The following is a 288358-nucleotide window of genomic DNA, read 5'->3' as shown; positions in this document are numbered from 1 at the left end:
TGGAGGCTTAGGTTGCTTCCATGTCTTGATTATTGTAAATAATGCTGCAATGAACATGGGGGTGCATGTATCTTTTTGAATTAGTGTTTTCATTTTCTTTGGGTATATACCCAGGAGTGGAATTGCTGGATCATATGGTAGTTCTATTTTTAGTTTTTTGAGGAATCTCCTTACTTTTTTTTCCATAGTGGCTGCACTAACTTAAATTCCCAGCAACAGTGCACAAGAGTTCCCTTTTCTCCACCTCCTCCTCAACACCTGTTATTTCTTGTCTTTTTTTAAAATAGCCATTCTAACTGATGTGGGATGACATTGCATGTGGTTTTGATTTGCATTTCCCTGATGACTAGTTATGTTGAGAACTTTTTCATGTATCTGTTGGCCTTCTTATGTCTTCTTTGCAAAAATATCTATTCAGATTCTCTGCCCACTTTTTTTTTTAACATCTTTATTGGAGTATCATTGCTTTACAATGGTGTGTTAGTTTCTACTTTATAACAAAGTGAATCAGTTATACATATACATATGTCCCCATATCTCTTCCCTCTTGCGTCTCCCTCCCTCTCACCCTCCCTATCCCACCCTTCTAGCTGGTCACAAAGCACCGAGCTGATCTCCCTGTGCTATGCGGCTGCTTCCCACTAGCTATCGGTTTTACATTTGGTAGTGTATATATTTCTATATATACACTACCACTCTTTCACTTTGTCACAGCTTACCCTTCCCCCTCCCCATGTCCTCAAGTCCATTCTCTAGTAGGTCTGCGTGTTTATTCCCGTCTTGCCCCTAGGTTCTTCATGACCATTTTATTTTTTTTAGATTTCATATATATGTGTTAGCATATGGTATTTGTTTTCCTCTTTCTGACTTACTTGACTCTGTATGACAGACTCTAGGTCCATCCACCTCACTACAAATAACTCAATTTTGTTTCTTTTTATGGCTGAGTAATATTCCATTGTATATATGTGTCACATCTTCTTTATCCATTCATCTGTCGATGGACACTTAGGTTGCTTCCATGTCCTGGCTATTGTAAATAGAGCTGCAATGAATATTGTGGTACATGACTCTTTTTGAATTATGGTTTTCTCAGGGTATATGCCCAGTGGTGGGATTGCTGGGTCGTATGATAGTTCTACTTGTAGTTTTTTAAGGAAACTCCATCCTGTTCTCCATAGTGGCTGTATCAATTTACATTCCCACCAACAGTGCAAGAGGGTTCCCATTTCTCCACACCCTCTCCAGCATTTATTGTTTCTAGATTTTTTGGTGATGGCCATTCTGATCGGTGTGAGATGATATCGCATTGTAGTTTTGATTTGCATTTCTCTAATGATTAATGATGTTGAGCATTCTTTCATGTGTTTGTTGGTAATCTGTATATCTTCTTTGGAGAAATGTCTATTTAGGTCTTCTGCCCATTTTTGGATTGGGTCGTTTGTTTTTTTGATATTGAGCTGCTTGTAAATTTTGGAGATTAATCCTTTGTCAGTTGCTTCTTTTGCAAATATTTTCTCCCATTCTGAGGGTTGTCTTTTTGTCTTGTTTATGGTTTCCTTTGCTGTGCAAAAGCTTTTAAGTTTCATTAGGTCCCATTTGTTTATTTTTGTTTTTATTTCCATTTCTCTAGAAGGTGGGTCAAAAAGGATCTTGCTGTGATTTATGTCATAGAGTGTTCTGCTTATGTTTTCCTCTAAGAGTTTTATAGTGTCTGACCTTACATTTAGGTCTTTAGTCCATTTTGAGTTTATTTTTGTGTATGGTGTTAGGGACTGTCCTAATTTCATTCTTTTACATGTAGCTGTCCAGTATTCCCAGCACAACTTATTGAAGGGCTGTCTTTTCTCCATTGTATATTCTTGCCTCTTTTATCAAAAATAAGGTGACCATATGTGCGTGGGTTTATCTCTGGCTTTCTATCCTGTTCCATTGATCTATATTTCTGTTTTTGTGCCAGTACCATACTGTCTTGATTACTTTAGCTTTGTAGTATAGTTTGAAGTCTGGGAGTCTGATTCCTCCAGCTCCATTTTTCGTTCTCAAGATTGCTTTGGCTATTCGGGGTCTTTTGTGTTTCCATACAAATTGTGATATTTTCTGTTCTAGTTCTGTGAAAAATGCCAGTGGTAGTTTGATAGGGATTGCATTGAATCTGTAGATTGCTTTGGGCAGTAGAGTCATTTTCACAGTGTTGATTCTTCCAGTCCAAGAACATGGTATATCTCTCCATCTATTTGTATCACCTTTAATTTCTTTCATCAGTGTCTTGTAATTTTCTGCATACAAGTCTTTTGTCTCCTTAGGTGGGTTTATTCCTAGATATTTTATTCTTTTTGTTGCAATGGTAAATGGGAGTGTTTCCTTAATTTCACTTTCAGATTTTTCATCATTAGTGTATAGGAATGCAAGAGATTTCTGTGCATTAATTTTGTATCCTGCTACTTTACCAAATTCATTGATTAGCTCTAGTAGTTTTCTGGTAGCATCTTTAGGATTCTCTATGTATAGTATCATGTCATCTGCAAACAGTGACAGCTTTACTTCTTCTTTTCCCATTTGGATTCCTTTTATTTCTTTTTCTTCTCTGATTGCTGTGGCTAGGACTTCCAAAACTATGTTGAATAATAGTGGTGAGAGTGGGCAACCTTGTCTTGTTCCTGATCTTAGTGGAAATGGTTTCAGTTTTTCACCATTGAGGACAATGTTGGCTGTGGGTTTGTCATATACGGCCTTTATTTTGTTGAGGTAAGTTCCCTCTATGCCTACTTTCTGGAGGGTTGTTATCATAAATGGGTGTTGAATTTTGTTGAAAGCTTTCTCTGCATCTATTGAGATGATCATATGGTTTTTCTCCTTCAATTTGTTAATATGGTGTATCACATTGATTGATTTGCATATATTGAAGAATCCTTGCATTCCTGGGATAAACCCCACTTGATCATGGTGTAGGATCCTTTTAATGTGCTGTTGGATTCTGTTTGCTAGTATTTTGTTAAGGATTTGTGCATCTATGTTCATCTGTGATATTGGCCTGTAGTTTTCTTTCTTTGTGACATCTTTGTCTGGTTTTGGTATCAGGGTGATGGCCTCGTAGAATCAGTTTGGGAGTGTTCCTCCCTCTGCTATAGTTTGGAAGAGTTTGAGAAGGATAGGTGTTGGCTCTTCTCTAAATGTTTGATAGAATTCTCCTGTGAAGCCATCTGGTCCTGGGCTTTTATTTGTTGGAAGATTTTTAATCACAGTTTCCATTTCAGTGCTTGTGATTGGTCTGTTCATTTTTTCTTTCTGGTTCAGGCTTGGAAGGTTGTGCATTTCTAAGAATTTGTCCGTTTCTTCCAGGTTGTCCATTTTATTGGCATATAGTTGCTTGTAGTAATCCCTCATGATCCTCTGTATTTCTGCAGTGTCACTTGTTACTTCTCCTTTTTCATTTCTAATTCTATTGATTTGAGTCTTCTCCCTTTTTTTCTTGATGAGTCTGGCTAATGGTTTATCAATTTTGTTTATCTTCTCAAAGAACAAGCTTTTAGTTTTATTGATCTTTGCTATCGTTTCCTTCATTTCTTTTTCATTTATTTCTGATCTGATCTTTATGATTTCTTTCCTTCTGCTAACTTTGGGGGTTTTTTTTTTGTTCTTCTTTCTCTAATTGCTTTAAGGTTAGGTTGTTTATTTGAGATGTTTCTTGTTTCTTATTGTATTGCTATAAACTTCCCTCTTGGAACTGCTTTTGCTGCATCCCATAGGTTTTGGGTCATCATGTTTTCATTGTCATTTGTTTCTAGGTATTTTCTGATTTCCTCTTTGATTTCTTCAGTGATCTCTTGCTTATTAAGTAGTGTATTGTTTAGCCTCCATGTGTTTGTATTTTTTACAGATTTTTTTCCCTGTAATTGATATCTAGTCTCATAGCATTGTGGTCAGAAAAGATACTTGATAGGATTTCAGTTTTCTCAAATATACGAAGGCTTGATTTGTGACCCAAGATATGATCTATCCTGGAGAATGTTCCATGAACACTTGAGAAGAAAGTGTATTCTGTTGTTTTTGGATGGAATGTCCTATAAATATCAATTAAGTCCATCTTGTTTAATGTATCATTTAAAGCTTGTTTTTCCTTATTTATTTTCATTTTGGATGATCTGTCCATTGGTGTAAGTGAGGTGTTGAAGTCCCCCACTTTGATTGTGTTACTGTCAATTTCCCCTTTTATGGCTGTTACTATTTGCCTTATGTATTGAGGTGCTCCTATGTTGGGTGCATAAATATTTACAATTGTTATATCTTCTTCTTGGATTGATCCCTTGATCATTTTGTAGTGTCCTTCTTTGTCTCTTGTAATAGTCTTTATTTTAAAGTCTATTTTGTCTGATATGAGAATTGCTACTCCAGCTTTCTTTTGATTTCCATTTGCATGGAATATCTTTTTTCAACCCCTCACTTTCAGTCTGTATGTGCCCCTAGGTCTGAAGTGGGTCTCTTGTAGACAGCATATATACGGGTCTTGTTTTGTATCCAGTCTATGTCTTTTGGTTGGAGCATTTAATCCATTTACATTTAAGGTAATTATCGATATGTATGTTCCTATTACCATTTTCTTAATTGTTTTGGGTTTGTTATTGTAGGTCTTTTCCTTCTCTTGTGTTTCCTGCCTAGAGAAGTTCCTTTAGCATTTGTTGTAAAGCTGGTTTGATGGTGCTGAATTCCTTTAGCTTTTGCTTGTCTGTAAAGGTTTTAATTTCTCCGTCGAATGTGAATGAGATCCTTGCTGGGTAGAGTAATCTTGGTTGTAGGTTTTTCCCTTTCATCACTTTAAATATGTCCTGTCACTCCCTTCTGGCTTGCAGAGTTTCTGCTGAAAGATCAGCTGTTAATCTTATGGGGATTCCCTTGTATGTTATTTGCTATTTTTCCCTTGCTGCTTTTAATATTTTTTCTTTGTATTTAATTTTTGATAGTTTGATTAATATGTGTCTTGGTGTGTTTCTCCTTGGATTTATCCTGTGTGGGACTCTCTGTGCTTCCTGGACTTGATGAACTATTTCCTTTCCCATATTAGGGAAGTTTTCAACTATAATCTCTTCAAATATTTTCTCAGTCCCTTTCTTTTTCTCTTCTTCTTCTGGGACCCCTATAATTCGAATGTTGGTGCATTTAATATTGTCCCAGAGGTCTCTGAGACTGTCCTCAATTCTTTTCATTCTTTTTTCTTTATTCTGCTCTGCAGTAGTTACTTCCATTATTTTATCTTCCAGGTCACTTATCCGTTCTTCTGCCTCAGTTATTCTGCTATTGATCCCTTCTAGAGAATTTTAAATTTCATTTATTGTTTTGTTCATGATTGTTTGTTTGCTCTTTAGTTCTTCTAGGTCCTTGTGAAACGTTTCTTGTATTTTCTCCATTCTATTTGCAAGATTTTGGATCATCTTTACTATCATTATTCTGAATTCTTTTTCAGGTAGACTGCCTATTTTCTCTTCATCTGTTAGGCCTGGTGGGTTTTTATCTTGCTCCTTCATCTGCTGTGTGTTTCTTTGTCTTCTCATTTTGCTTAACTTACTGTGTTTGGGGTCTCCTTTTCATGGGCTGCATGTTCATAGTTCCCGTTGTTTTTGGTGTCTGCCCCCAGTGGGTAAGGTTGGTTCAGTGAGTTGTGTAGGCTTCCTGGTGGAGGGGACTAGTGCCTGTGTTCTGGTGGATGAGGCTGGATCTTGTCCTTCTGGTGGGCAGGTCCACGTCTGGTGGTGTGTTTTGGGGTGTCTGTGACCTTTTTATGATTTTAGGCAGCCTCTTGGCTAATGGGTGGGGTTTTGTTCCTGTCTTGCTAGTTGTTTGACATAGGGTGTCCAGCACTGTAGCTTGCTGGTCGTTGAGTGGAGCTGGGTCTTGGCGTTGAGATGGAGATCTCTGGGAGATTTTCGCCATTTGATGTTACATGGAGCTGGGAGGTCTCTGGTGGACCAATGTCCTGAACTTGGCTCTCCCACCTCAGAGGCACAGCCCTGATGCCTGGCTGGAGCACCAAGAGCCTGTCATCCACACGGCTTCACCAATGCTGGGAGGACAGAGTCCCTGCAGACGCCGACTTCATCTTCAGGGTGCTTTTAGATGAGGAATTTGCATAGGATTTCTTCTTTTCCCTTAATCTGTTTTCACCTCTCCCTCTGTCTCTTCAAGACCGTTTTTGGATCCTGACTGGACAGGACTTAAAGGAGAGGCTGCCCTTCTCCTACGAGTCTCTTCCTGCCCCTCTCTGCCCACTTTTAATTGAATTGTTTGGGGGTTTTTTGCTCTTGAGTTAAATGAATTCTTTATATATTTTCAGTATTAATCCCTTATCAGATATATGGTTTGCAAGTAGTTTTTCCCATTTGGTAGGTTGTCTTTCATTTTGTTGATGGTTTCCTTTGCTGTGTAGAAGCTTTTTAATTTGATGTAGTCCCACTTGTTTATTCTTGCTTTCAGTGTATTTGCTTTTGGTGTCAAATCCATAGATCTTTATAATTCACCTATCATGTGACCACCCTTCAGTACCAATTTCAAACATACAAAAAAATAGAATCTGAGTAGCCCTTTTTGTTCAGGTGACCATCCCTCATCCAATCATTTGTGACCAGGAAGGTGGAGTCATGTGGTAGCAACATACTTATAGGACCTGTTTCTGGATGAGTATGGTTCTCAGTAAAAGGGGATTAAAGTGAGTGAGGTAGACACAGCCCATGACTATTCTAAGAATAAGAGGTGAAAATTGAGGAAAAGCACATGGCTTTAATTAGGTACTCAAATCATTGAATCAATTATAATTAGTAATATTGATGAAAATCATGGTTTCAAGGAGTCTGAATGGTTTGTCTCCATTAAGGAGTCAGTCTTAGTTCTTCATCCAAAAGGCCCTGCTAGTCCAATTTCAAAATGAGGTAACTCTGAGAGCTTTATGACATGTCAGAAGAAGTGGCGAAGTCTACCAGTGAAGCATTGGTTACCTGCATCTCAGGTGTCAGGCCATACTAAAACTTTGTTTCTGGTTTATTTGCTATTTTGCTTCAGAATAGATCCTGTGATGAACTCTTTTTAACTTTTCTCAATTAAATGGTACCCTGGAAGATAACTACTTATTGCTGATTCTAGAGAACTAGGCAAACCAAAGTGTGATATTCATACGAGTAAATTTTATCTAGTAAATGTTTTACTCTTAATCTAATTTTCTTTTCCACTAAAAAAAGGAAGATCACCTTGTCTTAAGGTCAGTTGCCATATGCAGTCAATTGAATCTCGAACTAAATATAATAAGGAAAACAAATGGAAACCAATGCCCAGATATTATCAGCCTGTGGCTGCAAGAGAAGTTCACATTTCCCTTAATATTAAAACTAATTCATTCCTTTAATATTAATTGGGCACGTAGTATGTGCCAGTTATTTGATAAAAGAAATTTTTACTTACTGAGGTATGGGGAAGTCATTCTGGCTTATACATGAGTTAACTTGAATTTTATGCTAACTACAACAGCCTATTTGTGGCCTATCAAACATACATTGTACATCTGCTTTAATTATTAAAGAAAAGGGTGCATTGACCAGAAGTAAAGAATGTCCATGTTAAAAATAAAGATTAAATGTCCCTCCTCCTGGGATGCCAATACTGGTATTCCTTCACTGATAAGACTCCCTTCCCAGGTGCCAAGGCCATACTGACTCACCATGTACGTGCTGATCTGTTTCTTGAAACCCTGAAGGAATGTATCCGACTTGTTTAATGTTCTTTTTCTGACAAGACATAAAACTGTGCTGAAAACCATGCTTCTCTGGAGCAGTTCCTCAGAATTATCTGAGAGGCTGTTTTCTGGCCTATAGTCCTTAATTTGGCTGAAATAAAACTCTTTTCTATTCCTATTATAGATTGTTTATTGATTATTTTCATGGACATACTGTTACCTATCAACCAAACAGACAAAAATCTCTGCACTCCTATTGGCCTTAAGTTCGAGATAGCTAAATTATAAGGACATCCAGTCTTTCCGTGGCCAGCCTCTCAAATGGTCCCCAATAATCTTTACCTCCTGGTATTCACATGCCATGTAGCCTCTCTCATACTGAACCAGGGTGGTCTATGTGACCTCCAGAATATGTCAGAAGTGATGTATGACACTCTCAGATTGTTATAAGAGACTCTATGGCTTCTCTTTTGGTCTCTCTCTTTTACTCTCTTGGCTCACTTGCTCTGGGGGGAGCCAGCTGTCACCTTGTGAGAATCTTGCAGCCTGTGGAGAGGTCCATTTGGTAAAGAACTAAGGTCTCCTGCGGACAGCCAGTGAGGAATGAAGGAATTTCCACAGGTCTATTTTCCCCCAAGAGCCAACCATGGTGTCCCCAATCCTCTGAACCGGGTCCTGGCCCAGTACTGGTCCCGGGGTGGGTCAGATTCCGCCTTGCTCCAGAAAATGCGCAGGACCGGCAGACACAGTATTAATACACACACCTCCCTTCAGCCCTAACCACCAACCCAGTCTTCAGCGTGGAGGGGGCCCACGCCCTGAAGTCACCCTGAGGCAGCAGGGGCTAACTAGTCAATCAGTCCCCTTCGGACTTGCCGCCTGACGAGACCCCAGGCTTCTCCTGCAGAACCACAGCTCTCGGGCTTCCCTGGTGGTGCAGTCGTTGAGAATCCACCTGCCAATGCAGGGGACACGGGTTCGAGCCCTGGTCTGGGAAGATCCCACATGCCACGGAGCAACTGGGCCCGTGAGCCACAACTACTGAGCCTGCGCGTCTGGAGCCTGTGCTCCGCAACAAGAGAGGCCGCGATAGTGAGAGGCCCGCGCGCCGCGATGAAGAGTGGCCCCCGCTTGCCGCAACTGGAGAAAGCCCTCGCACAGAAACGAAGACCCAACACAGCCAAAAATAAATAAATAAAACTAAATTAAAAACCACAGCTGTCGTGTCTCTTATTAGAGGACAACCCCCCCCCCCCCCCCGCCAGCCTGCCCTTCCCCACCCTTGGCCATGCAGTCCAGTATCCTCCAGCTCTGCCTTCAAGGGGAATATGCGCATTTGTGTAGATTAAGCCTTGTCCCTGGACATTCTACTGTCGTGACCTGGCCTCTCCCAACCCTTGCTGTGTCCCAGATCCCGGGCCATCCCCAGCTGCTCGGCACCCGCATGCGCAGTACGCATGCCCTCCGCAGACCTGGGAAGGCGGGGGCGTCCAGGCCTGGGGAGGTCTGCACAGTCACCACAGCAACCCCTCACCCCCATCACTCTGAGTGGGCAGAAGCAAGTTGGCGACAGTCCACATCTGAGCTTGCTGCCTGATTGGCTCCAGGCTTCTCCTGCAACCAGGGCTCCCGATGACTCTTAACCTGAGGATTCCCTGGCCCGCCCGCCGGCCCCGCCCCTCTCCACCCCCCAAGGCATTCAGGTAAGCTTGAGCTCTATTCCCCACTGGGGAGGCTAGGGTTTGCTATTAGGCGTACGACTTGTCCCCCAAGAGTCCCCTCCTGTGTCCCAGCCTCTCCAGACCCTTTTCCTGTTTCAGATCCCTGGCTACCCGGAACCACACAGGTGCCTGGGCAGTACACACCTTTTCAGGAGGCCTTGGGAAGCTGGGGCCCTTCAGGCCTCTGATGGCATAGCCTGGCCTAACCACTCGGATATACACCTCTTTGGAGGGGGCCCACCTGAAATGCATTTGATACTGGGCTGCAAAGGTAGCAACAGTAATTCCCTAATTTGGTTTTGTGGCTGATGGGGCCCTGGGCCTCTCCAGGAACAAGGACTCCCCCATTGCATGTCATTTCTGGAAGCTCTGCTCCCATCAATCAAGACTTGAGAGTTCCTGGGGTGAATGGCTTCAGGTTAACGGGAGGCTTGTGCGGGAGCTGCACGCTGACAGGGTGTTTTTATTTATTTATTTATTTATTTATTTATTTATTATTAAAAAAAATTTTTTTTTAAACATCTTTATTGAAGTATAATTGCTTTACAATGGTGTGCTAGTTTCTGCTTTACAACAAAGTGAATCAGCTATACATAAACGTATATCCCCATATCTCCTCCCTTTTGCATCTCCCTCCCACCCTCCCTATCCCACCCCTCTAGGTGGACACAAAGCACCGAGCTGATCTCCCTGTGCTATGCGGCTGCTTCCCACTAGCTATCTATTTTACAGTTGGTAGTGTATATATGTCCATGCCACTCTCTCACCCAGACAGGGTGTTTTTAGATGATCTTCCTCCAGCCCCAGTATGACTGCAGCTTCAGCCAACGACAGTTGCCTGCCACCGCACCGGATACCCTGAGCCCGAACCTTGCAGCTAAGCCACTCCTGGGCTCCTGCCTCAGAGAAACTGTGACATAATAAATGTTTGTTGTTTTGAGCTGCTAATACTGGGGGAATTTTTTACATAGCAATGAATAACTAATAGGTTTTTTATTCCTAAGTATGCATAAGGACTCCAAAGGTACTCACCCAAGAATCACAGAGCTCCCAGAGGGCCAGAATTTGGCCTTACTCCTCAAGGCTAGGCTGATGTTGCTGGGATGTATCAGTTATTCCTCCTGTCTTATTGTGTTGTGTTGGGACTTATCCAGGCAACCAGCTCCTGCAAGTTTAGTCCGGCTGTTTCATTTGCCACCACTGTTCATTCCTGTATTTTCCACCTGCTTATTTACCCAGGTGGATCTTCAGTAGACCAGGAAAACACTTCTCTGATATATTGGTCATGAGCATCCCCACCAAAAAAAAAGAAAAAAAAAAGAGCCTCCTAGAAAGTACAACTCTTTAGTGATATTACAGACCCATAGCCATTTTCCCCAAAGCACAATCATAATGTCAAATTGACTTAGTAGGAAGGGATTCTACCATTAGCCATACTCTATACCCAGTACACTCCCCGCCAACAATCTAGACAAAGATATAATGCTTGTCAGCAGTCCAGACCTCCCCCCTTGTATAGTGGGTTTCCTCTTGGACCTTTATTGTCCTTTCATGCCACCTAAGCTTGGTCAGTACCGTCTCTGTTCATTCTACCCCATGTTTTTTATCTTTGAACCTTGGAGAAGGAGTTCCAATCCTAGTCCTTTTCCTCCCAGGAGGCATCTCTGCCTTCTGTAGATTTATGGATACAAAACAGTATGTGGAGAAAAAGGATTGCCCGGTTCTATCTGGCAGCTTCCAAGAGCCAATGATACGTTGGGGAAGGGCTAACTAACTTCCCCTCCCGATGATATTTAAACCCTAAATTCTTGCCAGCCAAAAATATCCCCAATTAACAAATTATGTAGCAAAAGCCTGTTGATTTAATCAATAAACTAAATTTAAATGATTCTCCTGATTCTTGATGTTTTAGGTTATTACCACCACACTTCCTTGTGTGTAAAGTAGGCAAATTAAAGTTAATTTCATTATTTTTCTTTTCTAATGATGGAGTCACCCTAAACCTTAACCTTTAGTGCAGAAATTCAAGAAGTCTGAAGTGATCAGAGAAGCTCTCTGGCAAATGCACGCAGGCATCTACCCTTTATCTCCATATCTCCAAACATCATTTAAGCATCTTCCCCTGGATGAACAGCCTGCCAAGAATTGTTTGGGTCTTTTTCATCTTTGCAGGCTTGTTGGTGATGATACCTTTCAGTTATTCCTGTAAAAGTTTCTACCCTCTGCCAAATTGCACCATCTCCAACCACAAGATATAATTATTTCTTATACCTACAGCAAAATGAAATCAACCACACCCTTAACCATTTTGATTCTCAGGCAACTTATGCAGGCTTGCCAAGAGCTAGCAAACACAATAGTCAGCTTTTCAGGCAAAAGAGGGGGAAAAATTGATGAAATCTCTTTAGGGAAAATCTTCTGTGTACGATTTCATTTATGTTGGGGACAAAGTGGGAGTGACATCAGTCTGAATTTAATTTGGGTGGACAGTATTTACACGGAGAAAGAGAAGATTAAGGTCCCCCAACAAATCATTTGAAAGGAAGTGGATACAATTTACCTGACACATTTAGTTTGTCATCTTCAAGGCTGCCTCGGGCTGAACAGCTGTATAAATCAGGGCAAAGTGGTAGAAATGAAATTCTATCCAGAATTGAGCGAATTTCGGTATAAAATGTGTCCTAAGATAAATATTTCATGATGGTCTCCAGTTGTCTTGGGGAAAAGAATTAATTTCAGTGACAGAGCAAGATGACCCCCAAGAACAAGATGGCTCCCAAGAATGTGTTGATGGTGGGAGAACGCACATCTTCATCTTCAGATTCTAAGAAAGGTAGCTCTTGAAACTTTATATACAAACTTTATTAATGTTAATTTTAAGCAGTTGATTGAAATGTCAGTCTTCCTCATTGGCTCATGTGATGGTTAGTTTTCTGTGTCAACTTGGCTAGGCTCTAATGCCCAGTTATTTAATCAAACATTAATCCAGGTGTTACTACGAAGGTATTCTGCAGATGTGGTTAACATCTAAAAATCAGTTGACTTTACGTAAAGGAAATTACTCTCAATAATGTGGATGAGCCTCATCCAGTCGGTTGAAAGGCCATAAGAGAACAAACTGGGGTTCCTCAAGGAGGAAGGAACTCTGCCTCACGACTGCAGCATCAAATGCACCCTGAGTTTCCAGCCTGCCGGCCTGCCCGACAGACTGTGGACCTGCCAGCCTCCACCACTGCGTAAGACAATCCCTTGAAATAAATCCCTTCCATTCTCTTTCTCTGGAGAACCTTGACTGATACATCTAGTATCCAACATACATTTAGGAAGTTACTGCTACTGTATTTAGCTAACTATTACACCGCCAGTGGGTCGGTGCTTCCATTATGCAATGTGCAGGAACAGCTCTCTTCTCTGCTTCACGTTGTTTCATGCAGTCCCGATTTAAACACACTTAAACGTTTACAATCTTATGCAGAAAACTGTCATCTTGGCTCCCCATTGCTTCCAAATGAAGTTCAGCATCCTAATATTTATGAAGAAGTACCTGGGCTGGAGTTCACTCCTCTCACAGATTAACTGTGATCACATAGAACTGCATAACTGAGAACTAAAAGTCCTCCATTCAGTTGACTCGGGGACAATGAGTGGATGAAATACCCAGCGGATCCCAACAGAGTCTTAAAGCGAATGGGAAGGGAGCATATCTTGGTGTTTAAAGGGAAAGCTTAGTGAGTATTCAAGAGCCAGGAAACCTAGATTTCAATTCCAGTTTCTCCGGTCATTAGCTGTAGCCATAGATAGGCCAAGCATCAGGCTTGTCCTCAAAATGAGGATAATAAAAAACCACCCACCCCCAAGAATGGTGAGAATCAATTGATATCCGAACTTGAGATGCAAAAGTGTTCCAGGAAGGGAGACCCCTTCCAGGGCCCAAGGGTGGGCTCTTGTCTAACACTCAGAAATGAATTGTCTGAGAGACACACGTACTGACAAAGCAAAAGACTTTATTGGGAAGGGGCGCCTGGGCGGAGAGCAGCAGCGTAAGGGACCCCAGGAGAACTGCTCTGCCACGTGGCTCACAGTCTTAGGTTTTATGGTGATGGAGTTAGTTTCTGGGTTGTCTCTGGCCACTCATCTTGCTTGGCCCATATTCAGTCTGACTCAGGGTCCTTCCTGGTGGCGCTCGCATCTCTCAGCCAAGATGGATTCCAGTGAGAAGGATTCTGGGAGGTTGGTAGGACATATTATGGGCTGGCATCTCCTCCCTCCTTTCGGCCCCTCCCAGATTCTCCTGATTAGTTTTCGGTGGCAGCACCGTGTTCCTTATGGGGACCTGTTGCTGCGAGACAACTCATGCGAGTGGTTATCCTTGTGCCTGGCCAAGGCGGGTGGTTTCAGTCAACGCTTCCCTAACAAAAGCACCATTCAAAGTTCTATTCATAAGCTTCCATCAGTGTTACCTTATTCCCTTTGGTCCCCTCAACCCCTGTGGGATAATACCCAGAAGCAGGAACCTGTACAGTGAGAATGTATACTAAAGATTTTTCCTATGCTCTCCTCTGCTTTAGTTCCTGCTAGAGTTATGACTCTATGGAAAAGGGAATATTGTATATTTAACACCTCCAGACGACACACACATTTATATGCAGCCATGGATGGTTCAATTTAGCTGCTATCTACTGAGATGTGTCATTGTGTGGAAAACAGAAATATGACCCCGGTTGCTGCCCTCAGGAAAGCGGGATCTTGTTGAGATAGATGGTACAATTCTATACCAAGGGCAGCTAAGCTGAGGGGCCTGGCCAGGAATGTGCTCCCAGGAACTGCTGTCAGAGAGCTGTCAATGGGCAGGTCCTTGTCTGCTGGGATCAGACTCCACGTGAAGGAGGGAGACAGTACCAACAATGAAAGAGGATTTGTCCAGAGAGCAATGAGCCCAAGGAGATGGATGATGGGATATTCTTAACTTTGAAAGGAAGAGTCATGGTTTCACAAGAGGATGGATTAGGAACTCCATTCTGAGTCAGATTAAAATGGAGAGGTTTCCTCTCAACTGGTTCCCAAGCACTCAGCAACTTTTATCTTTCCCTAGAAAGATAGGAAGGGAAGGTAGAAAGGGAAGTTAAGCTCTTCACCCCCTGTGATATTGCAATTTATTATAAAAAATATATATTTTGTCTTTGTCCCCATTTCTGGCACAGAGATCCTAAAACCCTTGGAATTTCCTGTGATGAGAGGGATAAAGGCGCCTTGTGTTATATTAACAAGGTGGCTTTTGGACCCACCTAAGTATAGGGCCTGGTTACCAGAAGGACCGGCCATGTGATTAGCGGATTGGAACTTTCAGCCCCACCACATACCCCTTGCTTCCATACCCCACCTGAGACTCCCAGGGAGGGGAGAGTTCAATCACCAATGCCCAATGACTTAATCAATCATGCCTATGTAATGAAGCCTCCTTAAAAACTCCTGAACTACAGGGTTCAGAGAGCTGCGACATTGTGAACACGTGGAGATATGGGGAGAGTGACAAGCTCAGAGAGCATGCAAGCTGCACGCCCCTCCCCATAGCTTAACCTATGCATCTCGTCCATCTGGCTGTTCCTGAGTTACAACCTTTTATAATAAACCAGTAATCTGGTAAGTAAAAATGTTTCTCTGGGTTCTGTGAGCCGCTCTAGCAAATTAATGGAACCCAAGAACGGGGTCATTGGAACCTGCCACCTATAGCCAGTTAGAAGCACAGGGGGCAAGCAGCAGAAAGGGATGGGCAATCTTGTAGGACTGAGCCCTTAGGCTGCGGGATCCAACGCCATCTCCAGCTGGATAGTGTCAGAAGTGAGTTGAATTGTAGGACAACCAGCTGGTGTCGGGGAATTGCTTAGTGTGGGGGAAAAAACCCATATGCTGGCATTGCATGCAGAATCATACCACTCCTTGGGGGTGTGAAGGAGCCTCCTGCCTGAGGTGGGAGGAGATCTGAGAGAAGAGGGCAGGATTAGACATATGGAGTCTTAAACCCTCCGGCTGATCCTAGTTTAAGAAAGATACACAAATCACCTGCATATTAATTAGAAATCCAGAGAGGAAGAAAGAGCACTGTATAAGGAATTGTGAAAATTAGATTCTAGTCCTGATTCTGCTACTAGAAAGTTCTATGACTTTGGAAAAGTCATTTAATATCTCTGTTGCAGGAAGGGGCACTCGGTCCAGGGCCTGAGAGTGGGCTCTTATCTGGCACTCGGGAATGAATTGTCCGACAGACACACGTACTGACAAAACAAAAGACTTCACTGGGAAGGGGAGCCCAGGTAGAGAGCAGCAGGGTAAGGGACCCCGGGAGAACTGCTCTGCCACGTGGCTCACAGTCTCAGGTTTTATGGTGATGGGGTTAGTTTCTGGGTTGTCTCTGGCCAATCATCTTGCTTGGTCCATATTTGGTCTGACTCAGTGTTCTTCCTGGTTGCGCACGCATCTCTCAGCCAAGGCACATCTCTCAGCCAAGATGGATTCCAGCGAGGATTCTGGGAGGTTGGTAGGACATATTATGGGCTGGCGTCTCCTCCCTCCTTTTGGCCCCTCCCTAATTCTCCCCGTTAGTTTTCAGTGGCAGCACTATGTTCCTTATGGGGACCTCTTGTTGTGAGACAACTCATGCAAGTGATTATCATCGGGCCCGGCCAAGGTAGGCGGTTTCAGTTAATGCTTCCCTAACATCTCTGGGCCTGGTTTTCTAATCTATGAAGTGAGGAGTTTGGACTAAGTTAGCTTTGGGGGAAAAAAAACGTTCTTCTGAATATTAATAAATTTTATATATAAGGAAGGTCTGAGAAACTTAATTTAAGAAAATGAAGGAAAGTTCTCTGCTGCAGAAGGTGACTTGTCAAGATGTTTAATATGTTACTGTGCATTGTGAAGCTCCAAAAGGCAGATATAGTATACAGTATTTCCCAAGGTATTTGCTTATAAAATCACATGTGCATGGAGCATTTCAATCAGTAGTGATCTGAGGAACTTACTTTGAGAAACGCTAAACTAGATAATCTGTAAAGTGTCTTTTAATTCTAATATTCTTTTTTTTTTAACATCTTCACTGGAGTATAATTGCTTTACAATGTTGTGTTAGTTTCTGCTTTATAACAAAGTGAATCAGCTATATGTATACATATATCCCCATATCCTCTCCCTCTTGTGCCTCCCTCCCACCCTCCCTATCCCACCCCTCTAGGTCATCACAAAGCATCGAGCTGATCTCCCTGTGCTATGCAGCTGCTTCCCACTAGCTATCTATTTTACATTTGGTAGTGTGTATATGTCAATGCCACTCTCTCACTTTGTCTTACTGTATCAAGCTGGAATGGTATGAAGAAAATGGGCCTGTGTCAGGTACATTAATGACATTCTAAAGTGGGAAACATGTTTCATATTTACCAATATCTTCTTTAGACTTTTTTCTCTTTCTAATGGCAACACCATTCTCACTGTCAGCCCAGCTGGAAACTTCAGTACTTAACAGGCAACCGTGACCTTCGGCTGTCAGTCTATCCATTGCTAAATCCTGATAATTCATCCTTGGTGTTATCTCTGAAACTCATTTCCAAGTCAGTAACCATGCCCCCAGGCTTTACTGATGGGCCTATTTCTTGATTGTTGCTTCACTGGTAGAAACACTGAAAATTTCTCTAACTCATGAGGGCATGAAAAATCTCCTTCTCTCTGCTTGTCTATTCTTTACCACGATGCCAGAGATTTTTCTTCTAAACCATGAATCTAATCAGGTTACCCCCTTCTCAGAAATCTTCAAAGGTCCCACAGTTGTTGCAGAATAAAATTTGAAATTCTTCAAGGTCATTCATGCTCTAGCCCTAACTTACCCTACATTTCCTATCTCTATGAGCCAAGTTCCCTCCTCCTTAAAAACATCTTATTTCATGCCTTTTCGACTCTGTTAATATAATTTTCTCTCTTGGGATTCCCACCTCTCTTCTCTTGTTATCAAAACATTTGTCTCCCATAAAATATTAGTATGATTCAAGACAGTTCTATCGCCGCCTCTTCTTTGAAACATCCCTTGAGCCCTTATTTAGCCGTGCACTCTCCCTTCTCCATATGTGGTTAGAACCTCCTTTATCTAAAAAGTCCCCTGCCAGTATTATAGTGATTTGTAAACTCATGCTAATCATTCTTCAAAGCTTTTTTAAAGCTCTGCCTCCAGTTCAATTATACCTGATCGCTCATTCAACAACTATTTTTTTTTAACATCTTTATTGGAGTATAATTGCTTTACAATGGTGTGTTAGTTTCTGCTTTATAACAAAGTGAATCAGTTATACATATACATATGTTCCCATATCTCTTCCCTCTTGCGTCTCCCTCCCTCCCACCCTCCCTATCCCACCCCTCTAGGTGGTCACAAACCACCTAGCTGATCTCCCTGTGCTATGCGGCTGCTTCCCACTAGCTATCTATTTTACGTTTGGTAGTGTATATATGTCCATGCCACTCTTTCACTTTGTCACAACTTACCCTTCCCCCTCCCCATATCCTCAAGTCCATTCTCTAGTAGGTCTGTGTCTTTATTCCCGTCTTGCCACTAGGTACTTCATGACCTTTTTTTTTTTCCTTAGATTCCATATATATGTGTTAGCATATGGTACTTGTTTTTCTCTTTCTGACTTACTTCACTCTGTATGACAGACTCTAGGTGCATCCACCTCACTACAAATAACTCCATTTCGTTTCTTTTTATGGCTGAGTAATATTCCATTGTATATATGTACCACATCTTCTTTATCCATTTATCTGTTGATGGACACTTAGGTTGCTTCCATGTCCTGGCTATTGTAAATAGAGCTGCAATGAACATTTTGGTACATGACTCCTTTGGAATTATGGTTTTCTCAGGGTATATGCCCAGTAGTGGGATTACTGGATCGTATGGTAGTTCTATTTTTAGTTTTTTAAGGAACCTCCATACTGTTCTCCATAGTGGCTGTATCAATTTACATTCCCACCAACAGTGCAAGAGGGTTCCCTTTTTTCCACACCCTCTCCAGCATTTATTGTTTCTAGATTTTTTGGTGATGGCCTTTCTGACCAGTGTGAGATGATATCTCATTGTAGTTTTGATTTGCATTTCTCTAGTGATTAGTGATGTTGAGCATTCTTTCATGTGTTTGTTGACAATCGGTATATCTTCTTTGGAGAAATGTCTATTTAGGTCTTCTGCCCATTTTTGGATTGGGTTGTTTGTTCAACACCCATTTATGATAAAAACCCTGCAGAAAGTAGGCATAGAGGGAAATTTCCTCAACAACTATTTATTGTGTGCCAGGCACAGTGGAATATAAGCAGGGGTAAGATCCTGCAACCAGTCCCTTTGTTCCCCGCAGGACAGCTCCAGGTGCTTGAGGGGAGGCTCCAGCGGGCAGCCCATCAACAATCTCCCACGTCCTTCCCCAGCAGCTATGAGCAGAGCGCACTGCGCAAGCCCTGAATACCGTGCTGTGATTGCTCCTTTGGCCCAGGTGGTAAGATTCGCTCCTTTGAGATCCTTAATGATCCTTAGAACTCAACATTAAAAAATCACCTGTCCTTTGATCAAACCTCCAAAGCCTCATTTTCAGATTCATCCTATTAAGGCTCTGAAACAAGCCTATAGTCAACACCCTGCAAATCCTCGCACACTTACTGGAGTATTATTTACTGTAAAAGTGTGTGATAAACACACAGAAGTCCCCAAAGCTGAAGGCTGGAAAGATGTAGTAGGAAGATAAATAAGCTTTGATGATGATTTCAACGGATGGTAATTTCTTGCTTCCACGGATACTCCACAAACACAGCTGTCAGAAGTGCGCTGTGTAAATCAGATGCTAATTAAATTAAATTCCCACTAGAATTAAGGCAGCAAAGCATTTTGTCTTGTTTTCTTGCAACCAGGGCTCTCAATCAAGACAGCTGGGGCACTGGCATTTCAGGTCCGTGGAGGAGACAGCTGCTGTGAAGCAAAGCAACTGCCCTCATAGTTAAATTGCCATCGGTAACAGGAAAATAGATGACATTTTTGACAGCACTAGCAATGTTTAAAATGTGAACGATCTAGTGGAACAGAGCTGGTCTAGGAAAGAAGAGACCTGGGTTCTGATGCAAGTTTTGGCAAAATCATTTTACAACTCTAGCTTCAGTTCCCTGCTTCCTGCCCCCCACCTCCCACCCGCCCGTCCTTCCTTCTTTTCTTCTACTGAATATTTATTGAGTGAAAACTACTGACAGGCCATGTAGTGGGTCCTGGACATACAACAATACAAAAGACACTCCCTGTCCTCTGGATGCTCCTGGTTTTTTTGAAGAATTAGGAAGTGGGATTCTGTGATCTCAGCATCTTCTGGGACTTAGAGCTTATCATTCCAAATATGATATTTAAAAAACAAAAAAAACAAATATGATCTTTCATTCAACCAGCATTTAGGTAATATCAACTCTGTTTTTCAGAGTTCCATCCCATCTCTTTGTTGAAGGATACGGAAGACACATCCCTGCCCTTGCCTTTAGTTTTTAGAGTATGGTTAGAAATAAAAGCATGCATGATTGAAACAACATTTGAAATATTCCACAGCTACAGATAAGCAGATATAAGAAAAATATTACAGTATGGAAATATGTATGGAAATATGTTAATATAAATGTTTCAGACATTAAAAAAAAAAGAAAAATATTACATATATTATGTAGAGAAGTATTGAGGCTAAAGCTTGGGCAAAGAAGTCATTCAGTGAATGCTCTTTTTCACTCACTCATTTATTCATTCATGAAACATTTACTAAATACCTACTATGTATCAGGTTCTGGGCTGTGTGCTTGGGATACCAAAGAGACAGTCTCTGCCTTCAAGGAGCTTCTAGTTAATTGGAGAGGCAAATACATAAAAAGTTAATTATAATAAAATGTGGTTACAGCAATGATAGAATCATTAGAATAGGATGCACAGGGAAGAGAAGTTTTCTTTAAAAACAAACAAACTCAAAGGACAATTGAAAGTATTCCATCTCCTCCATACTTTCAATTGCCTCTAGATTTTGTGTTCCACAAATCACTCCCCATCAATATTCTAAGACAAAATTCTGGTGGAAGGTAACCATGTATGGTATATTTACAAGATAGACCCCAGCATAGGGTAGCAATCTCCCTCCCAAATACAGTCTGATACAAATACTAATATTTACTTATTCAAGAATACATAATGTTACAACAATAGAAAAATGGAAAACCAAACTGGTATATTCATAAAATGGAATACAACCCAGTGATCAAAAATGATGAACTGCTGATATACACAACAAAATTAAATCTCAAAAATATTGTGCTGAGTGCAGGAAGCCTTAGACAAAGGAGTACATACTATGTGATTCCATTATTATAAAGATCTAGAACAGGCGAAACTGATCTATGGTGGAAAAAAATTAGAATGGTGGTTGCCTCTGGGAAGTAAGAGAGGGGATTGATTGGGAAGGGGCATGAGGAACTTGGAGGGGGGGGTGTCATGGTAATGTTCTGTACCTTGATAGTGGGTTAGATCATGTACACAGGTGGAGTCATTGGGTTACACAATACATATTTAAGATTTGTATTACCCTAGATGGAATAAACCAATATTGAACTCGAGGTAATGATCTGCATGCTGAAGTCTTTAGAGGGAAGTGTGCTGATGTCTGCAGTTTACTTTCAAATGCATCAGAAGTAAGATGGATTAATGGATGGATAGAGGAGTGAATAGGTGGATAGAAATAAAGCAAATCTAGTAAAATATTAATGGTACAATCTAGACGGTGGATATCAGGGTATTCACTTATAATATTCTTTCAACTTGACTGTATTTCATAATAAAATTTGGGAGGTGGAAAGGATACATGATGTTCCCAAAGAGTGGGAGTGACACCTGTTTGGCACTGTCTTCTAGAAACCGTGCATCTCCCTAGAGTCCTGGTATAGGATCGAGCCCCTGGACTCCTGTGAGGCAGTGGTTCTTAATCCTAGGAGCATAGTCCTACCCCACAGGAGAATCCCCTGTGGGAGTTTTAAAAAATCCGCATATCAGGGGCGCACCCTTGGAATTCTGATTTCAAGAGGTCTGGAGTGGGGACCCAGATATCTGTGTCTTTAAAAGCTCCCCAGATAAGTTTTATAGGAACCCCAGGTCCCTTCCACCACAAGGAATGAAATTCTCTGTCCACCAAATGGGTCCCCAAATAGAAAGCATCCATCACAACGGCTTTCTTAAGCCTCCTCTGGGGCCCTTCCTTGCTTAGTAGTTACCACGCTGAGAAAAAAACTAGACAGAGTGATGGAGGTGATGGTGTGATGGCTCCCGCCAGGAGCGTGGGAACAGGCAAGTCAAAGGAGGTGAAGCGTGATGATGTGGTATCTCTTTCAGCTCAGGACGCCTAATTCCATGTGAAAGGCAGTGTTTAAGGCTGGAGATGAAAAGAGGAGAACTTGTGTGAGAAGTTTAACCAGCTCTAGGTTTTTGGTGGCTTATTTATATTCCCTGACTTCTAAGTGGAAGTAAATTCTTCAATTTCCCCTCTTGTTTTCGTTTCTCTTTCCCCATCCGCTGTTCCTTCACCCCTCTTCCTTTCTCCTCTATCACTTTAAAATGCACACACAAAGACATTACTTATATAGCTATGTGGATGTCTGCTTTCTGCCCCTTTCCCTCCCACTCAGGCTCTGGAAAGTTATCCTGCTCTGTTCACGTTTATAGCATCCATAACCTCTAGCACAAGACCTATGCAAATAGCAGGTGCATGAAAGAATTTAATTCAAAGAAAGGTTGGAGGTGAAAAGTAGGTGGGGACTATTTTCTACCTTGTTTAAAGATGGAATGAAAGTTTTGACAGTTTCCCTGAATGTCCTACCATAAGTCAATTCTTTATCATCAGGAGCTAATTTTTTCCTTTTTGTCACATATTTTTTAAATAAAACCACTCGGAAATTATCCAGTAGTGGCATCTAGTGAGCTGACTTTAACTATTATGTAGAGTTGAGAGCTTTCTTCAAATACTGTCTTTCTTAGTTCCCAAAACAGCTGAAAAAAATATTGCTCTGAGTTGATATTTCTGCAGGGAGAAACTGAAAATGGTCCACATTACTCGAAAGGAAAAAACAACATACAGATCTACCTGTGAAACCCATTTCCAATGGTTAGTGTGACTCCATTACCTCTCACCCCAGTCCACTTAAGAAGTGTGTTATAATGTTTGTCTTTGCCTAGGAACTCAAGCTACAAAAATATTACACACCATTTCACTGGAAGCTGCCACAGACTGATTCCTGTGGTGAACATCTGGACATGTGTTCCAGAATTGATGGGGAAAAAACCTTCCATGGGCCATAGCAGAAACAAAGATGAAAATCTTTGACTGGGCAGTTATACATTAGAGAGTGAATAATAATGTAGTGTGTAAAAGGATGAAAAAACAAGTGGATTTAAAGAAAGGTGAGCTACTTCCAAGAAACAGCAGAATAAGTGACTCCCAAAATTCATAGAATATAGTGACTAACTTGGCATTTCCTATTGCGTGATCCTTAGAATATCGGTCCCATAAAATGCTCCATTAACCCACATGCCACCGCTGCCACTACATCAGGGTCAAATAAGATTGAGAAATGCTGTACATCACAACCCCTCTTGGAGATTTACTCTATCATTTCAGCTTTGAGATGTCCTGCAGTAAAGAATCCTATTTCACTTTTGTTTAACTCAGTGTCCCAAACTTTTTTGACCTCAGAATAATAGCTAATAACATTCTGTGGATCTAGTGTTCTAAAGCATTGGTTCTCAAACCCTTTGGTCTCAGGACACTGTATCAGTTTAGCTCCAATCAGGAGAGAGAAGCCACACAGTAATTTGAATAAGATTTACTTAATATAAAGAATTGTTAACTATAACACGGGATTGTCTAATAAGAGGTAAAGAGAACTCTAAAGAATATAAGAAGAGCAGGTATAAGAAGCAGCCACTTGCTGTTCTAGGGCTTACATAGAGCTCCCAAGGAGAAGCCCCAATACCTCACAGCTCAGATATACACCTTGTTGGAGAGGGCAGCGTCCTGGCTCACGGAGTGGTAGAGAAATTACTGTGGCAGCATGCCCGTGGAACTTGCTGGGAAACTGCCCTCTGAAATTTGCTGGAGAACTGTCCTCTAGGGTGCTTGGGAATGCTGTTCATGGAGAAGTGTCTCAATGGAAACATTGTGTTGCAAAACCAGCTGGGGGCAGGGGTGCCAGAGGAAGCTGTTGTCTGCTGGGTGCTGCTGGGTACACAGCAGGAGCCTGGTGCTGGAGAAGCTGCCTGTGCTGCAAGAGCTGGCTGCTGAGGAAGCCATGTGTGTGCTGCGGAAGCAGATGCTGCAAAAGCTGCTCACAGGGCAGGAGCCTATTGAGAGATCATATCATATCTGCAATGTCTCTCTAGCTCCCTCTACCGACAAAGGTTTCTGTCAGCTAGCAATGGAAAAAAAGTTAAAGGGCTCAGATGCATTTCCACAGAGCAGGCAAGGAAGGATGAGTATAGAACTGAGAGACAATAAATTGATACCTGGCACAGTTGGAACGATTTGAAACTATATATTCATTTATTACTTAGTAGCTAAACTTCACTGGTTATTTGTCATGTACCAAGCACTGATTACCTCAGCACATTTAATCCTCACTTAAATCTATGTGAAAATTACTATTAGGAACAACAACCATTTTACTTATCACAAAAACCAAGGCAAATAAAAGTTAAACCACTTGCCCAATGTCACAGAGCCAGGGAGCGCTAGATCTAAGATCCAAACCTAAGCATGTGAGTTCAGAGTCTCTCTCTCTCTCTCTCCTGAGAACAGGGACTAGTTGACTTTATGCATTGTTGAATCTGCAATGCTTGCACAAAGGAAAAAATCATAAACATTTATTGAATATGTGGCTCAGTGTTTCTCAGCTTTTTTACACTATTGTCTCTCAAAGGAGGCTTTTTAGACATTTTTTTCTGAATCACCCCCACCTGTGACCCAATTTTTGTTCCTTTGGGTCCAATAATACCCATGTTGAGAATACTTAATGATACCTGTACAAGTGGCATGATTTCCTCCTATGTAGGTTAGGAGGGGTACCCAGGGGCTCAAGAATGTGAACTTGAGTGAGTCACTTCACCTCTGGGTCTCAATTTAAAGATATAAAGATATCAATACAAAGATATCAGGACTGTCAGGGATGTGAGTTTAAATGTCTACAGTGTCCAAATTTGTAACATAAATGTGTCAGGCCAGTGTTGCAAGAATGTGTGAGAGAGACCAGAGCAAGCTAGAGAAAACTAAACCTGGTTAGAGTCATGCACATTCAATTTTTAAAATAATATTGTGCCTGTCAAGCAAAACACGTTTGTGGGCTGAGTTTGTTCCCAAAGGCTGCCAGTTTTCAATCTTTGGACTAAGATCCCTTTTGGCTCTCAGGTTCTTTGTCTTCAGTTAAGTCAATAATGATGTGTGATACTTCTTTGCTACTATGGAGTCTGAGAAGTTGTGTGGCTTCCAATTTTTGTTGTTATGAACAGTATTGCCAAACACATTCTTTTTTTTAAATTGAAGTATAGTTGATTTACAATGTTGTGTTAATTTCTGCTGTACAGCAAAGTGATCCAGTTATACATAGAAACACAGTCTTTTTTATATTCTTTTCCATTATGGTTTATTATAAGGTATTGAATCTAGTTCCCTGTGCTATACAGTAGGACCTTGTTGTTTATCCATTCTCTGTATAATAGTTTGTATTGTCTAACCCCAAACTCCCAGACCATCTTTCTCCCACCCCACACCCCCACAAAAAACATTCTTGTGCACATTTCCTGATGCTCATGTGCAAGAATTTCTCTTGGGTGGTGTCCATAGGTCCTGCAGGAAGCCAACGCTAAGACAGAGTTAAAAGTGCAAGAGATCTATTGAGGGTAATACCTGTGAATGGTAAGGGGAAGAGGGAGAAGGAAGGCAGAGAGAAACTTCAGACTAGGGCACAAGTCTGACTTGTGAGAGGAGAGGAAGAAGGAAAGAAGATTGGGTAGGAAGAATCTCAGGCATTTCCTGCAGTGCCGATGAGAAAGTCTCAGCCAGCCACTGAGGAGCTCTGGATCAGAGATTGTTCATAGAGGAGTCCCTTGCTGACCAGAAAATGGAAATACACTGGACCAGTCCTTGCCTGGGAGCTGCCCAGGAAGCACATGACCCTGGCTTGACAGCTGAGGCAGATCCCGAAGCCACTTACAACTGGCGGCTGTTAGCTAGTTTTATTCCCTGCGACAGCATCTCTCTTACAGGGAATTATGAGCAGTGCACCTCCATAGCCACCACATGGGTATTTACCTAGGAGTGGATTATGCGCCTTGGTCCTCTTAGGTTTTAAAAAATAAGTGCCTATATTACATTGCTGATAAAGTAGAATTTTTAAAAACTGGTAAATCAAAGAATTGTTTAAATATTTTCTTTTTGCAGGAAGACAAGAGACTGAATATCCTTTTGTACCTGATAGCCTCCTTTGAACCCCAATCTAGCTACCAACCACCTCTTCTGAGTATATCACCTGTCAGGCCAGCAGGCAGGTGGGATCTGGAGGGCATGAACATGGCCCAGAGTTCTGTAGTCAGATAAACAACAAGCGGAACACATAGAACAGGCAGCTCCTATGAAATAGAACTGTTAGAACTTGTACAAAAAATTACAGGACACAAAGTACTTTCTGGAACAAAAAGAGGATATCTTAAGTTTAAAAATTTTGTGGGAAATAGTTACTGTTGAAACCTGAAGTTGTTTCCTGGAAGATCAAATAGAAGCAATATCTCAACATACAGAGCAAAAATCCAAATATGGTGCAAAAAAATAAAAGATTTGGAGGACAAATCCAAGAGACACTATTTGTGAAAAATAGGAGGGCTAGGAGAGAGGAATGAGTAAGCAGAGCACAGAGAATTGTTAGGGCAGTGAAACAATTGTAGGGGAGCAAAATTTGCCACCCCAAAATGTCTCTTTGGCTTGAGGATTATTTTGAGCTGAAAACAATCAAGACCTAAAAACGTCAGGAAGAAACTTTGACATTCCCTCTAACTGCCTAAAAGTATGTAGACAGAAGACTCGTTCCAGGAAGGGAGCTACTACCATAGATAATTACAGTATGAACTAGGTGTGTAGACAGGGAGGAACCTAGCAAAGTCTGTTTGTTAAAATTCCTCTCTGTATCCCATTGTCTCTGCATAACATTTGTTTACCAAATATTTGCTTTTCCATCTCCATGTGAATTGCCTTCTTCCCCTGTGAAGTCCCAAACCACTACCCTCAACATCTTCTGTCTTTAGCAAAAGATGGTATTTAAGCTGAGGGCTTTAGCCATTTTGGCGAGTTACCCATTTTCCTGGGTGTCTCTTATGTATACATGTTTGTTTGATTTTCTCTTGTTAATCTGTCTCATGTCAATTTAGTTCTTAGACCCTAAGTTAGAAGGCCCTAGAAGGGTAGAGGAAAATTTCTTCCTCCCTGACACTATTCTATATGATACTATAACGGTGGATGCGTGTCATTATACATTTGTCCAAACCCATAGAATGTACAACACCAGTGTGAACCCTAATGTGACCTATGGACTTTGGGTGGTGAAGATGCATTAATATAGGTTCATCAATTGTAACAAAAGTACCTCTGTGGTGCAGGATGTTGATAGTGGGGGCAGTGGATATATGGTAACTCTGTACCTTCTGCTTAATTCTGCTGTGAATCTTAAACAGCCCTTTAAAAATACTCTATTAAAAAACACAAGAGTGCCCCCAGAAAAGGTGGGCAAAGGAACAGGCAGGGAAAAGGCAATAATTAAATAATAGAGAAAAATTTCAGTGACCTAAACAAATACTTGAGGATACAAATTTCAAAAGTTCACCAAGTTTTATAAAGACTTTATATATATATGTATGTGTATATATATATATAAAGATATATACCTAGACATATACTGGTTTTAAAAAAAACTTAAAGATATCAGCTATAAAAGAAATTACTTACAAAGGAAAAAGAATTAGACTGGCAATGGATTTTTCATCTGCTGTGCTAGAAATTGAACGATAGTAAAATAACATCCAGTTTCCTGAAAGAAAAAACTGATACCCAGGGCTTCTACATAGCCAGAACTCAGTTGTTTGGCTACATTTGTTAAAATACTGAAACACTTCCACAATGGATAGGAAATAGCTTAGGCCCTAAGCATCTCTCTCCTCCCCATCCTCTGCTGCCCCTCCCCTGCAAACTTGTATTGCAGGATTCAGCAAACAAAGAGTTAATGTCTGGCACACCAGAGGTTCTTCTTTCTTATTAATTGGTCAGTGTCTGGTTAAGTATTTGAATACCATTTCTACTGCCAAGATATCACCTGACGGGGGAAAGAAAGTTATTAGAGAATAAACCGTCCAAGGTACCTCAGCTGAAGAAAATGTTTAAGAAAGAAATCAAGTCAAATAAGAAAAGAATCAAAACAGAGATCTCAAGAGAGAGGACGATAAAGAAGAAATAAAAATAGTGATGATAAACAAACCTTTTAATATGTACTAAAATTTAGATGGATAATGATAGAGTGACTGGTAGAATTTGGGTTTTTGGGATAGAAGATATTTTCTGCAAGGAAAAAATCTAATAAAAGGTTGGAATGAAAGGTACTGAATTATCTCAGCAAAACCTAGTAATGAAGGGTACAGAAAAAAAGGAAGTAAAAGAAACCCTTGGGTCCATCTTGTTTGGGGGTGGGATGGGTATGGAGAATGAGAAATTAATAACATTCTAGTGATTTAATCTGGGAGCAGTGGTAACTGGAGGACCTGGGCAGCGGGGTTGCAGGGGAGGACTAGTTGACATTGTGTTTTCATGAAATCATCAAGAAATATAGGTATTTGATTATGAATGTCAGGAGAGAAGATAACTATTAGTATAGTAAAACTTTCTAATTGGCAAGGAGAAAAATGAATTAAATAGTAATGAAAAGGAAAAAGGAGAAAAATGGAAATAGCGAGAAGAAGTACATTAGTTATTTTACTCTGTATGAACAGGAAAATTTCATCCATTAAGTTACAGAAACTTTCTGATGGAGTAAAAAACAAAAGTAAAGGCCAGATATTTATATATCACTCTTAAAGTGACAAAACATATTAAAAATAAAGGGACAGACAAGTAGATACTAGACAAGAAAAGAAATCAGGAATGGCAAATATAATACCAGACAAAGTGAGACATAAAGTTAAAAGCATGAAACAGGATAAAGAAGATTACTGTGCAATAATGAGGCACAGTTTACAAAGAAGCTATATAATAATTATGCACACATAAAGTGGCATAACATTAAATATATGAAGTCAAAAGTAATTAGAAATGCAAGAACTTGATAAAAATACAATTATTCTGAGAGATTTTAATTTAGTCTTTTACACTAACAGATCTAGAGTCAGAAATGTAAGGACATAAAAGGATTGAGTAATGACAGAGATTTGTTTCATTGTCCATGAAGCATTTTCAGAAAGTGTTATTACCTTGACTATAAGGGCCTTAATAGAATTTTAAAAGTAGAAATTTCTAGAATTTTTAAATCAAAATACAGTAACATTAAATATAATCAAAGGATAACAATTATATTTTGTTCTACTTGAAAATTATGAAATGTCCTATTAAATCATTACTGGATCAAAAAGAAACAATGGAAAAATGATTACACTTTTATTTGAGAAGACAATATTATAAAAATATCAATTTTCCAAATATTAATGGACATACATAATACATTTGAATAAGATTCACTATTATATTCTTTAATGAGATACAATGATCTTAAAGTTTCTCTAGAAGACTAAATGTCAAAGACTTTTAAAGAAAACTATGAAAAAGAAGAATAATGAGAGGGACTTGCCTTTCCAGATATTAAAATGTATTATAAAATCTCTGAAATTAAACTCTATGATACTTACCCTTTAATCATTATGAGTTCACCCTCCTTACCCCTGGTGATATTTCTTTTTCTGAAGTTTACTTCTGTCTCATATTAACTCCAGCTTTCTTATGATTAGAGTTTGCATAGGATTTTTTTATATGTGTTTACTTTTAACTAATCTATGTCTTTATATTTAAAGTGGGTTTCTTGGAGATGACATATAGTTGGGCCTTACCTTTTTAAACCAATCTGACACTCTGCCTTTCAATTGAGGTGTTTAAACCATTTACATTTAATATGATTGCTAATACAGTTGAGTTTCTATTTGTTTTCTACCTGTTTTATCTGTTTTTTCCCCCTTTCCTCTTATTCTTCCCTTTTTTGGATTAAGTATCTTCTTTATTGATATATTAGCTATACCTCTTTGTCTTGTTGTTTTACTGGTTGTTTTTAATGTTTATAATGTGCATCTTTAACTTATCACAGTCTATAGTCAAGGGATATGATACCACTTCACATATGGCATAAGAAGCTTGCAAAACATACTTCCATTTTCTCCCTCCTGGCCTTTGTACTAACTTCATGATATTGGTATACTAACATACCAAAAAAGAAAAGTAGAAGAGGAGAGAATACCCAGAAATAGATGCCAGTATATATATGGTAATTTAATACATGTCAAAAGTGCTATTTCAAGTTAATGGGAAACAATGGTTTATTTTAACTTGGCTATGCCACAACTGGCCAGGAGTGAAATAAAGTTACACTCCTGCCTCAAACCATATATAAAAATTAATTTTCATAAAAATTAAAATTTATATGTAAAATAAAAAATATAGAACAATTTTAAGAGAATATATGTATAAGCTAGGGTTTGGAGAAAACTTTTTAACCAAGACAGGAAGCCTAGAGTCTATAAAAGATAAAATAAGTATATTTGGTTATATAAAATTTAAAAATTTATATAACAAGATATAAAAACAAAGTCACAAGACGAACAGTAGTTTAGGAAAAAATATGTGCCACAAACATGACTCCTATATAAGAAAAATGAATACTATACCAGTCAGAAGACTCACAAATTGATTAGCAAACACAAATACAGAAATAGGGACAAATAATATGAAAAGGAAATTTGTAGAACAGAAATCCAAATTGCCAATAAACTAATGAAATATTCTCTAATGTGGAGAAAATGCAAATTAAAGTAACAATGAGATATCTTTACTTATCTACCAGATTAGCAGACAATAAAAATAATACCTACTATTGATGGAGATGCAAAGAAAATTATTCTCTGCAGACATTGCTGGTGGGAATTTGGATTATTTCAGCTCTTGTGGAAGGTAATCTGTAAATATTTTAAAAGCTGAAACATACATAACCTTGGACCCAGAAATCTTTCTGGAAATCTATCAGCTAAATATGAAAGCACCAGTATGTAAAGACATGTACAAGGATGTTTTACTGCAGTGTCATTTGTTGTGACAAAAACTTAGAGGAAATGCCCTTCAGCATAGTCAAATAAGTTGTGGTAAGATTAGATCAAGGACTATAAGTAGGGGACTTCCCTGGTGGTGCAGTGGTTGAAACTCTGCACTCGCAATACAGGGGGCCCAGGTTCGATCTCAGGTCAGGGAGCCAGGTCCTACATGCATGCCGCAACTAAGAATTCGCATGCCACAACTAAGGAGCCGGCGAGCCGCAGCTAAGGAGCCCGCCTGCAACAACTAAGACCTGGTGCAACCAAACAAATAAATATTTTTTAAAAAAGGAATATAGGTAATTATTGCAAAGAATGAGTTGGATTTATGCCATTTGACTTGTGGGAACTCCATGACATATTGTTAAGTGAAAAAAGCTAGATGCAAAATAGTATATAATATCTCATTTTTGTCAAACACATGAATTGAAAAAGTTTATGTATGTATAGTTTGTATGTAATTATATGAATATGAAGGAAGTGTGAAAGGATAGATACTAGGTGGTAAATTTTGGTTAAGGAGGGAAGAGTAAGCAAACAAACCACTAAAGAATTTCCCCATTCTTTGTGAAGAGAAAAGCTTGAGCACCTCTAAGCGCAATCACTGGAACGTGCACAGGTGGTTAGTGAATTCAGATGAAGGCTCTCACTCTGTCAGATATCACTTGGCCAAACGTTGATAGCTAGGGTGATTTTAACCATTATACACTTTTAAATTATTTTTGTTTTTTTACTATATAATATTTATATTTATAATGAGCCATTAAGAGAGAAGTACTAAGGAAACCTGATGGGAAAATATATCAAAATAATGCAGAGTATAAAAATTATTTAGTTCCACAGGTTTTTCTCAAGAAAGGCACCTAAACTTGGTCTGACCTGGATAGCTAGACTATCCCAGCTCTGGGATTGCTGAGTAGAGACAGTGATAATGCCAGATGGAGAGCAGAACCTTATCCATCCAAAGCACGGTGGGAACCAGCAGTGAGAATTTCCAGTCCATAGGAATTAGCATTGACAGTAATGAGGTGGAATAGGATCTCCAGCCACAGGGTTTTCTCCTTCCCTTGGGTTCCCTTGGGGACCTCAGTCCTGGGGGACAGGTGGAGTAGGAGAGAGAAGGAGAAATCTTGGGAACCTAAAGAAAGATGGCAGAGGAGGACTAAGCAATCTGGACTCATGCCAGGATAAGTTGAGGGAATTCCCATCTAATTGTGTTGTTAAAATGCAAAGAGATCTGATCTTTCATCCTGGGTAGGGTTGGTCTCAGGACAAGGCAAGGATTGGCACAAGTCTTTGATGTTATTTTGATAATTTAAGTATCTTATAACTGTCTTCCCAGAGTGTGAGGAACAGAAGGTTTAAGCATCTGCTTGGCATACCCAACGAAGGCTGTTCTAGGGCAGCTATTCTCCACAAGTCTCCAGAAGGAAGGGGGAAAAAAAAAAGAGGTAAATTTGAGTGTTACTGGCTAGAGGCTAATTTCCAGTTATCTACGTATTGGGTTGGCCAAAAAGTTCATTCAGTTTTAAGTAAAAATAAAAGACACATTTTTCATTTTCACCAAGAACTTATTGAATGACGTATTCATTAACCTAATGAACTTTTTGGCCAACCCCAATAGAATTAAATTGGGACTAGTGTATGATAGTTCCTTCCTCCTCTTGAAAAACAAGGGAAAGCTTTGTCTCTTGGTTTATAAGCCAACATATCCTTTTTTTATATTTTAAATCTTAGTTCTATGATTCTTGATGCATGAAGAGAAAAAAATAAAACTAGAACAAAACTGCCGCCTATGGTATAAAAATGATGACTCAGAGGAGAGACTAAGAGACACAATCTGAAGGAAAAGCAGACTCTCAGGATTCTGGGCTTTGAGCATAGTGAAGGAAATGCTGTCACTGCAGACACTGATTGATAAGTTGGCTTTTGTTAAGAGCCTACTATGTGCAGACAGAATGTGCAGCGCTAGGAGTTTTCACTGTTGAATCATCATACTATCACACTATAATCCATTGTCCAAAAGTCTATGGAGCAAACAATGTACAAGTGTTCTATTCCTTTTCATTTCAAAGTTTTATTACTCCATGAGAAAGATGCATCTGAAAAGGTAGTTATCTATTTCAGAGTTCCTCAGTATCAGGGTTGGGACTCAATAAATTGTGAAATTGATTAAATGAGTCTTAAACATCAATTTTTAAAAAAGAAATGAAGTGGAGTAAAAAAGAAAATATCAGAGAGCAGGTAATAAAGATAGGTAGTCTCATGAAATTTTTGTTTTAGTTTTATAGATATGTGTATATACTGGATCTCAGTGAAAGATGTGTTTCTTTCTGTGGGTCAAGCTTAAAAAGTTTGAAGAACACTGATCTAGTTCATTGCTCTGAAATGTACAATGGTTTCCATCCAATGGACAAATCAAGAGTGAATTTTGTGTGAGAATAAAAACCAACTACAAGAAAAAAACTGCAAAAACACAAACATGGGGAGGCTAAACAGTATGTTACAAAACATACCAATGGATCTCTGGAAGAAATCAAAGAAGAAATAAAAAAATACCTGGAGACAAATGAAAACAAAAACACAATGATCCAAAACTTATGGGATGTAGCAAAAGCTGTTCCAAGAAGGAAGTTTATAGAGATACAAGCCTACCTCAGGAAATAAGAAAAATCTCAATTACACAACCTAACTTTACACCTAATGGAACTAGAAAAAGAAGAACAAACATAACCCAAAGTTAGAAGGAAAGAAATCATAAAGATCAGAGCAGAAATAAATGAAACAGAGCTAAAAAAACAATAGAAAAGATCAATAAAACCAAGATTCTTTGAAAAGATATATAAACTCATTTATTTAGCCAAACCTGTCAAAAAAAGAGAGCAATCAATAAAATCAATCAATAAATCAATAAAATCAAGAGCAATCAATAAAACGAGAAATGAAGGAGAAATTATAACTAACACCATAGAAATACAAAGGATCATAAGAGATTACTACCAACAATTATACACCAATAAAATGGACAACCTAGAAGAAATGGACAAATTCCTAGAAATTTATACTCTTCCAAGACTGAGCCAGGAAGAAATAGAAAATATGAACAGACCAATTACCAGTAATGAAATTGAATCAGTAATTTTAAAACTCCCAGCAAACAGAAGTCCAGGACCAGATGGCTTCACAGGTGAATTCTACCAAACATTTAGAGAAGAGTTAACACCTATCATTCTCAAACTATTCCAAAACATTGCAGAGGAAGGAACACTTCTGAATTTATTTTATGAGGCCAGCATCACCCTGATACCAAAACCAGACAAAGATATCACACAAAAAGAAAATTACAGGCTAGTGTCACTGATGAATATAGATGTAAAAATCCTCAACAAAATATTAGCAAACTGAATTCAACAATATGTTAAAAGGATCATACACCATGATCAAGTGGGATTTATCCCAGGGATGCAATGATGGTTCAATATTGACAAATCAATCAGTGTGATACACCACATTAACAAATTGAAGAATAAAAATTACATGAACATCTCAAGAGATTCAGAAAAAGTTTTTGACAAAATTTGACATCCATTTATGATAAAAAAAAAAACTCAAAGTGGGTATAGAGGGAATATAACTCAACAATATAAATGCTATGTATGATAAACCCACAGCTAAGATCATACTTAATGGTGAAAAGCTGAAACCATTTCCTCTAAGATCAGGAATAAGACAAGGATGCCCACTCTCGCCACTTTTATTCAACATTTTTGGAAGTCTTAGCCACAGCAATCGGACAAGAAGAAGAAATAAAAGAAATCCAAATTGGAAAGGAAGAAGTAAAACTGTCACTGTTTGCAGATGACATGTTACTCTACACAGAAAATCCTAAAGACACCACAAAAAAACTACTAGAGCTCATCAATGAATTCAGTAAAGTTGCAGGGTAAAATATTACTATACAGAAATCTGTTGAATTTCTATACTAACAATGAACTAACAATAGAGAAATTAAGAAGACAATCCCATTTATCATTGCATCAAAAAGAATAAAATACCTAGGGATAACTCTAAGGAGGTAAAAGACCTGTACTCAGAAAGCTACAAGACACTGATGAATGAAATTGAAGATGACAAAAGTAGTTGGAAAGATATACTGTGTTCTTGGAAGAATTAATATTGTTAAAATGACCATTCTATCGAAGACAATCTACAGATTCAGTGCAACTCCTATCAAAATTCCAATGGCATTTTTCACAGAACTAGAACAAATAGTTCTAAAATTTGTATGGAAACACAAAAGACCCTGAATAGCCAAAACAATATTGAGAAAGAAGAACAAAGCTGGAGGAGTCATGCTCCCTGACTTCAGACTATACTACAAAGCAACAGTCATCAAAACAATGTGGTACTGGCACAAAAACAGACATATAGGTCAATGGAACAGAATAGAGAGCCTAGAAATAAACCAATGCACTTACGGTCAATAATCTACAACAAAGGAGGCAAGAATATACAATGGGGAAAATATAGTCTCTTCAATAATTGGTGCTGGGACAAACTGGACAGTTACATGTAAAAGAATGAAATTAGAATATTTTCTCATACCATACACAAAAATAAACAAAATGGATTAAAGACCTACGTGTAAGACCAGAAACCATAAAACTCCTAGAAGAAAATCCAGGGCGAACACCCTTTGACATAAATCATAACAATATTTTTTTGAATCTGTCTCCCAAAGTGAAGGAAACAAAAGCAAAAATAAACAAATGAGACCTAATTAAACTGAAAAGCTTTTTCACAGCAAAGGAAACCACTGACAAAATGAAAAGACAACCTACTGAATGGGAGAAAGTATTTGCATATGATATGACCAATAAGTGGTTAATATCTAAAAAGTATAAACAACACATACAACTCAACATCCAAAAAACAAACAACCCAATTTAAAAATGGGCAGAAGACCTGAATAGACATTTTTCCAAAGAAGACCTACAGGTGGCCAACAGGTACATGAAAAAATGTTCAACATCACTAAACATCAGAGAAATATAATTCAAAACTACAATGAGATATCATGTGACACCTGTCAGAATGGCTATCATCAAAAAGACCACAAATAACAAATGTTGGTGAGGATGTAGAGAAAAGAGAACACTTATACACTGTTGGTGGGAATGTAAATTGGTGAAGCCACTATGGAAAACAGTATGAATGTTCCTCAGAAAACTAAAAATAGAACTACCATATCATCCAGCATGTCCACTCCTGGGTATATATCCAAAGAAAAGGAAAACCCTAATTTGTAAAGATACATGCACCCTAATGTTCATAGCAGCATTATTTACAATAGCCAAGATATGGAAGCCAACCTAAGTGTCCATGTCCATCAACACATGAATGGATAAAGAAGATGTGGTATGTACATATAATGCAATACTATTCAGTCATAAAAAATGAAATTTTGCTATTTGCAACAACATGGATGGACCTGGAGGGTACCATGCTTAGTGAAATAAGTCAGACAAAGAAAGACAAATACTGTATGTTATTACTTATATGTGGAATCTGAAAAATAAAAAAAAAGAATGTATATAACAAAACAGAAACAGACTCACAGACATAGAGAAAAAACTAGTGGTTACCAATGTGTAGAGGAAGGGGGGAGGGGCAAAATAGGGGTTGAGATTAAGAGGTGCAAACTACTATGTATAAAATAAACAAGTTACAAGAATATATTGTACAGTATAGGGAATATAGCCAATATTTTATAATAACTTTAAGTGGAATATAATCTATAAAAATTTTGAATCAAGATTTTATACATCTGAAACTGATATAATATTGTAAATCAACTATACCTCAATAAAAGAAAGAGTGAATTGTGTGTAATAAAATCTTGTTGAAAGGAGGGATTATCTGGTATATTTCTTTAGGGATATTTTCAAACATACTCTCAGAACAAATGGATGGTAAAGAATAAGTAGACTGAAAGATTTCTGATCCAACTGAGTTTTCCTAAATAATCACTTTCCTGAATGGTGCATATCACGTGCCAGTTGTTGAAGCTCAGAGTAAACTGTTTGTTCAAGCATATAGCTTTTCTTCACTAATTACACCCATCCTTATGTCATTTATTACATCCACTAGTTATAAACCACCTTCTTCCTCTTCTCTCAAAAGAACCCTTGCTGTATTTCTTAAGCCCACATGCAATCATCCGAAAACACATTTTGTAAATCTCTGGAGTGAGAAATATGGTTGTAACAGATGACAGAATTGTGTTATGAATTATTTAAGGCAGCATACATCACGAGTGCCTAAAATGAGAATTCAATGGGTAGTTGAAAACCAAAATCCCAAGAAACGTAAAACATAAAGCATGATACGATTCCTGCGTGTGGTATTTTCAAATATACTGCTGACCAGCTTGTTTGTATAAATCATTTTCCAACACAGGAAAGCAACAGAATCTTGCAGAGTGGGCAGAACAATTTCCTAATCTTTTGGTATGTGTCTTTTGATTCGAAGAATGGTACTTTTATAACTTCAAAACAGATTTTCTAGAGCTTGTGTCCTCTGGAAGCTCCAAGATGCAGAAATGAGTAGGCCATCAGTAAAGTGAGTGGAAGGTCTCAAACTGCCAGAATCTAAGAGAAAGGATGGGAAGCCAGAAACCCGATAGTTTTTGTTTTCTTCGTCTCCCAACTTTTAATTCCAAAATATATCAAACCTACAGAAAAATTGAAAGAATAGCACAATGAGCATCTCTATAGCCTTCATCTATCTTGGTTCACTAACTGTTAAGATTTTGCCATGTATTTACTTTCTCCTATAAATAGCTAGCTAGATATATTTGATACAGATATAGATACATAGACATACATATACAAAGATATAGATATATACTAAGTTGCAGACATCATGACAATTTACCCCTAAACACTTCAACAACTGTCTCCTAAAAAAAAATGATACTCTCCTATATAAGCATAATATTTAACACTGAATCAGTAATATCTCCTAGTACACAGCCCAATCTAAATTTTTCCAGTTGTCCTGGCACCTGGTATTCTTGATCCTGTGCTGAGATTCTATTCCTCAGCCCTGACAATTCTCAGAACAAGCAGTTCACGTAAATCCACAGCATAGCTTCCTTACCCCACGCAAGGACCAAGCTCCATAGCCAGGACTATACATTATTAGTCAACACCCCAAACCCCTACCAGAGTCGAAGGATGGAAGGACCGTGAGTGACATAATGTGGAGGGGCTGTTACTGGTCAGGAAGGCCTCTTGAGAGGGCAATGTTCTTCCTCTAACTTCACGAGGATGAGCCAGGGAGCTTTGAGGTGTGGGATTTTCCTTCCAAACAAGCCCCGAGGTGAAAGGTCTGATGTGTTTGGGGGACATTTACACCTAATGCTGAGGCCAAGCCCACCCCCCTTCCCTGCCCCTACTATGGCATACAAGGCCCTTCATGAATGGGCTTCTGTTTATCTCTCCAGTCGCCTCTCCTTCCATCGCCTACTCTCCATCCTCCCCTAACAAATGAACTCCCCTCTGACATCTAGGCCACTGCAACGTGTTTCTTCTGCCCAGACGGCGATTTCTCCCATTTCACCCCCAGTCTCCTCCAAGAACCCCTGGCTTCCTGCGTCTGAGTAAGCTACTCCACCTCTGTGCTCCCAGAGCTCCTGGTGTCTCCTTTCTGCACCACGGTACTCAGCTGTCATTGCCCATTTACTTGTCTGTGCCTGCCCATCAGTAAGCACCATGTGGGCAGAGCTGTCTCCTCCATCGCTACCGCAGGGCCAGCCCATAGTAAGTCTCAAGCAGTATTTTTTTTTCAGTTTTAATATTGTTTCAATTGAAGTATAGTTGACTTACAATGTGTTAATTTCTCCTGCACAGCAAAGTGACTCAGTTATACATATATACACATCCTTTTTTAAAAAATTCTTTTCCATTATGGTTTATCATAGGATATTGAACTTAGTCCTCTGTGCTATACAGTAGGACCTTGTTGTTTATCCATTCTATATATAATAGCTTACGCCTGCTAACCCCAACCTCCCACTCCACCCCTCCCCCAACCCCCTCCCTCTTGGCAACCACCAGTCTGTTCTCTATGTCCATGATTCTGTTTCTGTTTCATAGATAAGTTCATTTGTGTCGTATTTTAGATTCCACATATAAGTGATATCATATGATCTTTGTCTTTCTCTTTCTGACTTACTTCACTTAGTATGACAATCTCTAGTTGCATCCATGTTGCTGCAAATGGCATTATTTCATTCTTTTTTTATGGCTGTGTAGTATTCCATTTTATACGTGTACCACATCTTCTTTATCCATTTACCTGTCAGTGAACATTTAGGTTGTTTCTGTGTCTTGGCAGCTATGAATAGTGCTGCTATGAACATAGGGGTGCAAATATCTTTTGAATAATACTTTTGTCTGGATACATGCCCAGGAGTGGGATTGATTGGTCGTATGGTAATTCTATTTTTAGTTTCCTGAGGAACCTCCATATCAAGCAGTGTTTATTAAGTGGGTTTATTACATGTTGCTTGAACTCTCCTTATCGAGGAATTAGGCCCTGTGGTTTATGCATTCCTTCACACCCTATTTCATGCTAGGTGCTCAATGGATAGTAAGTATTATATGATGGGATCCTTATCCTCAGGGAGCCATGCTCTAAATAGGGAAGCAAGTCTGGTACACACAAAAGGCTGAATAGTAGTCCTAGAAAACTGGGTGAGAAATGGCTGACACCATCGCTTTCCAGATCTTAATGTGCATCAGTCACCCAAGGAGACTTGCTAAAAAAACATGGATCCCTGGGTGATTGGTTCAAGATGGTGGAGTAGAAGGACGTGTGCTCACTTCCTCTTGCGAGTGCACCAGAATCACAACTAACTGCTGAACAATCATCGAGAGGAAGACACTGGAACTCACCAAAAAAGATAGCCCACATCCAAAGACAAAGGAGAAGCCACAATGAGGCGGTAGGAGGGGCGCAATCACAATAAAATCAAATCCCATAACTCCTGGGTGGGTGACTCACAAACTGGAGAACACTTATACCACAGAAGTCCACCCACTGGGGGGAAGGTTCTCAGCACCACGTCAGACTTCCCAACCTGGGGGTCTGGCAACGGGAGGAGGAATTACTAGAGAAACAGACTTTGAAGGCTAGCGGGATTTGATTGCAGGACTTCGACAGGACTGAGGGAAACAGAGACTTGACTCTTGGAGGACACGCACAAAGTAGTGTGTGCATCGGGACCTAGGGGAAGGAGCAGTGACCCCATAGGAGACTGAACCAGACCTACCTGCTAGTGTTGGAGGGTCTCCTGCAGAGGCAGGGGGCAGCTGTGGCTCACCGTGAGGACAAGGACACTGGCAGCAGAAGTTCTGGGAAGTACTCCGTGGCATGAGCCCTCCCAGAGTCCACCATTAGCCCCACCAAAGAGCTGGGTAGGCTCCAGTGTTGGGTCGCCTCAGGCCAAACAACCAACAGGGAGGGAACCCAACCCCACCCATCAGCAGACAAGCAGATTAAAGTTTTACTGAGCTCTGCCCACCAGAGCAACAACAAGCTCTACCCACGACCCGTCCCTCCCATCAGGAAACTTGCACAAGCCTCTTAGATAGCCTCATCCACCAGAGGGCAGACAGCAGAAGCAAGAAGAACTACAATCCTGCAGCCTGTGGAACAAAAACCACATTCACAGAAAGATAGACAAGATGAAAAGGCAGAGGGCTATGTACCAGATGAAAGAACAAGATAAAACCCCAGAAAAACAACTAAATGAAGTGGAGATAGGAAACCTTCCAGAAAAAGAATTCAGAATAGTGATAGTGAAGATGATCCAGGACCTCAGAAAAAGAATGGAGGCAAAGATCAAGAAGATGCAAGAAATGTTTAACAAAAACCTAGAAGAATTAAAGAACAAACACCTAGAAGAATTAAAGAACAAAGAGAGATGAACAATATAATAACTGAAATGAAAAATACACTAGAAGGAATCAATAGGAGAATAACTGAGGCAGAAGAACGGATAAGTGACCTGGAAGACAGAATGGTGGAATTCACTGCCGCAGAACAGAATAAAGAAAAAAGAATGAAAAGAAATTAAGACAGCCTAAGAGACCTCTGGGACAACATTAAATGCAACAATGTTCACATTATAGGGGTCCCAGAAGGAGAAGAGAGAGAGAAAGGACAGAAAATATTTGAAGAGGTTATGGTCAAAAACTTCCCTAATATGGGAAAGGAAATAGCCACCCAAGTCCAGGAAGCACAGAGAGTCCCAGGCAGGATAAACCCAAGGAGAAACACGCTGAGACAAATAGTAATCCAACTGACAAAAATTAAAGACAAAGAAAAATTATTAAAAGCAACAAGGGAAAAACGGCAAATAACATACAAGAGAACTCCCATAAGGTTAACCCCTGATTTCTCAGCAGAAACTCTACAAGCCAGAAGGGAGTGGCACGATATATTTAAAGTGATGAAATGGTTGTAGGTACAACCAAGATTTCTCTATCAGGCAAGGATCTCATTCAGATTCGACAGAGAAATCAAAAGTTTTACAGACAAGCAAAACTAAGAGAATTCAGCACCACCAAACCAGCTCTACAACAAATGCTAAAAGAATTTCTCTAAGTGGGAAACACAAGAGAAGGAAAGGACCTACAAAAACGAACCCATAACAATTAAGAAAATGGTCATAGGAAAATACATATTGATAATTACCTTAAACGTGAATGGATTAAATGCGCCAACCAAAAGACACAGGCTCACTGAATGGATACAAAAACAAGACCCATATATATGCTGTTTACAAGAGACCCACTTCAGACTTAGGGACACATACAGAATGAAAGTGAGCGGATGGAAAAAGATAGTCCATGCAAATGAAAATCAAAAGAAAGCTGGAGGGCTTCCCTGGTGGCGCAGTGGTTAAGAATCTGCCTGCCAATGCAGGGGACACGGGTTCGAGCCCTGGTCTGGGAAGATCCCACATGCCACGGAGCAACTAGGCCCGTGAGCCACAATTACTGAGCCTGCGCATCTGGAGCTGGTGCTCCACAACGGGAGAGGCCACGACAGTGAGAGGCCCGCGCACCGCGATGAAGAGAGGCACCCGCTCGCCGCAACTGGAGAAAGCCCTCGCACAGAAACGAAGACCCAACACAGCCAAATATAAATAAATAAATAAATGAATAAATAAATTTATAAAAAAAAAAAAAAAAAAGAAAGCTAGAGTAGCAAGACTCATATCAGATAAAATAGACTTTAAAATAAAGAATGTTACAAGAGACAAGGAAAGACACTACATAATGATCAAGTGATCAATCCAAGAAGAAGATATAACAATTATAAATATATATGCACCCAACATAGGTGCACTTCAATACATAAGGCAACTGATAACAGCTATAAAAGAGGAAATTGACAGTAACACAATAATAGTGGGGAATTTTAACACCTCACTTACACCAATGGACAGATCATCCAGACAGAAAATTAATAAGGAAACACAAGCTTAAAATGACACAATAGACCAGATAGATTTAATTGATATTTATAAGACATTCCATCCAAAATCAGCAGATTACACTGTCTTCTCAAGAGCACACAGAACATTCTCCAGGATAGATCACATCTTGGGTCACAAATCAAGCCTCAGTAAATTTAAGAAAATTGAAATCATATCAAGCATCTTTTCTGACCACAACTCTATGAGATTAGAAATCAATTACAGGGAAAAAAACATAAAAAACACAAACACATGGAGGCTAAACAATATGTCACTAAATAACCAAGAGATCAGTGAAGAAATTAAAGAGGAAATCAAAAAATACCTACAGACAAATGACAATGAAAACACAACAATCCAAAACCTATGGGATGCAGCAAAAGCAGTTCTAAGAGGGAAGTTTATAGCAATACAAGCCTACCTCAAGAAACAAGAAAAATCTCAAATAAACAATCTAACCTTACACCTAAAGGAACTAGAGAAAGAAGAACAAACAAAACCCAAAGTTAGTAGAAGGAAAGAAATCATAAAGATCAGAGCAGAAATAAATGAAATAGAAACAAAGAAAACAATAGCAAAGATCAATAAAGCTAAAAGCTGGTTCTTTGAGAAGATAAACAAAATTGATAAACCATTAGCCAGACTCATCAAGAAAAAGAGGGAGAGGACTCAAATCAATAAAATTAGAAATGAAAACGGAGAAGTTACAACAGACACCACAGAAATACACGGCATCCTATGAGACTACTACAAGCAACTGTATGCCAATAAAATGGACAACCTGGAAGAAATGGACAAATTCTTAGAAAGGTATAACCTTCCAAGACTGAACCAGGAAGAAACAGAAAATATGAACAGACCAATCACAAGGAATGAAATTGAAACTGTGATTAAAAATCTTCCAACAAACAAAAGTGCAGGACCAGATGGCTTCACAGGTGAATTCTATCAAACATTTAGAGAAGAGCTAACACCCATCCTTCTCAAACTCTTCCAAAAAATTGCAGAAGAAGGAACACTCCCAAACTCATTCTATGAGGCCACCATCACCCTGATACCAAAACCAGACAACGATACTACAAAAAAAGAAAATTACAGACCAATATCACTGATGAATATAGATGCAACAATCCTCAACAAAATACTAGCAAACAGAATCCAACAACACATTAAAAGGATCATACACCATGATCAAGTGGGATTTATCCCAGGGATGCAAGGGTTCTTCAATATATGCAAATCAATCAATGTGATACACCATATTAACAAATTGAAGAATAAAAACCATATGATCATCTCAATAGATGCAGAAAAAGCTTTTGACAAAATTCAACACCCATTTATGATAAAAACTCTCCAGAAAGCAGGCAGAGAGGAAACCTACCTCAACATAATAAAGGCCATATATGACAAACCCACAGCAAACATCATTCTCAATGGTGAAAAACTGAAAGCATTTCCTCTAAGATCAGGAACAAGACAAGGATGTCCACTCCCGCCACTATTATACAAGATAGTTTTGGAAGTCTTAGCCACAGCAATCAGAGAAGAAAAAGAAATAAAAGGAGTACAAATTAGAAAAGAAGAAGTAAAACTGTCACTCTTTGCAGATGACATGATACTATACATAGAGAATCCTAAAGATGCCCCCAGAAAACTGCTATAGCTAATCAATGAATTTGGTAAAGTTGCAGGATACAAAATTAATGCACAGAAATCTCTTGCATTCCTATACACTAATGAAGAAAAATCTGAAAGAGAAATTATGGAAACACTCCCATTTACAATTGCAACAGAAAGAATTAAATACCTAGAAATAAACCTACCTAAGGAGGTAAAAGACCTGTACTCAGAAAACTATAAGACACTGATGAAAGAAATCAAAGATGATACAAACAGATGGAGAGACATACCATGTTCTTAGATTGGAAGAATCAATAGTGTGAAAATGACTATACTACCCAAAGCAATCTACAGATTCAATGCAATCCCTATCAAATTACCAATGGCATTTTTTACAGAACTAGAACAAAAAATTTCACAATTTGTATGGAAACACAAAAGACCCCGAATAGCCAAAGCAGTCTTGAGGGAAAAAACGGAGCTGGAGGAATCAGACTCCCTGACTTCAGACTATACTACAAAGCTACAGTAATCAAGACAATATGGTACTAGCACAAAAACAGAAATATAGATCAATGGAACAGGATAGAAAGCCCAGAGATAAACCCATGCACTTATGGTCAACTAATGTATGACAAAGGAGGCAAGGATATACAATGGAGAAAAGACAGTCTCTTCAATAAGTGGTGCTGGGAAAACTGGACAGCTACATGTAAAGAATGAAATTAGAACACTCCCTAACTCCATCTTCATCAGGACTGTCACCTGATGAAAACAAGGTGTAAAGAATCTGACAACACTGTGATCATTACCTAGAAAAATGAGGAGGGGGAGATCTTTTCAGCCAGAGGGAACAACATTGCAAAGGCCCTGAAGTGGCAAAAAGTAGGACATGAAAAGAAGACAAGTATGGCTGGAGCTAGGGAGCAGGAAGTAAGGTGACCATATAATTTTGTCCAAATAAGGGCACTTTTGATCATGAAAGTATGCGTTATTAACAATTATGCCAGGACAGTCCTGGGAAAACTGGGATGCGTATTAGCAACACACAGAGTAGTGTCCAGTGATTTGGGGCATGAAGGTAGAGGCCGCACCATGCAGGGCCTATGGCCCATGGGAAGGAGCTTGGATTTTATTCTAGTCCCAGTTCCAACAGCACAAAGCTGAGGATAGAAGGGTGGTTTGCAGATGAGACAGTGGCAGCCACGGCAGCTACTGAACGTTTTTGAGCAAGCAAGTGGCATAATCAGACTTTTAGAAAGCTAACTATGGTGGCTGGGCGAGAATGAATTAACACTAGGAGAGACTTAGGAGACCATTGAATCTGTCCAGGAAAGATACAGGGGTAGTCCAGTGTTGGGTTTGCTCCAATTCTGACATCAAGTTTTTCTGCCCTATTCCTGACTCCTGAATTCTGTTTTCCTCTTTATCCTTTGTTCTAGTAAATGGATCCCTTTCCAGTTTCCTGTTGCTGCTCCTGACTTTTCAGCCCACCCAAGACTGCCCAAATGCAAAAGTTGGGGACAGCTCAGAACCCTAGACTTGAGAGCCTGACTGGATCCCCTAATATAACCTGCCTTAAGTATTGTCGGGGAGGAAAATTTTTTCCTCTACCTATCTTAGGTTCTTGGCTGGGGCTCTGTAATAAACACAGGTTAGCAAGAGAAAAAAAAACAAGTTTATTAATATTAACATGTAGATCTCACATATACGTGGGAGAAACTAAGGGAATAGTAACTCAAAGAGGTGGCTTAGAATTCAGGCTTATATGGTATCTTTAACAAAGAACAATAAAGTTGTAGAGAAGTGACAGGACAAAGGAAAATGGTTTTAGGCTTCCAAGAAAGGAAATTGTGGGAAGGTAAATATATGGGAGGAAACTAATGGTAGATAAGTATAGTCGGTAACGTTTGTTATGTAGATTTTGCTAGTGCCATCTCCAGACTGAGTCTAAAGTTGCCTCCCATGATTTCCTTTTGTCTTTCCTGATAGAGAGGGAGGAGAGACACCTTTGAAAATTTATGTCCTGCCTTTCGTCAAATAGGGGGAAAGCAAGGAACTTTTCTAGTATCCGCTTCTTCTTGATTGCCTTCAGTTCAAAATAATCCTCATGGCAAAGTGGCATATTCTGGGGTGATATATTCTGATTTCCTTCAATATCATCATGTTCTAGAAAACTGTTCAGATATCCTGCTACTCCTCTGAAACCCCAGAGACTAACTGCTTACCTTGACCTACTATGTGCCATCCATAAGTGTTAGGGTTTCAGAGATAAACAAAACTCTACACTCGAGGAAACCAGGCCAGGAGAAGAGAAAGAAAATGTACATAAATAATTACAATCCAATGATAAAAAAATAGAAGCTAACACTTATTATAAGATAGGCATGTTTAAGGACTTGGATATATTAACTCATTTAAACTCCACAACTAGACTTTGAGGTATGTTTTGTGATTATTCCCAATGTATAGATGGTGAAACTGAGACACAGAGAGATTAAGCAACCAAGGTCATGCAGCAAGGAAGTGCTGGAATTGACATTCAAACCCCAGAGCATCCTGGCTCCGGAGTTCAGGGCTTTAGGGTTGAAAAGGTTTAGAAAGATTGCTGAGGGGAATTCAAGTGGAAATCAACAGAGGGCTTGAAAAACTGGATTCAGTTTCCACCTGAGATTAAAGGGAAAAAAATGTGTATGTGTGTGTGTGTGTGTGTGCATATGTGTATGCGTGTGCCTGTGAGTATGCAAGCACATGGTGGGCATGCACTTGTGTGTGCGTGTGTGTGTGTAGCTGTTTGGCTCTCCATGGAGCTATTTATTCCAATATTGGTGAGGGATTGCTGTGAGTCATCCCCTGTCTCCTGTCTGCCACTTCTTATCATGCACCATTTCTGTGACAGAGAGCAAAGGGTATTTAGCCATACCAAGCAGCCCAGACCCCAATCCTCTTCTCTACATCAGCCTCAAGTTTTATTCAACAGTATCTATCTCAATTACCAAATGAGATAAGGTATAGGAGAGTGTTTTGCAAATTATTAAGTACCATACAAATATTAGTTATTATTGTCACTACCACCAGCAGAGCTGGTCAATTACTATAACTTTCCTTCCCCACATGGGAAAGTGCTGCAAAAATCCTCACGAAGAAACTCATTGAAAAGTCCCCATGTTGTTTTTGGAACTGGTCACTAGGTGTTGCTATTTGTTAAGATAACGTATTACTAACCTTTTCCCCCCGGCTCCAAAATGCCTGTATTTTTTGGTAGAGGTACTGAGATTGCTTTTTCTCTATGTGATTTTGAGAATAACCCATTGTGTTTCCCATAATTTACAGTGTGATAATTCAAAATCAAGTGAGGGAGATTAAATGTCCTTAGACTTCTCTTTTTCCTCCTTTCATGCCGTTGGTTTTAACAATGATTTGTTTGACTGCAATGCCTGCAAGGTAGATCACTCCTCAATCCCCATTTCAGTCATTCAACAACTATGTATTGAGCATTAGATATAGGCCAGACATTGAATCAGGAGCTGCAGAAACGAAAATTAAATAAAGTTGTATCCATCATGCAGCCTGATCTGCTATCTCTTTCTCAGACAACAGACCCACATTTCCAACTTTCTGTTGGGAAACGAACTAAACAAATGCACATGTCTTTCTAGTTCCTGCATTGAAAGTCTCCCACAGTAGCATCCACATAGCTCACCTGCAAATCAAACTCACTGTATTCAGCTCGAGTACCACCTCTTGACTTGAATGGAACTATGCTTTTCTGTCATCAAGCTCAAAAACTTCACTTTTCTCCTTTTTTTCCCTCCCACTTCAAATTGATTGTCACGTCCAAGACTTGAAACAGGTTTTCCCCTCATCTCCTTCCCCAAAGCCCCTAGCATTCAAATCTTCAGTTCCCCTTGCCTGGGCCACAGTGAAAGACTCCTAATTGACTTTCCTCTCTCCTTTTCCTCTTACCTACAACAAATCCTCTACCGTTGACAGAGTGATTTTCTTGAAGAGTGTTTCATCGTATAGCTCTGACCTTCATTCCTTATTCTAAACTATTTAAACCTCTCTTTAGCATCTAAAGCTCTTCTCCATCATCTGACTTCAGCCTATATAATCTGCACTCTACCCCTAAATTAACAAAAAGTGGGTGAAAAAATATTTATGTGCCAGCATTGGGCTAAGGCATGTGGAGTAGAGAGATGAACAAAATCAGACCCCTTTTCTCAGGCTAAGCAGAAGAAGGTTATTAAATAAGTGTTATGGACTGAACTGTGCCCAACCCCCCGCCCCCCCCCCCCACCTCCAACTCCTATGATGAAACCCTAACACACTGTGCCTTAAAACGTGACTGTATTTGGAGATAGGGCCTTTAAAGAGGTAATTAAGGATAAATGAGGTCATATGTGTGGCCCTAATCCATTATGACTGGTGTACTTATAAGAAGAGGGAGTGACACCAGGGAGGTGCCCACACAGAGAAAAGGTCATGTGAAGACATAGCAAGAAGGCAGCCGTCAGCAAGTCAAGGGGAGAGACTTGGGGAGAAGCCAAACCTGCTGACGCCTTGATCTTGGATTTCTAGTCTCCAAAACTATGAGAGAATAAATTTTTGTTGTTTAAGCCATTCAGTCTGTGGTATTTTATTATGGCAGTGCTAGCAAACTAATATAAGTAAATACAAAATATTTTTGGAAAAAGATTACTGGCCTGTATATGGGACTACAAGGAGGAAGTAGTTAACTAATTTCACTTTTATAAGCCCAATGGTGCATTATTATTCGTTATATTATTTATTGCTCTCCTAATATGTCCAATTTTATCCAGTCTCCATGGCTTTGCCCTTGATATTTTTTTTCACTTGGTACACTCTCCTCTCCGTCCTATCTCTGCTATCAAAATTCTACTCATCCTTTAAGGCCAATGCCATTATCAACATTTCCACGAAGTCCTTCCTCTGTTCTGAACTTGATTTGATTTGCCTTTCCTTTTGGCTTCTTTACTGTTTTGGGGGTATCTTTCCGATAGTCTTCATCTTCCAAAGATTTATTTATGAATCTGTCGTTTGACTTATCTATTCTTCTCAATTATAAGTGCCTTCATAGAAGGAAATGTCTCTCACTTATTTTTATATTCCTTATGGGACTTATGGCTGGGACTTGCACACAGTAGATGCTCAATAAATATTTATTTAATTTGAACAAGAGGGGAATTCTGCTAGAATAAACAGAATTATACATTTTTGCTTGACATTTTAATGAAGATATATTGTTTGTTCTTTTCTGTAAAAAAAACAAAAATAAAAACAAACCTACAGTTTCTTTTCTGTTCTCTTGATCTCCTGAAGGAAGATTCAGCCACCTTGTTGGTTCTGCAGCTTCATCAGTTTCTCAGTGTGTTCCCTCTCCTGATGATATTGGTGAAGAAAATATTTGGCCAAGTTCTTCAAAGCCATGTCATCATGGTCAAAGTAGTAAGATTTAAAGATTTAAAGGGGATGATTCAGCTGAAGCTGTTTCCAAAGCAAGCCGACTTTGGATAAAGCTGACTATCCAAATTTCTAAGTCTTGAATTGTCAGTTTATCCAAATCTAGTTAAAGTTTGGATTAAACATACAAATTCAGAACTGATCTTCGGCACACTACTCTGTGAGTATGATCTCGAAGACCTAAAAAGCAGTTGATATTGAAGTTACCTTGGAAGTTTAGCTTCTCTTACCTAGAAGTTGAACTCTTTCTTTTCTCCGAGCCTCTAAAATTATGACCTCTGCTTCTGAAGACCTTTTTATCTACCTCTTTTGCAAAAATTTCTTAAGATCTAACCTCCACCTTAAAAGACTGCAGGGAGTCCAGAAAGAGCTTCAGAATTCCCTCACTTAGTCTCAATCAAAAACAAGTAATCTTAACCCTAAATGTTTTCTTCTTCTTTTCTATCTTTTAGCTAAGCCTTAATAAAAGTGTAATTAAAATATCCCTAAAGAACTTCAGAAACTCAAGCATGAGTAATCCTGGAATTAAATAGAAAAAAAAGCTATCTGTTTTGCTCTGTTGTGCTGTTAACACAGTAATCTCCATATAAACCTAAGCTAGGGAATCTTGTTCTCATTAACTCAATGAAATTCTAGACTACAATGAAAAGGGATGAACTAAAGTTACTCCCAACAATTTAGATGAATCTCGCAGACGTAATGTTGAGTGAAAGAAGCTACTAAAAGAGTACAGACTGTATTATTCCATTATTACAAAGTTCAAGAAGAGGCAAAATGAATCTCTAGTTATCGTGAGGATTAAATGAGCAGATTCGTGCAAAAAGTCCTTGGAACGGTAGATGAATTGAAACTGATCAATAAATGTGAGCCACTTTTATTATAATGGGGGACAGTCACTAAAACCTCTCTGAGATAAATTGTACTCATTAAAGGGTTTTAATGAAGAGCCTTAAAGTGCCCTGATGAAAGAATGACAAATGAGCCTCCACTAAGGTTAAGTACTCAGAAGCAGAGTATCAGGACTTGCAGGCAGAGGTTATGCTAGCAGTGAGATGAGGCTCATTGTAAGACAGGGGGCAGAGAGGGGTTGGGGAATAAAGATCAATGGGAAGTCTTGCCTGGCTCAGGCAAGGGGTGGGATGGGGGTTGGCTAGCAAGTTATTTCTGAGAGAAGAATGGGGAGGGTGGGAGAAGCAGGAAAGCATGTGTAGGAGAAGCTCCAGAGAGAAATTTAGAGGACCCTCACACCAGAGCGCCATCAGCCTTCCCCCAGCTACTCCAAATAAGTACAATCTAGGACCAGCACTGTCTATAGCTAAAAAACCAAAAACCAAACCAAAACAAAAAAACCCCACAGGCTTGCTTTGGAAACAGCTTCAGGAAAAGTCCTCTAGCCCTAACCTAACCAGATCACTGCCAGAGCCTCCCTCCTTTAAACAGAATCCTTGATCCCTCATTCCCTAAGGCATCAGCCCACTCACTCATCCTGCCTCCAATGGTCTGATGAGGCTGATGTGATGAATAGGATTGCAGCCCTTCATCTGGTTCCAGTTACGTTCCGCAGCTGTATGCGCCATTGTGCTCAGGCTGGCTAGATACTGAGCCCTCAAATACATGGTTCAAGCTTGGGTCCCTTTTCATGTTCTTTAGTAAGACTATGCCTGCTCAGAAATGTTGAATAACTAAAATACCATTTTTTTTTTAAGTTGGAACATTTCTTCCTACTTATTGTTCTCCTTTTCCACCTACTCTCCTTTTACTCAGGAATTTTCAGGCTCAAGGAAACTAAAATACCGGTTTGGGGGTTTATAATGTTATCAAGAAGGCTTTGAAAGTGCTTTTTAAAGTACTACATTCCTTATACTTATATTTCAATAATATAAATGTAAAAATGTCTCCATAATGTGCCAAACTGCACTTAAACTGTCATTGTCAACTTAATGGACAATCATAATCCAAAAGTAATTATAATCTTCAGTAACTATCATGGCACCATTAAGTTCTTCACATATCAAGATTTGTTCTACATGAGAATAATTGTCACTCAATGATCCTTCAACAACCTGGGTCATTACATAATCGCACTCTGAAACTCGTGACTGGTGACACCACAGATATTTAACAAATACGATTTGATTTTCTTATCCTGATCATGTTTCCTTCTTCCTCACCTCTAAAAAAAAGTGTGATGCAGGGGGAGAGTATGGGCTTGCAGAAGGAAGAATAAGCTATTCAGGAAATTTTTCAAAAGAAAGGACGAATTCAAACTATGTTTTGGTAATAGAAATGGAGCCTTAGGCAAAAATCTGTAGACTGGTAGACATTCCTGTATCTAAGATAAGTGAGACCTGAATCTTTCACTCCGTAAACCTTGAAAATAGGCTAAGGTGAGCAGACATCTTGGGTTGGCTCAGACAGAGTGGGTTTCTGAAGACTAATCTCACAAAACTTGCCCCCCTAATAAACAGCTGTGTTGAACTGTACATTTCAAAGACTTCATAAATGCAGGGTATTCTTTGTCTCTAATATATTGGGTCAACTTTGTCAATATAAAGTTTCTGAAAATAAGACCCAAACCACAGGATTGTCCATGAGAACACACAAATTGTATATGAAATTGTGTGTGTGCGCGTGCGCGCACTAACGCTTTGTCTTGTGGGAAGAGGTGTACATTTTTCATAATGTTCTCGGAAGGGGCCATGACTGAAATGAGGTTGAGAATCACTGACCTCTGGTGAGGTCCAGAAAACAATAACAAGCAGCCCAAAAGCAAAGGATGCTCCTACAAAGACAGCTGAAGGGGTGGCAACCGCACAGCCACTGGTCCTGCAGCATTAAACTGGAAATAGCTGTCCAGGAGCAGAGCCACTGGCCCCCCAAAACAGGATTTGTATATTTTAAATACTCTGAGCTCAATTTGCCAGAATCAATTTTTTTTTTTTTTTGGTCAGGCTCACACAAATTATTCAGGTCAAGACTCTCCACCCAAGCCCTTTGGAGAAAGAGAAAATGCCTGCTGTGGACCATGGGCAGGTAAATACTTCAGCAAACATGCGGAGGGTGGATGAGGGGGAGATGGCCTGGCGGAATTCACAAGCTTAGACCTTAACCAAGAATGGGATAAGGGGCTTGTCATATAGACTGATCATTTCAGGTCTTTTGGATTTATGATCTGGACAGAGGCCATCGTTCTTCAAAGTTCCACATCTTTTTTTTAGGCATCCAGTCTCAGGTAGGAACTTAAGATACATGGTGACCCTGGAACAGCTGCAGGAACTTGGGGGCGGGCGAAGGAGGAGAGGACAGAGGGAAAAGGGAGGCTGGCAGAGGGATACTGCAGTATGGAGCTTCACACCTCCTATTGGGAAGGATGGAAAGGCCTGGGGCTATAGCGCTGTTCTGGTCATCTGTATGAGCCCTCTGTTACAGCTTCGTTTAGTTATTTCCTGAAGTCATTTTTTAAAAAGAAATATTTTTTCAGGGAAATAAAAATATCCCTGGCAGGATCACTGTTTAAGACTTCTTCAGCTAACACCTCAATTACGAGTGAATACCATAACAAGGGCTGGAAACAGGGAGGAAAACTGGGAGGGCTGATAAATATGTTTCATAATTGAGCCTAAGGAATCCATCTCTCTCAGAATTCTTGTTCCAGCAACATTAAAATTATTAGTGGCCTAAATGTCAAGTGTTCAGTGATCATATTTTTGAAATAAAAATTTCCTCAAGTGATCTGACAAGTCTAAGTGTACTTACGTGGATAATGGCATAGGATATTTGAGATTAGAGTGAACTTTAGCCAAAGGTGACTGACTCCCATTTAGTTTACAGGGTTACACCCTTCCCAGCCTACAATTAGATCTGCTGGCTGGAGGCCACGTGAACTGTAAGACAGGAATTTTTCCTCCACTTGAAAATTGTAGGAAAATTACTGCTTTAAAATTTGGAATAATATTATACTTTTTATTTGGGCACTCCTGTTGAAAGACTTTCATTAAAAAACAATTCTATTTTATTTTCATATAATTCAAAAATTCAATTAAATTAAATGGGTATATTTCAAGAAAAAGTTATGACTGGCTGTAATAAATTCATTTGAGCCGCTAAGGATGAACTCTTAAGGAAGGTTCAGTGGATTGTTCTTGATGTTTTGAAGGACATGTGAAGGCCTGGAGTTCTGGGAGAGTCCTGAAGCGAGTCCAGTTTTCAGAGAAACTGATGGTTTCTGAGGTACAGAAAGAACGTTATCTACCTCTGTAAACTGAGATCTCTTTGGGACCTTGAAAAGAAAAAAAGCGGGAAAGTTTATCTTTCTCTTTAGTCTATGAATAAACAGGAAGAGAAAAGTGAAAACTGAGTTAACTGGGTAACCTAATATTTTAAGTGTGTCAAGCTGACTTGGCCAAAACAGTCTATTATTTTTGTTAATTTAAAAAAAAAAAGCTACATTTCACGTCATGGCTGAATGCTTTTAATATTTTAAACATTCACTTGTTTTGTTAAAGTCACTGTGAGTGATTTTATTTTCAGGCTTATTCTTTAACGTCTGCGTTTTACAAAATGATTCGTGTCACACTTGTATGGAAAGTCCTCCACTCTGAAAAAGGGAGTAACTTCTTAAATGAAAAGAGGTATTTTTCAAGCTATGTATACTGTATATCACGGCAAAACTGCTAGTGTTTTTACTGCTTGACTTTTCTCACTTTATGTATTATTTAAATAAACGCATTAATTTTAGATTTGGAACTGTTTGACAGCTAGCTTTTCTGAGTCATCTAGAGTCACTCACTGTACACCTTACTGTTGAGTATCTATTTTTTCTTGTAGTCCCACTGGCAGTTCCTTAACTCTCTCCTTGTAGCACCTATGTTCTTCACCTACCATTTTATCATTCTTCTCTCTCTGTATTTGACTTTCTTTAGTAATAGGAAGAGATTAAATTTGTATTTTTCGGCTCTTCCAGTTGGAAGAATGATCCCTTGTGCATAATACAAGTAAAGTTGAGCTCTTCCTTCTGTGAACTTTTGCAAAATTCATTAGCTTGAAAACTGTGGGAATTCCCTGGTGGTCCAGTGGTTGGGACTCTGAGATTTCATTGCCAAGGGCTTGGGTTCAGTCCCTGGTCAGGGAACTAGGATCCCAGAAGCTGCACAGCACAGCTAAAAAGAAGAAGAAAAAAAAGGAAAAACAATTTTTGGTATATTGTACATATATACACATTTCTTTTTAGTTTAAAAATTGAGTGACAAGATGAAATACTAATATTAGAGTCCAGTTTGAGTTCATTTACATCAAACAAAATATATTCACAAATACACACACAAACGTTTCCCTGGATTCCTCTTAGAATCTCAGGCTCAGAAGTTAGGTTATCTGGTTCAAACTCTCATCCACTTCTCATTAAAGTAATGTGGCAGATGGTCACTCAGCTTCTACTTGAAGGCTTCAAGTAATGGGCAACTCCTTCTGCCTGTTTTGAGTTGCTTTTATTTCATTGACGCACTTATTTGTTCATTTATTCATCATTTATTGAACACATACTATGTCAATCACTGTGTTACGGCACTGTTGTGAAAAAGATTTTCATCCTTTTTGGTATATTTCCTGCCCCCCAGGAAGTCTGAATTCCTGTGAGGAGAGACACATATGCAAATGTGTGAGATGGCATATAGTGTGGTCCTTAAGTCTTCAGAGATATGAAGCCCTTTAGTGACAGGAGTCATTACCTCTTCTTGGAGGGCATTGGGAAGCTTCAGAGCGTGACATCTGGGATGGTCTTGAAGGTTGAGTGGGTGTGTGTCAGTTGAAGAAGAGGCAGAAGGAGGACATTCCAGGTACAGAGAAAAACACACACAAAGACATTCAAAAGAAAAGATTGGAAAGAGTGGTGGTGGTAGTGGTAATAGTGGTGGTTAGAGGTTCATCTCATGGAACCTTCCAGCAGGAAAGAAGGTTTTGTCAGAGGGGATGAAGAGACAGGCAATTACAGGGGAAAGTAGAGAGGAGGAAGGTGGAGGATGAATCTGGAAAGAGAGCTGGAGGTTCTGAGTAGGAAAACCCATATCTGCTTATGAACTGAATTTTATCCCATAAGCAACAGGAAGCCAACTATGTTTTCAAGTGTGGTAATAATCTCTATCACCTATATTGCAGTTTCAATGTGCTAGGCATTGTCTTCTTAGATTCGTTAACTTATTTAGACCTTATACCAATCCTATGAAGTAGGTACTGTTATTATCCCCATTTTAAGCTGAGGAAACCAAGAACAGAGAGGTTAATCAAGTTACCTAAGGCCACACAGCTAGGATGTGACAAAGCTGAAATTCGAACTAAGTAAGGGAGCTTTGGAAAAATAACTGAGAGCAACGTGGACCGTGGTCCAGGGTTAGTGGCAGGAAGTCCAGTCTGGAGGCTATTATAATAAATCAAAAAAGAGAGTTTATACTGAGACAGTGGCTGGGATGGAAAAGTACATCAAAAGGATTCTGTGCCAAATACTGTCTCTCACATGCTAGTTATGGGATCTAAAGCACTCTAAGTTCTCTAGGATGATTTCATTGTAGATTACAACCTCGATGAAGAGTCTCATTAGAAGAATTTAGCAACTGTGTATTACATGCTTGCTATGTGCAAGGCCCCTGGCAACTTTGCTTTACTTTCAGGTATCATTTGCTTCATTTTTCTTACAACTAAATTTCCTTGCAGGAATATAGTCTAGCATTTAAAACGTGGCATGGTATTTCCTCAGTGCACAAGTATTCCTAGAGAGATGTTCTTTTATATTTTCGGACCAAACTAAAATAAGCTGTTCAGTGTCTTGCTATGAATTCCTGTCAGAAAGTGGCTAGGGTTTTGGCAGGGTTTTGGTGGGCAGTGGACCAAACACTAATACTTTTGGTAAATAATTTTAACCCAAACACTCTCTTCTTGTTTCAAAATCTCCCTGGGCTAGTGGTCGCCTGCCTAAGGACTGATTGTTCCTGACTGCATTCTCCACCCATGCCCTCTTCATTCTGCACAAACTCCCTCTGGGTAGGGGATGGGAGTGGAAGGTGGGTGTTGCTGCTCGCATTACCACCCTGCAGATGGTCCACTCCGGACCATCAGGCAATTTTCTGAATACTTAAGGGGATAGCTGGGTTTGGGTGTCACGTGTCCAGGCATTGGTCTCAATTTACTTTGCCAGTGAGTGGATATGATATCTGTTCGTTATCCATTCAACAAACTTTGATTGAGAACTATTATATGCTAGGTTTTGTGCTAAGTGCTTGGAGTCAGAGATGAATAAAACATGGCTTGTGATTTCCGGAAAGTTACATTCCAGCTCCCTTATCAGTCAAGTTCCAGTCAGGAAAAAGAAACCACGCAAGTTATCTTAACAGAGAGAATTTAGTATTGGGAATTCATTAAATGGGTGATGGACTGCTGGAAAGGGAAAAGGGAGCATTGAAGTCATAGGGAGACAGTAGCTGCAGGAAGCAGCTCATGACTTTAGGGCTGTGGAAACAAAGGGAGAAGCAGAGTCTGCAGAAGTGAAGGCTGCACTCAGAGGTGAGACTGCATTTCTGTAGCAGACACTCTGAGGGGCCTGATGAGGCTGGCTTCGGGAGTCGGGTTAAAGGTGGTAACTTGTCGTAACAGCCATTTCCAAGGTGAAGGGCCATCATCAATGATGCTGACAGGAAACAGGAAGTAGGAAGGAATAAGTCCCTTTCCTGCCTCCGGGCTTCCAATCTCCCTTTAATGTCCCCTACTGGCAAAACCTAACAGAGAGCAACTGCCAAAGGAGAAATGTCTGTGGGGCTGCCCTGTGGAGACAGAAATGCAAACAGATCAGTCATTCTAGCAGGGAGTCAAGGCTGAGCCTAAGCTGGAATTGAGCACGTTGGAGCATGTTGCAGGCTTGAGAGTTGGATTTCCAGAATTCGATTTGCATTCTCTGGCCTCAGGGCCTTTGCCCTGGCTATTCTTTCTGTCTTGGTATACTTTTCCCCAGACATGCCTTTTTTTCGCTTTTTTCAAGCCTCTGCCCCAATGTCACTTCTTGATGATTGTAATTGCAATCCCAACCCTTTTATTGGGCCCTGTTTTTTTCCTAAAGTATTTATCATCATGTTAAATAAGCATATTAGATTACAATAAACATTTATCATCGTGTTTAATACGTTAAATTGTAACAAATTTAACACTTGTTTATTGCTTTATTGTTTATTTCCTTCTCCCCGCCCCGCCAACCCCGCCACCTTCCCATGAGAATGCAAGCTCCACAAGGGTAGGAATTGGTGTCTCTTTTGTTTACCAGTGGATCTCTGGATATTTGTTGAATGAACAAATGAATGGATGTGTGTTTAGTTGAGGAAGAATAAGAAAATTGTGTGGGGCCAAAGGCTAATAAGACTGATTTAAAAAGACTAATAAGGACAGTATGGTGAATTAGATATGTTGATTTCTCTTCCATGTGGAAAGAGGAGTTGCAGGAAGAAGATGAAGATGGTGTTTGACGAACTGTATTTGCAAGATGGGTTTCAGCAGTGCTCTTTTGTGTTCAGGGGATAGAGCGAGACCTGGGTGGGGAGAGGACGTGGGCAAGTACCTCCACATTGGAGCCTCAAGGCCTGGCATCTTAGATGACACATGTAGGCAGGTTCCTTGGGCCAGGGCAGCAGCGATGTCTCAGAAACTATATGCAGTTTGTCTCTGTTGGAGCGAATGTGGAGGCAGAGAGGTCAGCAGAGTCCATATCTATTTGTTAATGGAGTCTCACTGTTCCATTTTCCAAAAGTGCCGCATCAATTTCTCCAGCATTCTTTGGGCTATACTCCTCTAATACCAAATTTTTACTTGATTGCCAGAAGAAAAAAAATAATAAAAAATACAGAACATGACTCAAAAACCAAACAAATAAACAACCAACCCACCCTAAAGAAAAGTACTTTAAAAGTAACTACAGTGAAAAGACTAGTCTGGTTCAATAGCACGTGTCCACTCTGTGCCCAGGTAAACTCCTAGACTCACATACTAAATAACAACCAATCCATGAGTTATTACCTTATAACCACATGGAGATCAGATCAGTTTCTCGGATTCAGTCTTATACTTTCCATTTAATTTTTAACAATATCCATCACAGATCTTTGGTCTTGCTTCTCTTTTTTTATTGTAAAATATTAAGAAGGATACAAAGGTGGATAGTTGTCATGTAGTACATCAACAGTCCAATGTTCTATTCATACTTTGGTGGGAGAAAAGTAGCCTTGATGTATTTAAGAAATCTTTCCTTTAGAAATATTTAACGAATCTTGCTTGTATGCCATAGGGTTACCAGATTTAGCAAATAAAAATACAGAATAATCAGTTAAATTTGAATTTCAGATAAGCAATGAATAATTTCTTATTAGAAGTATGCCCCATGCAATATTTGGGGACATACTTACATGAAAAAATCTGAAACTCAAATTTAAGTGGGTGTCCTGTATTTTATCTGACAACACTATGTTCAGGGTAGTTTCTTGGGCAGTAAGTATTTGCAATGGAGAAGGTCTATCTCAGGATGAAAGACCAGAGGACTCAGAAATAACCCTCTATGATTCTGTCATGTCTACTCAAGGCAGATATATCCAACCTGTACAGTATTGTTTGATTTTTAAAGTTTTTAAGAGAATGTTAAAAATAAAGGAAGTGACTTCTTACTAATTAATCAGGTTTCTTTTGTAGAGAAGGCATATTCCTCTTTAAGATATAACATCAATTGTTTTCACAGGGAAAGTTTTGCCTCAATCTTCCCAGCCTGTAGCTAATTTCTTCTTTGGAAATAGTTTGTATCATTGAAGCTCAGAGCTGAAAATTCAGTCTACCTAGTGGTGAGATTTTCAAGTTAGGAGTGGAAATGTGTGTCTATTTCAGTTACCAAACCAGGGAGTGAAATCATTATTGAAGAAGAAAGGCTTGTTTTCCTAGTCCTGTTGGAATTTAGCAGGTGAAGCTTTCTCTGGCAGGAGCATTCCTGCTTAGTTTTGATTTTGTTGGGAAGAAAACAAAGTGTGGTTTGTGCCCCAGTCAGATCCGCAGAATGCCCATTGCTTTTGCAGAAAGAAAAACAAGGATTGGAGTTTAAAATCATTAACTGTATAAAAGTCCTTCCAAACACACCCACCCAAGCTTTCTGTTAATGAGTATCATGTCAAGTTTCCCTGGTGTGTTTCTCTTTTACACATGGAATTCTCATTGGTGTGGGTTTTAAAGAGGTAGAAATATCTGATCATTATACAATGTGTCCCTGTGGAAATCACGTTTCATTTAAATTCCACAAGGGAAAAGAGGTGAATAAGATACTATTTTATTTCTATTTATAAATATGTTTACCTCAAGAGGGTATGAATCAGTGTTGAAAATATTTTAATGGGATATACAAACCTATAAAATTGACCAAAATTAGACTTAAGAAGGAATGGGGAGTTATTGTTTAATGGGTACAGAGTTTCATTTTGGGAAGAGGCAAAAGTTCTGGAGATGAATGGGGGTGATGGTTATTCAACATTTTGAACGCACTTAATGACGCAGAAGTGTGCACTTAAAAGTGGCTAAAATGGGACATTTTATGTTTCATATATTTTACCACAATAAAAAATTTAGACCAAAATATCAGAAGTCATGTTTTTAAATATTTCAATTGAATTGAAACATTCCTGGGGCAGCTCCCTCTTTAGGAAGAAAACACCACCCTCAGTGTAGTGAGTCATCTTTCACTTTAGCCTAAGCGATGTTATTGGATCACAGAAAATTGAGATCTTCATAGAAAATACCTTGCTTTTGGTACCCTGCAGTAGAGTTGGGAATTATTAACTGGAGAGCCCTGGATGACCTTAATTCTCACTGATTCATAATCTTTTACTAATATAATTTTACACCAGACTATTTATACCCCAGGGAACATGCTGTTGTGATTACCTCCACTTATAGACTAGTTTATTTTTCCACAAATGACTAAACTGCTGCATGTGTAAAGGGAAGAGGATGTAGTTTTAGATGTAACGGCTACTGATGTTGTTGTTTATGTTGGTGGTGAAAAGAATAAATAAAGATAAGAAAAGCACTCATGTATGAAATAAAGCAAATGTAGAATGTGTAAGTAAACTTTTTAAACATCTAACCTTATTAGCTCTGTTAATTAACCCATCTATCTGTCTGAACAAGTCAGTGAGTACTGAAAAAAAAAAAAGTAGGAAATTTTTCCTTAAAAATGTCCTCTCCTGGTTCAGAGGAACATGTCTATTACCCACTGTCACTCACAGGTGTCTCCTGAATAGTTGTCATGGTTCTGCAGTCAGGCTGATATCATTATATAGATATGGGTAAACTCCAAAGGCCAGGAGGGAGGTGGGGAGGATGCTGGGTAGTAGTACAATTTTAAGGATTTCACAATAGCCTCTTGGGGGTATTGGACTCTTTCCACACCAGGTAATCAGGTAACTGGACTGGGAGAGAGAAGATTTTGAACTAGTCCTGTCTCTGGGACCATTGAACTATTAGACCTTAGAGAAACCACTATGTCTAGCTGGACTTTAGCTCCTGCCTCTGTATGATGAAGAATTTGAAATACTGGTTTCTAAAATCTCCCACCATATTTGTATATTGATGGTATGATTTGCCTCACCCATCAACCCCATGGTAACTCTGACAGTTTTACTGTAGGGACCAGGTAGCACTGGAGGTGTGAAAGTCTTCCTCCTGCCACTGGCCTGGGGAGAGAAGCTGACTCCAAAGTTCTGGTGAGAAGAGAGTGATGCAGAAAAGAGAGTGAGCAGGCAACCTTGCGTCTTGTGAATTGATGTCTTGGTGTTTCATTGCTAGGAATAGAAACCTACTAACACTAACCCAAGTCAAATGGGAAATTTACTGGAAGGACATAGAATTTTCATAGAATTTAAGGACAGAAAGTTTAGCTGGACCACATGAGGGATTGGAATAAAAATCTGGAAAGATGGGAACTAAGGTGACCCTCTCTGAGATAATTCTGTCTTCTCTTTCTGCTTCTTTCTCTCTTCCTTATCCTTTCTCTCTCCTCTTCCTTCTAGTTCCCCTAGCTGTTTTTTCTCTACCTGCGTGGGACACCTTGCTCACGCCTAACCCAATCCTAGGTTTACATGACATTTCTATTTCAACATGAAAGAGAGACCAATTGGAGCACTGTATGTCAACTCTAAAATCCATGCATGAGAGACCCACTTAGCCTATTTGGGTTGTGTCTACATCCACTTCAGTTTGCTGTGGCAGTGAGTATGGATTATTTGGCTCAGGGGCTCTGGGAGCAGATTATCTTAAGCAAGAATACTTTGGTTGCAAGTAGCAGAAATCTTCTTTGGCTAGTCAGGCAAAAAAAAAAAAAAAAGTTTTGGAAGTACACAGGGATATCTCCTGTAATCAAAGAAAACAGGGCAGGTCCTGGGTCCTTCATAATGGGTGTTAACAGATCTTTTCTTTAGGGCACTGCCATTTATGTGACTCAGCTCTAATGGCCATCTTCTCTCTGTGTTTCCCTATGCAGTGTTTAAAATTCCCTGAGGGAAGAGTCTAAATGCCCTAGTTTAGGATGTGTTCGTATCTGGATTAATCTGTTTACAGGGGACATGATAGTGTGACCAGTTTTCCCAGGACTATTCCAGTTTAAGCACCAAAAGTTCAGCGTCCTGGGATGCCCCTCAATCCTGGGCAAACCCTAGAACATGATCACTTGTGCATAAATATATGGCCCTTTAAGGGATTGGCCTATGTATTGGGGCCATTCCTACAAAAAGAGGAATTGTGGTGAGCTACAGGGAAACATCTCATGGAGTGTCTATTATATTTTATTTCTTGGTGGCCCAGCACACACACACACACACACACACTCTCACCCACACAAACCCCACATACATCACACCACACATACATACTCTCTTCTTCCCTTTCTTTCAGAGACACACCTCTCTACTATATGATTTGGTTATTTCACGTACCATCACAAATGGACTGCTAACCTTCCCAAAGGGAGAACACTCAAAGCTGTGTCTTTCTACCCCATCCAGAGGTGATACTGTGCCCTCTAAGTACAGACTTTCTACATGATGTCCAGTCTTCCTTTTATTTTACCATAATCCTATCTCCATATATGGCAATATAGTTTGTTGCTGGCAAAAGGAAAAGAATTGGAAAAAACTGATATGCCATTTCTTTTTAAAGAGGAAAAATGGGCTCAGTGTGCAAGAGGGTATTTATTAAACAGTAGTGGCAAGCAAGGAAATAGAGGCAACGGCTCTCATTACTGTAGCTGGTAATGAACTTTCTTCCTCCTTGGCCCATTGATTCCATGGTTCCCTAAGGCTTCAGCTGGCAACTCGGTTGGGGTGATTTGCCCAATGGGCAACCCCAGGGGTCTGAGCCCTGGTGGTCCTGCCTTTATAGAGTTGTAATCATCCATTGTTTTTAACATCTGGGTATGACAGTTTGAGAAAACACCCTCACTGGTAAAATGTTCTCTCTGTGATTTTTCAAGTTCTTATTTTTCTTTGATGACTAGGTCAATCATCCTAGTCAACCCCATAACTCAGTATTTTGTCTATTCCCCTAGAGATATGCACTGATTCCCTGTTGCATGGAGTCTAAAGTCCAAATTTCTTAGCATAATACACAACAGTCTTCCTGATCTGGGCTTGCCTCCTCTCATTATGCTTCCTCCTGACTCTCTGATCGCAGATCTTGCTAAATTAACTGTACCCTCCTCCAGCTCCCTGATTAAACCAAGCTCTCTCTGGCATCCTTCTCCTCTGCATGCCCTCCCCCACCTTGTCTGACCTTTAACTCTTATTCATCATTCGTTTCGGTCTCAACGGAGGAGCCATTATCTTTAGAGTCTTGGGCCTGTCCAGCTCCCTACACCACACGACTGCCTTCAGCACGGCCATAGTTCCTCTGATGCTCGATGGTTTCATTGCACTTGTTTGCCCATATATCTGTCCCTGTACTACCCTAAGCTTCCCGAGGAACAGGTCGCTGTTTGATTTATTCTCTGCCTAGTTCATTGCCGTTAGTGCCTCCCTCGCTCCCTAAGATAGGAGCTTTCGTCTGTTTACAGCCTACTTGTTTAATGAGTGATATATAGCAGGTGATAAAAATTTGGATTAAGGAATGAAGCAATACTGCCTTGCGGTGTGATTAACCTCTGTTTATATTTTTGTCAACTTTCAACTAGATTGTGAGGGCAGGGGTCAGTGTCTGAGTCATCTTGCTCCTCCCGGTGCGTGAACAGAGGAGACCCTTGATCAACCGACTGCAGGTCGGTTGGCTGATCCGCTGGAAAGAGAAGCAGCAGGGAGAAAGATTTTTGGCGCCTCGGCCCTTCAGGGTAAGCCCTTCTGCTCCCGGCCGAGTGCCTGCGACCCCCTCTCTCCTCCGCGAGTCCTCTCTGCGAGCTAGTGAGACCCCGCTGCCGCGGCAGGCAGAAAGCTCGCGGGGCGGGACTTCCGGTCCCGCTCGCGAATGCCTTCCGGCGCGAGGCGGAAGCCCCGCTCCGGGTCCGGATCGGAGCCGGAGAGTCCCAGGCACTTGTCTCCTCAGTGGATGCCTCTGCGCCCCGCTGCCGCCCCGCGCCGCGGGACGGGGGAGACCGGGTAGGGACGGGAGAGTCGGGACACCTCGCGCGGGCAGAGGGAGAACCGGGACCCCAGGTTTGAGGGAGGGGACCAGGATTGGGGGTCGGGGGACGGGGGCAGCCCTGAGGGCAGCCGTGAGGGGCTGAGGAGGGAGGCACCGGGGACCCTGAGGCCGAAGAGGCCCTGAGAAGGGGAGGAGGGTGGCGGGTGACACTGGGCAGGAGGCATCTCGGAGGAGAGCAGTCCCACTTGGGGGAGTGTCCCGGCACTTGGCAGATTGTGAGGGTGGCACGAGTTGGCAGAGGTTGGCTTCCAGGGGAGGTTGGAGAGGAGGGAGGCAGTCCTTCTCTGAGGGTCGTAGATGAGAAGGACGTCTTGACCTAACGGGTCAGAAAGATGACCAGCCACCTACTGGGTGCTGAACTCGTATTGCCTCCTTTGCAATTAATGCTGGCTTTCTGATGTGCCTTTTTTTTTTTTTTAAACCTGTGTGGATTTCGGGGAAGAATTTACATTCCCAGGGAAAACTTGAACTCTTCCTCACCAAGGTCCAACTTATGCTGCATTTCTTTGTCAAACAGATAGTGCTTTAAAGTTGTCTTCATACCAGCAAGCCAACCAAAGTTTTCCTTTTGGAATCTTCTCTACCTTGCGGAGTTTATGTTATTTGCTTTGTCATGGAATGAACTTGTAAATGCGTTTGGAATTACAGTGATAATTACATGGAAAGCCAGTGCCGTCACGTTTGCAGTTACTATTCATTGTTTTTCTGCCTAACTTTCTAATATATTTTTACTAAAAGTTATCCTATTGTATTTAGTTTTTGAGTTTAACCGGTGAAGGCAATTTTAGATTAGGGTGCAGCCAATTACTAGCAATTCCTGTGGATTTACTGTTACTTTTTATTTCTGCTACAAAGAAAACATATATATTTGCCATTGGTAGATTGTTAAAAAATATTGATAACCCAAGTTCTGTTGTTATATACACATTAGCATATTTAGTTTTCCTTATTGGCCATCGTGTACTATGTGGGCTTGCTTTTATCATTACCAGAGGTTATTATTAATTTTAGTTATTGTCTACATTTTATTCATGTTTTATTGACTTGCAGTTAATATGTACTTCCTAATCTACGTCATATAGTATCTCACTTCTGCATAATTACAAAGACTGTTTTAGCTTTAGATAGATGGCAAATTTGTATTTTTGTCACAAATGGGGTGAGGTACCTAGGGAGAGCCCTAACATTGTCATTGGTTGACGGTGATATCTGATGGTTGAATCTTTTGCTTGTTTCAAGTGTTCATATTTCAAGTGTTAACATTTTTTACTTTTAAAACTACTGTATTGGTACAGGTATCTTTTAGATCTGATTTGGTGGTCTGTCTTGCTCTAATTCAAATCAACTAGAACAGTTTATGTTTCTTGATGGGTTGGTGTCTTGCTAGCTTGTAAACTCTTTTTTCCCCCAGCTTTAATGAGACATAATTGACAAATCAAAATTGCATATATTTAAGGTGTACAACGTGATGATTTGATATACACATATATTGTGAAATGATTACCACAATCAAGCTAATTAACAAACCATCACTTCACATAGTTACTAATTTCTCTCTTTTTGTGGTGAGAACACTTAAGATCTACTGTCTTAACAAATTTAAAATATACAACATAGTATTATTAACTATAGCTTATAAACTCTTGATGGCCTTGAAAATTTATGCCTGAGTAAGATAGATAATTTCCTTATGTTTAGGGGCACAGCTGATACTTAAAAGTGGAAAGCATCGCCTAAACATAAACAATGCTGTAACAGGGAAGTGAGCAAATTGAATAGTTTTTCAAATTAGAAAGTGAAAAGATGACACTGACCTTTAAAGTTTTTGAATTAACTGCTATGTAGATTTCTATATGTCTTAATCTTATTTCTTTAAAGTAGACAATACTGTTTTTCTGAAAGGTTGATCTGATTTTTCTGTATAATCTTGATTTTAAAATGTGTTCTTCCCCCTTTTCCCTTGGTTTTGGGAGAAAGCTTGTAGGCCATTAGATGTTAGTTCATAGGAGAGGTTGTGATCATTGTTGAAACACAAGAGCCCTGCCTTCTGCGGCAAGTTTCTAATTATATATCTGAGTAGTATGTTTGAAATTTGATTGCCTTGTGTTCTGGATAATCTTTGGAATTTTTGTTATTTGTTCTAATTGTTGAGTAAATTTCTTAGCCTTCTCTAGATAAATTCTGTTTGTTCTGTAGGATTACTCTGTGTTATTCTGTAGGATTTAGATGTATTTAACAGTTTAACCAATAGTGGCATTTTTTTTATCAGGGTGCAGCAAATTACTAGTTATTCTTATGGATTTACTATTTCTTTTTATTTCTGCTGCAGTGGAATGTGTATCTGTGTATTGGAAGAACGATTAAAACAGCTGTAGTCAAAAGTGTCTTCATATACACATACTAGCACATTTTGTTTTCATTAATAACCCATTTGTAATATGTGAAGTAACTTGCTATATTGAGTTTTTTGGTTCTGTACTCTCTGATTATCAATTTTATTGTTATCTAGTCCATTTTCAGTTATCTGCATACCCTAGTGAGAAAGGCATTCCCTGCCTTTTGATAGAATCGGGAGGATTTGTTACAGCTGAGGAATACAGCTGGACAGGGAGATACCCAGCAGAGTGTTGTTGATCTGCTGATTTACCATCCAGCTGCTGCATTGCCTTTGATGCAAGATGGCCCTCAACAAGATTGGCCGAGACAGAGTCGATCCCTTCTTTTAGTATCTCTTTTTGTCCTTTTTCTTTCACCGAGTTAGACCTTTTTTCTCATAGTGTCTAGGATGACCTGGCCCTCAAAGTGTGACGCAGGGCGATCAGAGCAGCCATAAAGGACTGCAGTTATGTTAGTAGAGCCTTGTCTGTTCTGCTGAGTCTGATCCCATAAATCCTGGCAAATTTTCCAGCCTCCAGGCATTAAGTTATGACTGTGAACCATCTGTTTACATTATTGTCGTTTGAAAAATAGTTTTAATACTAAATCATAATTGAGCTGGATTATATAAATGGACTCTACTTAGTTTTGTTTTGAGTGAGGCATCACATTAAATTATATATGAGCTTTTCTATTAAAGTGATAATGATATACCTCACAATTACAAATACTGTAGAAAATACACTGATTGCCTTTAGTCTTTGTTGTTATTATTAGTTTTTGTTTTGTTTTTAATTTGAGATCCTGAGGAAAAGAAAAACTGTTGGAAAGAAGATTTTGGCAGAGGTTGGGGAGGCTGACCATTACTGGTGACATATTAAGGGGTGATGTTTGGAGCTGTCTGCAGTGGTTGGAAGGAGTGTCTCAACACTAAGGTTGTTTCTAATTGCCAGTGCCTGGTGATAATGAAAGGCAGAAAGACTTTTAGTTGCTTTTATTATTGTTTTAAAATACCCTACAGACAATGTGCTCCCTCTTTGCCTGCAGCTGGCAGGGAAAGAAATCCCTCCCACCTCTCCCACCTCCTTGAGAATGACCTGGCAGAGGCTGGGAAGCCAAAGTTTATACGGTTATTAGGAGTCTTGGCGAGGTTTGAGGGAAGGGTTGAAATGTGAATAAAAAACAAATACTGAAGTTTATTTTCAAAATTGAGAGGATGAAGCCATGGAGATTGATGAGAACATTGTAGATGTGAGAAAACCAACCACTGTATATGAGTGAACGTGTCTTAATTACAGCAGAGGAGGGAGGGCAGGCCCTAGGAAGTGATACATAATCAAGTTCTAGACTTTCCCACAAGAACTAGTAAGATATGAAGTACAATTCAACTCCTAATATTTTAAACCTAAATGATGACTATTTCACAGTAATTGAATAAAGTTGCAAAAATCAAAATAGTACAGGGAACCACCTGTATACCCTTTACTCAGATTCACCTATTTTTAACATTTTATCTCATTTGCTTTATCACTTAAGAATAAGAGCACTTCTTTTTTTTTTTAACATCTTTATTGGAGTATAATTGCTTTACAATGGTGTGTTAGTTTCTGCTTTATAACAAAGTGAATCAGCTATGCATATACATACACATATATCCCCATATCTCCTCCCTCTTGCGTCTCCCTCCCATCCTCCCTATCCCACCTCTCTAGGTGGTCACAAAGCACTGAGCTGATCTCCCTGTGCTATGCAGCTGCTTCCCACTAGCTATCTGTTTTACATTTGGTAGTGTATATATGTCCATGCCACTCTCTCACTTCGTCCCAGCTTACCCTTCCCCCTCCCTGTGAACCTTTTTTTTTTTTTTTTTAGATTCCGTATATATGTGTTAGCATACGATATTTGTTTTTCTCTTTCTGACTTACTTCACTCTGTATGACAGACTCTAGGTCCATCCACCTCACTACAAATAACTCAATTTCGTTTCTTTTTATGGCTGAGTAATATTCCATTGTATATATGTGCCACATCTTCTTTATCCATTCATCTGTCGATGGACACTCAGGTAGGTTGCTTCCATGTCCTGGCTATTGTAAATAGAGCTGCAATGAACATTGTGGTACATGACTAATAAGAGCACTTTTGATTAAAGTAGAAAGCTCATATAAAATATACTCCCACGTTCAACTGCTAACTTTATTTCTTTTCCTAATAAACAGTTATTTATTGGTTCTAATTCTCTGAGTTCTAGTGCTAGAAAGGACCTTGGGAGATAATCTGATTTGACTCCCTTAAGGCTAGTAAATGTTGACCAATCCAGGACAGGTAGGTTTTGAATTCTAAACGTCCATAGCCTCTTCCAGGGTCTTATCATCTTGACAGGTAGACTTCCTTTGTCTTTTTGTTGCTTTGTGGCTTATACATTTTCATTTGATGAAAACAAGCATGTAAAATGTTATTCCCTGGACCTAACTGAAATCTCCCTTGCATTCATTTAAATCCACCTCTTCTCGTTCTGAATCTTGTTTCTTCTTCCTGTAGAAAACAACTGAACAACAGCCTTTTTAAGAACACACAACCTATTCTATAATAAATACCTTTTACCTTTCCTTGGTAAGACTTTTTTCCTTGAGGGTTTCTACCTAAAACATGCTTTCTATCTCTTTAGTCAAGTTACAAGGCTTTATCTTGGTTGATCTATTAGGATTCTACGTTTTTCATATCCTTTTTTTATTTTGAATTTTATTTTATTATTATTTTTTTATACAGCAGGTTCTTATTAGTTATCTGTTTTATACAAATTAGTGTGTATATGTCAATCCCAATCTCCCAATTCATCCCCCCCCCACCACTTTCCCCCCTTGGTGTCCATACGTTTGTTCTCTACAGCTGTGTCTCTATTTCTGCCTTGCAAACTGCTTCATCTGTACCATTTTTCTAGATTCCACATATATGCGTTAATATATGATATTTGATTTTCTATTCTGACTTACTTCCCTCTGTATGACAGTCTCTGGGTCCATACACATCTCTGCAAATGACTCAATTTAGTTCCTTTTTGTGGTGGAGTAATATTCCTTTGTATATATGTACCACATCATCTTTATCCATTCATCTGTCTGTGGACATTTAGGTTGCTTCCATGACCTGGCTATTGTCAGTAGTGCCACAATGAACATTGGGGTGCATGTGTCTTTTTGAATTATGGTTTTCTCTGGGTATATGCCCAGTAGTGGGATTGTTGGGTCATATGGTAGTTCTATTTTTAGTTTTTTAAGGAAACTCTGTATTGTTCTCCATAGTGGCTGTATCAATTTACATTCCCACCAACAGTGCAAGAGGGTTCCCTTTTCTCCACATCCTCTCCAGCATTTGTTGTTTGTAGATTTTCTGATGATGCCCATTCTAACCGGTGTGAGGTGATGCCTCATTGTAGTTTTGATTTGCATTTCTGTAATAATTAGTGATGTTGAGCAACTTTTCATGTGCCTCTTGGCCATCTGTATGTCTTCTTTGGAGAAGTGTCTATTTAGGTCTTCTGCCCATTTTTTGATTGGGTTTTTTTTTTTTTTATATTGAGCTGCATGAACTGTTTATATATTTTGGAGATTAATCTTTTGTCCGTTGATTCTTTTGCAAATATTTTCTCCCATTCTGAGAGTTGTCTTTTTGTCTTGTTTATAGTTTATAGAAAGTTGTTAAACTTTCTTTTAAGTTTCATGAGGTCACATTAGTTTATTTTTGTTTTTATTTCCATTACTCTAGAAGGTGGGTCAAAAAAGATCTTGCTGTGATTTATGTCAAAGAGTGTTCTTCCTATGTTTTCCTCTAAGAGTTTTATAGTGTCCAGTCTTACATTTAGGTCTTTATTCTATTTTGAGTTTATTTTTGTGTATGGTGTTAGGGAGTGTTCTAATTTCATTCTTTTACATGTAGCTGTCCAGTTTTCCCAGCACCACTTATTGAAGAGGCTGTCTTTTCTCCATTATATATCCTTGCCTCCTTTGTCATAGATTAGTTGACCATAGGTGCGTGGGTTTATCTCTGGGCTTTCTATCCTGTTCCATTGATCTATATTTCTGTTTTTGTGCCAGTACCATGTTGTCTTGATTACTGTAGCTTTGTAGTATAGTCTGAAGTCAGGGAGTCTGATTCCTCCAGCTCCATTTTTTCCCCTCAAGATTGCTTTGGCTATTCGGGGTCTTTTGTGTCTCCATACAAATTTTACGATTTTTTTGTTCTAGTTCTGTAAAAAATGCCATTGGTAATTTGATAGGGATTGCATTGAATCTGTAGATTGCTTTAGGTAGTATAGTCATTTTCACAAGATTGAGTCTTCCAATCCAAGAACGTGGTATATCTCTCCATCCATTTGTTTCATCTTTGATTTCTTTCATCGGTGTCTTATAGTTTTCTGAGTACAGCTCTTTTACCTCCTTAGGTAGGTTTATTCCTAGGTATTTTATTCTTTTTGTTACAATGGTGAATGGGATTGTTTCTTTAATTTCTCTTTCTGATCTTTCGTTGTTAGTGTATCGGAATGCTAGAGATTTCTGTGCATTAATTTTGTATCCTGCAACTTTACCAAATTCATTGATTAGCTCTAGTAGTTTTCTGGTGGCGTCTTTAGGATTATCTATGTATAGTATCATGTCATCTGCAAACACTGAGAGTTTTACTTCTTCTTTTTCAATTTGTATTCCTTTTATTTCTTTTTCTTCTCTGATTGCCATGGCTAGGACTTTCAAAACTATGTAGAATAATAGTGGCGAGAGTGGACATCCTTGTCTTGTTCCTGATCTTAGAGGAAATGCTTTCTGTTTTTCACGATTGAGAATGATGCTTGCTGTGGGTTTGTTGTATATGGCCTTTATTATGTTGAGGTAGGTTCCCTCTCTGCCCGCTTTCTGGAGAGTTTTTATCATAAATGGGTGTTGAATTTTGTCAAAAGCTTTTTCTGCATCTACTGAGATGATCATATGGTTTTTATTCTTCAGTTTGTTAATATGGTGTATCACATTGATTGATCTGCGTATATTGAAGAATCCTTGCATCCCTGGGATTAATCCCACTTGATCATGGTGTATGATCCTTTTAATGTGTTGTTGGATTCTGTTTGCTAGTGTTTTGTTTCATATCCTTTTTAAAGTGTGGTGAACAGAGCTTAGAAGACTCTGATCAATGTAGAATAATAACAATGATAATTTATGTATAAATTATTTAGTCAGTGCTTTTCTTATACAGTCACCTGATCCTTAGGGCAGGACAGGTGGTATCCCTATTTCTGAGGTGGAAAAACCTGAACTACAGAAGGGTTCAGTGACTTGCCCTACATCCTACAGAGCTAGGCTGGGTTGGAACTGGGATGCAACCTCAGTCTTCTAACCCTAAATCCATTGCCCTTTTCCACTGCATCTCACTTTGAGTTCCTTATGTACCATGTGTTTTTAAAGGTACCTTAGAATCACTTTGGCCCTCTCAATTCTTCTCCTCTTTTAACAGCATAACTTGCTATTAGGGAAATAAAGTGTTTGTTGACTCAACTTGTACTTTTTCTTCTGCCCTTAAAATGATATCATTGTGGAATTGGAGTGAACCTGTAGCAGTTCCTTAATCCAATCTTCTACCTGATTTGGGTACCCTCATAATACTTCTTATCCCAGAGGACTTTAGGCCCTTGCCTGAATACAGAGAAACAAGGTGTTCACTTCCTTTTTATACAACCTTGGTTTGTTGTTGGGTGGCTCAAGTTATAAGGTTATTCTTTTATTTATAACAGATCCAAATTACCTGTTACGTTTTTTTTTATCCATTGGTTTTAGTTATATCAGCCAGAGAAACATAGAAGATCTATTTTTTCTTTTCTATTTAAAATTTTGTCACATATTTAAAAAACTGTCTCATATTATCTCTTCTTCAGGTTAAATAATGCCAATACCTAGATCTCTCACTATCCTGATTGTCTTATTCTGGATGCTCTAGGTTGTCAGTATTGTGAAAATATGGCTTCTATAATTGTCTGCACTATTTCAGATGTCTGATCAAGGCAGCAAATAGTGGGACTATTACTTCCTGTAAGGTGGACACCATACTCTTTCTATTACTGCATATTCAATATTATTGAAGTCCAAAGTTGCATTAATATTTAAGCAGACATATCTTGCTCTTATAGTAAGCATTTGGTAAGCCAAAGCTCCCCAGATTTTTGCAGGAACTCTCTGTTAGTCTGGTCCCTGTACTTGTATGGCTGATTTTTAAATTGAAATATATGACCTTACACCTACTCTCTATTAAATTTTTCCTGCCTGTGTTTCAGCAGTCCAGCATTTTAGCCTGTAGAGATGTATTTTGGTCTTAATATTCTTATTTGCTTCTTAGCCATCCTTTTCAGCTGTGTCTTCTTCACTTATAATACTTATCCCTTAAAGCTTGTGTTGAGTTGGGGCTGGCTTTGGGCTGATTATAGCTAAATAGCTAATGTGCCTTGTAGGGTTTAGAAGCAGATCATTTGTGGATAATTTTATACAAAGTTTTCTGCAGAGAAGTGTGACAAGTGCTAGTTCTCTGGACCTGGTTGCCTTATTCCCTGGGAGACCCAAGAGTTACTTATAGGCCATTTCAAAGCCTTTATTTAATTTATTTATTTATTTTGCTCCCTACCACTCACTTTTACATGCATGTCTCTGAAGAATTGAAAAAATAAATCATTAGAATTATGTTCCAATATACCTGTCTCTCTTAGCTCTTAAAACTAAATGTCACCACTTAACCTAGAATAGTTGAAAACTTGATTTAAAGAAAGTTTCTGGGACCTGACCTTGCTTATGTTTATGGTTTTGCTTTGGAGTTTAGTCTTTGAACTATATATGGACTCTTATCGACACTCTAAAGAATTAAAAACTGCCATGAAGTATAAAAAGGTTTTAAAAAAGACTTATAGAGGGAAACAATAATTAGTTTTCTTGGAAGCTAGGTTTACCAATGGCTATATATGTATATATATATATATGTGTGTGTGTGTGTGTGTGTGTGTGTATGTATATATATATAACATATATATATATATAAAATAGATAGACTTATGTGGAGATTATTTCCACTTTTAGTCAATGTCAAACCTTTAAATTTTAAACTAGTAGTCTCTTATATAGACAGTGCAGATATTGAACATTTCTGCCCTCTTGGAAAATGGACTCTCTCAGAGTAGGAGCTTTGTGTCTGTTGCTCAAGGGCAGTTGCCTCAGTGATGACTGGGTTCTTTCATTGACTCTATTAATCACTGCCAGTTCTCTTCACAATTGGGTAGAAGTAATCACAGTGACAGCTCCAGTGTGCTGGAGGACTTAGAGGTCCTAAGCACTTGGCTTTCACAGTCATTTCTTGTATATTTTATACAGAAGGGAAAAGGAGATATGGAAGCTGCACCTATATTGAGAGATCTAGTGTTTTTCTGTAAAAATGGCTTCAGATAGCCAGTAAAGTTGTGTTTGAACCCTTGAAGCACATTAGATTTGTTTCCAAATTTTGGGCAAGATTTGTGTCTGTGTTAGCGAAATTTGGTCAACAAGGCTTCATTAGTTTAGATCAGTGGTTCTTAACCTGTCAGAGCCAACACTCTGTTTTTATAACAAATGTTTTATAGTCCCTCCTTTACTATCCTGAAATGAATTCATAGATATACTGTAACTACTTGCAAACCTGACTGCAAAGAAATGAATATAATGTTCTAACTGTAATATAAAGGAGAAATAAAAATAAAGTCATTAAATATACTTTTTAATATGTATATGCTCTACACATACCAAGTGGTTAACTTTTCGTACCTGTGTCTAGAATTACTGTGATGGAAATCATTACAAATGCAGGCTTATTCAGATAAATTGTACTTATATACACTGAATTATATTGCTGTCATTGAGATGATTTTCCAAAATGGTGAATAACTCTTGGCAAAATTCAGAGAAAAGTTAAGTACAGTCTTACTTTGACTTTCAGAGCAGTTACATTTTGGGAGAACTTAGTGATTATTAAAAATGTGAAAAAGAGAATTCCTGTTTATGTGTTAAATGGAGTTACAGTTTAGGCTTAGATAATTTAAACAGGTTTTTCATCCACATCTATTTCTAGTGGGATATTAAAACATCATGGGGGATGCAGGATAATCCTCTGTTGTGCAGTACTGTCCCTAGTGTTGCAGGACATGTGGCATTCCTCAGTACACCAAGTGCCTTCAGTGTCCTCAGTCATTGTCACAACCAAGAAATATTTTCACAAACTTTCAAAACATGCCTTAGGGTTTAAAAGTAAACCATATTATTTTTCAGCTTTGTAAACTTAAAGGAAGCCAGTTTCTTTTCAGAGTGTGTGTGTAGAACTATCCTTTTAGATTAGGGATAACAAATATGTTTTAACATCACGATTCTGATTCATTGGAGATGGTTGTCTTGAGCGTTGTGTTAAAAATTCTGAGGCAAAGGCCAGCCTCGCTAGGAAAGAGTATTGTGATTGATTAGTCATGTCTGCCATAGGTAGAAGGGGGAATGGCTGCATGGGACAGTTGCCACATATCCCACCTCAGTATAGCTCAATATATCTTAACCCATTGGGTACCAGTACCCCTACCCCATGGGATTTGGGAATATGTGGGGAAAGTTTTGGTTGTCATAGTGATAGGTGTATATTTGTGTAGGTAGCATTTACTCTTCAGGAACCAGGAATGCTAAATGACCCACAGTGCTCTGGTTAGTTCCACACTCTGGGAAAATATCCCATCCTTGAAGTCCCTCATTGAGGAATAACCAATCTAGCTTGGAAAACAGTCTGTTTATGGAAACTGTTCTGAGCCAGATGGTCACTGGCACTGGATATAGAGGTGTTTTGGCATTGAATGGGAGTGTACCATATGACCTCCAGGGTCTTTTCCTGCTCCATGATTTCATGAGTCAGAGGTCAGCAAACTATGGCCCAGAGGCCAAAGCTGGTCTGTTTTAGTAAATAAAGTTTTATTGGAATATAGCCATACTCATTCATTTATGTACTGTCATTGGCTGCTTTGGGGCTACAATGGCAGAGTTGAGTAGTTGCCAAAGAGACCTTATGGCCTGCAAGGCCTAAATACTACTGACCCTTTACAGAAAAAGTTTGTAGGTACCTGGTATCAGTAATACTTTTTGAATGGAACCAGCATGTGAACTGATATTATTGAATACTAAATACATCATTCTTATGTCCTTAATAGTTTCTGTGTATGTTGTGATTCTAGAATATTTTTCTATGTCAGTGTAGCATGGAGAACTAACTAATTGATGGGTCAACAATAAAACTTAGAGTTGGAAAATTTCCAGCTTGATTTTGCAGATGTCACTCGATAAAGTAGAACAAAGTCTACTACTTCTCTTTGTCTGGTTCCTTAATCTTTAAAGTTGGGCTGATAAGTGACTTTCTTCACAGTCATGTTATACTAACGGCTAGTTATGAAACACTTTGAAAGCCATGAAAATGAGAAAAAAAATGAATCTCAGAATCTTCTGAAATCAGTTTTGGAGTTTAAAAATTCAGTGTGGAAAACATCACTTTTCTTTTTCTCCCTGTGTATTTTAATAAAGAAAAGCACAGTGAGATAATAGCGTCGCCAATTTGTTGGCACTGTGTAGGAAATACTAACTTAAAAAATAACATTCCGGTTACATATTTAAAATGCTTTAATATTTTAAAGAGGTTACAAGAAACAGACATCTGTTAATCCTCACTTAAAAAAGAACAAAATACCAGTCTGAGTATTCAGTATATTAGTGTATCAGTCAGGATTCTCCAGAGAAACAAAACCAATATCATTTGTATACGTGTGTGTTTTTTAAAACAGATTTGTTTTCATGAATTGGCTCACGACATTGTGAGGGGCAATTCCAAAATTTGTAGGGCAGGCTGGCAGGCTTAAGGTCAGGTCGATGCTTCAGTCTTGAGGCAGGATTCCTTCTTCTCTGGGAAACCTCAGTTTTTGCTCTTAAGCCCTTCAATTGATTAGGTGTGTCCCGACCACATTATCAAGGGTAATCTCCTTTACTTAAAGTCAACTTACTGTAGATATTAACCATATCTACAAAATACCTTTACAGCAACACCTAGATTAATGTTTGATTAAGTAACTGGGTACTATAACCTAGCCAAGTTGACAGATAAAACTAATCATCACAGGTAGTATTTAGAATGCTTTTGGTATATTAAACAAATATGTGGTATTTGAAAGATTGCATAGTGATTAGTTAATAGGAGAGTGTGTATATTCATAGCCTAGTAGTCTTTTAAGGGATTACCTGGGTTTTCAGTCATGTGTCAAATAAAGAATGGAAAATGGACAATTTAATCAACCTCGTCACCCTTTGAAGTTTAAAAGTTTTTCTCTGTTTTTGTGGTTTTAATATGTTGTGTATTAATTTTTAAAAATCTAAGGTGCCTTAAGTAATTTTAAAAATTTATAACAATTTTTCCATTTTTATAAGTTAATGCTTTTGGTAATCTTTTTGCATAAAAAATTTTGTAGATCTGGGAATTAGTCTTGAGCTTATTTAGTCTAATTCCCCTTTTTTATGGTTGAGAAACTAGTCCTAGAAAGGTGGAGTGATTTGCCCAGGTATCATATCAAGTAAAAGAACCAAGATTAGAAGCCAGATCTGGTTTCCAATCCAGGGCCTTTCTGCTACAAGAAAGTTTACAGTTAAATGATGCTAATCACGGGCAGGTTTTCTGAAGAGAGAGGGATTTTGAGTCTCTATTTAAGGAAGTGAATATGAATTAATAGTTAAGAGAATAGAGGTGAAATTCATGCCATTCAGTGACACTGTGGGGAGGGAGAGGGCAGAGAGAAGTGTGTATATAGTAAGATATATCCAAATGGACAACATATACACTTGGGCACATAGTGACATGGGATACCCCTGGGGCTTGAAGAGATTTTGCTGGTAAATACAAGTGAGCCATTGGATGATTCACAGGGGATATTCCAAAGGACCTTAAGAGTAGGGGACACATGTATCAAGAGAAGTTACTGAGAGAGCTTTCTTTGTTGAGAGGTTATGAATAGAGAAATGTGTAGCTGTTGAAACTCAGGTGCTCTCTGTAAGCAGCATAGGGCAAGAGTTTGGAAATCCTCTAGGAGGGGATTTTAAGGACATAACGCCTAGAGAAAATGTTATCGGGTGTAAATGGATCCTTTTTAGAAGGTTGCCAGGTTTCAGGTGTAATCTGAGCTTCCTTACCTGTAAAATAAGTGTAATAATACCCAATGTACAGAGCTGTTATAGGGAGTAAAGGCGATAGTTTGTATAATGTGCTTAGCGTAATGCCTGGCACACAGTACTCAATAAGCAATAGCATTTATTTTATTATTATTACATCATGGCAGCTGGCTGAGGGTCTTATAGAAGCTGTCACTAGAATAAGATCCATTTTTTCCCACTTCCCTTTTCCTTATTCTTTACGTCACCTCCACAACTCTTTATCATGCTTTTTTTCCCTCTCAACTGTTTTTTATTATCTCCCCAGCAAAGGAGAAAATTATATTAAAAGACAGAAATGAGACACTAGGGAACTTTTCAGCATGCTTGTTGCTTCAGGTTTCTTACTTCCAGGCAGGTGCATATCTCTGACTCTGTATAGTACTTCTCTACCTCTGTGATCCTCAAGCCAGCTCTTTTTTGAATAAACTGTGCACCTTTTGGGGGGCCATATTTCAACTGCAAAATTCCATTGCATCAAACTGAAAGGATGTACTTCACTACAGCACTATCTCCAATTAACTTTATTGCTCCTGTCCTCCCCGCCTACACACACTTTGGAATTTAACTATGAAGATATGGTTGGAAAGGAAAATGGAAAGTACAAGATTTTGAAGTAACTTCTCCCTTTCCTCTTCAGAGGGTTATTCCCTTTAGGTTTAAGGAAAAAAAAAATATTTGATGGATGTCAACTCCAAAGATAACTGGTTAAACAAAATGATGTTTTCTTTGATAATTGTATCTTAAGATACGAAAACACTTAAAAATGGAGACTCAGTGGTAATCAAGTGACAAATTTTTTTCGGTGTATGGACTCAGGGTTGTTTTTTTTTTTTTTTTTTTTGGCCACGCTGCGTGGCATGAGGGATCTTATTTCCCTGACCAGGGATCGAACCCATGTCCCCTGCAGTGGAAGCACAGAGTCTTAACCACTGGACCTCCAGGGAAGTCCCATGGGCTCAGGATCCAATAGTGAGATTACTAGATATGAGGCATAGAGTATCTGTCTCAACTTCTGTGTGACTATTTCTGAACCAGACCTGGAAACCATTTCACTTGTGTTCAGAAGGCTGGTAGAGTTTGCAATTGACTCAGACTGACTTAGTTTAGTTATCATTCTAAGGAGCCTTTGCAGTGCTTGAAGATCTGTTAAAGAAGATTCTTTCTTGAAACCTTAAAGCTGAAAGAGGGCTTCTCTGCACAATTTTGTATGCTAGGTTTTTTTTTTTTTTTCAATTTTATTTATTTAGTTTTGGTTGCATTGGCTCTTTGTTGCTGTGCGCAGGCTTTCTCTAGTTGTGGCGAGCGGGGCTACTCTGCATTTCGGTGCACGGGCTTCTCATTGCGGTGGCTTCTCTTGTTGCGGAACATGGGCTCTAGGCATGCGGGCTTCAGTAGTTGTGGCTCGCGGGCTCTAGAGCGCAGGTTCAGTAGTTGCGGCACATGGGCTTAGTTGCTCTGTGACATGTGGGATCTTCCTGGATCAGGGCTTGAACCCGTGTCCCCTGCATTGGCAGGCTGATTCTTAACCACTGTGCCACCAGGGAAGGCCCTGTATGCTAGGTTTTAAATTTAAATTGAGAAATTTGTGTATGTCTACATTCATAAGCAAAGGAGTTCAGAAAAGCTTGAAAGAGGCCTGTAAGGAGAAGTGAATTTGAATGTTTCTTTCTGGTGATCCTTATTTTTTTCCGAAGATGCAATTAAATAAACATTACTTTTTGAGTGATAATGATTTTTCTATAGTTTGATGAGAAGAACTTCATATTTTCAGACCCCAGTGTTTCAAAGTATGTGGTATTCTGTTTCACAGTCCTACAGTTGATAAGTATTGGTAGTCTGTAGTAGCATTTGGTCTTCAGTAAGACACGCTGGCAATTACTGTCTTTAAGAAAAAAAAAGGGACTTACCTCATGGCTCAGTGGTTAAGAATCGGCCTGCCAATGCAGGGGACACGGGTTCGAGCCCTGGTCTGGGAAGATCCCACATGCTGCGGAGCAGCTAAGCCCGTGCATCACAACTACTGAGCCTGCGCTCTAGAGCCCATGAGCCACAGCTACTGAGCTCGTGTGCCACAACTACTGAAGTCCGCGCGCCTAGAGCCCGTGCTCTGCAACAAGAGAAGCCACAGCAATGAGAAGCCCGTGCACCGCAATGAAGAGTAGCCCCCTCTCACTGCAACTAGAGAAAGCCTGTGCACAGCAATAAAGACCCAACACAGCCAAAAATAAATAAATAAATAATTAATTAAAAAAACAAAAAACAAAAAAACAAGTAAGTGGTGTGTTGATCGTTAGTGTTTGCTCTCTGGTGCTTGGTGCACACTCTCCTGCAACCTCTTCCTTTCCTGGCTGTTATTTCCTCCATTGGATAATGATGCTTTCTCATCTCACAAGTGCCCTGTGCATTAAAATCACTCATTTCTCTCTTTTGTCCCTTAATCTCTCCTCCAGATGAAGTCCATTTCTCTCATAACTGATAGCTAATCCATAATTTTTTTTTTTTTTTAAACAGCTAGTTTTTTTTTTTTTTTAATTAATTAATTAATTTATTTATTTATGGCTGTGTTGGGTCTTCGTTTCTGTGTGAGGGCTTTCTCTAGTTGTGGCAAGCGGGGGCCACTCTTCATCGCGGTGCGCAGGCCTCTCACTATCGCGGCCTCTCTTGTTGCAGAGCACAGGCTCCAGACGCGCAGGCTCAGTAATTGTGGCTCACGGGCCCAGTTGCTCCGCGGCATGTGGGATCTTCCCAGACCAGGGCTCGAACCCGTGTCCCCTGCATTGGCAGGCAGATTCTCAACCACTGCGCCACCAGGGAAGCCCTAATCCATAATTATTTGATTAAGTTAATTCAGAGTAAGGGTGGAATGACTGATAAACCTAATCCCAAGGTACATTATGTAAGTTATATGTATTTTAAAGTGAAAAAAATTGTAAAACTAAACAAAAAAACCTGTTGACTCAAAGAATTAGCAGGTGGTTTAATATATAGAGATTGCTTGTTTGCCTTGTTACTTCAGACTTCCCTTTTTTTTTTTGGACTCCCAGTGTCTAAGAGAACATATTTCTTCCTTAGAGGAGTTGAGAAGAGGAGAAAGAATAAGGGGAAGAGACAGGACCTTTTCAATTTGACAAATAGGTATAGCTACTTCTTGACTTTTTTCCTTCTCCAGGTCTTCCCTCCATAATCTCACTATATATTTTTTGTTTGTTTGTTTAAATACTCTTCTTGTGAAATGTAACTCATCTCTTAGTTGCAGGTTCCTATCTCCCAACCTGCCAAAAGAAATTCTCCTAATTTATATGTTTCAAATTACATGTTTTTTTAATGAAATTTATGATTTTACTTTGTTTTTCAGAATGGTTATTAGTTCTATTGACACGATGGATTTTTTCCATCAAGGAGTTAAGAGTCACTACTAAATGTGTCCTGTTGTTGAAAATGTCTCTAATAATACTAGTCTATCTATTGATAATATACTATATGCCAGACACTGTACTGGGCATTTAATATACATTATATTCAGTTCTCACAACAACCCTTATGTAAGGTAAATATTTATATTTCCCTTTTAGAGATGAGGACCGTTCAGAGAGAGTAAATAATTTGTCTAAGTTTATACTACTTATAAATGGTGGAACTAATTTTAAAGCCCATCTGCTTTTGATTATACACTGTTTTCCTCTGCATTTCAAAAGCACCTTAAATATTTTGGTGCCTGTACCTACAGTGCTTTTTAGAGAGGGCGAGCAGCATGTTGAGTCTAGAATTTTTTTGTTTTGTATACGTGCGTACTCCTAAAAGTGTTTTATGATTCGTTTATTCCACTTCAAACTTTTATTAATGCAGTCAGTTTATTATTGATGAATTTTTTTTTCAAGGATGGCGCTATGTAGCATCTAGCATAAAGTAGTAGATGCCTAATATTGGCCGCATGGATAGAAACAACAACAAAAAAAGAGGTGACAGATAATGTAGGGGGTATTCACATAAAAACTCATTTCTTTGGGAATGTGAGGCAGGAATGTTCCTCATATTACAGCATGCTGCAGGGCAGGGTTAGAGTGCAAACTTTGATTAAAATCACCCAAAATCTTTTATTTCTTTGCTTTACAACCACAAGTTTTTAGCTGAAAAGAATAATGGAGACTAATGATGAACGCATTTCCATCTGCTGCGAAAAAAACCCCAAAACAACATTTAGACAGTTTCATTCTTTTTAAACCTGGATAAAAAGGCTGCTTTGAAATGAAGAGTAAATTAGTGGCTACCTAGTAAGTAGTTATTAGATTCCTGGGCTGGAGGCCTGTTCAGGTGATGCTGACAGTGGTAGCTGCCAGTTAACAGCTCAGTCTCAAATAGTTTCTCCCTGGGGGATAGTATAAGCATTCAGGCATTCTTGGGAGTCTTTCCTTTTCACCCCCAACTGAGAGGTTTTAGATAAAGGTGTTACTTTCCCTGAACTGCTTAGGTTTTCTTAGGCTGTCAAGGTCAAAAGCAAACCAAACTTTTAGAATTATCTGCAGTAGATCCTTTTACTCATTGGGACATGAGAGAACTAAGATGTTTTTAATAGCTAATATCGAATATATTGCCCTCCCTGCCAGCTGCTAAAGCTGGAGGATGTGGGGGGGGCAGATTGAATTGCTGTGTTTACAGAATAGTTGATGGTTTTTGATTCTTTTTGACATCGTTATGGTTTTTCATGGTTGCCCCTCAAGATTGATTTCGGGTTGCCTTGGCCTGCAGCGGCTTGAAGCAGGGTTTCGGTTCCTGGCCAGAGATTGAAGTCAGGCTGCAGCAGTGAGAGCGCTGAATCCCAGCCACTAGCCCAGTGGCCAGTGACAAGGCCCTGGCCCTTCTTCGGCTTTGTAGAAATGAATTCCCACAAAGACGGAAAGAAGTGAAACAAGTAAAGTGCTTATTAGGAGGAAAAAGAGTATGTGTGAATAGGCACACACGGGCGGGCTCAGAGAGAGTCCCACCCTCATGGTAGTTTGAATCACTTATATGGGGCATTTCTTCTAGGTTTCCTCTGGCCAGTCATCTTGCTTTGTCTGGTTCTGAGTCCATATTTGGTTTATCTCAGGGTCCTCCCACATGTGTGCACGCATCTCTTAGCCAAGATGGATTCTAGCGAAGAGGCCTATGGGTAGGTTGACATCACTCCCTTTTTGACCCAAGGAGCCTTTCTGCTCATGTATAGTCAGGAAGTTCTCCTTGACTTTGAGAATGAGAAATATGTGGTCTCTATCTGTTATCTGGGCAGGGCTCAGCTCTTCTCTCGCTCCTGCTGTTTTGGAGTATCTGTCCACAGGGGTCAAACTCCAGCTGCCCAGCTTGGGGTCCATTTATCCCCTGCCTCAAGATCACTTCAGCAGCAATATAGTATAGAAGAATTTCATTAGTCCCTTAATACTGTAATCTAATTATTAGTAATTAGATCTCTGGGCTCAAGTGAGTAGATTAGTAGTAACCTATATGCCTTACTAATTTTTAATGATTTAATTTGTGGTTCTTTGGTGTTGGCGTCCAGGTTATTATATTTGTGGAATGTTGTGTGATGGGCATTAGGATTATCTACTTTCATCAGGGAGTGAGAACATAATTTCTTTCTTTAACTACTTAAGGTGATTTTGGGCACTTCTGCTAGTGTGGTGTTATAAAACAATTTTAGAAAGAGGATAATAATTATACGAGTAGCTAATAAATACTAAGTATTTACTGTGTGCCAATCATTGTGCTAAGTGCTTTACATCTGTTATCTAATTTAATCCTCATTGCAATCTTATTAAGGGCCATTGTTATGCCAACTTCACACCGAGATATATGGAGGCTAAATAGCTTGCCTAAGTTACACAGTAAGTAGAGCTGGGATTTGAATGGGAGCAACCTGACTTCAGGGCTATAGCCCTTAACTGCTCTGCTGTACATCAAGCTGATGCCTTCTGTTTTATACATAATATAGCTCTATTATTAAGATTTCCACTCAAAATTCTCCCATGTTGTTTCCTGTTAGGGTCTGTGTGTACAGATTTTCCATTTCTATTCTCATAAAACTTTCATCTTTAGTTTTAGTTTCTTGCCAGTTGGTTTCTTGCAAAACTTTTAAAGCTTTTACCATTTTTATTCCAGCTAAGAGGATCGTGTCACCTTGCTGACAATTTAACATATGTGCTTTAAAGTTGAGGGTAGTCAATCCTTCGTATCGGTAGACATGAGCAGTTAAAGCATTTATACTTTATTTTGGATTATATTATAAGTTTTGGGGCAGATTTGCCACTTGAAGTTTATCTTAGACACATATAGAAATTAATGTTTATTCTGTAAATGTGCAGATGGGGAAATTCTGGAAACATCCTGTGCAGAAGAGAAAAAAATCCACTCAGAGTTTAAGATTGGTCATGCAGAATTTACAAGGTGGGTGGGGGTATGGATAATCCATATATAGGTTGTTGAATTAAAAGTTTTTTACATTTTTTTGTCCTTAGAGTCAACCTTTATAACACTGTTATTGGGAAATATATGACTAACTAAGCTTTTACTGAACACTTTAATTCTGGGAGCACAATATCTAAATCCATGAAATAATCTTCATACAACAAGATGTTATTTTATTGTATTTGGGGATTACATGCTCCTTCTGAATTTCGACAAATTGTGATTAACTAAAGTGAGTTACACATCTCTGAGGTGACATAATTAATAGTCATTTTTTTTCCCCTAGCAAGTAGTGGATAGGAAGAGTAGGTAACTATTTAATAAAGCAGCCACTGGGTTTTCTCTATCTTATATGAAGTGTTAACCTTTGTATTTTGCTATGGAAGGGGCATTTGCTTCAGATCGAACTTAATCTTTCTTCTGAAAACCTAAATATGTTTAAGCATAGTTTTGGAGCAATAATAAGCTGGAGGTACTACACATAATATAATTTTATTTGGAAGCTTTTTAGTCCTGAATAAGGAAGGAATATAATAGAAAGCCAAGGAGGCAAGTATGACTGAATTCTATGTAATAGTTGTGGAACTCATGATTAAATGTCTCATTCAGCCTAAAACAATGACCTGCTTATTAGTGAATGTGCTTCAGGGTCATGAAAAGAAGGGAAAGGAGAAAGGTATTTGTGCATCTTTGTGGCAGGCACTGTGCTACTATTGGGTGTTTGCACGTTAACTCAAGTCCTAGGTTAAAAACTTTGTGTTATTATCTCTTTTTTTTAAAGATGAGGAAACTGAATTTTAAAAAGCAGATGGCTTGTCTGTGGTTAGAACTAACACTTGCAGAGCTGGGATTTGAACCCAGGAATATCTTACTCTAAGGCCTGAATTCATATCCTATGCTTTCTGTCTTCTTTTGGATTTTCTTCTTATTCCATTTTTACCCTTTAACTTTGTTAGAAGTTTTCAGTTTTATTTCTTTTCTTTTAGTGGTTACCCTAAGAAATATTAATATGTATACTTAACAAAGTCTAAATGTAAATAGGTATCTTTACCCTCTTCCTGAACAATAAGATCAACCTCCTGATATAAACTATTTTTGTTAGATGTTATAGTTCCAGGACTTGATCTTTTAACCCCAGAAATAAGAGAATAACAGTGTTTAGATTTACCTATATGCATTTATCATTTCTTTTTTCCTTCTGATCATTTGCCCATTCCTTCATGCGTATCACCTGTAAAATGAATTGGTTTTTAGCCATCCCCCCTCCCTGCCTTCCCCCTTCCCCACCCCATGGGGCTTTGTGTGGGAGGGCCTCTGCTCTGGCTCTTTACCTTGCATAGGCCCTTAGTTTTGCCTCCTGTTACTGTATTTCATATGGCTTCCCTTGTCACCCCAATCAAGTTCTTACCACCAGGACTATGCAGATGCCCCTAGGGCATGCTGGCTTCAGAACTAACTCACCTCTCTAGATCTGTGCTTTCTTATCATTTCTGCCCTGGGAGCATTCCTTTTACTTTATTTATAGCTAGCTCTGCCATACATTTTAAAAAGAATTTAAAAATACTTAATGTAGCATTTTTAGGTGATCTCCACCCATCAGGTTGCCAGAAATAGAAGTTCATATTGTCATTGTGCTTGATTGGAGTGTTTTGCATTGGCCCGGGGAGGTAGGGAGAAGATTTTTGATATATTTTAGTCTACTGTGCCCATTCCTAGTAACTGGCAAAATTCTTTCATTGAGAGCATAAGAAATAAACTGTTTGAAGGAGAATGATGGCGTTCAGGACATGTTACCCCAAAATATGGCAGCTTGACCTATTGAATATTTTAAGCTGAAGGAATTTGAGAAATGGCAGGTACAGGTCCTGACCTTCCCCTACGCAGGTCATATGACACCTCAGTGTATGAGGTGTCCTCCCAGTACACTGAGGAAAAGAGCATCCTTATCTCCTAAGACAGGAATGCCAGAGGAATCTGAATGAACAGTCCTTGCTAAGTTTCCCCCACTTTACTACTCTTAGCTCATACACATTTTTGTCCTATCATATTTTTCCATGACTCTACTCTTCATCAAACTTGGTATGAAAAGACTCAGGTTTAACCATTTCTTTGGTCTTTATTTCCTCATGAAGGCTCCTGTGTCACATAAAACTTACATTAAATCAATTTGTATGCTTTTCTTTGGTTAATCTGTCTTTTGTTACAGAGACCCAGCTGAGAACTTAGAAGGGTAGAGGGAAAAGGTATTTTTCCTCCCCTACAGTTTCTGGTGACCATGAAGGGATGGCTGGGACACCCCACTCGCTCCGGAAGCTGCATTTGGGATCTTGGGAAAACTGACGAAAGTCAATGAAATATAAGAATTCTTACCAAAGTCAGCTCTCCCAGGTCTCTGTCTATAGTACTCAGTCAAGAGAGGAAGGTAAAAATTCTTTTGTCCATTCTTTTCCAAATTCAGATTAGCAGGAGAAAAACAGTTGTAAAAATTAGCTCTTTGAAGTTTGACTCTTGTGAATTTGGTTTCTGGTAGCTATTGATTATTAATCCTTTCCCTCCCAGGGACAGCTGTTGTTCTCTTCCTTGTCTCCTTGTGTGTCCTGAGAACTTGACTTGGCTTTCCGCCTGCTGGGGCATTCAGGTTATTAAACCTGTATGTGTGGGTGGTCAACTGTCAGATTGGAGGCACCTAGAATATGGCTGGACAGAAATGTGGGTTGCACCCCATTTGTGGCTAGCGTCCCACCCACCACTGCCAGTTCTCTGGTTGGGTAGGGGGTTGTCTTAAGTCTTTCTTTCTTTCTGCTATCTTTGGGAGTGGCTCTGGATCTTGGGAGGGCTGTATCTTCTGTACCCTCTTTGGGGAAGCCTCTTGTGTCCATGATTGAGCCATAAAAGGCTCATTGGTTTTAAGTCCTAAAAGGCTTAATAGTTTTGAGTCACTTGAAATAGGCATACCTTTGGTTTAAAAAAAAAACAAAAAAACTTGCGAATATTTACTGTTTGCCTTGTGTTGAAACCTGATGATAAGATATTTGAAAGGATGTATTTTTTCCAAGAGGTCTATGGTCAGAAGTTGGCATAATTGGAAGCTGATATTCAGCACTTTATAGGAGTTTTTTTGGTTTGTTTGTTTTTTAAAGTCCTCTCTGTTCTTCTTTGGTCCTGCTCCTCCCATGGGAACTTCTAAATTGACTAAAACTCCCTTCTGGAACTCTTGCTGACTATATGTTCCAGCAACTCTGTCTCCTTCACTTCTGATTGGCATAATTTTGGCACTTCTGATTGGCATAATTTTGATGAGATAATTTGGAACTTCATTGGCTTCTTTGGGAGACTTAAGATCTCAAACTGGCTCCTCTAAGACCTCTTTCTTCCATTGCTTATGCTCCTATTTCCTCCTTTTGCCACCCTTGACCTTCCATTCAATTTCCTTGACTCCTTTGATAGGTCCCTCTTCAAGCCCCTGTCTCTTCCACCCTCTTCATCTCTGCCACACCTTTTCCACTCCAGCACCGCAGTTACTTGAACTCTAGGCTCCTGCTCTCAGGGGACCCAGGGTCCCCCCAAAATAGCTATCTGAGGTTGAAAAGGAAGAAGGCTACTTGGATGGAATATTTTATGTACTCAGAAGAGCTTTAGAGACTTCCAGACAGCTGCTAGAGGTCTCCTCAGTCACTTGCCTAAAATGTAGTTCACAGCCTCCATAAGAGTATATATATCAAGGAAAGTGAAAATTTGAAAAGTCTTCTCCACAAATATTGGTAAAAAGCATTAGCCTCATATTGAGTAAGTTACCTCAACTGGTCCCATTTGCCAGAAACACAATTCAGATAAAGATATAAATAAAGTGGATAAAATCCAGTGATTTTGTATTACTGTGTTTTACTGACACATGGCTAAAATTTTAGAATGAAAGCTATAAAATCTTTGTTTGCATTTATCTGTATGTATGTGTATGTCTGTGTATGCATGTTATGTATATGTGCTGTTTTTCTATCTCTGGAAGGTATTACCAAATTAATTTATAAAATCCCTTAAAGGAGTTCTGTTCAAATTGGCTTGGAGATAAATGAGCATTTATATAAATTAAGTATTCCTAAAATTCTCTGGAATATAGAAATTAACCCAAACTTTTTTTAAGTTCACATTATCTGGGCTAAACTTTGGTAAATAAAGCTAGTTTTAATATTCTTGGTAAAATAAAAACAGGTATGCCTTCAGACTTGTCATCATTAAATATAATGCAGACGTGCCATTCTTTTTTCTACCTAGGCTTACTAGTCAAACAAGCTTATATTATCTCTAATAGATATTTAAGATTATGCAACTATAAGTCCAACCTAAGAACAAAATGTGTAATAAAAATAAATTGCTTGATGTATGTCAAGCACAACAGTAAAAAAGAAAAAACAAAAACAAACAAACAAACTAACCAGGTGGGGAGAATCATGTTTAACTTTTTAGATTCTTTGCATTTGTGATATTTTTTATACTTGCCTGATTTGTCAACAAGAAAAATAACCTAAAATGATGGCTAGCTTTGTTTAATGTCTCATGAAATTTTCATGAGTAAGTCAGGCATAATTGTTAAGAATAAGTGAATTAATGTAAGTAGGATAAAAGTTTATAAGTGAACTTTTCAACAATAATTATATTTTATAATATGTCTACTTAAAAATAATTTCCAAAATCTTTCTGGTGACTTGAAATATACTAAGTTATGTTAGAATGATAGATATTCATTGAATATCTAGATCATTTCCAAATAAGATAAAATACTGAAACATTAATTTGCTGAACAAAACTTATCTTCTTTTGGCTTCCTAAATTTTGTAGAGACCAAAGATATTTGGTTCTGTTAGCAAACATGTTCTGTGCCACACCAAAAAGCTATACTAAGAGGAAGCATATGCCTCTAGAAATTGTGAAGTGGTGTATTTATAAATTTGCGAAGCTACGACAGAATGTTAGTATGTAGTAGGCATTCACAATTGCATGCTTTCTAGTTTTCACTGAAAATTAGGGTTACTAAGGATTAAGAATTCTTATCAATTATGTCAGTGAAACTACTAGGAATAATGAGGACAAAGGAAAAAAAAAACCTCTGTATCCAAAGTATACAAGGAAAATAGGATGTGTTTCTGATAAGGAAAAGTGTACACAGTATGAAGAATGTGTTTTTGTTAAGGGAAAAAGAAAGTAATTTTATCCTAAAATAGAACGACTGGCTGTTCCACAAGGAGAAAGAGGAAAAGCGTGGGACAAAAACAGAGTGTATATAGAAAAAAGGGGGGGATGTAAAAGGTCTGAGGAAAAGGAATTTTATGTGTGGTCAAGCTTCTAAGATTGAATAGATTTATTTATAAGTTAAAAAAAAAAAGATGAGCCTTGATATCAAAAGTATACTGTGTGTAACTAGAATGCCAAAGTTTTCTTGGATTATTGGTTTCTCTTATTAAGAAATTGTAAAAAGGTTTTTCTTTATCTTTCAAGTAATTTGTTTGCAGAACCAAATTTTGTGTCTTATCAGAATGATTTCCTGTACTTCACAGTTGTCTTTATCAGATCTTTGATTACTTAAGATTAAACAAGCTCAGGGTTTGTAAACACCTGTATAATCTTCTGTATCTGCTTTTAAGATTTTTTTGTCACTTTGGTTAAGTAGATAATTAAGTATTATTTTATAATCATCTGTGATCCTGTTTAATCAACTGCTCAAACCTTTTGACATTTTTGACAAACTTCCCTAAATCAAATTCTAAATAAAGTCTTTTTTTACTTAAACTAACTTTGGGGTTTCCCAAAGTGTCCTCAGAAAATCTCAAAAGATTTGTCTCCCATCTTGTAAAAGAGAAATGTTAAACTAATTAGGTTTATTTGATATATTAAACTGCATGGGAAGCATTGTCAAAGTGATGATAAATCTTCTTTAAGTTTTATTTGTATGGGGACATGTTATTAATATAAGTATTTCAGAAATGGTATGAAGTACATAGAAATTTGTCAGTACTTGATATTCATATGTTCAGCATTATGTTATCAGTAAAAATTCTGGTTATTGTGTTAAAACATTGTATGTCACTGAAATAAACAAATTTCCTTGTCAATTACATTATAATGACCTCTCATCATATCTTTAACCATAGCCATTTCAAAGTCTTTTGTCATTCACAGACAGGTGTGTTTTACTCCTGATTCTTCCCTGAAAGTGTTTACAGTCAGCTACAAGTGAGACAACTCCATGATGCCATCACTCGAATAACTTTGAGACCAGGCCAATGGACTGAGTAAGAATTTTCTGAAGTAATGAAGAAGTTCATGGATTCATAAAACTGCTAACTCAAGATCAAACAGAACAAGTATTAATTACATGAGATTGAATGAATTGATGGGAATAATTGTAAATTTTTAAATGACTTTTGTTTGAAACATTGCTGGTTCTTTAATGTTTTGTTTTTCTCTTTTCTCTTAAGCTATCTATAAAGTTACAGCAATTTGGTAAAGTATACCTTTGTGAACAAAGATGAAATGATTACTTTTCTCCTTACCTGATCCTTCCAGAATTCAGAAACTCTTATTGAATACTTTTATTTTCATGGCATTATAGTTATATGCATAAGTCCAATAAGAATCTGTTTTCCTTTTAATAGGACATAATAAAAACACTGGTTGTATTACCGAGGCTTTAACTGGAATGTTATATTGGAGAATGATATATAAAATTATATGTGACCAGACAGATATAAGGAACTAAGGTGGTCTTTATGGAGCTAATGCTTATAAACCCTCTTGGAAAAAAAACCAAAAACCAAAAAAAAACCTGGCCTGGTACCTGGTTTACAGGGTACTCAGCATTATAGGTAAGTGAGGAAGGTCACTTCCAGGGAGACACAAGTACCTTAAAATATTTTGGGAACTCAAGAAGAGAGACATTCAGCCACGTCTATATGTATTGAAGGCAAAGTCTGGTGGCAAGTTTCTGGCTTGGGTACCCAGCCTTGAGAGGCTTTTAAAAGTCTAATTTGAGATTCCTTATTTAAAGGTCCAGCCAAGCAAACTTAAAAAAGGTCTATATGGTCAATCACTATTCTTGCTGCACTTATGTAAATATCAGGCCAAATTGAACAAGACTAGGCTTATTTTGCAAACAAGTTAGTCATTTATTATCTTTGCTAGAAATGGGGGTGACTATAGAGAGAAAAATAATGTTTCAATAGGAAGCTATAGCACACCCTTATGGGTCTTAAGTTCTAGTCCTGTTCATTGTCTTTAAGGTTTTATCTACCTGTTAATGTGACTGGATCCTGAATTCTTCTAGTTTCTTCCAGTATTTGGCTACAGCTCTCTAAATTAACATTTCCAGTTTTTCTCCCACCCTTCTGACTTGGAATCATTGAGAACTAAAACTGTCCTTTCCTGAAGCCTGGAAGCTGAGGCTGGCTGACTTGATTTAAACTTCAGAGAAATCACTACAACAGATCATATATGGGCAGCCTTCATGCCTGTTGTTGTGTGGGCCACTCAGAAAGTTCATGGAACACCTGATGACCTCACCAGAGACATTTTAAACTGCAAGCCAGGAAAATCCATCAGATTGCTACTGCCTGTCCTCACTGTATCACCTAAAGATGCTTTAAGCCCAACATCTAGAAGTCTTAACTGCTGCCCTCTGGACTCAAAAACTGAGTTTATGTTTGTTCTAACCATCAACCTTTGTGTTTTTTTTTTGTTTCCATAGAAATGCCCCTTATTAAATGTTTGATTACTCACACCATATACTCCTACTATACCACCACCTCCTGAAATGAGACACAACTATTTGAATGGACTGACCAATTTCCAGGACTGAGGTCGATTCAGTGGGTTATGGGACATTCTGCCAACTCAGTTTCTGGACTATGAAACTTCTTGGGGAAGTTTCATATGGAGAATGACAGGGTTTAGGACATGCTACCCCAAAATATGGCACCTTGGCATGTTGACTAATTTCAGGTGAAGGAATTTGAGAAATGGCAGGTGCAGGACTTTCTGACCCTGAAGCATGCCATAAGACCCTCATGTGAGCGATGCCTTACCTATGCCCAAAGGAAAAGGAGCATCCTTATATCTAAAGATGGATGGACATTGAGAAGAATTTGAACAAACTGGCCTTGCTAAGTTTCCCCGTTTACTACTATTAGCTCATACTCCTCTTTGTCCTATCATATTTTTCCATGACTCTCTACTCTTCATCAAACCTAGTATAAAAACGCTCAGACTTAACCATTTCTTTGGTCTTTATTTCCTTATGAAGTTTGCTGTGTCACATAAAATTTATATTAAGTAAATTTGTATGCTTTTTTCTTGTTAATCTATCTTTTGTTTTGGCGACCTAGCTGAGAACTTGTAGGGGTTCCTCTCCTACAAGACCAAATAGTTTCCACCAAATCACTTTCCAAAAAACTTTAAAAAACTCCCTTTACTGGAGGCTTATATTGATTGTCCTCTGGAGGAAGAAAAACAAAAATCTGAAAACAAATCTTTTAATGGGACATTAAGTATTGTTTTCTTTTGCATCTTATTCTGAGATAAACGTGAACTAAGGATTACTTGATACGAGCATGGATTGCCACTTGTAAAGCTCAGGTAGGAGCAAATACTCTAAGAAGATTTATAACATTAGTCTGAAATTACAATGAACATGTAAAAACTTTTTTGTATTGGAATTTTGCAGAGTTTGTTCTGTGGACTTCTTCAAGGGCCTCAGTAATCTTCAGAGATGATAACCATACTTTATCAGTTCTCTTTATACATCTTAGGCTCAAAAATAGTTTTTCCTTTTTTATAAAATATTTATACAAGAGAAGTTTTTCTCATGTGTGTTTTAATTGATTTTCAAGTGAGAAAATCATGCATTGTGAAAAATAGTGCCTGTACTATTTTTTACTTGTTCTTCATATTTAGCAATAAATATTAGGAGGACATCTAGAAGTAGAAAATAACTTTAGAGCAGTGTTTTCTATATTCTTGTCTTTCGTATAAACTTGTGATACGATTATCTATTTAAGATGTATGTGTTTTCCTTTGCTCACTAGATAAACACTGTAAAAATAATATTTTAATTGAAAACATGCTTAACCCATTTTTTTTTAATGGGTTAAGGTTAATGTTTAAGTTATTATTTCTGTAGTGGGCAGTGTTAATTTAGTGTTTTTGGCAGTGACTTTGTTAGTGCTAATAGAAAAGATGAGCATTCAAAGGGAAACAGTTGCTTGCTTTGTGAGTGGTGATGTTGAGTAATGACTAAGTACATTCATTTGCACAGCCAGTATAAACTCCAGACATATTTCTGTGCCTTTTCCTCAAGTGGGCCATGTGATTTGGTGTTTATCACTGACTTGACTATCTTCAAGTCTTACAGATCACATAACTTGGCCATGAAGTCAAGCAGCTGTTTCAAAGGACTCTTTGCAAGTAGATTTAATTTTTTATTTTTTGGGCCATTGCCATGAAAGGAAGATTGTGCAATTTGTGTATGCATATTGGAACTTATTTCCCTCCCTCCTTTCCTTTCTTCCTTTCTTCCTTTCTTCTGCTTTCTTTAAAGCAAGTTTCAGTGGAAAGATTTCTATAGTACTTTTTGGTTGGTCTTCCCCTCATGGTCCCTGCCGTTAGCAGATTTAGCTTTGTTCTGTGGCTGTTAGGCCATTACATTTTTATAAATCTAATAGCGTGTATGGTAATTGGTGGCTGTCTTTTAGAGATGACAGTAAAAGTCAGCATCTGTGAGACTGCAACCTCTGCATTTTATTTAGATCTGCTCCCTGTCCTTTTGTTTTAGGGTTGATGGAGAAGGAACCTAATCCCTAAAGAATGGTATCTGAGTTTGTGAAGAACCCGCCAAGGTTGTTGTGGTGACATGTGACTGATGAACCTCTTGGATTTAGATATCTGCAGTGTTTTCAACATATGTTTAGTATTAAAATTGTTCGTGGGTCCTTTCTCTTGCAGGATACGTATACATACTAGTTGTATAGAATCTTTAATATGCTGACCTTTGATTGTACTAAAGTGAAATGCTTCTCTGATGATAATTCCCTTAAAAACTAGGTTATTTCTTTCTTTCTTTTTTTTTTTTTTATCCAAGTTGCTCAGCTTGCGGGATCTTTGTTCCCAGACCAGGGATCGAACCCATTCCCCCTGCAGTGGAAGCGCAGAATCCTAACCACTGGACTGCCAGGGAATTCCCTAGGTTATTTCAACATTGAGAATTTCAGCATTATTATCTGGTAAAAGTTACTACTCTATTTTAAGTATTACACAGTTTGGCATTTATATACACACATACATGTATGGAATTGTGAATTAAAGTTAGGTAAAAAAATGGGAAGATTATATCAGAGGCAGTGGTTTTTTTTTTGATAATAAATGTATCTTAAATTTAACAGATGTATGCTAAATGCCCATATAGACTGTTTGTTGCTGGATAGAATTTATAAACAGCCATAGCTTCTTCTCCCTTATCCTTAAAGACCCCACAGCTGTACTTGATGAATGTAAGTGTTGTAGTAGTTCAGATGAGAGGGGGATTATCACAGGACAAAGAGATTAGAGAAAACTTTATGGACATAATGACCTGGGCTGGGATTTGAAGATAGGATTTGGAGAGACGTAGGTGTAGAGGAGGAAATACCCAGTAGAGGGAGCTGGGGTGAAGGTGGGACACTGCAGTATGTTTAGTGTATGGGACACATGTTAGGGAGTAGGGAAGATGAGATTGGAGCTGGGACATGTAGGGCACCAAATACCATCCTGAGGCAACTCTAAATCTTGTGAAACTGTGAGATGATTGATCATCCATTCATTAACCAACCAACAGAATAGGGTAATGGGTAAGAGCCCAGACCCTGGAGGGCCTAAACTTCCAGGTCTGAGTCCTGATTTACTCCTCGATGGCCTATTAATCTTGCACAGGGGTCTGGACCCGCTCTGACAGGGCTTGGTTGGTTTGTGATGACACATTTGCTAAATCACTGTGTCACTGATTTTATCAAATTTTCTAATGTTTAAGGTCTTCATAGTTCTTATAAGAAAGAACCTGCATTTTGGGTTACTGGTCATAAAATATATAGAAAAGTATCTTCTCATCACTAACAAAAATTTTATTATTTTACTTAGCAGTTTTTCAGTTGAGGATGTTTTAAATGAAGGATTGTTTTATATAATTTTGCTTTCTTTTGGATACTGTTGAATTAATTTTAAGGTAAACTTAAAGTGAAAATAAATACAAGATAAATTAGATTAAAATTTTAAGTTTAAATTTAAATGAGTTAAAGATAAAATCGAAAAGCACCCCAGAGGAATCACAGTTAATCCAAACAGTCTTGTACCCATCCAAGGAATGGAATGGAAACATCGAGGGCTCTGTGTTTGACAACCCGACCCGTGCCACATGTAGTGGGGAATAATTTTCACAAAGACAAGGTGGATTGATGTCTATTTGTTTTGTCATTGCTGTTGTTTTCTTAATCATGAAAGCGAGTTTGGAAAGCGTGCTGGACAGCCAGAATCATAGCTTCCACAGCCCAGTACAGACTGAGAGTGGAATAGATCCCTGTCTTTGAGAATAGACCTTTAATGAAGTGGTATGGATAGTTGAGATAAGTCACAAGTACAGCCTCACAGCAGCAGATATTAGAGTGGCAAAAGTGTGGGTATTAGGTAGGTCCTTCCAGACTATCTCCTTTTTTGTTCAGGGACACTTCATGGGCTCTGATCTTGGGTTCACAGTATTTAACATTTGGATAGCCGACAACTACCCTCTTGTACCTTGCTTATTATGACCATAATAATGTTCATACTTTTTGATCTCTAACACTGTTGTTGGACAGTTTAGTTACGTATTCAAACTGCGCGGCGAGACGTGTAACGGAGAGTGGTAACTGGGGTTTGGCCTGAGGAGAAGGGAGTAGGAAAGACTCAGGCCTGCTGCTGTGTGTCAGTCTTTAGAATTTGTGTCCCTTTGGTTCCTGACCGCTTTCCTCATAAGACCACTGCTTTGCCATGACCGTGTGAAACTATGATATGATGTTGGGGTATGAGGCATTCATTTCATGTTATGAATTGGGGTCTAAATTCACTTGACAGAAACCAGACTTCTCCTCAGAGACACTTAGTGAAGTAGAATTGGAGCCAGAGGACTTGGGCTTGATTCTTGGCTCCTCCTCTTACTATTTGTGTCACTCTGTGCAAAACATGTTGTTTTTCTTAATCTATTTTCTCTTTAATAAAGGGAAGGATAGTTATTTCTATTTCAGGTTGTTGCAATGAAACTTAAGATGCTAAGAGAGGATTTTATAAAGTTCTAAAGAGCTATTGAAATGTGAAATGTCATTGGTAGATTGGGAGTCTTTGGAGGCAGGCAGTGTGTCACACGTACCCACAATGCTAAGGCACAGGTCTTGAAGTTGTGAGCTCTGTGAGGGCAGGACCTTGTTTGTTGCAGCACTGTGTACCCAGCATTTTTATACAGTTTTGCTTGTCTCATGTTCTCTATTTCTAAGTGTAAGAACTTTTACCATTTTTTTTTTCTGTTTCCCTATTTCCTCAGAAGTTTGATTATTCCTTCTCCATCTTAGGAAAAAATGATAACAGAACATAGCACCCTATTCTATGGCTGGATAGATAAGCTAACTCTTTGTGGGCTAATCCCTAAAGTAAAGAGGTTGGAAGTTAACAACAGGTTCTCTGTCTGCCTCAGATAAAAAGGAGCAAGATAGTAGATGGGAATCCGGAGGACACACATATTGAAAAGAAAAATATTAGGGTAAAAGCTAGGCAGACACAGACAGGCTTAGCACTTCAGTGGCGAATCCAGAAAAGGAGTTTGGTCTGGGTCCAGGAAAGGTAATCTAGGTTATAATGGGGTACACGAGGCCTTACTGTGGAGACATTCTGTCACAGCCACGTAGTGCGGACTTTGCTTACACACCTGACGTGTCACCCAGGCTGCACGCTTTCAGAACGCTACCCTCTTTGTATTTTTATGTATGTGTACAGTGTTTGTATACTGATAGTTAAGACTATATTTTTAAAAACATGCTCCTATGTCTCTTTTTAGTAAGCTAAATATATCCTTCAGGTTAGTTTTCCTAAAAGTGAACTATTGACTCATATCCTGGCTCTGTTACGTGTGAGCTATGTGATATTTGTCAAGTTAGTCAATTTCTTTTGAATCTTTTATCAGCTGTAAAACAGAAAAATACCTTGCAAAATTGTTGGGGTGGAGAAATATTTAAAGTGCCAAATACAGTGCCAGGTGCACAGCAGGGATTCAGTTAGTGATGGGTAGTATTTTTTGATCTAGGCTTAATGTCTAACTATTTGTATATCATTTGGCAGTACATTCCATTAATATAATGCGCGCTAACTCATATGAGTGTCACTCTTGGAAGTTTCAGTATTTATTTTTCGATTAAATATATACTGTGTTCTTTCCTAGATTTCTGAGAGAGCAAGACACCATATTAGTTGTGTTGAGTTATTTGCAGTAACTCAAAAGGTATATATTAGCTGTCATAAGCAGCTTCATTGAAAAAAAGATAATTTCAAATTTTGAAAGGGTCATTTATTCTTTAATTTTACTTGGGTTATATTTGTATCCCTGACAAAGATAACTAATAGTCCTCTCCAACTAAATTGGAGTCAGGCTATAAGATATACCAGTTATATCACCTTCTCTCTGTACTGGAGTTGTCATCTACTCCCCCCACCCCCTGCCCATCTTTGGTAATACAGTTGATTTTCCAACCCTAATGATCACTACTGTGCTAGATGATATGGACAAAGTAAGTAAATTGTTGCCTTGCAAATGTTAAAATTTTTTTTCCCAAACTATTTAAAATATATTTTGTTTAAAAACAAAACGTCATACATTTGGAAACATCTCAGCGTGGACTTTGTTACTGGGGTGGGAAGAAGATAAACTTGAAAGAAATGGTGTGCAGTGGTAAATTTTATACTTCTTTTAGGTAACTTTGGCATCTATTTAGAAATTTAGCTTAATTCAGCAGGCATTATGGATTTCTATTTTGTATTTAGGATAGTAGCAAAAAGTATCAAATAAAGCAAATAGAGCTTGTAGTTAAGTATGAATAATTTTGACTCTTGAGATAGAAGGAATATGGTGTTTCATTCTCTGAGCACAAACTTGGTACTGGGAACTTTTAGTGACCATGAAAGTAAACACAACTGGGAAAAAAAAAATCAGGCTTAAATTCTTCTATTCTAATGACGTAAGTGAGCACACTAGAGTTTAGAAATATTCGTACAGAGAAACTACTGTGACTGTGAAGGTTTCCTTCTTTAGCTTTATGTTGGTAAGATAACATTGCTTGGTGAATTCTCAGTAAATGTAGAGAAGTAGTAATGTGTGACCAAACTTTAGGATTTACTTGGGACTAGAGCTTTATTATCACTTGAAAGAAAAAATTATCGTTTAAACCGTTTAACATCTGGGAATGATTGTAATTGTGACAGGACAAACCTTACTTTCACTGGAAAATAGAATAGGATAGTGAAAAGAGCACTGGAATGGAAGTCAGAAGTCTAGAATCTCTCCTTACCTTGTGTATCTCTACTTACCTTGACAATGGTGTGTTGCTGTGCACACCCAACTTTAGGGCTTAGTAGTAGGGCTTGATGGGTCAGATAACACTCAGTTCATGATGGGCAGCTGAGGTCTCTTGGTAACTTGGTAGCCCATGGTCAAGCATTTGGTTTCTACTAAGGCCCAGTAGCAGGCCAAAAATTGTCTTGTAAAGGGAGAATGGTTATCTGAAGATGATGTAGGGTCTTGCTCCAAAATCCTAAAGGCCTGTTCCGTGATCCACTGTGGGGATGTGCAAAGGCTCACACAGCATCTCTACCTGCCAGTGACCCTTCAGGCACCATGGGATCTGCTGGATCATTTGGCCCAAGTGGCAGAGCAGTTTGCACAGCAGCCTAAACCTGTTGTAAACCTTCTCTTGTTCTGGGCGCCCCCTCAAACCAGCAGCTGTTCCAGCTGCTTGGTAAATGGGCAGGAGTAACACACCCCAGTGAGGACTGTGGTGCCTCCAGAATCCACACTGGCCCCCTAAATGTTGTGCCTCTTTCTTGGTTGTGGGAGGGGCCAGATGTTGCAACCTGTCTTTCACCTCAGGAGGGGTATCTTGATATGCCTCACATCACTGGCCCCTAGAAATTTCACTGAGGTAGAAGGCCCCTGAATTTTAGTCGAATTTATTTCTTGCCTTCTGATGTGCAAATGTCTGACCAATTAGTCTAGAGTAGTTGCTGCTTCTCACTCACTAGTCCAGCCAGTGTCAGGTCATCAGTGTAATGGACAAGTGTAATATATTGTGGAAGGGAAAGACAGTTAAGATCCCTGTGACGTAAACTATGACCTGGAGAGTTGATATACCCTTGAGGTAAGACAGTGGAGATGTATCACTGGTCTTACCAGGTGAAAGCAAACTGCTTCTGGTGGGCCTTACAGACAGTCTGGAGAAAAAGGCATTTGCCAGATCAATAGCTGCATATCATGTACCAGGGGATGTATTAACTTAACTCAAGCGATGAAACCACATCTAGTACAGCCACTGCAATTGGAGTCACCGCTTGGTTAAACTTACCATAATCCATCATTCTCCAAGATCCATCTGTCTTCTGCACAGGCCAGATAGGAGAGTTGAATAGGGAGTGGTGGGAATCACACCCCCTGCATCTTTCAGGTCCTTGACGGTGGCCTGATCTCTGCAGTCCCACCAGGGATGTGGTATTGCTTTTGATCCACTATTTTCCTAGGTAGAGGCAGCTTTAATGGCTTCCACTCAGCCTTTCCCAACATGATAACCTTCACTCCACAGGTCAGGGAGGAGCCAATGTGGGAATTCTGCCATCTGCTAAGTATGTGTATTGCAATTATGCATTCTGGAACTAGGGAACCCACAGGATGGGTTTGGGGACCCACTAGGCCCACTGTGAGATGGACCTGAGCTAAAACTCCATTGGTAACCTGTCCTCCATAAGCCTTTACTGTTGCTGGAGGGCCGTAGTTTTGGGTCTTCCGGAATCAGTGTCAGTTCAGTGTCCATTAGTCCCTGAAAGGTCTCATTGTTTTCTTTTCCCCCGTCCATAGTTACCCTGGTAAAAGGCTGTAGGTCCCTTTGGGAAGGCTGGGAGAACGATTAACAGTATACATTTTTGTAGTGTACTGGGATCCTTTCTCAAGGGAACCAGGCTCCCTTTCATTTAAGGGGTTCTGGGCCTGTAAACTGGCTCAAGTCTAGGAATTGATTGAGGGGCCATGACTCTCTGTTTTTATGATTTGAGTTAGAATTTTGTTCTTTTGACCTAGACTTTTTTGCTTATTCAGATCAAGTAAGAAGTTAGTAAGCTTTCTGTCTGTTTCACTTCTAGCAATACCATGATCAGCCAACACCATAGGTCTGTATGAATCATACTGTTCTAATCGCTGCTTTGACTCTGTTGTCATTACGGTAACTATGCCCACCTTACCTTTGGCAGCTGAGTGCTGACACTTGGCCCTTGCCACCCTGGGACCCAATTACTCCCATTACATTTAGGTTTTCTGGTTGAATGGTTGCAGTTCCCAGTGTAAGGTCTGGCTTACAGAGAAGAGTAATCAGAAAGCTCTTCAAGGATGCTGGGGCTCCTCTCACAAATTTATTTCTCAGAGTATTGGTGAAAGGTGTGTCTTCTGGACCCTCCCATTGTGGGTGAGTAGGTCTTATTTGACAATTCACTCTAACATTCCAGTTTCCCTAAGCCTTTGAGTCCCTTGTGCATTAAATCAAAGGGGACCCAGGGGTCAGGTATTTTAAATTTGCTCATGGTGGGCCATCTTTTGATGTTTCAGCCAACCAACCAAACTATTAGAGCCCTTTCTAATGCCCCCAGCTGCAACATTAGATGCAGAAACTTTGCTTAGTGAGCCCATATCAAGAAATTCAACCTGATTCAACTTTATGTTCCTTGTTCTGTTATCCCACACCCTTAAATATCCATTCCCAGACATATTCCGTGGGTTTCTGCTTGCATACGTTAGAAAACCCAAATAGTTCTTTCGGAGTGCATGTAGCACACCTCCTCATGGGTCACACTTCGTACCTCACCTTTAGGGACCTGCTGGGACTTGAGTCTAGTTATAAATCTAGAAGAAAGGAGGGGTGGTGGAGGTGAGTCAGCATTGTCTTACATGGCAGCTCCCTCTGGGGAGACCATTACTGTTTCATTAGGCAGAGTGGGGTTAATCCCCTCAGGGGTGGAAAGGCTGATACCAGTGTGGGTGGAGAGGCTGCTACTGCTGGACACCCAGGACTATTTGGTTAGAACCAATCCAGTTCTGTCACATTTAGCAAGAAATTTTACCATATATATGCATTCCTTTTGTTATTTAACATGATTTAGTGGAAATAGTATAGGATCAAGACGGAGTTGAATCCTGGCTTAATTATTTTTAGCTATGTGGCCTTAGGCAAATAGTTCTGATTTTCAGTTTCTACGTTTATAAAGTAGAGATTATAATACATACCTGTGACAAAGACTGCCAACTATGCCCTAAGAGCCATTCTTTGTTTTTGTTTTTTTTTTTCTTATTTTGAGAAATGGAATCCCCAGTTCTGCCCCAAGTTTTAGCCAGCCATGACCACCCAACTACAGCTGCATTTCTCAGCTAGATGCACCTAAAAGGGGCCCTGTGACTAAGTTTGGGACATTAGGATGTTAAAGGAAGAGATGTGGACAACTTTTTGGGTCATCTTCTTAAAGAGAAGGTCATTTGCCCTGGATGTCCTCTTTGGGAAATGACAAGAATTGAAGCAGAAGCCTTGGATCCAGAGATGGACGCCAGTTGATGAAGATGGCACAACCGACTAGCTAGTCTGGGTTCCCTGGAGCAGAGCTGTTTACCTGCCCCAGATTGCTCACTTACCTTCGAACTGTTATGTGAGAGAGAAATAAACTTCTATCTTATTTAAGCCCTTGTATTTTTGTTTTCCTTTGTTACAGCTGTTAACAGTTTGTTACAGTCTGCCTAAACACTACCTTAAAGAGCTGTGAAGACTAGAGATTATAAATTGCCTAGTTTAGTGTGTGACACATAGTAAGTGCTCTGTCAGTGTTTTCTATTATTTGTTAAATATTTACTTTCTACCTGTTGTGGTGAGGCACAATGCTAAATACAAAGATCATGAAAATGATTTCTATTATCAGTGGGTTTAAGGAAATTAAAAACAAGGGTTCTTTCAATTAAAAAGATGTAAAATAACTAGCAACAACTAGTTAGAGAACAAAATTTTTATGGTGTCATTCATAATAGTAACCAAAAATGTACTTCATCTAGAATGAAATAATAAGAAATGGGCAAGAGGACCTGTATGAGAAAAATTTACAATTTAATTGATATAAAAGAATGTAAAAATGAATGGAGAGATTAAAATATTTAATATTAAAATATTTCCATTCTTTAATGTTACTTAGTGTTATAAAATGTTGTCTCTTACGAAGGTTAGTTTGTAAGTTTAATTAATGTTAAAGACTCAAGTAATGAGGTAAAGTGTGTAATAAAAAACATTGATCCTTGGGTAACTCCTTCTCAACCTTGGATTGTTATCCCCAGAGGCAACTATTTTTAATTCTCTTTTAGCAGTTTCTTCTGGTATTTACTTCCATATTTTTCAATGTTACTTATGATCTCATTTCTTAATTTTTCAATTTTAGTCACTCTATGTTGACTTTTTAATAAGACAAATGAAGATTTAGCTCTTTTATACCCACCCCCCCATCAGTTCTTTCCCTCTCCCCCTCAACTTTCTTCTCCCATAATAGTACAATTTTTGGTTAGTCACTGTCTTCATTATTATAATTATGTATCATTCATAGCTGAGCCACAAAGTGATTATTATGATTACATTCACTTTTCCCCATAACTTATTTTTCTTGGAATTTATGGGAAATTTTCTTTTATTATATCTTTGATAATATCTTCTCCTTTTTCTGTCTTCTAGAATTTCTATAGTCTAATATTGGATCTCCTGGATTTTGATCTAATTTTCTAGTGTTTGGGAGATTTCCTCAGCTTTATTTTCAATCTTACTATTATATATATATTTTAAGTTTCTGCTCTCATTTAAAATTTTCAAAAGCTTTTTCTTGTTTTCTGAGTTTTTCTTTAGGTAATCCCCTGTTCTTGTTTTATGGATACAATTTCATCTCATCTCACTGAATTTTAGATTTTAAAAAACGGTTTCTTTGTGTACTGTATAATTTTTTTTGTTTTTCTATCTGATTTGGTTTCTTTTTTTTCATGATAGAATCATTTCTCAGTTGTTCCTCAACTGTTTAATTAATGCTGAAAATCTTAGTGGAAACTCTGTGTGCGTGGGTTTCACTCTAGGGCTGTTAGTTGAAGACCAGATTCATTTTATTGAGACATCTCTGACTCTTCAAACTAATAATCTTTTCTCTTGGACTGATTTTTCTTCCCAAGGAGGAATCCTTGTCTTCTCCGTAGGCAGTAAAAGGCTGGCCATCAGTTTATGGCAGTTGAGTAGGAGAAGAGAGCTGGGGAGTAGGGGTTGATCTCACTGCTTAGTATGTAAACTTGTATTTACTCTCCTTGTTTTCAGTACAGTATCTTATCCTCACACTCAGTGCCTTTAGTCCCTAAGTCAAGTCTGTCAGATTCAGTTTTTACCAGAGAGTAAGTGCTTTTCTCTTGCCAGAGTGAGAGTTAGTTGGAGAATTGGAAAGGAGTGTCTAGTTGTTCCTTATGCCAACTTTCTGTCATCCTCCTGATTTTAGCCCCACTCATAACTGCTCCATTCTATGCCTTTCTAGATTCTTTATTGTGAATTATTTTCTTGTTGGCATCTTTCTCTTAACTACAGATAGTTAGGTTTCAGTTTTATCTGTTCTGCTAATAAGTCAAAATATTCGCCCCTTTGCTTTCCATCTTCCAAAATTTGATTAATTTCTTTTGTCTTTAATTTCCTCCTGTTTTTATCCTTAGTATTTAATACTTAAACGTTTTTTCCTTTACTGTCTTTTTAGTGGAGTTTTGGGAGTGAGTGGAGATAAATGTATGTATTATCTTTTAACCAGAAATCTTTCAGTTTTTAAAAATAGTAAAGTTTAAATAAAATAGCATGAAAACAAAAAGACTGGTAAGAGGAAGTAGTTTGATGCTCTCTGGATTTCTTCAGAGGCAAACCTCATTCAAGAATGTCTTGTTTTCTCTCTGGCTCCAGCATCTTTACCCTTTTCTACACAATTGTGTTAGCACATGCAGGGCCTCTGGTGTTTGGAATGCTCAGTTTTCCTGGCTCCTGCAAATTACATTCTTGCGACTACTAAAAATCTCCCATGTCAAGCATATTCTTATTTTTTTTTCTAAGCCATTTCTGTATGACATCTTAAATTTCTAGTCTAAAACTTGTATTGAGTCTAAATCAGTGGAAATTTTAGTGATTAATCAAATAGTGCTTTAACCTTATAGCCTATATATCAGATAATGTTTCTAGTTGCAAATAACAGAAAACCTAACTAGCTAAAACAAAGGGGATTTATTTCATTTACTTAACCAGAGAGTTTAGAGATAGGTTAGTCTTCAGGTGCTGTTTGATGAAGACTCTGGCTCTGTTTCTCTGTAGTTCTCTCAGCTCTGCTCTAATCTTCATGCTGATTTTGTTTTTAGGCTGGCTTTCATCATGGTTGCAAAATGGCTGCAGCAGTTCTAGGCGTCACATTTCATACCACATCATACAGAGGAGGAGAGGTGTTCTTTCCCAGAAGTTCCCAGAAAACATCTCCAGACGTCAGGGTGAAGTGGGGGATATTACACTGAACACCTTGCACCTGAGTCTTATGCCTTATTGCTAGAGTGAGGGTGGTTGTATTCTCTCCAAACATACAGGTTGTGTGAGGCAGGAGTAGTACTACCAAAGCAAAGTAGGGGCCATGGTCATTGGGAGGGCAACCACAATATCCATTACTGTGTTTAGTCTTAATCTCTCTGCTTTGATCACTATATAATCATTTTTATATCATTATGCTTTTTATAAATTAATTTCCCATAATTTTTCAAATTTCACTAGTCTTACCCATGAACAAACCATCTTTGTCTTCATCCTAGAGGCTTTTCTTGAGAATTTGTTTCATACAAATTCTTCTCCCAATAATTCTTTTGTCTTTAGAGACTTTTGTATTCTACCTTTTGATAGTCTCTTCTAAAGAAAGGAAACTTTTTATCTCCCTCCCTCCCTCGTTCTTTCAGTTTTCTTTACCTCCCTTCTCTCATCTTAATGAAGCCTGAGAGGAGAAAGAATTGTGTTTTTACTGCTTGACAAGCTGTCTGTCTCCTGAGGGGAAGAAGTGTTCTGTGGTTCCTTCTTTCACATGCTGTGTCTTCCTATCTCCCTTTCTTTTTTCCAGATGTGCTTACTGAATGACAGTAATATCAGCATAGAGCCTTCTTAATGTCTTACTGTGTTTAATTTTAGTTTGCAGTATACCATTTAGTTTCTTCATCTTGAGACAATGTTTTTTGATTGCTTTTGAGATATTCTCTTTGTCTTTGGTTTTTTTATAGTTTCTTCATAATGCGTCTTAGTGGGATATGTTATGTTGGAGGTTCCTAAATCTGATGATTAATGCCTTCCATCATTTCTGGAAAATCCTCACCTATTATTTCTTCAAATATTGCTTTTCATTCTATGCTCTTCTTGATTTGCTGTAAGATGTTACTGGATCTTCTATCCTATGCTCTGTATTTCTTAATGCCATTTTTTCATTTTCCATCTGCACTCAGAGTAATTTTCTAAGCTTTTTCTTTTTTAAATTAATGATTTCTTAAGCTGTGTCTAATCTGCAGTTTAACCCAATGTATATTTTCTTTTTATTTCAGTGCTTATAAAACTCTATGTTCCCCCCAAAATCTGTCTGGCCTTTTTAATATGTTTTATAATGTCTTTTATGTTTTTAAATAATTTTAAGCATACTTTATAAGTGCTATCTGTACTATTAACTGAAGCTTTTATTGTCTAATTCTGTTGTTTTTTGTGTCTTCTGTTTCCCTCATGGTGGGTTATTTCTTCATGAGCTTTGGATTATAAGCTCATCTTTAGTGAGGCTTTATTTTTGGGAATTCTGTAGGTCCAGAGTAGTTTTATATTTGTTTTTGCTAGGTATCCAGGGGTATTATTGGCCTGCAGTCAGTCTTTTTATAAGTTTCTAAGCCTCGGATTTCTTGAATTATGCAGGTAGTATGAATTTGAACTTCAAACCTCTGTAAAGGCTGGCCCACAGTTCAAGTTCTCAGTGTAGACTTATTTTTTGTCTGTCTAGAACCCTGGCCAAGATAGTTAAGCTTCTTTGCTGGGGATCTTGGTTTTATGAGGGGTTTTATTCTAACTCTCTGTCTCTCTAGGTTAAGGTCTCATCTCCAGCTGCTTGTTAGGTGTTAAAATTCAAGCCTCTTGGTTGTAGAAACTAGCATAACCGCAATCAATTCATGCTTACTGCTCCGGTTTTCAGTTCCTGTCTAAGTTTTGGCCTCTCAGTACTTAATTTCCTTCTATGTATTTAAGGGAATGTTTGTTCTATTTCATCCAGCATTGTGAGATGTTTAAGATTGTTTTAGGTCTGGTTCTCCAGGTAATAGAGATTTGAGGCAGAGTTTTGCATGCTGGAGGCTTTTGAGGTGATTCTCTTGGCAACAACACCAGTAGGGAAGTGAAGGATTGTGAAGCAGGATTGAGCAGAGGGAGAAGCTCACTCGTAGTGCAGTTGCAGCTAAGACTTCAATTCTGTGGGGAGCTCTGGACCTGGGATCAACCTTCAGAGATGTCCCCAATCCAGGCATGGGGCCAGGTCTTTGTACCTCAGGGAATCCTGCTCTCTAACAGTATTTCCTCTGGTCAAACTGGCCTAACGAGGACAGCTACCACTGAGCTAAGCAACACTGGTGCCCTTCTCAGCAGTGCATTCCTTACTGCTTTGGGGAATGTGATGACCTCTGGACCCTCCTGTGGAGTATGGTTGGCAGGCAGCTTTTTCAGCCATAGCTGGTATATGCTCTCTGGGATCCCGACTTCTCCGAACCTTTCATCGCTTCACTTTACTGTCTGCCGCAGTAGTTCTGGCATTTTTCCGTCACTTACTGTGGACCTTCACTTATTCCAAGCTTTTAAGAGCCATCTTAGCTGTGGGGTGGTATCATTTCCAGGGTCATTGTCAAGGTGTTAAATCCTGTATCATGGGAGGATACCTAGATAGCTCTCCTTTATCCAGCTTTATATTCCATCTCCCTTGATCCAGCGTCTTCAGGATCCAGCCCTACATGTGCTTTTCCAGCTGCTAAGGGTACATGTTGGCCAAGTCAGTCCTGCAGCTCCTTCCGCACGTAGTCCCTTTCTTCCTCAGCACATTCAGCCCTTCCCAAGCATGGTTATTTGTGATTCGTCTAGAGGCCCGGAGGGGAAGTGGAGGTTGATCCTGGAGGACACAGGTTGTCTTGTAAGGTAGAAACCTCTGCATCATCTTCAGGCAAGGGGAAGTGCTAATTACTCAGGCTCAGATAGTTCCTGGATATCTGGAGATTCAAGATTTTCAAGCGCATCACCCAGATGTCCTCATGCTAAGTGTTAGGGTTCCATGCCTTCCTAATCAGAACCCTGACCTTGGTGTAGCTGATTTGAGGGGATTGAAAATTCAGCCTGGAGCTCAGCTACCCTTGTGTTCTGTCCTGGGCCCAAGCTTCAGTTTTTGTTTTTGTTGTTGTTGTTGGAGATGAGAGGCTCTTTATATGCTGCCGAGGAGGTCCTTTGACTTTTGTACTGTACCTTCCATTGGTGATTAATCAGTCAATTGCCCATTGCACCAGTAGCCCCCAACAAGAGCCATCTGATCACATAGTTCTTATAATTACTGCTTTCCCCTAACTTCTCAAAGCCTGAGATGTGATGTCCATCAGTGCATTCCCCTTTTACTGGCGTTTCATCCCAGATCACTAGTTGTGAAAGTTTTAACAACTGTACTACCACCTGCCAGGGGCTAATAGTACTCCACCTCCCCCTAGTGGTGGGGGGCTTTGGGTGAGGGCAATTCCTGGCGTGACTCTCGGCTGTGAGCCAACAGTAGCTAACATTCTTGGCAACTGGGGGATGGAGTCTTTAGGCACAAGACCTGAGCAGTGAACCATAGTGTCCACTGCAGAAGGGTCTCAAGTATCTTAGTGTGCAGTACAGCCACAAGTAAAAGCTAGCCCAAGCGTGTAGAACATACATTCTTATGTGGACTCTTTTTTTCTTAGTAGGTAATAAGTTTGGATATGATTTCTTTGAGTCATTCAGTCCTCATCTTAGCAGAAACTTCATTTTCAAAGTATGTAACTCATTAATCGTATCACTGAAATGAGAGATCATGATTTTGAGATAAACCTAAGCATTATTGATTTATTACTTTAAGGGGTAGATACGAGTTTTTGGTGATGGTGATACAATTTCTTTTTTTAGGAAGTTTTGTAATAGTGTGTCATATTGCCAGCTTATTTAAAAAAAAAAAAAAACTTTTTACAGAACCAAGTCCTGCAGCTTTAACTACTGGCATTCCTGAAAAAGAAAAGTCAGAAAACATGATCATACAGTTCAGTGGCTTTTTGTTTATTCACATTTGGTTGTGCAACCATCACATCTAATTTTGGAAAAAATTTAACACTCCCAGAAGAAACCCCATATACACTAGCAGTCATATCTCATCCTGCTCCTTGCCCTTCCTTCCCCACCTCACCACTAGGCAAACACTAGTCTACTTTCTGTCTTTATGGGTTTGCCTGTTCTGGACATTTCATATAAATGGAATCACACAATATGAGACCTTTTGTGACTGGCTTCTTTCACTTAAGGCTAATATCTTTTTATTCTACTGTATATTATATATTAATCCTAGTAATAATTCTCTTTCTTATAATAAGAGAGAGTTAGAACATTGCAGAACAAAGCTGAAACTCTTCTAATACCATCTCTACTTTATGCCACTACTGCTCCATCAGCTGTGGCTTGGTGAGGAGTTTCTAGTTATGGGTAGCAACCATAGTACGTCACCGAAGTGGCTATATTTCAGCAGTCTCAGTATTAATTAATGAATTAATCAGTATGAATTAATCAGTAATCGATGAAGTCATTTCAGTGATTTATTTATTTACTTAATTTATTCACTGATTCATTCATTCACTTATCCATTCAAATTGACTTTGTGGAAGGATAAGAATGAGATATTGTATGTATTTCAGCCTGCTCTCAGAAAGAACTGCATTCCAAGTAATAATGGGTAGTGGTTCTGACTTTTTTTTTTTAAAAAACAAACAGCCCAGGTATTTTTTTTTTTAAAGAAATAGAACAGTCTCATTCCATTTCTTCTCTTGTTATCTGATTATAAGAGAAGAAAAGTGCCTATCATCATCATAGTTGTTATCTTAGTATCATTTATTGGTTGCTTATAATGTGCTGGACACTGTGCTAAGCATGTCACATGAATTATTCTCTATTATTCTAACAACTTTGTCAGATAAGTGGTATTATCTTCATTTTAAGATAAGAAAAATGAAACTCAGAAGTTGAATAACATTCAGATTCACATCTGTGCCAGCTTCAGTGTTCATGCATTTCTAGATGGCTGTTGCCTGATGATTCCTTTATAGTCTGTAATATTAATGTTAACCCTTACAAAGCTTCTGTGTAATGCATTGGTCATGATTGAAATGATATCTTCATGAAAGCCAATGGAACTCCGTAGTTTTGTGCCCTACAGCTCAGTAGGAGTGTTCCTACTTAACAGTGTGCTCGAAGAGCTGTATTTTCAAATTTTATCGCCACATATTAATAGTGTCTTTTTTTTAGGGTAACATTTATTGAGTGTTTATAATGTGCCAACCTCTATGCTGAAGGCATTGTATCATTTGAACTTTAAAACAACTTATGTGATAGTGACTTCTAGTATCCTCATTTCCCAGATAAAGCAGCTAAAGCTTTGAGAAGTTAAGATACCTCCCTTAGGTACCCTAAGTTTATAACTATGAAGATCCAGCACTGGGATTTGAACCCATACATTCTAGTACCAGAATTCTAGAGCTCACACCCTTAACACACTATGCTATGCCGGTTCTCTCATTGGACATTGGTAACAGTCATTTTTAGTTGTCTTTGGTGAACTTGGTCTTTCTTTCCATTCCTGTGCTGTTTCTACGTAGTGATTATCTTCTTTCAAGACCACTGGTCTTGTGTTTTCAAGTTTGATAGACTGGTGAATTGATATGACTTATTTACTATTGTAGATTAATTGTATTTTAGTAAGAAAATTTGAAAGATAATGCTTAAGCCAATTAAAAAAAGTTTATTCTAAATTTTTTTCCATAGCAGAAATAACACTTTCACTATAAACAAAGGGGAAAACACTGTTAAACCTATTGATATATTTCTTCCTTTTCTTCTTTAAATTTTTAATTTTCATTTTAAATGCTTTTTTACCATAATTATCATAGGAAAGTAATTATCTTCTTAAATTTTGAACATCAGCAGATAAGTGGAAAGAAGTTATTTTTAAGTGGCTGTGCATTAAAAATTGCACTGTGTATATGTGAAATCCCAAAGGTAAAGCCTGATTTATTGATACCTTTAAGGATGAAGGCAGGGAAGGGCATGCTCTAATCTAGTTTCTTTCCCTTAATTCAGATAGCCTTTGGCTCCTTTGAGGAAGATAAGCCCAGAGGTGGAGGTCTGTATCTATTAGAAGCATACTTTTCAGAGGTGCTGGGTGCAGGAGAACATGGTCCTGTTTTTACTGGCTCCTCTCAGAATCTGTACCTTGCAGTCCCTTAGCGTGCATTTGCCAAGAAGGCCCTCTCCCCTTCCTCCCTTCCCTGCCGAGTACAAGTTACACAATCTCGACTTTTCCTCAATACTCCTGGATATAATCAGTCAGTTTCCTGGCACACTTGTACATATTCTAATATTTAATAATATTTTCTTAAGGAAACCCCTTCTCTGGAATGTTGGACTGTATTCCTGTGCCTCTCCTTTTTTACTGCCTATAAAAATTTTTTGATAAGGAAGTATTTCATTAGAAAACATAAAGGCTGGTAGAGGCTTTACTTATGCTCTTTCTTTTAGTCTAATTTTCTAGGCTAAATGAACCCTAAATGTGCTAAAACATCAAAAAGTTGTAATGATTGACATGTTCTCCTTTTTTCCTCTCCTGGGCTAATTCATACATGTTTTAGATACGTTAGGTTTTAGAATAGAATCATTGATGAGTGATTTGAGAGTATTTATCCAAACTTTTAGTACCTGTTCTCTGAACCTTATTATGTGCAATTTGGAGTACCACAGTTAAAATTTTAAAGGGGCTGATTAGAGTTGAGTACATCTTTTTTGCCTGTAAGATACAGAAACAGGAAATTAATGATATAGTCTATGTGTGTGGGGGGTGATATTCATAATAATGTAAAAGAATGGTGAGTATTTTGGTGGCATTAAAATTTCATGGGTAAGCATGGTTTGGGGGAAAATGTCTAAAAAGGCATCATAGGGTGATGATAATGAAAAAAGTGGTGAGAAACAATGGTCCAGAGTATAGATACTTCTCGTATAGTATATAGTGTATAGATAGTACTATAAAGCAGGACCCACCTGTACAGGGTAATTATTATCTCTTAGTTCATATGTACTGTACATTTTTATATTCTGGATGCTAACCTACTTCAAATAGCAAAATATCTAATACTGAATAGAAAGCCATGTGATTAAAATATTTAGTTCTTAGCAGTTTTAAAATTTGTTTTTCTTAGCATGCATGAACTTGTCATTTAAAACTAAACAGTACAGATTTCTTTTTTATTTAGTATGCTTATTTTTTTAGAGCAGTTTCTAGGTTTACAGAAAAATTGAGTGAAAGTACAGAGAATTCCCATATTCTATTCCCACCTCCACCAGTTTCTCCTATTGCTAACATGTTGTATTAGTGTATATGTTAGTTACAATTGATGAACTAATATTGTTACATTATTATGAACTAAAGTCCATAGTTCACATTAAGATTCACTTTTTGTGTTGTACAAGTCTATGAGTTTTGACAAATGCGTAATGTCATGTATACACCATTACAGTTTCATACAGAACAGTTTTACTGCCTTAAAAATCCCCTGTGGTATGTTAAATGAAAATAAGTCCTTTTTTTCTACCCACTTTCCCAGTCTGACTCCAAGAAACTACTGTTAATATTTTCTTGTGTCTTTTCAGAATTGTCTTGCAATTTGACTTTTTAATGAAACAATGAATTTTGGACCTCTTTCCATATAGTACATGTAGTTACCGCATATTTTCCAGTGGCAGCAGAGTAAACAATCTGGAAACCTCTTAAAGGAAGGGATTTTTAGTGGCTGTGAGGACCAAGCCCACAATGTATTTGCTTTGGAGCAGTGCTCTTAGAATGAGACTGTAAGGTAGCATAGCTAATGCTACACAATAATGCCACTTTGGTATGAAAATTGAATGTTGTAACATATAATTCAAGGTTTTAGGATTATTGAACACATAATAACATATTATTAACAGGAGATGAAGAAAGTACTCTGACATATGTGCATATATGTATTATGTTCACTTCATGAGTACCTTTGTCTAAATAGAAAAGCTTTTACTTAATATTATTCAAAAGAATAATAGTTCCTCATTCTTGATATTTTAAACCTTTAGATAGCTTTCATTGATTATGTGATAAAATGCTTGTCAAAAAAAGTGTATTATGTTTTCTCTTTGAAATATAGAGCTTGAAAAAAAAAATGTCAGTCAATGAGCTTGTAGGGATGTTTCAGGAAAAAAAATCAGGCATCATTTTAAGCTTTCCCATAAAATTATAAGAGTATTTGCCACGGAAAAATATTTCTGGAGATTCCTGCATGATAAATTCTTGATATGTATTACTTTTAGATATCAAAATTAAGTATTGTTCAATTGACCTAGTAGACGTTTAAAACTAGTTATGAAAGAAAGAGAACTTAGTGACAATTCAAATAAGTAAATGGACTTTTTGCTATTTTCTGTTTACCATTTCACTGAATGGAAATTAGCACCCTTTATTAGAAAACCAAGTGTTGAATTTATTTTCCTTGACTTTCTGTATTTTTCTTACCTTTCATATGCATCATTGAATAATTTGGTAATATGAACTTTTGATAAATCATTTAATTTACACTCATGTTCATAGCAACACTATTCATGATAGCAAAAAGAAGCAACCCAAGTGTCCATCAGTGGATGACTGGTTAAACAAAATGTGGTATATACATACAATGGAATATTATTCAGCCTTAAGAAGGAAGGAAATTGTGACACATGTTACAATGCAGATAAACCTTGAAGACATTATGCTAAGTGAAATAAGCCAGTCACAAAAAGGCAAATAGTATATGATTCCACTCATATGAGGTAGCTAGAATAGTCAAATTCATGGAGATAGAAAGTAGAATGGTGGTTTCAGGGGGCTGGAGGAAGGAGAAAATGGAGAGTTATTGTTTAATGAGTGTAGAGTTTCAGTTTTACAGGATGAAAAGTTCTGGACATTGATTGTACACAGTGTGAATGTACTTAACAATACTGAACAATACACTTAAAAATGGTTAAGATGATAAATTTTATATGTATATTTTACCACAATTTAAAAAAATTTAAAAAGCAATTTAAAGATAAACACATTCAACTAATTTTGTCCAATGGAATAGTCTAGCAAGAAGTAGAGAAGTCTAGAAGTTTGAGAGACTTTTCCTAAGAATGTACTGTCACATTTCCTAAATATTTGGGAATATGTTACTGATTCAAACTGCTAAGGCAGTGCAGAGGGAGAGAATTATTTTGGAAATTATTGTCTGCTCTTAAAAGGATTATAGACTTAAAGCTTTAAAAAATTTCTGTATAGAAGTTTTCTTTTAAATGCCATTTGACTATTTATTTGTATCCATTAGTTTTGTGTGCATGGTGTCTCTGATTTAAATAATCTAATCTAGAGATTATAAGGCTAAGTAGATATAAGGCCAGGTTAGAAAGAAGATACCTATATCAAAATGCTAAGATGCAGGTTGAAAAGTATAGCCTACCCACAACAAAAATTTGAAGATGTAAGAGCAACCATAAGTCTGCTTCAGAGAAAAGAGGCAAATCACGTGCTTCAAATTACTCCTGTTCATTTTTCTCAGAGTGATCAAAATTATTTGATAACAGAAAACGGTATTAGTTTCTTTTAAGTTTAGCCACCAGAGCTAGGCTTTCATTTCCAACATTCTTTAATCAGCTGCTGGGTTCTGAGAGAAGAGTGAGGAGAAAAATGTGTTTGGATATGCTTGTCTGTCCATATCACCAGCCTTCAGCTTTTATTTGCAGTATGTTTAGAAGGGTTCTTTAAAAAATGATGACAGCAACAAAACCACATTACTGTGCAACAAAACCACATTACTGTGCATAGTTATACCATTTAGTTAAATACTATATACTATATCACATTTTCTTTAAATTCTTAGTAAATGCAAGAGTGAGCAGAGTACCTGATTAATCTTGGGTCACAGATTTTATCTTATTTATCTCTGTAACTCTTAACACCTAGCCCAGTGCTAGGCAAATAAGAAGCTATTAATAAATGTTTGAATGGATGAATGACTAAATTAATGAATATGTACTCCTTTGTGAATTGGGATAAATATCATTTTCATCTGTAAATCTTTCTTTTATGAATATGTTTCATTTGTTTTGCCGAGATGTTTGACTCCTTCCTTTTGAGTTCTATAAATGTCAATCAAGTAAAGTTGGCGACAGTGTTGTCAGATCTTCAACATCCTTGTTGATTCTATGTCTGCTTATCCTATCAATTATTGTAAAAGAAATATTGAAGTCACCAAGTTGAAATGTGAATTTGTCTATTTCTTTTTTCAGTTCTATCCAATTTTGCTTCATATATTTTGAATCTCTTTTTATGTGTATACATATTTAGGATTGTTACCTCTTTTTGATGAATCAACCCCTTTATCGTTATGTAGTGTTCCTCTTTACCCCTGGCAATATTCCTTATTCTGAAGTCTACTTTGTCTCATTTTAATAAAACCAGTCTAGCTTTCAATAAGGAAATAAATAAAAATGAAAGCTTACTTAGCTGTATTTAAAGTAATTTTCTTTTGTAGTAGGATTCCAACAACTAAATAAAAGTATATTTAACAAAAATGTATATATATAGTGTTTACTTTGTGCCTTGTACTGTTCTCCATAAGTCATGTAAAATTCATAAAAACCTATGAGATTGTTATTATTATTATTATTATTATTATTATCATCATTCCCTTTACATGGGAAAACTGAGGCACAGACAAGATAGGTAGCTTGCTCAAAGTTTTCCAGCTAGTAAGTGTCTCAGCTGGGATTTGAACCCATGTCTGGATTTCAGAGTCTGTTTTTAACCACCACACTAAGCAGACTCCTATTTTTAACAGATAGCAGCTCTAAAAATTATTTCCATCTCCCCGGAAGACTGCCCATACTAGTGAGCTTATCTTATTATTTATAGTAAATTTTGTTAAAATAGAAATTTTCTAACAGTAATATTCACTGTACTTATCATCAAGCTTATTTAATGAGTATGCTGTGTTTTTTTTAAAGTTATGTTTATTATAAACATATTTAAAATATGCCTAGTAATATTTATATTAATAAAATATTGATAGTGGTAAATGGGCATTATTTCAAAATGTAATGATGTGTTTATGTGTGACTACTGGGGTGCTTTAACTTTCTGTTGTATTGGTAAAGTGTTCTTTCTGCCTGAAACATCTTTTGAAGTGTCAGAGAAGAAATGGGAGGCATGGGATCAGAAGTATTGGATTTTTAGACATCTAGCTATTATTTTTGACATCTGTGCTAGGTACCAAACAAATTTTGTACCTTGTAACGCCCTTGGTCTGCTAATTGTCTTGGTAACGCGGAACTGGAGTGTTTCTGTTCCTTGACCAGTTCTGTGATCTAGGAAGGAGTTCTGAAGATTCAAGCTCTAGATGAGTTTGAGTTTGATATTTCACAAATCAAGATACTCAATTCACATTTTATTTATGGTTATTGCAACCCGTCTTTAAAGCCTTTTGGGATATTTCTTAGTATTTTGGTTGTTTAAAGTCCCCAAATAGCCTACATTAAAAAAAAAAAAAAAGTCTGAATTCACTGTGGTATCTATTAAACAAAACCTGTCATTTTTTAAAAAAGGAATTATCTGTTATATTCAAATATAGCTACAGCAGAAGGCTTAAATATGGACAGAGCACTATTTGTCTTTTCAGGTGTAACTGTTTTAGAGAAGAATAATAACTACATTTCTTTTTTTTAACCTTTATGCCTTCTCTCTTTCCCCAAATAACTAGTACTCTTACAAATGTAGTATCTGGCCGAAATTGCTTTATGTTAAAGATTAAAAACAACAACTAATAGTGACCATTTTCTGTATCGTATTTTCCAAAGTATGTTCTGTGGGATCTAGTCTTGGGAGATGATCTGCTAGAATATGGTTTTGTAATCATAAACTGAGGAACAATTGCATAAATACTGCTCCCAACATACACAGATCCATGTGTCACCACACAGGCGTGGAGGAGTTCCAGGATATATTAACATATTAATGATACAAAGAAGTCCTATAGTAATAAAAACTTTGTTAGCTTTGTTTGTTTAGCTCAACATTTCCTGCATTTATTTTAACTCAGAACCTTTTTTCCCCTTAATATCAGATGTCTGATGCCCTTTGTGCTCCACAGACTTCTCTTTGGAAAATAATGCTATCCAGTATAAAAATATAACAGTATATTATTTTAATGAGGTTTCAAAGTACTGACCCATCAAAAATCTACCATTATTATTTCATTTATAGTTAATAAATTGATTTATTTATAGTTAATAAATGTTAGAAATTGTTAGAAACTTAAGGTGCAGTGTGCCTTCCCTGAATTTATTACACTGTAGTAGCTTGTATTTATTGACATGTTACTTTCAAAGACTTTTAATCTCTCTACTTGATAGAATGATAAACTTCATTAATTTCAACTAATTGGGGAATCTATGTGAATCCAAAATAGTGTAAAAAAATACAGAGTGATTTTTAAAGAAATGCAATTTTATCACTGTAAACACTTCATCTAAAATTATACTAACAAAGTATTCCCAAGTGGAAGATTCTGGGTGGAAGTTCTTTAAAGAATAAATGACAGTAACTTGTACTTAGTTCAGGTGCAGATATATAGGTACTTCTGAAATACTGAGATTATTTTAAAATGTTTCTTTCAAAAGTTTTAGCTTTTATTACATGAATCTTATTTGTGCTATTTGCTTGCCAAACCATTTCTTTATAGATTAATCTATTGCAAATTCTTAATATGGTATATCTTGTAAAACCTTATTTAGCGATCCAAATCCCAGCTGAGATTAGAATAAAACATGGAAATAAGGCAGAGGAGAGATCTTCTCTAATGATTGCAGAAGGAAAGAAAAAAATCTCTTTTGAGCACTGGTTAAAAAAAACAAGAACCAAAGACTCAACCATTACAGCTAAAAGGAGTGATTAATAATTAATAAACCAAAAGGGAAGGCATCTGCTTGTTGAGTTTTATAAAAGTCCAGACTGAAGGTCAAGAAGTGTTAAATCGGAAATAGCAATCAAAAAATGACAAAGAGAAAAATGAAAAGGTGCTGGAAAAGAAGGATGAGATTAATAGTGGTGGCCGTGGCAACTAAGATAATTAGATGTTGGGGAGGTCCAAAGCAGGTGCCACTTCACAGAAGAGCCATCATCAAAAGGAGCCAAAGCAGCAGCAAAAGCAGATAAATGGTGTCACTGTCATGGTTTCTGCCGAAAATATTGGTGTATCACACCCCTGTTGAGGTGTGGTGTCGGGGCTAGGAAAGAAGCCCAGGGAATTGCAGTAGCTCTTAAAGTGCTATCTTTTTACATGCTAAGCATTCATTTCAAGAATATATCTAGAATAGCCCATTCTCTACTCTTTATTTTTGTAGTTTTAAAGTAGCATTTACACATTTGTTCCCTAAAATCTTGTCAAACCAGTGTTCTTACCAGGCTTTAATAGACGTGATATGTTGAGATTTCCTCCAAATCCTTTTTACTTCCTTTGATACTTTATATTCCTTTGTGGTATAAGAAAGTATAGTAAAGCATAGTGTAGTATCACCCATTTTGTAGAAATGGGGAAATCAAAGCGAAGGTTAACTGGCTTTTCAAGGAATGGAGGGAAGGAGGCTTTCAAATGCAGCTTAGAAACCAGGAGTTTGGTAAATGTGCTGCCGAAGGGAGCACAGGAGTTTGGTATTTTTATAGGGAAAAAATATTATGGCTAATTGAGCAGACTTTCTGAATTTAACTTTTTAAAGCTTGATTCTACACTTAAGTATTAAATCTTTCAAGTATTATCTATATCAGTACTAACTAATCTGCCTTTCATTATATAATGGATAGCTGATCCAGCCTTTCCTTTTAAGAAAAGCCTTGATATATTAGATCGTTAAAACAAATTCTAACATTTGGTGTTCATTAGTGTTGTAACCGAAACAAAACCATTTTAATGGTTGATCCCAGAGTATTTTGAAGTTAGTATAACTTTGTTGGAAAGGTATTTAAGCTGTATAGTATCAGTTGCAAATAGGCCATGAGCCAATTTTCAAAGCTGTTTCTAAGTAAGACACTGAGTATGTCAGAATGCAAAAAATACATAATGTGGCACCGTGCCACGTGGCAAGGAAACAGTGAAACAATTACAGTGGGATTTGTATTAATAATTGTATTTCTAAGTGAGTAGTTTAAGATATTGTGAAGCAGAGTTTAGAATAACTACCCAGTGTGTTCAACAATCGCTTTATTTTAGTTGTTTGAAAGAGGTGTTTTGAATATAAAGAAGAATGAGAATTGCTGGACAAACTTCAAGCTCAACATTTAGGGTTTATAGCTAATTGACCTGGCTAAAAGTGGGATGCTTCAACTTTCTGACTGTACATTTCAAGAAAACTGCTAATTATCATTTATCTATCAAGGTAAAATAATGACTTTCTGTAATCTAGTGATTAAAAAGGTAAAATTTTCACTGAAGATACCTTACTGCTTGTTTTTGGCTGGCCAAAGAGTTTGGCAAAAGAATACTCAAATAATTTACTTTGCTTGTGGTAAATGCCGAAGAAAGGCACAGTTAATGTTACATGGACATTCAAAATTGACTTTGTACTTCGTTTGCCATTCTAAGGCAAAGAAAAGAAATGGAAGACAGAATGATTAGATTGATACAATCTAATAGTTTATATGTGTGTTTTGACATTTAACCATAGACATTATTGCTTGCAAGAACTCTTTTTTTAAAAAAAAATATCAGGGTAATTTTTTATTCAAAGTTGTTTTCATTAGTGTAATTTTTCAGTGTACGATAAAAGACTTAAAAATGACATAACTATTAGATCTGTTTCAACAAGTGTTTCTGAAACGTGTAGATTTTCAGTGTTATTCACATTACTACAATAAACATTACCTAACACAGTCCGTTATGAGTTTCTGGTTATTTGAACAACATGTTTAGGTTGTTTTGAATTATTTTCATTATGACTGTGAACTGATTTGTTTTTGTGTGTGTATTTGTGTATTTTGGCTTTATCTGGACCTCAATTGGATAGTTTAATGCCAATTCTATCATAAGATAATTTTAAAGCCTTACTCTTTACTTTTTTTTCCCTTCTCCGGTATACTTTTTGGTTGGAAATATGTTTTGGGATGTAGTATTTGGAATGTATGAATCACTTGGCATGCTTCAATATTTAGAATAATTTATGGTGAAGCTGAATTTTCAGTGACTAGTCAGTATCCTCTGATATTTTTACTTAAGCTGTGAACTTGTCAGGTTGAATTTGTAGGATAGTTTTAAAACAATGTTGGTTTTCTACCAGTTTAATTTTTAATTTTGAAAAAAATTCAACTCATTTAAAACAAAGTTTTAATTTTTAGTTTATTAACTTGTTTTTTGTGTTGGTTTATTATTTATTTTGTTCTCAGTCCACACGGTAGAATCTTGCTCTTAGAATAAAATGTCATTAGATCCAAATAGGCTTGAGTAATTTTTAAAATCATCCGAGTGATACTTTTGTAATTTTCTGTTCTTTCTTGAGCCTGTTGTTTTGAGTGAATGTTGCTTTCTGATTGTTTCCGTCTATGCTGGCCAGTATGAATTGTATGTAGAGTAAGAGCAGGAAGAAAAAAGATAGAAGGTGGGTCGATTTTTTTGGAAAGCATTTTCAATGATGTAAACATTGACATACTGACTAATAAAATCAGAATGTCATTTTATGATGAATAAGTATAGGTTACAAGTATGGGAGAGTTTAAGAACTATTGTCAGAAAAAAAAGAACTGTTGTCAGTTTCTGACACTTCTAGTCAAAGGTTCAGTAAAGCTGGAAATCTGTAAAGCTATAAGAGGATATAATCTCTCATTTTCTGATTATGATAAATATCACTGTGTTTTATGGGTAATGGCTTATATATGTTTTATTTTTAATTTTTATTTATTTATTTTTAATCTTTTAAAAAAATTTTTAAATTTATTTTTGGCTGCGTTGGGTCTTTGTTGCTGCGTGCAGGCTTTCTCTAGTTTCGGCAAGCAGGGGCTACTCTTTGTTACGGTGCGCAGGCTTCTCATTGTGGTGGCTTCTCTTGTTGTGGAGCACGGGCTCTAGGCGCATGGGCTTCAGTAGTTGCAGCACGCAGGCTCAGTAGTTGTGGCACATGAGCTCAATAGTTGTGGCTCGTGGGCACTAGAGCGCAGGCTCAATTGTTGTGGCGTACGGGCTTAGCTGCTCCACGGCACATGGGATCTTCCCGGACCAGGGTTCGAACCCACGTCCCCTGCATTGGCAGGCAGATTCTTAACCACTGCGCCACCAGGGAAGTCCCTTGTATATATTTTAGATTACTTTAAAAAATAGATACCATAAGCACATGGTACAAAATTCAAAAGAAATAAAGGTAGAATATCAGTCTCTCTAACCTTGCCCTTCAGCCAACCAGTTCCTCTCCTTGGAGGCAGCAGATAATACCAGTTTCTTAAATATCTTTCCAGAGACTTTATGCAAGTACAAGCATATATGTAATGTGTGCTTGTATTTTATTTTACAATTTATTATCCAAATTGTAGTACACTAAAAACAGTGTACTATCCCCTTTTTCCCTTTTCCCTATTTAACAACATATCTTGGAGATCATTTATTTGAGAGGTGTTAATTGAGTGAGCATGAATTGGATGGAGAGTAAAGATGAGGCTAAAGCTTATGGTTCTGGGAAATAGTATGGCCTGTGACCAGGACTGGACTACAGGATAAGGAAAAGATTTATGATGAATGGACAAGGGTTCTGTTTTCACACTATTGAATTATGTGATAGCAGGACATTAGTCCTTGGCCACATGCACACATGTTGGGGCACAGCCAGATTCTTAGAACATTTCTTTCTTTAACCCACTGTAACCAGTTTTCTATGTTGTTACATAGTCTCCATTATGTTAATTTTTATGGCTTCACAGTTTTAAAGTTTTGTAGTGAGGCTACTGTATCTGCTGTATAAAAGAATGATTTGGACTTCCCTGGTGGTCCAGTGGTTAGGACTCTGCACTTCCACTGCAGAGGGTGTGGGTTTGATTCCTGGTCGGGGGAGTTCCGCATGCAGCTCAGTGCGGCCAGAAATAAATAAATAAATAAATAAATAAAATGCTGAGAGAAGAGGCTTAAAAAAACAAAAGAAAGCACGATTTAAAAATTGTTTCCATGTATTTCTCTCCTGTTTCCATCACAACGTAGCCACTAATAAAGATATCTTTCAGTTTTTGTCTAGATATGCAGACATATTATACTTTTCACGTAAGTAAGATTGTGTTATTTTTATTTATTTTGGTGCCCAAATTATACTAGGAATGGCCAATGAAAACAGGCTACTTCAAAGCTGACTCTTGTGTCCTTTTGACATGTCCCTGTGATTGAGCCCTTTCTTATATTCTTTCATAACAAAATATTCTAGGCTCATTTTGTACTTCCCCTGCCTAAGCCCTGTACTCAGTCATTTCTCCAAGTAGCTCTGGCTCTTTTTAGTGGAGAATGGTATTTAGAAACAAAGATCTGGATACTAACATTGCTTTTAGGTCCTGTCAGCGGACAGAGGCCTCATTGCTTTTAGGTCCTGTCAGCAGACAGAGCTTGGAAATTATATATAAATGTGTGGGTATATACACACAGGTATATATATAGAACATATGTATCTATACTTATTTTTATATCAATCCATCTATATAAATAACCATGAGTTTATACCTGTACCTTTAATTGTAATCCAATATCATGGGTTTTTTCCCCCTAGGCTTTCCTCTTTCCATGTTAGGAAACCTGTCTTCCACTGACTGCAATATATTTACTTATTTGCGCATTTCCCTTATATATCGCAAATCTTCTGGCTACAACTGGCCAAATGTTTGCTCCAGGACATGCTGACTCTTCTCTCCCCAGCAGCTGTGCCCAGCCCAGGGGAAGGGAAAAAGGATGAAAGAGAAGGGAGAGGGAGGAAAGTCCTCCCAGTGAATTTTGGCTCCATTATTCCATCGGATGAAAAGAACTAAAGGAAGAAAGGAGCCATATCGAATTTTAAACTTGAGAGTAGTAAATCTCTCTTTAAAAAAAAATTGTTTCTGGCTTTCATATCACTTTTTTGCCTTTTATTTTAAACATTTTAATCTTTAACCTACCTAAGATTTGGGGGGGGTTTATTCTAGGATCTAATTATATTTTGTTTTTCCAAATGGATAGCTAGTTGTTCCAACATTAATATTGACTAATTTATCTTTTCCCCAGTGAGTTGAAATGCTGTCTCCATTGGATTCTGTTTTACGTTGTTCTATTTCTGTACTTTCATGTTCTATTTATATGTTTGTTTCTTCCATTGCATGCCTGATAGTGGGGTAGTGTAATAGTACTTCATAGGGTGATTGTGAGCCTTAAATGAGAATTGCATATAAAATGATTAGATGCCAGCCATATAGTAGAAAGTAGCAAATACATATTAGCCATTATTATTATTATCATCTCAATGTAAAAGGAATCAATTTTTAAAATAGTAGGGGAGTAAATTGCAAAAAAAGGGAAAAAGTATAGTAAGGAATACTGGCATCTCTTTTTTTCCATAAAAACTTAGAGCTCCTCATTTTTTATACTATGCTTATAGAAATGTCAAGAGCTCATTCTTTTTATACAGATAAATTATATTAAAAAATGCAACCAAGATTACATGACGTTTATTCAGGATTATAGGTGTTCTAGATTACAAGCTCTTTGAGGGAAGAGACTATGTTTTATTTCATTTAACAAATGTTTATTGAGCACCTCAGTATGCCAGGCCCTGAGCATAAACAAGACACAACATCAACCTTGAGCAACTCACAGTCTAGTTGCAGAAACAGTCATATAAACAAATACAAATAATGTGAAAAGTGTACACACACACACACACACACACACACACCCTGATGTTTTTAGCTGCCTTCCACTGATGTGGAAATACTTATATCAGAACTGCACGCATTCACTGAGACATTTTCCTACACATAGGGATGGGATGATGAGAATATTTAAACAGTGTTTTTATGCTACCTTCCCATGAATTGTTTCTCAAAGTACTTATTTGTCCCCGACCCCCTACCCGCTAATCCTTGTACAATAACAATGACAAAGAAGGTGAAAAGCCACATTTTTGGAATGCTTCTTTTGTATATTTTCTGCTTTTAAAGATATTAACTCTATGTACTCCATGTTTTATCCTGAATGGTGAATGCATATACTATACTACATATTAACAAAATGATGGTGATTTCAGTACCTCATTCTAATATTATTTTCTCTGAATGCTTCCTCTAGTTCTGTGACTAAAATCATGTAATTAATTTATATTTTTGTAGGATCAAATTGATGCATTTTAAAATCTAAGCATCTGTTCTATATACGTTCCACACCTGTGACAAGATGATTTTCACCATTCACTTATAAAAGAGAAACATTTTTAGGAGAGGGTACCCCAGCTTTGAAGCATACGTTCTATTTTTTGCTTGGTAATCATGTGAAAAATACCAATTACTGAAACTCTGAGACGAATGTAGTTACTTGGAATCCTAGGATTCATACCAAAAAGGCCCTCTAAATCAAAACCATACTGCGATGCAATGGACCAAATCTGTATAACATAAACCTTTCAAGACCAATGTAGCTAAAAAATATATCTGTGATTTGGGAAGGCAGCTTTAACAAAACAGTATTGTTAAAAATAACTAAAGTGAAACAGCTGGCAACCAATCTGACAAACATGGGCCATGCCAGGAAGCTGTGGAACTCAAACCCCCATAGTGAGTATTCAGAGTAAATATTAGTGGACGGTTAACAGGCTGTATTTCTTTACAGTTTTGATAATCTTTTAATGCATTTGAAGTATTTTGACAAGTGGAATTACGGAACTTCCAAAGATTAAAAACCTAAATAAAAGTACCATTTCAGTTGAAATGAAAATCATGACACACATGTCATATGGCAATTGCCTCTCAGTAAAGTTGGGATAAAAAAGAAACTCATGACAATTTCAGATCTTGATGAGAGTGTAATTTAGATTTTGGTGTAGTGTCTATTAAGAAAGATAATGTATCCTGGTGTCACCTTCATTATTAGAAAATTGTCTTCAGGAGGAATACAGATAGGAGAGGCCTAGGCATGCCTTTCAAGTGTCAGAAGGGCAGGCTGTGTAGTGGGCATTGCTATAAAGATGTAGAGGCTGGCTTTGGGAGCAAACAACAGGTCTGTTTAACTCCTAGCTGCTGTTAGTCCATTGAATGGTATAGTTAACCTTTCTGTGCCTCAGTTTCCTGAGCTGTGAAAGGTATAAAATAGATCCCCTATGGTAGTTGTGAGATTTAAGTGAGTAAATACATGAAAAATGCTTACTGTGTTATTTGCACTCCAGCAAGACTTGGTAAATGCTGGCCATAAAATTCAATGTAAGCAGACATCCTCCCCTCGTGCATTTTTGCTCCAACTTTCTTCTCTCCTCTGCTTACTCTCATTTTTCCCCTTTCTCTTTAGTTTTCTAATTTTCCCACTTCTCTTTCTACTCTACCCGCTCCTATGTTGTTCACTCTTTCTCCCTCTCTTTTAACTCTCTGTTTTTTCCCATTTTACCCCAAGTTTCTATTATCTTTAGAAATTTCCCAATTCCTATTACTTTGTCTGACAGGCCTAGTGGGCTACGTTTTCTGCCCTTCATAGGCCTTCCTGTATCTCTGCCTCAGGGGCTTTTAACCTGAGATCTTTGAATGCCCTTCAGAGGGCCTGAAGAACCCCTGAAATTGTATACAAAATTTTATGAAGACTCATTCTTTAAGGGACAGTTTCCATAGTTCTTTACCAGGGTTTCAGAGGGTTTCACAAATTCTCCAAGGTTGAAAACCATTGCTCCATGGGATATAACTACCCTCCCTCCCCGATGATTTGTTGGGCCTTTTTGCCATTTGCCTCACTGGTATTAGGGTACCTCTCTACATATGGAAAGGTGCTCACTACTTTGTTCTCTATACTCGAAGAGTACATGAGATTTGTACCATAGTATTTATTATAAAGGAACTTAATTCCCAGGTTATTCATTAATTGTTGCATACTGTGTTGTGATTTCATATTTGTATGCATCCGCTTTGTTTTTAAAAATGTTAGTGGTTTTAGAAATACAACATTATGAATTCCATAAAATTATTTTCACTGTCTCAAATATTCATGACAAAAATGGACAGCTTAATTTAAAACAAAGTAGATATTTCTCAATTTAATTTTATTTTTTTCCATTTCTGGAAACAAAGCACTCAATATTTTAGAAGCTAATTGTATAGTGAAAAAACACTTGGAATCAGTTATAAATTCACTAGGAAAAAATCCCAAATTGACAGCATTTTGGGTTTCTTTTAAGCCTTTGAAGGAAGGCATGTCAACTATGACAAAACAGTAATGTAGACTTTTAGTATTTTTTTTCTAGTTGGTCAAAGAGCCAAAGTTGTTTTCTTAACTAAAATCGTCATTCACGTGAATCATCGTGACAGCTTGAAAAATTTAGAACTCCTCTAGGAAAAGGAGATACCCAAGTATCACATTCTTCATATGTCTTATCATGTGTAAAAGTCTAGAGAAGAAAAATATTCCTTTGAAAATAGTGCTTCTTTCATCTCTGTGCTGATAATTCTGACCTCAAAAATAAAATGCCCATTTTCAAAGGCTTTGATTCTACTGGGGAGAAATCAAACCAAATTAACAAACACATACCCCATGGCCCCATCTTTTAAAAAAATACTGGTAATCAATCCTGGCTTAGCTAAGTGCCGTAACTGTGGGGAGCTTAGCTAACACAGTGCTATATACATACATGACAAAAGTAAATTGAGTGCCTAGGTAGGTGCTAGGATCTGGGTGTACAATACTAAACATGGCACCTAAGGTTCTTGTCCTTAAGAAGAACAAATATATATGTATATATATATATGTATGTGTGTGTGTGTGTATATATATATATATACACACACACACACACATATTTGCATATGCATATATATGCATATGCATGTATATATGTATACATACTGTATATATTCATATACAAATAGTGCAAAGTGCAATGAAGAAATGAATAGGGCCTGGGGAGGGAGTAAATTTTGCTTTATAATGCCACCTGCCAGTAGTTATTTGATAGAAAACGTAGAGCCCTTCACTTAGTGTTGATTAATCTGTTTTCTGTGTTTTAATAATAAAGTTGATGGCAGGCCATGATTTTTGGCTGTTCCACAAAGAAGGAGCTCCAGTCATCTAAAAATTTTTTGTACCTTGAAACATAAAATTTGCTCTGGAAATGAAAACGTAGATATATATGCAAGAGATGTTGACCACAGCCTATACAGGGCAGTAAAACTGGAAGAGCTTTATTATTTTTCATCACTGTGTTTCCCTTACTAGTAGATCCTTTAACAAGGCTGAATCATAGAAACTGATGTCCTAGAGTGCCTGTTTTGGAGATAGCTCTGAACGCTGGGCTCTAAGGAATAATTTTAATATTACCAAAACTAATCTGACCCTTTCACTTTTCAGGTGATAAAGTGGAGTGCTTTAGTGCCCTCCTTTTAGTTGATTAGAGGAGGATCTTATTGTGGAACCTAAATATTCTGATCCAGTGTTTGTTTGTTTTTTTCATTGTAAATGACTTCCCAGAAGACTGTGCTTTGAAACCTGAGTGTTAAGGAGATGAGTGGGGGTACCCAACTTCTTGAGATGCTCAAGATTTGGGGGACTAGGAGAGTGGCTTCTCTAGAGCGCTAGCAATTCTGTTTGTTTCCTGGGGAACTGAGGCAGTTCAGTCTAAATCATTTTCAAACTTGTCTTGGGAGCTTAAGGGTCCCTTAGAGAACCCTCAGGGTTCTCAATGGGAGTAGGTTTATCAAGAAGGGAGAGGTCTCTGCTGGTCTCCCCTTCTCCTCTCACTTCCCTTAACTAGGGGACTCCTACTAGATACAAAGCAAAACAAAGAACTTGAAAACAAAAGCAAATTCTTTGTCATAGAACCCTCCTGAGTTAGAGGGTTTGTATAGCAACTCTTGAAGATTCCATATGAAAAGGAACCTCATCAGGACCTTTCACCGGGACTCTGCTGTTCTTTTCTCCTTCTGCCATTCCTCCTCTGCCCCTCTCCTCCTCACACAGCCATTTTGTACCAAGGGAAGTAAGGAAAAGATATCCAACACTTGAACTTTCCACACTGTGGAGCTGTGTAATACCGTTCAGAAATGATAGATGTAAACAATTAATATTTGAAAGCCCTGAAAGTTATGTTTTTAATTATCTAATTAAACGGGAAAATATATTATCTTCATTAAGAAGAATATATGTGGAAGTAACCAACACACTGAACTATTTAGAAAGCAACATATTTTAGCCAGTAATGAGTCTTAACCTTCACAGGATTAGCACATGGAAATCATTATTATGTACTGGCAGGTAGATCCACGTCACCATACTTCTTAAGTCAAGGACGAAGTCCTAATTATAGCAGGGCATTCTGCTTTTCACAATTAATCTTAGTTGGTTGCTAAGTGCTTTCCATGCTTAATGAAACAAAATGTAGAGAGAAGACTTGCTTAATTTTGCCGTGTAAAATGCTTCCTCCTTTTTATTTCAAAACGTGTTTTTCTCCCTACCTTTTGAGGATATTTTGACTTATTCAAATTTTGCATAATATTAAGAGTACCATAATTTATAAGCTATAATAATAGTATATGATTTGAATGCTTCCGGTCTAATGTGCCTGGAATTTTTCTCCAATTATAGGAGAGGCGAGACCATCACTCTCCAGTTTCAAAAAAAAGAATGCAGCTGCTTGCAAGGGGAAAGCTAAACTAACAGAACATTTAATATTTTGAAAAATATGTCCTGGGGGAGAAGGCTTTTCTGTTCAAAAAGATATTAAATTATTTAGCTTGGCGGCTCCAGGGTGTGAATATTTTGAGCCCCATCACTGTCATTTATTTTTTGTTGAGTTCAGTTGGAAAAATTGAAAACTATTCTGACATGCAGTCCTTTATTAGATCTCATATAAACTTTTGGCTGCAACTGCCTACATGTTACTGTGATCTGCATAGGCACATTCCATTTTTAGTGGATCAGTGTTTAATTTTCAAAATTCTCAGCAAATAGCAGAGCTGCAGCCAAAAATTCCTCCACTGAGATTCCTTCCGGCCCAGATGAAACTAATAGTTCCAGGCTGTGTTGCTGTCATTCATTACTAATCCAGGTATGGCTGCTTACTGTGTTTAATTTTCTTCTTCTGAACTTAAAGGCAGTGTTTGACTTTTTCCCATGAGAAGCCAGTGATAATGTGCCTGAACTTCCAGCAACTGGAGATAGTGGGCCTTTTTCACACTGACATAACTAAGCTTTGTTTTAGGGCTAGTATAGTTATGACCTTGATGATAGACATAATACAATGGAAGACAGGCTTACAGTAGGGTATTAAGGAAAAATAAGGATGTATTAGGGATTTGCCCCAAGTTTTTGAAGTTGGTGTCATAGATAGCAGCTGTTTCCTACCACAAAATATCCTTTGATGCTGCTTGCCATTTTGGGACAGAATGTTGAATTGGACAGACAATATGTTTCCATTTTTCTTAGAATTCTTGTTATAAAATTAGTAGAACTTTCAGACACATTCAAAATGTTATCACCAATTATCATTTTGTTAAAGTCAGAATCATGTTGCATTTTAACCTGTTTTAATTGATACTTAAAAACCGTGTGTATAATATAAAGATCATAGAATTTGGAATTGGATAAAGTTCTGGCTTTATCTCTGCTGGATCTGTGACCTTAGGTCAGTGATATAAGATCTCTGAGTCTCAGTTTTTTCATTTATAAAATGGGATAATAGATTATAGAGTTGGTGTGAGGATTAACAATATGGTAGATGTAAAGTACCTATATAAGGCCCAGGGCATATCTGGTACTCAGCAAATGGTAGATTATATATTTATTATAAATTATCTCTGTCCAGTCTGTCCACCTGCCCACCCACGTGCCTATCTACTTATATTTATCTTCTAGTTCTTTTTTAGGCCTCCCCATTTTTTGTTAATCCAGCTCTATTCTGTTGAAATTTAAAATACGAAAATGAATAAATATGGAAAATGGATAAATGAATCCATTTATCCATTGAATAAAAAACAAAAGGTTTGCTGGCCATCCCCCAAAAGGCTTGTAAGGTTGTACTATTTTAGTGTGACTTTGGTCTGGTGGTGTGTCAGCATCCTAAGTGTAGATATGTCTCCTGAGGAGACTTTACCAAGGTCATAGCCCAATGTATATGGAGTTACTACCTGCTAAAAGGAATAAATAGGATGAGTTTTCTAGCTATCACTGGAGTATACCTGTGTAAGAAGCCATCATTATCAGGAGATTTCCTGAAGAGCAAGGGGATGTAAAGAAGGGGAGTTGGTTGTAGGATTCAGATATTTAGCAGTAAAGGTAAATATGGTAGATTGACCACATGCTCCATTTTCTGCTCCCCACTGAAATGACTGTAGTCTAATGGAGAGGTGAAAACAGTAGACAAAAGTTGAACAGAATTTTGGAAGATAGAAAGTGGATGGACTAGTACTTCCTGATTCAGTAGAGCGGAGAATACAGAATCCTAAACATTTGAAGGTTGGAAGCAAATAAGAAGCAAAGTAATTGAAGAGCGGAGTCCTGGAAAATGACAGAAATTGAGGGTACCAGATATTTCTGAAAGCAGGCATGCTGGTGGAGTTGAAAACAGGAGAATTGTTTGAAAATTATATGAGGAAAAGTAAGATTCCTGGGCTCCTGTTTCTGCTGCATACTGCCAGGTGACTGCCCTTTCCCACTCTGATGGAAGACTAGAGGTGTATTTTCTAGAACTGTTGAATTGGGCATAGTTAAGGACAGGGGCATATACCTGTTATGTGCTTGGCACTGTTATAGGTATTGGGGATATATTAGTGATAAAAAACAGACAAAACTCTGTTTTTGTGAGAGGAGATAATAAATAGTAGGCACAATAGTGATTTGTATAGTGTGTTAGAAGATGATAAATACTTATGGAAAAAGGAAATAGAGTAGGGTAAGGGAGGTTGTGAGTGCAGGGTGGGAGGGGTTGTAGTTTAAAACGAGGTGGCATAGTAGGAGTTATTTGAGCAATGACTTGGAAGACAGGGAATGAGCCATGGGGATCATGGGGGAGAGTGCTGCAGGCAAAAGAACGGCCAGTGCAAAGGCCCTAATGTAGAGGCAGGCCTGAAGCAACAAGGAAGTTAGTTGGTTGGAGGGGAGTGAGAGATGAGGAGCATGGGGTGGGTGGTAGAGATCATGTGGGGCCTTTTTGGCCATTGTAAGGACTTGATGTTCTCAGAATCAGTTGGGGTAACATAGTCTGATTTAGGTTTTAACAGGATCAAAACCAGAGTCTGCCTACTAGTTGTAATACTCTCTGCCCACTCCTGGCTAGCACACAGAGGGCTGCCAGGCTTCTTACCACCTCTCTCCTTCTGCCCCAACAAACACACACAGGAGAATGGAGGATATCTCTCCAGGGAAAAGGAACAGCTAAAGAAAGAAGAGCTACATGTAAGGACATTGGGGTCCCCAGTGAAAAAACTGGTTTGCTATGGTGAAATCTACTAGTCAGTAAGTTCTACCTTCTACATACAGCTATTGCTCATCTTTTTATTGTCTCACGCTTAACTTGAACAGACATGTTAGAGGAAAAGTCTTTAACGTGAAAGAAACCAAAACAAACAGGAAAATTTTTAAAAAGAATGTGAAAGGAACAGAAACAATGTACGAGCAAAAGACATTTCAAAAACCTGTAATTAAAATCTCAGAGGTAAGAGAAGATATTGTATCTATAAAAAAATAGGATACTCTAGAAAGGATCCTTTAAAGAATAAACTCTTTTGAATATTTAAACGATTATTAATTCAGTAGGAGGTTTGAGAGAGAAAATTGAGACTGTCTTCCAAAAAAGTAGATGAAAAAGATGATGAGATAGAAAATAAAATGGAGGTGGAAGAAAAAAGAAAATACAGTTAGAGGAAAACCAGGCTGTCTAATTATTTGACTAATTTAGAGGAATTCCAGGAAGAGTTTGGGGTAAATTAATATTGTCCCAGTTGGTTATACTTTCTAGACTCTAAATTCTGTGAGGTCAGGAATTGTATAGCATCTTGTTCATTATCACAGTATGTGTGCATAATTGATCCTCAGATACTTTGACTGAAATTATCCTCCTATCATTGAGATGTATAGAAAACTGAGCAAATTAACAAAAGCAGGGGTAGCTAATTAGAAGGAAACATTTTTTCAAGAAAAAAAATCCAGTCATCATTCTTTTAGTGGTTCATTTGGGAATAATATTTAGTCATAATAATGTAAAACACCCAATGTTGATTTAACCAACAGTTGTGATAGAACTATATTGAGAAGGGGGGGAGGGGAGTGCTATAGACAGCTAAATCCACATCCGTCTATAGTAGGAAGTCAGTGTGTAATGCTTGAAATTTAAAATTGTAAAAAGCAGTTGTGAATGTGTTATCTAGAAATACTAGTGGAAAAACTAGAAAGTGATAGCTGGAGAAAGATGGGGCAGGGGACCACTTTTTCACTCCCATTATCTGCCTTGTAGAGCTACTTTTAACACTGTAAATGGATTGTTTTGATAAAAATAAAAATTTAAGATATTTAATGGCACTGGGCTACATCCTCCTCCACATTGAGGCAGTGCTTGTCACCAGAATGTGGCTGTCCTTAGGCAAAGGAACCCTCTCTCTGGACAGCCCTTCTGTTTTCTCTCCACTTCCATTGCTGATGCACCTCTCTTCTGAATTAATGTATTTCTTTAGACATGTTAGTACAGTCAATCAAATCATAGCCAAGTGGCTAGGAATGTTCTCCCTATAGGTTCTCTTTATTTTGTGGTGACTCTACATTTAATTCTGAGGATACTTTTCCCCAAGACTTTTAAGTCATTGATGGTTACGTTATTGTAACTTCTAAGTACTGATAATACATTTCACTATAAAGAAAGCTACTAATTTTTTTTTTAACATCTTTATTGGAGTATAATTGCTTTACATTGTTGTGTTACTTTCTGCTGTATAACAAAGTGAATCAGCTATATGTATACGTATATCCCCATATCCCCTCCCTCTTGCATCTCCCTCCCACCCTCCCTATCCCACCCCTCTAGGTGGTCACAAAGCACCGAGCTGATGTCCCTGTGCTATGCAGCTGCTTCCCACTAGTTATGTGTTTTACATTTGGTAGTGTATATATGTCCATGCCACTCTCTCACTTCGTCCCAGCTTAGCCTTCCCCCTCCCCATGTCCTCAAGTCCATTCTCTACGTCTGCATCTTTATTCCTGTCCTGCCCCTAGGTTCTTCAGAAGCATTTTTTCTTTGATTCCATATATATGTGTTAGCATATGGTACTTGTTTTTCTCTTTCTGACTTACTTCACTCTGTATGACAGTCTCTAGGTCCATCCACCTCACTACAAATAACTTAATTTTGTTTCTTTTTATGGCTGAGTAATATTCCATTGTATATATGTGCCACATCTTTATCCATTCATCTGTTGATGGACACTTAGGTTGCTTCCATGTCCTGGCTATTGTAAATAGTGCTGCAATGAACACTGTGGTACTTGACTCTTTTTGAGTTATAGTTTTCTCAGGGTATATGCCCAGTATTGGGATTGCTGGGTCATATGGTAGTTCTATTTTTAGTTTTTTAAGGAACCTCCATACTGTTCTCCATAGTGGCTGTATCAATTTACATTCCCACCAACAGTGCAAGAGGGTTCCCTTTTCTCCACACCCTCTCTAGCATTTATTGTTTGTAGATTTTTTGATGATGGCCATTCTGACTGGTGTGAGGTGATACCTCATTACAGTTCTGATTTGCATTTTTCTAATGATTAGTGATGTTGAGCATCCTTTCATGTGTTTGTTGGCAATCTGTATATCTTCTTTGGAGAAATGTCTATTTAGGTCTTCTGCCCATTTTTAGATTGGGTTGTTTGGTTTTTTGATACTGAGCTGCATGAGCTGCTTGTATATTTTGGAGATTAATCCTTTGTCAGTTGCTTCATTTGCAAATATTTTCTCCTATTCTGAGGGTTGTCTTTTCATCTTTTTTATGGTTTCCTTTGCTGTGCCATTTGTCCCATTTGTTTATTTTTGTTAGGTCCCATTTGTTTATTTTTATTTACATTTCTCTAGGAAGTGGATCAAAAAGGATCTTGCTGTGATTTATGTCATAGAGTGTTCTGCCTGTGTTTTCCTCTAAGAGTTTAATAGTGTCTGGCCTTACATTTAGGTCTTTAATCCATTTTGAGTTTATTTTTGTGTATGGTGTTAGGGAGTGTTCTAATTTCATTCTCTTACATGTAGCTGTCCAGTTTTCCCAGCACCGCTTACTGAAGAGGCTGTCTTTTCTCCATTGTATATTCTTGCCTCCTTTGTCAAAGATAAGGTGACCATATGTGCGTGGGTTTATCTCTGGGCTTTCTATCCTGTTCTATTGATCTATATTTCTGTTTTTGTACCAGTACCATACCGTCTTGATTACTGTAGCTTTGTAGTATAGTCTGGAGTCAGGGAGCCTGATTCCACCAGCTCTGTTTTTCTTTCTCAAGATTGCTTTGTCTATTCGGGGTCTTTTGTGTTTCCATACAAATTGTGAAATTTTTTGTTCTAGTTCTGTGAAAAATGCCATTGGTAGTTTGATAGGGATTGCATTGAATCTGTAGATTGCTTTGGGTAGTATAGTCATTTTCACAATGTTGATTCTTCCAATCCAAGAACATGGTATATCTCTCCATCTGTTTGTATCATCTTTAATTTCTTTCATCAGTGTCTTATAGTTTTCTGCATACAGGTGTTTTCTCTCCTTAGGTAGGTTTGTTCCTAGGTATTTTATTAAAGAAGGCTACTAACTTTTCACTTTTGTTCCAGTGAGTTACGTATAGTAGACTGTAAATTCTGTGAAATCAGGGATTATGTTGTTACTTTTGTTCACTGTCTATCCAGTGTCTATCATAGTATGTGCATATAGAAGATCTTCAGATATTTTGACTGAAATCATCCTCATATCTCATTGAAAAGCAGATTATATAGCGTTTAAGTGCATGGCTTTTGAGTTAAACAAACCTGGAGTTTTGAATCCCATGTCTGTCACTTACTAGCCATGGCTCTCAACTTCTCTTCCCAAACATAGTCCCCTCATCTGTATAAGGGGGGAATTGTTCCTATCTAATGGAGGTTGTTGTGAGGATTAGGTAAAATAAAGCAGATAAAGTACTCAGCACATAGTAAGTGCCCAGTAAATGTTCACTATTGTTCTTTCTACCTTTTTTTTGAGTGATGTCACTACCATTTGCTCAGTCTTTGAAAAATCCAATCTGGTTGTGAAGTAAGGGTTTTTCCTATTTGTAAGCATTCAACAAGTGTCAATGACTTGAGTATATTTCTTCAGTTCTGTCCTTTTATTCTATGTCTGCACCCATGTCTTTCTTAAGTACTATCACTTTTTGTTTCCAATTAACACCTAAAGGCCTCTACTTCACAAATATGTTTTCACCTTTTCATCATTTGTTGTTCCTGATCATTGTGTTATTGTTCTTTCAAATCACAATGAATGATTAATTTGGCATTTAAACATAATGTTTGGCATTAATAAAGCAAATTATACCCCCCAATGCTTTAGTAATGTTACTGCAATGTAGATTATATCACAACTCAAATATTTTTTAAAACAAAAATTCTGTCTCTCAGGAGATAGATTTACTTATTTTTAGGAATGTTTATTATATAACTTCCAGTATAGTGGGGAAGGTGTTCTAGTCCTTCACAATACATTTTCCTCATGAGGTGTTTTGGCTGCATTAAAAGAGAGTGGTAGTAAGATAATTCTACAACTTGTTTTTTTGAAAGGCTGAGCAACCCTTTTAAGACTGGGATGTCCTCAAGGGTAGGAATCTTGTTTTCTACTTATCTTTGTCCACTATCTGACATATAGTAAAATCTTAACTGTTAACTGAACGACTACATTCATTAATGAATTAACTATAGTGTTTCATTTGTTTATAACTTTTTACTTTGATATCAATTCAAACTTAAAGAAGAGTTACAAAGTTAGAACAAGGATATCCCATATACTGTTTACCCAGATTTACTAATTGTTTTTTTTTAATAAATATATTTATTTAGTTTTGGCTGCGTTGGGTCTTCGTTGGTGCGCACAGGCTTTTCTCTGGTTGTGGCGAGTGGGGGCTACTCTTCGTTGCGATGCGCAGGCTTCTCATTGCGGTGGCTTCCCTTGTTGTGGAGCTCAGGCTCTAGGCGCGTGGGCTTCAGTAGTTGTGGCTTGCGGGCTCTAGAGCGCAGGCTCAGTAGTTGTGGCGCACGGGCTTAGTTGCTCCGAAACATGTGGGATCTTCCCAGACCAGGGCTCGAACCCGTGTCCCCTGCATTGACAGGTGGATTCTCAACCACTGTGCCACCAAGGAAGCCCACCAATTGTTTTCTAACTGAAATTTTTTATATATGCATAATGTTTTTCTGAACCATTTGAGAAAAAGTTGCCAACATGGTGCCCCTTTACCCCTAAATACTTCAGTATGTAGTTCTTAAGAAGAACATTCCCTTATATAAAATACAGTATACTTATCAAAATCAGGAAATTTAACCTTGATATAATACTATTTTCTTCTATTTTTTTGAATCTGTAGTCCATAGTCAAATTGTCCATTGTCTCAATGGTATCTTTTATAGCTATTATTTTTCCTCAGTCTAGTATTTAATCCAGGAACAAACATTCCATTTACAGTTGACCCTTGAATAATGTGGATTTGAACTATGCAGGTCCACTTGTACACAGATATTTTTCAATAGTAAATACTATTGGGCTGGCCAAAAAGTTGGTTTGGGATTTTCCTTAAGGTGTTATGGAAAAACCCAATGAACTTTGTGGCCAACCCAAAACTGAGCTTTTAAATGGCAAAAGTACTGGTTTTCTCATCAGTCTCCAATTACAGACTTGAATACACAGCAAAATTACCTGGAGTTTCTGACTAGCCACAAGAGACACATTGGGCACCCTGGGCCCTACATGAATAAATTTTGGACGCATGGAGTTGTGCTTTTGGTGAATTGGATACCGAGTTCATATCTGAGTTTGGTCTAGGCAACTTTGGATCTGCCAAACGCCTAGCAATGTTGAGGGAAAAACTATACTTATTTTTCTGGCTGGACCTAAAGTCTAGTTTTCCCAGGAGGTGAGAGTCGTCTTGTATGAGATCCCAGAGGAAATTGTAGGCACAGTGTTTTGTTCAGTGCAACTCAGGTTTACTCACTTAGGCACACCTGCATTGAAGATAAGACCAGCTAGAACTGTGTTCCTGAGGTGGTTTTGAAGCTGTGGACATCTAGCTATCCAACGAAGAAAGTAGTTTGTTCCCTCTAATTCTACATAGAAATACTTGATCCCAACGGCCTTTTACCCTTGATGTTGCTCAGAAGACACAGGAGAGACTTTTGGTGCAGTGTGTTCTTCCACGAAAAGTAATGCAGACTCCAGAGTCCTTCGGGTCCTGAATGGCATACTAGAGTTAATGCACTATATTGTCTAAGGCTTCATGAAATCTCCTGCATGCCTAACTTCGTTGTTAGGAAAAACAGGACCTTACTTTGAGGCTATCAGTCAAGTTCAGTTTGCCCCTTAGCTAAAGAGTGCTGTGGGATCAGCTCCTATCAAGGAATTGCAGGCACCCTGTTTTTTTTTGGGAATACTCTTTTTCTCACGTGGCATGCCTGCAGTGAATGGAAGACGGGCAAAAACAGTGTTTTTCAGGCAGTTTTGAGGTCGCAACTATTGGCCTGGCCAAAAACTTAGTTCAGGTGTTTCTGTAAGACGTTATGGAAAAACCAAACAAACTTTGTGGCCAACCCAATACCGTACTACACAGTCTATGATCGATGCAGACGAACTGCAGATATGGGGTGCTGACTGTAAGTCATATGCAGAATAACACCTGCATTGTTCAAGGGTCAACTGTAATTTTCAGTCTCATTAACCTCCGTTAATCTGGAACAGTTCTTTAGCCTTTGTTTTCCTTTTTTGACCTTAACATATTCTAAAGAGTAGAGGCCAATCATGTTGTACAATATCCCTCAATTTGGATTTGTCTAATATGTCCTTATGATTAGATTGAGGTTTTGTAGTTTTGGCAGAAAAGCAATAGAAGGGAGGTTGTGCCCTTCTCAGTATCAGTAAGCACATGATATCAGTTTGTACAAATATTACTGATTTTCACTTGTTTAAATTCTGTCTACCAGGTTTCTCCACTGTAAAATTACTGTTTTTCCTTTGTAATTAATATGTAATTTGTGGGGAGGTACTTTGAAACTGTAAATATCTTGTTCTTCATCAAACTTTCACTCAGTAGCTGTAAGCATCCATCATTCTATTTTTCCATATTTATTAGTTGGCATTTTGCTCTAAGGAAGAACTTCCTTTTTCCTCTTTATTTTTAATTTATATTATTCAAACTCATAGATTCTTATTTTATTCAAGGAGTTATATTGCATTACTGTCATTAATTATTTTGATGCTTGAATTATTCTGGATTTGGCCAGTGAGACACGCTGCTCCTCTGTCCTTTTCATATGTCTTCATTGTTCTTTGAGAATTTCTTACTTTGGTATAACAAGATGTCCTAGGTTCTTTGTGTACTTTCCTTGCCCCAGCCCTGGACTCAGCCTTTTTCTAAGGTGCCCTGGTTCCTTTTAGTGGAGAATGGTATTTAAAAACTAAAATCTGGGTTATTGGCTCATTGCTACTAATGTGTCATCGGTTCTAGACCTCTCAAGTCTCAGATCTCACAGACTGAGCTAGAAAATATGTGTGTGTGTGTGTGTGTGTGTGTGTGTGTGTATGTATCTATGTCTATGTCTAAATTAAAGTTCTGTATCTAATTAAGAGTTCATATTAATTTTTCCACTGAAATCCAACACCCCAGGATTTATTCTAATCTCCCCCTATATTTATAACTCCCATCTCCAACAGTGAGAAACTTAGCTCTGTGGTATTGTTTTGTATCTCAAATGTCTTGTCCAGCCTTGACATTAAGTGATGAATACTTTAAGTATTTGAGTAAATGAATGAGTACATGAAATAGTTGTGGTATTATCTCTGTACATCCTCACAGCTGTGACCAGTGCTTGGCATGAGGTAGATATTGATTAAAGCTTTGTTGAACAAATGGCTCTCTTCTTTCCAATATCTTCATTTTCTACTTTCATACAAGATGAGATATGACTCCATAAGAATATTCTTGTTTTCTACCATTTATAGCATGAATTTAGATAAATTATTCAATGAATATGAAGTCAATCCTTTTTTTCATAAGAAAAAGTCATAAATGAAAATAAAATTGCTCTATAAGAAAAATAGTTCCTTTGTTTTGTATAAAAACCCTCAAATGTGGGCAGCACCATTGAAAAGGTTTCAGCATTCCTAGTTACAAAAATTGTAGCTTGCGGAGGCTGTCTGGCACATTTTTCACTTTTGTCAGCTCTGGCGATGTGAAATATGTTCTTCATCTGAATTCTCTTCCTATACACCCTGCCGTCAGGCAGAAAGAATTTCCATTTCACTGCTGCTTGTCATTAAGCTGCTATAAACAAGAATGCTTGAAGATAACTTATGAGCAAGGGACTAGAAATTTCTGATAACCTTAAGAATCATTGCCAAATTATATTACTAACTCTGTGAGTAATCTGGGGGAAAACAGTAGGGTTTCATTCACCTATGCCCTCAAAGGTTATAGATTTACCATTTAGGACAACCATTAATGATGGTACCTCTTGAAGTAGATTTTTTCCCCCTTAAACATCAGGAAATGAGGTCTATTTTTCTCTCTGATGTAATTAAAACTAACAACTACTGGCACACAAACTCTTCCTTTATCCCTAGAAACTTGCTTAAGAACTATTCTATTTTTACTTTTTCTGTTTAACTAAAGTATGTTAAATATAGCATATGCATTGTAACTTCTAGTGTAGAATTCACAATGTATAATTTCTCATGTCACAGTACCAGAAAAGTAGGAAAGAAACAAGGGGGTTAGTTTTATGTTCAGTATGACGTTTCCATCAGATTGGCTGGGAATTGATTATTTTCATTTTAAAGAAGTTTTTCTCCAACATAGCTTCTTTAACCCTTTATAGAAACATTTATTTTAAAAAATTTCCCCCATGTATACAAGGGGGAGTGTCAAGAGTCTGTGTCTTTTAAAATGAATAGAAAAATCAAGATATTTAAAGCACTTCAGTCTGGAAAGCCTTCTGTAAAGAAAAACTTTATAGCAGTTTACCTAAACAGTCTTCTTTCCCAAGATTGAATTGTTGAGGGCAAGGTTTTAAAGAATTTTAAAGGTTCTATGCCTTCCTCTCTTCCTTTTTTTAAACTCATGATTATGTTTTTGTTGCAGTCTAAAGGTTATCTTATTTATTGTTGTTGTTTCGGGCTTTTTATTTTCCCCATCCAGTTTTATTGAGATATAATTGACATACAGCACTGTATAAGTTTAAGGGTAGAGCATAATGCTTTGATGTACATACATCATGAAATGATTGCCACAATAAGTTTAGTAAACATCCATTATCTCATATAGATACAAAAAAAGAAAAAGAAAATGAAGAAACATTTTTTCCTTCTGATGAGAACTCTTAGAATTTGCTCTCTTAATTTTCATATATAACATACAGCAATGCTAATTGTATTTATCATGTTGTGCTTTACATCCCTAGTACTTATTTGTCTTATAACTGGAAGTTTGTACCTTTTGACCATCATCACACAATTCTCCCTCCCCCTCCTTACCTCCTGCCACTGGTAACCACAAATCTGATCTCTTTTTCTGAGTGTCTTCATTTGTTTTGGAAGTATAATTGACCTACATCATTATGTTAATTCCTGGTACACAACATAGTGATTCGATATTTCTGTAGATTACAGAAGGATCATCGCTAGTCTAGTTATCATTTGTCACCATACAAAGATATTATATTATTATTGACTTATATTCCCTACGTTGTGCATTTCATACCCATGACTCATTTATTTTGTAACTGGAAGTTTTTACCTCTTAATCTCCCTCACCTATCTCTCTCACCCTCAGTCCCCTCTTCTCTGGCAAACATCTGTTTGTCTTCTGTATCTATGACTGTTTCTGTTTAGTTATTTTGTTCATTTGTTTTGTTTTTTAGATTCCACATGTAAGTGAAATTATGTGGTATTTGTCTTTCTCTGACTTATTTCACGTAGTATAATATTCTCTAGGCTCGTCTATGTTGTCACAAAAGGCAAGATTTCATCCTTTTTTATGGTTGAGTAATACTCCATGGTACATGTATATACCATTTCTTCTTTATCCATTCATCTATCAATGGATACTTAGGTTGCTTCCATATCTTGGCTGTTGTAAATACTGTTGTTATGAACACAGGGGTGCGTATGTCTTTTCAAATGAGTGTTTTCATTTTCTTTAGATAAGTACCCAAGAGTGGAATTGCTGGATTGTATGGTAGTTCTATTTTTAATTTTTGAGGAATCTCCATACTGTTTTCTATAGTGACCACACAAATTTACATTCCCACCAATAGTGCATGAGGGTTTCCTTTTCTCCGCATCCTCATCAACACTGGTTATTTATTGTCTCTTTGATAATAGCCATTCTAACAGGTGTGAGGTGATTTCTCATTGTGGTTTTCATTTGCATTTCCCTGAGGACTAGTGGTGATGAACATCTTTTCATGCACCTGTTGGCCATGTTTATGTCGCATTTGAAGAAATTTCCATTAAGGTCTTCTGCACATTTTTAAATTGGATTGTTTGTGTTTTGGATGTTGAGTTGTATGAGTTCTTTGTATGTTTTGGATACTAGTCCCTTGTCAGATATATCATTTGCAAATATCTTCTCCCATTTAGTAGGTGGCCTTTTCGTTTTGTTGATAGTTTCCTTCACTTTGCAAAAGCTTTTTAGTTTGATGTAGTCCCATTTGTTTATTTTTGCTTTTGTTTCCCTTGCCTGGGGAGACATATCCAAAAAAAATTACTAAGACCTGTGTCAGAGAGCATACTGCCTATATTTTCTTCTAGAAGTTTTATGGTTTCAGGTCTTACATTTAAGTCTTTAATCCATTTTGGGTTTATTTTTGTATATGGTGTGAGAAAGTAGTCCAGTTTGATTCTTTTGCATGTAGCTGTCCAGTTTTAGTAACACCATTTATTTAAGGGGATTTTCCTTTCTCCATTGTATATTCTTGTCTCCTTTGTCACAGATTAATTGACCATATAAGTTGGGTTCATTTCTGGACACTCTGTTCCATTGATCTATGTGTCTGTTTTTGTATCAGTACCATACTGTTTTGAGTACTGTAGCTTTGTAATATAGTTTGAAACCAGGGAGCCTAATACCTCCAGCTTTGTTCTTCTTTCTCACAATTGTTTTGTCTAGCCAGTATCTTCTGTAATTCCGTACAAATTTTAGAATTATTTGTTTTGTAGTGTGAAATATGCCATTGGCATTTTGATAGGGATTGCATTGAATCTGTAGATTGCCTTGGGTGGTATGGTCATTTTAACAATGTTAATGCTTCCAATCCATGAACACAGTGTATCTTTATATTTGTTAATGTCGTCTTTCATTTCTTTCATCAGTGTCTTATGGTTTTCCGAGTACAGGTCTTTTACCTTCTTAGTTAGATTTATTCCTAGGTATTTTATTCTTTTCAGTGCAATTGTAAATGGGATTGTTTTCTTAATTTCTCTTTCTGATAGTTTGTTGTTAGTGTATAGAAATGCAACAGATTTCTTTCTTTCTTCTTCTTGGGCTGTGTTGTGCGGCTTGCAGGAGTTCCCTGACTGGGGATTGAACCTGGGCTATGGCAGTGAAAGTGCCGAATCCTAACCACTAGACCACCAGGAGACTCCCTGCAACAGATTTCTGTATATTAATTTTGAATCCTGCAGCATTACTGAATTCATTGATGAGTTCTAGTAGTTTTTGATGGTGTCTTTAGGATTTTCTATGTTTAGTATCATGTTATCTGCAAACAGTGACAGTTTTACTTCTTTTCCAATTTGGATTCCTTTTATTTCTTTTTCTTGTCTGATTACTGTGGCTAGGACTTCCAATATTATGTTGAATAAAAGTGGTGAGAGTGGGTATCCTTGTTTTATTCTTGATCTTAGAGGAAATGCTTTCAGCTTTTCACCGTTGAGTATGATGTTAGCTGTGGGCTTATCATATATGGTCTTTATAATGTTGAGGTGCATTCTCTCTGTACCTACTTTGTGGACTTTTTACCATAAATGGATGTTGAATTTTGTCAAAAGCTTTTTTTTGCATCTCTTTAGATGATCATGTGATTTTTATTTTTCAATTTGTTAATGTCATGTATCACATTGATTTGCAGATATTGCACCATCTTTGCATCCCTCCTACCCATCTCGTGGTTGTTCCTTCTTTATATCTTTAGTTGTAGAAGAACTTTTCTGCTAGTCTTCTGGTTTTTCTCATCAATAGTTGCTCTGTAAATAGTTGTAAATTTGGTGTGCCCATAGGACATGGTGAGCTCACTGCTTCCTATTCTGCCATCTTGGCCACTCCTCTGGATTTATATCTTTTAAGTATAGGCATATAAAGCTAAAATCCTAAAATTGTTGTTGAAAAAGTATTTTGGGGTGGGTGGTGGTGTCATGTCATAGATTCCTTGTTGCCTGTTTTGGTTATCTCTGTAAATAGAAATAGCCACTTGATCATGGTATATGATCCTTTTAACATAATATTGAATTCAGTTTGCATCCCACGGATGCAATGATGGTTCAGTATCTGCAAATCAATCAGTATGATACATCACATTAAAAAACTGAAGAATAAAAATCATATGAACATCTCAAGAGATGCAGAAAAAATTCTTGACAAAATTCAACATCCATTTATGGTCAAAACTCCACAAAGTGGGTATAGAGAGAACGTACCTCAACATTATAAACACTGTTCTTCAACAGTGCAGCAGAATGTTTACAAAAATGATACATGAATATTTTAAAATATGTATATTAAAATTTAGCTAAATGAAGTTGAAGACGAGGGCCAGTTTGAATTAGAAAACAGTCTGAGGTGCAGAACCCTAAACTGATACTGTCTTAGCGATGAGAATAGCCTAGGGTGGCCATGTTTCTTCTTCACAACTGTATCCCTAGTACAAAAGCACAGTGTCTGCCTGGAACATTGTAGATACTTGGTAAAGATCTGTTGAATGAAAGAGTGAATCCTAAAAGCTTTGGAGTTACTTTTTAATTTTACAGATGAAAAAACTTAATCTAGAAACTGAATGGTTGAGGCAGAAGTGGAGCTCAATCTCCTGATGGCCATTCAGCACTTGCTACATTTTTAAAAGAAATTAATTTTATTTTTAAGATCTGTAATAATGGGAACCAAGCCAAGCATATATAATAATATAAGATTTCTAGGCATACTATTGAATGAGTTGGCCATTATAATTGTGATTAACATATTATTTGTCTGTAAATATGTAATTATGTTCTTTTGAAGGTACTTAAACTTTGCTTTCTTGTTTAGTTACAATATTTTTTCTTTTAATATAGTTTGTACTGTTAATTTCTTAGTAAACCCTTTGTTGAGGTTATACAGAGGTTCTTTGAGTAAACTTCTCTCTCTGGGCTATCATAAGTCTGTATTCGTTGAACGATATAGTTATCATTGACTTTAGTGTGAAGAGACTTTGGAAATTACGTAGTTCAAGCAATTCATTATTTAGAGAAGGAGATGGACCTCCAAGTAGTTAAATGACTTGTCAGTGTCACATTACTCACTCACAGCAAAGCTAGAAATAGAGCTTGGTTTTATGGTTCCTGGTCCAGTATACCTTTATTGTAAATAATAGATTTCTAACTACCATATAATATAGAATTCAATGTCTTTTGGTACAGATTTGTCTAGGCAGTGATATATGTTAAAATATAGGACACCGAGGGGTAGCCTTACATGTAAAATTGATTTTGCAAAAGAAGCTTTTCTCTCCTCCATGGTGCTCAGGCTGGTGTGTTGATTGCAGGAGGAGTTAATGAGAGGGAGACCTAAAGGGAAAGGAGACTCTTTTGATATTAAGTTTGGGGCAGACACTTGGAAAGAGTCTGTACATTTATTATATCTATCAAGAGGAGGGAGAATGAGAGGGCAGACAGCAGAAGCAAAAAGAACTACAGTTCTGCAGCCTGTGGAAGGAAAACCCCATTCCCATAAAGACTGACAAAATGAAAAGGCAGAGGACTTTCTACCAGATGAAGGAACAAGATAAAACCCCAGAAAAACAACTAAATGAAGTGGAGACAGGCAACCTTCCAGAAAAAGAATTCAGAATAATGATAGTGAAGATGATCCAGGACCTGGAAAAAGAATGGAGGCAAAGATCAAGAAGATGCAAGAAATGTTTAACGAAGACCTAGAAGAATTAAAGAACAAACACCTAGAAGAATTAAAGAACAAACAAACAGAGATGAACAATACAGTAACTGAAATGAAAAATACACTAGAAGGAATCAATAGCAGAATAACTGAGGCAGAGTAACAGAGAAGTGACCTGGAAGACAGAATGGTGGAATTCACTGCCACAGAACAGAATAAAGAAAAAAGAATGAAAAGAAATGAAGACAGCCTACGAGACCTCTGGGACAACATTAAATGCAACAACGTTCACATTATAGGGGTCCCAGAAGGAGAAGAGAGAGAGAAAGGACCTGAGAAAATATTTGAAGACATTATAGTCAAAAACTTCCCTAGCATGAGAAAGGAAATAGCCACCCAAGACCAGGAAGCACAGAGAGTCCCAGGCACGATAAACCCAAGGAGAAACACACCGAGACACATAGTAATCAAATTGACAAAAATTAAGGACAAAGAAAAATTATTGAAAGCAATAAGGGAAAAACAACAAATAACGTACAAGGGAACGCCCATAAGGTTAACAGCTGATTTCTCAGGAGAAACTCTACAAGCCAGAAGGGAGTGGCACGATATATTTAAAGTGATGAAAGGGTTGTAGGTACACCAAGATTTCTCTATCGGGCAAGGAACTCATTCAGATTTGATGGAGAAATCAAAAGCTTTACAGACAAGCAAAAGCTAAGAGAATTCAGCACCACTAAACCAGCTCTACAACAAATGCTAAAGGAACTTCTCTAAGTGGGAAACACAAGAGAAGAAAAGGACCTACAAAAACAAACCCATAACAATTAAGAAAATGGCCATAGGAAAATACATATCGATAATTACCTTAAACGTGAATGGATTAAATGCTCCAACCAAAAGACACAGGCTCGCTAAATGGATACAAAAACAAGACCCATATATATGCTGTCTACAAGAGACCCACTTTAGACCTAGGGACACATACAGACTGAAAGTGAGGGGATGGAAAAAGATAGTCCATGCAAATGGAAATCAAAAGAAAGCTGGAGTAGCAATACTCATATCAGATAAAATAGACTTTAAAATAAAGAATGTTACAAGAGACAAGGAAGGGCACTACATAATGATCAAGGGATCAATCCAAGAAGAAGATATAACAATTATAAATATACACCCAACATAGGAGCACCTCAGTACATAAGGCAACTGCTAACAGCTCTAAAAGAGGAAATCGACAGTAACACAGTAAGAGTGGGGGACTTGAACACCTCACTTACACCAATGGACAGATCATCCAGACAGAAAATTAATAAGGAAACACAAGCTTTAATGACACAATATACCAGATAGATTTAATTGATATTTATAGGACATTCCATCCAAAAACAGCAGATTACACTTTCTTCTCAAGTGCACATGGAACATTCTCCAGGATAGATCACATCGTGGGTCACAAATAAAGCGTCAGTAAATTTAAGAAAATTGAAATTATATCAGGGGGTGGTGGTGGTGGTGTGATGAATTGGGAGATTAGGATTGACATGTATACACTGATGTGCATAAAATGGATGACTAATAAGAACCTGCTGTATAAATAAATAAGTAAAACAAAATTAAAAAATTAAAAAAAAAAAGAAATCAGACATCTTTTCCGACCACAAAGCTATGAGATTAGAAATCAATTACAGGGGGAAAAAATGTAAATAACACAAACACATGGACGCTAAACAGTATGTTACTGAATAACCAAGAGATCACTGAAGAAATCAAAGAGAAAATGAAAAAAATACCTAAAGACAAATTACAATGAAAACACGATGATCCAAAGCTTATGGGATGCAGCAAAACCAGTTCTAAGAGGGAAGTATATAGCAATAAAAGCCTACCTCAAGAAACAAGAAAAATCTAAAATAGGCAAGCTAACCTTACACCTAAAGGAACTAGAGAAAGAAGAACAAACAAAACCCAAAGTTCGTAGAAGGAAAGAAATCATAAAGATCAGAGCAGAAATAAATGAATAGAAATAGAGAAAACAATAGCAAAGATCAATAAAACTAAAAGCTGGTTCTTTGAGAAGATAAACAAAATTGAAAAACCTTTAGCCAGACTCATCAAGAAGAAGAGGGAGAGGACTGAAATCAGTAAAATTAGAAATGAAAAAGGAGAAGTTACAGCGGACACTGCAGAAATACAAAATATCGTAAGAGACTACTATAAGCAACTCTATGCCAATAAAATGGACAACCTGGAAGAAATGGACAAATTTTAGAAAGGTATAACCTTCCAAGACTGAATCAGGAAGAAATAGAGAATATGAGCAGACCAATCACAAGTAATGAAATTGAAACTGTGATTAAAAATCTTCCAACAAACAAAAGTCCAGGACCAGATGGCTTCACAGGTGAATTCTATCAAACATTTAGAGAACAGCTAACACCCATCCTTCTCAAACTGTTCCAAAAAATTACGGAGGAAGGAACACTCCCAAACTCATTCTATGAGGCCACCATCACCATGATACCAAAACCAGAAAAAGATATTACAAAAAAAGAAAATTACAGACCAGTATCACTGATGAATATACATGCAAAAATCCTCAACAAAATACTAGCAAACAGAATCCAACAACACATTAAAAGGATCATACACCCTGATCAAGTGGGATTTATCCCAGGGATGCAAGGATTCTTCAATATATGCAAATCAATCAATGTGATACACCATATTAACAAATTGAAGAATAAAAACCATATGATCATCTCAATAGATGCAGAAAAAGATTTTGACAAAATTCAACACCCATTTCTGATAAAACTCCAGAAAGTGGGCAGAGAGGAAACCTACCTCAACATAATAAAGGCCATATATGGGAAACCCACGGCAAACATCATTCTCAATGGTGAAAAACTGAAAGCATTTCCTCTAAGATCAGGAACAAGACAAGGATGTCCACTCTCGCCACTATTATTCAACATAGTTTTGGAAGTCCTAGCCACGGCAATCAGAGAAGAAAAAGAAATAAAAGGAATCCAAATTGGAAAAGAAGAAGTTAAAGTGTCGCTGTTTGCAGATGAGATGATACTATACATAGAGAATCCTAAAGATGCCACCAGAAAAGTACTAGAGCTAATCAATGAATATGGTAAAGTTTCAGGATACAAAATCAATGCAGAGAAATCTCTTGCATTCCTATACACTAACAATGAAAATCAGAAAGAGAAATTAAGGAAACAATCTCATTTATCATTGCAACGAAAGGAATAAAATACCTAGGTATAAACCTACCTAGGGAGGTAAAAGACCTGTACTCAGAAAACTATAAGACACTGATGAAATAAATCAAAGATGACACAAACAGATTGGAAGAATCTTGGATTGGAAGAATTAACATTGTGAAAATGTCTATACTACCCAAAGCAATCTACAGATTCAATGCAATCCCTATCAAACTACCAGTGGCATTTCTCACAGAACTAGAACAAAAAATTTCACAATTTGTATGGAAACACAAAAGACCCCGAATAGCCAAAGCAATCTTGAGAAAGAAAAATGGAGCTGGAGGAATCAGGCTCCCTGACTTCAGACTATACTACAAAGCTACAGTAATGAAGACAATATGGTACTGACACTAAAACAGAAATATAGATCAATGGAATAGAATAGAAAGCCCAGAGATAAACCCATGCACCTATGGTCAACTAATCTATGACAAAGGAGGGAAGGATATACAGTGGAGAAAAGACAGTCTCTTCAATAAGTGGTGCTGGGAAAACTGGACAGCTACATGTAAAAGAATGAAATTAGGAAACTCCCTAACACCATACACAAAAATAAACTCAAAATGGATTAGAGACCTAAAGGTAAGACTGGACACTATAAAACGGTTAGAAAAAAGCTAGGAAGAACACTGTTTGGCATAAATCACAGCAAGATCTTTTTTCATCCACCTCCTAGAGTAATGGAAATAAAAACAAAAATAAACAAATGGGACCTAATGAAACTTCAAAGCTTTTGCACAGCAAAGGAAACCATAAACAAGACGAAAAGACAACCCTCAGAATGGGAGAAAATATTTGCAAACGAATCAATGGACAAAGGATTAATCTCCAAAATATATAAACAGCTCATTCAGCTCAATATTAAAGAAACAAACACCCCAATCCAAAAATGGGCAGAAGACCTAAATAGACATTTTTCCAGAGAAGACATACAGATGGCCAAGAAGCACATGAAAAGATGCTCAACATCGCTAATTATTAGAGAAATGCAAATCAAAACTACAATGAGGTATCACCTCACACCAGTTAGAATGGGCATCATCAGAAAATCTACAAACAACAAATGCTGGAGAGGGTGAGGAGAAAAGGGAACCCTCTTGCACTGTTGGTGGGAATGTAAATTGATACAGCCACTATGGAGAACAGTATGGAGGTTCCTTAAAAAACTAAAAATAGAATTACCATATGATCCAGCAATCCCACTACTGGGCATATACCCAGAGAAAACCATAATTCAAAAAGACACATGCACCCCAGTATTCATTGCAGCACTATTTACAATAGCCAGGTCATGGAAGCAACCTAAATGCCCATCGACAGACAAATGAATAAAGAAGATGTGGTACATATATACAATGGAATATTACTCAGCCATAAAAAGGAACGAAATTGGGTCATTTGTAGAGACATGGATGGATCTAGAGACTGTCATACAGAGTGAAGTAAGTCAGAAAGAGAAAAACAAATATTGTATATTAAGGTATATATGTGGAACCTAGAAAAATGGTACAGGTGAACCGGTTTTCAGGGCAGAGATAGAGACACAGACGTAGGGAACAAACATATGGACACCAAGGGGGGGAAAGTGGTGGGGGTGGTGGTGGTGGGATGAACTGGGAGATTGGGATTGACATATATACACTAATATGTATAAAATAGGTAACTAATAAGAACCTGCTGTATAAAAAATAAAATTCAAAAATTCAAAAGAAAAAAATAATAAAATAAAATACGTATATTGTGCGAATAAAAAGGGGAGGGAGAATGATTATGAGGAGCATAAATTATGGTACGTCCGTAGTGTGCAGTGTTTTTATAGGTATTAAAAAGACTGGGTTAACTGTGTGTCTTCTGATGGAAGGCAAAGCCATGATAGCAGTGCAAAAGGCAAGTTGCAGTGTAATATATTTCATTAAAACTAAAGCAAAACCATATATATATGTGTGTGTGTATATATATACATATATATATATGAGATGTTTATATATTATTGCGTTGACCAAAAAGTTCGTTTGGGTTTTTCCGTACAATGTATAACAGAAAAACCCGAACGAACTTTTTGGCCACCCCAGTTATTTGAATGAACATGGAAGAATAACCAGGCTATTAGCATTTACTATTTTATGGAGTCAAATTTGGTGGAGGTATGATTAACTATTTCTTCATTTATTGTTATACTGTTTAACTTGCTACAGGAAGCATCTATTACTTTTGCTATTAAAGAGATCTAACAAACAAAATTTAAAATCAATCTATAGCTTATTGTATTTATGATTTTTTAAATGAACTTGTAGTTGTGAAGTTAGTTAAGAGAATTTCCCACAGAAGAAAACAGACAGATTATCTGGCCACTATATTGCTGAACTCTGGTAGTTTCTAGTTCACTGAAATTCTTCAGTAATAACATATATACAGAAAGAAATATCTTGAAGATAATTTTTAGATGTGCTTTCCCTAAGATCAAACTTTTTTAATGCTCATATTCTTGATTTACATAATGTTAAGTATTTTTTCTTTTTTTATTTTAGAAATCTTTTGTATTTAGCAGTGAACTGATTAGATTAGTATATTCACCAATGAAAGGTGAATATTGTTTCCATGTGAAAGAAACCAATGCTAAAAAATAATGCCCTTGATTCAGTTAAGACTCAAAGCTTCCTTTTGCCAAGAAATGTATATGTAGTGTAAGTAAAATTTTTATTTAAAAAGGGACAAAATAAACTCTTTGCATCTTGTGAATTTTCATAAGTTCTAAGGCTCTGAGCCTTCAATAACTCTACATAAGTGTAAATGTCCTTGTACTTTTCCAGCATTAGAGATGCTTCAGGTCCTAAGAGGTTGTTTGTTTGTTTTAAATCAGAGGTACTAATAAAAGAAAAATATTTTTGAATGTAAATATTTACCAGGAGTCTGTTAGTCATGGGTTTCATGTAACATTAACAAAGCTGTTCTTCACATAAAATTTAAAAACTAGTCAATTTAAAAACTATGAAAAAAAATACCAGTAACAGTTTGAGTGTATTTGGGCTGGAGAAAACAAAATACTAACCCTTTTCTTGAATAAGGTGTGTTATGAGTTGCTCTTGTAGAAAGCTTTTATTTTTTCACCCAAGTAGCTCCAAATTAATATCTTTAAGAGACCATAAGATCGCAACCTAGACCTGATTGAAGCACTACATTTTAACAAGCGAATTCTTTCTCTCTGAGGAGCCAGTAAAGCTTGCAGAAACCATGGGCATCTGATCGAAAAGCTCATGATAACTTTAAGGATTAGTTGATTCAGGCTACAAAGGAACAAAATAAATTATACATGATGAAACAATTATAAAGAAAAATAGAGGGATCTTATCTTCTCCTTGATTTTTTCCGCATTTTGAGATGTAACTTATAGGCATCTAAGTTTGCATAGTTTAGTTTTATAAATTATAAGTTTGCATAGTTTCCTTTTCAAGTGAAACATTAAAGTTAACCCTTCATGAATTCTGACCATCTCTTATACCTACTATTATTATATCTCCAAGTGAAAATTAGATATTTATCAGGTCAAAGGAAACCATTACTTTAGTTTACTAATTTTGTGGAGGGGTTAAGGTGAAGATAGAAAATGAGAGAGAATTCTGGGCTTGTAATGGGGTTGGACTGGTGGGCCATTGAGGTTGGGCCTTACATTCTTGGAGGGCCTTAGATTTAAATTTTTAATATTATCCCCAAATAAGGTCATGATATATGATTGTATGTGTTTTGTCTTTGTGTTAAAAGACATTCAACTATAAAATATACTATAAATTATTTAAACTCTATTTTGGCTTTTTTTCCCCTTTTCCATGTACTAGGAGTCTAACAAGAGGGGAAGTGGCCAGAGCCTCTCTTGATCTCTTAGAGGGGCAAAGAGTATTTTGGATAGAGAATAACATCAGAAAACATTTATTAGATGTTTTTATTATGAATTTAAATTTAAACATTCTTTTTTTTTTTTTTTTTTTTTAAATTTTATTTATTTATTTATGTCTGTGTTGGGTCCTCGTTTCTGTGTGAGGGCTTTCTCTAGTTGTGGCAAGTGGGGGCCACTCTTCATCGCGGTGCACGGGCCTCTCACCACCGCGGCCTCACTTGTTGCGGAGCACAGGCTCCAGACGCGCAGGCTCAGTAATTGTGGCTCATGGGCCCAGTTGCCCCGCGGCATGTGGGATCTTCCCAGACCAGGGCTCGAACCCGTGTCCCCTGCATTGGCAGGCAGACTCTCAACCACTGCGCCACCAGGGAAGCCCTAAATTTAAACATTCTTGATCTTACTATTGCATTTTAAGATACGTACATGATTCTAAAGCTAACCTGGAAGAAAAAAATATGAAAATAGCCAGGAAAATTTTGAAAAGGAGAGTTATGAAGGGAAATTTGATCTATCAGATAACAAAATGCGATAATAACAATATTTACCTCTTAGGGTTTTCATGAAGATTAGATGGTATTATTTATTTAAAATTCTCAAAACAGCATCTGACACAGAACAAATGTTTAATAAATTTTTAACTGCTATTCTTACTTCCCTGATTTGGATATTCATTTTATTTCATAAGCATTCATTGCTTGCTATGTGTGTATGGGGAGAGGTATGACTGATTAGTCATGGTGGGGGAAGAAAATAATTAAGCTTCTGGAGTATATAATGTGATGTGTCTTTATTTTTTAATAAATTTATTTATTCTATTTATTTCTGGCTGTGTTGGGTCTTCGTTGCTGCACATGGGCTTTCTCTAGTTGTGGTGAGAGGGGGCTACTCTTTGTTGCAGTGCATGGGCTTCTCGTTGTGGTGGCTTCTCTTGTTTTGGAGCTCGGGCTCTAGGCACGCAGACTTCAGTAGTTGTGGCATGCGGGCTCGGTAGTTGTGGCTCACGGGCTCTAGAGCGCAGGCTCAGTAGTTGTGGCGCACGGGCTTAGTTGCTCCGTGGCATGTGGGATCGTCCCGGACCAGGGCTCGAACCTGTGTCCCCTGCATTGGCAGGCGGATTCTTAAACACTGCGCCACCACGGAAGTCCCTGTGATATGTCTTTAATCTTTAGTAAGTAGATTAAAAATGAAAGTAGAGTACCAACACTTTGGTGAGCAGTTTTGCATTTTCTATTCACAAATCCTTCTTACTAGCAATTTCATTTCTTAAATACACTGGAGTAATTCCTACATATATACAGGAGACATACATAAATAGGTTCTTTACATCACTGTCTATAATTGTAACATATCAGAACTACCTACGTGTTCAGCAGAAAAGAACAGGTTAATAAATTTTGATGTCTTTATACTGTTAAGCAGTTAAAAAGAATGAAGTAGAGCTGTGTATGAACATAAATCTCAAAACCAGCATTGAGAAATAAAGTTGCAGAATGATAGGTACGGTATGATAGTATTTGTATAAAGTTTGAAAACATGCAAAATAGTACATATATTATTTATAGATACATATGTAGTAGTATAAGATAGGCATGGAATGAAAACTCCGAATTTATGAGAGTGTTTACCTCTTTGGAGGGAAGAAAGGGAATAGGATTCCAGAATGATCCGCAGGGCCTCCATTTTGCTTGTAATGTTTTATTTAAACCAAAAAAAGGCAAATAAGTCAAAATTTTAAGATTTTTATAAACCTGGGAAACAAGTACATGGATATTCATTATATTAGTCTTTATATTTCTCTTATGTTTGAATTATTTCACATGCATGCAAATTAAGATAGATATGTGAAGATGTTCTAAAAGCAGCAAGAAGAGAGAGAAAGAACATGGCCACTGGAGTAAGAGAGGCATGGGTTTGTCCTCTCTCTGCTTCTTCTTGCCTCTGTAGCCTTGGGCAAGTTGCTGTATCTCTCTGAGATTGTTACCTCATCTGTAAAATGCGGATAATAATATCTCCTTCCCAGTTTGTTGTGAGGAATAGATAACATACCTAAAGTACTTTTAGTTCTTGAGATGCAGAAGTGCCAAGCACCGGGAATAAAATATGAACAACAACAGGCACTGTCCCCACCCTTACATAACGTCAGTGTAGTTGGGGAAATAAATGATCAATTAATCACCCAAACAAAAGTAAACAGTACCTGTGGTCTGTGTCTTAAAGGACAGGTGCAAGGTACTATGAGTCCTTCTAATAGGCAGTATTATGGACCATGTGTATTTGTGCCCGCCCATCCCCTCCAAATTCATGTGTTGAAACTCTTAATTCCCAATGTGATGGTATTTGGAGATGGGGCCTTTGGGAAATACTTAGATCTGAGAGTGGAGCCAACATGATGGGATTAACGCTCTTAGAAGAGACCTGAGAGAGCTCGCTTCCCGTCTCCTAGCTGCCATGCAAGGAAACCAGGAAGGGGGCTCTCAGCTGAGCCCAGCCATGCTGGCCCCCTCATCTCAGACTTCAGCCTCCAGATCTGTGAGGAAGCAATGTGTGTTGTTTAAGGCACCCAGTCCACAGTACTCTTGTTATAGCAGCTCAAACTGACTAGGGCAAGGGGAAGTCATGAACGGCTTCCCTGAGAAGTGCCTTAGAGCTGGGCTTTGAAGAAAAAGAGCAGGAACTTCAGTGAAGAGGGGAGGGTAGAGTGGTCCAACCTGAGGGAGCAGCCTGAAATGTTGTAGGAGCTGAAAGGAGGCTGGCTTGTGGGATGGAGTAGAGAGTTCCAGGGGGAGAGTAGAGGTGCCGCATAATGGTGAAGAAGTAGGAAGGCCAGGTCTGCAGAACTCTGTAGGCCCTGTTGGGTAATTTGGGGTGTGAGAAGAGCAATTGGAAGATGCTGACCACTAAGCTAGAATTTCATAAATCAGGGTGAACAGAAGAAATGCTTGAAGGACAGTTTGGAAACAACTTTAAATGTGGCATTGTTAGGGAGTCCTAGAATATGGTCTGCCTAACTGGCCTAGAACAATCAGAGCTAGTGGTGATGGCCTTTTAGAAGACAAGAATTAAGAAGCTGAAGTTGCATACACAAACCAATGGGTAGTTTGTTTTAAATTTTATGCAATCGTAAGAGAGTGTTGGTCACCCAATAATCCTTTTTTACCAATAATTGCTCACCTTAATGGTCATCTTCTTTAAATATCAATATAATAGAGTCCTTAGTTGTACAGATTCTAAGTTTATGCTGTATTATACAAAGTTAGAGCCTAAAATAAATAGTGAACCAATACCAAGGAATTTAACAGTATTCTAAATAGATTCCATTGTGTGTAAGCACTGTTACCAAAATGACCACTGATATGCTTACCCCTCCTTCAACTGAAATGCTTAACACATTAATGTTTAAAATGTTTTCCATACCTTAATGAATGAAACAAATACTTGTTGAGGGTTTACTATGTTCAAGGCACCATGCTCTGTGTCACATGGCAGGTGATCGTTAAATGAGTTTGTTGGTGTCCTGCTTCTCACTCTGAAAGATCACTCCCTTCCCTTCCCCTGCTATGGAGCTGCTCCCCTTGGTTTCTGAAGCATTTCTATGTCACCTCCAGCAACAAAGAGGTGACCAGAAATTGGACGAGAGGAGAGAAGGTGTGGGCTGGTTTTTAAAAATAGGTTGGAAAAAGAAAAACATATCTTTCCTTATTGGTCACATTTAGAGGATGCTAAGGAACCAACTTGTTATTCTGCAAACTGGTGAGTAAAGGGAAAGAAAGAATCAAGGACTGAAAGTATAAGTTTAAAAGTAGAGAATTATGAAGGTAAACATTTTTTTAATGGCTGCATACAATTCTGTTACAGGAAAGACCTTTATTTAACTAGTTCCCCATTGATGGATAATTTGTTTCTTTTCCCTTCTCTCTCCTCTTCCTTTTTTTTTTTTTTTCTTTTTCCCCTTCACTAAATAAAGAATGGTACAACAAACATCCTTGTATATGTTATTTTCATGAACTTTTAGGTTAGTCATAGGGAAAACTCCTGTGGTAATTAGGGATTTCTAGGTTAAAGGTATTTTTAAAGATGTATTTTTTTTTAAAGATGTATTTTTAAACTATTAATAATAATCACTGTGTTGTCCTCTAGAAAGGTTGCACTAGTTTACATTACCTCCCACAGGTATAACAGTGTACATTTCCCCGCACCTTTGCCAGCATGAGGTATGAGCAAACTTAAATTTAGCCTATGTGATAGCATAAAATTAAAATTAAAATTTAGCCTATGTGATAGCATAGCATTAAAATAGCATCTGAATGTTTTGAGTGTAATTTAGTTATGAGTAAGTTAATTTTAATTTATTATTATTATTAATTTCTGGCCAATTGTTCACATTTTTTTAGGTAGTGCTTTTTATTACTCTTTTCTAACCAGGAGTCCTTAGGTTTAATGCTTAGGTTGGCTCCAAGGTGCTCAGTGACTTTCATTATGCTCACAGACATTTGGCTTTATAAGGAGGCACAGTGGGTGTTACAGAAAGGTCTTGAGGGGAGGAGGTCTGCTCTGTGATTCGCTTTGGGGGGAATCATGTCCTATTGTCAGCATAGATGCCCTATGTGAAAGATAGGGGTTAAAATGATCAGCTACAACACTTATGGATAACGCATTTTTGTAAACCCTAAAGTAGTGTGGAAGTATAACATGTTATATTTTTTCTAAGTTTATTTACTTTGAAAGCAAAATCTTCAAATGTTCTGTTTAATTCTTAAAAGATCTTTAAGGGAGCTTCTGTAATCTTAAAAAATTAATTACAGGAAAGCTGAGATCTGCCCTTTGATACACTAGCAGTACGATTTTATGTGTAAGGAGATGAAATGTAAATACCTGCTTTGGGGGATATAAATAAAAGCAGCATTTTAATTAGCGTTTGCTTATGTGGCAGCTTGTTTTTTTGTTTTTTCTTCTCTTCTTTTGAGCAGTTAAAGACTGCCCTATAATAGAGGAGGGCTCAGTAGTTTTACTTATCTGAAATTGACTCTCTCAAGGAAGGACTCTTAAAGACTTAGTTTTTTAATTGCACTTGTTAGTGTAACATTTGTTTTAAAAACAGAATTATTTAATATCTTAAGGGACTGTCTACTCTCTGGCGATAAGACACCAGGCTTTGTTGTTTAAGACCTCAGTGAAATATTTTTACTTTTCCATTTCCTTTGCCGTATAAAATATGTTGAAGTGCTTTAGACCCAAACAAGCAAGTTTGATGCCTATTTATCACACGTGAGTATGTTTAGCAATAGTTGTTAAAAAATGTGGAGTAACGGTGTTGGTGAAGGAGGTGGTAATGATGAAATGAGTGAACTATGTCCTGTTTATTTATTTTTTAGTAACCTCATGTGATATCATGTGATGACTTGAAGGACTGAAGAAATTCTTGAAATTATATAAGGAATATCCATATATTATAGAATTTGCAGTTTCTGTAAAATGCAGCTGTCTACATTTTTACCTATAGATTATGAAGAATGTATTTTAAACTTAAAGTCACTTTTTTAGGACATAAAAGTTATAAACAAAAGGAGAAGACAGAAAACAAGCTAGTCATGCTGTAGTTGCATCAAAAGTGACAAGATTGATATCTATGAAATATAAATTGTTAAAAATACAGATTGATAAGAAGAAGACTAAAATCTTAATAGACAAAAAGGCAATTCATGAAAGAGGACATATATATTACTACTATATAACAGAAAAGATTTAGTTTCCCTAGTGATCAAAGAAGTGTACATTTAAAATAAGATACTGTTTTCACCTATTAGATTAACAAAATAAACACTCCATGTTGTTGAAGATCTGTTGAAATGAACATTCATGCGTTACTTATGGAATATAAATGGGCAGAACATTCAAGAGAGCAACTTTATAATATGTATCAAGACTCTACTTCTAGGAGTTTCAGGGAAATAGTAATAAATTTACAAAAAGGTCATGTATAAAGGTATTCATTGAGGTATTTTTTTAATTGTAACAAAAATCAGAAGCGATCTAAATGTTCAATCATGGGAGAATGTTTGAATAAATTATAAGGTATCTATATGTGAAATATGCAACTGTTACAGTTTATATTTATAAAATTTAAATTAACTTGAGAAAGTGATTGTTGTGATATTAAGTGGGGAGAAAGCAGAAAGCACAATCTGAGTTATAATTCAAAAAGAGAAACACACATGGGCCTATAAAAAAGAAAAGGCTAAAAATACCTGTGCCAAGATGCTCAGAGGGTATTCAGGCATGGGATCATGGGCGATTATTTCACTGTTCATGCTTTTCTGTGTGGTCCAGTTTTTCTTCAGTTTGCACGTACTACTTTTGTAATCATAGAGAGAATGAACATTATTTACTCAAAATCATTTATTTGCATGATGACATTCCATGCCAGAGAATGCAGTCTTCCCAGGCTTTCGTAGCAGATTCATTTTCCATGGTGTAGGCTATTCATCACAGGGAGAACTTAGTTTTTTTAAAAAGAGGGCAACATTATCCTCATTGGTTGAACCACTCAAGAATAAAGATGGTTCTGTGGAAAGTGTGACTTTCCTGAGTGTGGAGAGAGAAGACCACATGTAACTTGGTGGATAGTCATCCTAAAATGTAATGTCTAGAAGAGTTCTAGAAAAGTGTTATATATAGGAAAATTGGTTTTAACTTGTTCGAGAAAACCAAGAGGCCTACTATATCTTACTAAAGCAGAACTTGTCAATGTCCTTTAGAGTTGCTGATAAACAAACATTTCAGTTCACATTAATGGATTTTAATAAAGGAAAAAGATGTTCACACAAGTGCTTTTATTTTTTTCTTCCTTCTTGCAGTTCTCTTTACAATGTTGAAGAGCTGTGTTTGCAACTCCGTAATGGATTTATTGACAAAAGCCTGCTGGCATTAGGGATAGTTCAAATTTGTAAAATTAGCAACATCATATTTTCAGTTGTTTTGCTTGAAGGTTTTTACAGGTCATTTATACCTTTGGTTTAAAGGAAAAATACTGCTTTGACCATCTTTAATTCTACATTTTGGAAGATATTCCTATTTTAAAAAGAGTGGACTGGAATAATTTTTTGAGTATTATGTGTCTTTGTGTATCCAACACGTACGCATAAACTAAGACTATTGTACCAAATTAAAACATTTATGAAGGCAGTTAACAAGAATGGACCAACAAAAGGGAAATTTTAAGGTGGGGAAGGTTATGGATTTTATTTTAACAATTAACATTTAATTAATGTTAATTAATTATTGATTAAAAGCAGATATTTTCATTTCTATAGAATTGGAATTTTGACAGATCTTTAAAGGAAATGCTGTATGAACATACAAGGAATTATCTAATTTCTATCTGGAATTGACATGAAGAAGTTTCAGATTTTCTTAATTTTTTTCATTATGGTTTATTTACCATATGTATTCATGTTGTGAGGTAATCAAGAATAAAATACTGTACATTGCAAATAATTTTAAATAAAATGTACATTGCAAATAAAAACAATAATTTAATTTTTGATGATTTTGTCTCATCTTTTAAGATTTAACCTTTAAATTTAATTCCTCACTTGAAGGCATGTGAGTTTTTCTTTACTTCTAGAGGGCTGTTCTGTCATCTGCACTACAAAGGAGCGGTTTCTCATTCTATTTTAGTAATCTGGGAATGGCAAATATTTAGAAGAACTCCAGTACAATGGCAGAAAGAGAGGGAAATTGAAGTTTGGTGGGATCTTCTCTTGTCTGCACTATATTTAAAAGTATCTTTGTCTAGGGAGGGAAGAAGAAATGTTGCAAATTTGCAGGTTAATGTGAAAGAACTAAATTTTTATCTTTGTAATTTATGAATGAATGGAGAAAAATATTTTATGTATGTTTCCTTTGTTCCAGTTTTAAAACTTCCTATATTGTATGTTTTACTTTTAGGCCATTTGTCATTTCTCTGACTTGGTTTTCTATGGAATTTGACAGAACAGAGAAAAGAATTTTATGATGGAATTATATGAATTCCTTATCTTCTTATGACATGCTAAACCTACTGGAAATAAATGATGATGATGACAATATATTAAATATTGGAATAGCATATCTGTGTAAATATTTAGAAATTAATATAGTGAAAAAAATTTAAATATCGTATAAGCTAAAAAGATAAATTTTTGCAAAGAAAGTTTTCGGAAAGAATGCTGAAGTCTGTCACATGTAAAACTTTAGTGAAATGTGTAAGATTATGATTGGACCAGGCTTTAGAACATATATATAAATATAGAAAAATATATATAGAATATATATAAATATAGAAGAAGTGTATATCTCCATATACCAAAAAAACTTGTGGGGTAGTACCATTACTTAAAGAAATGCCAGTTAAAATAAGGTAGGAGAATAATTTCATGTCTTTTAAACTAAAATTTTTTTGTTTTTTAAAGAAGATGATAACGCCCGGTATTTGTCAGGTTGTAGGGTGTAGAGTGCAATTTGACAGTGCAATTTAAGCTCTATAAATATGTTCATATCCTCTGACCCAGTGATTCCAAGCATGAAAATTTATGCTAAGAAAATAATTTAAAAGATGACAAAGAGGAAAGCAGCAACAACAACCAAGGATGTACATATGTACAAAGTTCTTTACAGAAACATTACTTTTTTCAGTTTCCACATTTTCCATGATAAAGATCATACATTGTTTAGCGACAGACTATGCAAGAGTTACAAGAAATAGTTGCATAGGCATAAGCATACATGGGTTTGTAATTATACACATATGATTATAAATGTGCTTGCAAAAGGTTTATTGGATATATACATGACTCTGGAAATATACAATGTTTAGTGTTACAATTATATACTTAAACAAGGAAACTTGACAGTATGCTAAATTTGCTTACAAGTAGACAAAATGCAAAATACGTCTTCTGTACTAAAATGGAGGGCAATCATACTATAAGCTGAGTGAGACTCTGACTCTAAGAAAAACTACCAGACTGACAGCTCTTTGATGACAAGAACCCATCTTGTCTTATTCATCTGCCAACTGGAGAGTAGTTGGCTCTCACCAAATGATTACTGATTGGATCTGTCATTTTTTTTTTTCCTCAAAATCCTGGTTGCTAATTAGGTTCCCAGACTCCTGCCAGGTGACTATATCACAATCACTTGGGCTATTTAAAGATGCAAATTCCTACGTCACTTTCCTCTGGAATTCTTACTCATTCACCTAGACTCAGGGACTTTCTCTTTTTTTTTCACTTTTAATTTTGAAATAATTTAAAACCTTCAGAAAATTTACAGAGAGTTCCCACTTAACCTTCACTTAGGATCATTTGTTACTGTTTGTATTCAGTTTAGGGTTTTATTTATTTGTATTGTGATTATGTGAAACATCATGATTCTAAGAGTCAGAGCAGTACAAAAAGGTGTCCTCAGAGAAGTGTGAATCTATTTTTTAAAAGTCCCCCAGTTGATTCTGATATTCAGCTGTTTCAGAACCACTGGTCTAGCCTATCAGGTTTGAAGTCAGACCTGAATTTAAATCCATTTTCTCTCAAGTATGTAATGGGGGTAAGTTACTTTCCCTCTCTGAGCTTCCAGTTCCTACTTCTAAGGATTGTTGTAAGGATATAAAAATATATATAAAATGTTTATGACAACGCCTGCAAAGAGTGAGAGCCCACGTAATAGCTGTATTTATTCTCTCATACATCCATGTAGCAAATATTAATTACATTGCTACTAAGTACTGAGGCCCTATACTGTTTCTCAGTGATACAAAATACCTAATACTTGGTTCATGCCCTTGAGTAGTGCACATTTTATGGGGCTCATAGCAGTTTTTCAGAAAATATAATGATCGTTTCTCAAACTGGTGTGCCATCTATAAGGCTAAGATAATAATTAAGTCATGATTTTATGGAAGCTTTTCTCTAGAAAGGCTAACTATCATGGTTAAAAAAAGTCTAGAGAAGCACATAGTTATGTATCTCTGACTCAAATATAAGTCATTTCAGGGTTTTAAAAATGTATAGATATCAGACCATTTGAAGTTGAATTTTCTAGTGAGTGCCTGTAGACAGGTGATGTGTTCTTAGGTACTAGACATTCAAGTGATATATATGTCACATGTTTTAGAGCAGTGTTTTTTATTTTGGCCTTTATAATGTTTAGGTATGTTCCCTGTATACCCACTTTGTGAAGTTTTTACCATAAATGGATGTTGAATTTGTCAGGAACTTTTTCTGCATCTCTTGAGATGTTCATATGATTTTTTATTCTTCAGTTTGTTAATGTGATATATGATTTGCAGATATTGAACCATCCTTGCATCCCTGGGCTAAATCCTACTTGATCATAGTGTATGATTCTTTTAACATAGTGTTGAATTCGGTTTGCTAATATTTTGTTGAGAATTTTTGCATCTGTGTTCATCAGTGATATTGGCCTGTAATTTTCTTTTTGTATGATATCTTTGTCTGGTTTTGGTATCAGGGTGATGCTGGCCTTGGGGAATGAGTTCAGAAGCGTTCCTTTCTCTGCAATTTTTTGGAATAGTTTGAGAAGAACAGGTGTTAACTCTTCTCTAAATGTTTGATAGAATTCACCTATGAAGCCGTCTGGTCCTGTACTTTTGTTTGTTGAGAGTTTTTTTTATATTACTGATTCAATTTCATTACTGGTAATTGGTCTGTTCATATTTTCTATTTCTTCCTGATTCAGTCTTGAGAGATTGTACACTTCTCAGAATTTGTTCAGTTCTTGTAGGTTATCCATTATTGGTGTATAATTGTTTGTAGTCATCTCTTGTGATCTTTTGTATTTCTGTAGTATCAGTTGTAACTTCTCCATTTTCATTTCTGATTTTATTCATTTGAATCCTTTCTCTTTTTTTCTTGCTGAGTATGGCTAAAGGTTTGTCAATTTGTTTATCTTTTTAAAGAACCAGCTCTTAGGTTCATAGATCTTTTCTATTATTTTAGTCTCTATTTTATTTATTTTCACTCTGATCTTTATTACTTCTTTCCTTTTCCTAACTTTTGGTTTTGTTTGTTCTTCTTTTACTAGTTCCTCTAGGTGTAAAGTTAGGTAGTTTATTTGGGAATTTTCTTGTTTCCTGAGGTAGGCTTGTATCTCTGTGAACTTCTCTCTTAGAATTGCTTTTGCTGTGTCCCATAGATTTTGGATCATTGTGTTTATGTTTTCATTTGTCTCCTGGTATTTTTAAATTTTCTCTTTGATTTCTTTAGTGAACCATTGGTTGTTCAGTGGTATATAGGTTAGCTTCCACGAGTTTGTGTTTGCGGTTTTTTTTCATTTATTTGATTTCTAATCTCATTTCATTGTGGTTGGAAAAGATGCTTGATATGATTTCAGTTTTCTTAAATTTACCAAAGCTTGCTTTGCGGCCTAGGATGTGATCTATCCTGGAAAATGTTTCGTGTGCCCTTGAAAACAATGTGTATTCTGCTGCTATATGTCTTGGTGTGGACCTCTTTGGATTGATCTTGTGTATGACTCTCTTTGCTTCCTGGACTTGGATATCTGTTTTCGTACCCAGGTTAGGGAAGTCTTCAGCTATTATGTCAGCTATTATGTCTTCTCTGTCCTCTCTCTCTCTCTCTCTCTCTCTCTCTCCCCCCTCCTTCTGGGACCCCTGTAATGCGAATGTTAGTATGCTTTATGTTGTCCCAGAGATCTCTTAAACTATCCTCATGTTTTTTCATTCTTTTTTCTTTTCTCTGTTCAGCTTGTGTGATTTTCACTGCTATATCTTCCAGTTTACTGATCTGTTCCTCTGTATCATCTAATCTGTTGATTTCTTTTACTGTATTTTAAATTTCAGTTAATGTATTCTTTAGTTCTGTTAGGTTATTCTTTGTATTTTTTCTAACTCTTTGTTAAAGTTCTCACTGTATTCTTCCATTCTTCTCCCAAGTTCATTGAACATCTTTATGATCATTACCTTGAACTCTTTATCAGGTAGATTGCTTATCTCAACTTTCCTCAGTTTTTCTTCTGAGGTTTTATCTTGTTCCTTCATTTCAAAAATATTCCTCTGTTGCCTCATTTTTTTCTGATTCTCTATTTTTATTTGTATATTGAGAAGGTTGGTTATGTTTCCCCATCCTGGAGAAGTGGCCTTATGTAGGTGATATCCTATGGCATCTAACAGCATACTCCCTTCTGTTCACCAGAGCTATATTCTCTAGGGGGGGGGCCCCCAATGTGGCTGTGTTGGCCCTTCTGTCATGGTAGGGTTGACTACTGTGGGCATGCTGGTAGGTGTGACTGGCTCCCAGCCCATTTGTTTGCCAGGCCCTGCCTAGTGCAGAGGCTGCTGGCTGCTGGTGGGCAGAGCTGGGCCCTGGGGCTGGCCTGCTTGTGGGTGGAGCCAGTCCCAGGGTGGCTGGCTGTGGGTTCTGGGGTCCCAGTGCTGGTGTTGGCCAGCTGGTGGGTGGGTCTGGAGTTGGGGTTGTCCCAGGGCTGGTGCCACCCACTGGTGGACAGGGCTGGGGTCTGGGGAGTACTGATCCTGGTGCATGCTGTTGTTAGGCAGAGCCATGTCCCAGTGTGCCTGGCTGCACAGCCTGGGGAGTTCTGGTCCTGGTACCAACCACTAGTAGACAGAGCTGTGTCCCAGGGTCTCTGGCTGCAGGCCTGGGGGTCCCAGAGATGGTGTCAGCCTGTAAGTGGGCAAGGCTAGATCCCAGCTGCTAGGGGACTCAGGAGTGCCTACTCGTCCTGCTGGCCTGCTAGTGGTTAAAGCTGTGTCCCTGTGCAGGCAGCTGCTTGGCCTAGGGGGCTCCAGGACTGGTGCTGACCAGCTGGTGGGTGACTTTGGGTCTTGGCACTAATAAGCTAGAGGGCATACTCCAAAATGGCTCTTGCCAGCACCAGTGTCCTCCTGGTAGACTGAGCTCCCCAAAATGGCTGCTGCCAGCATCTGTGTCATTAGGGTGAGTCCTAGTTGCCTGCTGCTTCTCTGAGAGGCTCTCCAAGATCAGAAAGTAGGTCTGATCCAGGCTTCTTTCAAATTATTGCTTCTGCCCTGGGTGTCAGAGCATGTGAGATGTTGTGTGCGCTCTTTAAGAGTGGAGTCCCTGTTTCCCACACCCTCTGCCTTTCCTGAAAGCAAGCCCTTCTGCCTTCAAAGCCAAATAGTCTGCGGGCTCATCTTCCAGGTTCAGGACCCCAGGACTGGGTAGCCTGAACTTGATGTGAGGCATGGGCTCCTTGCTTCATGGGGAAAACCTCTGCAGTTGTGATTATCTGCCCATTTGGGGTCATCTCCCTGGGGGTGTGGGTCTTGACTGTATGTCTCTGCCCCTCTTACCTCTCTTGTTGTGTTCCTTCCTTTATATCTTTAGTTGCAGAAGATCTTTTCTGCTGGTCTTCAGGTTCTCATTGCTAGTTTCTCTGTAAATAGTTGTAAGTTTGATGTGCCCGTGGGAGGAGGTGTGCTCAGGGTCTTTCTACTCTACCATCTTGGCCACACACCCAGTGCTTCTCAATTTTAATATGATTCTCAGATCATATGAGGATCTAATTAAAAAGATTTGAAGTCAGTAGATCTGGCATAGGGCCTGAGAATCTGCATTTATAACAAGCTGCAGATGCAATGGTGTGAATTACACTTTGAGTAACAAGAGTGTACACTTATGTATAGCCGATTCACTTTGTTATAAACCAGAAACTAACACACCACTGTAAAACAATTATACTCCAATAAAGATGTTAAAAAAAAAAAGTTTATTGCGCTGACTTTGAAACTCAGTTCTTCAACTTCTTAGATACGTGCATGTTATTAATGATTAATTTCACTCTATGTGCCTGTTGTACCTTGAGGTATTAGCTATTGAAGTCACCACTTAGGGCATTTTAAGATTTTAAATTAACACTCAGTACATGAAGACAAACCTCTAACGACTAATGGGTAGAATTGAAAAATAAATGTCATGATTTGATAATGCAGCTAAAGATATGCTTCTTCCATTTGGATCTGTATATAATTTGTGAGATTTTCCCCCCACTGTGACAGCCACTATAAATACCTAAATAAACTGAAATTGGAACCTGACTTGCAAATACCTTTATCACAAAGGGTTAAATCAAGATTTTCTTTAAAAAAGCGTATATAACACTGTTCTCACTGTATCAATATAGAAACAATGAAACCATGTTTCATGAAACAGTTTTGGAACCATTAATAAATAAAATAGACGGCTTACTTTATTATTTCCTTCATCTGTCCTTTTAAAATTTCTAATTTGTGTGTGTTTGAATTTACCTAATTTCTTGGTACAGAAGTACATTTCTATAATTTATATTCTAAATTAGGGATATGTGCTCAAGAATACTTTTCTAATGGGGGGTAGAAGAAAAAAGTTTAGATTCTACTGCTGCGTAGCACAGAAAAGATGACTTTCTTTTGAAAAAAATAAACTGAGGGCAGATGTTTACAATTTGCCATCTCTACTGAATAAAAATCTCCTCAGGGCGTTTCCAGGGTATCCGATATTCAGAAGCTCTTTATGACCACCGCATGTGGTTTAGGTTGACTTTGGCACTCTTCATTCAGAACTAAATATTTATGGCAATACAAGATCCCTTCTTTCCCCCCCCACAGCAGAGGATAATGGATCTTTAAGTGACTAATTAGTGTATTACATTAATTAAATTAAGTTAAATTGCTCTAGTCCCAATTAATGAGAGTTCTGGGATCTTCAAAACACAAAATAATTATTACAGGGACAGGGCTATAAATATAAATAAATTAACTCACCCAGGCCCTGTGAAAATGCAGGTTGCTTCGGTTTTATTTATTCTGAGCCCACATCTAAGTTTCTGATATACTTCTTTTCCTTAGCACTGTCCTTTCGATCTTTGCCTAGTCATTTCCTACTCTCTAAACCAGAGGCTGTCAAACTTTTTGATCTGTAGAACCCTTTATATTCTTAAAATTGGTTGAGGACCTCAAGGAGCTTTGTTTATGTGAGTCATGTCTATCAATCTTTACCATGGTAGAAAGTAAAACAATTTTAAAACATTCATTGTCATTAAAAAAAAAAACCTATTGCATGTTAACATAAATAACATATTTCATGTAAAATAACTGTATTTCCCAAAATAAAAAATTAGAGTAGTGGCATCGTTTTACATTGTTTACAAATATCTTTAAGGTCTGACTTAATAGAAGACCGCTGGGTTTTCCTGGCTACTTTTACACACCATCTGTTGCAATATTGCACATCACGTAGCCTCTAGAAAACTCCATTGGACACTTGTGAGAGAATGAGTGAAAAAGAGACCTAATGACTTAATATTGTTTCATGGAAATAGTTTTGATCTTGTAGATCCCCTGAAAGTGTCTCTGGGCCCCCAGGTGCTACCCTTCTTCCTAAGCTAAGGAGGGAGTTGCCATGGCTGTCTAGGACCTCCGAAAGGCTCAGTCTACTTCTCTGAAGAGGTTTGGCAGGGGCATAATTAGGGGCTGCTTCGGAGGTGCAGTCATCCCCTCTGTTTTACTCTCCCTGATTATGTCATAGTTTCATTCTCAAGCATTCATATCTCACAAGCTCCTAGCTTGTGTCTTTGCTAGGTATAGTAAAGGTGGTCTTTTCCAAGTTGGCTGAAAATGACAAATGGATAGAATTTGCTCAGTTTTGAATTTTTCTCTTATAAGTTTTCATGTGTTATTACTTTCTGTTAGTAAACATTAGATAGGAAGACAAATGAACAATTAAATCATATTAGCACTGATGATCATATAAAATTCATAAGCTTGTTTTGTATTGTGATATATGGACCCTTGGTTGAGTCTTGTTTAAAAATATATACACAGTAATACTGTCTGCTATGAAATTATTCCTAGTTCGTATGACAGAATTAAACATATCCTGTTTTATAGCATCTCACCAAGAGTCAGCATGGTATTTCCTAAAGAGCATCACGATTTTCTGGTGCTCTGCCATATGAGTAAGTTTGAAAACCCTTGTAGAGGGCAACTTGGAAGGAAATGTATAGGCTTAAACCGATCTATTTAATATAGCATATAGAGTCCCGCCATCTCCGGTATGAGGAGATAACGGGCTGAAGGAAAAGATTTTTCAGTGATGCCTCTCCAAATTGGGTAATGGCGCTGATCCACAAATTCCTTTTATGTTTCTCCTCTACGTTTTTCTGATTCAGACGACAAAGAGAGCTAGCTAGGCAGTGGCAGATGGGAATAGTGAGTGCTGAGAGATCATCTGAGGCAGGAAGCAGAGCAACATCCTGAGGTTTATTAGGTAACACTCCAGGTGATGGGAGTGGCTGCCACACCCGTTAGTTTGCCCTTGTTTTGTATGCTATCAGATTCCGGCATTCATGCATTCACAAAATGTTTATTGAGTACTTACTGTGTGCTTTGAATTACATTGAAAAAGTCAACAAAGCTCCCAAACTTATTTTCAGACAAAGCTCCGCTGACTCTAAGAAGACACAGTTTAGATCTCTCTGGTAAATAATACCTGCATTTCTTACTTTAGGAGGATTAACTTAGTATCAGAGGCAACTGAGCACAAATCTGGTTGGCTGGGGGCCAGCTCTTTGAAGTTCCTTAACTTGCATAGACTAACCTTGTCAATTCCAAAGGTATAGGAAGCTGGAGTGTACTTTGATGTCAGAACTGTTTTGAGAGACCATCTTCTGTTGCGTTTCCTTTGAAGCAGAGTGACTCAAGGCAATCTTTGCTTACACAGGGCCAATCATTTGACCTAGAAAGCTTAGAAAGAAAAATCCTTTGCCAAAAGGGAGTTGAAGATAGCTACAAGTGATTTGAAACATCATGTTTACTTAAAGAGTTTCCAGAGAGATCATTTGGAATTAATCTGGTTTACCTAAAGGCAGAGGATTAGTGTTCAAAATTATTCCTTATGGGAACTTATAGTTCGGTGTAATGCATCTCTCAGAATTCTCAGGCACCAGCATGTTTTAACTACAGACATTTCTGAGAAGGGCCAGTTTATTGATAAATGCACAACTATCCATAAACACAAAGTGTGTAGTTGAAATATTTTAAAAAACCAGCTAAAAAGGACTTTTGAGTGGGAAAAAAAAAAAAAATCACAGAAGCTGAAGGTCCAGTTTCAGAGATACCAAGTTATCAGGTTTCTCCCCTGATGTCAGGTTAATGGGAAATTGGAAACTGAAAGCTGGTGTGTGTTACCCTCTTACACCTTAAAATGTTGCTTGTTAAGACAGGCACATTTTTAAAATACTTGTTTGAATACCTGAAGTACAAGCCCTTATTTTCCTGCCTGCTTGTCATCCTTCTGATTGGCTGTTCTTCTGATCATAACCAGAGCATCTGGATATTTTTCAGGCAGTTGAGATTAAAAGAAACTTGTCAAAGTATTTTCTTCTCCATTACGCTGAAATTCATGGTTTAAAATACTTGTTAGTTTCAGGCATAATAGTTTCCTGAACTATTGAATAGATAATTATTTATAAATATCACATTGGTTTTGTTTTTAATATTTTCATTTTCAAAATATTGATGTCTTTGAGAACGGAAACAGAGCATTTGTCCTAATTTAGCAGGTTGGAATGGGGTTTGGAGGTCATAATAGCAGAGAAGTGACATTGCTGACCCGTTATCATTTGATTGTTTCAGTCACTAATCTGAGTTACTGATCCTGGGTTCAGATTGGGACCCTTCTGTGTCCTTGGCTACAAATCCCTAGAATATTGACTATGGGACTTTTAGGAGTTCACAGTTTTGGGTGGGTTTGCAAAGTGGATCTGCCTGAATGTTAGGAACAAGTTGGCATTTCATACCACTTGTTTCATTTAAGATCATTTCTAGATGGTTTGGCTTTATAGAGTTACCGAAAATAGTCACATCATGGCCCTACTTGAGTTTCCCCCATTCACTTCTAAGTGATGGGTATGCAATGGAGAGAAAGGCCCACTAGTAATTTTTAATTTTATACTAGCCAATGAGACTAGCCAATCATGATAAGCATCACATGTGAAATATAGGCTGACTACTACATGGATGTGAATGAGATGAAGCAAATCTCTACATGCAAATATATAAAATACATATTGAACAAACCATCTTTTAAAAAGTAAACATTTCACGCTATTACATGTGTTGGACAAGCCAATCTTAAAAAGGAAAGAATTTTTAAAGCAAAATTTTCATTTTTTTATTGAATGAAAAGAATTAAAAGTTCTACTTTTAGTCAATTTTTTCTGGAGCAAGGGAATGCTGAGGGTGGGGCAGTATAAAAATGATGAAATTAGAATGTACACAATAATGGGAGAGTCTATTTTATTTTTAATTTTTTAAAAGAATTAATTTTATTTATTTATTTATTTTTGGTTGCGTTGGTTCTTTGTTGCTGCGCGCGGGCTTTCTCTAGTTGCGGTGAGCCGGGGCTACTCTTCGTTGCGGTGCGCGGGCTTCTCATTGCTGTAGCTTCTCTTGTTGCCGAGCACGGGCTCTAGGCTCACGGACTTCAGTAGTTGCGGCGCATGGGCTTAATTGCTCCGCGGCATGTGGGATCTTCTCGGACCAGGGATCAAACCCCTATCCCCTGCATTGGCAGGTGGATTCTTAACCACTGTGCCACCAGGGAAGTCCTGGAGGGTCTGTTTTAAATTTTGAGTTTTTCAGTGTTTTTATCAGAATGTATTCTGATAACAAATTCTGCTGCACATTGAAGATAGCAGATAAACCAGAAAGTGTTCAAATAGTCCGTATTTTCTCTCACAAACTGGGTGAGAGTAACTAAATCTTTCTAAACCTCAACAATGTTAACTTTTTTCAGAACTATGAAAATCTTAAGATTTCTTTTTATGTCATTTTATCAACTACCTTATCTTGAGTGACTGGTTATGTTCAGGTTTTTGTGGGTTTTTTTTCTATTTGAAAGACTTTTAAGAAATTTCTTAGTTTATTTGGTTGTTTACTTCTTTTTAATCCTGAAACATTTAAGATAAATAATTTTTTCTAAGATTCTAATTATTTTAAAAATACATTTTATACTTTGAGTAGCATATGTATTATATTTCTGATTATGGTGATTTTGGCAAAGTGTATTGAGATCCTTTGTGAGGTCAAGAATTTTTAAGGTTAAGAGTGAGAGAAGGAAAAACCCTCAAAATCTAAGGAAGCTAGTATTAAATAAATTGATGTTTAATCCCTTGAAAGCCAGGGTTTTGTTTGGTGTCCAGTTACCTTGTGCGCCTTGTCTGTTGAACTGATTGATGATAGGTGAATCTGTTTTCCCCCTAATAAGTGCTTTTCTGCAATTCCTAAAGATTCCTGTTTAAAAGGCACTCTTTCAAGAGATTTTCAGATTAGAGGTGACAGAAAACAAACAGTAGCACTTGGGGCACTATCTCTTGGCTTTTGTATACTGTTTTTGTTCCAAAATGTAGTTTTTAGTTGGTTTATCATTTTCCCCATGTGACTATTTTTCTTATAGTCATAGCCACATGTTATTCAGCTACATAAAATATATATGCTTTGGGTCAAAGGCTACAAGAAACGTAGAAAAAGGAAAATACCTATTATATTAGAGACGTGGGATAACGGGTGAAAGTAATTTTTAAAAATGTCTTAATGGGGGCTTCCCTGGTAGTGCAGTGGTAAAGAATCCACCTGCCAATGCAGGGGACATGGGTTCGAACCCTGGTCTGGGAAGATCCCACATGCCACGGAGCAACTATGCCCGTGTGCCACAACTACTGAGCCCGCGCTCCTAGAGCCCATGCGCCGCAACAAGAGAAGCCACTGCAATGAGAAGCCCGCGCACCACAACAAAGAGTAGCCTCTGCTTGCCACAACTAGAGAAAGCCCGCGCACAGCAACGAAGACACAACCCAGCCAAAAATAAATAAATAAATTTATTTTTAAAAATGTCTTAATGTTGCTGGCATTACTTCAGCAATACATAGCATTCAAAGGAAGACAATTTTCATTTTTGACAATCTTGAAAAACCTTTTTAAAAACCTTTTCCATTTTGCTGTTTTAGAAAAGAAACCTTAACGAAGAAAGTGATAAAAAGTTTTGTATCTTCATTCCATGAATTTAAAACATTTTGAGATCAGTCATAGCTGAGCCTTTTGAGAGCTGAGCCTTTTGAGTTCTTTTGTTGGCAAATATTCTTAAATATCAAATATCAACTGAAAAGCAGAGGTAGATTGATGAATAACATATCCTTACTGAAAAAGATTTCCTTTAGTATATGGAAGATTACAATCTCCAAACTTTTAATATTTTTAAGCTTCCTGATAATAAAATGCCTATCGTTAATAAATAGACTCATTCATTCATTCAACATACTATATAATTATTGAGTGCTTTCTATATGACCAACTTTCTATATGTTGAACACTAGAGATACAATCAATAGTGAGCAAAACCGTCATGGGTTCTCCTCTTGGAGTTTATTTATGCCTTAGTTCATTTAATAGATAGTTACTGAGCACCAGCCATGTACCCAGCACTGTTCTATAAACTGGGGTTTTGCTCTGCAGAGGGAGAAACAAGCCATAAATAAGAACATAAATAAATGATTATGATCATTTCAGGTGGGGATCAGTGCTTCAAATACAGTAATGCAGGGAGAACTAATCATGTACCTGTGCTGATCTATCTTATAGACTAGAAGAGGAGATAAATATTAATACAATTAACCACACAGAAAAATCTGATAAGTGCCATAAAGGAAAAGTAAAGAGTGCTGTGAGACCATGTAAGTGAGGAAGGGGGACTAGTCCATTTTGAGGGAGTCAGGGAAGACTTCCTGGAGGAAGTGACATTTGAGCTAAGACCTGAACAATGACTAGGTGTGTTAGTTTCCAAGGGCTGTCATAACAAGTACCACAGACTAGGTGGCTTAAACAACAGAAACTTATTGCTTCACAGTTATGGAGACTAGAAGTCTGAGATCAAGGTGTCCATGGTTGGTTGCATCTGAGGGCTTTGAGGGCGAATCTGTCCCATGCCTCTGTCCTAGCTTCTGGTGATTTGCTGGCAGTCTTTAGTGTTCCTTGCTTCGTAGACACATCACCCTGATCTTTGCCTTCATCTTCACATGGCATTCTCCCTGTGTGCATGTCTGTGTCCAAACTTCCTTTTTCTGTAAGGACACCAGTCATATTGGAGGGTCCCACCCTACTCCAGTATGACCTCATCTTAACAAATTACTCTTCATCATTTACCAATGAGGTCCCATTCTGAGGTACTGGGGCTTAGGACCTCAACATATGAATTCTGGGGGGGACACAATTCAACCCTTAACACTAGGAATTAGCAAAGTGAGGAAGAGGGGAGGGGAAAACACTTTTTTTTCAGGAAGAGAGAACAGCATCTGTGAAGGTCTTGTGTTAGAAAGAAGCATGGCTCATTCAAGGAATGAAGTGTAGCTGAGGCATAGAAACTTGAGAGCGAGAGTGGAGTGAGATGATTCCAGAAACATTTTGAAGGTAGAATAGATAGACAGGACCTCACGGCCAGCCAAATGTGATGTGAAGGAAAGAATAATCAAAGATAACTTCCTACATCTCTAGTCGTGTTGTTGAGTTAAAGTGCTTTTGCCATTTCCAGGTAAAGATACCAAGTAGACAGAAATTTGTATCTGCAGGTCAAGAGAGAGGCTGAGGCTGCAGATAAGCATTTGGGAGTCAACTGCATGTAGGTCAAAGCTGGCTAAAATGACTCAGGAAGACTGTTTCTAGATGAGGGGGCTGGGACTTAGAACCTTGAAGAGCACCTATATTTAAAGAGGAGACCAGAACAAAAAGCCAACAGAAAGGCAAAAAACAATATGCAATATTAATAAAAAAAAAACCTGGATCGAATACTACTTAGGAAACCAGGTTAGGAGAGAGTTTTGAGAAAGAGGGACTAGTTATTAACATCAAATACTACACAGAGGTCAAGTAGAATGAGGCCTGAAAAGAGATCTCATTTGTCAATTTGAGGTCATTAGCAACCTGGTAAGACCAGACTCTGCAGACTGGTGAAAGTAGAAACCAGGTTTTCGTGTGTTGAGGGGTGAAAAGCAAATGAGAAAGCGGAAGGAGTAAATATAGAAAATGTATTTATACACTATATATTTATATACTTATAAATAGTCAAATATGTTAAGAATCGGCAATGAAGGGAATGGGATAAGTAGGGGGGCACAAAGTTATAGAAGATGGTATGATCAAAAGCCAAGAGCAGAAAATCAAAGGGGGGTGGGAGGAGCTGGGGGGATAGGTAGGGAGATAAAGATACCTAAGAGAAATATTTCCATGTGGGATTTGCTTCCTTTTTCCCAGATTCCAAATGGTGGAGAAATCAGGAAAATGGGGAAAGTATAATGATGCTCCTGTAAGAATTAAAGTTTAGCTATCAAGGCAGAGATTGTGGATTCAAAGGAATCCATTGATATCAAGTCCAAAGCAAGAGCGGAAAAGACTGACACAGAGAGTCACGGGTTAAGATGAACATTTCTGAGACCCTGGATAGGAGCACGTAGGAGAAGAGGATTCACAATCAGTCTTGCCTGTGGCCGTTGCCATGTATTAGTGTGCATTCCTTGCCCTGTCTACTGCTAATTGTTAGTCATTCTTGCAGACAAAATAAGTTTTAATAAGTATTAATTAATTATTTATTTATTTAAGTATTAATTATTTAATAAGTATTAATAAGTTTTCTCACATAGTCCACTTTGTATGATTCCAGTGAGTGACGTCCCAAGAAATAACAAGTTTTGACAGCAAATAAGTTCTTAAATTGGTAATTTGGACATGTGCTTCTATGTTATATTATTAACCTGCTAGGAGACCCAAACCTTCTGTAATTCCCATACTACCTAATACTGTTCAGAGCTTTCCAGTGTTTGGTGTTTGCCACAGGCTATGATTATTTGTAAATACTTTAATAGAACAAATGCAAAGAGATGTGAATGTGGCCACGTAATACTCCAACATGAAATCAGAAACTGATCTATCATCTGAACTAGCAAAGCACTATTGACTTTAATGGCAAAACCAAAAACAGGGCAAGCAGACAAAATAATTTCATTGTTCAAAAAAGAAATGAGCTTAAATGAAGCAAAATGTACCTGAATGCCCAACTTGGAGATCACACCATCTATGTAAAATGAAAGAAAATTTTCTATGCCTGGAGTGTTTGTCATGAAACAAAGATCAAGACTCTGTTTTGTGCGTTTTAAAATTTTCACTTAAAAAATGGTGACTTTTATATATCGAATATTTGTAGTATTACCGTTCAATTTTCAAGTGATTTCTATTGGCCATTTGTGTTACTGTTCACTTCATTTAATGTTTTCTATTATTAGATGTCTATATCAGGTACAGATCATTTTTATATGCTGTTGAAGTATATAATCTTGTCACAATATATTTTGGTTGATAATAATAATAAACCACACCTTTATTATTAAATCTCTTGTGTTATATAGAAAACCTCTGAAACTTGTAGTATAACCCTATCATGGAAAAATTATTCACTGTATATATAACTACTGTCACTTGTTATTTACAAACATAAATAAGGGTATGAAAAGTACAGAATAACTTATGATATTGAAAATTCCTGGGGACTTCAATTTCTTGTTTTCTGAATCTCAGGAATGCCACCTAAGATGCCGATTTGACCCAAAGGATAAAATTAAGGTTATAGGTAGAAAAATAAGCATCTGAGTAGGACCTTTTCTTTTTTCTTCTCCTTCCTTCTTGGGGTGGAACTAAGGATGTGTGGAAATATAGATGAATTTCAAAATCTAAAGGGTGGTCAGTTTTCTCTCTTAAGAAGGAGTGAACTCACACCTCTTGATTGTGATGGGCAAATAGGCCGACCTAGGATGCCAGGGCTGGGTGATTATGGTTAGGAACAGCTGACCAGGGATGAGGCTAAGGAAGCATGATCCAGTTGAAGGCCAACTGAAGCATAATGGGGCAATTCTGAAAGGCTTATTGGTGACGTTTTATATAGCAACCCCTCACCCCCTGCTGTATTAAATCCAAGTAGTTAACTGAATAACAATCAACTCAAAACTAATTCAACACATTTTAGTATTACCTTGGCTTATACTTATTGTCTTAAGAATAACCAATCATTTTAAAGAATACTGAAAATCAAACTTTTGCCGTTTTTTTCCATTTGTGAGTTACTATTTCTTTATGAAGGGTTGCTGGGAATGCATCAGCAGTTACCCTGGTTCTAGACTCCTTATTTCAAGATAGAGGATATAATGTACAATTTACTTCTTTAAAAGAACATTATTGATAGACAAATGGATCAGTGGGACAGAAAGGAGTCTAGGTATAGACCCACGCATATTTGGCCAATTGATTCTTCAGCAAAGGTGCTAAGGTAAAAATCAGGCTTTTCAATATAAGATGCTTGGTTATCAAAAAATTACCAAAAAATAAATCATAGACCTAAATGTTGTAAAACCTAAAACCAAAAATTTTACAAGAAAACAGAAAATCTTTGTGGCCTTAGGGTAGGCAAAGATTTGTCTTAGTTCATTCAGGCTGCTGTAAAGAAACAAAACAAAACAAACAAAAAAACCCATAGGTTGGGTAGCTTATAAACAACAGAAATGTAGTTCTCACAGTTCTGGTGGCTATAAGTCTGAGATGAGTGTGCCAGCATGGTCACGTGAGGGCCCTCTTTCAGGTTATAGCCTTCTCCTGTATCCTCACATGGTGGGAAGGGCTTGGAATATCTCTGGAGCCCCTTTTATAAGGGCACTAATCCCATTCATGAGAGCTCTGCCCATATGACCTAATCACCTCCTAAGAGTCCCACCTCCTAATACCCTTATGTTGGGCATTAGGATTTAACATACAAATTTTGGGGGGATACATTCAGACCACAGCAATTTCTTAGGACCAAAAAAGGCACTTTTCATAAGATTAAAAAAATATTTTGATAAATTGGATTTCAAGATAATTACAAATTTTTGCTCCTCAAAAGAAACCATTTTAAAAATGAATAAGCAAGATACAAAGTAGGACAAAACATTTGTAACACAGTGCCTGAAAAAGGATGTGTATCTAGAATACTTTAAAGAACTCTTACAACACAATAATAAGGCAGACAATTTTTTAAATGGACAAAGATTGGAAAAAACACTTCAATTATTTAAAAACCCACAGGGAGATACTACTTACAACCACCAGAGTGGCTTAAATTAAAAAGACTTAGAATAACAAGTATTGGAGAGAAAGCAGAACAAATAGAACATTTCTCATGGGAGTGTAAAATGGCCTAACCACTTGCAAAACAGTTAGGCAGTTTTTTAGTAAACATACATGTTACCTTACGACCCAGCAATTCCATACCTTCATATTTACCCTAATGAAATGATGAACACATATGCCCACAAAAAGACTTATTCATGAATGTTCATATCAGCTTTATTCATGATAGACAAAAACTGGAAACAACCTAGATGTCTATCAGTAAGGGAATGGATAAATAAATTGCAGTATAGTTATTCAGTGGAATACTCCTCGGCAATAAAAATGAACAGAAGACTGATTCATGCAACATTATGGATGAATCTCACAGACATATGCTGAGTAAAAGAGACGTGGCAGAAAAGAGTACATAATATATGGTTCCATTTACAACGTTCTAGAACAGGCAAAAGTAATGTATGAGTACAGAAATTAGGTCATTGGTAGCCTAGGGTGGGACACGCTGGGGAGATGGGCTATAATATGGTACAAGAAAACTTTCTGTGGTGGTGGAAATATGCTGTAGCTTGATTGGGTTTGTTGTTACATGGATGTATCTATCCATTTGTCAAAACTCGTTGAACTGTATACTTAAAATCTGTACATTTTGTTGTGTGTAAATTATATTTCAATAAAGTTTAAAAATAACATAAAATTGTTTTTAAAATAATTAAAATATTGTTAACATCTAGTTTTGTGTATTTCTGAAAAAGCATTTGTCACTTAAATTTATGGGGAGTTGGTCTGTATTTCTAGGATGCTTTATTAAACTTTCTAGGAGGCAATTCAGTGATCCTGTCATGAATAATTTAACTTTGCACCTAGTAGTTTTAGTTAAATCCAGAAATAATGAGGTAGGCCCCATTCCCTTAAGGAAACATTTCTTAACATCTGTAGCTTTCATTTTCATTTGAATGGTTTATATTTTTAAAATACATACCAGTTTTATTATATTTACTCTGCTGTATTTTCAGAGGCTAAAGTATTTGAGGGTTTTAGTTAAACTACACATGCCTTAAAAACAAGAGTATGCCATTTTGGACTTACTTTCAAAAAAATTCTATATCTAATCTGAATCATAAGAATATATCTTTTTCAATCCAAGTCTTAAATCTTCAGAGTCAGTAGTGCATTTTTGCTGTCATTTTTTTTCTGCTTTGTGTCTTGATGTCCTGCAGATGAATTGTTGACATCTGATTTTCACTAGCCATGTTCTTTGAGAAAAAAACATAAGCTTTCTTATTAAATCCTCTTATTTGTAAAGTTCTGGTCACTTTCTCAGGGATTGTAGCTTATAGTATATGGAAGAAATTTAACTGCAGGGACATAAACATTGTTTTGAATGGAAAAAGTCCACACTAGCTGATGTATTATAAAAGTTTAGGCCAGTATCAAAATTTCTTTTTCAGAGGTGGTAAAGAGAATTATTTTTTTAAAGACTGAGGTCATACAGCAGGGGAAGAAACACAGTTCTTGAAGTTTCAACTTTGTTTTTAAAAATGTGGCATAGAGTGTTCTTTAAAGTGTGAAAGTGATTCTGTTGAAAAACAAATGGAAAATTCTTAGATAATTTATAACTCTTGAAACCCTTCCTGCTGAATTTTTAGTTTAATGATAGCAATAATAATCTTTTTCAATTAAAAAATGCCTAATGGTTTAAAACATTTTCAAATGCATCATAGCAATAATAATCTTTTTCAGTTAAAAATGCCTCACGGTTTAAAACATTTTCAAATGCATCATCTCATATGACCCACACAGCAGAACAACAGCTCACTGCGGAAGGTATGGTTTTCATTTTTAATAGATAACGTGTAAGGTGGCATCAGGGTTTGGTTGTGTTACATTACTTTCATTCCATTACATCTATCTCTTATATATCTGAGCTCAGCTTTTGACTAGTTTAAATTAAATTATCTAGTTAGTGTACCTGGGCCCGGATCTGGTTTTTCTAAGCACGCACCTAATATTGAGTTAGTTTCACTTTTGTGTTGTTTAATCTTTAATGTTTCTGGAGAAAAGATTTAAATGTCTTTTTAGAAAATAAATTGTAAATACCTTTTTAAGCAGCTTCTATATAAAGTAACACTTTGTATGAATATAGCCTTTTTCAGTTCATTCCTACAATAAAGCCATGAGAAAACCAAAGTTCACAAAAATTATGTTTAAAAACACAATCTTTCCATGTCATTGTGCTGTCTCCCAAAATTTTCAACCTGCTGATTTTAGGGGAGAAATCAACAAAATAGAGTCTCAGATTCTAATGCTAAGAGGAAATTTAAAACAGTTTTATAAAGAAGTTCTTTGCTTTCAGTATCTGCCTGAGAAAGTTAGAACGTCTTCTAAACTGATGAATTATCATGTGTGATTTCCAAGTTGGTGAAATGGTTAATAGTAATTAAATAAATGGTTGAGAGTAATTATGAGCATTGAATGCCAACTTTTACGTGGACCGAGTATGCAAAATAAAATCTCCATTTTAATTATGTGTTCATTGCAAAGGGTGAGGGCCTTATTTTATATTATCTGGCTTGAAGGAATGAGATTACTTAACTGCAGCAAGAGGAAACTTAATGTTAAGTACTATATATAGCTGTTGCCTTAATAAAAATTCTCAAAAAACAGTGGTTTGTTTTTAACACCCTCAAAGGTTTCTGATTTCAAGAGTTCAAATAATTTTATTATAAAGTTTAATTAAAAAGTATAATATGTGCTGTGTAATTAGGTAGTAAGATTAATTAAAATAAGTAAAATTCAAGGTAGTTTAGTTCCTAAAATCCTCATAGGATTCATGCATTGGATAGTGTACATTTCCTTATTAACATTAATCCTGAGAATTGAGACTTGATAGTACAATGGTTAAGAGTTTAGGCTCTGGATTCAAACTGCCTAGGTTTGGTGATCAGTTCTGCCACTTTTTCATCAAATAACTTGGGACAATTTTTGTAAGCCTTAGTTTTCTCATTGATAAAATGAGGTTAATCATAGTACTTGCCTCTACAGGTTAAGAATGAGGATTAAATGAGATAATATATGTGAAACATTTATGTCATACATACAAATTTACGTGATACAGTTAATTTGGATTATTATCTATATCAGTAGATGAGACACATACAAAAGAAAATCCAGTTGATGAGTGGTTTTGACTTTACTACACACTTAATTTGTTGATTTTCGGTACTTCTGTTTTCTTTGTTCTGTTGGAGATCCTATGGAGTAATGGATTAGTCAGAATATGGGAAAGTAGTGACCCTCAACAGATTTGCAAACTGGGTGATATATAACTGGATAGTCTGAAAGACTGAACCTTGCTTGTAGTTAAGCTTTAAATGAAAATAGCAACAACCAAAATAACCCAGAACCTACTTTTTAAAAAAACAGACTTTTTTCTAGAGCAATTTTAATTAACAGCAAAGTTGAGAGGAAGGCACAGGGATTTACCATATACCCCCTTCCCCCGCACACATGCTTAGCTTCCTCCACTATCAGTGTCCCCCCTACCAGCGTGGTACATTTGTTACAATTGATGGACCTACACTGACACATCATAATCACCTTAAGTCCAGAGTTTACGTTACAGTTCACTCTTGGTGTTGTACATTCTGTGGGTTTGGACAAATGTATAATGACACGTATTCATCATTATAGTATTATACAGAGTATTTTCCCTGCCCTAAAAACCTCTGTGCTCTGCCTATTCAGAGAATTGCTTGACAGTGTTCTTTAGTAGGTGAAAGGGAATGGAATCTAATACATAAGTGTAGGGGTTAGCCTTAGAAATGAGAACAGTTTATCTCAAGAAACAGGCAAGATGGCAGAAAACGAATTTGTGTACAGGTGCTGGTAGGTGAATAGCTGTGATGGTTTGCAGTTGTGGAAGATATCTTCTGATTGCTTGTGTAGTGAAATAGATACCCAGGTCACGAGCCCAACGTGAAGACAGAGAAGGATTTGTCAGAGGGTTGAAGAGCCAAGAAAAAGTATGAAATAGTCATCTATAAGAAAAAGAGAAAGTATTAACAGTGACTAGAGACAAATAGGTTTCGTACCAAGAATGAAAATTAAGATTGACCCCAGACTTCTTAACAGATGCCAGAAGGCTGTGGAAAAATATCTTCAAAGTACTGAGGGGAATAACTTAAGAGTGAAAGTGAAAAGAAGGTATTTTGGAACCTGCAGAGACTGAGGATGTATACTATTAATAGATTTTTGCCAAAAGAGCTGCAAAAGCATATGCTTCAGCTAGAAAGAAAGTGAACCCAGATGGAAGGCATGAGATGCAAGAATCAATATGAGCAAAGAAATGGGTGAATATTTTGGTATGTCTAAGTAAGCATTAATTGTAAAAAGTAAGTTTTAATATGTAAAGTTGTATATTTAAATATATCTACTCATATAATAATGTGAAGAATTTGGAACATAGGTTTTCTTATATCAAGTTGCGTTAAGTTGTGTTTTTCCCTTTAGAATGAGTGAGAAAACAAAAAACTCTGTAAGCTGGTTTTGAAGAGCTCGTGTTATTTAGACTGCCTTTGTGATCACTGTTTAGAAACCTGAGGTGTAGTGTGACCTTAATCTACACTATGTAAAATTAGAAGGTGCCAGGCATATTTGACATTACCTTCTAAGTATACCGAACGTTAGTACTCTAAATCCTTGATTTATCAGATACCAAAGACATCCCTAGGCTCTGAGAAGGTTGCTCAGACGCTAGGGAAGAGATCTATTCTTGTGTTTTTGTTTTACTTTTCGTTTTAGATATATTTTATTGAAGCATAGTTGATTTACAATATTGTGTTAATTTCTGCTGTACAGAAAAGTGATTCAGTTTCATACGCACACATACACACACGCATTCCTTTTTGTATTCTTTTCCACTATGGTTTATCACAGAATTTTGAATATAGTTCCCTGTGCTATACAGTATACAGTAGGACCTTGTTGTTTATCCATTCTATGTATAATAGTTTGCATCTACTAATCCCATACCCCAAGTCCATCCCTCCCTTACCCTCCAGCCCCCTTGGCAACCACAAGTCTGTTCTTTATGTCTGTGAGTCTGTTTTGTTTCGTAGATAAGTTCATTTGTGTCATATTTTAGATTCTACATATAAGTGATATCATATGATATTTCTCTTTAGAAGACTTACTTTGGGATATTCCCTCAGAAGGAGACAGAGTGAATAAATATCAAATTAGTGCTTAAATATATTTTTAAATTTCCTAGTTTGCTTCAGAATTTGTGTTCAGATCGAATAAAACCTAGCGTATATGCCGTGTACTCCTGCAATTCAGATTCCTTTTATGGAAAAGAAATGTAGTCTGCTTATACCTTTCCCTAATCAGGGAGGATGAAACTAATAGTTGTTCAACCACAGCTGAAAAATATTCTCATGTCCTTTATGCAAAGGCTTAGACACCTTTAGAAATCACTTGAAACATGGAAGCTGTTTGATTACCTGCCAATGTGAGGTTTTTCATCTATTTTATTTTTCCAAAACTAAAAAGTAATCTCCAAAATATATTTATGGGAGCTTCCTAAGCCTCTGCTCTTAAGTGATCATTCAGCTTTTGGTCTACTACATCATGATGTCATTACTGAGCCATTTGTTCTCACCTATACCAAAGACGTTATTTATATACTAACATATTTCTAGACTTTTTCATTATCCATTAACACTAGCATTCTTGATGTTCAAAAGGGGCTAAGAGTTCATTTCTGACATCTTTTCTCTTAATATGATACTTTATATTAAATTTAGAAAGGGTAATTTATCTTTAGTTTATTCAGGGGCTCATGTCCTAATAAAGTGATTTCTACTTATTTGATTATATTATTGGAATATTTTATTTACCTTATTAAACTATATTTTACTATGTTACTAGAAAAATATAAAGTATACTCATGCTGCAAGTGATGTTTGCCGGTAAATGCAAATCCTAATTTATTTTGAGGATTTTATTGACTTTTCAATGAGGATTGAAAAGTCTTATTGACTTTTCAGATGAGGATTTTATTGTTAATATCTATAAAATAAAAAAGAAATTAAATAGCTTCCATAAACCCTTTTAGGAGCAAGTTGGAGAACAAAAGATGCAAAAATAAGATGGATTGTGACATATTAAGTGTTCTGTTGGGTTAACATTTTATTTTACTGGTAGTTAAATAATTTAAGAAAAATTTCTTCCCTTCAGTGTTAATTCCAAATCAGGCTAGTATGAAATACATATTAGTAATGCTCAGAATGGAAAATATACACCTGTGGTAGAAGAATATGTCATGGTAAATATGTTTATACAGCTGTGTGGTAATGTTAGTTATTACAGAGTACATTTACAGAATCATGTAACGAAACTCATTTTCAAACATCATTAACTTTTGCATAGAAATAGCTAATTAAAGAGTAACTTCATTTTTCAAATGCAGACTGTACAAGCAGTATATAGCATCACTGTAGCTATCTGAAAACTGAATGCATAAATTTGATTATAAGTATATGTTGGCTAATTTCTGAGGAATTACAGACTTCTTGTAAGACTATTTCTTATTTATAATTTATGCTTTCATAGACTCTAACTTATTCTTAGTATCAGACTGAATTTCCATTAAACTTTATTGCACTTACATGGACTCTTCTGTCATGCTTTAATAGAATTATAACATTGATTTAATTGGGTCTCTGTGAAAGCTTCTTTTAGCATTAATAATTCCATTTATTCCATAGGGTTATTAGTTTTGGATAACTTGTATGGCTTCATTCAGATTTGAACTAGAATATGAATAAATATTATTTAAAAATTAAGTAAGCATGAGTAAAAGCAAATTTTAAAATGTACTCATAGGATTCTGAGGATTTTAAAAATATTTGATTCAAAAGAGTGAGTAAAATGTTACCATTTAATATGTATTGCTATAGCGTTATCTATAAAAATATTTTACCTGAGAAATTTAACACGTGTTGCATGGTTTCATCCTTTTGTCTAACTTCTGAGCCTCTGTTATGTGCTCTGTGAAACTCCAGAGATACTAAGATTTAAGTTTTATTTTCCTGCCCTCAAATATTTCAGTTTCCTTCTGTCTGGAAAGAATACCAAGCATCCACTTATAATTACTAGCAATTACTTTTTTAAAACCTACTACATGAGAGGAAGATATTGCAAATCTATTCAGCTTATACATAATGGCATCTTTTATTAAACCGTAACTCTTTTTAGAACTTTCTAAAATGTATTCCAGCTTATAAGAGGACCAGGAAAGAGAATATAATAGGTTCACTGTATATCCATTTCCACTCCTAGAAAAACCAGTTTGAAATGTTTGGGGGGAGGGGGTGTTCGGTAGTTCTTGATTGTTTAAACAATTTAATCTCTAAGATAGATATAGAGTCATGGGGGTGTTTGGAGTTGATTCAAGGTTAATTATGGAAGGTTTTGACCTCAGTATTTTTCACAGCACCAAGCATGTAACTAACGTATTGCAGGTACTTCATAAATGCTTATTGAATCAGTGACTGAATAAATAAGGATTGATTCAGAAAATAGTGAAAATTTATTGGCAGAAAAGGAGAGCCTTCTAGCGGAGGGAGAACAGAAGTGGCAAGAATTGTGAAAGGGTTTGCTGGGTTGGACAAGAGATGAGGTCAGAATAAATGAGGAATCTAATTTATAGAGGGGCTAACATTAAACTGAGTAGCTTTAGTAAGAGAGCTCTAGGTATTACATGAATGTCTGCTGTGAGGAGAATTCGTTTGATTAACTCTGTAGGATACAGTAAAAAGGGAAACAAGCTAGAACAGTGGTTCTCAAAGTTGGTTCCTCAACTAGCAGCTTCAGCCTCATCTGGGAGCTTGTTAGAAATGTAAATTCCAGGGCCCTAACATGGAAGCAACCTAAGTGTCCATCATCAGATGAATGGATAAAGAAGATGTGGCACATATATACAATGGAATATTACTCAGCCATAAAAAGAAACGAAATGGAGTTATTTGTAGTGAGGTGGATGGAGTTAGAGTCTGTCATACAGAGTGAAGTAAGTCAGAAAGAGAAAAACAAATACAGTATGCTAACACATATATATGGAATCTAAGGGGGAAAAAAAAAAGTCATGAAGAACCTAGTGGTAAGACGGGAATAAAGACACAGACCTACTAGAGAATGGACTCGAGGATATGGGGAGGAGGAAGGGTAAGCTGTGACAAAGTGAGAGAGTGGCATGGACATATATACACTACCAAACGTAAAATAGATAGCTAGTGGGAAGCAACCGCATAGCACAGGGAGATCAGCTCGGTGCTTTGTGACCACCTAGAGGGGTGGGATGGGGAGGGTGGGAGGGAGGGAGATGCAAGAGGGAAGAGATATGGGAACACATATATATGTATAACTGATTCACTTTGTTATAAAGTAGAAACTAACACACCATTGTAAAGCAATTAGACTCCAATAAAGATGTTTAAAAAAAAAAAAAAAAAATTCCAGGGCCCTAGCCCGAAACTACTAAATTGGGATCTGGTGAGGAGTCGGGAAGGGGAAGAGCCAGCAACCTGTGTTTTAATGGGCCTTCCAGGAAATTCTGGCATCAGCAGTGTCATCAGGTAACAGGTAACAGCCATGAGATTAGGGATTCTGTAAAAGAGATGATCACTAAGGTAACTTCCAACTGTAAACTGAACGATATAAAGATTTGATGATTTAGTGTAGTTGTGCAGAAATTATTAATCATTGAATGTACAGAGTTTTAAACAAAATAGAGATGTTTGTACTTTGGTGCCGTAACCTCAGGCTTTCAGCTTTGCTGGTGGAAGGACACTTATCAGTTTAGCCAGAAGTAACTGGAGACTTATTTGTAAAGTATAATGTCAATTTTTTATGTTATGGTGGGAACAAAACTAGCTCAAAACAGAACAATACACTTCCGTTTGCTGTGTTTATTCTCCTGGAAGGTAAAATTATAAATCAAAGAGGTTCTGTGATGGACAGAGAATTAAATCAAAAGCAATTGGCTATTCTTAAGCATTATTTCTTTTGAAATCAATAACCTAATGAATTTACTTTCTCCATTCCAAGAATATTTCAGTGTAAAATAAATTGAAGGCTTTTCCAAAATCAAAGACCATTTACTCTTGGCCAGTGCTAAAGACCCTTGATGGATTTTTTTTATTCTTTGACCTTTTCTTTTTCTTTCTTTCTTCCCCTCTTTTTCTTTTTTCTTTTTTTTTCTTTTTGAGAATTTCTGGGGATTATAACTCTCTTTTTTGTGATTATTATAGTACACTTTGTAAATATATTGTATCCTGTTGCTTCATGATGTGCTTTGGAATACCCTCTATTCTTCCTTGCAGTATATACCTCCTACAAAAATGCTTCTTGGGATAGGTTACTTCTGAGAATGATGTGCTAAATTAAAAAGGGATTTGGATTGATTCATGTTAATTTCAGTTTCTGATTCAAGATACATTTTTCTTAAAATTATATCACCAGTAATACATTGTATGTAGAGAACAAAGGGATTCAGGAAGAGATAGATCAGGCACTGTGGTGAGTGTTTTATACCAATTAACTCACTCATTGTCTTAAAATTATAACCCTTTCAAGCTCGTTATGAATTACACAAGCAGTTATCCCATTCATGTGGTTGACATGCACAGTATGGTTATTTTTAATCAGGGCAAAGAACACATATATGCCACTGTGATTGTTTATGAATGTGTTAATGCTCTTTTATTGTGATTCAAGATTCCATTGACATGTTTTCATATATGCACATTTACTTGCACTTTGTGTGCAAGTTATTTATCTAGAATTATTCTGTATTTGGCACCGCAATGGGCACTCAGGTTCAGACAAGAGACACAGGAGAGTTCTGGTCAGGATTGCGCCAAAGGTCTTGTTTCAGCACCATCCTCCACATGGCAATGACGGAAAATAAAAGAGAAAGCGAAAATGACATAGCTGACTCAAAATCAAAGCAAACATCTCAGACGACCAGAAAGTGATCAGAAATAGAAAGTTGTAGGTAGGACTGGAATTGTGAGCCTGCCAAGCTCCTGGCCAGAAGCAGAAAGTTGCTGCACTGCTCCTTGGGAGGTGGGGAATAGAGCCAGGCCCATTGCTTAAAGAGAGGAATGGAGTGAGGAGAACCCTTCCTCCAGCCTGATTCCCATTATTGTGACTGGAGGCTAAAAAGTTGCCAGCTCTGCCAACTTTGGGGGACCATAGTGTTACTGAAAGCTGTGAGCCAAAGAGAGAAAGTAGGATAAAAACCCAGTTTAGGGACCAGAAACTGAGTCATTTTGTCTGCTGGTTCCGTAATATCCCTAATATCACCATAGAGCTGAAGTTTTACAATATTATTATCTGGACTGTTATAGAGCTAAGAATTTGTACAAAATCCAGCTGGGAGAGGGAGCAAGTGCGAGCAACTACAAAAACAATTGTCAGAAGACGGGAAGAAAGAAAAACCAGGTTAAAACAAAATAAAAAATACTCCCATTAAAAAATGAGCCTGCAAACCTAATTGCCAAAAGAACATGTTAAAAAAAACTCCCCTACCTGCCAAAAAAAAAAAAATTTGAACATGAATTCACTACTATGCAACTTTGACCTAGGTTGTAAAATAAGTATATTTGGGATGCTCAAAGAGCAGAGGAGATAATATCTTAAATTTTCCCGAATTGATGAAAGCCATGAGTCATCAAATCAAAAGTGCACCCAGGTACTTAACAGGATAAATAAAGGTAAATCCACACCTAGAAACAATGTAGTAGAACTACATCAAACAAAAGAGAAAATATGAAAACAATTGGGAGAAAAAGGCTTTACTTAAAGGAATTACAGTTAAACCTATACTGGACTTCTCATTGGCAACATAGATGCCAGAAGACAGTGAACTAATAACTTCAAAGTTCTGAGAAAAAAATAATGGTATATAGAATTTTGTGCTCTGCTAAACTATTATTCCAGGATGAGAGCAAAATTAAGAACATTTCAAATATACGAGTGTTTAACCATACACCTAACCTCCCCAGAAGAAATACTAACTAAAAGGTACACTCAACAAGAAGAAAAGCTATCCCAGAGGGGAGGTGTGGGCAAAAATACAAAATAATACTGAAATTGATTAAATTTCAGAGGTGTAAGAATCTTTTCTTGTCTTTGAGAATGTGTGAACATGATAACGTTAAACAAGAACATTAATTACTCCAACTACAAAAATATATGCTCTTCAGACACTAAATATTCAATACATGGTATAGAAACTAGTTGTTTGGTAATCAAGGGAGAGAATGATCTCTGTGAGGCACAGCAGTCTAAAAAGAGAAAAGGAAATTTACCTGTACCTTGAAGAAATAGGTAGGATTCTGTTTTGTCCATCTCGTGGAGACTGAGTAGTGAGAGAGAAGGAACAATGTGAGCAAATTGTATGTAGGTGATGAAGTTCAAGACTCATTTTGAGGGTAGTTTGGCTGGGCTTGAGGATTTATGTAAGAGAGTGATTGGGAGGGTTCTTCTGAACCTTTTGGAACCCTTCTGGCAGGCATGGGAGCATCTCTGTATTGAGAGAAATGGGATGGCATCGTTTTTAAAAAGTTGACTTTTTCTAGGTAAAATCTAGTATTTGTATTCTATAAATGAGCAATATACATTTCTTTAAGATTTAAGAGTATTCGATTTAGGGGCTTCCTTTTTTTTTTTTTTTTTTTTTTTGGTAAATTCTATTTTCTCAAGTTGTGTTTTCTTTTTTCCTGATGATTAGTTTAGAGCATTTGAAAGCCTCCATCTCTTTATGTTATTGTAGCTTACAGTTAAACCTATTTTTCACTTTGTTCATAGTTGATCTTTAGACTGAATAAATGCTGATTAGGTATTAGTATAAAGTAAGGATATCATAGTATTGGAGAATATCTTCTCTAAACCAAAGCCTCTTGCTGTTTGCAATTTGAATTGTCTAGGAGACAAAGGTATCTTTGCAACAAAGGGACTGGGAGAATGGATTTACTTTGTTTCAAGTGTAAGTCTGTGTAGAGCAAAGTTAAGGAACTCTTAAAAGGAAAGGTGCCAATATCCCGTGCCTTTTAATTTCTTTTGCAGATGGAAGAGATCATTTTACTGAGGGCGTGAGGTGGTGGGGGCCAAGTCAAGAAGTAGCAAGGAGTGGGTGCGTGCTGGCAGGCAGCAACCAGCGCTCGTACGACCCTTGTCCGTAGGCCAGAGGAGGCTGACTCCTGTTTCTGGAAGTCCAGTGGTCAGCTATTTTTCATAAACTCTTACTAATGTGCTTTAATCAAGTACCTGTGTGTACAGCATTATAATGAATGATATGGGGTTCTAAGAAAAAAATCAGTTGGAATTTCAAGAAGAACCACAGTGTGCAAGAGTGCTTAGGCATCCCTTTACAGTAACTGTAGATACGTGTAATGTTGCAGTTTTCTTCATTTGTGTTTCTTTTCTCCTACTAAATTGTTTTAAAAGCCCAGATTACTAATCTGTAATCTGTGTTAGATTACAGCATAAGACACCTAATTTTTCTTCCGCCTTATCTCTTTTCAGTGTTATATTTTGTCCTCTCCCCTCAGTTTCCTACTTCCCCCTCAGACTGCCTCAGTTTCTGCCTTGCTTCTTTTCTTCCCCATTATTTGATGTGTGTGTCTTAAATTTATCACACTGATACTCCGGCTGTTTTCCATTTCCCATGTTCCCTTTACCATCTGCCTTCTGTGGCTCCTCTCCTTACTCTCTCCTCTTCTATCCCTATTGGCTTTCGTTTCCTCATATGTTGAACTCTTTTTCTACAAGCGATTTCTCAGTTATAGGGGGTTGACTCATGTATTCATCAAATTGTTCCTTTTAACTTTAATTTATTCTCAGAGCTTATTAGGCAGCAGAAAATAAAAGGTAACCACACTCTATTCATAAGCTTCAGTAAACTTTTGTTGAACTTATTTGGTTATTTGAGGTTTCACTAAAGAATGTGAGCTAGAAAAATAGCAGCGTGATAGGAAAGTGCTTTCAAGTCTGAGTATTGACATATGACGTAGTGGGAGCAAGAATGAAGTATAGCTGCCATATGCAGTGATGTGATCTTGGGATATGAGGCAATGTGCAGGACTCTCAACCCACAGGACCAGATTTTTATAGCAGGAATGCGAAAAGCAAAAACAAAACTGTACTTTAAAAAACTTCGAACTATACTTCAGAGTTTTAGAATAAAATAAAAAATAGTGACTGGAACGTAGTACATTAAGATTTATTCCGATGTTGTAAAAAGTATTGCCCCCCCCCCCCCTTTCTCCTTGGTTCTTCGTCACTTGTATTCTCCTAAAAAGTTTAGCTATGAAATGGCTAGAAGTGAAATATAAAATTAAGACTGGATCATTTTATAAAATATGAAAGAATTAAGCAAATAAATTAATGGATTAAATTTATTTTTCATGGATCAGATAATTTGCTTTCACATATTAAAATATTAGCTTGTATGTTTCAAAAAAGAGTGGAGATGTTAAGTTAGACCCATATTATCCAAAATATGAACTTCCATGTTAGAGAGTTTATTTGAAAAAGAAGTTGGTTTACAGCATATTAAAACTACTTGAACTATATTCCTTTATGTGCTTAGCACAAGATTTTACCCGAGATAGTCTTCCTTTTCCTATTTTCCTCTCCTTTTATTAAAAAATCTTTTGTCTTAAAAAAAGTCGCAAGATGTTAGCATTAAACATTTAGTAAAAGAGTAGATAGGAATATAAAAATGAAATAGGAATCTCTTCTTAGCATTCATCTTTGTGATAACTTTTATGAAATATGGGATTCAAACACTCCTTGTTTCTGTATAATTGGTACACTCCAGAGCCAAGTAGGGATAACTTATTTTATTCCCCGATTTGTACTTAAAAGTGAGAGTATTTTATTTAAAAACAAAAAAAAAAAGATTCTAAACAAAAAATAGGTATGGTCTGCTTGTATAACTAATACTGTTATATGTTTCCCTTACCCACGCCAGTATACTCTGATGCCAGGTGATCCAAAGGAAATCATTAAAATCTTCGGGCTGTTATAAAATTCCTTGCTCCTCTATTTGAAGTTAGTTTTGATCAAAGGGACAGGAATTTAATTTTTTAAAAGGAACTTTTTAAAAAATAAAAACTCTTTTAGGGAGACTTGTGCAAGCCCACAATTGAAACTTCCAAGTATGCTAGTACCAGAATCCAGAAATAAATGTGTTACTGTATACATACTTAATTGCCTTTCAAAATATATTATACCAGTGGGATATTAGTTTTATGCTTTGAAGTTGGGATCAGAAAAAAAATTTTTTTCTTGTGACATGGTGAGGCCTGTACATTATTACTAATTTGGATTCAAATTTTCTTTGGACCACTTCAAGGGGCTTTGCCCTCAGAGACAAGATGACATGGACACCAGGACCTTACCTCCTTTTTCAATCTTCTCACCTCCCCGTTTTTTTCACTTACCCTCTTGAAAAGGATACAGAGTTATTTATCACTGTGAGAATAAGCACCGTCAATACTGTCCCCCTCTTAGGAGATATAATGAGAGATCTTGTAAAATTTAGTCTTCGATGGTGTCAAAAAGGGTAATGAAGTTAAGATCACAGTAGCAAAGACTGAGTATCTCTCATATACTCCTGGCTTTATAAAATCTGAGTTCAGCTGTGGCTGTCCTGGACACTGTGTTTGAGTACCAGTTGTCAGTGTGTATCAACAGTAGCCATCATTGCAAATATAATCCGAGACTAAGAAAAGCAGTTATTTCCAAAAGTTAGGTTTCTTTGATCTAAGCAAATGGTACATTTTAGCTTTATGCAAGATTAGGGATCATTTTAGAGATTTGTGACAGTTCTATTTGTTTCTATATAGGGCATCTGAGCTGGATCCTTCATGCTGGGTTTGACTTCTTGCAAAGCCAGCAGGGTGTGGATGCATATTACTAAGGCATTCCACTTGGCAGAGAAAGGAATGAACACTGCATTGCCCAATATCCCATAGGGGTGGCAAGGGGGAGTGCATAATGTTCCTTCGCTGTGACTGAGGGCTGTGTTGATGGTGTACTATGTAAGGGAATGTGGCTTGAAGATATTAAGTAGAGCACATACTCAGGAATTCTTCATCGTTGACTGAGACATCCAGGAAAGCAAAGACTGTTGGGTGACCAAACAAGGCAGACGCCTTAATTTAGGAATAAAACAAAGAACTAACTAGTTCTAATTCTTCAACCCCTCAATTTTTTCATCCTTCATTCTCCTTTAGTATAAGGCACTTTCAGTGATAGACCTTTGTGAAGTCTAAATACTGGATAATAACATTGTGATAAGTATCTCTTCTCTGTTTCTTTTTAAGGCAGAGGTTGTGTGTATGTATGATACAATGACCTGCTTAATAAATAAGTACTTTCTTGATGCCAGTAATCGTGTAAGCTTATTTTGTTGTTGTTCCTTTGTATTCAGAATAACGGAATTCCCATCTCCTTTGGTGTTTCTTTGCAAAGACAGTGCTTGAACCAGTGCTTGTTACATATTTATTGTGGTAATTTTCAATATACAACTGGGCTGTGAGTTTTGCTATAAAGCAATAAAAATGTTTGAATTCACTTTAAGTATTTTCTCCCTACATTTTTGTCAAAAGTCTTGTGATCTTAGGTTATTTTAGTGCCTGGAACAGGTTAACAAAGAAAGTTGTGGAATTTTCTTCTCTAAAGATGTTTAAGGTTAAGGATGCCTCAACTGGCTGCTGCAGGTTTTATCTAGCCCCAGTTATAGTATCTTGAGCCCTTTGGGGATGCCAGAATCTAGTAGTACAGGGGTCCCCAAGCCCCAGGCATGGACTGGTACTGATCCGTGGCCTGTTAGGAACTGGGCCGCACAGCAGGAGGTGAGTGGCAGGCCAGCAAGCGAAGCGTCATCTGTATTTACAGCCGTTCCCTATTGCTTGCATTACCGCCTGAGCTCCACCTCCTGTCAGATCAGTGGCGGCATTAGATTCTGATAGGAGCATGAACCCTACTGTGAACTGTGCATGCGAGGCATCTAGGTTGCGCGCTCCTTAATGAGCGATGATCTGAGGTGGAGCTGAGGCGGTGATGCTAGTGCTGGGGAGCAGCTGCAAATACAGATTATCATTAGCAGAGAGGTTTGACTGCACAGAGTCCATAATAAATCAGTTGCTTGCAGACTCATATCAAAACCCTATCAGTGAGGGGCAAGTGACAATTAAGCTGCATCTGGTGGCAGGCTCTATAGTGGCAAGTGAATTGATGTACTTCAACTGTACAGCTGCATCTGGTGGCAGGCTTTAAGTCAGAATCTGACACTTATTTTAGTCCGTGCGTGGCCTGCCCATTATTTGATTTACCACTTCTGTCCGTGCCTCTTTCCTGCACTGCACACTTGTCTCAGTCTCAGTTTTGGTAAGCCCACAAGCTAACTCTAGCCAAAATGAGTAAAAAACACACGTCGCTGGAGATCTTCTTTGAAAAGGGGGAAAGACCCAATGATGAGACAGCAGAAGACTCTAAGACTGCCAACAAAAAGAAAGCTGCATTTAAAAGAAAATACCAAGAGTCCTACTTAAATTGCAGGTTCATTGCAACAGGTGATTCACATTCTCCAAGCCGGCTTTGTATAATATGTGGCGACTGGCTATCCAACGAAGCCATGAAAGCTTCAAAACTGCTTTGCCACATGGAGACCAATCACCCTGCATTAAAAGACAAGCTTTTGGAGTTTTTCAAAAGAAAAAATCGTGAACACAAAGACAGAAGTAATTACTGAAGGCCACCGCTTCATCAAATATGTCTGCACTGAGAGCATCATTCTTAGTGGCTAACCGCATTGCTAAAGCTAAGAAGCCCTTTACTGTTGGTGAAGAGTTGATCCTGCCTGCTGCTAAGGACATTTGTCATGAACTTTTAGGAGAGGCTGCAGTTCAAAAGGTGGCACGTGTTCCTCTTTTGGCTAGCACCATAACTAGACGACTTGATGAAATAGCAGAGGCTATTGAGGCACAATTGTTAGAGAGGATTAATGAGTCACCGTGGTACACAATCCAGGTTGACGAGTCTACCGATGTTGACAACAAAGCAACAATGCTTGTTTTTGTGCGATATATTTTTCAGGAGGATGTGCATGCAGATATGTTATGTGCACTTTTGTTGCCAACCAGCACCACAGCTGCAGAACTATTCAAGTCTCTGAATGATTACATATCAGGAAAACGGAACTGGTCATTTTGTGTCGGTATATGCACGGACGGAGCGGCTGCCATGACTGGACAGCTTTCTGGTCTCACTCCTCGGGTCAAAGAGGTCGCTTCTGAATGTGAGTCTACGCACTGTGTCTTCCATAGAGAAATGCTGGCTAGCCGAAAAATGTCACCTGAACTTAACAACGTTTTGCAGGATGTGATTAAAATGATCAACCACGTTAAAGTATACGCCCTTAACTCACGTCTGTTCGCACAGCTCTGTGAGGAGATGGACGCAGAGCACTCACATCTTATACACAGAAGTGAGATGGCTTTCTAAAGGTAGATCACTGGCCAGAGTTTTTGAGTTACGAGAGACACTCTAGAGATTTCTTTTAGCAAAACAGTCACCACTGGCAGCACAATTCAGTGACACAATGGATCGCAAAACTTGCTTACTTGTGTGACATATTCAACCTGCTCAAGGAACTCAATCTGTCACTTCAGGGGAGAACAACTGTGTTCAAGTCGGCAGATAAAGTGGCCGCATTCAAAGCCGAACTGGAATTATGGGGGTGACCAGTGAACACTGGGATTTGTGACATGTTTCAATCATTAGCAGAGATTTTGAAAGAGACTGAGCCAGGGCCTTCTTTCTCCCAGCTGGTGCATGGTCACCTATCTCAGCTTTCAAAAGAGTTTGAGCATTACTTCTCAACCACAAAAGACCCCCAAACTGGGAAGGAATGGATCCGCGACCCATTTGTGAATAAGCCAGGTGAATCGACTTTGTCCGCGCTAGAAGAGGATCAACTGCTTGAGATCGCAAATGACGGTGGCCTTAAAAGTATGTTTGAGACAACTTCAGATCTCCATACGTTCTGGGTTAAAGTCAAGGAGGGATATCCTGAGATTGCCACAAAAGCACTGAAAAGCCTGCTTCCATTTCCAACATCCTATCTTTGTGAAGCAGGGTTTTCTGCAGTGACAGCAACCAAAACGAGATTACGGAGTAGAGTGAACATAAGGTATCACTGTCTCCATCACTCAGGTATCACTGTCTCCCATCATCCCCAGATGGGACCATCTAGTTGCAGGAAAACAAGCTCAGGGCTCCCACTGATTCTGCATTATGGTGAGTTGTATAATTATTTCATCACATATTACAATGTAATAATAATAGAAATAAAGTGCACAATAAATGTAATGCACTTGAATCATCACGAAACCATCCCCCCCCCAACCCTGCGTCTGTGGAAAAATTGTCTTCCACGAAACCAGTGCCTGGTGCCAAAAAGGTTGGGGACAGCTGTAGTAGTACGTGTCACAGCACACCCATGGTGGCTTGGTATGGTCATCGGACATCTTCCCTGTTGTGTCCACACTTCCCAACACTGGAGCTAGAGCATTTACCAGTACATCCCCAGGAGGTCTATTCTGGCTGGCAGCCCAGAAAGGTGTGGTAATGACCACCCAGAGCTTGCTTAGACTTTCAGCATTGGGGGTTTGCAATGAATGTGCCAAAGATGCCTTGTTCCTGAGGACCACCAATCGTTGTGATGATTTTTGTTTCAATGGTTTTGAAGTGGCATTTGTCATGCTATTAAGTTAATATGTTAAATATGTTAAGATAAACTTTTACTAGGATAGAAACAGAGGGAATATTTCCTAACCCATTCTATGAGGCAAGCAGTATTCTAATACCAAAACCAGACAAAGAATTACAAAAAGAAAACTACAGACCAATATCTCTTGTTAACATAGGTGAAAAAAAAAAACTCAACAAATTATTAGCGAATTAAATCCAATAATGTATGAAGAGAATTACAGTTGACCCTTGAACAACATGGGGATTAAGGGCCCCAACTCCCTATGCAGTTGAGAATCCATGTCTGACTTTTGACTTCCTCCAAACTTAACTACCGTTAAGCCTACTGTTTACTGGAAGCCTTACTGATAACATAAAAAGTCAATTAACACTTATTTTGTATGTTGTTTGTGCTATGTACATGTTCTTACAATAAAGTAAGCTAGAGAAAAGAAAATGTTATTAAGAAAAATCATAAGAAAGAGAAAATACATTTTAAGTACGGTACTGTATTTATTGATACTGAGAGTTTGCATTGTCTGTTTACAGGATGAATTATCTGTCAGTACTTACATCAATATTTTCTTATATGATACAAAACACTGTAGATGTTATACATGTTACTAACACTAGACATCAACAATAAAAGATAATGTGGAAAAAAAGATAACCTTTACTGTCCATAGTAACTAATCCTAGTTTCTAATGCACCCCATTTATAAATGTATTCTTTCAGCCAGGCCTATATTTTGAGTCTGACAACACTGCCATGTTGGGATACTTTAGTCTTCTAGTATATATCTCATATTCTTATATTCTGATAGAAATAAATATCCTTACTCCCTTCCCGTTTGTTACTGCATTATTTCTTATCTATTTACAGCCATCTCACAAAATTTTATTTCATATAAACATATGAAATATGTAGCCAGACATAGCATGAGTTTCATAATTTTGAACTGCTTGAACTTTTGAATAACTAATGAGTGTGTTTTCAACATATAAAGCAACTCCCGCCACTTTTATGAAATATCTAACCCTAATAAACGTCTTCAGTCTTAGAGTTCGGGTAGTTTAAGGTTCTTTCCTTGCCAAACATAATATTACCACATGTTATAAAAAGTATAAATAAATAAAATAGGATTTGAATTTTCATTTACTTTCATCCATACAACTTCATTTTATATCAGAGAAGGTGATGTGTCATAGTGTTACTTAACCTAAGCCTTTAGCAGTGACGACAGGTGTTTGTACGCAAGTGGCACATATATTTTCCTATAAAGTCTGACTTCTGGAAAATTAACTTGCGTGTATTTTTATTTCATGACATAAGTAAAGTAAGTGTAACTTTCTCCATAAATATTAGAAGTCTAACTTACAGAAAGTTTCAATTTATTGGTCATAATCCTTCTTAACATATGCTGTGATACCACATTCATTTAGAATCATTTAAGGTTTGGTAACAATGCAGCTGAAACCATTGAAATAATGTTCTAATTAGAAGAGAGTTAAGACACACTAGTCTTCATTCTAGGAGTATATTTCATGCTAGGAGCATCTATTGTAAAAGTAAAATATCTTACTTTGAAATCGTATACTGCAAACCAAAAATATTTTGGAACCTCTCCAGAGCCCATGGCTGCACCGTGCTTTGCTTTTAAATCATCATGTGTCACGAGATTATATTCTTAGATGATCTATAGTCTAGTTATTTTGTTATGGCTGAAATGATCCAGCTTGTTTTTGATATAAAACTATCAAATCTGAGCCTCCTCTCCTCCTCTAAAATATAAAACATTCTTCATACTTTGTGTGGGAGAAAGGCTCTCTCTCAGCGTGCTGTTTACGCTGCTCATGTCAAGACAAGATGTTCACCAGAATACCAACGTGAAACCTATAATAAACTAACTTGCTTGAGTTATTTTTCACATTTAAAAAGTTCTTTTTAGTAGCAATTTTTTTGTTAGGTCAGGAGAGCTGAAATTTTTGCCTGTTGCTTTGTATTGCACAGTAAGACTTTTTTCCTTCACAGAAAAGAGACTACTTTTTCTCTGAAAGTTACTAACCTCTGTGCTTTTTGCTTAAAATATATATCCCAACTTCTGATCTTCATTAAAATTTTTGGTAGTGATAAGTGAATTTCATTCTGGATGACCAAAATGCTTTCGGGATTATTGAAAAAATGCATATGGTTACCTAGTTTTTAATCAAACCAAGCAAAGGAGGTAATGAATAAAAATTAAGATTTCCCAGATTCACTTGTTTACAAGGCATGTTATCACAGAAATCATATTTGCTACAATAAGATCAATTGGCAATTAAACAGAAAGTCTATTGTCTATTAAATTGAATGGCTCACTGTGGGGAAAAACTCATTTAATTTCGTTGCTTAAAAATATTTTTGCTTATGCCAAGGAAAATTCTACCTTAGAAACAAAACAAAAAGAAATTTAAAAAACTGCCCAGGAAGAAGCTGGCATATTAGTTTCTGGAGTGACCTCTACTGGTTTGGAGAAAAGGGTGAAAAGCCAATTACTGACATCTCTTAGTATTCTGCAGAAATTTAATATTCAGAATTTAAAAGCAGAGAAAAGGGACTTCCCTGGTGGTCCAGTGGTAAAGAATCCACCTTCCAGTGCAGGGGATGTGGGTTCCATCCTTGGTCAGGGATCTAAGATCCCACATGCCATGGGGCAACTAAGCCCACGTGCCACAGCTACTGAGCTCGCGCGCCTCTACTGGAGCCTGCACGCCACAAACTACAGAGCCCACGCGCCCTGGAGCCGTCCCACCACAACTAGAGAGAGAAAGCCCATGTACCACAACTAGAGGGCCTGCAACGAAGACCCTGTGTGCCGCAGCTAAGACCCGACACAGCCAAAAATAAACAAATAAATAAATAATAAATTTTTAAAAATAAAAGCAGAGAAAAGTACAACATATTGCAGTCATACTTAAAATATATTGAATCTTGGCTGTTGTTTCTTTCCTACAACCATAGTGGAAATGGTCCTTAGGGCCCATTTAAATCAGCAGGAAAATAGGATTTTGTGTATTGAATTTTATTTTGCAGACTACATTCCAAAACTACATTTATTCTGTTTAATAAAGGGTATAGGTAATAGTAACAAATTGTAAAAAATCATTTTTTCAGTAAGTATTTGTCAAGTACCTACCAGGTACTAGATCTTCCTAAGGGATATAAAAATGATAATAAAAGAGCTTGTGCTGTTAGGTGTAGATTAAGAGGGTAAGAGAGGGCTTCCTTGGTGGCGCAGTGGTTGAGAGTCTGCCTGCCAATGCAGGGGACACGGGTTCGAGCCCTGGTCTGGGAAGATCCCACATGCCGCGGAGCGGCTAGGCCCGTGAGCCACAGTTACTGAGCCTGTGCGTCTGGAGCCTGTGCTCCGCAACAAGAGAAGCCGCAATAATGAGAGGCCCGTGCACGGTGATGAAGAGTGGCCCCCACTTGCCACAACTAGAGAAAGCCCTGGCAAAGAAACGAAGACCCAACACAGCCATAAATAAATAAATAAATAAATAAATAAATAAATAAATAAAATTAAACTTAAAAAAAAAAAAAAAGAGGGTAAGAGAGGTATACAAATGACCATGATAAAAAAAATTAACACGTACTAAGTGCCATAAGAGAGCTCTCAGGGTCAATAACTTAGGAGAGGATGAAAGAATTCCTGGCTTAGGCAATCAGAGAAGGCTTCATGGAAGATATGCTGTTTGTCATGTGTTGTAAAGAATGGATGGGATGATGGCAGCTGGAAATGTGAACAAAGACCATTGCAAGTGGAAGGAAGAGCATAAGCCCTGAGGGGTTGTGTGCAAGCTTGTTTGGAGTAAAGCAAATTCTGTTTGGCAAGGGGACTGAGTAGGAAGGGAAAGGGCCCAGATATTGGAGGGTCTTGCGTGCCGGCTAAGTAAGATGTTTAAACTTTACTTAGTGGCATGGAGGAACCATTAGTGTTTTCTGGACTGAGGAGCAGCTTGGTCAGATCTATCTGTTATGATGATGAATCTGGAAGCTCTGTGTTGCTTAGATTGGAATTTTTGGGGACCATAGATTAGGTCACATCTAGTAGGCTATTGCAGTAATTCCAGGGAATAGTACATAGAAAGTGGGATAGGGAATGGAAAGGAAGGGAGGGTTTATGTAACAATGGCTAGGTCTTGAGAACAAATAAATAAGGGTACATGGTGGTGTAAAGGTCAAAGGTGCAGATCAGGTGTTCAATAAATAAATATTTTAAGTTAAAATTTGGGGGCTTAAGTGACTTTGTAAATAGAAATAGGAAAATCAAGAAGTTGTTTGAACATGATAAGATAGTTTGTATTGTACTTGATTGAGTTTGAGCTGCTGGCAGGACATATATATTGAAATGTCCTTAGAAAGCAAAAGTGGCAAAAGTGGAACTTAGAAAAAAGGTTGAATGTGATGACATAGGCAGCAAGTATAGAGCAGAAAGGACAAAGGACAGAGCCTTGGACATTGCCTAAGATTTAGAATAAGAGAATTCAGAGGATCTGCCAAGAAAATGGGATAGAGGTTAAAGAGGTAGAGAGTGTTAGAATAATGGAAACTGAGCAAGGAGAAAAGAGATTGCCAGTGGGGATGGGAAATGAAGAAATGTAAAGAAAATGAACATTGGGACTTCCCTGGTGGTCCAGTGGGTAAGACTCTGTGCTCCCAGTGCAGGGGGCCCAGGTTCGATCCTTGGCAAGGGAACTAGATCCCGCATGCCACAACTAAGAAGCCCACATGGTACAACTAAAAGATCCCGCATGCCACAATGAAGATCCCGTGTGCCACGACTAAGAAGTCCGCATGCCGAAACTAAAGATCCTGCATGCCACAACGAAGATCCCGTGTGCTGCAACTGAAACCTGGTGCAGCCAAAATAAATAAATAAAATAAATAATAAATAAATATTAAAAAAAAAATAAGAAAATGAGTATTGAGAAAGGACCACTGAATTTTGTTTTCGAAGGAACAGTTGTATTAGATGGTGAGTAAGATTGTTAGAGGTTAAGGAATGAGAGGAGGTGAGGCTTGAGTATTGCCTGGCAGTGAAAGGAAAGGAAAAAGTAGACCTGAACAGTAGCAGGCCAAGAGAAGGATTACTTGTTTAGGCTGGGGGAAAAGGAAACATTTTTTCTAAGGAAATAATGAAGGAGCTAGCAAAGAGGAAGAGTTGTAGATGGACTTGGGGAGGGCAGGTGAGACAGGCTAAAGAAACATGGCAGTGATCTGGAGCATGTAGATCTAGGGGAGCGCTGTCCGATGAAACTTTGCAGTGATGGGCAAAGTTTTCTCTTTGCTCTGTCCAGTGCAGTAGCCACGAGCCACATGTAGCTGTTTAGCACTTGAAATGCGGCTAGTGCAACCTGAGTGCAAAATTTTAACTGCATTTAATTTTAATTACTTTAAATATAAGTAGTCCCATGTGGCTAGTGGCTACCTTATTGGGTAGCACAGACCTAGTGTGTAAGTAGTTAATTTAGGAAAAAGGCATGGACGTTGTGAGAGATAAGGGATGAGTTCCAGAAAAAGTTTGGGGTAGAGATGGTAATATTTGCAGGCACTCGTGGTCAAAGAGTTTCATTCTTTTTTCATAAAATAGATAGCATTTTTCACAGAGAGGGTTGAGGTGGGGAGCATGGGAAAGATTTCCAGCAGTCCCTGTGGGGATTTCAGTGAAGAATCTGTGATAGATGAGACGAATCTCAGTAGCTCGGAGAACCCTCCAGAGGTGAGAGTCTGCATTTGGTTTAGGTCTCCGCTTCCCTCTCTGGTGACTTTTTTCAGTAACATTCGCAAACCTTGGAGGAAAAAAAAAAAGAGTGGGAGAGCAAGTTTAGGGGAGACCTTTGAAAGGCTGGCACAGTAAAAGGCTTGTAAAGTAAATAAATGCTGACTATCAGATCTGTATGAAGAAAGTGCAAAGCAAGGAAAACTAGAAGAGGATATGGTTAAGGACTCCAGGGCTGGAGGTTACTATGAGGGTGAAGAGCAGATTCTTTAGCTGTCAGACTGTGGAAGATAAGCAAGGTGATAACATTTTCATTTGTAAGAATTGTAGCTTTTGGAGGTAGAGTTTTCAACAGGAAATGAGATTTAAAAAGTGATAAGATTTTAAAATGTAAATTCAGGTGAGAGGAATATGTAAGACTGACGCACATATTTCCACCTTGATGGAAAGGAATTTTAGCATCACAGTTATTTTGTTTCTGCTCCAGTTTGCTTGCATTATGGTCTTTGCTCCAAACTCGCTGACTCAACTTTGAGTGTATAGTTTTTTTCTTAATCCAGATTTGAATAGTAAAACTGGGATTCGTTTTATCCATTTGAGTGGTATCCAAATTCATAAAAACTGAAATCAGAGTCGAGAGGGACCTGTGGGATTATTTCATCTAATGTATGGACTTTGTAAGTAGGAGGCCCTAACCTCTGGATTAAGTGGCTAGTTCAAGGTTACAGAGCTAGGGAGTGGCAGAGCTGAGACAGCACTTTAGGACTCCACTGATTTCCCAGTTCTGGCTCTGACCTGAGCAACATAATAATGTTCTGGGCTGAAGTCTTTAGCGCGTACCTAACAATCTGTACTCTAGAAACACTAAAACACAGTGTAGAATATTATCTGAAGAACTTTCCTGTCATTACTTTTCTGAACTTGTACTTTCCAATGACAAAGCTATTGACTTGACCCTACTGAAGTAAAAATCTTGCTGAAGCAGAACTCTACCATCTACCTTAGACCGTGGTTTATTCATTCGTAACTGTTTTGACATTTAACACACACACACACAAAGATTAATAGATGGGACTTCTAAATGTCAATAAATATAACAACATCTAGAATCACATTTTGGACTGAGTTCAGATGTGAAGGAGTTTAATGAACCAACAGGTGTTTTTTTCACTTTTTAAAAAGTACTAACTGTTGTGCCTCTCTGGCCAGCTCTTGTCTCTCTGTCCCTCTCCTGTAACCTTTCTGTGTTCCTAGTAATGAAGAAAGATACCTAAGTAATGTGATCCAAGAAAAAAAGGGATACTGTTTTCAGAGAACCTTAGAACTTTGTAAGGTGATTAGCATTTTCTTTTTCACTTTAATATGTTGAGAAACATACAAAGAGATTGGAAATAATCCTGATTATTATCTACAGAATAATAATGGATTCCATGTGACAATACCAGAAGTGTACTTTAAATTGCATTGTAATTGTATTTTAACAGAGACCCATTTTTAAGTAAGTGATTAAATGTACAAATCAGTACCTTTGCTAAAAATGGAAATAAGAATTTACATGTTTATGAGTTGAGTTCAAGTCTTTGGTTTCTGTGACATCTTAACTAATTTAAGAGGTTTCTTGAAGTAATTTATGGTATCCACAACTCTAGAACCTTTGTTTACATCTCTTGCAGTAACACGCACAATGAAATGGGATTAGCTGTTTTAATAAACTAAACCAAAGTACTATTCAGATGATCAAAGAATGTTAAAAATACCTTCATTTTCATTTAAATTCTGTAATTCCTTTTGGGGGATTTTTAGGTACTACAGCATTTGGCATACATATGGCATGAAACCAGCATACCCTAAGATTTCAGGGACTGACTCTTTCAATATATTTACTTGAGTAAATACTTCTCCTTTTCCCTCCCTCCCTCCCTGTCTTTTTCATCCCCAAGACTGGCTCTTTTCTAGGTAAATTTAGAAGATACAGAGATGAAAGTTACCTTTCCTACCCTCTAGAAGTTCATACACTGTCTTTAATACACTGGTTCTCAAAATGTGGGTTTCAGGCCAGCAGAGTCAGCATTACCTGGGGACATGCAGAAAAGCAAATTCTCCGGCCCCATCCCAGACCTCAGAATCAGAATCTTTGCGGATGAGACACAGCAATCTGCCTCCTCCCAAACCTTCTAGGAGATTCTGATGCAAACTCAAATTTGAGGACCATTGGGCTAATGGCTAGACTATTATACCTTCCTTATTTTCCTATCAAGGTAGAATCCACATACCATAAAATTCACCATTTTAAAGTGTACAGTTCAGTGGGTTTTACTGTATTCACAAAGCTATGCAACCATGATCACTATCTAATTCTAGAACATTTTTATCACCCCAAAAGAAGCTCCAAATCTATTAGCAGTCACTCCCTGTCCTCTGTCTCCATCCCCCAACCCCTGGCATCCACTAATCTACTTTCTATCTCTATGGATTTGACTATTCTGGATATTTCATGTAAATGGAATCATACAGTATGTGACCTTTTGTGTCTGGCTTTCACTTAGCATAGTGTTTTCAAGGTCCATCCATGTTGTAACATGTATCAGTGCTTTATTCCTTGTTATGGCTGGATAATATTCCATTGTATGTGTGTACCACATTTTGCTCATCTGTGCATCATTTGACGGACATTTGAGTTGATTCCTTGGTTGTGAATAATGCTGCTATGAACATTCGTTACAAGATTTTTATGAACATACGTTTTCAATTCTCTTGGGTATATATACAGTTGATTCCCCTCATTTGCAGTAGTTACATTCTTTAAAGTCTCTGCAAACACTGAATTAGTGAATACTGAGTCATTGCTCTGCAGGGAAATACAGGGTTAGGTTCCTTCAAGACTCTGGTCACATTTTTGACATACAGTCAATACATGACCTTGCTTTGTGTGTGTTTCTGTTTAAAGATACCTTATCTAATATATGCTGTTGATTCATTAACATTGAACTCACATCCAACAGCACCATTAACTCATGCCTAAGTAAACTTATCTAACACATGTATTTTCTCTGTAAGGAACATCACAGCCTTCTTGAGCTTAGGAACGCTAGACAGCACTGCACATGACACTTTAGGGCCATTTTAAACAGTGAAATTGCCAACAAAAGCACAAAAATGTGAAAAACATGGCACCAAAATAGACTGCAAAAGGAACACTTGTTTTCAGTGTGAGAACTGAAACAAGAAGGCAGTGTGTCACCTTGTTCAACCTCACCTGGGAACATGTTTGTTGGAAGACTCAAATTTTCCCCTACTCTGTGTATGTAGATGTCTGAAGGACTGAGAAACACCGTGAGGATTATTTTGGGATCACAAATTTTAACATGTAGGCAAATATGCAAATACGGAATCCACAAATAATGAGGATCAAGTGTACCTGGAGTGAAATTGCTGTGTCATATGGTAACTCTATGTTTAATTTTCTGAGGGACCGCTGGACCATTTTCCACAGTGGCTATACCATTTTACGTTCCCACCAGCAGTGTATGATGTTCCAGTTCTTCCATATCCTTGCCAACATTTGTTCCCTCCCTCCCTTCCTTCCTCTTTCTTCTTTTGATTATAGCTATCCTAGTGGATGTCAAGTAGTCTTTCATTGTGGTTTTAATTTGCACTCCTTAATAACTAGTGATGTTGAACATCTTTTTTATGTGCGTATTAGCCATTTGGATATTTTCTTTAGAAAAATCTCTATTCCAAAACTTTGCCTATTTTTAAATTAGATTGTCTTTTTATTGCTGATTTGTAAGTTTTTTATATTTTATGGTTACTAGCCTTTTAGTTATGTGGTTTGCAAATATTTTCTCCCATTCTGTAGGTTTTCTTTTCACTTTCTTGATGATGTTTTTTGATGTACATAAGTTTTTTATTTTGATGAAGCCCAATTTTACCTAATTTTTCTTTGATCACTCGTGTTATCTTCTTTAATTTTGAAATTACTATCAGTACAGCCTGTTAAAAGAGTTGTTTATATGTTTTTATTAGAGAAGTCATGAAAAGTTAGATTTCATGGATGCAGTAAATTATCACTTATTTGCCAATGGATGTCATGTGTAAATTTAAAGCATTTGTTTGCAAGTTTTTGTAAGGTTTTTATGTTGTTGTGGCTGTGAAATTTTAAATACTGGCATCAATAGGACCACAAATTTATAAAAAAGCAGTGTCAAATTCACATAACAAACTGTTTTTGTTTAGGAAAATTGAAGAGAAACACTTACAACTGCTTTAAATAATACTTTCCTTTTTAATAGAGAAGACTCTGCCTCTTTTAAAAATTATGAACTTTCTGCCTTAAAAGCAGACTCTCAAGAGCCATTTGTGAAAGAACACAAGAATCCCCGGAACTTGGAAATAAACACGGATTGGTGTTTATTTGTGTTAGTTTAAATGCAGTAGCCCTATGTGTCAGAAAACTGAATCTGTAACGCTTAAGTTAGCCTAAGCAAGCAAATAATATCAGCTAGCATGGCTTTAATCAACTAAGTAACTTTAAATCCAAAAGATCAAAGGAAGTTATAACTAAAAACAGTCCTTCGTGCAATTTCCCTGTAGAAGCAGGAAAAGGCTAGAAATTACATGTCACCTTCATATCCTGGCTTGCTGACCTTGTGCTCAGATCAAGCCCCTCTGTATGCCAGCTGTTACCATTATTGAGACCTTGCCCCCAGGGGTTAAGTAGGAGAAAAACTCTCCTGTCCTATAGGAGAGCAAACACGGAAAGTTCCAGCCCCGAACGAACATGCTTAATTCAAAGCAATCTGCATGTGCTTGTCATTCCGTCTGTCCCGCCGCTCCGAGGAACTACCCCTGAGACTCCCTGGTCGCTCTCTGTGTGCTCTGTTCCTGTGGCCAGTTTCGGCTGTGGCTACTGCAATCATTTGCAGACCAAACTAAACCAGGGACGTTTCTTCTTTTAACATAAAGGTAATACATTTACTCATGTTTCTGTGAATGTGTTATTTGGGGAGAATTTATTTAAAAACTGAACTTTGCTGTGTGCTTCTTGGATCGAATTTAAAATTCCAGCTCACAGTTTTTTTTCAGTGTAATCTTTGAACGGCATCTGAATGCATTAAAATCTTACGAAGTTTTTTTGAATGATAGTCTAGCACAGTAAGGTAAGTTGTTTCTTAAGGTTTATTCAAATGTGCTATTTTTATGAAGTTGGGAAGAAACCTTAGATTTCAAGTTGTTTAGCTGTTTCACGATTTGAGATTCCTCTTTAACCACTATCTAGATCAGAAGTTGGGAAATATGTGCTTCTCTCATTGCCAGTTGGTAGAAAAATAGATGTAGAATTGTAGCAATCACTTTAACCGCTTTTGTGAATTAAATATTGTAAGAAAATAGTAAAATATTAACATCTTCCAGCTTATAAAAAGAGAAGTTGCATGAAGATATACACTTGCGAGCCAAAATTCCACAGCAAGTTTAATTTTTATCAATGTTCATTTTAAATACACATCTCGCTATACACCCTCAAGTTGTTTTTGAGGTGATTAAACGTTTTGTGCATTGTATTCATTTTAATGGTGGCAATGATAACTACATTATAATTGGATTTACTACATAAAGTAGAAATCAGAATGCATTTGCCATATTTACTTTTGCTTAAAATTAGAATGGATAATTTATACGTGACTAGTAGAAAATTTCAAACTAGTTTAACTTGTGAAATATTTGTATGTTTTGTAGTAAAATGTAAAATTTTTTAAAACCAAGTGGATAAAAATTTGGCAAAAACTGAGGTATTTCATGCAAATCATTGACTGACCATAAATGACTTTCTTCAGGGATAATGCAAGAAATAGAGAGCATACTTTACAATTTGCTAAAATTTTCTTTAACAGGTATTCCTGTTGAAAGGAAAAGAATGAATATGTACTTTTTACCCACAAGAGGGTTATTTTAGATGATAAGTTATAATTTAAGAAAACTCCAATTCCCTTTGATGGCTGGGAAGTCACTAAACTATGTAAATAAACTCTAGAGTGTTCCACTGGTAGTGGCTTTACTACTTCCCATGGTTTTAATGTCTGCTGACATATTTCTACTTTTTAAAATGTTAAATAGTCTTGGCATTATTTTTAAAAAATTATATCTCTTAATAAACTATCTTAGGATGCTTTCTTTGCCAAATCTTAAATATTGGAATATTTTATTGGATGATTATACTTCATTTGTCAGGTTTTGTTTTAGTATACAAAGGCAAGGCAGAGTATTTTTTATGTATCTTCCATGCTTCATCTTAGACGTGAAATATAGAGTTGTGAGCATGAACTATTTGCATTGATTATGAAAAAATATGTAATGTTTAAGTGTCTGAAATGAATGACCTACAAAGCAGTTTAGTAAATACATGTAACCTTGCCTCAGTCTGGGAAATGATATATATTATAAAATGGTTTCATTCAACATTTTAATCTAATCCCAGTTGTCTTTTTAGTTTGTATTGAACCACTCAATGCTTTTTTGGCAACTGGGGAAATCTGCTTTTCAGTGTCTGCTGTGTACCAATTCTTTACCTTTCATTCTTACTGCTTTCATTTCTGGGATTGGATCAGAGCACCCTCAACAGTTCAACTCTTATAACTCTCTTATAGCTCAGTATGGGTGATTAATTGACAGCCTTGACACACTGACTGTATGAACATTTCCGATTTTTCAAAAATTACAATTCCTGATCACATCCTAACGGGAAATAAAACGGTGTTTAGGATCAAGACAAATGAACTGCTTAACTTCTCAGCCTTTTGGAAAAAATATAGAACAAAGCAACTAAATATATGAGAAAAGCAAGACTTGGGGAAGAGGGTGGCTCTTTGGTCTCTCTCTCTTAATTTCTATTCTTTTATCATTTTAATCACTATTCAACAGGCTCACTTATTTCAGGCTCGCATATTAGATTCGAAGAAAACTATTCACAAGGAGCACAGTAGGTGCTTATTATATGCTGTCTAAATAAGGACATTCACCTATTTAACTGAAAAATACAACTTAATTACCTTTGTGAGCAAACAAGAATCCCACTTGAACAATGTAGATGGAATTTCAGTTCACCTAATGTATGCAAGAAAGCAAACAGCAGAATGCACAAGCATTTATAATGATAATTTAAGTAAGGAATAGAAAAAGATTTATGAAAGGTGTACCCAGACTCTTGCTAAGAGTTACTTTGCTGATCCAATTCAAATATTTGATGTTTTTCTAAGCTGAAAGTAAATCTCAGCGTCCTTTAAGTAAAAGGATGCCTTCAATTGTCTCATACAAATACCTTGAGATATGTTTCCCAAGTTGCTCAGAAGACTGAAGGATACCCCTGAGACTTGATTTGCTGGACTCTGCAGGGAAGAACGCATTTGGGGAGCTGCTCTAGGAAATTTGATTTGCTACTTCTCAAACTTCACAAAACAGCAGGGAGTGGAGCCTGGTGTCATACTTAGCATTGGTGGGAAAAGCTTAGATAATTCTAAGTGTAATATGAAGAAACAACAGGTTACCATCTAAATCAAACAACTTTCAAGTGCTTTATGGTGATTGATCTCAGTTTTTGTCTTTATGGAAGACGTTTTTTAAAAATCCCTTCACATTCTTTTGCCTCACAATATGTGCATGTAGAATTTTCTTATTTTGATTTATCTCGGTGATGGTTTTTTTCCTTTGAGCTGCTAAATTTTGAGGTTTTTGAGATGTGTAAAATATTAAACATTCATGGTGTCTTAGACAGGCTTGTGATCTGTTCAACAACATGAGTTAAACTCAGTCATATGATCCTGTTTCTACTGAGGAAGAGCTATAGTGATACAGATAGATTGCTCAATGTTTTGTGATTTTAGTTGAGGCAAAATAATTTCAGATGAAATCTTATGGCCTAAAGATAAACCTGTCACATCTTGGAGGTCCTGTTTATTACCAAAGCATCTTGTGATTAATTCTTTTTTTACTAGGATGTGAGGCTAGATAGGAGGCCTGGTGTCTGGAGGTTGTCTGACTCTAGAATTGAAACGTTTAAAATGCTTAAAATGCAATCAGAAGTATTTTTTCTTTTCTTTTTCTCTTTTTTTTCCTTCCTTCCTTCCTTCCTTCCTTCCTTCCTTCCTTCCTTCTTTCCTTCCTTCTCTCTCTCTCTCTCTCTCTCTCTCTTTCTTTCTTCCTTTTTCTTTCTATTTTTGGCACAAAACTTTAGGGAACATGCTCCTTTAATAGAGAGGCTTGGGACTTCATATTGGAGACTGACCAGGGGTTGGGGAGATATTTTTTCTTGAGGGTTAAATAAACTTGTTAGTCCAATTGGCGATACCCTAAACTCTATCCAAATGATCTGTAAGTACTTGAGACTGTGTGACAAGTTGTTTTGTGTTTCCACAACATTGTTCCACATGAATTCCACACTGTTGTCTCTCAAACTAATGTCTTATTAAGGATTTCTCTTCCCTGCACCCTTATCCCCACCCTTATAATGTCAAGTGTAACCCCAAAAGAAGTAAAGATAATCCAAATACTATAATACATGTCTAACATGGAGTACCAGGTCCAAATGTTTTCGAATATACAGCAGTATTCTGCATTTCAAGCAATATTTTCTGAACCAATATTGAATATTTTGAGTGGCAGTTGCTTGCTCTTATAAATTGATCAGCATTAATTAAATAAAGTATAAATCCGTCGTTCTGAACCCTAGCTGCACATTAGAATCATCTGGGGAGCATTTAAAACTGCTAATGTCCACACCCCATTACAATATGAATTAAATCATAATGTCTGGGGCCAGGGCCCTGTGTCTGTAATTTTTTTTTCATATTACTGAAGTGATTCTAGTGTGCAGAATGGGTTGAAACCACTGTAATAGACTTGTAACTTTGTGAATATTTGTTATATTTATTGTGTTCCCTTCAAGACTTGCAGCAGAGTCCAAATGGATGTCTCAGCTGATTCTTGAGTTAAATAACAACTTTTTAGTGGGCTTTCTAGAATTTTTTTTGAAAGACCAGAGATCGACATTTCTGACTATAGAGACGTCTCTAGTTTTATTTCATATATTCTTAGTTATGCAAATGAACATAAATCTTCAGACTTAGGGTTAAAAGAAATTATTGCAGCTTTATAGAATTGAAACTCATCTGAAATAGGAACTCAAAGATAAAAGAATACTTTCTCTTTCTCTTTTTTAGGGGTATTGATGCTTATGGATATAACACATGTAAGTGTAGGGAGAAGTGGTGAATATTTTGTGCAATGATAATTTTGGTGGATGAACTTGGAAAATAGATCTCTGAAAACTGCTTTAATAACTGCAATATAGTAATAGTGTTCTTGAAATATATATTTAGGTAGATAAGTGTTTATGCTAAAAAGATAATGTTCTTGACTATCATTTATCCCAGACTGTAAAAGATAAACTTTATTTTACACCCACATTTCTCTTCCCACATAGACCTTCTACCAAAGGTACATTAAACATAAAACATGAGAAAAATGAGACTGATGTTTCCACAGCCCTGAAATTCCTATCATTCACCCCATAAGTATAAATCTCAGCCTTGACAACCTAATTCATATCTAGCAATAAGACTGCTTTCCAAATTCAGGGTCTTCAGATTTGCTATGGCACATACGCTATAATATCTTCCTAATGTTTTTTAACTCTTATCTATCAATATAGTTCTATAAATCCGGGCAAGGGGAAAACTGTATCTGTCAATTTTAATTTTTCTTCTGTATCATTAAGCTGTTTGTAAATATTATGAATGGTTTTTGTAAAAATGAAACATGTAACATTTATAGTTTATCTTTATTGGTGCCTTTACCTATACATCTTGTGTATAATCATATTTAAAAGAGGTTATATAAAAATGTTAGGTATATTTCATTTTCAAAGATGATGTTTGTTAGCATAAGTTGAAACTACCTTCTTGATAATATAAATTTAATAGGCAACAGTGAGTTTTCATTGTAAAAGAATAGTGATCCCTTACTTTCAGATTTCCTACAACGCAACAGTTTGCTTTCTCGTAGTGTGATGCAAAGCATAGTAATACCTAGTGGGTTCTTATTAAATGTTTGTGTAGTGGTATAGATTCTCAAATGTATAACATTGTTTCTTTGAGAAAATGGCTTCTAATTTATTGCAGTTTATGATTAAGGGGAATGATAGCAGTAGTACTTAATTTCTGTAGAATTCTTTGCAACAGATAAAATGCTTATAGGTGATTAAATGAAGATACTTAAAGTGTTCTTATTGAAGGAGAGTTTAATCGTAGAAAGTTCATGAACTCAAAGAAAAATAAGAAAATTTAATTCATCTCAGAAGGGGAGAAGATTATATTTCTTTATTTAAGACTATACTTTTTAGTTCCTTAAGAGGGCCTGATTCTTTGATTAAAGATACAGATTTTGCTGTCAGGTCACAATTACATTATTTTGAAATAGTCCAGATACTACATGACAACAAGGATTAATCCATCGCCTTGCTTTTCAGGTTTAGATAATATGATACATGGGTAGATAGCACTTCTTTTAATTCAGTGAAATATGTCTCTGATACTCTTGAATGCTGAATTGTACCTTTTAAAACTGTCTTGGGAAATACTGAATTCAGAGGATATTTTTCACGTAGACCTTCAGACTGAATTTTATAGCAGTAGCCTCTAGTGGTCCTATAAAAGCTAGTTGAACTTGGCATTGCCCTAGAAGCATCTTGAGGTTGGTTGAAAAGCCTTACTTTCAGAGACATGCTGGTCTAAGATTGAATCCCAATCATGTGATTTGCATTAGTTACACTGTAGTATTTTTGACCCTCAGTTTTCTCTATAATGGGTTTAATAAAATCTTCATAGAGGTATTGTGAGGAAAGTGTCTGACACAGTGAGATGATAAAAAAAACATTTTAATAGCCCTTTGAAGGGAAATATATTCCTAGAGAAAAAACCTGGCTGATGTCCTTCTACCATCCAGCTTTAACAGTCCCACTATAGAAGATGCCACAAATATACTTCTTTGTCCGTTTCTCTGGCTAAAACAGCATTTAGAGAAGCTGTTTTTTTCTCTTGCCATAGCACTAAATATTAATAGGGCATCTTGGTAGCAGTGATAAGAAATGAGACCATCATTTTAGGATAAGCATCAAGCAATTTTAGGGGACCAATTTCATATTAAAACAGGTTTGGTGCATAATGAATACAGGTACTCCCAAACTGCCTTTATACCTGGTATGAAAAAAAGACTTCAGTTATCTCCAATATCTAGTACCACTTGAGAGAAAAAGATTGTCTCCCCCAGTTAACTGGGCAAGGTGCTTCAATCCATATACATTACATGAAAAAGATTAAAATCTGATTGGTTGTTATTTCTATGTATACAACAGTTTAGGCGTCCTGAAATAAGCCATAATTAAACTTGGTTATCAATTAGAACCTCTACTATTAAAATTTGTTACTTTTCTGTCTTAATTAGAAAAACAGGACTTTATTTCTCTGTTAACTGGTATCATTTCCCTACTTGTTGCATCCGTTCTGCTTTAATTGGGCATCATTTTGCCATTACTTAGGCCTGATTCTCTTGTAGCCTCCCCACCTAGTTTGTGCTTTTGCCTTGCTACACAAAGTGTGTTCCAGGGACCAGTGGTATGGGCTTGTTGTTGGAAGATTCTTGTCCCACTCCAGATGGACTGTATCAGGATCTACATTTTAGCAACATCCCCAAGTGATCCCTATGTTTGAGAAACACTGTTATCAGTGTTTTGTATTTTGTCTAGTGAAACTGTGTTATAGGGAACATCACTTCTGAAAAAGATGATTGGCTACAATATGGGATCTTGTTTTTGATTCAGCCTTGCCATTTATTGTTAAGTTTGATGTTATGAATCTGATGAAGCAAAGGGTTATTCTGGAATACATTATCTAAGCTTATGGAATGTAGTTTAGCAGAAATCCCTCAAAACCTCGGCATCAGACTTCCTGGCCTTACCATCTGAGACGCTGTGTCTCAAGTTTTCTTTTGCAAAGTAGAGCGGTAATGCCTGCCACACCTGTTTTTCTGAGGGCTATTAGGAGGATAAACTCAAGTGAGGTCATGTGTGTGAAAGTGTTTGGCAATACCGCCGAGGTGTACCAGGGTAGCTGCCGATGCGAATGAAGATGTTCCTTCAGGCTATCTGAGCCCTGTGTTTGTCAAGGATGGCGATGGCTTTGCTGAGTGGTTACTGTGGTAATCGGAACATGTCTGTGTATTCTCTTCAACATTACATTTAGATTTTAACTTGACAGTTTTCTGGCCACAAAAACAGTTATGGCTTCCAGTTGCAAGGAGCTACTAAGAGCCTTTCATAACGCTTTTTGGATGTTGAGCCACCTAAATAGTTTGATGGCATCTTTTGGGTAAATTGTGTGTCCTTAGCATATTTTCACATGTAATATGTTGATGAATAAAATTTCCATAATTCCAGCAGTTCCTACTATGATTATATGATAGCATTTTCAATGAGATACTACTTTTAGTCTTTGAAGCAGGGTTATTTCCTTTGATCTTATAGGTGTAAGTGTCCTGAGCCCAGAGTAGGATGTAACTGTTTGAACCTTCTAATCACATGAGCTCTGATGACTTTTCTCTTTACATTTGATTGAAATGACTCTATATTTCTTCTCTGTATTCTCTGTTTAATGCTTATGAAACTAGTCATGATACTTTTGGTTCATAGATAGCTTTGGTCCAACAAATAATAATTTATGTTTCCCCAAATTTGGAAGCTGGGAGATATGATATGTTGAAAACCTTTTTCCGAATAGTTTGTGTTCATCTGTTCTTGCTCCTTAAATCCTTTTTGATTTCCTGCTTTATCCAATTATTTGATATATTGTGTAGGGTGCTATTGTGAGAAAGCAGACATATACTGGAAGACAAACAATTAAAAATGCATCCAGTGAAGAGATGACTGTTTATCCTTTAAGGTGAAATAAGTTTGCTTCTGTTTTTGCATTTTAATAATAATTATTTTCTGTTCATTATTAGTCACTGTGCTAGAAACTTTATATGTTGTTTCATTAATATTTTATTAATATGAAGGTGGCACATTTATAGTAAAAGTTGCAAGCAGTACAGAAAGTAAAATGTGAAAGTCTTCTCTACCCTTCCAAATGGCCCAGTCCAACTCTCCAGCAGGAAACCATGTTAGCATTTTCTTATGTCCTTCTAGAAATTATCTGTGTGTATACTAACCATACATGTGTGTTTTCGCCGCTTTTTTAATGAAATGGATTCATACCACATAGGCTCTTCTGCAGCTAGGTTTTATTCACACATGAAGATGTACTTTGGACTTCTTTCCCTAGCAATAATCCTGATTTAACTCATTCTTTTTCGTTGTGCAGAATACCCAAGGTATGGATATTACAGAATTTAAGTCCCCTATTGATAATTTAGGTGGTTTCCAGTTTTCATTGTTACAAGCAGTGGTGCAGTCAGCGTCTTTATCCAGACATTTATCTTTACACATTGTTCAAGTATATCCAGAGGGTAAACTCCCAGTAGAATTGTGAGTCAAAGGATGAGGGTATTTCAAATTTTGATTAGTAGTGCCATGTTGCTCTTTTAGAAGGTTGCACCAATTTGCATTTCAAACAAATTTAACTCTAAGAAGAATCAAGACTTAGAGACTCTAAGAGTGTAAGTAACTTGACCTAGGTTCTCAACATTAGTAACCCATAGAGTCAACTTTCAAATTCAGACCCACCCAGGCCATTTCTTCTAAGCCACAGATATCTCTGATGCCATTTTAAAACATAATTTCAGCTTTGGAACTAGGAAGCATCATTCCATATTTTTTTATATTCTCATTCCATTGCAAATACATAGCCCTTTATGGTTTTCAAAATATTTTTACATTCTCATAGTAATCCTATGAGGTGGACATTGATTCCCATCCTGATTTATACATGTGAAGAACTGAGGCTCAAAGAAAAATATCTTAAATTTTAAAATGTAATCAAAAGATGGTCTTTGGCCAAAGGCCTTATAGTCAGTCCCCAAACAGCTAAAGCACTCAGGACATAAAAATGCTAGTATAGAAAAGGTGAAATAGGAAGTGTGAGATTAGTGGCTTCCGATGTATTGATATTGGCATGCTATATTCATGAACAACAGGAAATACACTAAAATATCTGGCCATGGGGCTCCATCACACCTCAAGCCAGTGTCTCAAGAATAGCTTTCTTTTGGCAGTCCCTGTGTGTTATGGCCATGGGGAAAACAGGTGATTTCAACAAAGCTCTTTTAAAATTATTCATTATATTTTATCCAAAACTTATTTTAAACTTCCTGCATAAATACTATTATCACTGCATTTATAATCACATAGCATTACATTTATCACAATAATTCATTTTTATGTTGTTGAATCTTCCACTGTCTCATCTCTTTTCCTGTTTTCTCTGGCTCAGACCAAATTTTTTTCTCATTTGTCTCATTTCTAAAGAAATAAAGTATTTCTCTCTGTGGCCTTAAGGTCAACTCTTGACTTTAGATGGAAACTTTGCTGTTCTCCTGGTCACCTGAATTCTTACACAAATACATCCATTGAACTTAATCTGTAAACATTTCTTAGAATAATTTTTGTCTGCTTTTGCTTTTTTATTGTTTTTTACTTATAATCCACAACTTATTTATACAGTCAATTTGATTGTTCCCATTTTATGATTGAAGAAAGTGAATCATAGAAAGCTTATATGATTTACTTCAAATACAAGCCAAAGTCAGAGTTCAAATTATTCTTTACTCTCCACTTGTACCTACTTCATTACAAGAAATCTCCAAGTTACAAAACAAGTTGTGCTCCAAAAATCATTCGTAAGTCAGTTATTTGGCACTTGAACTGCATTTTACCACACTGGGGAAAAAATGTTATAAATGGTGATTAGGTCCCTTGGCTGGCCGGCAAAAATCTATTTAACTCTTATGTAACTACAATATGATGCATTTGCAATAAAAATAAGAGAGAATGATAGTTGTAATTCTTGTTACAAAGAAAAAGAAAAATTATTTTTCCTGACGAAAAGCAGATTTAATTAGATAGGGAAACAGATGAAGTTGCGGAGAGTCTACAGAGGATTTCAGAGTACTTTGATGAGTGCCCCAGGTTGATGGCATTCTGTCTTAAGCCCAGTTTCACTTGAAAACTTTGAGGATTTTTGTCAGATACTTCTCACTAGCGTAACCCACCTGACAGCTGTGATTATAGTCAATAGGGCTGATTGAATTAAATACCAAAAATAGACCCTCTGAAATGATATTAACCAACCTAGGATGGTCAGAACAAATCGACAAACTAGAAAAAGTCTTCCTTCTATCCTGATGGAAGGGCCAAGAGGAGGTCTTGATTCTCCCATTCAGCCTGGAAGATTGCGTCAGCTCCGGTAGCTTGGCTGAGGTCTGAAGAGAAGGCTTGGGAACATGAGTCATGGGTAGAGGCAAGAGAAAGCTTATGCCCTCTGTGATTTCTGTGGAGTATTTGTACAATGAGAGTTTCTAATTCCGAGAAATGACAATTTATCTCATCAAGCAATTGCTTCTTACATTTTCTAGACTATCTTTCCCTTAACCATACAAATAAACATCTTAAATTTCAATTAACTTTTTAAAAACTCTAGTGCCTTTTTAGATGGCCTTTGATTAATACGTTTTATTGTTTTCAGAACATTTGCATACAGCTTTTTCTTTTGTTAACAACAAAAGGGGGGATATATCCTTCAGTAAAAAGAAGCTTAAGGGAGCAGATCTTGCTGAGATGGCACGTTAAGAAAGTGATGGAAAAAAGATTAGAGTTTGTGCCTCCTGGGTCACTTTAGGGCTCTTACCAGTTTATCTACCTTATCTTCCCACTAGTTGGATAATACTTTTAACTACCAATGCTTTGTGTTGGGGATATCATTTGAGTGTTTTATAGGAGGTGTTTATACCTAGGAGTGATTCACTGAAGAAGAGAGCAACTGTGTTGACTACAGTTCAAAATCCTTCTCAGGGACTTCCCTGGCAGTCCAGTGGTTAAGACTTCGTGCTTCCACTGCAGGGGCCGTGGATTCAATTCCTGGTCGGGGAACTAAGATTCCGCATGCCATGTGGGTTGGCCAAAAAAAAAAAATCCTTCTCAATGATCATTATAAAAGGAAGTCGGGATTGGCAGACTACTTTCCAAAGTGACGGTAAGGCTGATGAAAGAAGTAGCATCTGCTTGATTTACATTATATGTTTTGATATTTATAAATGCTTTGTCTTTTCCACTAAAATAATTTATGGAGAAATTTTTTAATGTCTACATTAATTCTTCCATTTCTTACAGCGTTGATGTTTATATAGCTGAATGTGTGTGTGTGTGTGTGTGTGTGTGTGTGTTTGAGTGTTTGATGAGCTCTATCTGAAAGGAAAATAAGTCAATAATGCTAAATTTGCATCCTAGTACAGTGAGTATCTTCTGGGTATTAGTGTTCACATTGAAACGTTATGCGTCGTTCTGGCATTCCCTGTTCAGAAATACCCCTGTTGAGCAGTTTATAAATTGGGTGAAAATATGCAAAGGAATCTTCCTCATGGGTGACCCAGGTTTGTCATACCGTGTACTCAGACTGAAAAGAGACGATTTCTTCTAGTACCTGTGTGTCTGACAGAGGTGGGGAGAGACTGGAGAGAGATTTCTCCAGAAGCTGTTTTGTCCACTCAGAAAAATGCCATGCCAGAAGGGTTAGTGAGCCAAACAATGGTTTTCTTTTTTTTCTTGTTGGCTTTCATGTGTAGGTTAAATAGACCACTAGCATTTGATGACCTATTTTTCTTACTGCACATTTCCACATTTTGTGTGTATGTTGGTCAGAGGGTGATAAGTGGGCAAGGGGAGAGGAAGAAGGCTGTCTGTTTTTGCCTTTGTTTGTTGACTGGACAGAAAAATATTACTGGTAATTTGAACACTAATTTTTCCTTTACACTGAAGGCCTGGACCCTTTGGTGGAGGGGAAAAACTTAATAACAAAAATCTCACCTGAAGCAAATCCCAGCCATAGTATTCCTTTTCTTATGTGCAAGCCTTGCTACCTATAGGACATAGCATAGAAACAAATTATTAAGTTCATGGCAACTTATGTGGCATGTTTTATTATTGTTTTAGCATTACATTCATTGGTTTAGGGGATAAAACTTTTGCATCTGATATCTTGGTTGCCACAGTTCTTAGCTTAGCTAATTCGTTTTTATTTTCCTTTGTTTATTCTTATTCTAGGACCTGAGTGACTTAGGGGAAAAATCATATTTTCTTGACATTTTTCAAAGACATAAGGCATTCTTAAGATTATTCACATTACTGAACCTACACAACTAATTGCTTCAGAGTAGCCCTTCATTTTGCCCATTATTCCTATATCAGAACACCCCAAGCATGATATTACTGAAAAGCTAAAGAATGATATTGGTATCTTCTGTCTCTTCTACCCCCTTCCCACCCCCATCCTAAAATGTTCTAATTCTTAACTGATACTTGCACATCTAGGATGAGGAGAGAAGACAGGCACTGAAAATAGAGATGGGGCAGGGAGGAAGTGGTCAGTGGGATAGGAGAGGGTTCTCAAGGTGCATGGTGTAGCTGGGAGGAAAGAAGAGGAGGCCTAACCCATGGCTGGTTCTGTTGCAGGTGCGCTGGGCTTCCCCCAGTGCTTTCACAGCTCCTGCAAGAACCCTTGTTTTCAAAGAGCTGTTTTAAAATAGTTTTCCTATCTTTTTTACATAATTGCCTGCCTGACTGTAACTGGATGATTTTATATCATTTTCTTTCTTAGGGTCAAGAAATTGGAGCATGGCTATGAACAACGGAAGCAACGATTTTGTGGTTCTGAGCAATGGCGGCATCGCGACCAGTGCTACCAGCCCTCGTCCCCTCACCCCCTGTGACGGAGACCCTGCAGCCCAGCAACTCACCCCCAAAGAAGCGCCCAGAACAAAAGTGAGTCCAAATGGATGCCTGCAAGCTAATGGCACAGTTAAATCATCCTTTCTGCCTTTAGACAACCAAAGAATGCCTCAGATGTTATCCCAGTGCTGCCATCCTTGCCCATACCATCACCCTTTGACTACCCATGACAGTCACCAGGAGTGCCATCCCGAGGCTGGCCCTGCAGCACCTCCTGCTTTGGCCTCGTGTTGCATGCAGCCACACTCAGAGTATTCTGCATCTCTCTGTCCAAACCATTCACCTGTTTATCAGACAACGTGCTGTCTTCAGCCCTCTCCATCCTTCTGCCTGCATCATCCGTGGCCTGACCATTTTCAGCATCAGCCTGTGCCGCAGCATATAGCCAACATAAGGTGAGTGGTCCAGAAGTTTTTCTGAACTTTCTCATTCAACTAATTCCACATGAATGTGGTTGTTTGTGTTGATTTCTCCAAAAGGAGGAGAGAAAAATGTATCAGGGAAAGGAAACCAGTAAAAGTGCATATTTCAGGAATTCCCTGGCAGTCTAGCATTTAGGACTCCACACTTTCACTGCCGAGGGCCTAGGTTCAATCCCTGATCGGGGAACTAGGATCCCAAAAGCCACGTGGCGTGGCCAAAAAAAACCAAAAACCAAAACAAAACAAAATGCATATTTTGTGGACTGTGTGAAGCCTACTAAAATGCAAATGAAGTAATATTATATCTGTTTTATCCATTAACTTCTTAGTCAATTAAACCCTTCCTTCCGTTTTCTCCTTCTGTGAGCTGGTTAGATGTCCGTGCTAGGCCTTGAATTATGAAGTTCAGTAAAAGGTTTTATTGTTAGTAATTTCTATTATTAAACATGGGGGATAGATATATTTGTGATGAGGCTGCCTAAACAGGAGTCTTGTATTTGCTATTATTGATAGTGATCAACATTTACAAAAAAGAAGTACAAAACCAGCTGCTTCCTTATGGGCGTACTCACAATTTCTATTCATGTGGTTTGGGTGACTGTGTAATATGTTGAGATCGTATGAAGGCAACAATTCCTTTTAGCAGATGAAACCTATAAATCTGTAGCATAGGACTTAAAAAAATATTTTTTGTAAAACGTTTTCAGATCTGGTAGATAGAAAAGTACTAGAAAAATCTCTATCATTGCCAGTTCTCCTTCCCATTTCAGGCCATAGTTTCTCTGATATGTGCTTTCCAGCTATTTTTTTCCGTGGGTAAGTTAAATCACATGTACTGCAGGTGAGCAATGGTAATATATTTTTAAAAATACTGAGTACTTTATAGAGACCAAGAATTATTTCACATTTTTGGTAATAAAAAGTCTTAAAAGGGCTAGAAGGCAACCTTCTCATTTAAAATTAGGGTATACTTTATGTACAGGGAAATGCACATATCTTAAGTGTAGAGTTTGATCAGTTTTGACAAATGTATACACTAGTATAATGCACACCTCGGTCGGATGTAGAACATTCCTGTCACCCCAGGAAGTTCCTTTATGCCACTTCTTAGTCATTCCTTCTCTCTTCACCAGAAGCACTGTTCTGAGTTCTGTTACCATAAATTATTTTGTTTGCTCTGAAACTTCATATGAATGGAATCATGCAGTAGGTACTCTTTTGTGTCTGGCAATTTTGATTCATAACATTTTTGAGACTGTCTAATTGCTATGTGTATTAGTTTCCCTTTTTATTGCTGAGTAGTAATCCATTGTATGCATATAGCATATTCACTTTTAATTAAAGAGTGAGTACAGACTTCCAGTTCTAAAGTAAATAAGTCATGAGGATGTAATATACAGCATGGTGACCATAGCTAATAATACTGTATCGTATAGCTGAAAGTTGCTAAGAGAGTAGATCATAAAAGTTCTCATCACAAGAAAAAAAAATTTTGTAAATGTGTGTGGTAATGGATGTTAACCAGACTTATTGTGGTGATCATTTTGCAATATATACAAATATCGAATCATTACGTTGTACACCTGAAACTAATATAATGTTATACGGCAATTATGTATCAAGTTTTTAAAAAGCCACATCCAGACAGGAATTAAGTAATAAATACTTTTCACCTTCATCAGATTTTAGATGCTGCTGAGATTATCTGGTTTCACTCTTTTGAAAAGAGAGGAAGAGAAAGATGGGGAAAATGACAAGGGGTGGGGGGTAGGGGGAGTCTTCTCTAGCGTGTTTCTACAGTTTCTGAATACATTTTTCCATATTAGATGTGAGAGTCTTTTAGTTTATAGAACTATAATGAAAACACTCACCAAAGCTATTTCTTAGAAGATTGGTCCTGACAGCATTGTGCTGCATGGCCAGTTTTAGACTCTTTCCACTTTGAATGAAACAGTGTAGGTGGTTAGTTTTGAAATTTTATGGTCATAAATATTGATATTTATTTAATATTTAACCATAAATTATATGGTTGCAGGATGTGAGATGAGATAGAGAGTTCTACATTTTGAAGCTGATCCCTCCTTTAAAAAACTTCACAAAGTAGTAAAACCACAGATAAGTAACCAATTGTTTCAATATGATAGGCATTGTCAGTATTTTCAGGACTTTGGCTTACCATTTCTGAATGACCTAATTTTAAAGGAATGAGAGTCCTATATACATACAACTTTAAATAGAATGGCATTAAAAAACAAACTGATAAAAAGTGCCATATTTGTCCATCAGGAAGAGTTGTAGAGGAAACTGGAATTTTATGTGAGAAATCTTTCATATTAGAATTTTATCTCAAGAATTTGAGCCTTTTGATAAACTGCAACAGACATAGAATCTTTTTAAAGATGCCTGCGAAGGAATGGTATGTGTCCAGTTGTGTATATTACATACTTTATTGTAAAATGTGTGCTTCCAGAAACTCTTCCCTATCTGCTACATTTATGAATTTACATAATCAACAATATTTACTGAATATTTGTATGTGCCAGGCACCAAAGATGTAGTTCTAAATGAGATGAGACTTTATTTTTTCCTTCATAGAGCTATAAGCTAGTAGGAAGGGAGACAGAAAAGCAAACAGGCAGCTACAATATTGTGATAAGAGATACCAAGAAGGGACATACAGGGATGAAAATGAAAAACATTACAAATGGAGAAGAGGTTGTCTTGTAGACAGTGGGAATAGTTTGTATAAAGATGTATAAAGTAGTGTGAGCACAGCTCCAGCATAGCTGGGTATGACTAGGCCCTGAAGGAACAAAGAGTAATAGCAAGGGGAGAGGTATATTGGGACTAAATCCTGAGGGACATTGTGAATCACATTAGGAGATCTCAGGACTGTATCCTGAGGCCAGTGGAGAGGCAGTATAGATTTTTGTGTGTGCACGACTTTTTTATTATGAAAAAATATATAGAACATAAAATTTATCATTTGAACCATTTGTATGTGTACAATTCAGTAGCATTAAGTACATTCACATTGTTGTGCAACCATCACCACCATTCTTTGTTTTTTTTTTTTTTTTAATTATTTATTTATTTGTTTATTTATGGCTGAGTTGGGTCTTCGTTTCTGTGCGAGGGCTTTCTCTAGTTGCGGCAAGTGGGGACCACTCTTCATCGCGGTGCGCGGGCCTCTCACCACCGCGGCCTCTCTTGTTGCGGAGCACAGGCTCCAGACGCGCAGGCTCAGTAATTGTGGCTCACGGGCCGAGTTGTTCCGCGGCATGTGGGATCTTCCCAGACCAGGGCTCGAACCCGTGTCCCCTGCATTGGCAGGCAGATTCTCAACCACTGCGCCACCAGGGAAGCCCCATCACCACCATTCTTTCTCCAGAACATTCTTCATCTTCCCGAACTGAAACTCCATACCCTTTAGACAATAATTTCCCATTCTTCCCTCCCCCAGCCCCTGTCAACCACCGTTCTATTTTCTATCTCCATGAACTTGGCTATTCTAGGTACCTCATATAAGTGGAATCATACAGTATTTGTTCTTTTATGACTGTCTGATTTCACTTAGCATACTGTCTTCAAGGCTCATCCAAGTCATAGCATGTATCAAAATTTTCTTCCTTTGTAAGGCTGAATAATATCCCATTGTATGTATATACCACATTATGTTTATCCATTTATCTGTCGATGGACACTTGGGTTGCTCCACCTTTCAGCTATTGTGAATAATGTTGCTATGAACCTGTGTATACAATATCTGTTTGAGTTCCTGCTTTCACTTCTTTTTGTTATATACCCAGAAGTGCAATTACTGGATCATATGGTAATTCTATGTTTAACTTCTTGAGGAACCACCAGACTGTTTCCACAGCTGCTGTGCACATCCTTGTTCTTTTCTGTTTGTTTGTTTTTTTTTTAATTGTTTTATGATAGCCATCCTAATGGGTGTGGCATTACAGATTTTTGAGCAGAAGAGAAACACTATCAGATTCACATTTTAGAGAGGTCCATAAACTGCATGGTGGAGAGTAGATTGAACTGGAGGAAGACGGTTAGAAGGCTTGTTATAGTAATTCAGGTGAGAGCTGACGGTGACTTGATCCAGGATTTAGAAGTAATTTCAGCTAGAGAGATTTATGAGGTAGAATCTACTAGATCTGGTGAACCATTGGATATGGGGGAGGAAGGGAAGAAGAATCACAACTGATTTTCAGTTTCCTGGCTTGAGCAACTAGATGGGTAGATGGTAATGCTGATCACTAAAATGGAGAGGATAGGAGAAGAACTCCAAGCAAGCAGAGCTTCTGGGGATGGAGGGTGGGGCAGTAACAGTGGAAGAGTGTGATCCTTTGAGCTTTCCTGAAAGAATGAGGATGCTGAGTAATACGTAACAATTACATTGAGGGTAACAATACTGTTGGAGATTATCCTAGGATGAAAACTGCAGCTTTTAGGTTCAGCCCAGCATGTATTTCTTTGCAGAATTGTGCTATGGGCAAGGCACTAAGCCAGGTGCTGTGTCTGTCTTTCCCAAACCAGTAATATACCCACCAAAGCAAATGTGGACATGGATATAGCTACTGTGTAAGGGAGAGCAGGGCAGTTTGGGATAGGTTATGTGGGATGTCCTCGCTGAGAAATTCTGTAAATGAGGATGTCATGTGATACTTTGCTGCCTTTTATTAGTTATTCTACCCAACACTTTTAGGAAACTTAGAATGAAGGTTCTAGAGGCTGATCTCTATCAGGAATGTTAACTCTCTAAATCTATTTTCCTTTTGTGATTTCTTGCCTTTTGCTTTTTTTTTAAGTATTTGTTTATTTATGTATTTATGACTGTGTTGGGTCTTCGTTTCTGTGCGAGGGCTTTCTCTAGTTGTGGCAAGCGGGGGCCACTCTTCGTCACGGTGCGTGGGCTTCTCACTATCGTGGCCTCTCTTGTTGCGGAGCACAGGCTCCAGACGTGCAGGCTCAGTAATTGTGGCTCACGGGCCCAGTTGCTCCACAGCATGTGGGATCTTCCCAGACCAGGGCTCGAACCCGTGTCCCCTGCATTGGCAGGCAGATTCTCAACCACTGCACCACCAGGGAAGCCCTTGCATGTTTCTTTTTAAAAAATTGATAATCTCAAATACTTGATGAAGCGTTATTCAATTAATGTTTAAGATGTATTCATGACTTGATAAAAGTATAGAGTATTTACATCGCTTAAAAAGTATCTTAAAGGTTGATGGCCTTGGAGCAAAATTGTGTACAGATGGAAGATCCTAGGCACTTTCAATTGCTATTGCTCTTTGCACCTACACCACAAATGCGCCCACCTGGTTGGTATTTTGTTTTATTTTTAAAGTTGTTATTTGTTTGTAAAGTACTTAAACCATAGAGAATGTTTTAAAGAGTCAATCAAGTAGAAAATATAATTTTATCCCAGCTCCTTTGCCGCCTCCTTTCTGTCCTTCATATTCCCATTTCTCTTTTCCCCACCTTCTGTACTACAGTAAGTTCTGTTTCATCCCTTCTTGACTCTTTAAGCTGTAATAAATCTATCTAAAAGATTCATTATAATCAACCACTTGTATATGTCTTTTGCTTTTTAAAACCCTCTGTTAAGCTTCTGGTTGATTAAATTAAGATCATTGCAAGGATCACATTTAGGATATTCTCTTTTGATTCCATTTATCACCAAATATTAAGTAGTTCAAATAGATCTCTTTTTTTAAATTTATTTAATTAATTTATTTATTTTTAGCTACATTGGGTCTTTGTTGCTGCATGCGGGCTTTCTCTAGTTGCGGCGAGCAGGGGCTACTCTTCCTTGTGGTGTGCAGGCTTCTCATTGTGGTGGCTTCTCTTGTTGTGGAGCACGGGCTCTAGGCACGCGGGCTTCAGTAGTTGTGGCACGCAGGCTCAGTAGTTGTGACTTGCGGACTCTAGAGCGCAGGCTCAGTAGTTGTGGCGCACGGGCTTAGTTGCTCCGCGGCATGTGGGATCTTCCCAGACCAGGGCTCGAACCCGTGTCCCCTGAATTGGCAGGCAGATTCTTAACCACGGCGCCACCAGGGGAGTCCCCAAATAGATCTCATTTTAAAGCTTCTGGCTTTTTCATTTGTAGATTCCTATCCTTATACCCATCACTCAACTGTTGATTAATGTGACTAAGTGAGAACACTAAGGAATTAAAAATGGCAGAAAGTAGTCTCTCCTTACCATGAGACAGAGCCCATACCCATAAGTCCTCAACCTAGCTGATCATCAGGATCACCAGGGGAGTTAAAGAATAAAATAAGTATGATAATAATAAGGAGAAGTTCCTTTTGCAATAGAAACAATAAAGCACTCAGGAGTTCAGAGGTGAGAAGGATCCCTGGAGGTTAGTAAGGTTAGGGGCAGGCTGAGTGAGAAGAGAGAATTTGAGTGACCCTTGAAAGATGACCAGGACATGATAAAGGGACTGCCTGCAGGACGCAGAACGTAGAAGGTGGGGGGAAGTTGGAAGGGGAAAGCGTACAAAAATAGAAGTCTACTTAAGGAAGTGTAAAGAGAAGAGGATGGCCAGAGTGAAGGGGTCATTTGGATGGTCAGGAGAGACAGCTTTTCCTAATTTTACATCCTGAATACAGTCAAGTTATCTAAAAGGCTGAATGGTAATTCAAGTTATCTAAAAGGCTGATTTGCTCTTTATCCTACAAAGGTCTGGAAAATGCTTCTCAGGAGCCAGTTACGTTCCATGTGTGCTGGTTGAAGCAAAGTTTTGAATGATTCATTTGGAAACCTTCTTACTGCCATATTAAAGTGAAAGGGTAATGGTATTATGACACAATTACTAGGGAGTTCTGCATCCAAAAATAGCATACAAGATTTCTAATCCAAACTGTACTTACATTTTAATTTGGTGTTGCAAAAAATGTTCTTGATTGTAATAAGGGACTCCATAAATGATACTTGGCAATGGCCATAGACTCATTATCATGGTAGGGAACCTGTGATAGTTTTGGGTGCCTGCCAAATGCATTGTTATTTCTCTGAGGGTGATTTTGTAGACATATGGTCACGTTGAATGTTCCCCATGGTACCCTGGAGGAATTAGAGCTATACTGAGTTAAGAAGGCTTGGCACAGGGGGGACCATGGAACTCTAGCATTAGCTCAGCCCCTGAAAGCTTAAATAAACATGGTCCCTGCCTCCCCAGACACTGTGACTATATAATTTTTGTAACCTGTATTTCCTTCCTCCTTGGGTTCTTTACTAGTTTTCCCATTTCACACTCACTTTTCTCAGAGGTTTTCTTTTTGTTTCCCCTTAGGACACTAGTTACTTTCTATGAAGGGAACTCTTTTTCCTAAAAAGTAAGAAATGAGAATTCTTGTATTATGTTAAAAGAGAGAGAATCTACCACTTGAAATCTGGTTCTTCTGTATATGTTGTATCATAACATCCAGGGGTAAATTATAGACCTGAGCATCATTTTCCAAAGGGTCTTACTTTGCTACACCTGGCCTGCAATGCTCCACCCTTCTCCCTTCCCTGAGCCCCGGCAGTTGTGTTATTTTAGTTAGTTAGGAAATTTGAACCAAAAATCACTCTGAACACTTCATCAGCAGTGTAGCGTGAACCTTGGCATTAACACCGATCCCAGAGTCTCTGATTTGCCCAAAACACCAGACTCAACTCAAATGGCTCTTCTAAGATGTTGGAGCAATGAACGGAGAAATTCAAGGTTGCTCACTTACTTAGCAAGAATTTAATGAATACTTAGTAAGTGTTAAGTGCTGGAGACAGAGGTGTAAAACTGCAAGCATGGTCCCCAATTTCAAAGATGTAGAGGTAATGTGGACAGGGTAAGATACTTAGATTTCAGCATGGGCTGACCTCAGATAGATAGCCTTCTTTTATCTACAAATATTGACGGCTGTATTCTCTGGAGCACAAAAGTTAAATATCAGAGCTTTTGCAGGGGCACAAGCCAAAAAGAAGAACCAGACTATGTATCGTTTTCTAAATTCATTTTCTCCGCTTTTCCTCTCTTACCATTGGAAGGTTACTAATAGCTAAATAATCATTTGTCTTTATATACAATTGCCATAAATAGTAACCTGGCCAGGACTGCTTGGCAGGTGTCTTTGGCAGGAAGGAATGGTTAAACTGCTTTCTTTAGACCTGTGATGTTCAGGAGGGTCCAATTAGATTAAAAATTCAGTTCTTCAGTCACGCTAGGCACATTTCAAGTGCTCAGTAGCCAGATGTGACGAGTGGCTACCATATTGGACAGCACAGATACAGAACATTTCCATCACTGCAGAAACTTTTATTGGACAGGACTATCTTTCTTGCCTCTGTTAAAGCAACTGAGATCCCTTTTTAACCTCTGTGGCAGCAAATTGAGCACGTATGATGTAGAGTAACAGCAGTATTTGGCAGTAAATACCCTTTTTGGTCAACATAATTCTAATTAATTGGAGTATGATTGCTTGTATTTTGTTTGAAATATAACACTAAGAAATGACAAAAGATAAAATCCCTTTTCTTCAAAAATCTGAAGGACTAAAGCCCCATATTATAAAAAATCGTAGCCAGTAGGCAATATCCCTCGACATCTTCTAGAAGCCACAGTTACATCTTACAAAAACTTCTGCAGATCAAGCCAAAGGCGAAAGTATCAATTTATTGAATTTTTAGTTGCCTGGGCTTTTTGTTTTTTGTGTTTGTTTTTTATTGAAGTATAGTTGATTTATGGCCTGAGCTTTTTGTAAGTAGATCTAAAGTACAAATGTCAAAACAAATTTTTTCTGAAAGGTAGATAAATAAGTACAGCTAGCCTCTAGAAGTAATTGCTAGTGCTGTATTACAGCTCTCACTTTTCTTTCCTCAATCCTTCCTCCTTTCCTCACTACACAACATGAGGTCGGAAGAGCATGGGCTTTAGACGGGAATCCCTGTGTTTGAATGAATCCTGGCTCTGCCATTGAATAGCTTTGTGATCTTGGGTAAATATTGCATCTCTCTCAGCCTTAATTTCTGTCTCTGTAAAAATGGAATAACAGTGGTTATTTTTTTCACATAGCATAGTGCCTAGAACCAAATTATTAGTCTCCTTTCTCTTCTCCTTCTACATTTGTTCCTTTCATTTTCTTCTCTTAAATTTTTTTGTTGTTGTTGTTCTTTGCTGTGTGCACTTAATTCTGTTAGTATTGTGACAGAAATCAAGCTGTTACTGAATCCTGATTTAAATGAATACACGATGTATTGCTTTTCATTCTTATTTATAAATTGCATACTTTTTACCCCATCGACCTACAGGAAAGAGCAAGTGGGAAAGATGGTCACTAATTTGCCTTCTAGAAGAGGAAAAGGGGGGGTGTTGAGAATAAATGGGCCTCTCCAGCCCCAAAGAGTCAGAGCCTTTATACTTTATATTAATTGTAACATCTGATTATGACAGTTAACTTTAGACGTCTGGTAAGATTTAATCTTGATTTCACTGAAACCAAGGTTTATTTTTACATTCCTTAAAGTAGTCAAAATTAACTTTTTTAAAACAGGATAATGTTTGTAAAATTTAAAATGTTCCAAGCTTGCTTGCCAAAGTAAGTCAGTTTGGCAGTCAGATTGAGTGAAGGCCTATTTTATTAGTAGGACTTCTTTTAGAGACTTCTTTATACTATAAATGAACCAATTTCAGAGTGTGCTATGCCTCATGGAATGCATTGCAGTCTGTAATACATTTCAGACTATGAGCCTTGGTCATCTCTTTCTTTAATAATAAATGTCAGGAAACAATACCCTCTTTATTTCTTGAAATTAATATAACATTTTGGAATGAAACAAATATATTCTTTAATTACCCCCTTTCTATAGTACTCCTACTTGTTTAGCTGGTTCTAGAGAGTGAAGAAAAAAAGAGGAATGGTTCAAATTTTTCTTTTCAGTTAAAAAAATTTTAAAAAGGTAAAATATTTAGCAAACAGTAAAACATAAAAGACATTGTTATAGATCAGTTACATCGCTGATTGTAGGAAAAAAAACCCAATTGTACTACTGCGTCTTCTTTCCAAACTTAAGTGGATTGTTAGGTGTAATTTAAAAGACTTTATAGAACTTCACATTTATAGGAGAATTTTCATTGCTGTACTGTGTTGTGTTCTTTTCAGCAAAATGGATTCTACAAAATCGTGTCTGTTTTTAAAAAAAACACAAACCAGAGAGTCAGCTGCTTGGTATTTTGGAGTTTAGTGCCTGGGGCATCACTGGAACTCAAATATTTGTTGAATGAATGATTATCACTCCCCCTCCCCAATTCTCAGGACATCTTTTTCTACGTGAAAAATTGACAAAGCTTAAATTTTTTAAAAACCTCACAAAGTCAGATTGGTCCCTGCCATGAAGCCATTTATTGTCTAATAGGAGAGAGATGATTGGGGCAAAAATAACCACAGTCTCTGAGAACCAAAATCAGAGTTTAGAGGGGTATGTGAGTCCCAAAGAGGGAGATGGGGTCATAGGATAGCTTAGAGAAAGCGCCATGGGAGATGAAATGGGTCTTTCAAAAACAGACAGGAGACCAACTGCCTGAAATATGGGAGAGGAGGCCGGCAGCACATGGGAGTGGGAGCAAGTGTGAGACAGCCTGGCGGGCAGTGTCCTTTGTCTGGAGAAGAGCTCAGAGGAGGCGGCCCAGGGCATTGTGCCTACTGGATTCATCTCATTCGACCTTTGGAGAACAATATGCTATAGTTAGTCAAAGAAGACTGCTCCCCCAAAACAGTGGATTCCAAATGTTGTGGAATCATCATAAAAAGCGCTTATTAAGTATCTAAGTACTTTATATGCAGTAATTACATAGTTCTAATACCTTTGATTCATTGATATTTCCCTAGGCTTGTTTGTTGAACCATTTCTTTTGTACTGCTTTTTGTGTATCTCCAGGGCCTACCAAGGTGCCTGGCATTTAGTAAACACTCAGAAATTGTTGAATGACATGAATAAATAATTGAACATCAGTCAAGTCCTTTTTATGCAGAACTCAATTTTGTGATGTCTTGATAGTGAAAATCAGGCACACTGGTCTCCTGGAGTAAGATATTTCCCAAACAGTGGGAGAAGGTTTAAAAGGCTTTGTTCCCTTAACCCTGTTTTATTAATTGTTGTTTGAGTCTGTTTGAGGGGTAGCTCCTCCTGTCCTTTAAATCACCCCCCCCCAATGCCTTGGTTTCTAACTTTAAAAAAAAATTACAGCCTCATTCATGAAGACGTAAGAAAGGAAAGGTAAAGACCCTGTTCACTCCCACAGCTCCTAAGCTACTTTCATAAATGATTCTGGAGCCCTTTTGAGGAAGACAGGGAGGGGCCAGGAGACTCTGTGCACTGGGGAGAGTCAGCCCAGAATAACCTTTCTGTTTGCTCAGCTCTGGCCACCTCCAGGATATTTGCAAATCTAGTATAAGAGACTTTATAAGCAGTCAGCAGATTATAGAACTGGTGGACGAAACATAAATTCCTAAATAAGAGTTGGGGTTTTTCTTTGTCCATATGTATTTTATGACTTGGAATAAAACGAGAGGGTCTAGGGCCAGATTTGATGCCATATTCTATGTGAATTTGCTGAGTTGTTGGTTTAGGTAAATTAATTACTTCTCCCCATTTGAATGGTACAGGGAGGGCTCTGATAGTTATCAAATAGCTTGAGATTCAAGCATGATGATTTCTACAGGAATATGAGCAGTTTACTCTTTCTAAACACTATTTTGTGTGTCTAGTAAGAAACAAGGATGGACAGCTAATACATTCATTCCTTCAGACCCTCTTTGTGCATCTGTGGTCACTTGGGCCTGCCCGCCTCCCCCTTCCTAAAACACTGCTTTCATTATGTCACTCCTCTGCTCAGAAATCTTCCATAGTTTCCCCAGACTCCTTGACCTGACAGTGAAGGTCCCTTTAAAGGGATTGGAGTGTTTTGTGGGGGAAGGAAAGGTAGTTCAGGGAGGAGGAATCTTCTAGCCCTGGTGAGGAACGAGGTGACAGATATCAGGGAATAAGATTACTGTATCAGACTTTTTCCCCCTACACTTTAGAAGTTTACACAGAAATCTGATTAATGATTGTATCTTCGTTTCCACTTATATATATAATCGAGAACTAGACTCAGATTATTTTTTTGGTCCTGGCCAACACTAAATATTCTGAGTCTTTGTTTTCTACGTATTATTCTGAAACTTTGTTTTTTAGCTGTCAGCCATTGACCTACCTTATTGGCTACCAGAAACTAAAACTACTTCATTGTAAAGCAATCGCCAGGAGAGATTTATTTAAATGTATTATTTGATTGTTAAAAGGTCTCAATCTAATGCAGAATTAAACCCTACGTTGAGCTCCAAATTGTATTAATTTTTTTTAACCTCCTTACCCCTGACCTCCATCTCCCAAAGCTTAAAATTCTAAGGGAGCAGCATTAGTTATCTGGTGAGTATTTTGGCTTGCGGATTTTAAACTTCATTCCAGCATTCCAGCCTCTTAAGTTAGTTAAGTTTCATAAGATTTTTCTGGCTTTCTTATGAGCTTTTCTTGGATCTCCCATTAGTGATGATTATTCACATCTTATTAAGAAAAGTATATATTACACTCTCATTTAGCATGTTTTGTGTGGGGCTCACAGCAACAGTCTGGCATGGGAAGGTTTGAGTTTAAGGGCAAGTGCTTTATAATTTAGTATAACTTTAAAACGTAACACATGGGGCTGTTTGGCTTATAACCTCCAGCTTAACTATGCAAATTTAACTCCATGGGCTGAGGAAGAATGGTTTCTTTCAAGCAAAGCTACTTTTCAGTCATTTAAAAATATTTTTAATTAACCAGTTGTCCTTTTCAGAATGCTAATTGCTTTAAACTGTTTCTTTAAAAAAAAAAGAAAAAGTCATTCTTAGATTCCTCTTTTGGGGTGTGCATTGCACAGGACCAGACCATGTGAAATTCTGACCTCCGGTATGGCCCCTCCCTCCTCCCCCTTATAAGTGGCAGAGGCAAAATGTATTTGAAAATGAATTTCCCATGCCTTGCTTCCCTCACCTTTCAGTGAACAGCAGAATAGCTGCCCTTTGACTACTGATCTGCTAGGCCTGGAACTCTATCTTCTTAAGAAGAAATAATTATTTAATTATATAAGAGGAAATTACATCCCTCCCTGTTCTCACCCAGTTTTGTATAACACAGTTCTTTACTTGTTTACTGCAATAACTAGGGGAAAAAATAACATAATTTCTTGCTTGCTTCTTAGGGCCAGGCTCTACTAATAAGAGAATAATTTCTTATTAACTTAAATTGGAACTCAAGCTGTTACATGAAAGCCTGATTTGTTCCAGCTTTACGGAGTTTTGAGTCTGAGTGGGACAGACAGGGAATATTGTACATTATGCACAAAGCATATTTTTCTTATGGAACATCACACAGAAATGCCTTCGTGGGTTACCAGGCTCTGTCACTAATTGATGTAACGCTTAGTAGATCCGATGAGTGTGCAGTTTTGCCTTTCAGCATTCCCATTGGATAGATGTCCTTAAATGTCAGGTATTTTTCTTTTGCCAGCAAGTTTGGTGAAATTGGCGTGGGGATTTATAAATATGTGAAAAATGCACATTTTTATCATTCTTCACAGCAGTCTTTTATCACATCTCTGCAGTATTAATGTCTCCAGGGGGAAAATTGTAAATTATATAACAGTTAAATTGGAGATGTGTTTTTCTTAGCTAATCAGTAGCCACTGGTTGCTTAAGCAATGAAGTAGACAAAAGTGAAAGACAGCAAAGGAAATTCAGCAGTAGGATTGCCCATAATCCATGGACATTTCAGCAGTTTTCTGCCTTAGACTGGAATATGCCTGTCAGTTATAAAGAGAACTTAGACTGGAATATTCCTGTCAGTTATAAAGAGAACAAATTTTTATATTTAATGTGTAGACATTAATTATTGAAGGTAGGAATGGTCATAATCAGGGGTCTAGATATATCTTGAGAGGTAAATTCAACATGGGTTTAAATATGATTTTAGTATCACATAGTTTAGAAATTAAGTATTTTATTTTTCTTTAGTTAAAAGAACTAATCTCAGATAGTCTGTTTAAAAGTCATGATTTAAAAGAAAAACAGTTCATCACTGTGAATTAAGTCTATAAAATTTAAACTTAGAGTACACTTAAATGGAACATTATACGTGTTTCATCAAGATTTCAAAATGGGAAGAGATGAAGAACATTTTGAAGAGGTATATCTCCTCTTCTTGCCTACAGATATAGGCTTTGCATGGAAATATAATCACCTATAAAGCATTTCTATGTTAATAATGTACTTGACTATATCTGGTCATGTAAGCAATTAAGAATATTTAGTTCTCCATCAACATTGCAATTTAGATCATATTTAAATTATTTCTTATTCTGCTATCACATGAGTATCTCTTTTGTGTAATTTTTTTTTCTTTTGTGTAATTTTATAACAAAATAACCTTTCTAAGAATTTTAATAGTAAGTTTTATCATTATTACAAATATTCTAAAATATTCCAAAATAATGAATGATAGTCTCTGAGTATAAAGAATTTTTCTAACTTGTGAAGTAGAACTTGGTCATGCATACATACAAATACCTGTATTTGGTGAAGAAAATGGACTTTAATGGCATAAGGTCTCAAGTTTATAATAAGAGTATTAATGATTTCATTGAACCCTTACTATATACCGGACATTGTACTATGTTTTACATGCACTCTCTGATTTAACCCTGAAAACAGCCCAAGGAATTCAGAGCTATTACTATCATTTCCATTTTATACATGAAGAAACTATGGTTTGGAAAAATTAAATAGTGTTTAAAAGATTAATTAAATGGCTAATAATAAGCAGTAGAGCCTGGAATTGAGTCCTGGTCTGTCTGATTGTGAAGCCTTTCCTCTTAGTCACATTTCTGTGCTGCTCAAACGTAAGAGAATGAAATTTTTTTTTTTTTTTTTGCTAAATTTTTTTAGTTTTAGTAGTAGTTCAAGAAACAATTACTGAGTGCTAGCTATGTAGTAAGCACTTGTGCAGATTCATTCTTGAAAGCGCAGAGCTGAGATCCCACTGATCACAGATCACACTCATCACAGATCACACAAATAATCATGAGAAGCACAGATAACTTGCCCCAGGCTGCCCAAGTCCTTTTTAGATCACGGAAAGGGTATATTCACAGCACTTCCTTGCACAGATCCCAAGGAAGAATCCTGCCTGATTTCTCCCATCTGTTTGTACCATGTCCCTAGTGTACTTAAACACTAGTGGGGGGACACACACAGTAGGTTCTTGGACATGCTAGTAGTAAGAAATAGATTTTCCACATTTTAGATGTAACATTTCCTTTGTGTCTAAACTGAATTCTCTATCTAAATGTCACACTCCATGCTGTCATATTCAGGGTTTTGGGTGCCTTTGCTCCAGCTCCAAGACCAAACAGTGCTCGCTGTAAGAAGACGGAAACTGTAGACCTTTCTTATTATGACTTCATGCAGTCTGGCATAGCTCAGTCCTCACTGCTAACTACTAAATGTACTTCCTCCAGCAGCTTTTTCCACGTACACCTCTGTCTCTAGTTTACTCAAAGCACAGTTTACTCTCTCAACCCCTGAACCACGGGCAGCATCACCTACTACTATATTATGAAAACAACTGAAACTTTGGTGGAATGTAGCATAGAGGTTAAGAGGGTGGGCTCTGCAGTAGATTGCCTGGGTTTGAATCCTGCCTCTAACACTAACTGTGTGAGCTTGGGCAGCTTATTTAACCTCTCTGTGCTTCAGTTCCTTATCTATAAAACCTATATCTACCGCATAGGATTGTTTTAAGAATTAAAAAATAGTTTAATATACGTCAAGTGTTTAGGACAGTGTTTGGCACATAGTGAAGTTCTGTAAATGTTGACTATTATTATTTTTAATATATCAGTACATTTAATGCTTTTACTTTGTATGACCTCTTTCATTTTTAATGCCTTGCAGTCTGACTTTTACCATCACTCCTTTCCTGGCGATACTGGGGTCAGTGACCTCTTTGAGAAACTCATCTCATTTCTTCTCCTCCTTAGTTCGATAGCATGTAATCCCCGTTTACCATCCCTGCATAAGCTGCCTTCTTTTTTGCATTTCATGACTCTATGCTTTTCATCACCCTATGCCTTTCCTTCTTACCCTATATGCTGTGACCATTTCTGACCTCTCTCACTGTTGATGGGGCCTCCTTTTCCACCCTTCCCACGTCTGTCATTTCCATAATACCTTGCTTATTGTTTTTTTCTTACCCCTTCTCACCTGTTAAAAATTTCAGACCCCCATTTCCTGTCTGTAGTTCTCATGGTGATGGAATCCCTATAATTCACAATAGGCTGTAGGACATCTTTATTTAAATATCCGGCCAAACAAAGCATCAGAGGAAGAACACTTTGTAATCCTTCAACTGAAGCACTTGCACCCTAAGTTAGCATAGCCACGTACTGTAAGTAGATATTGTTGACTCAGGAAAGATCTTGAACTTTGGAAGAAACTAAAATTTAAGGAAGCAGAACAATATGGATTTTAAAAAATAATCTATTCAAAAATAACATAATGACAGGGGCTTCCCTGGTGGCGCAGTGGTTAAGAATCCGCCTGCCAATGCAGGGGACACGGGTTCGAGCGCTGGTCCGGGAAGATCCCACATGCCGTGGAGCAACTCAGCCCATGCGCCACAACTACTGAGCCTGCACTCTAGAACCCACAAGCCACAACTACTGCGCCCGCGTGCCACAACTACTGAAGCGCGTGCGCTTAGAGCCCGTGCTCCCCAACAAGAGAAGCCACCGTAATGAGAAGCCTGTGCGCTCGCCGCACCTAGAGAAAGCCCGTGAGCAGCAGCGAAGACCCAACACAGCCAAAAATAAATAGATAAAAAAAAATAATTTAAATAAATAAAGTTAAAAAAAAATAAAAAATAAATTAAAATAACATAATGACAGACAACAATACCAGGACTAGTTTTACTGTAGATCAACAAAGTTCTGTTGCTCATCAAAGGCCTTTTATAGGTAATCTAAGATCACTACCTTATAAGTCATTTGAACAGGTATTTCTAAAACTTCAAGAGAAAAGATCAACTAAGACTCACTAGGAGTTACCAATTTAAAATGTTACTGGGGGACTTCCTTTTTATCTATGTCCCTAAACTTGAGCTAACCTGAATTTTAGCTGTCTAAGGTACTTAAACTTTTATCTTTGGCTGTCTTAAAAAGGGTGATCCTTTAGGCAAAACTAATCTATGGTGATAGAAGCCTGAATATTGGTTACTTCTGATTATGTTTATTGATTAGAAGGGGCACGTGCGAGCCTTTGGGGTTTCTGGGAAATGTTCTATATCTTGATCTGAGTGGTGGTTACATGGATGTAAAACCCATCAAGCTGAACACTTAAGCTTTGTGCCTCTTATGGAGGAGTTGGCGAAATAGGAATGGTTTAAAAGAATGACATAAGGGATTTAAGGATCTCTCCCCTTTAATTCTAAAATATCCTTTCACCTTCTTGGCCAGTCTGTATACACTTGGAAGGCAGGGATAATGTTCTCTTAATTTTTATATTCCTGATTGTGCAGTGGGAGGGAGGTTGGAGGCAGGAGGAAGGCTTAAGGGCTGGCATACTCACCTCCTCCCAGGAGAGTTTCTTAGCAAACCAAGCTCCACTCTGAGCTACCACCTTGCTGTTTAAATATGTGTATATTTTTTTCCTTGATTTGAAGATGGCAAACTTAAGCTACATTTTTTAAAATAAATTTATTTATTTATTTTTGGCTGCATCGGGTCTTCGTTGCTGTGCACGGGCTTTCTCTAGTTGCGGCGAGCAGGGGGCCTACTCTTCGTTGCGGTGCGCGGGCTTCTCATTGCGGTGGCTTCTCTTGTTGCGGAGCACAGGCTCTAGGCACGCGGGCTTCAGTAGTTGTGGCACGCAGGCTTCAGTAGTTGTGGCTTGCAGGCTCTAGAGCACAGGCTCAGTAGTTGTGGCTCACAGGCTTAGTTGCTCCTCGGCATGTGGGATCTTACCGGACCAGGGCTCAAACCCGTGTCCCCTGCATTGGCAGATTCTTAACCACTGCGCCACCAGGGAAACCCCTAAGCTACATTTTATGAGCTTTTATTTTATTTTAAAATTTTTATTTTATATTGGAGTAAAGTTAATTAACAATGTTGTATTAGTTTCAGGTGTACAGCAAAGTGATTGAGTTATACATATACATGTATCTATTCTTTTTAAAATTCTTTTCCTATTTAAGTTATTACAGAATATTGAGCAGAGTTTCCTGTGCCATACAGTAGGTCCTTGTTGGTTATCTATTTTGCATATATGAGCTGCATTTTTATTTCGGAATCTGAAAAATATTCTGTGACATAATCACATTCTCGCATATATCTTGCCTTATTTGCTTTCCCACTTGCATCTTCAGTTAGCCTCTCATCTTCCTATTTTGGTTCTTGAGAGTAGAAATTGTATTTTTACTTTTTACTGCTCAAAAGTGCTTAGTTAACTGGAATTTCTAGGGCGGAGAAGAGATGACAAAATGAATGATTTAATAATGCTAAGAAAATAAAGGGCTGTCCTTAGGCAGCTTTCCTTAGGGAAGGTAGTAACACATCTTTCCCATCCTTCTGCCAAAGATTTTATGATAGAGGTAAGCCAAGATTATAAAAAGATTTAAGTTTTCCATATGGAAGAGCCAGATGTAGGGCCCGGAAGAAGGAAAAGAAAGGGTGTTTTTAACATTTATGACAAGAGAGAGCCCTTGGATTCTACATATGTAAGCCTTTTCCTCCAAAATACTTCAACCTTTGACATAAGTCAGGTTCTGGGAAAACTTACTGCGCTCAGTTGACTTAAAATTGAATGTGAGTTTACTTTGTAAGAAATATCTGTTCGCAAGGAAAGCATATGGGAAACTTGCTGTAATACTGCCCTTGAGGTTCATGCAGTTAGTTGTCTTGTTATGAAGTTGTTCTGAATGAGCTGAAAAACTTTTGAAATTTCCTTTACAATCTTTGTTCTAGAGTGTAATTTAGCATGTGCATGTCATTGGAGAGTTAAGTTTCTTGTATTTGGTTGGGGGCCCATTTAATAACCTCTTTTGATCTTTCACTAACTGAAATTGTTTTCAAGTTACAAATGCAAGAATAATACTGTAAACCTGTTAGTTCTTTAAAGGGAAATAGGATTTCCTAAATATATTCCATCCTGAGACTTGGCTATCTTGACTGCAGAGTAACTAAAACAATGTGATTCTGTGATAAGAATTGGATCAATGGATCCACTAGGACAGGTGAAACAGACCCTAGCGTGTTTAAAACTTTAAGAAAGTAAAACTCCTCAAAAACTCAGTGGGCTCTCGACTTCCACCTAACCCCCATTCTCAAACAGGGCCAGACTTACCTTATCTTCTGATCATAGGCAACCCTCTTTCAGGAAGTGGGGAGGCAGAAAGTGGATCTCCATATTTCCGTTACTCTCTCAGCCCAATTTCCCCAAATCTGGCTAACAAAATGGGCACCGACTAACTGAGAGATTTCTGTTACCACTACTGTAGTCTTGGAAGGACCAGTCAACCTCCAAATCCACATTTGTCCCCACTGATAATTAAACCCAAGTGAACAACTGTTACTAGATGGCGCCAAACTGTGTACTAGGACGGATTTGGATGGTTCAGCCAGACCATGGAAATTCAGTCTCCTAGCTGAACAGGTGCACCACCATCGGCTCGTTATTCTCACAATATCAAATGCCATATATTTTATAAAAATGAATTTTTGGACTCTACTATTCCCCTTACAGTGAGGCCTTACAGAAAATAATAATCGAAGCATCACCAAGTAATAGATTATTACTGGCCTAGATTATTAGTAAGTGGAATTGGGAACAACTGACATCTGGATCAAGGATATCTCTTTAACTATAAAAGTAGTCATCAAATTACAAAGGAAAATTCCAGCTATTGAAAATTTTAAAATGCATGTCAAAAAATCATGTTAAAAAACATATCACAAACTAGGGAAATTTCGATGTTTCAGAGCTTTAATACTCTTATAAGTAAAGAGGAAAGATAGATATATATATATATATATATATAAGCAAAAGAGACATAAAGTAATATATTAATGTGATTACAATCGTATATATATGTTAAATAAATTTGGGAAATATAATGGAATATTATACAGCTACTAAAAATCATGTTTTCAGAAGCTTTTAATTACATGGGAAAAACTCATAATCAGAAGTGGTAACACTTTATGCATCCAGTATGGTCCTAATTGTGTGCATACTTACGGCGTATATTTAGGCACAAAGGAAAAAATACTGAAAGGAAATAGATCAAACAAAAAGAATTACAGAGGTTAGATTGGTATAGTAAGAGTATGGCTGATTTTTTTCTTCATAATTTTCTGCATTTTCCAGGCTTTAAGAAAAGTGTATGTTAGTTTTATAATCAGAAAACCAAACTAACATCAAAACAGAAAATACATCTCCTCAGAGTAACCCTTTTAACTTGAGCACTTCTTCATGTTTTCTCTTCTGGTAAAACTCACTAGGTTGGTGAACTAGATGATTCCTCACCACTTCTTATCCCACCAGCGTCTTTGATAACTTGGCATGATTTCCTACAGTGTTTTTTCCTCCTTTGATACATACTACCAAAAATGTGTTACTACATCACAGTTCATCCATCTTCATATTTATCTAACATTAGCCTGGGGAACTCTGCCCCATTCTCCTACTTAGCCCTTTTTTCATAAACCATTTATCTAGCCATTTAGAAAGCCAGTCTCTCTAGCTATTCACATAAGGAGCCAGCATTCTCTTTCAAAGCATTTTAAAACACTAGTTCTTACCTACCTTATGCGGGGGGTGGAGGGTTTATTGATTATTCATATGAAGTATTTCAACATGGAATTTTGATGAGGGGGACCTGGCTTCCCAGATTTTGCCATGGCAGAGTGTTGAAATACTTATGTGATGACTTGAACTCTCTGAAATTCCACACGAGAATACAGTAGAATTTCACAGCAGGAAAGGACCTTAGAAATAATTTAATTCAACTCTCTTTATATTGCAGATGAGGAACTTGAAGCTAGAGAGGTTAAAACCCAAGATTAATCCCCAGTTAATAGCAGGTCTTCTTACTTCTCACTGTGGTCTTTTTAATATGTTATTCTTAGAATAAGTTCCTCAGTTTGGTTTCATGATGTTTGGTATGATAGGTTTTGGGGTTGCAGACAGAATCTATGCCGTTATGAATTGAATGCAATGAACTTAAAGTTTTAGCCTAGTTGCCCTAGTACCAGGATGTAATGAGGACCTCACCACAGCTTGAGAACACATGGTCCTACCATGTTGGGGTGTTCCTCATTTTTCTTCAGGAAATTCTCGTTTATTCTCAGTCTAATTCTTTTAAGCATAGTTGATTTTTTTTTTAACCTCAGACTTTGAGAAGAAAACCCTTTTCTATCAGTATTATTTTTATAAAAACTGTGCTAGAGTTTTGCTTTGATCTTTTTTATTAAAGCTTCTGACCATTGAGTTATATAAATTTAACTTTTTAGTTAAAGGATAAATATGGGAAAATTTAGTTAAGGAAGAAAAATCAGTTTCACTATATGTTGTTGTTCTTAAAAGCATAACTAAAGAATTTCTGTAGAAGTTGAGGGAATAATCTATCCTCATGGCCAGTAAAATGAAGATATCACAACAGCTGCAAGATATTGGTTACACTGTTGGAATTCATTTTGATACAGTGGATTTTTATTATTTTTTTAACTTCCCCACCCCCCTAAAGTTTTTTGGTAGCAGGTGTGACTTTTAACCTTCCAAACTCAAACTTGTATGATACTGAATAACTTGGTGGGGGCCAAAATATGTGGGAAATGAATTTTAAAAAGATTAATAATCTTGTAATGTGGAGCTCAAATAATAGTTCTTATGTTGAACAAAATGCAGACATGTTATACTAAAAATTGAAGACCAGCAATGTTGGACAAAATAATTGGCAGGTTTGTGAATTATGATTATGTTTATAATTTTGATCTCTAGTCTAATTGATGAAGGCCTTGTCCTATTAATAAAATAGATAACTTATTTTCAGGAATGCAAATAGACCTTCACTGAGGTGGGTGTTTTTAAAATAAATTTATTTATTTATTTATTTTTGGCTGCTTTGGGTCTTCATTGCTGCGCACGGGCTTTCTCTAGTTGCGGCGAGCGGGGGCTACTCTTCGTTGTGGTGCGCGGGCTTCTCATTGCGGTGGCTTCTCTTGTTGCGGAGCACGGGCTCTAGGCGCGCGGGCTCAGTAGCTGTGGCTCGTGGGCTCTAGAGCGCAGGCTCAGTAGTTGTGGCGCACGGGCTTAGTTGCCCCGCAGCATGTGGGATCTTCCCGGACCAGGGCTTGAACCCGTGACCCCTGCATTGGCAGGTGGATTCTCAACCACTGTGCCACCAGGGAAGCCCTTTTACCGAGGTTTTACTTAATATACAAACTCTTAGCTGTATACTTTGTAATGAAAATACAAAACATTTTTACTTTTTTACAGGTAAGATCCATAAAATTTTGAAAGTGGAGAAATGTTTGTGTATCTTTCTTATCTTAATGAAAGTAATAAAATATATTTGTTGAATCAGGCTTAATGTAAACCCCCAAAATATACTTGTAAAACTATGCCCTCAACTTCCAGATTAACCTTCTGGACAACCCCTTTGCTCTGTAATTCAAAGTATCACTAGCTTCATTTCAGTAAGCACCGCAATTATTTTTAATTCATTATATAGAGATAAGTTAAATGTAGTTTTAGGCATTTCTAATTGTACTTAAAGTACATCATTATATATAAATATTAAACAACCGAGAGTATGGAAGTGTGTTATACATAGAATATATAAACCTTGGTTTATCCAAAATTTCACCAGAATTTTTCTTATAATATATATATTTATTTTAATATTATTGATTATATAATTATATACAGTACATTAATTGTATTAATATATTTTATAATTATATAATATTTTGTAATAAATATATAATTATATAATTAATAACATTGATTATATAATTAATTAATGATACTATATATTATTTATTTTTTTTTTATTCTTTTTTTTTTTTAATTATTTATTTATTATTTTTTTGGCTGTGTTGGGTCTTCGTTTCTGTGCGAGGGCTTTCTCTAGTTGCGGCAAGCGGGGGCCACTCTTCATCGCCGTGCGCGGGCCTCTCACTATCGCGGCCTCTCTTGTTGCGGAGCACAGGCTCCAGACGCGCAGGCTCAGTATATATATTATTATATAATACTATATTTATGACAATAGATACTCATATTTTGATCCACATATGTATATATAAGATTCTCAGAGGTCCTCTGAATCATTAAAGGAAGTTTAAAGTCTTTGCCATTTCTTTTCCTCTCAGCACTGTACACCTAGAACTCTACACTAGCTCCCAACCTGATCTTCTTATCTTTAGCGTTTCCTGCACCTTGCCACCAGATCATTCATCCTAAAATAGTGTTTTCATCGTATCCATTCTTGCTCAAGAAACTTTAGCAGCTTCCTTTTTCTATTGCTTGCTTCCCGCCTACTCCAATAAGCTGCCCTCTGCACTGTTCCCTCCTAAGTCCTCCTGACATTGCTCACGCTGCTACGGGAAGGTGTCTGGCATAGGTCTTGGCACAGTGTTTGTTTCCGTTCCCTCTGCTTCCTGTTTATCTGTCTGAAATCTATCTGTCCTTCAAGACCTAGTTCAAATTCTACTTACGTCAAGTTCAGGGGATACTCTTTGGAGTACTCTGTTCCAATATTATCTCCCTGTTCCCCATTCACTTAGTATTTTGTACTATACCTTTAAGTTTCAATTATTTTCTTGTATAATTCTCTAATTGTTTCTTGTCTGGAAGTCACATTTCCCTGGCAAATTGTCCAAAGCGGTGGTTCAAGCTCTGACTGTGTAAGCTCTATTCCAAAACCTACTGAACCAGATCCCTGGGAAGGACCCTGGAAATCCCTTTCTTTATTTAAGCTAACCAGGTGATTGCAATGAAGATCAAATTCCTTGGTGTCATTTGAACTGTGCAGTAAATATTTGAATTGAACAAAATTAACTCTAGATTTTGTATTAAATGTATTTTGTTTTAAGTTCTTTGAAAATTTATGATCTGTGTATAGTGTTACCTATTTTCTTCTACTATATAGTTAGCTGGGATGCTTCCATTCTCCCCAAATTCTGTATCAGTGAGAGAAATTTTCAAAGAAAATATTTCAATCACATGTACCTAAATGAATGCATATACAATTTCCCTTTATAAAGTTCTTTTTCACTTCTCTTTAACTTTACAACGAATTCATGAATACATTCTCATGAAGAATTCAAAAATACAAAGTAAAACTCACTTTTGATTCCTTCTCTCATGGTAAACAATTTGCCATGTTCCCTTCTGAATTTTTAGCGTACATTTACATATTTTGTATATCATTTTTCCCATAAATGCTGGATGAATTATTTTGAAACTTCTCACTTTGTCTTGGTGCTCTTTCCATATCAGTATGTGTATGTGTATGTGTATGTTTCTGTATTCATTCTGTACAGTGTTCCATAGTATGGGTGTACCACCATTTATTTAAGCATCCATTAAAGATGGACCTTTAGGTTGCTCTCACTTTTTTCCTTACTGTAAACCACACCTCAGTGAACATCCTTGCATGTGCACTTTCGTGAACACATACCATTTGCTCTTAAATAAGATTTTCCTGTTCTGCCCTCATTTTCATTTTTGGTTCACAAGCAGTTTCTCATAATCTGCATCAGGGTACTGTCTTCCAGGTTGTGGCCAAAAAGTACAGGATCAAGTCAGAAAATTTGCATTCCAGACCTGGCTCTTCATTGACTTGCTCTGTGATCTTGAACCTTTTTCTTCTTTGTTACGTGAAAACTAAGATTAGAGGGATGACTTTTAGGGTTTCTTACAGTTCTAATGTTTTCTTTTTCTGATTAGGCTTGCAGGTGTGATACCATTTGTTTTTATTATATTCAGCTATTAGCAAGCACCATTTGAATCTTGTAAAGTAAATCATAAAGGTTCACAGTGCTTATGAATAAGAGGGCATTACACTTTATTCCTCATTAGTCTTCTGCACTACTGCTTAACTGATGCTTGAATGCCATTTCCAGATGAACTACTCGTAATGGTGGTGGTGGTGGTAGCAGAGGATGAGGGGGAGGGGGAGGAGGGGGAGTTAGACCTTTTTTTCTTTGGATAATGCTCAACAGTTTACAGAAAACTGTTGCTCATACAGCTCATTTTCAGGTATTATCCATTTCTCACAAATCCTGAGAAATTAAAGGACTTGTTCAGATCATTCAGCTAATGAGTTTCAGGGTCCAGACTTGAGCTCACATCTTTTTTCTTCCATATATATATATATATATATATATGTATACATATTCTTTTTCAGATTCTTTTCCATAATAGGTTATTACAAGACATTGAATATAGATCCCTGTGCTATACAGTAGGTCCTTGCTGTTTATTTTAACTCACATCTTTTGATTACTTAGTTCACTACTTTCTTAAAGACAATTTCCCATGCTCAAATATTTATTTAATTGATGCTGAATTTCTTTTTTAACATTTATAAAGAGATTGGTATTTATTACATGCTCTTTAAATATTAGTCCTCCACTCCCAACCTTATCCTTGGTCTCCTAGTTTATTTTATATTTTGTGTAGTAGTGGGACTCTGGTCGGTTACAGCAGTTTGAGACAGCAAGATGACCAGTACTTTTGAGTCCACATCTCTTGAGCATTCAGGACATGCATTACGCAAGTAGTTGTGGTTATTGTTATCCTTCAAATCACTTGACACAGACCATAAACATTTAGCTCTGGTGCATGAAGATAAATTAGAGGCCGAGCTTAGCTTGTCTGCAGGGTATCTGTTTCATCTTCACGATAGACCCCAAGTGTGCCAGTGATGATTCATGGAAATACTTAGTGATGAAGATTGGTTTTGTTTTTGTTGGAAACCTTTTAAAGAATGCTCATCAAAGTGTGGATTCTTTATTTTCAGGTACTTTCTTCCTAACATACCAGCAGTGAGCTAAAGATATTGCTTGCAGAATACCCTTTTACAAAAAGGCAATGTGGCACAATCCAAGGCTACTACAGTATGGGACTCTTGAGACTAAAATGTGCTACTTTAAGCACTTTCTTATTTAAATTTGGTTACTACCATGAAGTAGAAAAAATATGTCCTTCATAGCATTTTAGTTGTTCAGAAATATACAAAGCTCTTTTTTTCCGTAGCTTTGATTTTCCTGAATGCTAGGTAAAGCTATTTGGAATTTGTGAAACTTGATACTGCCCCTTTCTAAGTCGTGATATTAATTCCGCAGCTATGTCAACAATGGAGTTCTCTAGACGGGTAGCATGTTTTCATGTTTTAGTGGTCCCATTTCCCTCACCCTACAATCTCCCACTGTCTTCCCAAAAATTATCAAAAGAGAGAGAAAAGGTGAGGGAAACCAAAAAAACAGGCCATTTGTAGCTTTTCTACATTTTTTTCTGTTTCTTGTTAACTTTTTCCCTCACATACAAATTACCTTTTAAAAAAATCTTCCTTGCCTCTGTGTATCCCCCAACCCCCACTGTCATGATTACCCCACTCTGCACCTCGCACCTTCCCTCCTTCTGAGAACTTTACAGTGTCGTTAGTTAGTCCCTTGACCGATATATGTGCACATACCACAGTTCACTGGTCATCGGAGCTGGAGCCAAGGTTCTCAACTGCTGTTACAGTTCTCAAGTGTGAAGTGCTGGGGCAATTAATTACTTATTATGAGTACTGAGTTATAAGTGCCTTATTTATTTTTTTGAAAGCAGAGTTGAGCTTAGCCCTACAATCATGTCAGTGTCATCCACTCGCATACAGAAATGCTCTCTTGAATGGGAGAGAGACACTCCAGCTAGTCATCTGGGGATTGTGCACAACCCAAGCTTATTTACGCTACAGCCTGTGGGAGTGTGTCATGGAGCATGCAAATGTCATCTGCCTTGGGGCTTTTTCTCAGCAGAAGAAAAGGCTACAACCCTAACCAAAGAACAAGCAGATGTTCCCACCTAAGATTATTATTTTTTATTTATTTATTTTTTTTTTTTTGGCATGAGTTTTGACCAGACAGTATTAAAAGGTGAATGAACCTTTGAAAAACATGGTTTCTCTTTTGTTTGTTTTTACCAGTTGTTATTTAACAACAGAAGACTGAGGTTAGGGGGAAAAAATCATTCTGCAGATTTTATTAGAAAGCTATTAAAAGTAGCAAATCTGAAAGAGGGTACAGATGAAGGGAGACTATTTTTGATCATGAAAGTATGTGGTGGATTCCCTTGCTTGCCTCCTTAAACAGGTATGTTCTGGTAAGAGATTGTAGGGCAGAATTCAAGATGGCAACACCATAAACCATAAATCAAACAGGTTTCATGTTTTACCTGCAGTTGTGGTTTTGGTGTTTCAAACATCTGTTTGTCATGTCCATTAGTATAAAAACTTCAAAGGGAACTTATGTTTTCCCAGGAGGTATCTTTGTGGTAACCTTAGTTTTTCTTTTTCAACTGATGTCAACAATCTCTACTTATTGTCTCAAATTTAACATAAAATGAGGTCTTTACTCAAGCAGAAAGAATGTGATGGATATGTACTTGTTTCTGTCTCTTGGGAGCAAACTAGTCATAGATCCATGAATTTCTCAGTTACAAAAAAAAGTTAATGGGGGTGAGTAGGAGGAAAAAGAATATTTACATTTGTTACAACCCAAAATGTATATAATAAAATATTTTTTTGCAACTGCTTGGTATGATTTAGCCCAGAGCTATGGCTCTGGGGATCACCTTGGGTCTAAAGACAGCAAAGTCTCTTAACTTCTTGTGGAAATTCAAGAGGTAGTTTTGAGGATGTGTAACTTGAAAACTGGGAGTGAAAAATTAAGGCTTTGTGTACAAGTTAAGTGACTGGTTTCTTTGGTCAGTGTCTTACTCTCCCTTTCTGTAAAAAATAATTTTTCTCACAACGCTCATTAATAGCTTCATCATTGGTGTTCAGATAGCATGTTCTTTAAAAAGCAGTGTGTGGTTGTGGTGATGGACACACAACTCTGTGGAAGTACTAAAACCCATTAACTTGTACAGTTTAAATGGATTAATTATATGGTATGTGAATTCTATCTCAATAAAACGTATATTTAAAGAATCAATATATAATTATATTTGAGAAGATAGTGGGGTTTTTCCCTTGGTAGATTTACCCCCCAAAATGAGTGTTCTTCATGAGTTCTTCAGTAGCAGACATTTTTATTGAAAGCCCCATTTGTGTAGAGCAAGTTTCAAGTCCTTCACCAGCTCCTGGGGTTGTAGGTGTGGTCTTTCCCTCTGCGCTCAGATGGCCTGGCTCGACCACATCCACAAAATTGATATTGAATTAGGCATGAGAGAAACAACTGTAAAAGATTTGGGGCGAAATCACCAAAACTTAGATTATATATTGTAATTAGTGAACTCAGGCTATTCACAAGTATCTGAAGTCCTCCAAAACTGGAAATCATAGACAATGCAGTATGATAAGTAAGAAAAGATTGGCGGCTGAGTATACATTTAAATTTAAGTTACAATTAGATATTTAAGGAATGTATATGGCACTTTTTTTAGAATTTTTTACTTTAACCTTTCTGATTAGCCATGAAATGAATGATTTCTGCAGCGCTGAGGAGTAAGAGGGCCTCTATTATAGGATTCAGAGGCACAAACGAAAACTTAGAAAATGTAGTAAAGCGGTAAAGGAGCTTAGGATTGGCAGATAGGAGTGGGCTGAAGTTACAAAGTGCATGTGTGTGTGTGTGTGTGTGTGTGTGTGTGTGTGAACAGAAAGAGAGATAAACAAATAGAAAATAAAACTAAATTTTCCTGTGTTTATATTTATGTCCTCATTTTCTTGCTATCCATTGACTACTGACTTCAAAGCTGTTGAACCTGAGAAAAGTAATAAAAGATGCTCATTCATTAATCCAGCAAACTCTGATCTGACATCCACAAAGGACCATACATTCTACTAGGTTATGGAGATGTGAACACAAATAAGATGTGGTCCCTGGGTATGCTTTTAATGTCAGTTTTTAGCTTTTAAAAGTGAATTCTCTTTATTGTACATATATAAGAAGAATGCACTTTGGGGGGGTTTCTTTAGTAATGCTGTGAATATTCGGTCTTGTACTTGCTCGTAAAGCAACAAGCTCTCTTATGCTCTTCTTACTGGAAACTCTGACTTTAAATTCCACATCTCCCAAAAGAAATAATACTTCTTTTCCTGTATGACAGATGAATACTTTATGATTATCCCTATGTCATTTTCCCCCCTGGCATTACAGACCGACACACACAGGGCTAAGAACAGCAAATTAGGAATCAAGAAACATGAATTCTCTCTACAGCTCTGCTCCTACGACCCTGAATGACCAAAGGCAAACTGAGGCCCATCTCTACAAATAGGACTGGGATGAAATTGGAATTGTCTCTTCTCTAACATTGTTCCCAGTGCTTGCAATCTCTGGAGTTGTTCCATCTCCTTGAGTTTAGTATTTTTAAGGGGCTTAGACTCATTAACGAGGACATGTACATAAAGCATGAAATTTAGAACACATGCATCTTTCATGTACACAGATTAATGCAAAGTGTGTTCTAGAATGTAAGTTCCATGAAGTTTGGGACCCTGTTGGTCTCAATCATGGCTATAACAGGAGTTAAATAAATATTTTTTTAAGAATGAATACATGTATATTAGTGAGACATGTAATGGAGAGGGAAAATATGAAAGGAAACTTTAGATCTCAAAGAAATTCTAAAATAGGGCTCTAACTACTGGAAGAGTAATAGCTTGAAGTAGAAAGACTAGAAGATAGATTTTTCATTTTGTTTTATTTCCTCAAAGTATGGGACAGCCTGGTGGAAGATTTCAGGTTAGGAGAGAGTACACAGGTAGGAAATTTATTCAGCCAATATTTAAGTATACTCTCGGTATTAGTGTAATGGTGATCAAACTTTTTGATCTCACGACCCCTTTACACTTTCAAAAATTATTAAGGATCCAAAGGTATTTTGTTTATGTGGGTTGTATCTGATATGTGCCATATTGGAATTGAAACAGAAATTTAAAATTTTTAATTTAACTTATTTGAAATAATGACAGTAAGCCCTTTTACATGTTAACATAAATAATATTTTTCATGAAAAACAATATCATTTTCAAAATAAAAAAAAAGTTTAGTGACATGATTAGTATCATTTCACATTTTTGCAAGTCTCTTTGATGTGTGGCTTCAGAGAAGACAGCAGGATTCTCATACCTGCTTCTGCAATCTACTGCAGTCTGCTGTTCGATTGAAATATACAAAATTATGGAGAAAACCCAGCCTTAAACAGGTATGGGGGTTGGAAAAGGGAGGCCCTCACAAACTCTGTGAAGGATCTCAGGAACTCCCAGGGGTCTTCATCCCACACTGTGAGAACCACTGTATTCCAGAATGGTGAAACATGAGTAGTGACTTGTAGCTGAAGAAGGAATACAATATTTCTAGTTGAAGAAGGTATTGATGTCCTATTTAAAAAAAAAAAAAAAAAGATGTTGGGGGATCCTTGATAAGTAAGAAGCAGCCTGGATTGGAGACTTGTATGTGGCTTCTTGTTGTGAGAGAGATGAGGGAGTCTGTAGCTGTAGGTTTGGGGAATGTTACATGGTATGACTATGATTCCCTTAAGAGGGTGTGATAAGAGTCTGGGAAGATGCCACCTACTGGTGTACAAGATGTTCAACATTCATTGTTAAATCCAAAATCTCTCAAATAGAATCCTTTTTAAGCCTTCCAGGATTTTTTCGTAAAGAGAGATAACAAGTAAAATGTTGAATACATATATAAAGCATTTGTTTATATTACAATGCCTTGTTTCTGATTGTTTTTCCTTTGCTTTTTTTCCAGCCCATCCAGACCTTTCAAGTTACCAAAAAGGTAAAGTAGTCTGGATTATCTTATTAAATAAGTATATGCTTTTCCCCTTTTAGTATTTTCTTTACATTTTGCTGCTGTTTTCGCCTTCCTCGTTCATATTTTTGTGAAGGAAAACTAAATTTCCTCTGAGTTGGCTGCTTGAGGAATCCTATACCTGCAAAAGTGGTTTTAATCCCAAGGTAGACATTTAGCCTTTAAATGCTATTTGGGTTTAATCATTTATATTTGCATAATTATTTTAAATTCTTTCCTGTAATGGATTGGCTTCTCAGGGTCCTACTTATTAAGAGAGAAACTGTTCGGCCAACTACCATGACTTAAATTCATGGCAATTTATTTCAGCTGGGTTGTCTGTGTTTCTAAAAATTTTGCTATCATGTTAAGATGGAAGTATTCTTTTATGTGGAAAATTTTAATTTTAGTTTTATAGTAGAAAAGCAAAATTTTAAATGGACAAGAGGTTCTGAAAAAAGCATTGTCTCATCAGCTATCCTTGTGCATTGTGGTTCCAGATATATTATTTAAGAAATTCTTAGTGATCTTTGAAATTCATTTGCTAAAGAAGCTCAGATGCTAATAACTCTGAAGCCTACCTCAGGAGAGTCATCCTTTCTTTGGAGTAAAATTACTACATAAATTTTAATTAGTAAACTCCTTTCACATTTAAAAAATATTTTTTAAATTGTAATAAAATAGACATAGCATAAAATTTACCATTTTAACCATTTTAAAGTGTACGATTCTGTGGCATTAAGTACATTCACATTATTATACAGCCATCACACCATTCACCTCCAGAACTTTTTTCCACTTTTCAAACTGAACCTCTATACCCATTAAATAGTACCTCCTCGTTTCTTTCTCCCCCCCCAGCTTCTGGCAACCACTATTCTACCCTGTCTCTATGAATGTCATTACTCTAATACCTCATATGAGTGGAAGAGTACAGTATTTGTCCTTTTGTGACTGGCTGATTTCACTCAGCATAATGTCCTCAAGCTTCATCCATGTTGTAGCACGTGTCAGAATTTTCTTCCTATGTAAGACTGAACGATATTCCGTTGTATGCATATACTACATTTTATTTACCCAATTTTGCAAAAAAATGATGGAAAAAAGATGAAGGAAAGAGGTTTTACAAGTAAATATGGCATATGAAGAAAATGAATTTCCATTTTTCTAGAAATAATAGGGTCTTCTTAAGTGACCAGAAGTTTTATATTTTGAAAGATTCGTATATATTTGTCTCTGTTAATAGAGTGGTATTTTTAAAAACCTGAATTTATTCTTTTCAGTATATACACATATAAATACAACTTCTTCCTAAAATTAGCCTTTTCTGATTCCCCTTTCCTACCCCAGCTGGAAGTACTCGCCTCCTTTATTGAATTCACAAAACATTTTATCTGTGTCCTTCTGCTGACCTGGTTTTGTAGGTATTTGTGCACCGGTCTGATTTTCTGAATTAGGCTCTAAGTTCCTTGAGGATAATATCCATGTCTGCTATTATTTTATTCCCAGAATGCCTGCCTTCTTACTATGTAATGTTAATTGTTGAATGAGTTTATTACTTCACAAGAAAGAAAGAGTTCTGTACTGTTTTCCTCTGTGAAATTCCATAAGCTTCAATCATTCCTCCCACTAAATTGATAGTTGATGCCACTAGAAATGTTATGATTAATAACATTTAGAAATGGGTACCCTTAAAGGCCAAGAGGAAAAAGGGAGAGATATTAAAGGAAACAGAAAGAAAGAAACCAAGGAAGAAGAGATTTTTTAGGAAGCAAGCAGTAGCTAAAGTGTTAAATATTGCTCAGGTCAAAGAAGATGAAAACCAAGAGAGTTAGTTGACTTTGGCAGTTTCAGAAGAGTCATGAGAGCAAAAGCCAAGCTATCAGGGGTTAAGGATTGGGTAGTTGGTCAGGAAAAGGAGGCCTCAAGTCCAAGGTACTCATACTCTCTAAAGCCTGGCTCTCTGCTCAGAAAGGAAGGGGTGAAAGAGAAGAGTGTTTCCAGAAAGGCAGCAAAGGGCAAAAGAAAAAAGTCTTTGTAAGCTGAGAGGAAAATTTACTCTGGAGGGTCTTATTGTAATACAAATGGCCCATTTGAAACAGGCCCCCATATAATGTCACTACAGCATAAGTTAGCCCTGTAAGACACTTCATCTGTTTTAACAGTTATTTCTGATCTTTTCCCAGAATAAACCCAATAATAAGGTGGCTGAGAATCTATGAGGATATTTGAGGGACTTCCCATTGGATCCTCATGAAAATCCATCATGGCAGAAACAGCCTGGACCAGGGTGCCAGGCAGCCTGCCCACTTACTCAGACCCACAGTTTACCCACAAACGCAATCCATTCATTCTGCTCTTCTGAGCCCTTCATATCTGTACTATCTGAGACTTAACCTACTGAGAAGTGCCACGGATACACTTTTTTATACAGCAGTGCCGTGGATAGCGAACTGCGAGCCTAACCTAAGCAGCTGATACAGCAGTAAGTAGGGCCTTGAGGAAAACTGTTACCTGGTCAGTCACTGGAAAATGACTGCCTGCTGTCACCCAGGAGTTACAGAAGTGGATTGCGTTTACAATTATGTTGTGTGGTCTAAAGATTTACAAAATTAAGATCAGGCAGATGAAAGACAAGTGCTACATGGTACGCAGAGGAACATACTATAGTAAAAAGAGTGGTCCTTTGGAAAATTCTTCCCATGCACAGAAAAGAATGTGCAGGTTCTTTATTCAAACTTAAACTTAGTTAGAATATGTACCTGGAACCCAGACTCACCATGAAGGGAATTAGCCAAAAAATATAACGATAAAATTTATAGGTCATTTTTAATTTCCTTTACTTCTCCAGTTTTTCTGCTTTATTAGATTTTTGCCTTAATATTACAACCATTGTCTGGGTTTCGTATTATACATGAAACTTTTGTTTCCCACGTGGTGCCCATAGTTACACAACATCTTAGAATAGACAGCAGGAAACAGAAATAGCCTCAGCAGTTTTGTGGTATTTAGGAGAAACCGTTGTCTGAATGACATTTACTCAAAATAGCTGGGGCTTTCCCCCACGGTGCTTTATGTCCTCAGGATGGTGAGTCCATTTCTTAAGTGCGAACAGTTGTCTCTAGGAAAGGTTAGCATGTGAAACATCTGCCTTGTGAGGAAGTGGACTTGTAATATAGTAAGGTTAAACGTGTTTGGAAGAAATGTGCTGAAATCACTAATGCCGTAAAGTTTCCATATGTAGTCAGTGCATGGATATGGTATAGAGCAGTGCTGTAAAATCAAAACCAAATGTTTTCAAAGGCAAGAAAAAGCAATTATTGAATGAGGTTTTTAAGGTTGCTATGCATGTGTGCAGATTTTTCAAGAACACAAACAAAAAGTCATTATATGGGTAAATTAAACCACAGTATGAAAACTAAGCAGTTTGGGGCCCACTGCCCTCTATTGATAACATGTTTGTAAGGAAAAATGCATAACTTCTGGTTCATTTGAAAGAAAATTGATCCATTTAACATAAAGTATAATGAGTAATTGTGTAAGCCTGGGGCCATTTTCATTTCATAGGGCTGATATTTTAAAGGTCTAAAATGTAAAGGACTCTTTAAGTCTGAAGCAATGAACAGAAGGTCTCAAATGTACTATTGACAAAGGACTTTATAGCTTCAAACTGATTACTTTCATCTTAGTTTGCATTTGGTAGAAGAGGAAATGAAGTATAGAGAATATAAGCTTTGGGTGTGTTCTAGAAATACGAACGCTTCTGACCACTTGGTGTTTACATTTGAACAACTACAACCAGCGTATTGTGATTTATTTGTTTTCATTACGTTCAGAATTGTTCTTAAAAAGTGATTCCATCTTATCTAGCATAATTTTTCCTTAGTGAGTTTTTAAATGCAGAATTTACAGTCTAGTGAATAATGTTCAAACTTGAAGTCCTTTGGGTCTAGGTGATTTTGCATAGAGAAATTAACTATTAGTGTGGCTTAGGAATTTAATTTTCAAATGACAGTTTGGGGAAGCATCTGTTTGTGGCAAGTTGACTTGTTCCTGATGTCTTCTGTTTCTCTTGTGTTTGAAGCAAGAGATGATATCATAGTGGTTAAGAGGCCAGACTCTAGAACCAGACTACCTAGGTTCCTAGCTTTGTGACCTTTTTTTTTTTGAGATATTATTGACATGTAACATTATATTAGTTTCAGGTGTATAACATAATAATTTGATATTCGTATGTATTGCAAAATAATCACCACAATGAGTTTTGTTAACATTCATCACCACACATAGTTACAAATTTTTTGTCTTTCTTGTAATGAGAACTTTCAAGATCTACTCTCTAAGCAACTTTCAAGTATGTAATACAGTATTATTAACTATAGTCACCATGCTGTACATTACACCCCCAGGACGTGCTTGTTTTATGAGCTGGGCCAGCTTGTGACTTTGAACAAGTTATTTAACCTGCCTGTGCCTCAGTTTCATCTCATAAAGTTGTTGTGAGAATTATATGAGATGATAATCTATGTAAAGCATGAGAGCAACTGGAACTCCTAGTGGGTGCAGGCTATTGTTCTTTATTTTCCCAAGGTTGCTTTTAAAAGAACGGTAATGAAAAATGCCTGTGCGAGTGCTCCCTTAAAGCATAATTATGTTATATTTTAACTTCCTTATTACAATTTAATTTGAATATCTCCGCAAAGCCAGACCTATGAATTTGAGAGATCAGAATATAAAAATCAGCCGTCTATTCTTAGAGACATATAATAGTTTTTTTCAGAATGATGGTTAGAGCCACTAGCTTGCTTTAAACTGCCAGCATGGTTTTGCAGAAAAACTCAAAGTATATGGGCAAGAAGCCTATTTCAAATGAGCCAGAAATAGCATCAGAGCAGCCCAGTGAGCTAAATAACACTGTGGAGAACAATTGTCCACAAGTTAAATGTTTCGTTTTTTTCTCTAATAAAACTTCAAGAAATCTGAAGTTGGCAGAATACATTTTGAATTTTAGAAAAGTTCAGTTTAGTCAACTGCCATGGAGCACTCTCCAGTTCTTATTGAGATCTGGAAGCATCAGGTTAGGAAGGCATGGTCCAGGATCTTATGGAAGGGCCCAGAAACAGATATTTCAATGGAATAGTGGTGAATGAGGGTGTGGGAAGGGTGTTGGAAGAAATGGCTTAATGGTGGGATTTGGTAACAGAGAGGAGTTTCTGAGGTGTAGTAAGAAACTAAAGCCAGGCTGTGGTGATGAGAGAGTGAAGGGAGGATAGGCACATACATGGGTGTTTGTTCATCTAATCAATAGATAGTTACCAAGCACCTTTTAAAAGGCACTGTTCCAGGCACTGATACTACACTAAATCAACCAGTCAATCAATCAATAGCCTCTGCCCTCATGGAGCTCACAATCTAGTGGATAAGTTCATTATAGTTTTAGCTAAATGGAAGGTTAATAGGTTTATGGGGAGGTTTCAGTTTGGTTTGGTTATTCTTATGACTTACACTACCTGAACCTGTTTATGGGCTGAGCTCTTTTTCAAGAACTGATGGAGTAAAAGTAGGGAGAAAGGAATAACTGGAGAAACAAAAGTTCTGAAAGAGACTGCAAGGAGGATGGAGCCTCTGTTAAAATACATTTCTTTCCACTTAGAAAGTGTAGATTTAAGAGCTTCTTTTTCCCAGGCACAGATGTAGCAGTGAAATGTTATTTGTCAGGAATGGACATTATTCTTGCTCTCAATAGCCTGTAGCATCTGACCACTGCTACTTTATCACAAAAAATGAGAGGACAGTGATTTTCCCATTTTCTACTATAATTATGTATAAATACGTATAATCTCATGAGATCTTTTACTGATAAATACCTGTGCTAGGTCTGAAATAGGAAGATTTAACAAATTGCTCTCTTAGGTAGCAAAAAAACTTTACTCTGCTTCTAAGAGGCTTTCTTTGTGATCTCTCTCTGCTTTTGTAGTTATGCAGCCCTGATAGCAGACTGGCCTGTGGTTGTCTTGGGCATGTGCACGGTGTTCATCGTGGTCTGTGCCTTGGTTGGAGTATTAGTGCCAGAGCTTCCTGATTTCTCTGATCCATTGCTGGTAAGGAGAATTGAGCCAGTAGAATCTGTTTATTTTCTTTAGCCCTCAATCATCTCAAAAGATTAAGTATTTTAAGACATGTTGCATTATGTTATTTAGTATCCCATCCCTTTTAAAAACCTTCTCAAGCCATGAGTAAGTATACACTTCTCTTTCTGAAAAGTAGAGACATGTCTGTATTCTCAGGTTCTTAAAAGGGGTCAGGTAACTTGCTCACCATCAAAAATCTGGAAATTTGCTTCATGGTCTCCATGTTTAAACTAAAAAGCAGAAAATTGGAGAATCTGCGGACTGTAAAAACGTCTTCCAAAAATCTTGAAGACTGAGTGTCACCTTTTTTCCCAAAGACGTTAAGGGAATTTCAGTATTACTGAGAGAGAGCAGGGTCTGTTTTTAAGTAAATGTCCCTCGGGAGTGGAATAGTGAGGAAAGTATGAGCAAGGATAATGATAAACCCTTTGTAAAACACTGTTGCATGCATAACACAATTTAATTTGACCATGATTTTTTTATAACATAAAAATAAATGCCAGGTATGAATTTGGAAGAGAAACTTCAGATAAGTTTTTTTTTTTTCCTCTTTCCTGAGACATGTAACATACCAAAGAATCAAACTGTTTGTCACAGTAAATAGGTGATCATTATTATGTCAAGTCATCTTGTCTTAATGCAGTTCGCCTCTGGAGTAGCTGTGAGGAACGTGTATATTTTCTGTTGAAAGCTATACATCACCTTGACATTGCCTTCCCGAGCTGTTATAACTATACTTAGCCTGAAATGAAGTACACTAATGGGAATTTGTAATATTTTGCCTTAGGGTTTTGAACCAAGAGGGACTGCAATAGGCCAGAGACTGGTCACATGGAATAACATGGTGAAAAATACAGGATACAAAGCAACATTAGCAAATTACCCCTTTAAATATGCAGATGAACAAGCCAAAAGGTAATCATTTATTAACTTGTAGACAAACCACTGCTAACGAATTCCACTTTTAAACATTGCCTGAGCAAAAAGATTACATCTAAAATGTGTGGCTCAAAATCTTTGCCACTGAATTTGTTGAAATTTTCACTGTCTTTTAAGATTTGGTTGTATATTAGTGAGGGTTTGGGGTTTTCTTTCCTTTTTCAGAAGTGAGAAAATTAATGTTGGTTGCTTATGTTCATCCTTCCGACTTAATATCAAGCGCTTAATAGGTCATGACTTTGAGGTTGTATTGTTACCAGTAGGCTTCTCAGCCTTGAAATAGTGAGGACTTGATTGAAGATCAAACTGTGTTCCATTTCAGCCATCGGGATGATAGATGGTCAGATGATCATTATGAAAGAGAGAAAAGAGAAGTTGACTGGAACTTCCACAAGGACAGCTTTTTCTGTGACGTTCCAAGTGAGTGGCATCGTAGATGACAAACCTTTCAGAGTTTCCTGGGATTGAACATGATTGATATCCTAGACTGTCAAGAGTAGGTGGCTGGTCACACAGCTTCACTGCTTCTATCATGCTGAAAGGGGTTTTAGCTTAATTAACTTGTAATTTTACTTCTCTAGGTCAGTCAACCACTAATCTGAATTTATTTACCTAAAATTAAAAATTAATGAGAGATGATTGGGTTATATTCGGTTTTAAGAAAGATATAAGTCTAATAAAATTCTTGACCTTGCCCAAAATCTCAAGGCATTTAAAAAATTCCTTGTACATTTTTTGGATTGAACCCTGAAATAATCTACAGTATTATCAAAAATTTATATCTAAATTTTTGATTCATTCAAAAAACCTATATTAATAGCCTTCTTGTGCCAGCCTTGTCATTAGACATTACAGGTAGCGAGATGAACAAAATAAAGTCCAGAGGTCCAAAGCTTGAATGCCTCAGGGACCTAGCTCATATATGAATGAGAAAAGTGAGCTGGGTTAAGAATGCAGGAAGTGATGGTGATTGAGGAGAATGCAGCAGAATGTGGCCTTGAAAAAACGAGGGCCCAAAGATTGTAAGAAATTCCCGGAGGCCAGGAATCCAGATTTCAATGTGGAATCACCAGATCTCTAAATGTTGGCAGCAAATTCAGTAAATAAAATTCGCTGTAGCCTAGAGTCAGCCTGGTCTCTGTGCAGCTGCCAGGAAGGAGGAGTTCACGGCCTCAAGGAAACATGTGTCACTTTGAAAGTCATTGATTAGCCCTCATGGTTATGGATGAGGAATTGCAGTAACTCCAGTTTCTGATTAAGTGAATATTAACATTGAAGCTCTTCTGGTTTCAGCTTTTTGTTGTTGCTGTTGAAAATCCTTCTAAAATATGTTTTTTCCCTATCTTCTTAGTAAGATCACTAGAGGACCTGATTGGGTCTTTGATGTTTCTAGATCTTGTCAAACCTCAGGGTCTTTATTTGTCTTGAAGACAAGAGTTTACTAAAGAAAACTTTGTGACCATGAGGGTTTTCATGTAATAAAGCTTTATTCATAAATTTGCAAATTGATTTTCTTTGTCAGCACCATTAGGCATTTTAGATCATATAAAACGAATCTACTCTGTTTCAGTTGGTTCATATTAATTTTTTTGATGGCTGAGGAAGCAGAAACAGTACTTACTGAGCACCCGTTTTTCAGTACCGCATTTAATTCTCACACCTATTTGGGAAAGTGTTGCTGTCTTTATTTTACAGATGAGGAACCAAACCAAGGCTCAGAGAAGTTGTTAGTTGCCTAAGATCATCCAGCTAGTAGATGACAGAACCTGGCTACACCCAGTTCTAACTCTGAAGACCATGCTCTTTCCAGGATATCACACAACCTCCCTTATTCAGAAACATATTTTGTATTAGTATAATTTTCAAAATGTTTCTTCTAGAACTCTGAACACTCAACCAGAATGAGTAGTATGTCTGTGATCCTGGCCAGCGTTCTGTGTTTAGTTGACTGTTTTTAGTGCTCTTAAGCTGGTCACTTGCCGTCTTTGCTCTCTAGTTAGCTGCCAAAGAGGACATCCTTATAATCCATTCTTGATATTCCCTGGTGCATCGTTCTTTGATTTTATATACCATTGGGGTGGTGTGTTGTGAAATTAAGAGGGAGGCGTTCAGTTGATTTTCTGCTGAAAGTTCTTACGGATTGCTCTTCCTAATTACAGTCTGATCAGAACTAGATATGTTACATAACTACTACGATTTTTAAGATATAGTGAGTAGACAAAGGCTTTGAGCTAAAGCAATATTATAGCGTTACTCTTTAAAATTTTTTTACATTTTTCTCCTGGAGTTTAATGAAAGACAGGATTCCCTACTGCTAATGAATTGCCCAGGTGGTTTCCCAGTTTGAATTATTTCTGAACGCTGAGTCTTCTGAAATAAATGAATAATTTATAAACCTTTTTCTTTTTGTTTTTTCTCCTATCACCAGGTGACCGATATTCCAGAGTAGTATTTACTTCAGCTGGAGGGGAGACATTGTGGAATTTACCTGCAATTAAATCAATGTGCAATGTAGATAATTCAAGGGTATGTAAAGTAAAACTGAAATATGTTTAGCACAAATAAGGTTATACTTTTGAAACTCCTTTTACTGCTGACCCTGGTGCCTGATCAGATGAAAGCATTCAAGTGGCTTACCTACCGAGGAGTAAACACCAGCAGAGTGGCTTCGCATTCTTTCGGATCCCAGGATCAAAGTGTCTCTGCTTCCCCACCTTTAAGACAAACCATCTTCCTTAATAAAGAACTCTTTTTCTTTCCCACTCATGTTCTTTGTCCGTGATAGTCTTTTGTATTATTTCACAGCTTATTTCCTTTTGGGATAATAGTTAAGCCTTTTTTTTTTCTTCTTTTGTTGTATTTTCTCTTCCTAATCTAGTTTCATTGTTCACTCCATTTTCCCCCTGAGGCGACTGTCAGCATCTTAATGATGCAATGAAATGCTCACCTTTCTGGCAATCAATGGGTCATTTGGGCCAATGACCTCAAAGGAAAATTTAGGGCACAGGCTAGGAAAGGGGACATCAAAGGGCATAAATACAGTATCTATGGAAATGGCCAAAGTAATCCAATCCAGATTGTTCCGAACTCTAAATACCTGGCTGCTTTACAAAGACAGAAAGATGCAAGAAGACAGTGCCAGAAAGTGTAAAGTCACCTACCGAGCTTGGAAGAGCTGTCAATTTCATGTGTTCAGAGGTAGTTTCTCCAAGTAGAAACTGCTGTCTGATGTCACTAATGGCCTTGCCCAAGCACAGTAACCAGGTAGAAAAGGAACTCGTGTTCTTAGCATAATTCTAAAATGGAAAATCACTGGTCAGTTGAAAATCTAATCACATGCCCTGCTAAGAGCTAGACTGACAATCCAGTGCAATGACCTGTTCTATCAACAGGGCTTCTTAATGGAACAGGAGGTAGAAAGGACTCTGAGGTAACCCACAGACCAGCATCTCACTGTGCTGATATAAGTACCTTCTGAGAACTGAGTGGCTTACCCAGGTCACCTAGTTGGTTGGTCCCAGATCTCCTGACTTTATTCTTCATTCTGAAATGCTCTTTATATATTTTGAAAATAACTTTTACGTTGATTAGGATATCGGGATTTTCTGTGAGTGACATCTTGTCTCTGTGCAGCTCCAAATAGACCAAAGTCACAAACTATCTATAAACAACCCAAAGTTTCTTCATCAGTGGTCAATTTTTATTTGTCATATTTTCTTCTGTTCTACAGCTATCAGTAGGTTATTTAGAGGCTATGGACATACTTCTCCTTGTTGTGGGTTACAACCCTTCTCATACAGAAGGTTAACTCTAAAGTAGTGTATATGTAGAGCACTTGCTATGTGCAAGGCTTTATGCTGGGTACTTACTTCTCTCACAATGGACCTGTGACCTTGGAATAACACCATTTTTTTTTTATTGGAGTAAAATTGCTTTACAATGTTGTGTTAGTTTCTGCTGTACAATGAAGTGAATCAGCTATATGTATACCTATATCCCCTCCCTCTTGGACCTCCCTCCCCCTCTCCCCCACCATCTAGGTCATCGCAGAGCACCGAGCTGAGCTCCCTGTGTTATACAGCAGGTTCCCACTAGTTATCTGTTTTACACATGGTAGTGTATTTATGTCAAACCTAATCTCCCAATTCATCCCACCCTCCCCTTCCCCCTCTGTGTCCACATGTCCATTCTCTACGTCTACATCTCTATTCCTGCCCTACAAAAGGTTCATCTGTACCATTTTTCTAGATTCCACATATATGCGTTAATATACATTTTAACAGATGAGCAGTTAAGTTTAGAGAAGTTAAGCCAGTCTGGTTACTTTATAATCACACCTTGGATGAGAACAGTTCATTAACTTCTATACCTCTTAGATCTCATTATTCTACCCTTGCAGTTAATCTTGAGACCTTCCCTCCCTGGAAGACACTAGAGTGATTGAATTCACTCAGTTGATTAAAGCTGATGTTTATTGAGTGTTGTTAATATTTGTCAGGAAGTGTTCCAAACACTTTAATGAATTATTTCATTTAATCCTCATGACAGTGTTAGGAATGAAGCACTATTATTTTGCCTATTTTATAGATGAGAAAAGTTCACACAGGTGGCAAGTGGCAGATGCAGGATTTCAACCCAGCCAAGTCTAATTCCAGAGTCTGTGCCTTTACCCACCATTCTTTATGCTTCCATAATGCAGATTACCACTCCCCCTATATGTGTTTTGCCTTGTTTGACTGTATTTACCATTTCCCACTCAACTGAACCTCAAAGAATCATCATGGCCTAAAATAAGTATACTTTTTAAAAAGATCCAGCAATTTATTCTATGAATACATGTTAGACTCTTATGGACTCAAAAGCCAGTAAGCAGTACTGTGCCATTATAGCTTTCATAAGTGAAAACAGTATATTATTTTATATATATTTCAGATGATAAAAATCAGCATCAATAGGTAGCTTACAAAAAGGCATACAGAAAGGATAAGATAAAGAAGTTGAATGAATTACATGAAGGGACAATAATGGGAGGAAAATAATAAAGCTAAGGATGAGATTGAACACAGAATAATGCATACCCCACAATTCTGTATATTTGAGCGGTGGTAAGCTTCAAACTTGTCTCTAACCTCCCTGGCAGCCAGAGCAAAAAGGAATTCATGATCAGAGACAAAAGTCACTTAAATAGAGTAACAAATGTGTTTTTTAGAAGAAGCCCATCTTTTCCTCACACTAAGACAGGAAAGGATTGTTCCCATAGGCTTCATAAAAGAAGTGTGATGTTGTGAAAAAGTTCTTAGCAGGTTTACGAGAGGTACAGTATTGATTCTTAGTTGGTTTGTAAACCATATCTCAAGTAGGTTGGTAGCAGGAAAACATTATAGCAGAAGCATTTCTACAGGGATAAAGCAATGAAAGCTAAATACGGAGTTTCTAATGGTTTGGCTTGATGCATTTGCAAAATTTAGACTATCAAAAAGAATAGATGTCTGCTTGTCTGAGTTTTTTTTCCTACTGGGCTCATAATAAGGATTGGATAGCTGTGAGTTCAAGTCTGTAATCCCTGGCAGGAACATAACAATTTGTGATCCTCTTGTGAAAATTTGAGGAACAGACCCAAGACACGTACATCTGAATGAATGGTCAAGCCAATTGTAGATCCACACCAATAAATGAATAAACAGAATCAAGGCCCCCAAATACTACCTCAAGGAGCATGGTTGTAATTTTAACTTTTTAAATTAAATACTTTTTTTCCAGTTGCAAACGCCCTTGTATTCTAGTCTCAAACTCTGCTCTGAACCCAGAATGACATATGTTTCTCATAGAGATAATGTATTCAGTGATATCTTAAATAATAACTATTGGTCAACAGTTCAGATTTCAGATTGTTACTGTACTTTTTGGAGTCTCCCAGCTCAAGACCCTTTGAGGATTTTTATTTGTTGTGACGGTTTGAGCAAAATGTGTCCTGAGGCAACTTGGCAGTCTTTCCCTTTTTTCCCCCCCTCAAATCCTAGCTATTGTACCTAACCACTTGGTTATTAACAACTATCAAGTTGAATGGGACACACACCAAATGGTACAGAGCAGAAGAGCTTAATTGTTGGTGGGTTGACTCCAGAAAGCATCTGGTAATCAGTGCAATGTCACGAGACCAGGTCTTTCAGTGGTCGCCTGCCTGTGTTGATAATACATTGAGTTCAAATTCCAGATCCCATTTAAATTACATGCCACTTATAGTTCAGATGGGCACTGGTTTCCAGAGTGAAGAGCTTCTGTTTCTGATGCTGCGTCTACCTCCTCACAGAAATGCTTGTTTTCTTAGACTCTTTCAAAAGAAGCCTCAGTTGCCTCCCCTGATCTTCTTCATTACTTTTTTCTGCACTTTGACATTCCTACGGGACACACTGGCAGAGAGTCATTAGTAACAAAGAAGTGTGTGTGTCTCTAATCTTGACTCTGCTGGAAGCCCTTTACCCTATTTCTTAGTCTTTACATAGTGTAGATGTTGGAGCTCAGAGGAATCAGCTTATAGAAGGGATTTGAAATTTGGTGCCTAAGACCCTTTTTACTCAGGTAGCTTTTGTGGACAGCTGGAATGCCCCCCTCACATGCTTAGAGGACCCCAGAAATGTGTTTCCTGATGCTTGTTTTAAAGAGAGCTGTGGAGCTCTTGCTTTCTTCTTCCTCTCTAGGCTCCCTTCAACTTTCAATACATGAGGAACTTGGTCACATGGGGAAGGAGTGTCTAGCAGTTGATTGAACCTGGTTTTAAGGGCCTAATTTTCTTCCCTTTATTCTTTCCTTAGCTTCTTTTTTTTTTTTTTTTTATAACAAACTTTATTGCGATTTCTTCCTTATACTGATTCCTAGAAAGCTTAGAGCCAAATGTGTGACCTACCTTCAGTGGAGACTGTATTTTGTGTACTTTACTCCTAGCTCCATCTTCTCTTTTTTTTTTTTTTTTTAAATTAATTAATTAATTAATTAATTTTTATTTTTGGCTGTGTTGGGTCTTCGTTTCTGTGCGAGGGCTTTCTCTAGTTGTGGCAAGCGGGGGCCACTCTTCATCGCGGTGCGCGGGCCTCTCACTATCGCGGCCTCTCTTGTTGAGGAGCACAGGCTCCAGACGCGCAGGCTCAGTAATTGTGGCTCACGGGCCTAGTTGCTCCGCAGCATGTGGGATCTTCCCAGACCAGGCCTCGAACCCGGGTCCCCTGCATTAGCAGGCAGATTCTCAACCACTGCGCCACCAGGGAAGCCCCCCTTAGCTTCTTAACATATCTCCAACTTGGCCATTTGTTTTGAAAGTTAAGGTATCATTTAAAACTCTGCTGGTTTCTTCTTTTTCTCTCCTCTTCCTTTGCTCTTATTTGAAGCCAACTCCACCCCTGCTACTATCTAACTAGGGAAGTGTGCAAAGACGTGTTATCACCACATAAGCAAAATGATCCCTAAAAATCGCGTTTGTGAATACCTAGAATGAAAAGGGCATTACTCATAAGAGTTGCAAGAAATTACTCTCATTAACTCCATCCTTATTTTTATAAACTTCAAAGATTTCAAAATCATTCCTGTCAATCCCTTTCCCATGAATATGGCAAAGATGCAGCTGCCTCCTGCATAAAGATACACCTGCTTGCCAAGCTCTTTAAGCCCCACAATATAAAATATGACTCTGTGTTGAGTTACCTCAGTCCCAGATGACTAAGTTGTGCCGTTATCCCATCGCACTTACAGACTTTGGCACTCTGTCCACAGGTTCACATAGACCCTTACACATAATATGCTGCTTCTCATGTTGAATTGTAGCGGTTTGTTTTCTTGTCTGATTTCCCTGCCTCACTGTGAGCCACTTGAGGGCGGGACCACTTTGCCTTATTTGTCTTGATAGGTGCTCAATAAATACTTTTCCTTTTGGATGGTTGGATGGATGGATGGATGGATGGATGGGGACATACTCCCTGAAAGCCTAGACAATCCTTGAGCTCCATTCCTTTATATTCAGGGCACTGGCATCCAACTCAGGATAAATGTCTTCTCTCTGTCCTTATTTCTTACCCCATAAAAGAGTCCTCAAAAACTGTTTTCCAAAGGTTGTACATCAGCCATCACCTTTGAATGTGAGGACTGGCCCTCCAGAGGCTCATTAGCATTTATTTTTGATAGCAGCCATCAAAGTAGTATTTAGTCTGTGTTTGTCATGTCCAACTTTTTAATCTTTGGTCAGATACACACATAAAAAACCCCTGCAATTCTTTGAAAGGGTTATTCAAGGACAGAATTCTGTGCTTTCTTTTCCAGTTTTAGCTGGCAACCCTATTTCCTTTATCTTTGGCTTTTGGTTATTTGAGCAAGTACAAATATGTTCCTTCTAGCTGATAGTGGGTTTCGTAATGGATACAGTTCATTTTCTTCCATCTGAAGACTGTCAGACATTGGGGTTGCGTTACCTTTCTTTCAGTTCACCAGGCTGACCCCAGGGACTTGCCTGGTATTTCTTTGTGGGGTAAACCTGGTTATCTGAGAGATGCTATTCCAGGGTTTCCTGTTATTTATTAGGTGGTTCAGTTTCCCCTGAGTTAGCACATGTGAATATTTTTATCTAGAAACAATTTTAAATATTAATTATCCTATTTTATGAAATGTCAAGTAATTATCGCTCTTTAAAAATGAGCTTAAAAATTAAACCTTTGTTAAAATCAACATTATTTTAGTACACTTGTATAATAACCCTTTGACTCATTTTTCTTTACCCCCAGTAGAGTATCTTTAAAAAAAAAAAAAAAAAACCCAACTTTTTATTATGGAAATTTTCCAACAGAGGCAAAAGTAGAATAGTAGAATGAATCCCTATGTGCAGGTCACCCAACTTCAGCAATTCCCAATACGTGGCCAATCTCCTTTCATCTACACCTTGCCCCTGCAGAATAAGTCCCAGTAAAGTGTCTTCATAGCCAAGTTACTAGTAACTTGGTTCTTGGATAAGCCGAAGTTCTAAAGAGGTGAATTGTGCCAACTTCTCTTCTACTTTGAGAAAATATTTCAATGCATGATTGATAAAGCCTACTTTAATAAAAGGGAAAGGGTGGTTTTCATCTTATTAGAAAAAAAAGATACTCATGCCCTTCTTGAACTTTGGAGTTTCTTCCCTGGAACAACCTTTGGTAAATAGAGATGAGAGAAAGTGATAGGAGTGGGTCGTCTTTAGCCCTGGCACTTCCAGAGAAGTCTCTGGACAGGCTCAAGAGCAGGGGGATATTTCTTATGCTCACCCTCAGGGAAGAGGGGCCATTTGTAATTTATAGATTTTTAAGATGATGGGATTGTGCAGGCTTCACTCTAATCTTAGCAATGCCAGCTTTGACATTGGAACAAATTTCAATTTTCTATAACAAGAACAGCCATAAGAAAGAAAGCCTTCGCCAGGAATAGTGTTCTAAATGAAATACTGTCCATGTTAAATCCAGAATTGTTATACTTACTAATATGCAGCAGACCCCTGTTTACCAAAACAGAAAGTTCCCCAAAAGGGGGGAGTTAGCCAACTTGAATAAACTTTGAAAGATGTGGAAGAAATAATTAAATTCCTACTGAAGTATTTTATTACTTTTATATGTTTATTTAAGATCATATATATATGTATATATATATATGTATATATATATACACACATATAATTTTAATTTAGAAACATTTTCCCCCTCTACTCATATATCAGGAAACAATTTTATTCCAGGTTTTTCATGCGTCTTTGGCATCACTCCTCTGATACTACCAGAATCACTTTTTTGAGTCTGACAGTTATCTAGAGAATATCATCTTTGCCTCCAAGTTGATTGAAATATAGTACCTTTGTCACCAAAAATTTCATGCTGATTACCAGAAATTTTAGGCAAAGCCACAAATTCGTTTTATATATCAATTGGGCAATTGTTCTCTTAATTAATCCCATAGGTATACATACATAAGCTTCACAGCCTATCCATTTCATTGCTTTTTAAAGTGACTTTGAAAAGGCTTGTTTACTAAAGAGGTGTTAATTTTACCTCCTTTTTGAAACCAAACTGGCATTGACTGAAATTGTTTCACACTTGTATGTCATCCCCAAATAGGAGTTTGTTGTTCAAAATGAAGTAACCTAGTGAGCCCTCTGCAGCAGAAGAGAGCAGATCTGGGGGGAAATCTCACCTTGTGTTCAAACTGATACCTAATTCAGAGGATGATTCTATAACTTCTGTAACTTTCCTGTCCCTCAAGGCCACCGTCATTCAGACCTTTCTGTGAACTGATTTTAAACGTCAGTTCTTCCGCGTGTCTCTGTCTCTGCAGATCAGAGCTCATCCCCAGTTTGGTGATCTCTGCCAGAGGACCACAGCTGCTTCCTGCTGCCCCAGCTGGACGCTGGGGAACTACATCGCTATTCTGAACAACAGATCATCCTGCCAGAAAATCGTCGAGCGAGACGTTTCTCATACCCTGAAGCTACTTCGGACCTGCGCCAAACACTACCAGAACGGCACCCTGGAGCCAGACTGCTGGGACATGGCAGCCCGGAGGAAGGACCAGCTCAAGTGCACCAACGTGCCACGGAAATGTACCAAGTACAACGCTGTGTACCAGATCCTCCACTACTTGGTGGACAAAGACTTTCTGGCCCCAAAGACAGCCGACTACACACCCGCTTTAAAGTACAGCATGCTCTTCTCGCCCACAGAGAAAGGGGAGAGCATGATGAACATTTACTTGGACAACTTCGAAACCTGGAACGCTTCCGACGGCGTCACCACCATCACCGGGATTGAGTTTGGGATCAAACACAGTTTATTTCAGGATTATCTTCTGATGGATACTGTGTATCCTGCCATCGCCATCGTGATCGTCCTTTCAGTCATGTGTGTCTACACCAAGTCCATGTTTATCACTCTGATGACCATGTTTGCCGTCATCAGTTCCTTGATCGTGTCCTATTTTCTCTACCGCGTGGTGTTTAACTTTGAATTTTTCCCTTTTATGAACCTCACCGCACTCATTATTTTGGTGGGCATTGGAGCGGATGATGCCTTTGTCCTGTGTGACGTCTGGAACTACACCAAATTTGACAAGCCTCACGCGGAAACCTCAGAGACAGTGAGCGTCACGCTGCAACACGCCGCCCTCTCCATGTTCGTCACCAGTTTTACCACGGCGGCTGCCTTCTACGCTAACTACGTGAGCAATATCACAGCCATCAGATGCTTTGGGGTATACGCGGGGACAGCTATACTGGTGAATTACGTTCTGATGGTCACATGGCTTCCGGCCGTGGTTGTCCTGCACGAGCGGTATCTTCTCAATATCTTCAGCTGCTTCAAGAAGCCCCAGCAGCAAATATACGATAACAAAAGCTGCTGGACAGCGGCCTGTCAGAAGTGCCACAAAGTCCTTTTTGCCATTTCGGAAGCGTCTCGAATTTTTTTTGAAAAAGTGTTGCCGTGCATCGTCATTAAGTTTCGCTACCTATGGCTGGTCTGGTTCCTGGCCTTAACTGTGGGCGGGGCCTACATCGTCTGCATAAACCCAAAGATGAAGCTGCCCTCTTTGGAGCTGTCCGAGTTCCAGGTGTTCAGGTCGTCCCACCCTTTTGAACGTTACGACGCCGAGTACAAAAAGCTTTTCATGTTCGAGCGCGTCCACCACGGAGAGGAGCTCCACATGCCCATCACGGTCATCTGGGGTGTGTCCCCAGAAGACAATGGCAACCCCCTAAACCCTAAGAGCAAAGGGAAGCTGACCTTAGACAGCGGCTTTAACATCGCCAGCCCAGCTTCCCAGGTCTGGATTTTGCAGTTCTGTCAAAAACTGAGAAATCAGACATTCTTTCACCAGACTGACGAACAGGACTTCACCAGCTGCTTCATTGAGACCTTCAAGCAGTGGATGGAAAACCAGGACTGCGACGAGCCTACCCTGTACCCGTGCTGCAGCCACTGGAGCTTCCCCTATAAGCAAGAGATTTTCGAACTGTGCATCAAGAGAGCCATCATGGAGCTGGAGAGGAGTACGGGCTACCATTTGGATAGCAAAACCCCAGGGCCGAGGTTTGATATCAATGATACCATCAGGGCAGTCGTGCTAGAGTTCCAAAGCACCTACCTCTTCACACTGGCTTACGAAAAGATGCATCAGTTTTATAAAGAGGTGGACTCGTGGATTTCCAACGAGCTGAGTTCTGCACCCGAGGGCCTCAGCCACGGCTGGTTTGTCAGCAATCTGGAGTTCTATGACCTCCAGGACAGCCTCTCCGACGGCACCCTCATCGCCATGGGGCTCTCCGTGGCCGTGGCCTTTAGTGTGATGCTGCTTACGACCTGGAACGTCATCATAAGCCTTTACGCCATCATTTCGATTGCCGGGACTATATTCGTCACCGTTGGTTCTCTCGTCCTGCTGGGCTGGGAGCTAAACGTTTTGGAGTCGGTCACTATTTCGGTTGCGGTCGGCCTGTCTGTAGACTTTGCCGTCCATTACGGGGTTGCTTACCGCTTGGCCCCGGATGCCGACCGAGAAGGGAAGGTGATCTTCTCTCTGAGTCGCATGGGCTCTGCCATTGCCATGGCCGCACTCACCACCTTCGTGGCTGGGGCCATGATGATGCCCTCCACGGTTCTGGCTTACACCCAGCTGGGCACCTTCATGATGCTCATCATGTGTATCAGCTGGGCTTTCGCCACCTTCTTTTTTCAGTGCATGTGCCGGTGCCTTGGGCCGCAGGGTACCTGTGGTCAGATTCCTTTACCTAAAAAACTCCAGTGCAGTGCCTTCTCCCACACCTTGTCGACAAGTCCTGGTGACAAGGGACAAAGCAAGACACACACCGTGAATGCTTATCATTTAGATCCCAGGGGCCAAAAAGCTGAAATGGAGCACGAGTTTTACGAATTAGAACCTCTGGCAGCCCACAGCTGTATGGCCTCCGAGAAGACCACTTACGAAGAGACCCACATCTGCTCTGAATTTTTCAACAGCCAGGCAAAGAATTTAGGGATGCCTGTACACGCAGCTTACAACAGCGAACTCAACAAAAGCACCAAACATGAAACCAGCTCTGCCTTGTTGCAGCCCTCTCTTGAACAGCACACCATGTGTCACTTCTTCTCTCTGAATCAGAGATGTAGCTGCCCAAATGCCTACAAACCTTTGAAATATGGCCTGCCGTCTTGCCAGCAGATGGGTGACTGCTTGTGCCACCATTGCGCTCCGACTGCCAGCAGCTTCATGCACGTCCAGAAGGGCCTGGCCCCTCTGAAGGCTGCACACCAAGCGCCCGAGGGCTTCGTGCATCCCATCCCACACATCCACCACTGTCCCTGCCTACAGGGCAGAGTGAAACCTCCTGGAATGCAGAATTCTCTGCCCAGGAGTTTTTTCCACCACCCGGGTCAGCACATTCAGGCCCAAGAAAAACTCGGTAAGACCAGCGTACACAGTCTTCAGAGCCTAGAAGAGCATCTTCCAAAGATGGCAGAGCCGTCGTCACTGGTCTGCAGAAGCGCTGGAGCTTTACACAAAGCATGCTGTGCTCCTGAGAGTCACCAAAGGGGACTCTGTAAAGACAGAGACATCGGGAACGCAGAGGGCAGTGGAGGGGCTGCAAACAAGGACTCCAGTTCAGTGAGTCCGACTGACAAGGCAGAAAGGCAAGTGGAGCCAAGCCTGTCACAGACGGATGTCATCGTAAACTCACAACGCTTAAATCAGAATGAACCCAAATTCATCTTTAACCATTTAATGGGGGAGGCTGGTTATAGGTCCTGCCCAAACAATCCACAAAGTTGTGGCAGAATTGTGAGAGTTAAGTGCAGTTCTGTGGACTGTCAAATACCAAACATTGAAGCCAACGTGCCTGCTGTATTAACACACTCGGAACTTTCCGGCGAAAGTTTGTTAATAAAAACACTTTAATAAATATTGTATTAAACCAGTGCCTCAATTGTTCCTTTGAAATGGAAGTCAAATCCAGAAGTTTAGAAAGGGAGTCCAAAAATACAGGAAAAGCATGTTTAACTTTGTCAAAAACCATGAGATATTTTTAGATTCCATATGAACAATCAACAAACTCACTTATCTAATAAGTGTTAGCCATTTGGAATTTTATATTTTCAAAAAGTACAGTTGTTTTTTTACATTTATACCCAGCTTGAAAAGTTATTGTCTCTCTCTCTCTCCCCTCTCATAGCAGTGAGTCAGAAATTTAGAGTTTGAATTATCTAGAACTTTCATTTCTCCCTGACAGTTGTATTTACCTGATACCCTTATTCTGGTGCCTTTGGTTGTCAGTAATAAGGACTTTTGATGGCTCAAAACAAACACTGATTTTAAGAGAGCTACTTCAGTTGGGCTCCAGTAACTAAACAACATTAAAATTTCTATTTTTGGTGAGGCTTCATTCAGAAATGAATCGCCAAGCATTTAAATAGTGCATTCCACCTGTCTGCACGGGTAGACTTTACATGAAGCCAATGACCCATTTGTATCCAAATTGGTGTCTTTTGTCCACATTAGCCAAAATGTACAGTTGTTCCATGGTTACATCTATTCACTCAGGAATCATGGGCACCATCTTGTGTCAGGCGACAGTGGTGTTAGTGTCACAGAAGGGAAAGCACAGATGAAGAGAGGTGATTACCTGAAATTGTGCTACATTTCTTTTTATTTTTTTTATTTTTTAAAAATTCTTTATTTATTTATTTATTTTTTATTTTTGGCTGTATTGGGTCTTCATTTCTTTTACGAGGGCTTTCTCCAGTTGCAGCAAGTGGGGGCACTCTTCATCGCGGTGCGCGGGCCTCTCACTATCGCGGCCTCTCCTGTTGCGGAGCACAGGCTCCAGATGCGCAGGCTCAGTAGTTGTGGCTCATGGGCCCAGTTGCTCCACGGCATGTGGTATCTTCCCGGACCAGGGCTCGAACCCGTGTCCCATGCATTGGCAGGCAGATTCTCAACCACTGCGCCACCAGGGAAGCCCTGTGCTACATTTCTTAAGATAAGTTGCATCTTGACCAAGAGAGCCCCAGGTCAGATGAGCCCCAGCCCCTTGAAGCAGTCAGAATAGAGGAATTTGTTCTATGCAGGTTTGTTTCCATCTCTGCCCCTCGGGGGATGTGTCCGGACGGCTGCTTTCTCCTGGGTTCAAGTGTCTCAGAATGTGCACGGATGATTTTACTGGGCAACTAACACCTGGAAATGCTGAGCCTGCAGCCATCATCTTAAGTGACACTCATGTGTCTTGTATAAACTCAAGCTCCAGTCCTTGAGCTGTTGGAGCACACTTTCTGGGTAATTCTTCAGATGACGTAACCTCCTTACAGGGTGTCATCTGATACTGTGTGCATTCCTGCCCCAGACAGGGAGAGTTCCACTGCATTCTTCTTCCTTCTGGGAAGTTTGGTCCTCTGAAGAATATTGGAGGGAATATTCCTAAATACAACGTTCTTTCCAAAAGTTATTTTCTAAGAATGGTTTTCCAACTTAGATCTGCGTATTATTCAGGACCTGAAAAAAGCTGTCAAGAGTTGGAAGGGGGGCTTCCCTGGTGGCGCGGTGGTTGAGAATCTGTCTGCCAATGCAGGGGACACGGGTTCGAGCCCTGGTCTGGGAAGATCCCACATGCCGCGGAGCGACTGGGCCCGTGAGCCACAATTAGTGAGCCTGCGCGTCTGGAGCCTGTGCTCCGCAGCAAGAGAGGCCGCGATAATGAGAGGCCCGCGCACCGCGATGAAGAGTGGCCCCCACTTCCCGCAACTAGAGAAAGCCCTCGCACAGAAACGAAGACCCAACACAGCCATAAATAAATAAATAAATAAATAAAATTAAAAAAAAAAAAAAAGAGTTGGAAGGGTGGGCTTCCCTGGTGGTGCAGTGGTAAAGAATCCACCTGCCAATGCAGGGGACATAGGTTCGCGCCCTGGTCAGGGAAGATCCCACATGCCGCGGAGCAACTAAGCCCGTGCGCCACAACTACTGAGCCTGCGCTCTAGACCCTGCGAGCCACAACTACTGAAGCCCCCGCGCCTAGAACCCGAGCTCCGCAACAAGAGAAGCCACCGCAATGAGAAGCCCGCGCACCGCAACGAAGAGTAGCCCCCGCTCGCCGCAACTAGAGAAAGCTGTGCGCAGTAACAAACACCCAACACAGCCAAAAAGAAATAATAATAAATAAAATAAATATTAAAAAAAAAAAGAGTTGGAAGGGGTCTTGTGATTCATTGACTCCAACCCACCTGCACCAAACCACATTTCCGTTCAGTAGCTTTCCAGCTTTTGCTTGAATACTTCAGTGACAAGAAACTACCTGACTACCTTGGTTGAACCCAACTCTGTTGTCCTGTAGTTTTTCTACACTGTTTGGTCCTCATTCTGTTCTCTGAAGTGAAAACACACATCTTTCATCTCTCTGCCAGATGGCATCCCTAAAGAGATTTGAAAACAGTAATCATGTCCTCCCACTAACATCCCCAGTTCACTCAACTGTTCTTCTCATGACCAGGTTTTAAGCATTTCAAACACTGACTGAGCAATTATGGTCTCTGGATAAGTAAGGTTATCAAACTCCCTGCCCAAGTGTGGTACCCAAAACAGACTCCAATACAGCACAGGAAGGAGGACCAGCCCCAGGGAGACAGGATGGTACTTCTGGTAGTTCACTTAGAGATGGAAATAACTTCTGGCTCAAGCCTTACAGCTGCCTCTCATGCAGCTTCAAGGAAACTCAGCCCACTAGGTCTCTCCCACACATACTGCTGCTAAGCTGCCTCTTCGGACCAGTTCCTTTGTAACCCTGACGTTCAGGATCATATGTGCATCTCTAGTGCACTTAATTCTTTTTTTTTTTTAAACATATTTATTGGAGTCTAATTGCTTTACAGTGGTGTGTTAGTTTCTGCTGTATAACAAAGTGAATCAGCTATACGTATACATATATCCCCATATCCCCTCCCTCTTGCATCTCCCTCCCACCCTCCCTATCCCACCCCTGTAGGTGGACACAAAGCACCGAGCTGATCTTCTTGTAGTGCACTTAATTCTGTTAGAAAAATCCAAGGAAGAGAAGGGAACACTTGAAAATAGGACTCACAATCCCCAACACTAGATTCTTTGTTTTTCTTCTGAAATGTGTAAACATAAAGTTGGCCAGTGAAAATGTAGTGACCCAAAAGTTTGTTGTTTTTTTTTTTTTTGCTTTTTTTTTTTTTAACTGAGCATGGACACAGATTGAATTGAAGGGCAAAGGAGAAGCAAACTTCTTTCCAGAGAGTCCAACCTGAAAGACTTTCAGGTGAGCTGTCATTTCATTTAGAAAATAAAAACTGGAGTGAAAGGGCCCTAGGAGGAGGAGAGGAGAAGTCCTTTGTCTTCTCCCTCGGGCCTCAGTCCTGGGCTGCTCCGCACCTGCTCTGGTTCCAGGATGCCAGAGGGGCCTGTCTTCCCTCCCACCCCCACCCCTTCTGCTTAATTACCCTCAACCTTGACTGTGGCCGGAACCTTGCCACATTGATTTCATCTACAGACTTTGGACTTTGATTTGACTGTATTTTTCATGCAGGAATTTTCTAGAGAATTTGTTACCTGGGACTAGAAAACTTTTTTAAAAAAATTATTCCTCATTTCTGGGCAGCAAAGGATCACTATTTCTAGCTCCGTTTCACAAAGACATTTCATCCATTGTCCTAGAGGGACTGCAAAGCAGAGAAGAGGCTAAATTGTACGCAGGGGAAAAGAGTCCTTTCACTGTGAAATACTTGTAACTTGAAGGGTATTTGCTCATGAAAAGGATGTCCTTACTCTCTGTTACTGCAACAGAACACACCTCTGAGGTTTGATTCCGTGTTACCAAGTTTGTTCCTGACTTCTTCCTTGCAAGGTCACTTTTTAAATCCCTACTTGATTGAAAAGTGTAATAGGCCAAGAGCACAAAGTTTTTCACAGAGAAGAGCTGTATTGTTTGAAATAAACTATTCAAACAATTTGAAATAGTTTATTCAAAACTATTTTTTTCCCTTTTTTTTTCTTGCAAGATAATATACAGAGCCTCATCTGTGTATATTCACTTCTTGTGTATAATCGCTATAAAATGCACATCCTCCTAAAACAACGTCCTTTAAAGTTTGCTAAGCTGTTATTATATTAAATTTCATTACGATAATCTTTGCCCCAGCCTTAATCATTCCCAATTTTAAAACTTTTGCAACGGGTGATTTGAAGAGTAGTTTTACAAATGTGGTCTTACAGGAGATTAGGAAGTGTTCCTCGTTCACATAGTCTCACATGGAAACCATCTTTCTGCCAGGGGTTAGGACAGATTCTGAAGGAAATATGAGGAAACAATGAGTTTGAAAACAGCTGTGCCTTTTCTCTTTAATGAGGAGAGTCATTTTAGAAGAAAAAGTTAAGTCTATGTTAAAAAAAATCCAAAGACTCCATTGGGTTTTCTTCATAAGATTCGGACATAGTCATGAAAATAGAAATTTGTTGAATCTCAAGAGGGGAGTTTTTTCTTTTAATGCAGAAAGAACTATCGTGTTCAAATACCCTTTATACCCTAGTGGGTATTTCCAAAATGTTTGCTGGCATTTAGTTTATCTCTAGTTGTTATGTTAATCTACAGTGTTTTTTATAAAACAACCACTTTCATTAATGTTTAATTTTGTACACTAAGAAGTTTCCTATCTTTGCATTGAATATATAGGAAAAAAAAGATAAGTAATGTATATCCATGGTTGATTAGTGGAATCTTGTGCCTTTTGTTCTTAACAATATTTTAACTGCCCTAATTTTGGATTTTTCATGGGAAAAAAGTGCCATTTCTCTTTTCATCGGCTTTTGAAAACACAGCATGCACACATAAAAACAACTCATTAAGTAACCAAAATCAACACCGTTTCTTTCAACTCCCCTAATCCATCAGTTAGAACATGAACTTGACAACACAAGTGCCAATTAGGACATGGTTTCCTAACTCAGCAGAGCCTGGTGGATGTTTGCTGCCCATAAGTCTGACTTCCTGAGACTGGGGGCACGAGAGTGCTGTATGAAGTTGGGAGTGGGGCAGGAAATAAAGCAATGATATTCTGAGTTCAGAAGTCATAGTATAAGAAATGAGTCTTCCAAGCCTGGACGTTCCACAAGGATTTTCTTTTAGGGAACCTTGGGAACCATATACTTTTAATTTTCAGTAAGAAGATAAGTCAGTGGCCCAACTTGTTAATAGGAGCTCTGTAGAGCACCTGCCCTCTTCTTAGGGGATTTAAGCCAGCGTTTGAAACGCTGGTCAACACCTCCACCGTTCTCACCGGACACCTAAAATTGGATGCATTTCATGATTTTGTGCTTATTATTAATGACTTTGTGGTATCCCTGACCCTGTGACTATCACGGTAAAGCTGGAGTTGCACTTGATGTCCTCAAATCTACTGGAATAGCTATACTGTGACATTTACCCCTCTAATCATATTTTTTTCCACGTAGTTTTCTGACATGTAATCTACAGCTTCCAAAAAGTGAAGGGTAGATTCTTTGCAGCAAGAGATATTTTTCTGTGGAACCGGGTAAGGTTCTTATAAGAGCTGGTTTTAATTTGCAACAAAGTAACAATCAGGGTAAAATTTGCTCAACCTCTATCCACTAATTGGACATTTTTGATCAATGAAATGGAATTGAGCTTTCCACTATTTAAAGGGGAAAGGATTTGCTACATAAATCAATAATCTAAACACGATTACAAAGAGCCCTTTCAGCCTGCTTAAGAAAACCAACCTCTAAGAATTTAAAAAACTACTGTAGTGTTACTGCCTTTGCAACATCACATGATCGTTTACAAATATCATTGATTAAAAAAAAAACAGGTCTAGTAGGAGTACCTCTAAGCAAAACTTTACCAGATGTTTTCAATACTAGTTGAGAATATCAAATAGCATCTGTTTTTAAATAGTCTTAAATGTGATCTTTGTTGGATGCGCCCCACTCCCGTGAGAGCCATTGTTCTACCTTGGGAAGCTCTCTGGTCTGCGGGGTGACCTAGTTCTCTGCATTCTGGCAGCAAGCAAGCGCTTAATTCAATGTAGCCTTAAAGGAGGAGATGTGTAAAGCCACAAGCTTTATCTTCCCTCCCGCACAATTTCCTTTCCTGCAGAGATCTGAGGCAAGGCTTTGAGAAACATGCAAATCTCTGGCAATGTCCTTACTCAGACTGAAGTTCACTCATGTTTGTTCTTTTCTACAGTTTGATCCCTTTACCTTCAGTTTTCTGAAGAGTGTATGTGTTATTAGTCACATATATCAGGTAGGACAGATAGATACTGAATAATCTTGAATTGCTGAATAAGTCTTTCACAGATCCCAACTTGAATTTCTTTGCCCTGCCCTGAAAAGGACCCTAGGCTGTGATTGGTAGGTACAGTATATTTCCTTTGCTGAATGACTTCCCGGCCAATCATGACAAATTATACAGCACTTCGGTAAATATCTACACGTTGCCAGCAGAGAGTAAGCAGAGGTTAGAAAAGCCCATTTTGAGACAAAATTCAATCCTTCCTCTGAATCACTATGATTCAGAAAACTAATTTAGGCACAAATCCTGCCTTGGTAACAAAAACTGTGATTTTTTTCATCTGTGGGTTGATTCTTTAAAACCACCCTGGACCGGGAGAACTCATCTTGAGCCCCGTCAGAGATGGACGGAAGGTTTTATATTCTGTGTTTTGATGTCATATTTGGGTCTTGGGAGAATCCGACTAATCAATCTTTTTAAGCAGTTTGGACCATTCTGAAGGGAGCTGCAGGTAATTAGAGTAAGGAGTCTCTCTGATACCAAGGTTTGCCATCTGCATCCATCACCTGCTATTATAATTGTCTGATTATCTGTCTCTCTCACTAGACTAAACTCTTGAGATCAGGCACCCTTCAGCACCTTGCTGTGCTGAAGCAACAAAACTTTACCCAAAGTCCGTTGCGTTCAGGACACAGCGGAGGGCCTCTGATGATGTAGAACCTCTGCTTTCAAGAAAGCTTAAAAAGTCCTTAAAAAGCAAAATTGATGCCCTCCAAGAAAAAGGAATTTGCAAAGCAAGTAATTGCACAAGTAAGACATTTTTTTTTAGTGGGAGATATGAAAAATATTGAAACTAGGATTCAAATAGACTCAAACATTTTTAGAATCATCCTGATACGAAGCAGCAAGGCCTTAAAACATATCAAGGGATTTGGAGTTTAAATACCAAAGACCTAGGTTGAAGAGCAAGACCAGCCACTTTTGAATACCTCAGCTTCCCCATCTATAAAGCTGATAATACCTACCTCACAGGGTTGCAAGGATGAAATGAGAGGAGGCCTGGTAAAGCTACCACTTATAGACATCACTGTCCCGGGAGTTGTTATGCCCCTCATGCCATTCTGGTCTCATTGGAGCACAACCTGCAAAGACTGAGCAGCCATCCTTGGTGAGCTGATTCTGTGTCACACAGACGCCGTCTATATACCTGCCTGCATTGCAACTATTGTGTATATTGTAGAGTATGTAAATGTGTGTACCTACATGTTTTCAGTATATATGTTTGTGCAAATACTTCAGTATAATAAAAACTTTATCCCACTCCAGTCTTTCTCACTATGACTGACCATCATCGTGTTTTAAATAAGCTGTATTTACTTATGTTCCAAAAGTTGTATCAATGTTTTCATCCACTATATTCTTGGGGTACCACAGAGATATTTTCTACCCCAACTTTATAACCTATGTTGTTTAAAGTTATCTTTCGTATTATGGTTGTAGAATATTTGTTTCTAGTTTGTAACTTACCTTTACATGATCCTCATTTAAATTAATTCAACCTACACTGTGAGGTGTCTGCTAAGTTTTGAATGAATGAATAAGTAAACTGATGGATGGTTGGGTGGATGGATGGATGTGTTACCAAGCCCGAGCTCGTATTGCTCGCCACACCAGAGGCCAATAAATTGCAAGACGAGTTGTTGGGACAAGGAATAGTCACTTTATTTGGAAAGTCAGCAGACCAAGAAGATGGTGGACTAGTGTCCCAAAGAACCATCTTATGCAAATTAGAATTCAGGCTTCTTTTGTACTAAAAGGAGAGGGGGTGTGCTTTGTTGTTGCAAACTTCTTGGTGCGAGAATCCTTTGTTCTTACATCTGTCCACTTGAGTCAGGTCATGATGTTCCTGTAAACCTCCAACAAGAAAATATTATTCCCTTTTCTGCAACTTTTTATCTCTATATGAATGGAAAAGTGTTATACCTTTAGAGGTCAGAGCCTTGAGAATGGGCTATCCTGTACATTTCAGACTATAGGCAACACTCTTAACTTGTAGCAAAAGCAATAGAATACAAAGGTTAAAGTAAAAGAAATAGAGCCAATATGGAGTCAGATTTGTTCTTCCCTATTACAGATGGATGGTTGAAGTAGTCTAGACAGATATTTTTGCCCTATTTAATGATGAAATTGAGGTTAAGGGACTTAACTTCATCACTCAACTGACAAGTGCCAAGCTAGGAGCCCAAGGTTTTTTCCAGGATATGAACATACCATGATTAAGTTATTTTTTAAAATAATTAATCATTCCTTGATATTATCTTAATTTTAACAGTCTCTATGACCACTCTCATGATGCAATTATTCATTAGCCTGTTAATCTTTATTTAGTTCTTATTCAAGGTAGATACATATTTTTCTGGGTTTTTTAAATTTATACACGTGATACTGCCACATAAAGTTCGTTTCATATTTATTTTGAGGAGTTGAAAAACAAAACTCAAGATCCACAGTGGTTTTTACTGCAATGAACTGAACTGAAAATGAAAACTTCAGAAAAAGGACAAACACTATTCACATTTTTCAGAAGATACATTTTATTTTAAAATCTCCTAACGTGGAATTTTTACTAATACAGACTGACTTTTCCTTGACTTGCCTGTCATCTATTGTACAATAGATTCACTCATTTATGCAACAGATCTTGCTGAGATCCTGCACTGAGCCAACTGCTGTCTCAGGAGCGGTACCTGCAGACAATAAAGTCCATGCTTTCCAAGAGCCCAGAGGAGTAACCAGATCTTTACAAAAGACAAATGACTGCCTGGAGGAAAAAGCAGTTTTATAACACCTGTAACAGACGGAGGATGAATATCTCTATCATACAAATCGAAAAGGAAAGGAGCCCCAGTTGAAAAATGGGCAAATGATATAAACAAGCACTTTACAGAAGGAGGACTATAAATGGACAATCTGCTCACTAGATGACTTACCATTTTAACCAATCAGGTTGGCCAGAATTTTAAAGATGGATAAGGTCCAGCGTTGGAGAGAATGTGGGGAAAGAGACACTGTTTGGATGAGTGAAAATCAACACGATATTTTGAAAGGGCAGATTCTGACAATGATTGTGAATGTTTATAGTCTGTGATACAAGAGTCCCATTCTAGGAATCTTTCCTTCAGAAAGGACGGCATGAGTATGATGCAGATGTTCGTGACAAGAATTTGAAACAAACTTAATGTCCATCAATAGACCCCTGGTTAAACAAAACTATGCAGTTCTTTGTATTGCCCTTAAGAGATGATGCAGATATTTATAAGCTAACTGTGGTATATTGTTAAGTGAGAAAAAAATAAAGAGTTGTGAATCAAGTGTTTAGAATGATATACACAGACCTTTTAGCAGAGGGTCCCTTTGGGGAGTAGAGTCCAATGTGGGACTAATTATTAACGAAGGAGTAATTTCATGTTATTTATATACTTTTTTCAATGTGCTTATAAGTGATTTTAACTTTGTTTTAAATATATTTAGAATAAGAAAATTGGGAAATTCCCTGGCGGTCCGGTGGTTAGGACTCCACGCTTTCACTGCCGTAGCCCGGGTTCAATCCCTGGTCGGGGAAATAAGATCCCACAAGCCACAAGGCACGGCCAAAAAAAAAAGAAAAAGAAAAGAAAAACATTAAATGTCCAAATGGCACCGTTCAGCATAATTGCTGTAATCGAGGTGTGTACAAAATGTCATGGGAAACAGAAGGGAAAGGGGGAAGGAATCCTGAAGGTTTACTCTCTATCCATGTAGCCCCTTTGCATCCATTAACCATTTAATCCCTCAATAACCTTTTGAAGTCAGCAATATTATCCCTATTTTATAGATGTGCAAACTGAGAAGAAAAATCAGGAAACTTTTGTAAGATCACATAGCTATGTAGTGGCAGAACTAGATTTTTAACCCAGGTCTGTCTGTCAGGCTCCCAGACCCACATGCAAACACTTGGTCCAGGTTTGTGGGTGGTGACCAGAGGAGAGAGCTACAGCCCAGATGGAAGAAACTGCACAGGCAAGAGTTGACTTAAAGGAATGTAGCCTGGTTAAGGGACCATCTCTAACAACTGAGGATAGTTGTTAAAATTTCTCACACATGATACAGGAAGACTATAAAAGAATGACAGAATCTATAAGTCACAGCAAAATCAAAATCTTTTTTTCTATGGACTTCCTCACTTCCTTGAAAATTAAAGTCTGAACAAGGGGCTTCTGGAATGAAGACAGATCAAGAAAATGCAGATCTGAATCTACACTTCCTGTCTCCCCCAGTGATTAGTGGAAAGGGGATTCTTCATGTGTAGTGGACTTTGGCCATCCATGGGTACCCCAAATTTTAACAGCATCTCCATATTTTGAAAGCTTCCCCCGTATTGTGAGTCTACCTTCCCATTATAGCATCCAAAACACTGCTTCCCAGCCTCCCTAGGAGTGTCACAAGGCTGCAGACACATGACAGGTTCTACTAATCCAATGTAACCACATCAGATCTGGGGTTGAAAGTGATGCCACAAGCAGGGATCGGGACATTTACTTGCAAATGCAGGTGCTTCTGGGTTGGTAGATGACAGTAGCTCCCTTCCCAGGACCATTCTTCAGTGAGGGGCCAGAAGTTGTTCCTGGGATCTTGGAACAAGTGCCTTCAGCCTTTGCGACATTTCAGTGAGTTTTCTAATATCCCTCAGTAAATCCCCACCCGCTGAAAATCAGCTAGAAGAGATTCTGTCGTCTGCAATTCAGAAACAACACTGATCGACATAACATGGGAACTCTAAGGGGAGAGAAAGAGGCTTTTTACAATCTCATCAGTCTCCCCTTCATAAAAGGAATGAGCAAGAAGTGAAATAAACATAAGGTGCACTGGCCTCTCTGCCAATACCTGTCTTCAAGTCCCTGAGGTCCGTGAGTTCCAATCATGTTTAGGATTTACCCTGGTGTTTTAAGCTCTACCCAGAAGCCACTGAGTCTTCATATATTTACAAGTATTCTAAATATTCCAGGAATAATGTTTGGACCTCATAGCTTCTGAAACATCCACTTCCCCAGCAAATGCTAACAGTGGAAACAGCTCCACCCAAACGCATAACTGCTGGGATGGAGGCAAGGCTGTGCCTAATCTCCCAGCACCTTCCCTGTGAGACCTGCCCGTCTGAAAAAGAAGAGGAGCAGGGAGGCAGAGGGATGAGAGACGCCATTAAAGTCCTTTGATTTCCTTTGGAGAAGATGATTTGTTAATGCAAGGAGCTGGGAAAAAACATCATGGAGACAGTTCTGCTGGCGCTCACACCGCCTGCTGGGCTTGTCCTGGGCTCTTCGTCCACGTTAATAACAGGAGGTGGATTCAGAGCCCTGACATAGAAAGAAGATTCTAGTCACTGCAGGTTGCTGTGCCCTAGGGGAGTCGTATCTTAAGGAAAAAACCCTGAGATAGATTTTCCGCTGCCCAGAACAATTTAGGAGAGCCGGGCCTGTCCGCTGGGATTAGCGTTGGGCCTGGAGGGGGGATTAAACCACGGAGGCCACGTGAGGCCAGTCTTGTGGGTAACTGATGCTCTAGATCTCTGTCCTCTTCGGAGTTAGAATTATTTTTGTTTATTTAATGAGCAAAGTTTTATTAAAACAAAAACAAAGACTGAGACCAGCAATTGAATATTGAGCGGGACAGTTTTATTGTCTAGTAGGGAACCCAGCTCATCAGCTGAGGCTCAGGACAAGAAACGGGGTAGATCTTTTAAGCCAACAGCCTGTGACCTGTCTCTGCCACATTCGGAAAGCAAAGACTGGCGTCACCAGCTTGCCTAAGGGTGAGCTAGACAGAGGAGACAGAGCCTGCAGTGTCCATCTGGGTCACAGGGATCTGTCTCTGCTGGATCCAGGAGGTGCCTGCCTGGCAGGCCACCTGCTGTTGCCCGGCTCTGCCTGGTGCTGTTACCGAGTCCAAGCTGGTACTGATCGCCGCAGCACAGGCCGGTAAATTGAGAGACGAGTTGTTGGGATAAGGAATGGTGACTTTATTCAGAAAGCCAGCAGACCAAGAAGATGGTGGACTAGTGTCCCAAAGAACCATCTTACGCAAGTTAGAATTCAGGCTTCTTTTGTACTAAAAGGCGAGGGCGTGTGCTTGGTTGTTACAGACTTCTTCGTGCTGGAATGTGCTGGAATCATTTGCTCTTGCAGCTGTTAATGCCGAGATCTGGTCACAATGTTCCCATAAAGCTTCAACAAGACGATTGTTATTCTCTGTTCTGCAACTTTTTATCTCTATGCGAATGGAAAAGTGCTATGCCTTTAAAGGTCAGAGCCCTGAGAATGGGCTCTCGTGTGTATTTCAGGCTATTGGCAACATTCTTTTACAAAAGGTGCAGAGGCAGCATGACTAAGCGCAGGTCACAGAGCACAAGGGTCAGAGCTAAGGGAATAGGTCCAATATGGAGTCAGGTTTGTTCTTCTCGGTTACGGTGTCAGCTGGCTGGGTGGCCAGTGGGGTTGGTCAGCTTCTTATCTGGGCTGCCATCAGGTGCAGAGGTAAGGTGGCCCTGGAGGGGGAGAAGGGGCCTGTCTTCTGCAGAAAGTGACGTGGTTTACTGTGGGTTCATTCTTACAGGGTGCCCGGGGCCATGCTGGCCTGGGCCCTTTCTTGCCACCGTCCTGCTTGCTGGTATTTGCCTTGGACCCCCGTCCCCTGCTTTCTCACGCTGAAGGCCCTGTGGCGCCCACCTCACCCCCTGGGAAAAAGCCCACTGGGAAGCGGCTGCCTGGAGTCGGGCAGGAAACACACAGGGCGCAGGGAGAGAATGGGCTGCTCCTCCTTATCTATGGGCCGGAGCAGGTTGAGAGGAGTAAACAGGAGGCCGCCCCAGCCCTGGAAATTCCTGAGCGCGCTATTTCTTTTTAACTGGAAAGAAGGGATATCCTGACATTGATCAGCGAGATGGGCCCTGCTCGGCATCTTTTCCAGACCCACAAGAGGAAGGGCCGGGACACGGGCTTTGTCCTGTGAACCGAAGGCCAGGACGCTCCCAGGCCAGGCTTGGAGGGACAGCGCAGAGGGAGACCAAGGGCCTGGGAGCCCTGGCCGTGGGGATGCAAGTCCGGCTCCACCCCCCTCACCACTGACAATTGAAGCCCATCCCTTCGCCTGCCTGGGTCTGGGGTGTGAGTGGGAACAGTGCTGCTTGCCTCCCCAGGCTGTGTGTGACCTTGGTCCCAGGTGGGCATCCTCTAGGACACCCACAGGCTTGTTCCCCTGTCATTCAGAAGCAACGTCTTGGCTGTGAGGGCAGGAACATGAATGGGGGCCACCTGTCCCAAGGCACTTGGTCTCTCCACACTGGTCCCTCTTCTGCAGAGACCCTGGAGGACAGAGCCTAAGGGGACATAGTGGCCACCTGGTGACCAGGAATTGCAGGTCTGGGTTGGAGCCTGGGTGGAGCTGGGGACACCAGCTGGGAGCTGGCCCACATTGCTGGTCCCTGTTAGACACACGCAGACCCCCGCCAAATCTGCAATGGGGACCCTCTGAGGACGCAGGGAGGACCCCCGAGGAGGGGGCACGAACCTCTACTGTGTCTGGGCAACAGGGCAGAGCTGGAAATGGACAGTGAGGCCGATAGCCACCAGCCTCAGGCGCCTACTGAGTGCTTAAAACGTGGCTCGGGGGCTTCCCAGGTGGCGCAGTGGTTGAGAGTCTGCCTGCCAATGCAGGGGACACAGGTTCGAGCCCTGGTCCAGGAAGATCCCACATGCCACGGAGCAACTGGGCCCGTGAGCCACAATTACTGAGCCTGTGCGTCTGGAGCTTGTGCTCCGCAGCAGGAGAGGCCACGATAGTAAGAGGCCCGCGCACTGCGATGAAGAGTGGCCCCCACTTGCCGTAACTGGAGAAAGCCCTCGCACAGAAACAAAGACCCAACACAGCCATAAATAAATAAATTAATTAATTAAAAAAAAAAAACAAAAAACGTGGCTCGGGTGACTGAGGAACTGAATTTTGAATTTTAATTTATTGCCTCTTAAATGGCTGCACATGGCTAGCGGCTGCCGCAGTGGACAGTCCAACCCAGGCCTCAGTGGTTCTCAAACTTTCATAAACATGAGCATCACCCAAGCAGCTCGGTGAAAAGTGGAGTCACAGTGGACGCTCAGACACCGGGTTTCCGCAGGTCGGGAGAGAGGCCCTGAGGGGTTGGTGACGAGCCGTCCAGCTGACTCGGTCACCGTCCACATGCCCCTTCCCCTCCTTCGTTCCTCCCAGGCCCTGGCCTTCCCTGTCACTATCTTCTTTCTTCTTTCCCTCCACCACTGAATTTCCATTCTTCTCTGCAAATCTAACTGAACAGGCCAATGAGTGCTGAAGGGCTGTGATGCAGGCTTGATGGTGGAGGACCGGGGTCCCGAGGCCAGACTGTGCCCGCTCAGCCCGGGCTGGTGGAGTCAGACGGACTTGTGAGCGTGGACACTAATTCTCTGAACCTCGTAAGGGTTGTAACACTTACGGTCCAAGACGTCTGAAGGGCTCAGTGGCACATGGTGGAATCCAACCGTGGCAGGTTCCTCCCTGCATCCCTCAATCCCTCGCTCTCCTCTGGTCCCTTTCAGTGAAGAGGCACCCCAGCAAATCCAGCATCTCACCTCGTGCTTCTCGTTAGATCACAGACCCACCACTCAGCATCCCCTTTCGGCCCATTGTAAACACTGTCTCTACTTGCCCCTCAACATGTTTGAATTCTGAACTTTCGGGGTTTTCATAAGAAAGGGCTTAGCAGG

General features: G+C 38.0%; 1 protein-coding gene across 5 annotated transcripts; it reads left to right on the top strand.

Annotated features, from left to right (window-relative positions):
• The first annotated feature begins 63891 nt into the window (after window positions 1-63891).
• DISP1 (dispatched RND transporter family member 1) lies at window positions 63892-273205 on the top strand. 5 transcript variants are annotated; one of them, XM_036849380.1, is made up of 8 exons: window positions 63892-63945; window positions 220471-220996; window positions 252126-252155; window positions 258145-258268; window positions 259086-259213; window positions 259560-259657; window positions 261666-261763; window positions 269573-273184. In XM_036849380.1, the coding sequence occupies exons 2-8, from the start codon at window positions 220488-220490 to the stop codon at window positions 273182-273184; spliced, it is 4599 nt and encodes a 1532-aa protein (XP_036705275.1). In that variant the 5' UTR covers window positions 63892-63945; window positions 220471-220487. The 5 variants fall into 5 exon arrangements, with proteins under 5 accessions (XP_036705275.1, XP_036705268.1, XP_036705260.1 ...); XM_036849373.1 differs by lacking the exon at window positions 63892-63945 and adding an exon at window positions 64088-64210 and having other exon boundaries at window positions 269573-273205; XM_036849365.1 differs by lacking the exon at window positions 63892-63945 and adding an exon at window positions 207403-207583 and having other exon boundaries at window positions 269573-273205.
• Window positions 273206-288358: the final 15153 nt, after the last annotated feature.

The sequence above is a fragment of the Balaenoptera musculus genome, chromosome 1 (assembly GCF_009873245.2).
Source record: "Balaenoptera musculus isolate JJ_BM4_2016_0621 chromosome 1, mBalMus1.pri.v3, whole genome shotgun sequence".
Lineage (NCBI taxonomy): Eukaryota > Metazoa > Chordata > Mammalia > Artiodactyla > Balaenopteridae > Balaenoptera > Balaenoptera musculus.
Note: the sequence above shows the minus strand (reverse complement) of the source record. Positions and strands in the feature narration are given on the sequence as shown.

Excerpts from the sequence above, each read along its gene's own strand:
- DISP1 (XM_036849356.1), top strand. The coding sequence starts at position 218,799 with ATGATCATTATAAAAGGAAGTCGGGATTGGCAGACTACTTTCCAAAGT. Across the intron at positions 220,997-252,125 it reads CAGCATATAGCCAACATAAG|CCCATCCAGACCTTTCAAGT; the intron begins GTGAGTGGTCCA and ends CTTTTTTTCCAG. Across the intron at positions 252,156-258,144 it reads CCTTTCAAGTTACCAAAAAG|TTATGCAGCCCTGATAGCAG; the intron begins GTAAAGTAGTCT and ends CTGCTTTTGTAG.